Below are 219,894 nucleotides of genomic sequence, written 5' to 3'. Positions count from 1 at the left end.
CAATCACCAGAATACTGCACAGACTCATCCTCCCACTGCATTAGTTCAGAATTAGTTTACCCAGTCTATATGCGGATTGAAGTCACCCGTGATAACTGTTGCCCATGCTATATGATTCTCTCATCACCTAATTAATACCATGCCCCACTGTTGTTCTACTACTATTTGACGACCAGTAAATAACTCCAACCAATGTCTGCTTGTTGCTTTTTCTTAACTCCACCCAAAGAGATTCTACATATTGTTCTTCTGATCTGAAATCGTCTTCTACAAATCTAATAATCCCATTCCTAGTATCAGCACAACTCTAAATCCTTTTTCTTCCAGTATGACCTTCCTAGCTATCAAACACCCTTGAATATTCAACTCCCTGACCCAGTCACCATGCAGCCATGTTTCTCTAATGGCAATTAGCTCAAACCCATCTATCTGAATTTGTGCCTTTAGATTGTACACCTTTTGTGAATTCTGCATGCAAATGTAAAGTGCTTTATTTTTCCTATTTTCTAGTCCAGTAAGTATCATTTTGACTTCATTTTAACAATGTCCTTCTAATTTGGGTTACCTCTCAGGTTCCCATCACTGACAAGTTTGTTTCAGCTCACCCCAATAGCAATAGCAAATTTCCATGAGAATATCAGTACGAGTCCCATCTGCCCTGAAACCAGTCCCAATTCCTCAAAATCTAATGCTCCCCCCTCAAACTAGTTCACCAGTGACACATTAAATTGATCAATCTTCCTGTTCTTAGATTCACTAGCATGTAGGACTGGGAGTAATCCTAAGATTACAGCTCTTGAGGCCTGTATTTTTATTTCCTTACTAACTCCTTGAGACCTTCAGCACCTTATCCATCTTTCTACCTCGTACCAATGTGGACCATGACTCCTGGAAGTTATCACTCCCCAGGAAGAATGTTCTGCACTTGCTCTGTGACATCCTATACCCTGGCATCAGGGAGCATATTACATTTTGGAGTCACATTTTCTGCCACAGAAACACCGTGAAGTCATATTTAACCCTACACAGATGCTGTCAGGCCTGCTGAGTTTCTCCAGAACTTTCTAATTTTATTCTTTCAAGGATGCCTGGAATAAAGAGGAAATAGTGGTCACCTATTCATGGAATATTTATTATGGTCAGTGGCTAGCACTACTACCTCACAGCACCAGGGATCCAGGTTTGATTCTAGTCTGGAATGACTGTGTGAATTTTGCACATTTTCCCCATGTCTGTGTGGGTTTCCTCCAGGTGCTATGGTCCAAAGATGTTCGTTAGGTGGACTGGCCATGATAAATTGCCCACAGTGTTCAGGAATGTGAGTTAGGTGCATTAACTTCGATAAATGCAGGGTTACTGGGATAAAGTTAAGGGGATGGATCTGGACGGGATGCTCTTTGGAGGGCCAGTGTGGACATTTATCAGGCCAAATGGCCTGTTTCCACACTACAGATTCTATGAACTGCCAACCTTCCCAGCAAAGCTGAAGTTTATACTTCATGAATATGATCATTGAGGTTGGATATTGAATAAATTAATTGTTTAGACCCACACCAATTTGCTGTTTAACAACATTATAATTTTTTAACGTAAGTTTGATAGCATATCAAAACTTGTATTCGCTTATGTGTTGTGTTACAGGAATGAGTTAATGTGCTCAATTGTGCATCTGATTTGCCAGAGCAATCCAAAAATTGAAATGAGGGCTGTGTTATGATGAACATTGGTTAATGGCAGCACGTTGCTACTTCTCACTGGTAAGCAGTGCAGGCAAATTGGTTCTGGAGTGAGAATTAATTGACCTGTACAACGTTAGTCACCGCAATTTGCTGCTTCCCAAATCCTACACATCTGAATAAAACTTAAGATTTGTATTTCTGAAATATTAGAAGCTTAATGTCATAGCAGTACCATCTCATTTTTCAAATACAGTAAAAACATAAAAATAAACACTTTTTATTGTGATTTTCTTCCATTAGATCAAAAAAAACTCTGTACCCAGTTTATAATTGACACAGTTTATTCAGTATTTATCATCTGTTATAACCTAAGCCTTCAATGTTTATTGTTTTCTGTTGTATTTCTACTTTGGAATTCGCATTTTTATTTTGCTTATACTTAAAGGGTATTTTGTGTTGGGGGAGTCCCCTAACTCAATGTTTGATTTCTGTCTGAATCACGTCTTAAAGCTTTCGTTTCATGATACAAATAACTGCGTCACTTTTGGTACAAACTCTTTTCACTCCTTACTTTGACATACCAAAATAGTTTGACTAGTTAATTCTGCAGTTACTGCCCTCATGGTGAGACTTGATAGTGTTAAGCCTGCATCTGTGGAGTTGGAAAACCTCCTGCCCTCATGTCTTTATGGTGTTTGCTGCAGCCCAAGCAAAATAAGCTAATCAAGAGGGAGCTGGTGGCTAGGTACGAACTCTATTCTGAATGGTAGGAAACAAGGTTGGACCAGGAGTCAGTGATTGTAGTAAAATGATATCCAGTGATGGCCAAACTGACTTCTGATTAATGGAATGGTCCCTCCTCACCTGAAGAAATGTACCAATTCCAGTAAAAGTGAGAGAGACCATGTGGGTGCTCAAGGAAAAGCTGTGGAGATTCCCAACACCATCTTCGGTCAAATTAAACTTCAGCTGTGTGACTAACTTGGTGTTGAGGTGTTCTATGTTGCGACATGATGTTCTATGGGTATTCAAGACAACTGCAAACTGAAGCATGTGAAAGCCACCCACTTTGTTTTTAGTTATTCATTGCAGGGCTTACTTTGGGAGTTTATTAATCTGGCTTGACTTAATGAGAGGGTTATTTATGAGGAGCTTTAATGCTGGAGTGGGGCTTTTCACAGGACATTCAGAGGAAGGTTGAAGTGGTTTTTAGTGCAGAGATGGGAGTTTTATTAAAGCATTTCAGAGTTGATCTGGACATATCAAATGAAGTGCAGTTAGAGCTTCAATAAAATATGCATTTAAGGAGTTTGGGGTGAAGTGGACATTTTGGATCACAAGAAATGAGGGAATGTAATGATGGTCAATCATGATATTGCAAATTTGTAGAAACTTTTAAAAAGTGCATTATTAAACCTTGAACTTATTTTAGAGACTTTTGAATTGGAATCAGAGGGTCAATGGATTTGTTGAAGCTGCAAATGAACATTCCTAGATGGCAGTTCTGTGGAATTTCATGCTTGCAATATATGTAGAAATGGTAGGGCACACTGCTTAAAGAATCAACAATGCGTGGGACATCTTGATGTACCTTCAGAGAAAAATAAGAGCTTTAATGCTGGGAGAAAGAGCTTTAATGCTTGGGGTCCTGAAGGGAGAGGGTGACCAGCCCCAAGTCGTGGTCCACATCGGCACCAATGACATAGGTAGAAAGAGGGATAGGGATGTCAGGCAGGATTTCAGGGAGCTAGGGTGGAAGTTGAGAGCTAGCACAAACAGTGGTGTCATCTCTGGTTTGTTACCCGTGCCATATGATAGTGAGGCAAAGAACAGGGAGAGATTTCAGCTGAACACGTGGCTGCAGGGATGGTGCAGGAGGGAGGGCTTCAGGTACATGGACAATTAGGGCTCATTCTGGGGAAGATGGAACCTCTACAAACAGGACGGTCTCCACTTGAACCAGATGGGTACTAATATCCTGGGTGGGAAATTCGCTAGTGCTATTCGGGTAGATTTAAACTAGCTCAGATGGGGGATGGGAAACTGAGGTGTAGTCCTAGTACACAGGAGGACAAGCGTAGGGAGGACATGGACAGGACCTCACTGTCACAGGAGTGTGCTGGCAGACAGCAAGCTGGATTGAAGTGTGTCTACTTTAACGCCAGGAGTATCTGGAATAAGGTAGGTGAGCTTGCAGCTTGGATAGGTACCTGGGACTTCGATGTTGTGGCCATTTTGGAGACATGGATAGAGCAGGGTCAAGAATGGATGTTGCAGGTTCCAGGGTTTAGAGCTTTCATTTAAAGTCAGGGAAGGTGGTAAAAGAGGGGGAGGTGTGGCTTTGTTGGTCAAGGGCAGTATAACGGCGGCTGAAAGAACTTTTGATGAGGACTTGTCTGCTGAGGTTGCTGAGGAAGGTTTATCGACTTGAGTCAGTATGGGTGGAAGTTGGGAACAGCAAGGGAGCAGTCACCTCCATTGGGCATTTTCTACAGACCCCCAAATAGCAGTAGGGAGATCGAAGAACTCATAGGCCGGCAGATTGTTGAAAAGTGCAAATGTAGCAGGGTTGTTGTTATGGGTTACTTCAACTTTCCCAATATTGATTGGAATCTCCTATTGCAGATGGTTTGGATAGAGCTGTTTTTTTTGTCAGATGTCTTCAGGAGGGTTTCCTTACACAGTATGTGGACAGGCTGATGAGGGGGGAGGCCATTTTGGATTTGGTGCTCGGCAATGAGCCAGGACAGGTGTAAGATCTCGTGGTGGGAGCACACTTTGGCGACAGCGATCACAAGACCCTCACATTTACCGTAGCCATGGAAAGGGAAAGGAGCAGTTACCAAGGGAAGATGTTTAACTGGGGAAAAGGAAACTGTGACGCTATCAGGCAGGAGTTGGGAAGTACAGATTGGGAGCAATTGTTCCACAGAAAGGGCACAACAGACATGTGGAAACTGTTTAAGGAACAGTTGTTGCGAGTGCTGTATTAATTTGTTCCTCTAAGACAGGTAAGGGGTAAGATTAAGGAGCCTTGGATGACGGGAACAGAGGTGCTTGTCAAAAAGGAAAAGGCCGCTTACGTAAGGTGGAGGAAGCAAGGGTCTAGCACAGGATTACAGGCTTGCTCGGAAGGAGCTCAAAAGTGGACTGAGGAGGGCCAGGAGGAGGCACAAAAAAGGCTTGGCAGGAAGAACCCAAAGGCATTTTACTCATACGTGAGGAATAGGATAGCGTGGGGAACTTGTGCGTGGAGTCTGAGCAGATAGGGGAAGCCCTACATGAGTTTTTTGCTTCAGTTTTCATTAAGGAACCTTGTCGTGAATGAGAACTTTGAGGAGCAGGAAAACAGGCTTGAACAGATCAAGATTGAGGAAGTTGATGTGCTGGAAATTTTGGCAAACATTAAGATTGATACGTCCCCAGGTCCAGACCAGATTTATCCTAGGTTTCTCCGGGAAGCGAGAAAGGAGGTTGCTAAGTCGCTGGTGAAGATCTTTGCTTCCTCACTCTCCACGGGAGTCGTACTGGAAGATTGGAGGGAGGCAAATGTTGTTCCTCTTTTCAAGAAAGGGAATAAGGAAATCCCTGGAAATTACAGACCAGTCAATCTTTCGTCTGTGGTCAGCAAGGTTTTGGAAAGAATTCCGAGGGATAGGATTTGTGACTATTTGGAAAAGCATAGCGTGATTAAAGGGAGTCAGCATAGCTTTGTGAGGGGCAGGTCATGCCTTGCAAATCTTAGTTCTTTGAGGAGGTCACAAGACAGGCTGACAATGGTCGAGCAGTGGCTGTGGTGTACATGGACTTCAAAGCGTTTGATAAGGTTCCCCATAGCAGGCTCATTCATAAAGTCAGGAGGTATGGGATACAGGGTCTTTTGGCTGTCTGGCTTCAGAATTGGTTGGCTGACAGGAGGCAGAGAGTGGTTGTAGATGGTAAGTATTCTGCCTGGAGGTCAGTGCTGAGTGGTGTCCCTGTTCTTGGGCCTCTGTTGTTTTCAGTTTTTATAAATGACTTGGTTGAGGGGTGGGTTAGTATGTTTGCTGATAACACAAAGATTGGAGGTGCCGTTGACAGTATCAAGGGCTATTGCAGGCTTCAGTGAGACAGTGACAGAATGCAGAGCTGGGCTGAGAAATAGCAGATGGAGTTCAACCTGAATAAATGCGAAGTGATGCATTTTGGAAGGTTGAACTTAAATGCTGAATATAGGATTAAAGGCGGGATTGTCGGCAGTGTCGAGGAACAGCGGGATCTTGGTGTTCGAGTGCATAGCTCCCGCAAAGTTGCCACCCATGTAGATAAGGTTGTTAAGAAAGCACCTGGTGTTTTGGCTTTCATTAACAGGGGTATCGAGTTTAAGAGCTGTGAGGTTATACTGCAGCTCTACAAAACCCTGGTGCGACCACACTTGGAATATTGTGTCCAGTTCTGGTCGCCCTATTATAGGAAAGATGTGGAGGCTTTGGAGAGGGTGCAAAGGAGGTTTACCAGGATGCTGCCTGGACTGGAGGGCTTGTCTTAAGAGGAGGAGGAAGAGAGGTGACCTGATCGAGGTGTACAAGGTACTGAGACGCATGGAGCAAGTCGATAGCCAGAGATTTTTCCCCAGGGCAGGATTGACTGCCATGAGGGGTCATAGTTTTAAGGTGTTAGTAGGAAGGTATAGAGGAGACGTCAGAGTGAGCGCATGGAATACTTTGCTTCCACGACTTCCGTGCAGAGTCATTAGTGACGTATAAGTGACTGCTGAACACAGCATCATGTTTACTATAAAGTGATGAAACAGCAGCTATCAGGATCCTTTGAGTTTTTGTTTAAAGTTATTTTCTGGGTGTGTGGCCAAGACGTCTCCAAATCTGTTTGTCTGGCAAGTTTCTGGCCAATGTGGTAAATGACTGGAAAAAAAAAACCCTGCTCCTGCGATGGCCACAGTGGGTGCTGTCTACTCATGCACACGTAACTACGTGCAACGTGGTGACATCAGCAACATACACCATGGCACAGGATCATTTCTGCATTAGAACAATCACTGCTCGTTTTATCCACATCTCTAATCTGTGATTGTGTGAATGACCTTGTTTCTTAGGTAACCTTCAAACCAAGAGTATGAAATAATATTTACCCTTCTGTTTCAGTACAAAAGATTGCTGGGTTCTTTAAAGTTGATCTTTACTCCAAGGATACTACACACACTCACATACCAACACAATAATATTGAGCAATGTAAAATAAATACTTTAAAATTTGAGATAGTTTGGGCCTGCATCTGAAATTAAATCTGTTACAAATGAGACAAAAAATTAATATTAAAACAAACTGGAAGTGGAAGGAAACAGTAACAGAGTCAATATTGTTGAAAACAAACAAAAATCAGTAGCAGCAACCTTTAGAAAGCACGAACAATAGAACGTAAGATAGAAAAGATTAGGATTCTTAAACAGGATGGTTGAGCAGACAGGACCGCCAGTTAAACAAACAGCCACAAGTATCTCAAAATGCTCACTCCAAATTTGGAACAGATGGATTTGGTCTGGTTTGGATTCTAAGTTATCCTAGCCAAAATATAAGGTGAGAATAGAACTAGTTTCAGAAAAAGACAATGATGCCAGAGAGAGGGGGAGAAAAAAAAACCCAAGGGAAGAAGAGGCCTTTTCAGCTGCAAAAAATAGAGATGGAACTGAGTGCACAGTGAGATAGAGACCCCAGATATCTTGGGACACTAATGTCAAATATTAATCCACCTCTAAGTCATTCCTGAGTTTGACTTTGTTGACAAAGTGGCTAAACCAAAACTCTTGCTGACCAGAGTTGTTTCCCATCATGATACAAGTCACTTGATCAGAAAGACTCAATAAATCTATGTCTCTTGAAGTGATGGCTAATTATAAACAGATTTTGTGCAATTCTTGATGCTTACAAACTAGTCATTGTGGCCCTATCATCAGCAATTCAAGAATTCCCTTAAACAAAAAGATAGAAACTTACTTAGAAATTGAAAGACTAAAGCAATTTTTTTGACTGGTGGGTCAGTGTTTTAAAAATATGTATGACTGGATATGGGAATTGATACTGTTGGGGGAATTTAAGAATGGCCTTCATCTACAAATTAAAAATGTATCTCAAGATAAAAATATATTTCAGTCAAGGTAACAGCAATTATGGCTGTTGATTGAACTAATTCACAACTTCCTGAACCGCAGTACTTAGGTGCAAGTAGTTTACATTTGCAAGCCAGAGTTGAAAGGGACATCAAGGGAAAGGAGAGGACAGCAGAGAAATAGGGCATACCAATACCCAAAGTTTAAACTCCCAGTCCTTGGACTGCCAGCTTTCATCGTAGCTAGCCAGTCCAGGAAAACTGTCAGCATGCAACAGAGTCACAGGTGACATCGTAGCCCAGTTAGTACCTACGGTCATGAAGGTTGTAAGCCTCTGAAAAACCAACCCTCGGGTTGTGTGTCTAAGACCCTACGGATTTCTCAAATAGTGTACACAATATTAATTTACCCAGGTATCTTAGTTTGTGTCAGAAAAGGACTACACAGCATTGGTCTGCACTCACTCAGTGAACCAGATTGCAACTTTATATTTTTAACTACTCTATTTCTAACAAACCAACTCCTGAGAAACTTAAAAATACTTCTCAGATACTTGTAACTTTCGTTGGTCTGTCAAATTGTTTGGTTTGTTTGTCTCTTCACAGGTTGATTATCTGGTAAGAGGGCAAGCTGCTCTGGTTACTGCTGTATTCCAATGTGGCTCTAGATAGCCTGGAGCATGGGGTTCAGCAAGCCCCATCAGGCTGGGTTCTTATACACTCCGAGTTACCTTATGGAACTTCCCAAGGACTTGACCAGAGATAGCTAATTGATTTGAAATCTTGAAATGCTGCTAATGACTCTCAATGGCTTGCTTAACACCACGATGTGTCTGCTCTTGGATGTGGAATTCTGGTTTCTTCCCAGAATATACACATGGTCTGTTGTCTTACGAGGAATGTCTGCTCAATTTTTATTGGGTCTGGAGTGAGGGTCTTTGAGTCCAGAAGGGAAAATGACTTCAGGTGCTGAAATGGGAGGGGAATGGGCAGAACATATCCATATAGGGGGAAGCATCTCTAGCAGCAAAGGAAGGGGATAGCAAATACTAAAAAGAGTTGAGGTGGGGGTGTTGTAAGGGGTCTGGAGAAAGTGTATTTTGGGATTGTCAGATAAGTCGGCTGAATATTTACTCAGGAGTTTGGGTACTTAATTTCGATCAGAACCTGCTGAATTCTCCAATTTAAAAGGAGTCTTCAACTGCTTGCGTAATTCTTCTTGTGAATTCACTTTGAGAAATGGACATGTCTGGATGGCCAGCATTTATTGTCCATGCATAGTTGCCCTTGAGCTCATCACCCACCTTCAAGGACAACAAGGGACACCATGACCCACAAGTGAATTAAAAATATCTGCTACGAGGGGATTCCACAAGATCTCCAAGTCCAACTGCCAGGCCCAGTGCAAAATCTGGGACATTGGCACACAGGAAAGATCACAAAGTAAATAATGGACCAGATAATGGTTCATATAAAATTGATTGGCAGGATGTGATGCAAAGACTGGCACTGGCTATGTACTTAGGGTGGACAAATCACCTGGCCTGCATATCTTTGATCTCAGTGTGCTAAAGTAAGTGGCATGGGGATAGTGGATTTAACTGAAAATGGAGAAACTACTGTTTCAGTGAGAGACATTGATGGGAGTTTTCAGGGGATGGGGTAGTTGGTGAAGATTATGACGAGTTTAGATACAGATGAAAAGCTGTTCCCTTTTTGATTGTACAAGGAGTAGGTGACAGATGAGAGTTTGAACAAGAGACACATGCAGAATGAGAGCAAAAACAGTTTTCACAGAGAGTGATGACTTAAAACTCGACAAGGTTAGTGGAAACAAGAAAATTATGGAGACAAAATTCATTTAAATAGATTTGCAGGCCATGGAGAAGAATTGTTTGACAGAGCACAGATTTCAAATGGGCTGAATGGTCATCATGACCATGATTCAGCTACTGCACAGGAACAGGAATAGAGAACTCGTGTCCAGATAGAAATTACAATCTAGACTGGTGCAGGTGAACTTTTAAAATTTACATATGTAGGTATAGTAATTCTCCTTTATGAGGATCTTCCAATAAGGCTCCGTTTAACATTTGATGGAAAATGTGACTATAATTGCTTTGACCTTACCACAATTAAAATGCCAGTTAAATTCTCTAAAATATCAAATTTTACATTTTAAAATTTACATTACCACAAATAAATTAAGGTGCCAATGAAATCCAATTGTTTAACACATCCACAAGGTGGCACTCATTAATTACAAATTCTACCTTCCATACCCACATGAAACAGTTTTGTGGGATTTTCATGATGCAATGAGTAAACCATATTAACAGGCTGCTGCTGTAAAAGAAACAAACCATTTAATAATGATACAAAATTTCAAATATTAAAAATCTAAAGTACATTTTAATATAGTAAATCATTTTAAAGATTAAATGCTTGAAACATTCGATGAATCACATTTTAACGTCAGAGTTTACCATTTGGTGAAGTTTACCAAGGTTTCATGTTAAAAAAAAATCAGTGTTAACTTTGAAATGATGCTTTCCAGTGTGGATCTCCTTGTAATTGTACTTGCAAATTGAGAGCAGGGCAAAACTCAAAAAACAGGGGCAATATTTCTCCAAGTCTAATTCCTTTGGAATTGGCAGGCAATTAGCTGCAACTTCGTGTTGGTTCCATACTTGCCACTTCAATTACTGCATCCTCATGAGTAGTACCATTTGATCCATTGTAACTTTGGAATTAACAGTGTTTTCCAAACACTTTTCTGGCATGACTCCTATTTTCATGCCTCAGACTTTGAGATTCTATAAAATTTGGCAGGAAGAGGCAGCAGCCGCATTCTCACCCTATTACTCTCATTTCTTCTCTCTTCACTAACCCTCAGCACTCCCCTTCTCTATCCTCCCTGTATTTATTCCAGGCACCCACATGGTGCAATTCATGAAAAAGTGGGCAAATGAACATTTACCTTTTCACACAGAAGAAATCAGGCCTCGTGGGGCAGTCAATTAGGCCATGTACTCTTGTAAAGGAAAACATGAGCAATTTAAAGGTCTTGCATTGCTGTAGGGACCCAGAGCTCATAACCCCATTGGGCTACCACTTCGGGCAGTTGCAAAATGCAGATCTACAATGTTAAACTTAACATAAATCTAACATAAGTAACGTTACAACAGAAACATCATGTGCAACAAATTTCAGTGGTTAAGTAGTTACTCGTTTATTCACAGGATTGAGAGAGAAGTAACTGAAATCCAAGCTTGTAAAACAGAAAATAATCTGAGATCATTTGCATGGAAAGTGCTGCAGTTTATCTTACTGATGATACACACTGTAGACAGTGTGCAAATGGTAGGCAGGGTACCAGCCAACAGCGTTGGTTTGTTCTGTTTGGTACTTCACTTCTTGATCATGGCTGTAAGTCGACTTGTTCGAGCAAATGGAGAGTCTTCCATCGCACTCCTAAGCTGTATTTTGTAAATGTTAAGACAGGTTTTGTGATTTCAGGAGAACAGTTAATCACTGCAAAATTCCATGCTCTGGCCTGCTGTTTTGGTCCTTGTATTTATGCACCTCAACCAATTAGAATCTTTGGTCAAGGACGATGATGGTGGGGAATAGAGGGATGTCATTGCTATCAAGTTTGAAAAGGTTCTTTTTCTTTTTAAAAGAGATAGCCACTACCTACCAGTTGTGTGGCATAAATGTTACTTGCCCCCTGAATGATAGCTGGACTCCAAAATATTTAATTGTGAAGAGATTCTACAAATTGGGTTGCATTTCCTGGAATGTAGAATGTTAAGAGGTAACTTGTTCAAAGTTTAATGCGATAGGATGGATTAAAAAAAGGAAATAATTTTCACTGAGAAATCTATACATATTAAGAGATTGCTGACCTTCAAGGGTATTCAGAGATATTGGTAACAGCTGTGTGTATGGAGTTAAGTCATGGATCAACCACAAGGTCACTAAATAGCAGAAGAGGTTAGCTAGCAACCTCCCTTTCCTATTGTCCAGAGAGAAGGGAACCATTGCAATGAGATGATAATCACCTTAACTTATCATCTAAAATCAACATTGCACAACCCAAATGCAGTGAAAATTCTGTTTCACAGCTCAAGGTTTTGCAGATTTTGACATTTCTTTAAAAATATGAACTATGTGGGTTTGAAACAATTTGTGGATTATTGTGAAGCTGATGTTTTACTGCAAAACCACACACACTGCTGAAAGATTAAATAAATATCTTTCAGAATCACCTTAAAACAAGAACACATGATCAAAACAATTTATTGCTGTGAATTTGTACATGTGACAAAAAACAAGAGTAGCAAATAATTTCCAGAAGTACTACAGATGAGAACTGCCACAAAGTAGCACTGCACACTGAAACCTCATCAATAACTGTTGTTACAAAAATAAACCTAAGTTCATGCCCATGTTGCTAAATCATTGATGAGGTTAAGACAGAATATGTTCAACTGGCAAACTGTCATAGTTAACCATCTCGTCTATGTGTTAACAGGTGTCAAGGTCAAATCATGAAAGGAAGGAGGGTATTTTGTTGTTGGATTTTTTTATTCCAGTATTTCAAGTATAAAAATTGCTTCAGATTACATTTGTAACATTTAGAACTTTGGTGAAAATTTCTTAACACTGGTACTACTGTTTCAATATAAAAGAATTCTTTGGATTGCTGCCAATTAGATTTGTGGTATTGTTAGACATTAACGCAGTTATTTTGTGGTCATGTTAACTAATTGTGTAAATATATATTCTTTACACTGAATATTGAGTACATTAGTGGAAAGAATACAAAAAATTACTTTAAAATGTAAGCAATTTTAAACAATGCTACAATTACATATCAAGGTATTACTGTGCATAAAATGCTCAGAAAACAGGCAAGATAGTCCAAAGTATAATTAACAATGTAGTGTGTACTAATCACATCCAATCCACTTCAAATTTAGATAAGGATCTGGCTTCAGTTTGCCTAGCTAATTCTTGGGTTCAATCACCAGTCAATGCACACGGTTTAATATCCATACTGCAATAGAGAGTGAGCTGCTATGTACAACATGAATTCAGTCTCAACTCTGTGCATTCTAATAACTGGGATCACATTAAACAAAATAAAGCTCTTTAAAAAACTCTTTTAAAAGAAGATATTACCCTTCAAATAATTTTCTTTTGACTTGTGAATATAGGCATACAGGACGCTTGTGTTCAATAGTTACAATTAGTATACTAATTACTGTTTGAGGGCGAGCTTACTAACTTGGTCCACATTAAAAATTCAATTAAATTCAGCTTAGCTATAAAAATAGACTACTCAATTTTCTGTTGTATAAAATAAGCAACTTTTGCATTTTTTGTTCAAATTGCACTGTAACAAACGTATGCTATCTTTGTCTTTTAATACTGCTTCAGGTACTTTTAATTATAACTGAATTAAAATGCAAGGAAACAGCTACAAAGACAGTACACTACATGAGATCATACACTGCAGCACTCTGTTCAAACTCAGAGTAGGAAATTAATCAGTGTGCGAGTCTGTTCCCTGGAAAATGGATCAAATTCTTAATCAAGCTTTAGTTATGACCAGCTTTTATTAAAAGCTATTAAAATGCTGCTTGTTGCCATTCATATTTAATGTACATCTTGCTAGGTCTTAACTAGCAAGTATAAACATGATTTTAGCTTTATTATATTTACATTAAAAAATACCGTTTGCATTTAGAACAAAAGCTCAAGTTCTTTCTTGAAAAGGAATAAATAAAAGCATTTCTAAATTCAAACCTGTTAAAATAATCTGACTGGTAATGCATAATTTTCATAAGAAGGGTCATTTCCAGCCCTCTCTACAAAGCAATGGTGTTTATTTTACAATCAAATCACACAAGATCTTACAAGGTACCAAATTCAGATTCAATCAAAATCACAGTTTCTAATGTGTGACAGCTACTGTGAACTCATGCAACACATGCATAAACAAGGAGTTCTGCCTGAACACTGTACAATATAAACAGCTTCCACAAGAGCAGTGAAGTTAATGATTACACATTACACTGAATTGGAAATACACTTTTTGTTTAGAAAAAAAAAGGTCAATACGAAAATTCCTAAAGCACCAACGCAGGTGTTAAAATTAACTTGAACACAAGAGTCTTCTGCAAATGTTGTGCAGCTGCCTTACACCATACATAAACAGTGATTAGTTTTTCTGAAGACAAGCAATCGGAGAATGAAATATTCAGTAATTGGGGAACCAAGATAATAAGCATTAAGAATGCATGATTTGTATATGCCCTTGCTACCAGTGGCCAACTCAAAGACCCAAGGAAGGCTATTTTAGAAAACTATTACCTATTGTACAAAAGATTTTGTTTTGACTTTGATTTTGGCTAGATGACGGTTTCATCCATATGGAAACACACCATGTTTAGAAGTTTCCTAATGGTGAAATTTGTTTGCTTAGTGTGGAGTGCATATTTTTAATCTGTACAGGAACATCGCACTTTTCAAGTCCAAACAGCCTCAGAACAGCCATTGGTTAAGACCCTGAAGCACGTGTAGTATTGTAGGTCAAAAATGGTACAGCCCAAGCAAGCATTATTGACAAGCAAGACGCACTTAGATCAGCTACTGGATTATTGAATCCAGTGCCAATCTGGTTCTGAACAAACATAACTAGGGTGCTTCACCCTGGAATCAGGCGAACCTCAAACGGACTCTGCTCATCTCTCTCCTATCCACATGCAGGAGGATCATCAACTGGACTATGGACAAGTGCAAGGTTGAACCTTTGTTAGGGGGACTGTAGGTACCGGGAGTTTGTTTCTCATAAATAAAGTTGTGGAAAGCACAATTTACTTATCCTCCCAAGGACCAACAGGAAGAAACCATAGAAAGTTGTTGGGATAGATGTGGCTTTAATGGCAGCTCATTCCTTCTTTACAACTCTGTCACAGTAAGCACCAATTCTTGGATCTAACAGCATCTTAATTCCAGGGAATGCAATCCAAGAGGCTGTATGGACCCTTGTTATGTCTCTGACAACCTTATTAACAGCTTAAGATCAACCCAGTGGATAGAGTATACAGGTACTCATAGCATACGCCTTAGTAGTCAAAGCCTGTGGTGATGCTTTCAATCCAAATGAAGTGGGAATTAATTATCTCAAAAAATCGTGAAGAATGTTTTAAAAATATTTCATTTCTCATTTCAAGTCATACAGGATAACATTCAGGGACTGCAGATGAAACACAGACCGCTGATATGGAAAATGAACACTTACCTCTTTCAAACTACTACAACATTTTAAACACTTATTTTATAAAGATAAACAATGTTCTTTTAGATTAAACTCTATGCTTTCCTCCTGAATGTTTGCAAGTGATCTGTATTTTACAACTTTCCTATGGAATAGTCACTGGCTTTAGTTATGCTTACAGAAGTAAGAATGTTTAAAAACTCAATGTCAAATGAGTAATAGAAAAACAACTCATGGTAAACGTATTTTCCAGGTCTCTGCATTACACTATGGCTCAGTTCTATATGAATTTCTAAGCCACCACAAGCACAGAAAAATCATAACAGATTAACTTGTAGTTAGATGCAAATTTCAAATCTCCTTAAAAGTCAAATTATTCAGATGTTTAAAATATTACAATGCTTCCAAATGCTCAGCCATTCCATCCCTCAAGACACTAGTAATGCCTCCAATTGCCTCTATTTTGCTTTTCACTTCTGTCATATGCAGCCTGTGTTCTTTGAACTCTCTGGACTGACTACAAATAAACTGGAATTTGGGACACTACTCTGGCCTGACAGAAACTTTGAGACTCCCTCAGTCATGCCAGAAAAGAAGAATTATTCAGCCACACTAAAAGCACAACAAAGCCTCTTGCAAAGGCATTAGTGGAATGGAGTCACGTACCAACAGATGCAGCAATAAAACATCACAGTTTTCAAAAACATATTTTTCCATAAGTCACCCTCATGATCATGAAATCATTTTTCTAACAATTTCGCAGCTTAAACTCAATAATACCTGGGAGCACAGGGAATGAAAAATCACATTCACAGAAGTGATCTCTGGACTGGGACTGTACATGTCAGCAAACTCCAAAAGTGATTCCAAGATATTGCTTTTACTTTTGGGGAGCATGAAACATCAAAATTGATGTTTTATATCTCTATGCGAGACAAATTTTTCTCCAGTACGTAGTAAGGCATGTGCACAACACTAACACAAGGCACTAGTGATCCATTTGTCATTTCTAAAGTTTGGAATGGAGCTGTCCGAAGATAACCAATTCATGACAGAGAACACTCGTAACTCCCTTCATCCTCAAGTTGCTCCTCTTCCTCTTCTCCTTGACCATCATCTTCCTGCCTGCTGGTAATCCCACTGCCATCGTTTTGGCTACTGTTAATATGACTTGCAGTATTTCTATTGTCCTCTGTCCAAGGGCTAGGAGGATCCACTGTCTTTGATATGCTCAGCCTGCTCAAAGGCTGGAAAGATTCGGGCTGAATCCGCTCCTCTGCAACCTCACTCAATTTCTGCAGCTGGGGCTTTATACGATTCAGAAATGGCTTGTATCCAGGGCTGCCAGTTGTCAAATCAGCACCGGATAGTGGGGGGAGAGACAGAGAGGGGAGACAGACACACAGCAAGGGGGGGGGGTGCAGAGAGAGGGGGAGGGGAGAGAGAGAGATTATCGTGTGAGACGACTGTAGAATTCTGCTCATTGCACTAACTTCTACTGGCCAAATGAATATTTATTCAGCTGTTTATTACTTTAAAAAGCATGAATACAGCGAGTTTGGCAATTCCAAAGTTGACCTTGCATTCTATTAGTCACTTGAATTCAAAGTATTTTCAAAACAGACTAACAAGCTTCAAATGCATAGAAACTAAGAAACAAAACTACATATTCTGAAAATATGCAAAACCAAAAAATTAATAAATTATAGATCATCTGGAAGTTTAAACTCCAAAAAAAGTCCTTCAAAACAGTAGCATATAGATCCTCTTTGCCGATACATAAACAAGGCTAATGTGACCCATTTTCCTATGGGACAAATGCCCCAAATTCATCCTTCATGTCCATTAAAGCTGGCTTACTTCCCAAATAGCTGACACTCAATGACCATGAAACTATCTTGTAAGATGGCTGATGAGAGAATGACAACAGCAGCTGCACCGAGTGGCATTACAGGATCAGCAAATCTGATGGAATCAGCTGCCTCTCCTTAGCACACCAGGAGTTGGGTAAAGAGCAGAGGGGAAGTGAAGGAGAACTGAAAATTGTGTTTGGGAGATAAGCATGCCCTTTACAACCTCCATGTCAGTTTTAATTATAAATCTTCTCTCACAATCTAACAGCTTGATCAGATTTTCTTTTAAGGAATGTTATAAGTGATTGCTCAATGCTTGGAACCTATAGAAAGGCTCCATTTAAAAATCAGAGAATTTGTGTAGTTCTGATGAAATTAAGTAAATAGTTTCTTAGGAAAAGTCAGAATATATAATATATATAGTCTAACTCCTGAGTAACTATTCAACTGACCCACATGTACCTCACACACACCGCACCCACCACAGGCCACTGCAAGAGAATTATCACAACGGGGGACAGTTCTGCATTTCTGAAGGAGCCTTAATTGGAATCTCCTATCAGAAATATTGAGCTCTCTCCTTTTGTAAAGCAAAAGGCTTCAGTAGCAGAGTTTGCCACTCCTTGACTTTTCTGGCACAGTATGTTCACTGTTCACCTCACTCCAGGTTCTTGGAACTCCGAAGACCTTAACAGAGCTCACAGGTCCTCTTGTTAACCTGGAAACGTGTCTCAAGTGTACTTATTCTGGAAGATTTTCTGAACCACTGAAAATTGAAACTTCTACTTAATTTTAAAACATGGATTTTTAAAATAATCCTGGTGCAATAAGAAAATTGCATTTTGAGAATATTAGAAAAATACCCAGAGGACATCAAGTGTCTACTTGATGAGGCAGACAAAGCATGTTCATATTTCTGCTTCCATGGCTAGTTTTTTCTAACTGTTACTAGCTTGTCACAAGAGGCGATAGCTTGAGGTTGCTACACCACATCTGGTATGGCCACCAAGGAGATTCTTCTGCTTTTATGGGCTACAATTTACGTATTTGAATTTGAAGATTTACAGGTTGATGTATGGCTTGTTTAACCACATTATGAATGCACCATGCCTGGTCATCAGGTCCCCTAGAGCAGGACTTGAAATGGGAGCCACTGGATCAGATGTTGAAATGGGATCTATTTCACCATAAGACCTTTTGCATTCTTAACATGAAGCTCAATTAAATTAGATCAATATAAAACAAGCTCATCATATTTCATGACTGCAATTCTTAAGATCATAACTGATTTGGAGGACACAAATACTATATTTTGATTAGTAAGCTGTGTTTTATAGAATCACAGAATGACTCAGCACAAAATGCTTATGGTTCAACCCATACACTTTGATAGTCATCTATTAGTTTCAATTTCTTCATCAACAAACTGCTCCATCCAATTATTTTTCATTCATACATGGGGTGTGGGTATCATTGGCTAGGCTTACATTAATTGCATATACTGAATTGCTCTGCAGAAGGTGGCAGTTGATGTCTTCTGGAATCACTGCAGTCCATCGAGTTTAGGGACACTTACAGTACTGTTTGGAATGGAATTCTAGGATTTTGGCCCAGTGGCAGTGAAGAAACGGCAACATATTTCCAGATCAGGATTGTATGAGGTTTAGAGGAGAACTTGTGGGTGGTGGTGCTACATGCATCTGTTGTTCTTGTCCTACCAGGTGGCAAATGTTATGAATTTGGAAAGTACCGTTGAAATAGCCTATCAGAGTTTGGGAGCGGATCTTGTACATTGTACAAACTGTATTCATAAGTCAAACAGTGAAATGACTATTAAAGGTGACTAGGTGTAAAACTGTTAAAGCTAAATCAAGCACACAGTGTTACTGGAGTTGCATTCAGCCTAGTGTAGAGTACTCCATTATTCCTCTGAATTGTGCTTTGTAGATGGTGAACAGGCATTGGAAGACAGGAGGCAACTTACTTACCACAGGAGGTCCTGATCACACTTATAGATGGTCCAATTCAGTTTTTGTATGAGCAACCCCCAGAAACATGATAATTGTGGATACAGCAATGGAATGTCATTGGAAGTCAAAGGGAGGTGAACAAAGAAAATTACAGCACAGGAACAGGCCCTTCAGCCCTCCAAGCCTGTGCCGATCGAAATCCTCTGTCCAAGCCTATCATCTATTTTCTAAGGGTCTGTGTCCATTTGCTCCCCGCCCATTATCGTACCTGTCCAGATATATCTTAAAAGATGCTAACGTGTCTGCGTCTACCACCTCTGCTGGCAACGCGTTCCAGGCACCCACCACCCTCCGCATAAAGAACTTTCCACGCATATCTCCCTTGAACTTTCCTCCTCTCACTTTGAATTCATGACTCCTAGTAATTGAGTCCCCCACTCTGGGGGAAAAAGCTTCTTGCTATCCACCCTGTCTATACCCCTCATGATTTTGTAGACCTCATTCAGGTCCCCCCTCAATCTCCGTCTTTTGAGTGAAAATAATCCTAATCTACTCAACCTCTCTTCATAGCTAGCACCCTCCATACCAGGCAACATCCTGGTGAACCTCCTCTGCACCCTCTCCAAAGCGTCCACATCCTTTTGGTAATGTGGCGACCAGAACTGTGCACACTACTCTAAATGTGGCTGAACCAAAGTTTTAAACAATTGTAACATGACCTGCCAACTTTTGTACTCAATACCCCGTCTGATGAAGGAAAGCATGCCGTATGCCTCCTTGACCACCCTATTGACCTGCGTTGCCACCTTCAGGGAACACTGGACCTGAAAACCCAGATCTCTCCGTTCATCAATTTTCCCTAGGACTTTTCCATTTACTGTATAGTTTGCCCTTGAATTAGATCTTCCAAAACGCATCGCCTCACATTTTCCCAGATTGAACTCCATCTGCCATTTATCTGCCCAACTCTCCAGTCTTTCTATGGTATGGTGGTAAGTTTAATTCTTGGAAATCATCATTGCCTGACATTCAAGCGGCAAATATCCTTGCATCAACGTTCAACCCAAGCCTGAATGTTGTCTAAGTCTTGTTGCACTTCCTTATGGGTTTCTTCAGCATATGAGGAAGAATGACTGGTGATCATGTGCAACCATCAAACAGTCCTATTTCTGGCAGAATGATGGAGTGAAACTAAACAAAGAAGCAGTTGGAGATAGTTAGGCCTAGAACACTACTCTGAAGAGCTCCTGCAAGGTGCTGTAGAGTTGACAGGATTGACATCCAACAATCACAGTCAGCTTCCTTTCTGTCTGGTAGGTCTTCAAAAAAATGGCAAATTCTCCCGAGTCCCACTGACTCCAGTTTTGCTAAAGATCCTTCGTGCCATTATCTGTCAAATGCTATCTCAATGTCAAGAATAGTCACTCTCAGCTCATCTCTGAAGTATCTTCCTTTTGTCTACATTTGAACAGAGGTTGTGAGAGATCAAGTAGTAAGTGGCCTTGGAGGAAATTAGCAAATTATTGCTTGATAGCACTTGTGATGATTCCTTCCATCATCAGTTTACTAGTGAAAGTAGACTGATGGGGAATACCTAGCTAGCCAGGATTTGTCTTGCTTTGTGTAAAAGTAATTTTCCACATTGCCAGTATCACAGCTGCATTGGAATAGGTTGGCCCAGCGATCAGCATTTCCTGAGGCAGAAGTACTATTCTCAGAATTTTGTCTGAGCCCATTGCCTATGCAGTATTCTACGTTTTCAGCAATTCTTTGATTTCACATGGAGCAAATCAATTTGGTTGAAGTCTGGTATGTATGATGCTGTCGACCTTTACAGGAGGCCAAGATGGATTATGCACTTGGCACTTCTGGATGAAGATTGCTTTGAATTCTTCAGCCTCATCTTCTGCAATGGTGCGACTATTGAAAGTGGGGCTGTGGAGCCTCCTCTCCACTGTGTTGTTTAATTATCTTCCACAACTAGATGTGGTAGGTCTGCAGAGTTCAGACCTTTGTCAGCTTCTGATTCACTGACTGTGGGATCACTTATCCCTGTTTATGCATGCCAATCAAAGGGTACAGCATGCAAGTAACCCTATGTTGTAGCTTCAGTAGATTAACACCTCATTTTTAGTTATGCCTGGTGTTACACCTGGCATGTCCTCCTGCATTCTTCATTGAACGAGGGCTAATCTCCTGGCTTGATGGTAACAGCAGAGTGGAGGATATATACGAGGCCATTAAGTTAGAGATTTTGCCGAATATAATTCTGCTGGTGGTCTTCAGAATCTCATGGATGCTAAGTTTTGAGTTAGTAGAAACGATTCACCTATGAAGAGAGATTAGATATGCTGTGAATATTTTCCTTCAAGTAGAGAAAACTGAGGGGTGACTGTAATAAGGTGTACACCGTTATGAAGGATATAGATAGGGTAGATAAGAAAAAAAATTTTCCCTTAGTAGAAGAGGTCAAAAATTAAGGGATAGAGTTTTAGGTGAAGAGCAGGAGTTTTAGTGGAATTGAGGAAATATTTTCATCCAGAGGATGGCAGGTATCTGGAACCCATTGCATATAATGAAGAGTAGAGACTGAAATTTCTAAGACATTCCAGAAGTATTTAGATAAGCAGTTGAAATGTCATATCTTACAATGCTACAGACCAAATGTTGGAACATGAGATTAGAACAGACAGATGCTTGATGACTGTGGCGAACATGGAGGGCCAAAAGACTCTGCACTGTAAAAACTCTACGACTATTACTTTTAATGGGAAATCCTTCACTTTGAAACAGCATTCCCTCATTCTGGTCTCTCTCACAAGGCAAACTCTCCTCCTTAATAGGAACTCTGTCAAATGCCCCTGGCATCTTATTGGCTTCAATAAGATCACTTCTGCATCTTTTAAACTATAATGGATACAGTCCAGCCCATTCAACCTTTCCTTGTAAGGAATCAATTTAGTGACCCAATTCTTTAAGGTAGCCAAAACTGTATATAGTACTCTCGACACAGTCTCATCAACACTGTATACGGCTATAGCAAGACTTTCCCATCTGATTGCTGTTGTTTACATCTGGCTGAAACAAAAATGTTGCATTTGACTTTATCATCAAGGATCTCATTTCAGCATAGTAAGTTAAAACTAATAGAAGCAGAAGCATCATTTGAAACCATTTCATTCTTTTATAAACCTTAAACGCAGTCATGAATAAGCTATGCCAAGTTTACTATACTTCACTTACCAATCTGCTAAAGCCCAGCCATCCACAGCTAGAATACCACTTTTTATACCCTGCAAAACATCCTTGGGAACCTCGGAGTGTTGGATTGAACTAATTATCTGACAGATCACAGCAGAATCTTGAAGAATAAGGGCTATAATTATACACCACTCCAAACAGCTAGCTTCCATAAAAACGTGCATCAGATACCTGGAAGAACAAACAGTCCATCAGTCCATTCAGAGAGGGGTGTCACAGGTATCTGTAGGAAATGAGCCTCCAAAACTAAGTTCTGGGACTGCATCATTTTAAAAACATCTATTTCTGACAATTTTCAATCACTTCAAAATACATATTTTAAAATTTTAGCTGGAAGTATAAACTTTAATATAGAAATATACAAATTAAGAATATTAAATGAACTTGTTATTTCCACAATCTCTAAAGTAATTTCAATCTTCCCTTTAGGGAAGAATGTTTGAACTGCTGCCAATCCTGCAAGTTTTTATTTGGCTTTTCTTGATTGAGAAAATTACCTGGAATTCTTGGCCCTTTAATTTATCATACCCTACCAAAGTTGAAGTGCCTGTTGTCACATGGAATTTTGGTAATGTCTTTGGAGCCAATGGATTTGGATTTATGAAACAAAACACGATTAGCAAGTTACTTACCTTAACTGAACCTGTGACTTGCGAGGGCCTTTGTTGGCCAACTCCATTGATATATATTCCAATTCAGACTGTGTTAGACTAAGTGCAGAAAAACCTTCATCCACCATAGTCCAATCACCATCTACCATAGAACTGGTTTCTGTAAGATCTGTAGCTGACCCGATACTGCATTCATCACCTAAAAGTCAAACAAAACAAATCAATGAACTGATCAAGAAAGTTCAAAGAATTTCACTAAGTTTTCAATATTATTGCCTCCATCTACAGAATTGCAGATGCTAATAAGAACAGTTACAGAGCAAAAAACTACTTGAGAAAGAAGTTTCAAGTTCCCTCATTCTCATAGCTGTCACAGGAAGCTCTAATGAGTTCACCACAAAGTAAATCATAGATAAGTTGGCACTGGCACAGTCAGTAAGGAATGCACACCACAGACAAGACTTCCATTATGAAACAGAATTTAAGGTCCCTCGCAATAGCCAACAAAATTTAAATTCACCATCACAAGCAAATTCAAAAAAAATTACTTCTTGCCAAAAATACAAAAAGGTGCTATTCATGAGAATGAATGGACATAAAGGAGCAGAATTAAGCCATCGGCCCATTGAGCGGTCCCCAAGCCTCCTTTTGGCTTCACGATGGCCACAACGGGAACAGCGGATACAGTATATAACAGTGACAGATGTGCAGCTGGACATCTGTTTGATGTGAAAAGTCTTCCTCTGGACTGGGATCAGGGTGGGGGGGGGGGGGGGGGGGGGGAGATGTAGGAGGTATAAGGGCAGGTGTAGCACTTGCTTCGGTCGTAGGGAAAAGTGCTGGGGGTGGTGGGGCTGGAGGGGAGTGTGGAGCAGACAAGGGAGTCACGGAGAGAGCGGTCCCTCCGGAAAGCACATAAAGGGTGGGGAGGCAAAAACATCTTCGGTGGTAGGGTCAGATTGCAGATGGCGGAAATGTTGGAGGATGATACGTTGGATCTGGAGGTTGGTCGGGTGGTACGCGAGGACGAGGGGAATTCTGTTTAAGTTATTATTGCGAATGGGGGTGTGAGGGATGAGTTGTGGGAAATGCAGGAGACACAGTTGAGGGCATTTTTGATCACTGTGGAGGGGAAGCTGTGGTTTTTGAAAAAAGGGGACATCTGGGATGTTCGGGAGTGGAATGCCTCATCTTGGGAGCAGATGTGGTGGAAGCGAACGAATTGGGAATGAGGATGGCATTTTTACAGGAAGGTGAGTGAGAAGAGGAATATTCCAGGTAGTCGTGGGAGTCGGCAGGTTTAAAATGGATATTGGTTCCCAGGTGGATGCTGAGATGGAGATAGAGAGGTCCAGGAAGGAGAGAGAGGTGTCAGAGATGGTTCAGGTAAACTTAAGGTTGGGGTGGAAGGTGTTAGTGAAGTGGATGAACTGTTCAAGCTCCTTGTGGGAACACGAGGTGGCACTGAAACAGTCAATGTAACAGAAGAAGTTGGGATGTCATGTTGACACTTTACAGGACATTTGAGAGGCTTCTTCTGGAATACTGTGTCCAGTTCTAGTCACCAAGTTTAGGAAGGATATTATCAAGCTGGAGAGGGTTCAGAAGAGATTTACCAGGATGCTGACAGGTATGAAAGGTTTGAGTTCAGAGGGTGGATAGGCTAGGGCTCTCTTTCCATTGGAGCGTAGGAAACTGAGAAGTGACGTGGTAAAAGTTTATAAAATAATGAGTGGCATAGGTAGTGTTACTGGTAGTTGTCATTTCCCTACAATGGCACATATCAAGGCTGGGGGGCATATTTTTAAAGATGGGACAGAAAGATATTTAGAAAAGACATAACAGGCAAATTCTTTACACAGAGGGTAGTTTGGGTGTGGAATGAACTTCCTGAGGAAGTGGGGGACATAGGTATAATATCTGAATGTCTTTTAAACACTGTAGAGTACATGAATAGGGAAGGTTTGGAGAGATATGGGGCAGGAGCAGGCAGGTAGGATCAGTTTAGTTTGGGATTATGTTCAGCATGGACTGGTTGGACTGATGGGTCTGTTTCCATGTTTATGACTCTGATTTGTTCCCATCATAGTTTAATACTTAATCAAAGGGCATTTTGATCATTTTTGCAAATGTTCTTGCATTTACCTTAGTTAACTGTCTTAATATCAAATCAGAATGTTATTTGGCTTTTTGTTTCACTGTAACATGAACGTTATGTTACAGATTTAATAACACAACATAAAACTTTACATATTCTTAAAGCTGTATTTTAAACTACATCAGTTGTTTGTGAAGTTCTGACCACAATGAGAAATATCAAGTAAACATCACAAAATCGTAAATGTAAGTAACTTCATATTCTTTCAAAGACTTTTTTTATTTTTCTGTAATTTTGACTGTGGTCAGAAATGGAGAAACAGCTGTTATAAAAACTAAGGACTGTGGAAAGGATTGTTGAACTTTTAAAAACAAGTTACTCGACACTCATCGGAAATGCTGTTTACACTGCTGCTTCTCAACCAGTAGGAGAGGTTACTGCAGCAAAGGAGGAGGAAGAGATTTGGCTGGCAACAAGTAGATGACTGTGGAACGGTGAATCACTGTTGATGGCAAAGGTCTTCTGCCTGCCAAAAACTGTGCAATTGACTCCCACGTAGCCCAACAGCTTGTGGGTGAGAACGAAAGCCTGTTTATTTTCCATCATCAGCTGATGTAAGCAAAAGGTTCTCAACCAATAAGTCAGAGACTTAAGTTGTCAACCAGTTGCTCTGTGCTTCCTGCAGCCAAGCGAAAGCACTTGAAGGAAGATTGAGAAACGGTAGATCCTAAGAAACCAAAAAGCCAGCCCCATGGACAGGGACAACTGAACTGCCTTCCTAGTCTTTCCCTCCACCCATAACACTCATGTTTTCTGTGCATCTATCTACAGATGGGTGTACGGGAGTTTTACATGGAGTTGGCGTTTTAACGAGTAGAGTTATATGTCAATGTCCATAATTGCATACTGGTGGCCAGAATCTGTGGTAAACGGTAATTTTTGTTACATGTAGAAACTTGGTCGATGCTTTCTATCAACCTGGGTATAAAGGACAAGTAAACTGGGGAATTTCATGTACTTCTTTAAATCCTTTAACTTCTGTGACAATTTCAGGAATAGTAGCTTTACTTGCAGTGTGCTACCCCAACATGGTGTAACACTAATACACAACAAACCGCAAAAATAACAAAACCAAAGCCACAATTAATTAAGTTCACTGTCTTCCACATCATGCAGAGATACTCAGCCTCAGGAAGGAATAGCTGCAGGATCCTTGAACATGAAAAAAGTACACAGTAGCGTACATTAAGATTCTCCTCTCCTCTATCATTTAATTATAGTCACATTCCCTGCTTGATTCCATCATTCTTTAGGACCGAACATCTAGTTGATTTTCTCAGACTCCAGACAGCATGTCTGGGTTGCAAGCGATGGCAAGCAGGTATGGGCGCATATGGACCATGCATACAAAGGGACATTTCTCCTGATCTGCCAGCAATACTGGAAGGCCAACTCCCCGTTCTGGTTGATACGCTGCCAAAGTGAGAGGGTGGTTCTGTTAAACTAGACCAAGGTAACAATGTCGAGGATTGCTAATTTCAGTTAGGTTTTCTTAAAAATATTGCTTGGACATTACTGGCCAGAACTTCAGTTAAGAATCATATTATTCATGTCAACAAGGTCTCTTACTGCATCAAGCAGTTGTAGCTAGTAAATTGCATTCGCTGACTGGGCGTTTACATCTGTTGGCTTCCCTGGATATTTTAGGAAGTTCTCACAAATGCTTTTATATTTAAGCATTTAAAAAAAGATACAAGTTACAAGTAATGTTAATGGACTGCATCATCTTTGTTTTGAGCACTTATTCAGTTATTGGGGAGTGACCGAGAATGGCCTTAACTAAAAATGCAATGAGACTGAAAAAAACATTGAAACTGAAGCAGGGCACAGAAGAAAATTCCGGTCACTGAGTTAAAGGGCAAGCTGGTGTGGACAGAGTCCAGATAGTTAGTGTTTAAGGTGTAGAAAATGCACAGCAGCAAAAATATTCTAAGAATGTAAGCAAAAATCAGAGCAGAAAATGTTATTTCTCCAAATTGATTGATCCAGCAGGAATGGAGTGAGTGAAATTTAGCTGTAAGATCACTACAGCTGGTTGGAACAGAGGGAACTAATCTCCTTTCTCTTTGTGGTTCATTGACCTCAAATGTGTTGTGTAACATAATTAATCACATCATAGTTCTGAAGAGGAGAAGTACCTAATGTTTTGAAACTGTTTTAGCAACAGTAGGGGGTAAATGCACTCCCAGCAGTTTGAATTTTCTATACAGAGGCTTTACGCATTAAAAATGCCTTCCCTTCAAAAACCTGAAATCACTGTGCAGTATATCTTCAATAATTCAAAGAGTACCAACATTTAGCAGAAGCACTGTAAAGGCAATAAAGTTTCCACATTCACTCAATTGCTATTTCACCAGCATAGAGAAAAGACAAACATGTATTTACATCCCAGATCATCAAATCTTTTTGACAAGTTGCAAGGTACAGCTCATGTTACAAGTGCAACAGGCATAACACAAAAATTAAAATTTTAATCCATTAAATTGCTCAGTAATCTGGAAGCATCAGCGAAGTAAGAGAGGTGCGTTAATGTTTTGAGTTCTAATGCAAGGTCAATCAACCTGAAATGTTAACTCTTTCTCTCTCACCATAAATGCTGTCAAAACTGCAGAGCACTGTGCATTTTGATTTTTTTCAGAAACAGTGTTCTGTATTGCTTTGATCTTCCATTAGGCTCATCATATAGTTAGTTACCTTTACCACACTTCCATCGCTAGGCAATAAATAAGCTAATACATTTTAATTCCATTTCTTGTCTCACCATTAAGCCCTTTATTTCACACTTGTTAAATGTGCTGTGACATATTATCAAAGCTATCCTTTTGCTTTTTAATAAAAAAGTGACTTGGCGAATTTAAAAAGAACAATACATGTATAGACATCAGACTTAATACCTACACTGGACGGTATATTTCTGACTATTTAATATTTTTATAATAACAAATGTTTACTTACCTTTTGAAAGTAACGGTGACAGAATTGCATCTTGTGTCTGAGGTCCTTGCAAAGAGCCAGAATCTATTTGTGTGTGTGCAGTATTAAGGCTAAGGCAGCTGTGACCAGCATGTGCATTTATGACTCCACTCTCCAAATCACTGGTTACAAAAGTCTCAGTTGACTGTGATTTAAGAAATTGTTCTCCAACTGCAGAAAGTTAAAACAAAGATGCTATTAGTTTTCACTAGTTCGTTTTGTTTTTTAAAAAAAAATCACTTCAATTATTTTGCTTCAGTATCCGCAGCAGAAAAGGAGGAAAGGTTACTAGAAGTCCCAAAGAAATTAACGAAGGATCAAGGGCTAGGTCTAAAAATCATTACCTTAAGCAAATCATCGATTATGGGGAAACTTATGGAACAGAGGAGGGGAAAAATCCCCATGAGCCGATGTTTTCTATTTGTGGGTGTTAGAGGAGGAGGGACAGCACATTAATGATACCCTAACCTTAATCTTTTATAGCTCCTTTGATATAGGAGTGGTACCTTGGAATTGAAAACTGGCTGATGTCATTTTGCCTTCAAGAGGGAAACCAGATAGTTAATACTACTCCAATGTTTCTGTAATGCATAATCTTGAAATGAGTTTGAGATGTTAAAATGAAAAAATTGTATATTTAAACACGCAAGTATTACCGGTTTTATATTTGCCATTTTTGAATGGTGAATTTACTAAACAGCTGGAAGGAATAACAGGAAATGGCCAAAGAAAGTCATTATGCAGTCTTTTTAAAGCCTTAACAAAATCCTCGACTCGCGCTGCACGAGTCCTTTCTTTGCTGAGCCAGCCAATGAGCTCAAAACCCAGTTGTGCAGCAAAGCTACTGAGATCTTTTAGCCGCATCTCTTCCAGGAGTCTTCGTGCATGACGCCAAAGCATCTCATCTATATACATATTCTCAGCGCTGTCAACATCTTTACTCCACCTGAGGATAAAAGACTGAATTACACTCTATTCAAATAGTTTTGTTTCTAAAAAGTCAATACAAACAAATAAATGGGCAATTTGTAAACTTTATATGAATTTTTTAAACAAAAAAAACCGAAATCCTAACGGTACATTTAAGCAGGTTCATTAATATACCGAACATGAACTGGATGAGAAAGTTCAGATTTAAAATTCACTAAACTTGAGTTCTTGATCTCTGCTGGATCACAATGGTATTGCCAAGGTGGTGCTTCAATAGTGGGGTGGGTAGAGAATGAAGGAGAGAAAGAACAGAATCAACTTCACTGTTCTTGTGCATCTAGAACACTGCATAAGCATAGGCCCGGGTGCAGGAAATAGTGCACAGCAGGCAGAAAGTTCAAGTGTGCTTTAGTTTTAGAATGTATTCTGTGGTGGCTGGTTAGTTCAGTTGGTTGGGCTGGTTTGCAATGCAGAATAATAATGACAGTGAAGTTCATTTCCTACACTGGCTGAGGTTGCCACGAAGGGCTGTCCTTCTCAACTTTTCCCCTTGCCTCAAGTGTGGTGACCCTCAGAACCCGTCAGCTCTTTCTAATGAGAGGTCAGACCTATGGTCTGGTTGGACTATAGTCTTATTCCCTGGCGCTCGTAAAAAGGTTAATATTCTTATATGCTGGGTTGTGCATTCTAACTGCAACATTTGAAACAAAAATGCTGCAGGATTGACAAATGCAAATTTTGGTATATCTAGATTAAGCTTTTACAGGGGATACATGCACTGAAAGATCATGAAACGTTTTTACTGAAACACCCAGAATTTTTTAAAAGAAGAGTTCTAGATTTCATAACACTTACATTAAGAATATTTGTAACATTTCTACTCTGTATTATGAAATATGGATTAGAACACCCAAGCTCATCTGGTTTCTGCTTTGTATGGAATGAAGGGGAGAAGGAGGCTATTACTGCAATAAATCCTTACAATTAACCTTCTGCCATTTCATAACAATACAGTGAATCTTTCCTTCCTTTTTGTACTTGCTAGGACAATAACTCAAGCTTAATAAAAGCAAAATCAAATAATCAACAATAATTTATGTACATTATCTGTTTAAAACATGAATTGTGTTAGAAAATTAAATAGTAGGATTACCTTTTGGCTGAAGGCCCTGAAGGCATGCTTAATGTCTTCTGCAGATTAAATTTACTAGCACTGAGACCTTCCAATGACTGTGAAAAACTGATGCTTCTATGTTTGAAGAACTCAAAACCACCAGTTGAACTGGGTTCCTGTAATATAATAAGAAAGCATAATACTTAGATTTCAAAAATATTTAAGCAGCACATCATCTTTTATGATAATACCTTTTAGTGAATAGAAACAATTAAAAATAGACCACATCTAATATGCATTGGGAAGGATCTTGAGGGCGATCTTTTACTCAAATCAACTACTGCAAATTGAGACTGGAGAGTTAAGGTAAAGTTGCCATTCATGTAATGTGTAAGAGGTCCGAAGTGAGGAGCAAAAGACAACAACACTAGACCGCTGAGGCATCTGCTGTTTCAAAAGGTATGCTGAAGGCTTTGACCTGTTAATTCTTTCGAAATTACCCAAAGAATAAGTTAGAACTCTAGCAACATGCAGCCAAAGTAACTGCCTTGGGATTTAAAAATATCTTGGTAAACTCTGATTCACTGTTTTTGCACTGGTTACCACAAATTAAATAGAATGTGAGAATTAGTTAGTCATCTTCTCATTTCTACCATGCACATCTGCAACACTTTATGCTGCAAATGGGTAGTTGACTAAACAGCTATTCCACTGCTAGAGCTTGACTTCACCCTGGCAATGCAAAAGTAGCAGCTAAATGCAAACTACCAATGCTGTGCCTCTGGAGTCTTGTAGATGCTTAACCTAGGTAAGATCAACGGATCTCTTAGAGGACAGTGAAACACGCGAGTTCTTACATCAATCAATAGTCAGAGTCAGACTTTCTGAGACTAGCTTTCAATTCCAAATTCATTATTTGGATTTAAGTTCTACTAGCTGCCATAGTGCAGCATCAGCCTCTTGGGTCTCTAAAATACACAGGGATATTATTGTGACAATCACCGCTTCCCTGGCTGTTGCAAAGTTGACTGGGTCATAGATAGCATCAAATGGTACAACTTTCATGAAGATTGAATAATGTGCACTGAATAACAAAGAGTTTAGCTGGCAGCATAATAGGAAAATTGTGATCACCCTAACATGTGCTGATGTGCACTGAAAGAGCAGTCATTTTAATTTGTACCTGATGGGTTGGAGTTGGTGGAGGGGTCTCCAATTCTCCTGCACCAATGGCTTTCAAGAAACGGATCATATGACGACAAAGATCCCATTTTCCTTGTTCCAGAGCTGTGCTGAAAAGCAGTGTGGCATGCTGTCTACTGACCGCAGGGACCTCCATGTTCTATCAGAGGAAAAACAATGCTAAGTGAAGAGACAGTGTTTGTTTTTAACTCATGAATAATGAACTTCATTGGTTGAGCCAGCATTTACTGCCCATCTCTAAATCACCCTTGAATTAGTGGTGGTAGAGTGCAATCAATCTGGTTTAAATGCATTCACAATGTGGTTAGGAAGTGCCAAGATTCTGACAACTCTGAAGGAACAGCAAATCATGTCTAAGTTAAGGTGACAAGTGGTTTGGAGGGGGGTTATCTGGTGGTGGTACTCCCATGTGCCTCACGTTCTTATGCAACCACTATCATCTGGAAGGATATTTGGAAGGCTTTGAGTTTTGATGATATGATGGAGTGCATCTTGTTGACAGTGCCTACTGGTGGTAGTGAACCTTGGTGGGTGGGGTGGGGGCGGTGTCGGTCAATCAAGTGTTTTATCCTGGATTGCATTAATTCGCACAACATAGCACCTATTTTCACCTTGGCAAGAGAAAAATGCATGTTCTTCAGAGATGACATTTTCATTTATTCAAGTTCTTCCAGTTCATTGCCAGAGGGCTTTTGTGTTAAGCCCAGGTGTTTTCAAACATATTAAAGCTTCTGGCATTACTATCTGAAACAGTACTCAAACCAAAATGTCAAAACAGGAATAGGCCTTAATATGAACCTAATTCAGGTGCAGAAGAGAAGCTGCTACAATTACCTGCAAAAGTGAGATAGTATGTACTTGAATCAGAATGGAATGTGGGTGAGTTTGCTACAGCTGTTTGGAAGAATTTCATCTTGATCAGGTGTGTGAAGGAACACTTATTACCACAGGGACAGAACATAGTTTTAGTAAAGGAACCAAGGCAGACAGAGCTCAATCATGTTGAGTTTCAAGTGAATAAGCCAATGTTAGATGGCCTCTAATTGTAGGAGTATTACGGGTAATGTGGAATTGCAATGTTGTTTCCATTGCAGAGATTTGGCTGAGGGAAGGGCAGGACTGGCAACTCAACAATTTCACAGTATAGGATCTTCAGGTGGGAAAGGGAGGATGTAAAAAAGGTGGTGTTGTTTCAATGCAAATTAAGGAATCAATTACCACAGCAAGGAGGGATGATATCTTGGAAGGGTCTTCAAATGAGGCTTTGTGGATACAACTTAGGAATAAAAAGGGGACCACTTGTGATGCTGGGAGTGTATTATAGATCAGTGAGCAGGCAACAGAAAAGCAGGTATGAGACAAATTCCTGAGGTGTGTAAAAATAATAACAGGGTAATTATACCAGGGGATCACAACTTCCCCAACATTAACTAGGATAGTCATTGTGTGAAGAGTTCAGAGGGGCAGATGTCTCAAAATGTATTTTCGAAAGGTTTTTATTTCAACATATAGAAGGTCCATCAAGAGTGGGTATAGTGCTGAACCTAATTCTGGGGAATAAGGCTGGGCAGGTGCTCGAGGCGGGAAGTGGGAGAGCATTTTAGTGATGGAAACCGCACCACTGTTTTAGGTTCATATTTTAAAAGGAAAACGTAGGGTCTCCAAGAAAGGGTTTTTGGTTGGGGAAAAGCAGATTTTACTAAAAAGACAGTATCTGGTCAAAGTCAACTGGGAACAACTAATTTTGGGTAAATCTACAGCAAAACAAAAAAGTGAGGGCGCTCAAATGGAATTGAGAGTGTACATGCCCAACACATTCTCTTTGGGGTGAAATATAGGAACAACAAACTCAGAGAACCAAAGATGTCTAGGAATTTTCACGGCTGGATGAAAAAGAAAAGAATGGCGTTTAACAAGATTAAAGTGAACAAAATCAACAGAGCCTTAGTGGAGTGCAGAAAGAGCAGGGGAGAAACTTGAGAAAGCAATTAGAAGGGCAAAGAGGGGGCATGAAAAACACTGGCAGGCAAGATTAGGGAGAATCTCAAGATAATTTATAAGGATATAAAATGGATAAAGATAACCAGGGAACGAGTAGTCCCTATTAGGGACTAATGGGCAAACTATGCTTGAAGCCAGAGGACATCGGTAGGGTGTTAAGACAGAGTTCACACCAGTCTTCACTTTGAAAATTGAGGGTATAGGGACAGGATTCAGGACAGGGATTGGACATTCTTGAGCAGTTTGAATGGAGTGAGGAGGTACGAGAGATTGAGACCGTAGCAGAGAACAATAAATGTCAGTGCTCACATTTTAAGCTCAACATATACCACATCTTAAAAATGGACAAAGCCCTAGCTTGAATGAATTGTATCTCAGGCTGCTGCAGGTGATCAGGAAAACTTTTAGGAACTCTGACCCAAATTTTTAAATTCCTTTCTGGCCACAGGAGAATTGCACGAGCACTGGAGGACAGAGAAAGTTTTTCCACTTTTCAAGGAGGTGGCAGAAACAAAATCAGGGAATTTCAGACCACAGAGAGTCTCAAACCGGCGATGGGGGAACTATTGAAGAAAATCCTGAAGCAGAGAGTTAATCTCCACTTGGGTGGTTTCATCAGGAGCATTCAGTATTTGAGAGGAAGTTATGCATACAAATTTGATGAAATTTTTTCAACAGATGACCAGGTGTAGATGAGATTTGTTCAGTTAGTGTAGTTTACATGGATTTCAGCAAAGCCTCTGACAAGGTTCCACATGAATACTGAGCAAGGTGGTAAAAGCACATGGGATTGAAGATAACTTGGCAAGTTAGATCCAAAATTGGCTTAGTGGTAGGAGATCGAACATGGTGGTAGAAGGCCATTTGTGTGACTGGATGCCAGTGTCCACAGTGTGCCACTGGAATCAGTGCTGGGTCCCTTACTCTTCATGATAGATGGTTATAAATATATATAGAAGGTGGGGCGGTGGGGGAGATGTGGCATGAATTTTAATGGGGGGAAAATACACTTGAAAATATACTTGTTTGCACTGATTGATGGAACATTTTGCATTAGCAATCATGCATGTTTGTGCAGAAACTGGAACTGCAGTTTTATTTTTGAAAGCAAGAGGAATTTGTCCTCAGCCTGCAAACTGCATTTAAAGTGGAAATTGGATCGTAGTATGACAAAAACTTGTAATTGCCAATGTTTAAAAAGTACCACATTTAACTGATAAATTTCTAAGCTGTCAAGATAATGGTCTTACTCTTGTTGCTGTACCACATACCCTCACTGATACGGTAAGTAAGTGATCTTCTACCCAAACAGAAATCAGAATGGGTAAACGGTCACAGAATTTATTCAGACTGTTCATTCCAGCCAACTAGCCTATGCTGGTCCTTAAGCTCCACATTGGTGGGCACCCACTCGACAACCCAACTCAAACTGCACATCATTCGATCCTTGGAACATATTGGGAAACACATGGTCTGCTCAAGGCAATAGCCTCCAATCAGAGCAGAGAACAATAAATGCCAGTGTTCACATTTTAAGCTCCACCTATACCACAGCACACTCTACAATACAAAGTATTTTACCTATAAAAACTGGTCAGTAGTGCTCTTGAAAACTATAGCAAACAAAAACTCATTGATAACTGTAATGATGAGGAAAAGCCTCTTTGAAGAGCCAGAGAGCAGCACAATTGGTGTAAATAGTATTGAGTAAATGAATGGAGAAAACAAACTTGTTAAAAACAGCTCCAGCAGTGTCTTAAAAGTAGACTTCCTGACATTCCCTCGAATTTTCAAATAATTCTAGTCACAAACTGTGTTTTAAGCACCATGACAGGCATTTCAGGACTGGCACACCTTCAGCACTTTCGACCTGAAAGCATTGTTTGTTCACACTCAAATTCACATATACAGTCGATTCCTTCTAAGACAAAGGGTAAATTTGATAAGTAAACAACTGCTTTTATCAGCAATTTTCCTTTTCCACACAAGGAATTTCATTAAACCACATTAATTTAAAAACATGGTAACAAAGTGTGTAGCTGGATGAACACAGCAGGCCAAGCAGCATCTCAGGAGCACAAAAGCTGACGTTTCGGGCCTAGACCCTTCAGAGAGGGGGACGGGGAGAGGGTTCTGAAATAAATAGGGAGAGAGGGGGAGGCGGACTAAAGATGGATTGAGGAGAAGATAGGTGGAGAGGAGAGTATAGGTAGGGAGGGAATAGGTCAGTCCAGGGAGGACGGACAGGTCAAGGAGGCGGCATGAAGTAGGTAGGTAGGTGGGAAATGGAGGTGCGGCTTGAGGTGGGAGGAGGGGATAGGTGAGAGGAAGAACAGGTTAGGGAGGCGGGGACAAGCTGGGCTGGTTTTGTGATGCAGTGGAGGGAGGGGACAAGCTGGGCTGGTTTGGGGATGCATTGGGGGAGGGGGAGATTTTGAAGCTTGTGAAGTCCACATTGATACCATTGGGCTGCAGGGTTCCCAAGCAGAATGAGTTGCTGTTCCTGCAACCTTCGGGTGGCATCATTGTGGCACTGCAGGAGGCCCATGATGGACATGTCGTCTAAGAAGTGGGGGGGGTGGAAATGTTAAAATGGTTCGCCTTCTCCTGAAAGCTCTAACTTTTGTTTAGGAGTCAGACGAATGGCAGTTAGCCCTCCAGAACCTGTTCATTCACCAGCCCAAAAGCAATATTGACAGGCAGCCTAATCAGCAAGACAGGATAATTGACAAATCTTCAGATGCGCAACTAACCCTCTCAGAAGTCCATTTTCACTAGTGCAGACTGCACAGGAGGAGTTTAGTAGTCTGGGTTGCTGAAGCGTGACCTTAAATTACTAATGTATACCCACATTAAACTTAAGATTTTCTTGAAACAGTTGTGCCACATGTGACAGAGCAGTTAGCCAGAGAGCTACTTTAGCCAGATGCGTCTTTTTCCTGTCAATTTAGACCTCTCTCCTTTATAACGGTGCGTGATCCTATCAGTGACTTCAAGACCAAACTAAAATGTCCACTATTCCTACACTTACCTCTGAGTATCAGATGCCATTGGATGAAGGATGGGAAGAGGAGGGCCCCTCATAACTATAATGACTTTTTGCAATGTTGCCATGTATGCATTTTGCAGCAGGGATGGCAGAAGTAGAAACCATAGCCAGTTTACCTCAAGTGCATTTGGAGCACTGAGATCAAACACAATGTCCAAGAGTGTTCTTGTGGCACAGTGGTAGTGCCCCTACCATTGGGCCTGGGATTTGATTTGATTTATTGTCACGTTTCAAGATACATTGAAAAGTATTCCTTTGCATGCTATCCAGACAAATCATACCTTACATTAAGCGCATCAGGGTAATAGAACAGAATGCAGAATACAGAGTTAAAGCTACAGAGTAAAGATCTTCTCTAATATGGGAGTGGTCCATTTATACGTCTGATAACAGCAGGGAAGAAGCTATTCTCGAATCTGTTGGTCTGTTTTCAAATTTTTTGAATCTTCTGCCTGAGGTCCAGTGGGAGGGGTCTTTGACTTTATTGGCTGCTTTCCCAAGTAGGGGAAGTGCAGATGGAGTCAATGGAAGAAAGGCTAGTTTTCATGATGGACTGTTCACGTTCCGCGTTCACAACTCTAATTTCTTGCAGTCTCGGGCACAGCAGTTGCTGTAACAAGTTGAGATGCATCCAGATAGGTAGGCAAACGGGAGGCTGGAAGAACACAGCATGCCAGGCAGCATCTGGAGGAAAGGAGCAGTCAATGTTTCAGGCATTAGCCTTCTTCAGGCCTGGAGTATGGAGCATTGAAGGTAGGTCCAAATTTTGAAGGTTTAAAATTTAGGCCCTGAGGGGAGATGGTGGTGAAGACAGGAGCTGAGGAAGGTCACATGGCTGTAAAAGCCATGTTTGTTTCATGGTGTGGTCAAAGAGCTGAAGGGCTGAAGAGGTCACAGCAGTGTAGCAGTGAGAAAGGGACTCACTGAGTTCACATCCGATAGACTGTAAGACCTGAAACAACTAGTGCCCCTTTCCTCCAGAAGCTGCCTTGTTCGTTGTGTTCTTCCAGCCGCCTGTTTGTCTACCTTGGATTCCAGCATCTGCAGTTTTTTTAAAATTGTTTAAGTTTTATCAATGCAAAGTCTCTTCAAAAGATGGCCACTTTGACATTCTCTGCCTTCCTCTGACATGAGCGAGTCCCTTTCTCACTGCCACACTGCTGTGACCTCTTCAGTTCTTCAACCACACCATGAAACAAACCTGCTACTGCAGCCAAGTGACCTTCCTCAGCTCCTGTCTTCACCACCATCTCATCCCTCAAGACCTACACATACATTTTAAACCTTCAAAATTTGGACCTACCTTCGACGCGCCATACTCCAGTCCTGAAAAAGGGTAATACCCAAAACGTTGTCTGCTCCTTTCCTCCAGATGCAGTCTGGCGTGCTGCGTTCTTCCAGCCTCCTGTTCGTCTACCTTGGATTCCAGCATCAGTTAGGTTTCTGTCTCTATGCATCCAGATAGGATGCTTTCAAAGGAGCAAATATAAAACGTTGGTAAGAGTGTTATTGCGGACAGGCCAAATCTCCTTTGCCTTGAGGGAATGGAGGCATTGGTGTGTTTTGTTGGCTGTAGTATCGATTAGGATGGACCAAGACAGATTGTTAGTAATATTTACTCCTAGCAACGTGAAACTCTCAATCATCTCCTCTGCAGTGCCACGGATATGGACAGACACTTCGTTTCCTCAAGTCGATGACCAGCTCCGTCGGTTTGCAGACATCAACGGAAAGATTGTTGTCTTTACACCATGCCACTTAGCTCTCTACCTCCTTCCCGTACTGTCTCATCATTGTTTGAGATCTGACCCAGTATGGTGGTGTCATCGGCAAACGTGTAAACGGAGTTACAGCTGAATTTGGCCACACAGTCCTGAGTGTATAAGGATTACAGTAAGGGACTGAGTACACAGTCTTGCGGGACACTGGTATTGAGGATTATCATGGAGGTGGTGCTGTCATCGATCCTTACTGATTGTGGTCTGCAGGTCAGGAAGGCAAGGATCCAGTTGCAGAGGGAGAAGCAGCGATCTAGGCCCTCGTTTGGAGAGGAGTCTACTTGGAATTATGATGTTGAAAGCAGAACTAAAGTCAATAAACAGGAGTATGATGTAGGTGTCCTTGTTATCCACATGTTCCAGGGATCAGTGAAGGCCAGGGAGATGGCATCTGTCGTGGAGGCCCAGGCTCAGGTTCCACTGCTCCAGATTTATGTAACAGCATCTGTGGACAGGCTGATGAGAATGCACCTTTCCAGTCATTGCCCAGATTTAGATCAACTGACACTCCTCTGAGCATAGTTTGAACTCAGATTCTGTATGGCTCAGCTTCTTACTATATATAATTAAGATAATGCAACAGTAGTACACTCATCAACTTTAAGGGCATTTAAATGGTCATTGGATAAACATATGGATGATAATGGAATTGTGTAGGTTAGATGGGCTTCAGATTGGTTTCACAGGTTGGCGCAACATCGAGGGCGGAAGGGCCTGTACTGCGCTGTAATGTTCTATGGGATGTAATATAGAGGTGATCGCCACCAGCCACTGACACCCCACTGTCATTCTCAGTGCCGACCATTTTTCAGATCTCACTTGCGAATGTCCTTTTAGCGGCGTGTGGTCATTAGAAAGATTCAACCTAGAGGTTAACTCACCAATGTGGAAAAATGTGAGGTGACACATTTTGGTACAAAGAAAATGGGGACACTACATAACGAAAAAGTTAATATTCTAAAGGGTGTAATACATACAAAGGGGAAAGGACACAGAATTGTGAATAAAGTATTCAAGGCTTCACAGGTAGGGACAGACTGCAAAAACAGGGGATTATGCTGAACCTGTATAAGACATTGGTTAAACCTCACCTGGAGCATTGTGCACAATTCTTGGTATGACACCTGGAAGAATGTGTTTGCACTGCAGCGTGTTTTTTTTATTAATTGGATGAATGACTTTGCTGGCTATTTGCCCAGAGGGCAATTTATATTGCTGTGGGTCAGGAGTTGGATGTAGGCCAGACCAGGTAAGGATGTCAGTTTCCTCCCCTAAAAGGATATTAGTGAACCAGATGAGTTTTTCACAAAGCAACAATGGATTCACAGTCATCATTAGATTATTAACTCTAGATTTTTGTTTTGAATTCAGATTCTACTATGTCATGGCAGGATTCGAACCCAGGTCCCCCACGATGTTAGAGATAGTGGGAACTGCAGATGCTGGAGAATCTGAGATAGCAAGGTGTAGAGCTGCATGAACACAGCAGGCCAAACAGCATCAGGAGGAGCAGGAAAGCTGATGTTTCGGGCCTAGATCCTTCTTCAGAAATGGGGAGGGAAAGAGGGTTCTGAAATAAATAGGGAGAGGGGGGGGGAGGTGGACAGAAGATGGTTAGAGGAGAAGATAGGTGGAGAGGAGACAGACAGGTCAAACAGGCAGGGATGGAGCCAGTAAAGGTGAGTGTAGTGTAGGTGGGGAGTGAGGGAGGATGGACAGGTCAAGAGTGCAGGATAAGCCTAGTAGGTAGGAGATGGGGGTGGGGCTTGAGGTGGGAGGAAGGACAGGTTAGGGAGGTAGGGACAAGCTGGGCTGGATTTGGGATGCGGTAGGGGGAGGGGAAGATTTTGAAGCCTGCAAAGTCCACATTGATACCATTGGGCTGCAGGGTTCCCAAGCTGAATATGAGGTTCTGTTCCTGCAACCTCCGGGTCACATTGTTGTGGCACTGCAGGAGGCTCAGGCTGGACATGTCGTCTGCAGAATGGGAGGGGCAGTTGAAATGGTTCGCGACTGGGAGGTGCAGGTGTATAGTGCGAACCGAGTGCAGATGTTCCACAAAGCGGTCCCCAAGCCTCTGCTTGGTTTCCCTGATGTAGAACAGATCACAACTGGAACAGCAGATACAGTATACCACATTAGCAGATGTGCAGATGAACATCCGCTTGATGTGGCAAGTCTTCTTGGGGCGTGGGACAGGGGTGAGGTGAAGGGGCAGGTGTAGCACTTCCGACGGTTGCAGGGAAAAGTGCTGGGTGTGGTGGGGCTGGAGGTGAGTGTGGAGCCGACAAGACGACCTGGAGATGGTAGTCCCTCCGGAAAGCAGATAAAGGATGGGGAGGGGGAAGAGAAAGTGTGTTGCGGTCCTTGAAAAATGAGGACATCTGAGATGCTTGGGAGTGGAATGCTTCATCCTGGGAGCAGATGCGGTGGAGGCGAAGGAATCAGGAAAAGGGGATGACATTTTTGCACAATGTGGGTGGGAGGTGGTATATTCTAGGGAGCTGTGGGAATCAGTGGGCTTGAAATGGATATTGGTTTCCAGGTAGTTACCAGAGATGAAAGCAGAGGGCCACGAAGGAGAGAGAGGTATCAGAGATGGTCCAGGTGAACTTAAGGTTGGGGTGGAAGGTGTGGATGAAGTGGATGAACTGTTTGAGTACCTCGTGGGAGCACGAGGCAGCACCAATACAGTTAGTGTCATGGAGGAAGAGGTGGGGTTTAGGGCCAGTGGAGCTAAGAAACAGGGATTGTTCCACGTAACCTACAAAGAGGCTGGCATAGCTTGGGCCCATGTGTGTAACCATGGCCACTCCCTTTGTCTGTAAGAAGTGGGACGAAATGAAAGACAAGTTGTTGAGGGCGAGGACGAGGACGAGGACGAGTTTGGCTAAGCGGATGAGGGTATCAGTGGAGGGGTCAAGTCAGGCCTGCGGGACAGGAAGAAGCGGAGGGACTTTAGGCCATCTGCATGGGGAATGCAGGTGTATAGGGACTGGACGTCCATGGTAAAGATGAGGTGTTGGGGACCAGAGAATTGGGAGTTTTGGAGGGTATGGGTGGTGTCAAGGACATAGATAGGGAGTTCCTGGACCAAGGGGGAGAAAATGGAGTCCAAATAAGTGGAGATAAGTTCGTTGGGGCAAGAAGAGACGGAGACAATGGGTCGACCAGGGCAGTCAGGTTCGTGGATTTTAGGAAGGAGATAAAAGCAGGCGGTGCAGGGTTGGGGAACGATGAGGTTGGAGGTTGCGGGTAGGGGGAGGTCACCTGAGGTGATGAGGTTGTAGATGGTTTGGTGTTGATGGCTTGGTGGTCAGGGGTGAGGTCATGATCAAGGGGGCGGTTGGTGGTAGCATTGAAGAGTTGCTGCCTGGCCTTGGCAACGTAGAAGTCAGTGTGCCATACTACAACTGCACCTCCCTTGTCCGCGGGTTTTATGGTGAGGTTGGGATTAGAGCAGAGGGCTGCACGTTCTGCAGGGGAGAGGCTGGAGTGGGGGTGAGAAGGGTGGAGCGGTTGAGGCGATTGATGCCTCGTCTGCAGTGGGAGATGAAGAGGTCGAGGGAGGGTAGGAGGCCTTGGGGTGGAGTCCAGGAGGAGGGGGATGTGTTGGAGGCTGGAGAAAGGATCAGTAGGGCGAGGGTTAGGCTCACGGTTAAAGTAGTAAGCGCAGTTGCAGAAGAAAAATTGTTCACCGACCAAGCATGAGCAATATTCGTTGATGTGTGGGTGGAGGGGGACAAAGGTGAGCCCTTTACGGAGGCCTGATCATTCGTCCTCAGTCAGGGGAAGGTCTGGGGGGATGGTGAAGACTCAGCAGGGCTGGGTGCTATTGTCTCCTCTAAGGGTGCTGGCTATGGAGCCAGTGGGAGGAGTAACATCGGCAGCGGGTGGAGCAGGGTGGACGACAGCAGCAGCGTCAGTGTCTGTGGTGTTAGCCTCGGAAATGGAGGCGGTGGCATCAGCAGCGGTAACGATGGCGTTCGCTGACCTAGAAGTGGTGGCGGCCGCGGATGTGACATCATCCGTGGGTGCTCCAAAACTGGCCACATGGCCAATGGCAGCAGGCACATTGTGTCCTAGGTAGGGTTGGAGATTTTTGGGTGTTGCCAGTAAGTTTACTGTACTTACAGTTTTTAAGTGTCCAATAAAGCTGAGCAGAACTGAGGTGTTCAGGTGATGTCCTACAAAGAATAAAAAAAAAGGAGAGGTCCTTTGCAGGTCTGAGAGGGAAGCTCTGAACTGGGATACGCTTGATTGTAGTGCCAGGAGATGCCGGCGCATTGCTGTGAGTGAGTGTTTCAGGAGTCGCAGGAAGAAATATTTTTGAAGGATCTCAGTGTTCTGGATTGACAATCCAGTGATAATTCCTCTAGGCCATGCCTCTCCTTTGAGGTGTAGAAGAGAGCTTTGAGAATGGTCCCAGGGATGGGAAAATATCAGTTCCGTGGATTGGAGAACCTGAGGCTGTTTTCTGTGGACATGAGGATATTAAGAGAGCTCTAATAAAGGTTTTCACAATCAGGAGGGGGCTATTAAGTGCCGAAAGGGAGAAGCTGTTCTTGCTCACAAGTGGGTTCAGAACCAGAGGGGATAGCTCTAAAGTATTTTGCAAAAGAAGCAGATCCAAAGTGAAAAAAGAACCTGATCTCGCAAATAGCTGTGGTATGGAACGTACTGCCTGGAAGTACTGGAAGGGGACATTAGATGTCTAAATAAAAACAATATGCAGATGAAAAGCAGGAAATTGGCCACAAGAGAAAGTGGTCAAACAGTCAGTGTGAACACAATGGATCAACAGCCTCTTTGTGCATAACAGTTCTGTGGAATGGAAAGTGGAAAATAAAATCAAAAGTTTCATTGCAACTCACTCCTGAATCTGACCTCTAGTAGGTAGATAGCTAGATCAAATTACATTCTTCCAGTTTTTAAAAATAATCTACTGTTCTAACATTTAAGAATGCATTACAAATAAACAGAAGAAACGTGTTAACTCCAGGAAGCAGTTACGATGGTCCTCTCAAAGACCATTGACAAGGCATTGGTTTTTGGAACTGCTGTGCCCGATGAAGTACGTCAATGGGACGACACTAAATATACTGAAAGACTGAAGATAGGAGGTAAACATAACGTAACATAAAACAAGAAAAGTCCATGGTAGAGATTATTTGAATTGTCAAAATAATATTCTTTGAATAATGCCTTAGGATTTGCTACCATTTCAATTTTATCTGGTTTAATGGATCCAGTCCCTAAAATTTGCCTTTCCTCCTTTCCCACCACACACACACCCTACTATTCCTTAATTGCACCAATTTTCAATTGGTAGACACAAGAATCTTCTATAATTTATTTCAATAGCATATACAAATGGATTTGTATTCGTCCTACATGGTTTAAATCTGCCATCCTTAGATGTCATTAATATATGCCTGTGACTGTAGAGATGTACTGACAAAAGACATTCAATTGAGCCTTTCTTACTGAAGCTGTGATACATGGGAAAAAAGGTGCAATACATTGAACAAAAGCAGTGGCTAGCTACTGCTGCTCCTGGGAAATAAACCTTGAAATCAATATTGCCTAACTATATTTTAGAAGTAAAAGCATCAACTAAAGGAACTGCAGGGGAAAAAAAAACATACTTCCACTTCTATTGCACACACTGCTGTATGTGAAACAAACCATAATCTAGGATAAAATGGAACACGAATTTACCAATTTGTTAATAGGTCACATGAAAGGTGATATTGATCTTTATTTCATTAATCAATCTATACCTACAGCCATCATTGTAAATAGATTTCTGTCCCATTCAGGTTTAGAATCAAGGTTTACATAAGCAGGACATATAATAATTTACTGTTGCCTTGCTGCACCCTGTTCCCTTCCTAAAACAAAGTCTAATTCATACAAGTGCTTGTTTTTGACTGTCTTCAACATACATGCTGCTACATGTTTGAGACTTCAATTTGATTATGTTTCATAACAAACTTCCACTACAAATCACAACAAATGCTTTGATTGTTGCCTTTCTTTGAAGATTATTGTTTGATTTAGTGTGTCAAATTCTTACCTGCAAGATGATGAGATAAGATGCAGCAGTGTCCAAGTCTTGCGCCAACAGACACTCTTCAAACAAATCTTTAGGGTTGCCTACAGCAGCAAACAAATAATTCCACAAGGCATATTCAGTCTTTCTAGCACAGTGAACTACTGTCTGGAGAAACAGAGGAAATTCAGTGATGAATTTTGCTACAGTTGGAAGCAGAGGGTCAGGAATAGGTTCCCGAGAGGTAGCTTCTTCTTCCAATACTTCATGTAGCATCAGTTCCAGTACATGAGGGAAGTATGGTAATGTGGCACAAGACTGAGCTAGGAGCAGGGCCTGTTCACCAAGGTTTCTGACCAGGAGCTGGCGAAGAATATGATGGAGGTAGATTTGGGAGGTCCTCTCAACAGTACAGAAAGGAAATAGGACTTCCAAAGGTTCTTTTTCATTGTTATGTGTGTATAAATTGTCATACAGTACAGTTTCATTCACTGCACCAAGGACCAAAGCATCCTCAAATAAGACAGCCAGGGGATAAATATTGATCTGGAAAGGCAACATGATCCGTCTGGACAGAAAGGAATGTGGCTTACGATTGTCTCTAGGAAAAAGAGGGAGCCAGACTTTCATCCCTGCTTCTCCACAATTAAGCCAAAGAGCCTCCAGCAAATGACGCTTCTGTTTATTAGATCGGCAGGTAGTCCATACGTTTTCAACACACTGGGCAAGCACCACTGGAGCACAGAATGGGAGCTAAACAACAAAACAAAATGCTCATCTTGAGAAAGGACTAAATCAGAAGTTAATTGATCATTTAGAGCAATATCTATTCCAATTTCATCTTAGAATAGCTATATGATGCTTTTAAAATAAAGTTTTCCTCCTGAGCTGGTTGGAGGTTATTCTGGCGCATTTACTTACCAGTTTCTTTTGTTTGGAAACACTGTCCTTCTCTCGTACCTGAGGACCTGATCGATCTCTTTGTAGTAAGATAAGCTGACCTGCTAAATTGAGCATAATGCTCTCTGCAGCACAGGCCTAGGGTGGGGGGAGAAAATAAAGACTATTCAGTAACACTATCATAGACTTATGCTACAAATAATCAACACAAAAATACACTGGAAATAAATTAAGTGCTAGTTATGGTCACCAGTTTCCATGCACGTGGAATAGATCTGAGACAATTCAAAGGCTATAACCTGTTTTGAAGGAAATAGCACTACTTCAAATAGTGCAGAGAAGGGGTACTTATACAATGGTAGTTATCTTATTAGACTTGAAATCTCTGATGTGAAGAGCAAGGTCATAATAAAGAATTCCTGCATCATTGCAGTTAAGAAGATATGACTCTGTATAATTACTAGCATCTCAGACATTTCTCATTAAGCCTTTGTATGATTTAGATGGTTAGTTTCATTATGGGACTAGCCATCTTAGTAACTATAGGGGGAAGGTGCGGAGAAAAAAAATTTAAAGAATTCACGAACTTTTGCTCTTGGATTAGCTCCGCTGTTCTAAAGCAGAAACAGGGAATTGGTGGCCTTAAGCCACTAGTAAGTGCACTGAAATCTCCCTTTATTACTTTTAAGATTATGGGTCCATTCAGAAGATTACCATGTACTAGAAAGCTCAGGACCCTTACATATGTGTTTTAAACTTAAAAAGGGAAAATATTTAACAAAGGACTATTCAATATTCGCATCACCCTTCCTTTTAATAAAAGGATATGACTTTCACATTTTGTGTGCAACGGCATCTTAATTATACGTGCTTCATCCAGAAAACTGATCATTAAAATTGTTCAAGAATACTGGGGAGCTAACGCAGGCTTACAAACAGCAACTGTTGCTGCAATAGCTGACTCACCAGCTCACAGCTCTCCATGGCATCACCTGGATGCACCACAGGCTTGAGGAAATATTTCAACAGCCTTTGCTCATTACCAATTATAAGTCTCCAGCTACAGAAACCAATGTCAAAGGCAGTGTGCAATTGGTTCCAGCAATTTGTTGCTGAGCTCAGAGCTGTTGCCTACTTTATAAGTTGGCAACATGATAACATATACGTGTGGAGATGAGGCGAGGTGCAGGAATAAGTTGCAAATAGCAAACAGTTTGATTGATCAGCTGATGTGACAGCACCAAATTTCCTGATGAAAGTCTGGTATTGAGGAAATGGTTGGATGGGGAAAAGCAGAGAAACCTAAAGCAAACCGCAATTTAAGTTTTGCTCTATCAATTTCTTTCATCCATTTGGGAAGTCTTCATTAGAGAGTGGACACTTAAGGATTCCATTCTACTAACAAATTTATTGGCATACTTTATAGAGAATAAAATTTTAGGGGCTTTTAAAGAAAGGGCATACTTTTTCAAAGATTATTGATTCAACCTGAATATTAGCAATCCACACGCAAATGGAATTTAAAAACTATTTAATCCCAATTACACCTGTCTTGTACATTACTGCAAAACAAAAATAGGAATTAAATGTTGGCAAAAAATTTGATCTTTATTTATAATCACACAAAATATTGTTAGCAGAACTGCATACGTTTCAACTGGTACCTGCTGTGGCATTTTCAAGGTGATGCCGGTCTCTGTTCTCACAGAGGTTAAAGTTATTGATACCACGAGTGAAGGATGTGGGATGTAACGTGACATGGATACCTCCTGAAGAACCTGAACACTGGCAGTGGGATTAGGACTAAAGTTTAAAAAAAAATAAAAATCAGATTTAAAAACTGCAAATCTTTCCAACTTCTTCAAAAAAGCAAATCACACTTCCGAACGGTCTAAATTTCTTTATACTTAGTCAATGAAATGACTTAAAAAAAACTTGCTAGCATTTGTTGAGATATTTGCTTCCACTTCACCTATTATCAGAAACAATTCAGGGTTAGAGGAAACTCCCTATCAAACATTGTGAACATCTTAGAACAGTATAATCAAATGCACCATTGGCATTTTTCATAACATGTATGTGTTGTTTGCAAATAGTAAAATAGCTTCTTGTATTCTCTACTACTCTCAGATTAAAGGATCTAGATTATGGAGGCTCAGTTCATTTTGGGAAAAGAAAAGAAAACTGGCTTTCTAGCAATGATTTTGTAGTTATAGGAGCACATGTGTTAGCCAAAAGATCAGTCAAACTCTACCCGCTCAGGCTCAGATACTAAACCTGTAAAGTGAAGAGGTTCTTTGGAATAGGTTTTCAAAAAAACTCAAACCTTGCAGTCACTGTAAATGATGCATAATGCCAAATAATGTGGAAATTTGTGTTTCTCAGTGCTAACTCCTTGCAGTTGAAACTGTAGAATCATTTCCTCTAATACCTAATGATAAGTTGCAGAAATTTCAAAAGACTGTTCAAAAACTCTCAGCTGAATAATAATATAATGCAACGTGTGCGCTCCTAATGGGATATTAGACAAACATGTCATCCTACCCTGACAAGTCATCTACTTACTTGAGAAAACAAAATATGTTTGTCTTATAATTCAATTCTATTTTTTTGAAAAGAAGTGGTGTAGATTCTTCAAAGCAGTACCCTGGGCAGAAAAAAACATGGACGATCTCAGCTCAATCTTTATCCTACAGATGGCCAGCAACACAATTTAAGAGAGACCAAGGCAAAGACTTGTGACATAATTCATTGCCAGGCTAACATGATTAGGACACAGCATATAAACTGGCCCCCACCAAATCTCAACTGGACCATCAGGGGCCAGGAAGAGCAATGATAAAGTTTCATACAAAAATAGAAGAAAATTCATAAATGCTGATAAGGTAAAGGTTGAACTGCTAGATGCTGAGAAGAGATTGCCTCCTCTTCCTCTCAATATAGGTTTGGAAAAAATGCCATGCACACATAGCAAAGTCAACTTTCTTGTTGTGTTTTTTTTTAAACCACAAGTTTCACAGGAGACCAGTCACCTGCTTTTAAGTCCTGAGTGAGCCAGGGCAATTTGAAAGAACATGCACCCCTATTCAAGAAAGACAAGGTCACTTTTGAAACTCAAATCAGAGATTTGTATTTTTTTTAGCAAACAGATATGCTCACGACAACTGTTCATAGTACAGCAATAATTCCATTAAAAAAGCATTCATGTTTCATCAATAATTTGTCAGCAAAAACCACAACTGTACAGTCATGTTTTAGATTTTGTTTTGTATCTATTTCCAAATGAAATACATCTACAATTTACATAATGTCTTAGGAGTTAAAATACCTACTGAAACTGGCATGATATATAACATCTTGATTTGTACACATATAAACATTGAGGTGAGGGGGCACACAAACAAGGCAGCAAGTTGACGCGCAGGCATTCCAACATATAGCGAACACAGAAAATAGGAGTCAACCATTCAGCTCTTCGAGCCCATTTCGCTATTTATTATGACGGAATAACCACAATTGAAATTGAAGGTAAACAGAACAAAAAGAGGGCTCTATTTCTTTGAATGTTTTAATACACAGTGAAAAGAGCTACTTGACATTATGCAAACTCCAAATCTTCAAAAAAAACTTAGGACTAGCAGTTGGCCCTTCAGCCTGTTCCACTGTTCAATGAAATTATAGTCAATCTATGCTCTAATTCCATAAGTCTGTCTTTGACCCATAATCCCTTAATACCTCTGCTTAACAAAAATTTTACTCTCAAGCATTCTCAGCCTTTTGTGGGAGAGTGTGTCAAATATAAATGAGGCCCTAAAACAGATCCTTGCAAGGATATATCCTGTCTATCTGAGTACTTACTCACTATCCCTACCACAGTTGCCACTCAACTAATTTCCCAGCCATGTCAGTAATTTGTCCTCAATTCTATAAACTTCTACCTACATTAATTCAGGAGCTTCAGTACCATAATGAATGAATGTAGGTGCCTTTGTTTATTTGAAACATTTGAAACTATTATTAGAAATGGAACTAGAATCTTTTAGTGAAACAAGGTAAAATGTAATATCTTGACTAAACAATTTTATGTTGTAAAAAATTAGTTTTAGTTCAGACATTTTCATGTAAATTTGTACTGCTAGGCTGTGATTAGGCATAATTAATAAGCAACAAAAATTAAAACCTTTTTAAAGAATTGCCCAAGCTGAACATGGTAAGTGCAAAACCTGGTTATGTCACAACAGTGTGGCTGCTCTAACCACAGACCAATGTTTCAAAAGTTCACATGCTTTGTTTTACCTTTCCTTGGAGAACAGCATTAAACACAAGAACTTGGGAGACTACTCACCCATCATCTTTCCGATCAATACTGTATAAGCAAATAGAGCAGTCCACTCTGAACAATATCACCATATCCTTGAAGACATTTATGAGCAAAGCCTCTGATTGCACTTTGGTAATATGTGCAAAAACATTGTCTAGGTTGGATGACCGGAGATAAAGTCGTAGCTATTTTTGAAAAGAAATGAGAGTATGGACATTAAAATTTTAACAATATTTGTAGGAAATTTCAACATGAATTCGAAGGATAATAAATTTTGCACACAATACTCATCTCAATCATAATCCGTAGCTCATTTGAAGAGCCTGCAAACTTTGTAAGTGAGCAAAATGTTCACCAAAGGTTTTCTTTTTGGAAAATGCGCAGAATGGCAGATTTACTCAAACCAGTCTTTAAAACTGTTAGATCATTTATAACGAATGACAAATAGCAATAATTGTATCATCCAATAATCTCAGGAAAAAAATCATCTTGTGATCATTTTTCACATAGCTCCTCTTGCTGATTAAAACTAACAGTGTCATGCATTGATGGGAAGTGCATGCTCAAAATCAAGCCCCACTATTCGGAGTCATCACACATGCAAAATATGACAAATTTAATCACTAAGATGGTTAATGTTTGACTTTGACTCTTAAAAGAAACTGACACCAACTTTCATTAAGAAATAACAAAACTAAGATGCAAAGTTAAGCCACATATCCTTTAAATCCAAATACACACAACAGTTTACAAATGGAAGAGACAAGCAGGCAATTTTGCAACAATACAGTGGATGGAAAACATAGGCAAGATACAAAGTCTGTGGATCAATAGTTCAAACCAAAGAGGGGTGAAATAAGCTGACTCTCTCTCAGTTGAGTTTCGGCGATGATATCGCACTGCTGTCAACCATGGCTAATCTCAATTTGGTAACTGGGCAGATGGACCCATGGGGCATTGGCATCAGTTTTGGAAACGGGAGATCTGTACCATTGGGATGGTCTCCACCTGAACTGATCTGGAACCAATGTTCTAGCGAAAAGGATAATTAAGGTGGTCAGTAGGACTTTTGGGGGGGGGGGGGGGGGGGGGGGGGGAAGGGAAAGCAAAAGCAGAGAGTATGGAGTTAAATGGAAAGATAAGCAGCAGGATAGCATGTGGGCAGGTGGGTTTAAGCTCGAGGCGGACTAGGAACGCAGCAAAAAGAAAGGATAACTTAGGACATCTTATGATTTCCAATAACTCTAATAATGATAAGAAAGTTAGCATTAAGGCACTTCACCTAATTGCTCGTGATATTCGTAACAAAGTAGATGAATTAATGGCATAAATCATCTTGAATGATTATGATGTGGTAGGCATCACAGAGACATGCTTGCAGGGGGTTCAGGACTGGCAGTTAAACATCCAACGATTTACAACTTATCGAAAAGACAGGGAGGTAGGCAGAGGGGGCGGGGTTGCCTTGTTAGTTAAGAATGAAATTAAATCTGTGGTACTGAATGACATAGGGTCAGATGATGTGCAGTCTGTGTGGGTGGAGTTGAGGAATGACAAAGGCAAAGAAACATAATGGGAGTTATGTACAGACATCCTAACAGGGGTCGGATCAGGGGCGCAAGATGCACCGGGAAATAGACAGAGCATGTCAGAAAGGCAAGGTCACAGTGATCTTGGGGGACTTCAATATGCAGGTGGACTGAGTGAATAATGTTGCCGGTGGATCCAAAGAAAGGGAATTCATGGAATGCTTACAGGATGGCTTTTTGGAACAGCTTGTGATGGAGCCCACAAGGGAGCAGGCTATTCTAGACTTAGTGCTATGTAATGAGCCAGACTTTATAAAAGATCTTAAAGTAAGGGAACACTTAAGAGGCAGCGATCATAATATGATAGAGTTCAGTCTGCAGTTTGAAAGAGAGAAGGCAAAATCAGATGTAATGGAGTTACAGTTAAATAAAGATAATTACAACGGCATGAGAGAGGAGCTGATGAAAATCGACTGGAAGCAGAGCCTAGCGGGGAAGACAGTAGAACAACAATGGCAAGAGTTTCTGGGTGTAATTGAGGACACAGTACAGAGGTTCGTCCCAAAGAAAAGAAAGATTATCTGCGGGGGGGGGGGGGGGGTGGTGGTGGTGGTGGTGGTGTGGATTAGACAGCCATGGCTGATAAAACAAGTCAGGAAATGTATCAAAGAAAAAAGAGACAGCCTATAAAAGTGGCCAAGAGCACTGGGAAATCAGAAGATTGGGAAGGCTACAAAAACAAACAGAGGATAACAAAGAGAGAAATAAGGAAGGAGAGGATCAAATATGAAGGTGGGCTAGCCAGTAATATTAGAAATGATAGTAAAAGTTTCTTTCAATACACAAGAAACAAATGAAAGACAAAAGTAGACATTGGGCCGCTCCAAATTGATGCTGGAAGGCTAGTGATGGGAGATAAGGAAATAGCTGAAGAACTTAATAAGTACTTTGTGTCAGTCTTCACAGTGGAAGACTGAATAATATCCCAACAATTACGGAGAGTCAGGGGGCAGAGTTGAGTATAGTAGGCATTACAAAAAGAGAAAGTGCTAGAAAAGCTAAAAAAGGTCTAAAAATTGATAAATCTCCTGGACCCAATGGGCTACATCCTAGCATTGAGGGAGGTGGCTAAGGAAATAGCGGAGGCGTTGGTTGTGATCTTTCAAAAAGTCACTGGAGTCAGGGAGAGTCCCAGATGGTTGGAAAATCACTGTTGTTACCCCCTTGTTCAAGAAAGGATCAAGACAAAAGATGGAAAATTATAGGTCGATTAGCCTAACTTCGGTTGTTGGTAAAATTCTAGAATCCATAGTTAAGGATGAGATTTCTAAATTCCTGGAAGTACAGGGTTGGATTAGAACAGGTCAGCATGGATTTAGTAAGGGGAGGTTGCACCTGACAAACCTGTCAGAATTCTTTGAGGAGGTAACAAGTATGTTAGACCAGTGAAACCCAGTGGATGTTATCTATCTAGACTTCCAAAAGGCCTTTGATAAGGTGCCTCACGGGAGGCTGCTGAGTGAGGTGAGGGCACATGGTGTTTGAGGTGAGCTACTGGCATGGATTGAGGATTGGCTGTCTGACAGAAGGCAGACAGTTGGGATAAAAGGCTCTTTTTCGTAATGGCAACTGGTGACAAGTGGTGTCCCGCACGGTTCAGTGTCGGGGCCGCAGCTGTTCACCTTATATATTAATGCTCTGGATGAAGGGACTGGTGGCATTCTGGCGAAGTTTGCCGATGATACGAAGTTAGGTGGACAGGCAGGTAGTACTGAGGAGGTGGGGAGGCTGCAGAAAGATTTAGACAGTTTAGGAGAGTGGTCCAGGAAATGGCTGATGAAATTCAACTTGAGCAAACGCAAGGTCTTGCACTTTTGGAAAAAAGAATACAGGCATGGACTATTTTCTAAACAGTGAGAAAATTCATAAAGCTGAAGTACAAAGGGATCTAAACATTAACTTTCAGGTTGAGTCTATGATTAAGAAAGCAAATGTAACGTTGTCATTTATGGATGTGAGTTTGCTCACTGAGCTGGAAGGTTAGTTTTCAGACGTTTCGTCACCACTCTAGGTAACATCATCAGTGAGCCTCCGACGAAGCGCTGGTGTTATGTCTCGCTTTCTATTTATTAATAAATAGAAAGCGGGACATAACACCAGCGCTTTGTCAGAGGCTCACTGATGACGTTACCTAGAATGGTGACGAAACGTCTGAAAACTAACCTTCCAGCTCAGCGAGCAAACTCACATCCAGAACCTCAACCTGAGCTACAAATCTTCAAAACTTGTTGTCATTTATCTCAAGAGGGTTGGAACATAAAAGCAGTGATGTGTTTCTAAGACTTTGTAAAGCTCTAGTTAGGCCCCATTTAGAACACCGTGTCCAATTTTGGGCCCCACATCTCAGGAAGGACATACTGGCACTGGAGCGTGTCCAGCGGAGATTCACACGGATGATCCCTGGAATGGCAGGCCTAACATACGATGAATGGCTGAGGATCCTGGGATTGTATTCATTAGAGTTTAGAAGGTTGAGGGGAGATCGAATAGAAACTTACAAGATAATGCATGGCTTAGAAAGGGTGGACGCTGGGAAGCTGTTTCCGTTAGGCGGGGAGACTAGGACCCATGGGCACAATCTTAGAATTAGAGGGGGTCAATTTAGAACAGAAATGAAGAGACATTTCTTCAGCCAGAGAGTGGTGGGCCTGTGGAATTCATTGCCACGGAGTGCAGTGGAGGCCGGGTCGTTAAAAGTCTTCAAGGCAGTGATTGATCATTTCTTGATCTCGCAAGGAATTAAGAGCTACGGGGAGAGTGCGGGTAAGTGGAGTTAAAATGCCCATCAGCCATGATTAAATGGCAGAGTGGACTCGATGGGCCAAATGGCCTTACTTCCACTCCTATGTCTTACGGGCCTAGGTTTTTGGCATGAACTAGATTTGATTTTCTAAAGCACTATTTATTTTCTATACTCAAGAGGAAGAGGGAGGTATCTAGCTTGTTGCAGGCATCTAAAAAGGTCTGAAACAACCACGCTCTCACCTATGGCAAGGTGCTAGTGAAAACCAAACCCAAGGCTGTTGCCTTGTTTCTTATTTTGCAACCTAAAGGCGAGTTCATCTGATGCAAGTATCAAATCTAGATTTGTTCAGGAGTTACACAGTTTTCTGTACATCATACAATTCTGTTTCTGTTTTGCTTTGATTCTTTGTCATTAGCAGTCCAAGCTTCCGTTTTCCTATTTATATTTCCAAATAAAATGTACGTAGTCCTTACAACATGCATTTTAAAAAGACAGGCATTAACATGCAGGCATTATCTTGCAGCATTTCAGGCTGCAAGCAATGAAATCAGTTAAGTTTATCTACTAGGAGATGAGGTAGAAGTAAAAAGAAAATTTAAAAAAAAAAGGATGGCTGTAGTTATTGTGAAGGTCAATCATCTCAACCATGGGACATCACTAGGATATAGCAAGACCCAGACAGCATGCAGGCTTGGGCCGATCACTGGCAAGTAACAGAAACCTCACAAATTCCTTGTATTGACCATCTCCCCCTTGACATTCAAATGGCATTACCATTGCTGAATTCCCCACCGTCAACTCACAAGGGGAATTACCACTGACCAGAAACTTAACTTTTTAAACAAATGGGAATACAACAGTAGATCAGAGACTGGGAATTCCGGGCACATACATCTCAATTCTCCAATGTCTGCCCATCATCTTCAGGGCATAATATGGGAACACGATGGAATACTCTCCACTTGTCCGAATGAGTGCAGCTCCAACAAATCAAGCAGTTCAGCACTAATCTGGAAAAGCTGCCTATTTGGAATAGCATCCCATCCACTGCTTTCAACATTCAATCACTCTCCCACCAATGCACACCAGCAGCAGTGTATACCATATTAAAGATGCACTGCAACAGCACCTTTCAAATTTGTGACCTCTATTACCTCGAAGGATCTGGAGAAAAGATGAATGAGAACACCAGTGTGTAAGCTACACACCATCTTGAATTGGTATAACCAAGTCACCATCCCTTCACTGTTGTTGGGTCAAAATTGTGGAACTTCCTTTCCAACACACTGATTTCAGCAATGAAAAATGGTGACTCAGCATCACTTGAGGGCAATTGGGATTGGAAACAAGTGCTGGCTTAGTCAGCAACCCACGTCTTGTATTTCTTCTTGGAGTTCATTTGGATTATCAACTGCCAAGCTCTTCTTGAATATTCGGTTCGCAGACCACAAACAATTAACTGATCATTGTACGAATTGAGCAGAAGGCCAATGATCGAAAGTGATAGCCAAAACCCCTGTATTCTTCAAAGTTGAGATATTCTCCTGCAACCTTTATCGCCCACATCAGTTCAGACACTCCCACTGGCGAGCTGGAAGCTGGAACGCATGCAAAAATATCTAATTTTTAAGATTTATGCAAACAGAAACCCAGCCTTTGAAAGAAAGTGCAGATTTGCATTTACATTGCTTTTATTGCAATGGTGACCACAATTCAAAGTACTGGCAACGTGGGTACACCAAGCCCCAACAATTTTTCAGTAACGGTGTTGAAAGATGAAAATTAGTCAGGTTGCCAGGGACAGGTCTTGTGTTCCTGTGAAATTGTGGCATGGGATCTTTCACACGCATTCAAAACATCAGACTGGACCCAGTTAGCGTCTCATCGAAAAGCCTAAAAAGTAAACAATGATTCCAATTGTGACTTAGAAGGAACTAAAGAGCTGTAGACATTGATACTATTTCAACCACTCATTTTAAACAATCCCACCATCCCAGGGTGAACCTCTATTGCACTCCCTCAATGACAGTGCTTCCCAAATCTTTCCCATATGGGGCTCCATTTAAGGTCTGAAAAGTGTTGCAACCTCTCAATGGTAGCCAAGTCAGGAGAAGTGGTCTGAGAGAGAAGAGAGGGCTGTTGGCCGAGAGCACAATTGTTATAGATACAGGTAGAAAGGGATCTCTGGCCCACAGGTAGGGAAGCTACCACTGTACCACTGTCAGTTAGAGCTGCCACAGTGGTTGTGACCCCACTAAGGATTCTAATTCCCATATCAGGAAACTCTGTTCTATGGCAAGTACATTGCTCCTTAGATAAGGAGACCAAAACTGCACACACTTTTCTAAGTGTGGTGTCATCAAAGAGCTTTACAATTGCAGGAAGCTATCTTCACATCTGTACTCAAATTCCGCAAAGGTCAGTGCCTATGACTGAGCAGCACAAAATACCAGACGGCTGCCCATGATTAATGCAGCAGAACGTGGCTGACAGTAGTTGGAGCGCTTGGGAAAAATACTATAGTCTTCACAAGTAGAACAATAGAGCAGACTCAATGTTACTGAACTGAGATACATTATGCAGCTGCAGTTATTTCCGCACAAAACACTAATTAGTGCTCGAAGTACTTAATCTGTTACAATAGTAAGAATCGATTTTAGATACAATTCTTCAGTTAATCATAGATATAGATTCTGAAGTAGTAATAGATTCACCAATCACTGACAGCATTAGGGGAAAAGATTCAAATAAAAATTATGACAGCTACTTAGTCTCAGACAGTAAAAGCCACCCCCATATCATTAAAGTGAGAAATAAACAACATTGCAATTGAATCTCTGGTACAACAATGTGGATTGAATGAACATAAGGCACCCAAGGATAAAGATAGAGGTGTCTAATATATATGGTAAGATACAACTTGTTAGCTAAAGAATTCTAACATTAGGAGTAGCCATATAACTTTGTTGGAACTAATAGTTTAGCAATTAGCAAAAATCAATATTCTTTTGTACTTCCTGTAATTAGATTAATAAGGAATTTAAAAAGTCCAGGAGTGATTGGCAAGTATCCAGTTATCTGGCAGTTCACAGGGTCCAAGAATGTACTTGAAGCTATGCTCAGGGTGGCACGGTGGCACACTGGTTAGCACTGCTGCCTCACAGCAGCAAGGAACTGAGTTCAATTCCACCCCAGGCAACTAGCCGTGCGAAGTTTGCACATTCTCCCCGCGCTTGCATGGGTTTGCTCTGGGTGCTTCAGTTTCTTCCCGAGGTGCAAGATCTGCAGGTTAGGCGGATTGGCCATGCTAAAACTTCCTGCAGTTTTCAGGAATGCCTAGATTAGGTGGGTGGTAGGGGGATGAGTCTGGGTGTGATGCTCTGCGAATCATTGTGGATTCACTGGGCCAAAGGGCCAGTTTCCACGCCAAAGGGATTCTATGATGACATATCTATGAATAAGGTATCCACTGAGAAGCCTCAAGAAGGGAGATTAGTGTTTCTGGGAAACATCGTGAAATAAATTGCCAAATGCTTCATTCGGGTTGAGGACTATTAACAGTTAAACTGTGTCAAATAAATTGCTGAGGCAAGCTTGAACTGTATAAGATGCTGTACCAGAGATCCAATTGCAAAGGGATAACTCAGCTCTGTCGACTGATAGTAAACGAAGTGGATGAACTTTAAGTTTAAACTATACAAATTAAGACAAAACTTTGTGCACCTTATTGCTCTGGGAGAAATAAAGCTGTACTGAAAATAAAGTTGCAATAAAAGTTACTTGAAACCACCCCGCAACTCGGATCCTCACTGGAAAATATGAGATCTAACAGTCACCATTTGCTTTTCTAAATGCTTGCTACACACATTTAGCTTTTGGTAACTCATGAACATCCAGGTCTCTTTACACACCTGTATTTCCCAAACCGTCAGCACTTTTGAGGCAGAATGAGTACCTTCACACTTATTTACATAACATTACAAATGTCATATTTTAGCTGATTCATTTAGCTTGCTCAAGCCCTCTTGAAGCCTCCTTGCATCTTCTACACACCTACATTCCAACCAGTTCTGTCATCAGCAAATTTTGGAAACAGGGGCTTCTCCTTTAATGTGTGCTCCAGCAACACAAATTGGCTACAATGCAATTAACTAATAGGGAATGGTATTTGTAAAACGCAAACTTTGTGTTGGCTATACTGCGATCCCCCCACTGTTTAGTAATAATAGAGAACTGCAACAAGAAAGCAGGAACACAACTGTGACAGAACATAAGAACATAATATTCTTGTTGTATTATTTTGAAAAGTCACATCAAGATCATCACACAGGAGTCTGGATAATTTGCCTATCATGTAACAAATTTCAACCTTTCAAGTTCACAATCTATTGGAAAATGAGTTAGATTGATAAAAGTATAGAATTGAGTCTCAGTCTAAATTAGGCAATAGGTTTCTCAAAGTATGAGAAACCACTTGAGGAAATAAGTGATCCTCAATGCCCAGTCGATAAGGGATGGTGACAGGTTCACACTGTTATTGACAACATAGTGTAACTGCATATTGGGAAGTTTTGCTGTTGACTGGGAGATGCTGCCAATGAGCAGGTGATATGATTACCAGTGACTAAGTGTTGTCGATGCTTCTGACAGGTAAATGGTCTTATCCATGAATACAGTTAGTCGCTGGCATCTGGGCAATGTTGTTGGCAGGTGGCTTGATATTGTTTCTAATTAGGCTTTGCTGATGCTGGTGTTCAGGATTCTCTCCGATGACTAAGTGATGCTCCGTGACTGATTTTTGCTTTTGGGATTTGATGCTGCTGAATTGTGTTGAGGTTGAGCACTGGGTGATATTATTGCAGGAAATGCTGGATACTGCTAGTGATCTTATGTTTCTGTTGGAAGCTGGATGCTATTGTGACCATAGATTTTATTTTGCTGTCGAAAGGATTGTGTCTGCGGTAGTTCAGACTGACTGCTGGCAGTAGCAGGATGTAGCTGAGGGCTTGCTATTCGTGATCATGATTGGGTGAAGATGAGAATCATTGAAGTGTGGGTGCGAATGTACAGTGCATTGGTGAAGAAGAGGCAAATCTATGGCTGCAATAACAAAGAATCTGTAAACCTGCTAATTATTGTTTGGTTCTTCAAACTGCGATGTTTTTAGCAGCAACCTGAACACTGGCGTTTTACTAAATTGTCTCACTTCAACTGATGTTGCATGACGAAGGATGCTGCAGGTTGCAGAGAGACATAGATAAGCTGCAGAGCTGGGCTGAGAGGTGGCAAATGGAGTATAATATAAACGGAGCAGACAAGTGTGAGGTGATGCACTTTGGTAGGAGTAACCAGAAGGCAAAGTACTGGGCTAATGGTAAGATTCTTAGCAGTGTAGATGAGCAGAGAGATCTCGGTGTCCATGTACACAGGTCCTTGAAAGGTGCCACCCAGGTTGACAGGGCTGTTAAGGCGGGATACAGTGTTTTAGCTCTTATTAATAGAGGGATCGAGTTCCGGAACCAAGAGGTTATGGTGAAGCTGTACAAAACTCTGGTGCGGCCGCACTTGGAGTATTGCGTACAGTTCTGGTCACCGCATTATAAGAAGGATGTGGAAGCTTTGGAAAGGGTGCAGAGGAGATTTACTAGGATGTTGCCTGGTATGGAGGGAAGGTCTTACGAGGAAAGGCTGAGGGACTTGAGGCTGTTTTCATTAGAGAAGGTGGTTGAGAGGTGACTTAATTGAAACATAATCAGAGGGTTAGATAGGGTGGATAGGGAGAGCCTTTTTCCTGGGATGGTGACGGCGAGCACGAGGAGGCATAGCTTTAAATTAAGGGGTGAAAGATGTAGGACAGATGTCAGAGGTAGTTTCTTTACTCAGAGAGTAGTAAGGGAATGGAACGCTTTGCCTGCAACGGTAGTAGATTCGCCAACTTTAGGTACATTTAAGTCGCCATTGGATAAGCATATGGACATACATGGAATAGCGTAGGTTAGATGGGCTCGAGATCGGTATGACAGGTCGGCACAACAGAGGGCCGAAGGGCCTGTAATGTGCGGTTATGTTCTATGTTCTATGATGCTACTTGCAACGGGATGATGCCAGTGTTGACGACCGGAAGCAGCTAATGCTGATGACTGGCACCAATTCTTACAGAAGAGCAGTGAGGAAGAATTTTGAGTGATTTTGAATGCTACTTTTTTGGTGGTCTGCCCCTAACCCCGCTTTACCCACATGCCCAGTAATTTATATAACGCGATTTTCTATAACACCATGTTGCGCTTGAACCCAACTATCGCATTATAGCATAACCCCTTGTATAACTATTGAACCTCACAAATTGCTAACATAGATTGTGAATAGTCTAAAAGAAAACAAAATTTTTTTTTGGTATTTCAAATTATGGACTGAAACAGGAAAAGGACTGTTTAAAAGCCAATAATTGTGTGAAAGGATTAATGTACTTTTTAAAAGCAAGTTACCTTACACTACTTCTAAATGCTGTTTACGTTATTGTTTCTTCAAGCAGAGTGGACAAGCTAGTGCATATGAGCAGCAGTCTGCAGCTTGTACAAATGGAGATTCCGCCAGCAATAGCAACAAGTAATGGGTTAATCTGTGGAATGATGATGAGTTGACCCTGACAAAGGCTGCCTGCCTGCCAATAACTGTGCGATTGGCTTTCATGTAGCTGAACAGTTTGAGTGTGCACATATGGTCTGAAGCTGTTAAACCTCTAAAAAGGGAGGCACTGTCTTTTTCTATGCAGTAAAAAGCAAATGTAACTTGAAGAATGCCAGTTTATTTCCCTGCATCAACTGCTAAAAGCTGTAGCTTTGAGCCAGTAAATCAAAGACTAAGTTCTGAACCAGTTCCTTTGTGCTTCCTGCAAGCAAGTGAAAACACCCGAAGAAAGATGGAGGAGCAGCAAGTCCTGACAAGCAAAAAGTATAATAACAAAGACTTTCATTACTTGCTGCTAAAATCTATTTATTTGGTCCATGGGCTCTGCCAACATAAACTCAAATTCGGGAAACTTGCGTACTTTTATAAAATCTGATTTTTGTGATGACTCCAGGAATAGCAGGTTTTGGTATCCAGTGTGCTGCCCTGGTGAGGTATAACAAACAAAGTGCTACAGAAACTCTGATACCATCTCTGAAGAGAGAGACAGAGCCAGAGACACAAGTTAGATACCTTCAGAATGGATTTGCATTGCAACATCCTTGTGAATAACGTATTCAGGACATGCGCAGATCACATCGTCTCGAAGATATTATTGAAGCTGGATTGCAAAAATTTGATATTGTGTTGGTTCCCAGTCTTGTTCAGCCATTAGATATCTCTTTAAACAAGCCATTGAAGGACAACCTTATCTTAAAAAGTATTCCACTTTTTCCTAAGTGGAGAGAAGACATTCACCAAGAGAGGCAACAGACAAAATGTTTAAAACTATGTGAACGGGTCAGAGGGGCTTGCGAAAAGTCTCCTACTGACAATCCTGTGATCGGCCGACATATCAACTTAAACATTTAAGCAGTGAGACATGACAGGGGGTAGATTCTAACTCTCAAAAAATACTGTGTGTATAAGTTTACCCCTTTTTGGTTCAGCTTCAGTCCCCCTTTTACATGAGAATGTACAGCAATTTTACTGTAAACACTAAATTAGACTATATTTTTGCCTCAAGAACTGGAAAATATGGTGCTACAAAATCAATTTGCTGTTACGTTTTATTGCAATTTACAATCTATTTAAAGCTGGGCATGCCAGGCAAGAGCTCTTCACTTACCTCATCCTGTTGGTCGATCAAATTATAACATGCCAAAATAATAAAGTCATTCCACCACGCAAGACCACCAGTCACAGCCATATTCTGTTCCTAAAAATAGGTACGTATGGATTAGAAAATGCCACCAGAATAATTTATTTTCCAAATATTACTGCTACCTAGATCAAACACAAATTATGTTTCCTTAATTACATGGTGAGCAGAGCGTTTTGTTTTAACACTGTTGAGCTAACAGCACTTGTTAACTTTTGGCTGAATTCCACAAATATCAAAATCACCAAAAAGGAATTTTTGTGGTTTAAAACTATTTGTTCATAAAAAGCTTGGAAGAAATGAAATAGTAACAGACAGCAAAAAGTCTACTGTTTATAAAATTTACAAATTCAAACACACTTAAGCCACTGGACACTTTCCAATGTACAAAGCACAAATAAATCTCAATCATCAAATCAACCATAATTCCAAAGAATAAGGAATGCAATTTCAACAGACAAAACAAAAAGTTACTGTAGGGTAAAAGGATGATCTAAACAGGTAAATAAGAGAGTAGCTACCAAATAAGGGGAAAAAAGGAATCTCAATGATTACTGATGAAGAGAGACGCACCTGCAGCTTAAACCAGTTATGAGGAGTTAATGGGGACAGACATGAACAAAAACAAAACAAGAAAACAGTAGATATCTGCAATCCCTGTAACAGGGAATCAACAAAAAAAATGTATCTATATAAAACAAAGATACTATATATTCACCTGTCAAGTTGAGAGACTATTTTCACAACCTGCACACCGTTGGGATAATGAGGCAATCAATACAATAATCAAATGAGTCAACAAACTCAAATAATCAAAAGACAGAGGCTGATATGGTTCAGGTGCTATGACTGAATTTTTAAAAATTGCCTGTCACATATAATGCTAGGAAATCCTACATCATTTAAAAGAAAGCTGATGTTACCGATCTTACCTGACTCACCTGCAAAATATTATTCATACCGATGGTAGTGGGATACCTTTGCCTTTAGATTTACGCCATAGCAATCTACAGAGAAACTGGTAACTGCTTCAAGAAAACCACAAATGCTGCTTTTTGACAGTTAGAGACACTTATGCTTTTAAACCTCAGTGCCACATCAACCCCACATCCTTTTTCCTTCTTACAGATGGCAATCTAACAAAGAGGTGAAAGTTGCACCAAGTTCAGTCTTGTTGGAGGTCTTGAATCTGTCTAATTACTGCTCATCACATTTTTAACTTCATCTAACTTCATAAAGACTGATTGCAGGGCTCTTGTGGTGCAGCAAGGATAGGAATAAGGACAAAATCTTATCTCTTTCCTTAATCAAATTATCCCTGCTTAAAATGAAGAATGCATTTGGTCTCAATCCCACATGCAGGATCATTTTAGATTGAATACAGTACGGAACTTCAACTAAACGTGTGTGGAGTTTGCACATTCTTCCCATGTCTGCATGGGTTTCCTCCGGGTGCTCCAGTTTCCTCCCACAGTTCAAAGATGTGTAGGTTAGGTGGATTAGCCACGCTGAATTGCCCACAGGTGTCCAAGGATGTTTAGGTTAGGTGGGTTAGGCATGGGAAATGCAGGGGTAGGGGAATGCATCTGGATGGGATGCTACTCAAAAGGGGCAGTGTGGACTAGTTGAGCAGAATGGCCTGCATTCTGCTCCCAAACTGTAGGAATTCTATGATTCTAAATTTAAATTTGATCTGAAACAAAAAGTCTTTAAAGGAATTACAGTTAAAAGCTTCCATACTTTCTTGTGGGGAATAAGACTGATCTGACAGCCTGCAAAAAGATTATTGCTTCTTCCCTGGCTGGATCCATTTTCATACTACCCAACATGGTCTGACAGGCTGGCACAAAAATATGATGATGAGGAAGGATCACCTGCAATTCAGTGTTTCATTGTTCTGAATTCCGCATTGACATGCAAAGATCTACCTGTCACGTCAGGACAGTAAGAAGTTGCATTCCCACATCGGAATCAAAAAATGGGTGTGGTAGCAGCCCGTCATAAATATGGCACTGCCTAGATATAATCACCATATGATTTCTAAAGACATCCCTATCATCTCAGCAGCCACATTCACCCTTTTCCCCACCTGAAGCACAGCTAGGAGTCAGAAGGAAGCAGCTGATGCACCACATCATACCACACCACACCAGCTGTCGCTTTGAAAAATTAAGTACTATGAAACATAGGTAGGGTAGACAGTGCATGCGCCCCTCATTCCTTTTTTCAAAATCTTTCTCCTCTCACCTTAACAATGTGCCCCGAGCCTCGAAGTCCTCTACACTAAGGAAAAGTCACCTGCCATGTGCCTTATTTATACCCCTCAACAAGGTCACCACTTGTGATCAGATAATGGGACTGCAGAAGCTGCAGAATCCAAGATAACAAAGTGTGGAGCTAGAAGAACACAGCAGGCCAAGCAAAATCTTAGGAGGACAAAATCTGACGATTCGGGCCAAGACCCTTCATCAGAAAATCACCTTTTTCTGAAGGGTCTAGGACCGAAACATCATCTTTTGTGCTAAGATGCTGCTTGGCCTGCTGTGTTCATCCAGCTTCACACTTTGTTATCAAGGTCACCACTTGATCGCCTATACTCTAGTGCAAAATGTCCCAGTCTATCAAGTGATAATGAAAACCCTGCAGTCCCAGCAACATTCTATTAAATCTCTTGAGGCCTCTCCAGTTTAATAATATCCTATGACAGGGAGAATAGAATGAACAAACTACTCCAGATGAGGCTTCACCAAAATCCTGTACAACCTCAATGTGACTTCCCAACTCCTCCTATATTCAAATGGTAGGAGCAATGAAGGCAAGCATGCTAAACATCTTCTTAGCCACCCCATCTATGTGTGATGCAAACTTCAAAGAATCATGCCCTGCACCCCTAGGTCATTCTGTTCTACAACAGTGTCAGATATTCTGTTCACGCTGAGAGTTGGCTCCGAGGCAGCTGGATCAGTGTCAAAGACTTTCTATATGTAAATAGAGTGAACTGGTGATGGGATACCAGGCTCTGTGGAGTTATTTTAGTAGCAATGAAAGAAAAACATGCTCCTGAAGAAATTTGCTCGAAACGGTTGTCTTTGAGTTGAGGTAAGCATTTCTGGCATCATGCTGTTATTTGGGAAGCTTGACTCGTTCGATCTTGCCATCAAAGACTGGGTCCAGTATGTGGAAAGATTACATTATTTTTTCTGGGCAAATGATATTGGGGCAGATGAAGAAAAATGACTAATTTGCCTGATAGCTTTTGCTGTTATTGGAACTCTAACGTTCCCTGATGCACCAGATACTAAAATCTTTCAAGAGTTGTTGGATTTAGTTAAGGAATATTACAACTCCAAGCCTCCTCTAATTCTGAGGCGTTATCAGTTTTAGTTGGCAGTTCAACAAGTAAGGGAATCCGTATCAGGATTTCTGACCAGGTTCAGATGACTGGAAGAGGTAAATGACTTTGGTTTAACTCTTAATGAGATGCTAGAGACCATTTGATATGTGGGATTAATGATGTAACCGTGCAAAAAGCACTTCCTACCTAAAGTCCAACTGGACTTCAAACTGGCACTGAAACTGGCTTTGTCGTTGGAAAAAGCAGCAAGTGGAGCGTCTACCTTTTCACTGCAAAGAAACGGCAGCCAACGAAGACCCCTCCCACCTTGGTCATAATCTCTTTCAACCTCTTCCGTCGGGCAAGAGATACAAAAGCTTAATACACATACCAACTTCAAGAATAACTTTTTCCCTGCTGTTATTAGACTTCTGAATGGACCTCTCAAATTACAAATGTAATGTTGGTTTTGCTTTCTGTGCACCTTCTTTGCAGATGTCACTTTGTATTGTACTCTCTGCTCAATCACCCTATGATCTCTGCCTGTTTTGCATGCAGACCTTTTCACCGTACCTAGGTACATGTCACAATAATAAATCAAATCAAATAGGAGTTGCAGAGAATCAGAGATCCTTGCCAGACCAACTCAGCTTGGGAAACACCATTTGAGTGAAGGCAATGGCATAGCCTAACTCAGGACACATCCTGAGCTGAGGGACTCTAAGTCACATCACAGCAAAACCCCAAAACAAAGCCAAGCCTTGGCCAAATGTTTAAAATTTTCTTCAGGATCTTGGACAGCAAGTCATCAAAGTTGCTGCCAGAATGTGGTTTAGAGACAGCTAAAGAATCCCACTAGACCTAAACTGAGTAAGAGAATGCATAGGCCAATATCCAGGACAGTACACACCCTGGAATATTCACCTTTATGGGTAAAAGGCATGGTTGACACGAGGTCAGATCCAGTGACATATGAAGTTCAGGGAGATGCCACGGTCTTGAAGAAACAAGTGAATCAGATGAAAACTGCAGACACACAAGTGGCACGACAGATCCTTGACAGCCTTTCCAACTGTCCCAGAACTGTGGGTTTTCCCTCTCCATCAAGCATTGACGATACCTTGGAATCTGAGATGGACATAGGGGATGTTGCTACCTTGACACCACTGCCATCTGAAGAGACGGAATTTCTTCAGAGACACTCCATGAGCAAGAGGCACCTACTGTGCGTTACACACCATCCACATCAGAGACAGACTTGTTGGAACCTGACCTGGTGCTGAAACAGCCCAGGAGAAGCTACAAAAGAGAAAAAATAACAGCCTGTGTCCTCAAGATCAGAAGGAGAGTGATGTTGTGATTGTAATGAAGTCAGCGAGGTGGATCTCAGAATAGGAGTTCTCTAATTTGGGACTGTTAATCTGGTTTAATCAGGGATCCTGGCCTGGCAATATAAGAACAGGAGGAAGACCTGGCTCTGAGGGAGCTGGATCAGTGTCAAAGACTCTCTACATGTATATAAAGGGTGACTTGATGGTCAGATACCAGTCTCTGTGGAGTTATTTAAATTTGAAAATGGAAAAGCAATATTTCATTGCAGTCAGGAGTCGTCTACTAGGATTGGAGAACAAATTGTGGTGAGTGAAGGGTTCTAGCACTTCATTAGATGTGAATGATAAAGCATGAAGACCCAAGAAAACATTCCTTGCTTCAATGAACACACAAAATTTCCAAAACATTTTAAAATAAATACATCAAATCTGTCATAACATTGGATGACCGATCAGTACTGGGATCAGAAGAGTCAGGGATTAATACTTCAGGTTTGATCCCAAACTGTGCTAAATTACCCATTCTTAGTTGGCCCTCACCATTGCTGAATTAATGGGTTTAAAGTTTGCCAAGATCTTTGCTCCTGTAGGCAGGCATGTCAGGCAGAGACAAGTTTGCATTCAATTGCACTGTAACAATGGTCAAACTGCCAGCTGACAACGATAAGACAGACTCCTCTAATGAAAAACAGCCACTGGTAAATATTAGGATACCTGTAAATCTATATTTCAACATGCATTTAACACTAGTGTGTGTGGGAGGAGGAAGAAAAACCAAAAGATGAAAAACAAAAGCATTAACATAAATGAACAGTAATTCTAATACTCAATTAAGTCAACTGCCTACCTGGGTAATATTTCCAAAAAGCTTCCATTTCCTCGTAAACAAAGCATAGTGTGCAATTCCATATCTGCCTGCTACTGCAACACACTGACCCAGCTGGTCTATTGCCGCAAACTGAAGAAATAATAAATTATGAATGAAATCTCACTAGTTAATTTGATGTTTTTTAATTTCACAATTTACTTACTGGGATTAAAAAAAACTCACCTTTATTGGCCAGTTACTTTCTAGATAGGTACTATGGATCTACAGACAGAAACAAATAAGTTACTTAATCCTTGATGTTTAAAAGTAGAATTGACATTTAACTGCATTTAGTACTACAGGAAACATTTTATTAACTGACACCTATGGGACCAGGAGTGTGCTGGTCAAATATTCCAGATAGTCAAGAGGTACACATAGCTGTCGTAAACCCTGAACAAGCAAAGCTTCAAGTCCTTACATCCCTCAAAAAAAATCTATGTAAAAACACCAAAACACCTCCTAAAAGCAATCTAAAAACACACAATAATAGAAATGTTATGCAGGGGTACACATACGCTTATACTTTAAATAAAGTACAAGTACTCAGACATCATGGTAGATTGTGGTAGTTGAAGTACGTAACTTTTGTCTGCTTATCAAGACTGCTGGGTAAAACAAAATTTGGTATTTCTCCCCCCTCACAGCTCCCAAGTTGGCATCCAAATTCAGTGACAACAGAAAAATAGGTGGCAGGTTATGAGGACATTAGGAATCTGTAACAGGCCATGAATAGGTTGAGTGAGTAGGCAGAAACTTGTCAGATAGACTTTAATGCAGAAAAGTAAGCACTCATGCACTTTGCTGGGAAGAATCAAAAGGCAGATTATTTAAACAGAGAAAGATTCCAAAATTCAGCACAAAGATCTAGATACTCCTGTGCACGGACCCCAAAAGGTTAGCATGCAAACGCATTAAGTAATTAACAAAACAGAACATTTCCTTCACTGCTTGGGGGTTAGACTTTTTAAAAAGTAGTGAAGTCTTGTTACTACTGCACAGGGTATAGGAGAGGTTGCACCTGGAATACTGTGCCCAGATTTAGTCTCCATGTATGAGAATGAACGCTCTTGCATTCAAGAGAGTTCAAAAGAAAGTTACTTGCGATGAAAGGATTGACTTATCAAAGAGGTGAGACCCTTATTCATTACTGCTTAGAAGAATGAGGGGTGATCTGATTGAAGCACACAAGATTCTGAAGGGCTTGACAAGGTAGATGTTGAGAAAATGATTCCATTAGTGGAGGAATTTGAACTAGGGGACATAGTTAATGAATAAGGGAGCACTCATTTAAAAAAAACTGTTCATCAAAAAAATGTGTTTTCCCAGAGGGTAGTGAATGCTTGGAATTCTCTAAACCAGAGGGTTGTGGAGGCTTGACCAAGAGATTGTAGAAAGATTTTCAAAATTGATTTTGAAATATGGCGAGATGAGAGCTATGATGAGCTGGAACAAAAGAATAATTCAAGCTTGGGGCACATCAGCCATGATCTTTTTGAATGGCGAGGCAGGTTTGAGGAGTTGAATGGCCTACTCCTATTTATCATTTCCCTGACAATCAGGTTGTTCTCCTCCTGCAGGAGGAGTCAATGTAGGGATACAAAGAAAATGAGCTCATAGTCTAAGGATAAATAAGATATGAAGACCATTGTGTGGCCCATCTGCCTGAACTTAGTAAAAACGCTATTATGAAAGGTATTCATAACTGAGAACAGGCTAAATTGAGAGGGAGTTGCTGTCAAAAATGTTTTGTATTACAACAGATGTTCAAATTCGTACGCTGCATAAAAGCTTTTCCTAGATTAAAACCAGAAAAATGCAAAAATTGTGCAAACGAAAATGAATCTAGTGTACTTCTGGTCAAAATTGTCTGACAGGTTCAACTTCAAGTGGTACTTTAGAACAAAAGTACAATTACAACAATCCCGTCACATTCTACAGACTCTCAATTCAGAGCTAATATTGACTAAACTATCAATTATACAGCTGTCGAATATTTTTAAATGGCAAAACCTTTTAGTGCGTTCAATCATTTATCTGCACTGGTTCCTTTTTTTTTTAAGAATAGTAGCATTTAAGTGTAGTAACAATAAAACATAGAACTGACAGATTCTGTTGAATAATAAATCTTGCAGTGCTATTAACAAATGAAGGAAATACAAGTAGCTGTGTAAAAGCACAAACCATCACCTGTACAACATGCCAGTGCCTGTGTCCTAATAAAGTGCTTAAACCCTGAGGAACTAGAATATCATTATACAGAGGATTCTTTTCCCTGACTGGCTGATGGCCTGAATTTGCTGCTGCGGTACTTGAATTTTGATTTTGCAACGCGTCACCACAGTTCAAATATAGTCGGTCGTCTCCTTGGAGAAGTACTTGTTCTTGGTTATTCTGGTGGAAAGAAAATTGTAACAATTGTTTAATGTCTTAACACTCCATTCAGCAAAATTTTTCCAAATGTAATAAAATACTTTTCCTAACCTACATGAGCACTTCAGATCCTTCAGCAAAAATGAAATTGCAGTCTTTAGGACAGTTTTTTTTAAAAATAGTGAAGTCAAATTAACATTTTCAAATATAGAAATATTTTAGGAAGAGAACTACAACTGATAAAAATTGAAATGTATATTTCCTCAAGATCCTAACAGTTAGCATTAAACAAATTATAACTTGAAGGGTAACAAATCTTTAACTTTATATATGCAAATACAGAGAGGGGAAGAAGTTGTATCAGAGATAACAGGAACTGCAGATGTTGGAGAATCTGAGATAAGGTGTAGGGCTGGATGAACACAGCAGGCCAACACATTCCGGGCCTACGTCAGCCTTCCTGCTCCTATGATGCTGCTTGGCCTGCAGCGTTCATCCAGTTCTACACCTTGTTATAAGGGAAGGAGGTTTATGGCTCTTATAATTAGGAACACGTATTGATAGCAACAGAAATAATTCTAATTAGATGAACAGCAGTAAAAGAATCAGCGTAAAGCTTTGTGAAATTGACATGCAGGCAAGAATCTAACTCTTGGCATGACATCATCTTTGCAAGTTTATTACCATGGCAAAGCAATGAAAGCAACATTCACGACTAAACATTTTATTACAAAAATTTGGAAAATTATGTAAATACAAGTACAATGGGTGCTTTTAAACAGAAAAGAAAGGTTTTGATCTCATCAGGTGATTTTTCTTGGAATGGAAAGCAGAGATCATCAAAACTCTCCAGGCGAGAGGGGGGAGGGAGTGGTAAACTCAATCTCATTAAAAGTTGATGTTTTCTGAATTGCATAAAGCATCAATATGCCTCCCATGGCCCACATGTCAAAAGACTCCATTTCACTTTAGTTGTATCTCTTACTAAAAAAAAAGTGACACATTGCCTAAAAAAGAGGTTCTGAACCTTTTCTCTTCATTAATAGTTTTGCCATGTTTCTCCACTATTTTGTTTTTATTTCAGATTTTCAATATTTCATTTTTACTTGTACATTAATTACTGCCCTGAAAGAGTTAATACATTTTCTACATGGCATTTTTCTACTTGCCCAGAAATACAAATATGTAAAAACTCATTACATAATATGAATAAATTGGAACAATGAGGTACTGAATTGAACAATTATGGTTGAAATCAGCTACAATTATGCAGATCCACCATTCAAACATTATACTTCCTATTTTGTAAGCCTAGACTCAAAGCACCACTCATGCACACAGAAAAGGAAGCAAGCATTTTATTTTACAAAATGCTTTCAACTTTATAGCGTCAAAGTCACAGAGCACAGAAACAGACCGTTTGGTCTAACCATGCTAAACATAATTCCAAACTAAACTAGTTCCACCTGCCTGCTCCTGGCCCACAGCCCTCCAAACCATTTTTTACTCATGCACTTATCTATGTGTCTTTTGGACTTTGGAATTGTACCCACATCCACCACTTCTTCAGGAAATTCATTCCACATGCAAACCACCCTCTATGTAAAACGTTTGCCTCATGTCTTTTTGAAATCGCTCTCCTCCCACCTTAAAAGAGTGGCCCCAGGCTTGTCTTTTCCCTCGGATGGGGGATTTCAACTACCATTAACTCTACCTATACATCTCATTATTTTATAAATTTTTATCAGGTCACCTCTCAACCTCCTATGCTCCAGTGGGAAAAAATGCCCCAGCCTATCTCACTTTTCTTTATAATTCAAACCTTCCATACTTGGCAACATCCTCGTAAATCTTTTCTCAACCCTCTCCAGATTGAAATATCTTTCCTGTAACTGGGTGACCAGAAATGGACAAAGTTTTCCAGAAGAGGCCTCACCAATGTCCTGTAAAACCTCAACATGACTTTCCAACTCCTACACTCAAAAAGACTGAGCAAAGAAGACAAGCGAGCCAAACGTCTTTTTAACCTCCCTATCTATATGTAATGCGATTTCAAAGAATTATGTACCTGGACCCCCAGCTCCCTCTTAAGTAAAGGTGTGGACTGAACAAAACTTCAAATTTCTCAACAGAAAAATGCAAAAATTGAATGTTGGAAATCAAATACAAAAAAATTCACAATTCACATCAGGATAACATAACAATTGAAAACATTTGTTTTGGTATGGTGCTGATAATATTTGCGTGTTATGGTTTATGCAAAAGAAAACCAAATTTTTTAAACAACTAGCCCCCAGTCTGCATGCTAATCCGTATTAGATGGCTTTAATAGCAATATTAAACATCCTGTAAAATGAGCCTACAAAATAAATGTTTAAAACCATGAACAGTTCAGTGCCTGTAATCCCAAATTACATGCTAATAGAGTTCAATCAGAAGGTTGAAGAATAAAATGTGAAATTATTAGTTTGCAATTGGTAAATAAAAATAGTGTTAGGTTTTAAAGTTTAGGTTGCAACCTACCATGCAGGGATTGACTGTTAAAGCACTTTTGATGAATTGGAATTGCAGAATTTCTGCTTGTTGTACTTTGTTTGTGTTTTCCAGGTCACTTCCCACTTGAGTACTATCACCAGAAATCGTCCAAAGGTGATAGCCTTCAGCACCCCAACTCTGTAAATAAGGAGCAACTTCAACAAACTATAAAAGGTGCTAAATAACTACAAAGTTATTTTAGACATCAAATATAAAAAGAACTGGAATTTTTTTCTGTTTTGCTCCAACCAGTGGCTAGACATTCCCTCCAAAAGGAGAAACAGTTCAGATGATATTGCTGATACCAGCTACAAACTGTAACATATAGATCAATATGCCTTTTGGTTTTGTCACTCTCCTTGCAGTGGCTGAGACTGGGTATGATGTAAGGAATCATCATTTAAGAATTCATTCACTACAAATGCATACCACTAGGACATTATCTTTGAATGCAACTTAGTTATTCTGTCACTCAAGTTGTGAAGTAATACCATTGCCCTCGTTTGTTACTCCATTTGTAAAAAACACATTTCATAACAAAAGACAGATTTCAAAGAAGCATGGTACACACATAGGGTATAGCCAAGGAAGAACCGATTAGATTTTGGTGAAAATGCATCTTAAATCCTAGGATTTTTAAAGGATCTGCTAACAATGGGAGGTACAGCAAACTAACTTTTTTTAAAATAGCTGGTTGGTTGTTTTATTTTTAAATATTGACATCGTTGTTTAGAACGTTATGGATTATCTTTGTTGCTATGGCAAGCATGGGCAGAGTTGTCACAACAAGTAGTTGGATACAGATTGGTCTGAAGCCACCTTTATGAGCTGGAAGCTCTTCTTTTTCAGCTTTGTAGTTATAAAGCATCAACAAGGCAAGTATTAACTACATTATTGTAATACTGTTCGGGTCATCATAACTGGGTGGAACTAGGCAATCCGAGTACCTTCTTCACTTGCTTATTCTTATTTAATTGCAGCAAAGCGATTAGCCTATTTCACATAAACAAAGATGTGAATTTTCTACACAACTGTATTTCTACTTAATATTCATCACATTAGAAACTGCAATACAAGTGTGGTTTTCCACCACCACTGCTTGGAAGCTGACTCACCATAGAGCTGATTTTCATAGGTTCCTTTTTGGTGCCATCAGAATAATGCCTTAAAATAAACCCAACGGAATGAAATAATTAATTGTGATGAATAATCTTAATCAATCATCAATAGCAAAGCATAGCAATTCTATCCCATTGTCCATAGTTAAAGAACTATAATTGGATGGATGGACTTTGGATTCAGTATTATGAAAATATTGCCTCCCAGAATCAAATAATTAGGTAACACTTCAGATGGTGCTTTGGTGAAATTTGAAAAGCTACCTAGGCAAGACAGAGAACACAAAGGCACAGGACATTTTGCTTCAAGAAAAAGACAGTAATTTTATCCAATTATGTAAGAGGCACATAAATGTCTTAACAAATTAGCTGTAGGAAAGAAGAATACATTTTTTACCAACATCAGCCTGCAAATAAAACAAAAGACCTTTGCTAGAGAAGCTTTCAAGGAATACGCAACTGTGAACGATGACATTATTTTTTGAAATGTCATTGAAGTTTTCCAAGCCAAAAAAATCTCTTCCAACCCATCCTTTTAAAAATCTTTTCAATGATACCCTCGCTGCCTGGTTATTTCTACAATGATCACGAAACGAAGACATCAGAGTACACAATACACCACAGCAAACAATTAACTTGCATTTTCAGTTTTAAAATATATTACAGCAGGAATCATTTGGTTTCAAAAGTCAGGCTGGAAAATTCAGTTTGAACTTTACATCATCGTACATGTGATAATGTACATACTCAAAATTTTTATTTTAACTCCAGCCATAACTCAAATCAACTCATACAAGCCTGAAACATAAAAGAAATTTTAAAATACTCCATTTACATAAAGATGCATGCAAAAGTCCTGCAGAATTAGAATTTCTGAACGGAACACTCACGCAAAATCTCCACCCAGTGTGCAAAATAGATGAGCACCAAAAACACTCCACAAGGATAAGCCTCCACAAGCCCATGTTACCATAGCAACACTACAATCAGGTGACCATCTGATTAGTTTCACCGCCCCAGTCTTGTTCCAAATATCTGTTTGTAAAGAAGAATCTGAATGAGTACTGATATCTTGCTCTAGAAAAACTCTTGTTTTGCAGAATTAAAAACAGGCATAAACTACACTTGCTGGTACTATATTTCTCTCTGGTCTGAAGCACCAGCATGGCGAACTGGAAATTTTCTAGCCACTTTCAATTTGGTTTCTTCTGGACCCCTTTGTATCATAACAATGGGCCATTTTGTTACATAGTCGATCACTCAATACCATCTGCCATGAGACTCAGCCATACAGTTAGGGATTTAAAATATTTTGCAAGGCCAGTTGCTGAAAGTGCAACCTGATAACACCGCAGTCTGGGAAACCACGTATTTGGGACCTAAATAAACTGAGCAAACAACTGTGAATCCCGTAGGTTTAATCAAAGGGTTGGGAAGTTAAAGCACAATGACTGCAACAAAAGAGCAAAGTGGACTGGAGGAATTAAGGGTCAAATCAGGTACTGAAAGAAAAAGAGTCAGAGAGCAAGTGGACAAGGGGGTCACGAGCGGGCATTGGGAGGGGAACAAGAGAGAGGGGGAGACACAGACAACCACATAAAATGGGAGACAGGGTGGAACAGAGGGGTCAAGAGGGAGGGAGCAGATGGAGGGATGTGACAGAGCAAGGGGACAGAGGGAGTGGGATGAGGGTGGTATGGAGGCAGCATAAGTGGTGGCACAGTTATCAATGTTGTGAATACTTTTCAAAATTGACTGGTTATAATATGAAAGCTTTCAACAAAGATTGAATAACTACACAGAAAAGTCATGAAATCGTAAACCTACCAGGGTAATGCTTAGGAGTCAATTCCAATTTGTGGGACAGCTGCATAACTCCTGTTGTTGTGTCCATTGTATAAACTAAAACTGAACCACTGACAGAATGGAAAAATAATCACTTAATAGCAGTTCTGGAAACACATATAAATACTTGCATAAATTCTTCATTCATCAACATAAGGGTTGTTAAGATCATCAAATAGAGGACAAGGCATTGATCATCGGGCTTGAGAATGACCAGGACGAGAGATAATTATTAACAAGGATGGCAAGAAAGATGTTCAACTCCTGCCTGTGGCAGTTTCCAATTATTTCTTAAATAATTCCAAGGGTTTTCCCTTCCATTTCTCTCTCTGGAGGTTTTAATTTTCTGAACAACTTCTGGATATCCATTCTAAATTTGCTTTACATGAGTTTGAACCCAGGCCTCTCTGCCCAGTTCTCAGTTACTTTGAAGAAAAATGCCAGATTTACCTTTCCATACCACTACTTATCAAATATATGGTTATATATAGTTTCTTCCTTCAAGACTAAACACCCAAGATCCCATCATTCTTCATAACTCAGACCATTGACAATGGGAATCAATCATATTATTCTTTCCTGCATTACTTCTAGACTGGTTTCCCAGGAACACAAAAACAGTAAATGGCCATTTGGCTGCCAAACCTTCTCCCGCATTTAAAAAGATCATGGCTGATCTGGTTGTGGTTTCAAATTCACTTTTTATTTGTCACCATTAACCAGAATCCTTTGTGGTATCTGAAATCCAACTTGGACTTGGATACATTTAAAACTCAACCTCCAATATCTTTAGGGGGAAGAGAATTTCATGCTCTAAAAGGTCCTCAACGAAAAGAAATTTTCATCTGTGTCTTAAAGAGAGACCTCTTCCTCTTTTTTTAAAAAAAAAGAGGAGGATATGCGCTCCTGGTAGCTCATCTTAACTAGTTCCTTCAACATCTTACATTTCAAGTCAGAGCACCTTTCATACTTCTAAACTCCAATGTAGTCCGAGGTCCCCTGTTCGGCTTCACTTCATAAGATAAGCCTTTCATCCCCGGTATGATTCAAATGTGCTTTCTTGGGACTGTTTTTTGAGTTATTATATTTTAAGTAAATTATTTAAAGGAAGAAGAGTCCAAAATTGCACAGCAAGCACTCTCTCTGTAGTCTCATTGGTGCCTGTACAGCTGCAGTAAAACTTTACTCTTATTTTCACTCACCCTTGCAATAAATGACAACGTTCAATTCACTTTTCTAAACACTTGTTACATCTGTGTACTAACATTTTGAGATTCATGTACCAGGACATCCAGAGTCCGCTGCACCAGAGTCCTGCAATTTTCCTACACTTTAGAAGACTGCTTCTCTATTCTTCTTGCCAAAACAGACATTCTGATTTAGAATCCATCTGTTTAATTGTTGCCCACTCATTTTAGTGTATCCATAATCTCTTAGAGGACAAGCTCTCTGCTTGACAACTTGCTTTCCTCACTAAAGTGGAGTCATTGGCAAACTCGATTGTAAATCTTTGAGGACCTCACATAAATCCTTCCCGCATTCCATAGTTCTGGCTATAGTTTAACTATAGCCATAGTTTAAAAAACATTTGCCCCACTATTTCCTGTTAGCTAACTCATCATTTAGAACATAGAACAGTATAGCACAGTACAGGCCCTTCAGCTGTTGTGCCAAACTTCTACCCTAATCCCAAGGTCCATCTAAACCCCACCCCTACCTTCTAGTATTATCCATATGCCTATCTAGTAGCCACTTAAATGCCCCTAATGAGGCCGATTCCACCACTCGCTCTGGCAATGCATTCCACGCCCCGACCACTGAGTAAAGAATCTACCTCTGACGACTCCCCTATATCTACCTCCACTCCACTTTAAAACTCTGCCCCCGCGAAATAGCTACCTCCATCCTAGGAAGTCGTCTCTGGTTGTCCACTGTCTATACCTCTGATCATTTTGTACACCTCTATCAAGTCATCTAGTACAAATGAAAAACTGTTTTACCTGTAAAGTGGATTTAGGGTTTTGTACAGTGGGGAGGGAGGTGGTGAATGGCACGTGTAACTATCTGTGATTGTATGGGAAGGCATCATGGGTGCATTATTCATGCAAATGTGTTACACCTTATATGATGTGTTGTTATTCTGCACACATTGCTTTCATGTGATATTTTATCAAATCTCTTTTGGAAATCCAAATGCATCACATCCACTGATTTTCTTCAACCCACTATGAGTATTACAGAGTCAAAACATTCAGATGTGTCACTTAAACATGACTTCACTTTCACTAAGCAATATTGCTATTTTCTAAGTATTCAACTGTAACTTCTATAGTAGTGGATTCTAGAACTTTCCCTGTGATGGATGTCTGGCTACTTGTCCTGTAGCGTCCTTTCTTTCTAGAATAAGAAAGTTGTTAACATTTACTGTGATAATGGGAACTGCAGATGCTGGAGAATCCAAGATAATAAAATATGAGGCTGGATGAACACAGCAGGCCCAGCAGCATCTCAGGAGCACAAAAGCTGACGTTTCGGGCCTAGACCCTTCTTCACAGAAGGGTCTAGGCCCGAAACATCAGCTTTTGTGCTCCTGAGATGCTGCTGGGCCTGCTGTGTTCATCCAGCCTCACATTTTATTATCTTGTTAACATTTGCTGTTTTCCAATCCACTGCACTCTTCCAGAATCTAAGCAATTTTGGAAGATTATAACCAATACATCCAACATTTGAGTCACCTTTTGAGATCCTACAAGACCCATCAGTCCCAGGGCTTGCCAGACTTTAGGTTCAATAGTTTTCCTAGTGCCTGTTCTCTAGTGATGATCTTTTATAGTTCATCCATCCCTATCACCTCTTGAATTTCAGTTAGCTTTGAGACATTTTCTTCTGCTGTGACCACAGAAAATATCAAAATCTGCCATTTCTTATTTTTCCATGAACAATTTCTCAGGCTTACTCTCTGGGAAGACCAAAAGGAGCTCATAGAATGGCTCCTTTACACCTTGGTTACTAGAAATTAACAATATTCTGATAGTTTTTTTAATTAAAAAGAGTTTTGCAATTGATGTTCACATCATTATTTTAACTATATAGCTCTAGATTTTGTTGATTTATTTTATATTTATGTAACCTCCACCCCAACAGTATTATGGGCCTACTTACAGCACAGCAACTGCAGTGACTCAAGGTGGCAACTCACAACAACAAGCAGTGCCTCTTCCCACAAGTGAATTAAAAAACATTGGTTAAACATGTTGATTGCACCATCCAGTAAGGTCTTTATTGTTACAGATGTCATTCTGCATCTGGATAAGTATACACTGACTAAAGAGTCAACATTAATGTAAAGTTAGGTCACATTTGAGTAATGTAAGAGAATTTTGAGTGTTTGTTTCATCATAATGTGCATATAAATGTTGACCATGTGGTGTTTCACAAGGTTTGACAGGCTATTTGCAAATAGACATCCTTAAAAATTTGAGGGGACATAGCATTGGATCTAACCTTGTAACACAGATTAGCCTATTAGTTGGGACATGAGACACCTATTTAGTAGACGAAACTATTTCTTCTAATGGGGAATCTGAAACAAGTGTATAATCTTTAAAATCATAGATAGACAAATGGAAATCAATGTCAGAACTTGCTCAAGGAATTAAATTAGCTTCCACTGTCAACATCTCTTCCAAATTAATTTCAAACTATTTAAACAGCTTTTGCATCAGCCATTTCCTTTAGTGTTGTATTTATTATAAACTAGCATAAAACTTCCATTTTTCTTCTATTATATATATGCCAACATAGGCTTACAATTTCTGAAATCGACAATCAGTTCACTAACCCCTTTAGCTTGGCATCATCTGTACATTTAATAAACAGATTTCCAAACTGAATATAAGTTGACAGTGGAAATTGTAGAGAGGGACTATGTATTTCACATGGGTCTTTATGAAATGCCTCTGGCTAGTTTGGGTATATCATATCACCAAGTTCATTACTGTGACCAATTTGTCAATTAATACAATCATTGACAATTGATCCTTGAAATTCTTCCACAATTTTGAAAATATCTTAATTCCATAAAACTTTATTGACACAGTTCTAGGCACTTATTGGCATTAAAGTTTAAAATTCACAAAACAAGATGAAGTCCTTACTTTGCACACCCAAAGGCCATTAATTTGTACTTGTTGTTTATAGCCACACAAGTGCCATCGGTTACTTCTTGTGCCCACACACCATGCAGGTTCTGAAAAGATATAATGTATTTGTAAAGCTATAATCTATGTCACAGAGTCTCTCTTCACAACAGCTTTTTACAAAACCCTCTAGCATTCTCATTAGGATTGGACAATTACAATCTCCTATCATAAAGTACGTAAACCAGCTTTGAAATCATCAGCTGCTTCTGGACGATACTTGCTCAATCTGACAATTTCTATTATATTTTAGATTTTTGGACAACATTCTCATTTGTCCAAAAGAAAAAGTACAATTTATTAACAGTAACAGTCACATAGATATACAAGTGAAAATAAAATGTCAACTCAACAGTCAGCCTCATGATTATAGGATATAGCACAGGTTTGTTGCAAAAAGGACACAGGAGGGAGAGTTGGGCCATTTGAATCAGTTTCAATCATGGTAGGGGGCAAGAACAACAGATTTTAATGTCATCTGTTAAGAGTAATAGTTGTTACTGCTACACTTTAGACTTCAAAGCCACAGAAGTGTACCTGAATTATGACAACATAAAATCAGGTAATAAACAGTAAGTCAAGAGAATTAAGTGTAGGTACTACTAATCATCAGGGACCAGTCTTTCATATATCCAGGTATCACTAATGATGTTATCCAGAACACCATCCCACCTCCTGTTCTGTGTCACACCAAAGCACTTTAAACCTTTGGTTTTAATTTTAGCTTCAGTTACCAGTGTGCTGTTCTATTAAACCATCTACAACTGTGACCATGTAACACCATTTTTCCATACGACTTTAATTAGGTGTCACCTATGTAGAAGTATGTTATTAGATTCAAAGCAAAGCTCTATTGCCTAACAATAAGCTTTAATTTTCAATCTCCGAAGAGCACCTTCCACTATCTACATAACCGCAGTATTACTTTTTTTTACTGCAAACTGCAATCCATTGGCGTCATTAACCAAAATATTAAGCTCAGTGGCAACTTGTTTACAGGCCAGCGATGTCACTGAAGCCAATGTGATAGACTTTGAGGTTGAGCAAAATAATTTCAAGCATAGGGGTACGAAGGTGATATATGAAGGCTTAAAAAAAATCACTTTCACATTTAAGAAAAAAAGACTCATTTAATAAAGTGTTGAAGCTAATGGAATTCATGCCCCAGAATTACACTTTAATTGAAAAAACTGTGGTTACCAGCTTCCACTTTTCTTCAGGGATTTGAACAGGAACATGGTGCTGTACCTACATTTCTTACATAAGGAGTACTTCTTTCAGTAATGCCGTAAATGAGGGGTGTTAAAGCAGACACCATTGCTTAATAGAAAGAGAGAGTGCGCTAACCCCATGGGATAACTCCTTAGTCACCACTCAACTTTGGTCACATAGCAAAACTGGAAATTTAGCAGAGAGTGCCCACTTTCTCATTTGGGGAACACTGCTGCAAAGAGCAAGGCTGCATTATTTCGTGATACGGTTGATCATAACAAAAGGAAAAAAAACTTGGCTCTATGCTTCAAAATCTCAAATTTTGTTTCCAAAGCCTCAATCAAATAATCAGCTGAAATAATGATTTAACACACGCAAAAAGCATTCAAATTTGTTACACTGTCAATAATGATACAGCTAAAAAAAAATTACCTCAGCTGTAAGTTTACTGGACACAGGAGTAATGAAACCGATCCGGCCATCATCAAAAACCACGGCAAAACCATCAAGGGTCGCACCATATTCCATATCTTGGATATGTACAGATTCAAAATCTAACGAAGGACCTGTCAGCCAAAAAAAAGCACCGTAGCACTGCACAATTCATATCAGAATTTTCAAGAATCGAACAGCTAAATGATTCTACTGTACTATACATTTAATTAACTAAGAATTGTTCATGTGTGTAGGACCAATTGCAAGCCAATTCGTGCTGCATTATGGATATACAAATAAGCCTAAATATAAAGAATATTAAATTTCCACACAAAGGTGTGCAATGTACAATCAATTGTCTGTGAATGCAACAGAAATTAGAAAATCTTTGATGAAATGACAATATCTGGACTTCTCATAAATCTTGATAAATCAATAATCTTGCAAGTCTGTGCTTTGGATCAGCACAGTGAAAATAGTATGTACAAGTTCTGTAAAAGGATTTGGCAAGCAGATGATGTGTTCTGGAGTCCACACTTGCTTAATGTTTGCATTCGGGCAAATTCAGGCACTTCAAAATATTTTCATTAAATGTAATGGAACAGCTAATACTAATAAAGTGAAAACTTGAATTACAGATATATCTTGTTGCAAGTGCAAGTAGTTTTTTGTTTTAGTGCAGCCTATAATAATAAAATATACAAGAATAGCACTGCCACCACTATCGATTTTCTGCAGTTACTGCAAATGCACCAAGTGAGTTGCAAGTGCATACGCTCAGTCCATTATAGTTCATAAACACACTGCCAATTCACTCGCTGCCTTTCTTGACCACCTCGCTCCTTCACTGTTTTCCCCTCATGAGCTGGTCACTCCTGCCACATCCGTCCCCTGGCTGCAAGATGGGGAACAGGAAGTAACATGAAGGAGGGCAGTGGAAAGAGTAGTACGGCAACAAAACAATATTTTGGGCTAGTTAGATTCAAGGTATTTAATAGGTTATCACAATAAATGTGGGTTTAGGAATTTAACCCACTTTTAGGACTTTTTAAAAAAATGGGAAATGATTTTTATTTAGCATGCTTTTGCTTAGTAATGTTCTCATAAGGGACGCAAAATGAAGAAAGGTTGCATCAGTTTTCCTTCGAGTTGACTATTTTAAAAGCAATAAAGGGCAAGTAGACTAACTTCTAGATTCAGTATTTTATTTAAAGTAGGCAGCACTGTTCAGTTAGGAGAATAGCAGAGCATAGTGGAATATCACAAATTAAGGTTTAAAATTTCTGGTAAACCCATCCAGTAGAAATGAAGTGAGATTAAGGAAGTTGAATTGTCTAGAGATGTAACAAATTTCAGAACTTTAAAGGAGGATGCTTTTCTCTGGCATTACATCCCTCTCCTACGTGGATTTTGTATAGTCTGCATTCTTTTGCAAAGAATATCTGGTTGGATGATAGCATGCCTGAGATTTTGTAACTGAGAACTGCTAGGAAAAAATAGTTATTGTTCCTGGTCTAATAACACAAGGGCCTGGATTAAAGATTCAGAGAAAATTTCAAATCCCACTATGGCATTTTGAGAACGTAAATTTAGTTCATTAAATAAACCTGGAATGAGACACTATACTGTGATCCTGAAATTACCAAAATGGTTACAAAAAATCCAACCAATTTACCAAAGTCCTTTAGGGGCACAAGATCAGTTGCTCTCACTTAGTCTGACTTGTGTGACTCTACACCTTACGGTAATCTGGCTCATTTTCAACTTAGTCGTCAAGAAGGTAGATCACTACCAGCTTCTCAAATCAGGAACTGGCAATATGCTTCAACTAATGACCTTACATTCAGTGAAGCAACCCATTTCGTGACAGGACTTGGGATTGAGGCGCTACAAAATAAACAAGGAAGCACAGTTAACACATTTTTAACTATTCACAAACTTCATAATTACTTACCTAGATTTTTAGGAACATATTTGTGGGGCATGGACATCCCCGGTGAGTCAGCATTCGTTGCCCATCCCTAGTTGTCCCTGAGGTGATAGTGAGCTGGTTTCTTGACTATTGAAATACACATGCTAACCCATAATGGGAGGAGGGGAATTATAGGATTTTGACTCACTGAAAGTGACGAAACAAGAATATGTTTCCAAGTCAGGATGGGAGTGGCTTGGAGGGAACTCTCAAGAGGTGTATTCCCATGTGTCTGTTGCTTCTAGATAGGCGACACCTTCCGAACCCATGACCGCTTCGAAGGATCTTTGGTGAAGTTCTGCAGTGCATCTTGTAAATAGTGCACATTGCTGCTACCGAGCATCAGCGGAGGGGGGAGTGGATGTTTATGGTGTACTGGCTCGCTATCAACAATCTGTTTGCCTATCCTCTTTCCTCTCTCCATTTGGGTTCCGTCTCTAACTATCCACTCATTCCTTTTGCCCCTCCATCCACATCAACAACATTAATACCACTCTTTCCAAGCTGGTTCTAGTTCTGAAGGGCCACTGGATTCAAAACATTAACTTTGCTTTCTCTCCACAAATGCTGCCAGATCTACAAAGTTTCAGAAGTAAGCTTTGATTTTGTTTGTTTCAGATCTCCAGTATCCCTAGTTTTTTGTTTTGTTTTAGTTTCATAAATAAAAACTTCATGATTACAAATGCTATTTTAAAAAAGGAAATAAATACCACTTTATTGCATTGTTTCAAACTATTAACTTATTTATTTTACATTTTAAAAATGATGGTGGACTATTTTCAGTAAGAATACTCATTTTTCTTAAGCTTTGTTTATGGAAAATAACAAGATACACCTTATTAATCTTCTAAATAAAAGCACATTTTATTTATTAGCAAAACTGACCCAAATTTTAAAGCAGTGTGGGTAAAGATTAGCAAAATGGAAAAGAAGGGGGTAGAGATTAAAGGGTACAGTGAAATGAAAGAGGTCCATGTTACCAACACTGTTCATCTAAATGTACAAAGTATTCATAAGAGGAGAACTAGTAGCATAAATAGGGAAATGAGTTTGATATAATTAGCCTGACCGAAACACAGATAAGGCGATCAAGGTTTTAAATACATAGTGCCAAGGCAGAGTGGTGGAGGAGGGTTGTTTTTCAGACTGGAGGTCTGTGAACAGTGGTGTGCAACAAGCAGCAGTACTGGGTCCACTGCCTTTAGTCATCTATATTAATGATTTGGGTGTGAGCATAGACAGCATGGCTAGTAAGTTTGCAGATGACACCAAAATTGGTGATGTCGTGGACAACCAAGAGGTTATGTAAGAGTGCAACGGGCAGAGGAATGGCAGATGAAGATTAAGTTAGATAAATGTGAGGCGCTGCATTTCAGAAAGGAAAATCAGAGCAGCACTTACATACTTAATGGTAAGGTCCTGTAGAATGCTGCTGAACAAAGATCGTGAAATGCAGGTTCATAGTTCCTTGAAAGTGGAGTCACAGGTAGACAGGATAGCAAAGGTGACGTTTAGTATGCTCGCTTTTAATTAGTCAGTGCATTGAGTATAGGAGTTGGGAGGTCATGTTGCAACAGCACATTGGTTAGGCCACTTTTGGAATATCATGTTCAATTCTGGTCTCCCTGCTATAAGGAGGATATTGTGAAATTTGAAAAGGTTCAGAGAAGATAGGGAGATGGCTATAGGGGAAGGCTGCATAGGCTGAGGCTTTTTTCCTTAGAGGGTAATGGAGGCTGAGGGGCAGCCTTAAAGAAATTTATAAAATCATGAGCAGTATAGATAGGATGAATAGCCAAGGCCGTTTCCCCAGGGTAGCGGAGTCCAAAAGTAGAGGGCATAGGTTTATGGTGAGAAGGGAAAGATTTAAAAGGGGCCTAACACGCAACTTTTTGAAGAGAGGATGGTGCTTGTATGGAACATACTGCCAAAGGAAGTGGTGCAGGCTGGTACAATTATAATACTTAAAAGGCATGTGGATGGGTATATGAATGGCCTGTGGTATTATCATCACTGGACTGTTAATCCAGAGACTCAGATAATGTTCTGGGCACCCAGCTTCAAATTTTGCCATGGCAGATGGTGGAATTTGAATTCATTAATACCTGGAATAACAGACTAATAATGACTGTGAATCCATTGTTGATTGTTGGAAAAAACCCATCTGGTTCACTAATGCCCTTTAAGGAAGCAAGTTGCCATCCCTACCTGGTCTGGCCAACATGTGACTCTGACCCACAGCAACGTGGTTGGCTCTTTACTGCCCTCTGGGCAATACATGCTGTCTAGCCAGCGATACCCTCGTCCCGTGAATGAATTTTTTAAAAACTATCTTGCAAAGTGTGATACAGATTTTGTGCCTCAATTTAATAAGGGATACAAAGAGTACATGGGAAATAGAACTGGGGCAGAAAATAACCGACAAATATGCTGAATGGCAGAGTGGTCTTGAAGGGCCCTATGATTTTTGTATTATTTATTCATATTTATATTATTGTACAAGTTTATTTACTTAAGCTAAGCTGAATTTCAGCCCAGTTCACATTGACTAAGTATGAAGACCTTACCTCTTGAAGACTGCAGGTCTACAGAAAATGGGACTGAACAAAGATTAATGGCTTTCCTTCCATTTGTCAAGCCATCCCAGTGAATAAGGTGAAGTATCCCATCATTAGTAGCAATGACCAAATCATCCTGCATGGACTGCAAACTGAGCAAAGAGGGAAAATTGAATTAGTTTAGGAACTTTGATTTATTACAATAAAATTAAGAGTGGAATTCACAGGCTTAATCACCAGAAGTATACGCAGTTGAATTAAGTTACTCTACTCAACAATGGACTACAATAGTAGACTTTAATCATGGTCAAATGGAATGATATACAATGGCATTCTTCCTGACGGTAAAATATTACATGACAGATTTAAGCATAACATTGCTCACCAAATGTTAAACTACTGAGAAACATGGGTTGGTTAGAAAGAGTGCAAATAATTTTCATCAAAAGAAATCAGAAAATAAGGATTATGGGCACCGTCAGATGAGATATCAAAGTATTATGAGACATCGCTCTTCCCAAGCAGGCAGACATAAATGATTCATTGCCACTTCTTGAAAAGCAGGGAATTTTCCCAATGGGATACACAATCAGACCACCATTTAATCAATGGCACTAAAAACAGATGTTTTGATCATACATAACGTGGAAGGCTTTGGCTGTCGCTCGTTAGTAGATGTAGTCATTCCACAGATTCAGTGTATTTGGAGAGGGGGAATAAGTGATCACCAAGCTGTCGAGGAAGAAAAGGCAGTTGTGCAGGAGCTCTATGACAGCACCTCACTCTCCAACCTGTACTGAAATTTGAATACTGATGAGAGTGAGGTTTCACCTAGGAATGTAACCAAAGCGAAGTCCATGGCACCACATTTGGTTCAAACGTACAGGGGAGGGCATGGAAAGATTAAGGAATGGGAAACAAGCAAAAGCTTCTGCAGTTGCAGAGGTGAATACAGGATACTATGTTCCCTCAATGATGACAAGGTCAGTCTGAAGAGGGAGAGCGGGTGAACAGCCAGTCATGATCCACATTGATACGAATGATTTCGGCAGACAAAGTGGGGTCATCCTGAATATATAGGAAGCTACATAGCAAGGAGTATCTCCAAGTGATCATTTCTGGACTTCTCTCAGTACACGTAAGCGGCTATAGAAATAGAAGAGTTAAGCATTTGAAAGCAGTGCTGGAAAGATTATACAGGAGGCAGGGTTTTAAAGTCCTGGGACCAGTGCTTGTGGTAGATGGGTGCTATAAAGGTTGAATTGGTTGCACCTAAACAGATCCAGGGAAAATTTCCTTAAGTGTACGATTTGTTAGTATTATTGAGGAAAGTTTAGCTAACTTGGTTGGAGCATGGGAATCGGGGGATACCAAAGTGGAATAACAAGATCTACAGAATACTGGGAAAGGCAAGTAGCACAAGTATGAAACAGTGTATTATTAGATGAAAATCAGACTAAGGTAGAAAGTAATAAAATCTAACTTAGAGTTACTGCACATGTATGTGGATGCACAGAATATGGCAAAAAAAAAATTGCTGAATCAAATGCACAGATTGCCCAATTGTGGAAATATGTTGCCACTTAACAGAGGCCAGACTCAAAGGCAGCAAGGCCGAGTATTAAACATTCTTCAATTCAAGGCATTCAAGAAAAATAAGAAAGGAAGGAAAGAGAGAAGAGGTAGCACTATTGACTAAAAACAGTGCTGCAGAAAGATTTTCGAAAGCAGTGTAGGACAAAACCCATTCAGCTGGAGGTGAGGAAAAGGTACAATCTTGCTCATTCAGTTGTAGTCTACACAACACCAGCTGGTGGGAAAGAGGTAGAGGAACAAAACTACAAGGAATTCAAAGAAATTCAGGAATTAGAGGAGAATTCAGGAGCTATGAACTAGGAATGTTAACTGTTTTCTCTCCACAGATGCTGAGAGACCTGAATTTCTCCAGCAACGTCTGTTTTTGAAAGTACATAGTTACATTGGAAGACATCAACTATCTGAATACAGACTTCAATAGTATAAAAAAGTACGGAGGGGACAAGAGCTCCTGGAGTGTGTTCAGGAATGTTTTCTTCAACAGCATGTCTCTAGCCAAAGGAGGATCCGGGAGGTTGGGTTCTTGAGAGTCAGCTAATGGATGAAGCATTAATGCGGAAACATTCCTGGGACAGTAATAGTCCCAATAAGGTTTACACTGGCTATAGAAAAACAAGGAAGAATCCAGATTAAAAATAGTTAACTGAGGATAAACCACTTCAAATGGATCTGACCTAGATAAACCAGAATCAAAAGGCTGAAACAATGGACTGACTTTAAAGAGGTCGTCCAGCACAGTCTAACTAGAGGAAAGTATGGCAAGTAAACCCAAAGCTCCCTGTATGATAAAAGATAGTGACTAATATAAAAAAATGCTTATGAGAAATTATAAATGATTAATACAACTGAAAACCAGGCTGAATATAAAGGACAGACGGAGCATGAAACATCACTGTGAACTAACAAAGAAAGGAATCAAGGAATCCAAAGAAAGAGAGAGAGAGAGAGAGAGAGAGAGAGAGAGAGTGAGTGAGAGTGAGTGAGTGAGTGAGTGAGAGTGAGTGAGTGAGTGAGTGAGTGAGTGAGTGAGTGAGTGTGTGTGTGTCTATAAAAAATGTTTTTGAAAAGGCAGTGTAGGGCTTATTAGGGATCAAGATGATTTACACATGGAGGCAGAGCGCATATCTGAGGTGTGACATGAAACTTTGCACCTGTTTTTACTGAGCAAAAGGATGCTGTGCCGATCATGATGATAAGAAGAGGCACTAATTCAGATCTCTGAAGCATTTAAAATTGGTGAGGTGAAATTGAATAGATTGCCTGTATTTAAAGTTGATTATGTACCAGGATAGGAGATGCATCCAAGGATACTAACGGAAGTCACATTATAAATTATTGGGGCAGTGAGCATAATTTTCCCATATTCCTTGGGTGGGGGGGTAGCAGAGGACTGAACAATTGCAAATGTACATGCACTCTCAAAAAAAGGATAATTCCAACAATGACATTTCAGTGATGATTCTAAAAACAACAAACCAGGACAAAAACATTGGGCAAATGCCATTTAAAATAATGCTAGAAGTAATTTGGTCAGGGAAAACTGAATCTGATGAACTTGCTTGTATATTTTGGTGAGGTAACAGAGAGGGTAGATCACAGAATCACAAGTGTTACGATGCAGCAGGTAGCCTTTCAGTCTGTCACGTCCTCAGCTGATGCTTATTACCGCTTAATCTATAATTTTCCCCTTTTCCTTGCACATTATTTCTATCCAAATAATTACCACGGATGTATTGTTCATGGGCTACAAAAACGGTTGAAAATACTGCATAACAGATTTGTAGGTAAAATTCTAGTTCATCGAATTAAAAAGTACTCTAACAACATGAATATGGAGTGATATGAAACAGAGCAGGATTTAAAGGTTCCTTAAAAAGGTATATTCTGGAATTTCCCAGGGGTTGGTAAAGTAATCTTTTTCTGTTCCTGAAATATATTAAATGCCTAGAGCTTGGTGAACTGGGCTCAATTTCAAAATTTATAGATGATTTCAAACTTGAAAGTATTGTGAACTGCAAGGAGGACAATACAGAAACTTGAAAAGACATTGGTAATTGATATAATAGGTAGAAAAGTGGCAAATTAAGTTTAATGCAGACAAATATGAAATGATTCAATTTAGTTCTGAATGATTGTAGAAACAGAGGGGCCTAGGTGTGCAGGTGCATAAATTATTAAAGGTGGCGGGAGAGATTGGGAAAAATATGGATAATATGCATACATCATGCTAGGTTTATTCAACAAGGCTACAGAATACAAAAACAAGGAAGCTACACTAAATGACTATAGGATAATAGTTCTTCCTCAACTGGAAGGAAGAACATGAAGGTTTTAGATAGATAGCAGAAAAGACTTCAGGAAAGGACCCAAGGATGAGGAACTTCACTTATTACATAAAGAGGTTGTCTCTCTTTCCCTAGTAGAGGACAAGGTTGGGAAGAGATTTGATGGAGACATTCAAAACCATCAGGGTTCTGGTCAGAGTAATGTGGGAATAATAACTGCTCACATTATAGGAAGGATCAAGAACTAGGTGACAGATTGAAGTTAACTGACAGAGGAAACAAAGTCAACATGCAACTTTTTCACATCGTAAGTGGTTAGGGCCTGAAATGCACTGACCAAGCAGGCTGAATTGAGGGATTCAAGGAGGAACTGGGTTATCTGAAAAGGAAGACTGTACAGGCTACTTGGAGAAGGCAGGTGAATGGCACAAGGTGAATTGCTGTTAAGGGCACCTAACAGAAACAACATGTTGAATAGCCTCCTTCTGTGCAATAAGTGATTCTAAATACTTTATCATCCTTTAGGACATCTAAAAGGTTGTGAAAGGAGTAATATGCAAGATAATACCATCAACAGATCAACTTCAGCATGTAAGCTCTCAACCACCTATTGGTGGATTCAGTTTTCCCGAGTTATGGTTGTACACACGATGGTCAGAAAGATGACGGCAGCACATACATTTTACAATAAACACCCTAGTAAGGCTCAAATATTCATTTGTCCCGGATCTGCAAGCTATCACATAACCTCTGAGAGGAAGATGGAAAGGAATGGTATCAGAGATAATGGGAACTGCAGATGCTGGAGAATCCAAGATAATAAAGTGTGAAGCTGGATGAACACAGCAGGCCAAGCAGCATCTCAGGAGCACAAAAGCTGATGTTTCGGGCCTAGACCCTTCATCAGAGAGGGGGATGGAGGAAGAGGGTTCTATTCCAGAACCCTCTCCCCATCCCCCTCTCTGATGAAGGGTCTAGGCCCGAAACATCAGCTTTTGTGCTCCTGAGATGCTGCTTGGCCTGCTGTGTTCATCCAGCTTCACACTTTATTATCTTGGAAAGGAATGGTTCCTGGTTTTTCTTTGATATCAAAGTGGTTCTGAAAAACTTGAGTTTGACAGTTGAAGCGCTGAACCAAGTGAATTGCCTGAGTGATCTAGTAATTTAAAATCGGTGAGACTGACAGGATATAGCCAGTCGAGCTCACTGATTCTTAGTCGGTTTCAGATCATGCAAGATCTTGATAGGTGGGGTGATCCTGATTCTACAGGTTGCACATAACTACCAATACGGCCTTGAATACCTGCTTAAATTCATTTAAACGTGGGCTGCTCTCTACTTGCGCCCAAAAACATTACAAAATATTTACAGCACAGAAACATGTAATTTGGTCCAAAGCTTCATGCCCATCCACAAAAGTCTCCTTTATATTTCAACTAATCCCATCAACATACCCCACATTCCCTACACACTCCCTCCCTATTTATCTAGCTTCCCCTTGCATGCATATAATGTCGAAGCTCTCCCCCCACCCACCCCCAAACACACACAGGGTAAAGAGCTGTCTTTTGAATTTTCTACTGATATTATTAACCATATTACATTTATGCCACTACTGTCTAAGTACAGTCATCATTGAAATGGTAAATGCTTTCAAATAGTTATGTAATCTTAAGCAGCTCTATTTGATTACCACAGTGTCTTCTCTTTTCTAGAAAGACAAGCCTCTCCCCATTCAATCTTGTTTGAAAGTTGCACCATTTCAATACTGGTATCTTTCAAGTAAATCTTTAAACATCTTTAGCCTTGTTCTTATTGAACAAAGGTAGAGGCTCAAGGGGATGAATGGGCTACCCTGCCTCCCTAACCCGTCCTTCCTCCCACATATCCCCTCCTCCCACCTCAAGCCTCACCACCATCTCCTACCTACTAGCCTCATCCCGCCCCCTCAACTTATCCGTCCTCCCTGGACTGAGCTATCCCCTCCCTAACTCCCCACCTACACTCACCTTTACTGGCTCCATTCCTGCCTCTTCGACCAGTCTGTCTCCTCTCCACCTATCTTCTCCTTAATCCATCTTCTATCTATCTCCTCCCTCTCTCCTGATTTACTTCAGAATCCCCTTCCCCTCCCCCATTTCTGGAGGGGGGTCTAGGCCTGAAACGTCAGCTTTCCTGCTCGGCCTACTGCGTTCATCCAGCTCTACACCTTGTTATCTGGGATGAATCGGCTACTCCTTTTCTGTTTACATCTTATACTAAATGCTCAGTCCTCCAAATGTGGTACAAAGAAGATTTTGTACAAGTTTAACATAAATTTTCTACTTTTCAATTCTGTTCCTCTACACTTGAACTAAATAATTTTGTTTAATTATTCTAATGGGCTAATTAATCTCAGTCATTTCTTTTAGTGATGTGTGATAAGCCCAAATCCTTTCGTTCTTCTACTCATTGCTCACTTGTTTTCCAAGGTATATACAGCTTCCCTAATCGTCCAAGAAGACAGTGCTCATTTGTCTGTTGCACTCCCTTGCTCAGTTAAATAGATAGGCTTCAAATCACCGTAAGGAGTCTACATTCTGCCAAATCAAGCGGAATTTATTTGGTAGATTGGTGGATTCCATTGTGTGTCAGGTGCCTGGCTGGGAAAGTCCAAAGAGAGCAGGATAAACAAAAGTTAGCAATGCTATCAGCAGTAACCCAGCAGCATTGAGATGCCTACCAAATAGCAGTGCAGTTAAGAAAAATACATGGAATTAAAATAAAAGAAAATAATGTTGGAAAAATAAAACAGCTTCAGACCACCATTGCATAAGGAAATATGAATCAACAGTTCTGGAAAAAAAAAGAGTTAATCAAGCACATGGTTGGATAAAGATTCAATTTCTAAAACAATTAGCTTTGCATTTCTCAGATGCTAGCACACCCAAAGTGAAATTCTAGGATTTGGTTTATAGGAGAATATACTGCATGCAATTGTCCCCAACAGTAGCTCCCTAATATAAGGCAGCAACACTAATGACCTGGGCCTGCTACTCTTCTGCATTTGGCGTCCAGTCTTATGATCCCAGTTAGTAGTAATACTGGTCAAACACCAGAATGAAAAAAGTGGCCTGACTGCAAAAATAAAACTGATAGTCAATTTGAGGGGGTCAGTCACAGAACATATTCACAAAAATTTGCCAATATACTTTGAACAAGGGCATAAATTTTATTACTAGCAAAGGAGAAAGAAAACATCAATTTTATTACACTACACGAGTAGTTGAAACTCTCATTTAAAAATCAGAAAAAAAGTTTTAACCCTTTTACTTTCCAGAATAATCTTAGAGATCTTAAACCTTCCTGAAGAGTCACCTTGTTAAAATTTAGTGACATGAGAATTTCCCCCCCACCCTGGCCAACTTCTACATTCAATGCTCTTCTTTAGTTACTGTCTCATCCTGATACCCTTAAATTGCTAACATAGCTCATTTATTTCTAAATATGGATTCCTTAAATTCCACTTCAGTTTCAGGATTTTTTTTCCCCCTTATTGATATTCAGCCAGTCAGGGCTACTTCTGACCCAACTGTTCCAGAGACTGCTAAACTGCACTGCTGACGTTACAGACTTTCTTCGTGTTGAATGATCTGCTTCTCTCAAAGAAACGTGCATCTCCCTAACCTTCTGATTGCTCCCATCTCTCCGAAATAACTCATTTCTGTCTGCCTGTGTCATAGAACACCTTGTTGCTAGGTTACAGGTCAGTTAGGTTTTATTCTACCCTTACTTTTAAGGCAATGTGCTATTCAGCACAAGAATTTTAAAAGCCTCATTTAAATGCAAGCAAATAAATTTCCAATTGGCACCATTCTCAATTTTAGTTTAATTTTTGTGTTCCATGTCCTTCCCTTCTTAACCCACACAATACAGAAATACAAAGATACAAATCAAACTGGAGGAAATAAATGGCGCTTTTCACTTTAGAACCCAATTTTTGAAACAAAATCATGGCCATTCATTATACCAGAAGTTAAAAATCAATTATGCCCCTTATTGTCAAGGCTTCATGCACACTTGTCTTCAAGAGGTATGAATTCTGCATCAGAAATCAACTCTACATTGTTACTGCACAGCCTGTTTTCACAGGATGCAAAATCACTTGGACGTTGGCCAGAATTTTCACTATAGTTTTCCAGGCATTACTGCGAGTCAAAAGTGCTCCACAATGCAGGTTTCACCAGACTGCCAGTACTTTACTACATTGCATTAAAAGGCATATGCAAACATATACCTCAAGGAAAGCTCAACAGTTGCAAAAGAAGCTGCCTTTATCCTAGGACTTCCCAAAATGGGGACCAGAAACACAGGTAGAGTTGACCCATAAGGAACACCATGGAGCTCTTCCCAAGTCGCAAAAGTTATATTCCCACTAACAATCACCCCTCACAACTGGGAAATCCTGACAACTTTTATCCCTGAAATTATCAGTGAGAAAATAGTTTAGAAACACTGCCTTATCTGGTCCTACCATGGAGCGATATTGATACATTGTTGGAGAATATTTGAATGAACATAAAGCAAAATAGAAATCCCACCCGCATATCAAGATCGCTAATCAACTCTAGCGGTAACCAGCAAGAAAAAGAAAAGTGCAATCAACAAGTTTTTAAAATGCATTTTTTTAATTACTTGATGGTATAACCACAAAATAAAACTATAAATTTAAGACTTTTTGGAAGACTGCAAGGACATTGCACAAATCCATAAATAAAATGTATGGCAATTCTAAATTCAATTCAATTATACATCAGTGATTCTTCAGATTATAAATCGTGTGTCAATTCCAAATGGAGACAGGAAGAATGGAACGAAACAATTCAAAATGCACCTTATAATTGAGATACAAAGGAAAATTGATTATTTGGTTTAAAATTCACATTAAAAATAGTTCTGTAATTTCAGTTCAAGTTCTTCCTATTAAGGTTACTTTCTACTTGACGTAAAAGACTCAATTAACGTTGCATGGTGAACTCCTTTCTGGCACATGGCAAAACTCAACCAACCAGTCACCTGCTCTATTTTTGGCAAAACACAATTCATTTAGCTGAATCACAAGAGGTTATATCCATTAAGATTAGACCCTAATCTTAGGAGGCAACTTCAAAGTCAAAGTCCCTGATGAATCAATAACAAACATGGCAATTTGTTACAGAATAGATTGCTTTTGTTCAAGAATTACCTTGTGATTTTTGCTTGGAAATCGAGCACTTTCTTCATCTCCACAGTTAGGGATGGAGCACATTGTTCCTCCTTGTAACCTGGAGTGACTTTGACTCTTGGATTTCCTCTATTAAAAGAAGTCAGTTTGTTAAAATAACATGCAAGGCCATAAAGATGCAAGGACAGAAACAGGCTATTCAGCCCAAGAACCTGCTAACATCTGAAAACGAAGAACTTTAGGGCCGAAGGAAAACTATCCATCTTTACACATCCTGAGAGTTCAGTTAAATTAATTATTGCAATCATTCTTCTTGGGAGTTTCTCATATTCAAATGCTCTAACCTCTTTAATGAGACTGTCAAGGATGAAACAACTGGATATGGCATAAGCAATGATAATTATACTCCAGTCTGTCCAGACCAAAAAATAATTTCTCATGAAAATAATGCATTGAATCTCTGGTGCAGGGATCATTCAACATCAATGTGAGGTGTGCACTCAGATTGTTAATCAACCAAGGAAGATCTGCTTCCCGTACCAAAACCAGCTGTTACAAATTAACCTATGCAGTTCACTTAAATGGATCTTAGAACATAGAACATAGAATAGTACAGCACAGAACAGGCCCTTCAGCTCACAATGTTGTGCCGACCATTGATCCTCATGTATGCACCCTCAAATTTCTGTGACCATATGCATGTCCAGCAGTCTCTTAAATGACCCCAATGACCTTGCTTCCACAACTGCTGCTGGCAACGCATTCCATGCTCTCACAACGCTCTGTGTAAAGAACCCGCCTCTGACATCCCCTCTATACTTTCCACCAACCAGCTTAAAACTATGACCCCTCGTGCTAGCCATTTCTGCCCTGGGAAATAGTCTCTGGCTATCAGCTCTATCTATGCCTCTCATTACCTTGTATACCTCAATTAGGTCTCCTCTCCTCCTCCTTTTCTCCAATGAAAAGAGACCAAGCTCAGTCAACCTCTCTTCATAAGATAAGCCCTCCAGTTCAGGCAGCATCCTGGTAAACCTCCTCTGAACCCTCTCCAAAGCATCCACATCTTTCCTATAATACGGCGACCAGAACTGGACGCAGTATTCCAAGTGCCGTCTAACCAAAGCTTTATAGAGCTGCAACAAGATCTCATGACTCTTAAACTCAATCCCCCTGTTAATGAAAGCCAAAACACCATATGCTTTCTTAACAACCCTGTCCACTTGGGTGGCCATTTTAAGGGATCTATGTATCTGCACACCAAGATCCCTCTGTTCCTCCACACTGCCAAGAATCCTATCCTTAATCCTGTACTCAGCTTTCAAATTCGACCTTCCAAAATGCATCACCTCGCATTTATCCAGGTTGAACTCCATCTGCCACCTCTCAGCCCATCTCTGCATCCTGTCAATGTCCCGCTGCAGCCTACAACAGCCCACTATACTGTCAACGACACCTCCAACCTTTGTCATCTGCAAACTTGCTGACCCATTCTTCAATCCCCTCATCCAAGTCATTAATAAAAATTACAAACAGTAGAGGCCCAAGGACAGAGCCCTGTGGAACCACACTCACCACTGACTTCCAGGCAGAATATTTTCCTTCTACTACCACTCGCTGTCTTCTGTTGGCCAGTCAATTCTGTATCCAAGCAGCTAAGTTCCCCTGTATCCCATTCCTCCTGACCTTCTGAATGAGCCTACCATGGGGAACCTTATCAAATGCCTTACTGAAGTCCATATACACCACATCCACAGCTTGACCCTCATCAACTTTTCTAGTCACATCCTCAAAAAACTCGATAAGGTTTGTGAGGCATGACCTACCCCTCACAAAGCCGTGTTGACTGTATTTGATCAAGCCATGCTCCTCCAGATGGTCATAAATTCTATCCCTCAGATTCCTTTCTAACACCTTGCAGACAACAGACGTGAGGCTTACTGGTCTGTAATTACCGGGGATTTCCCTATTTCCTTTCTTGAAGAGAGGAATTACATTTGCCTCTCTCCAGTCCTCAGGTACGACTCCAGTAGAGAGCGAGGATGCAAAGATCTTCACAAGTGGCGAAGCAATTTCATTTCTCACTTCCCAAAGCAGCAGAGGACAAATCTGGTCCGGGCCTGGATCTTGTGTCCAAGTTTCTAATTAATGTCAGATGATCAAAAGGGCCTGGATCTTGTGTCCAAGTTTCTAATTAATGTCAGATGATCAAAAAATTTAGTAATTTAGTGGGCTTATCAACACCCATCAAGAAAAGAATTGTGAAAACTAAATGCGCACCAGAATGGAAATATTTCAAAAAAAATCAATACTGGTTTCATGTGCAGTACCATCCCCATTTTATACATACTGGAGATCCCGGATTTATAAATGTTTCACTAACTAATGCTTGTACTTACAAATGCAAACCCACATGCCTATAATTTTAAAGGCTCAACTAACAAACATTTATGACACTTTCTACTGCCCTGTATTATGATCTAACTTCCACAGAAGCCAACTTGCGAATAGGCTCCAGAATGGAAATCGCTTGAAACTGGAGGAGTCTAATAGCCTAACAGCCTAATAGTTCTGAAGGGTGACCGGACCCAAAATGTTAGCTCTGATGTTTTCTTCACAGATGCCACCAGACCTGCTGAGCTTTTCCGGCAACTTCTGCTTTTGTTATTGTAATAGCTTGAGGTCCCAGGTGAGGCTTCACATGTTACAATCCACGTGGAAAAATAATAACATGAGAAAAAGTGAACCTGCCCAATGGTAGCACTTTTTGATATTTGCACCAAAACAAATCAGATCAAAATCAACTAAGGTTACACAAGAGCTAACAGGCGAATTATACACAGCAAGATTCCACAAGCAGCAACATGACAATGACCAGAAAACTTGCTTACGACGTGAATTGCAAGAAGACAGCGCTAACTCAACTGTTCTTCATCAAGGACAGCTGAAAATGATTATAAATGCTTCAGCCTGGTCTTTTGTATTGATGTACTAGCCTCATCTACTGTTGAGAAAAGGGATATGCTGGAACCTCTACATCCAATTGCTTAAATCACCACCTCTATTCTTGATTGGACGGGGTTGGACTGCAAGTTCTGATCTGATCAGTTGTCTCAGGGATTGTTTGGTGCTCTTTTCAGATGCAGGTAGTCCTTCACATGAAATGTCTTTCTACTTCAAGATGACAATGCCTTTTGTCAACATTAGAAGAAACATTTTCAACAACTTCCCAGCTGTGAATCCGCAATAGCAGCTGAAACTCTCCAGGTTATTCCCCACTATCTTGTGGTAGTATTGATGGGTGGCCGAACACTGTTGGGAGAAGCAATCAAACAAATGAAAACAAAAACCTAGAGCAGTTATGCCATTCTGATGGAGATCTTCAAAGTTGGTGGACTTTTGTTTCTATCAAGACTCCATACACTCATCTTGCAGCTTTGGGCATTCACAGACCTGATCAAAGCTTTTGATTCAGTAAATCGTGACACTCTGTGGATTGCTGTATAGCATTCTGAACATTCAAGAAATTTTAATCACAATCTTGCAACTGCTTCATGATGGTAATGATTACAACCGTCTGAAGTGGAAGTTCTGAAACAGGCATCTTCAGAATCTGGACTGTTGCCAAGAAAGATAGCGATCCCTAAAACCTTTCAAAATCTACTCAACTGGTATTTCACCTCAAAATAAAAAACATCCCTCTGGATTGAATACTAAATAGACTTTGGTAGAAAATTCTTTAGCCCTTCCGTTGAGCCCAAAACTAAACTGACAACCACGTAGATAGCTGGAATTACACATTCCGAACCCGATTTGCCGATGGTTGATCAATTCTACATAAGATAAACTCAGCCCACCCCTGAATGTTACAAAAATAAAACTCAAAAGGAGAGAATCTGGAATACACTGAGCACTTCCCAACATTGGTAAATACTTCTCCCAAAAGCTTATCATTAATAAGAATTGATGGTGCAACTGTGCTAGTGCAGCCTGCTACAAATTCAGAAGCAAGCAGTTGGTTAAAAAAAAACTTCCAAAAGTCAACTGAAATGGCAGCATACACTGCAGTAGTTGTCACCACACTGCAATGAGTCTTAGAACTGTAAATCAATTTCACATAAGAATGGGAGAAATTCCATCAAAAATGCCTTTGCTACGTTCTTTGGGCTCAACGGAAGGGCCAAACAAATCCTAGTTTCCTTCTCAAAGCAAGCTCTACATTCACACAAAACTCCTGCAAAAATAAACTACAACACAGTGAATATTGAGCTTGCATGCCTGAAAAACATCACCCCTGTCATGTCTCCATAAAACCATTAGAAACAGGAAAATGAATAGGTCATTCAACCCTCAAGTCTGCTCTACCATTCAAAAGGATCATGGCTGATCTGACATTTATCATATCCATTTTTCAGACTATTCACTATAACCCTTGATTCCCCTAATGATTAAGGGCTTATCTGTCTCAGCATTAAATACACACAAGGACTCTGTCCCAATGCTCTCTGTGGTAAGGAGTTCCAAAGACTCTCAACACTCAAGCAGTTCCTCAACTTAGTTTTAAATTGGCACCCCTTTAACCTGATGCTATGACCACTGGTCCTATACTTTCCTATTAAAATACACATCCTCTCAGTGCTTACTCTGTCAGACCCCTTAAGAATCCTGTTTCAAGGAGTTCATTTCATTCTTCTAAATTTCAATGAGTAGACTCCTAACAATTTAGAGTTTGCTCATAAGATAACATTTCCATTCCAGGAATCACCCACGTGAACCTTCTCTGAACTACCTCCAAGGAAATGTTAACTTCCCTTAAATAGGGGGACCAAAGCAGTTCACTATTCCACAGCGGTCTCACCAAGACATTGTCTAGTTCTTCACTCATACTCCAACCCCCTTTCAATAAGGGCCAACATTTCTTTATCCTTCCTCATTATCTGCTACACCTGTGTGCTAGCTTTCTATGTTTCACGTATAAGTATCCCTCTTCCTTTTGCGTTGCGGCTTTCTGCAATTTTTCTCTATTTAAATATATTTATATTGTACTCCTTTCTAAAATTTCACATTTTCTCACATTAAGGTTAAGAGGGGGTTTAATAGAGACATACAAGATGATCAGAGGATTAAATAGGGTAGACAGTGAGGGTCTTTTTCCTAGGATGAAGAAGTCGGCTTGTACGAGGGGGCATAGCTGCAAATTGAGGGGTGATAGATTTAAGACAGATGTCACAGGCAGGTTCTTTACTCAGAGTGGTAAGGGCGTGCAATGCCCTGCCTGCCAATGTAGTTAACTCAGCCACATTAGGGGCACTTAAACAGTCCTTGAATAAGCATATGGATGATGATGGGATAGTGTAGGGGGATGGGCTTAGATTAGTTCACAGGTTGGCGCAACATTGAGGGCCGAAGGGCTTGTTCTGCGCTGTATTGTTGTATGTTCTATTATTCTCCATTTGCCAACATTTTTCCCCATTAAACTGTCAATATCTCTGTAAACTGTTTGCATCCATCTCAACCTGCTTTCCCACGTATTTTTGCGTCGTTTGCAAATTTTGCTACAGTATATTTACTTCCTTCCTCCAAGGTCATTCGTATATTGTAAACTGTTCCGGTCCCAGCACTAAACCCTGTAAAATCCCACTGATTGCAGGACATCAACCTGAAAAAGAACCACTTACCCCCACTTGCTGTATCCTATCCAGGTCAATTCTGCACCCATGCCAATATGCTACCTCCAACATCATGGGCTCTTATTTGATGACTTACCATTTTTGAGGTATCTTACTGAAAGCCTTCTGGAAGTCGAAATACAACACATCTGCTGGTCTCCCTCTATCCACTCTAGTTCAACCTTCCTCAAAAAAAACTCTAATAAATTAGGCAAACATGATTCCCCTTTCATGACTCTGCTTGATTAGATTACGATTTTCCAAGTGTTCTATTACCTCCTTAATGATGGATTCCAATACCTGTTCAACAATAGTTGTTAGGCTAATCAGCCTTATAATCAAGTGCTTTTTGCCGTCTTCACTTTTTGAACAGGAATGTCACATTAGTAGCTTTCTAATCCTCCAGGACTTCTCCAGAACTTCTCCAGAATCTAATGACTTTTTTTGGAAAATTACAACTAATGCATACATTATATCTGTAGCTACCTCTTTTACTATCTTTTAGATACAAGCTATTAGGGCCAAGAGACTTATCTGCTTTGGGCCCCTTTAATTTTTCTAATACTACTTGGATGATGGTACTTAATTCTTCCTCAGCTCCTCTTCCATTTCCTTGTTCCCCAAAACCATCGCCCCAGGTTCTTTGTCTAAGGCACGTACGTTCATTTCGATCTTTGTCTTCTTTTTAAATATTTAACCAAGTTTTTATTGTCAGTTTTTATATTTCTCACTTGTTTTCCCCGTTATAGTTTTTTTTTGTCTTTATTATCTTTTAGTCCTTTGATTTTATTCCAGGGTTCAGGGCTATCACTGACTTTGGCCTCCTTATACACTATTTTTTTCCCCAACTTAACTTGCTAGGTTTATCACTCCCAGAATCACCTTACTGGGATGTATTTTTATTGCACGTCATGAACTGTCTCCTTAAATACAGGCCATTGCCTGCTTACTATCATTCCTGCTAATCTATCCACCCAGCTCACTTCAGCTAACTATGCTCATTTAATTGCAATATGCTTTACTTAACTTAAATGCAGTTGTTCTGACCCAAAGTTTCTCAATTTCGAACTAAATATTAAATTCTATCATGTTATTCACTATTCCCTAGGAGATCTTTTACTCAAAGGTCATTTATTAAACTAGACTCATTACCTATTATTCGATTCAAGATACTGTGCTCCCTGGTCAGCCCCATCGCTGGCAACCACCTAGAAATCAATATCCATTTCAAGCCCACCGACTCCCACAGCTACCTAGAATACTACTCCTCCCACCCACCTTCCTGCAAAAATGCCATCCCCTATTCCTAGATAGTAGGAACTGCAGATGCTGGAGAATCAGAAATACCAAGGTGTAGGGCTGGATGAACACAGCAGGCCAAGCAGCATCAGAAGAGCAGGAAAGCTGATGTTTCAGGCCTAGACCCTTCTTCAGAAATGGGGGAGAGAGAGGGGTTTCTGAAATAAATAGGGAGGGGGGAGGCAGATAGGAGATGGATACTGGAGAAGGTAGGTGGAGAGAAGACAGGCCGGTCAAAGGGGCGGTGATGGAGCCAGTAAAGGGGAATGTAGGTGGGGTGGTAGGGAGGAGGTAGGTCAGTCCAGGTAGGACGGATAGGTCAAGAGGGCAGGATGAGGTTAGTAGGTAGGAGATGGGGGTGGGGCTTGAGGTGGGCAGAGGGGATAGGTGAAAGGACAGGTTAGGGAGGCAGGGACGAGCTGGACTGGTTTTGGGATGCGGTAGTGGGAGGGGAGATTTTGAAGCTTGTGAAGTCCACATTGATACCATTAGGCTGCAGGGTTCCCAAGTGGAATATGAGTTGCTGTTCCTGCAACCTTCAGGTAGCATCGTTGTGGCACTGCAGGAGGCCCAGGATGGACGTGTTGTCTGTGGAATGGGAGAGGGGAGTTGAAATGGTTTGCGACTGGGAGGTGCAGTTGTTTAGTGCGAACCAAGCACAGGTGTTCTGCAAAGTGGTCCCCAAGCCTCCGGTTGGTTTCCCCGATGTTCCACCTGTCCCCTCCTCCCACCTCAAGGTGCATCCCCATCTCTTACCTACTAACCTCATCCCTTGACCTGTCCATCCTCCATGGACTGACCTATCTTCTCCCTACCTACACTCACCTTTACTGGCTCCATCCCCGCCTCTGACCGGTCTGTCTCCTCTCTCCATCTTCTATCCACCTCCCCTTCTCTCCTTATTTATTTCAGAACCTCCTCCCCCTTCCCCATTTCTGAAGGAGGGTCTAGTCCCAAAACGTCAGCTTTCCTGCTCCTATGCTGCGAGCATTCAGCTCTACACCGTGTTATCTCTACTATGGAAAAGGTGTTAGGATAGGACTGTCAACAAAAAATGTAATGACAGTTGAGAGATGATCTAGTGCAGTCTTTTTGGGCAGAAGTACAAAAATAAGCGTGGGAAAGACATTGGTAGAAGTAATATACAGAGCCTCAAATTTGCTGAAAACAATCCTGAGTGCACAACTATCAACATTAATATATCTATTACCAATTCATGATAATCAGTTGATCTGTAATGTGGTTAATTTATACTCCAGGGCAATATATGCAGTGACTGCCCTCTGTAGTCAATGTCCAACCTTGTATATTTTTCAAGTTACTTGGGAGTTTGGGAAACCTACCGTGTTGTATTGTCAGTGGCAAAACCTCAGTCCAAGTTGACTTGTCAGTGAATAAGCATTCTTTCTTCCTATAGTACAAATTGTTGGGCTAGTTTGACATGCAATATTCTCACATTTGGCCTAAATGCAAAATGAAAAGCTTTGCAACACATTTCTTTTTTCAAGTTCCGTACTGGAGCAGAGTCATGAAAACTAAATTACCCAATTTCATCAGTACCAAAAGTATTACCTACCCAAACTTATACCCAGGGTGGTGAATTTAAAAACACAGTTTTCCTTTCTTTCCTGCTGGCTACAGTTGGTCATTGTCCTGTTGCCATATAGCAGCACGTTAGGAGTTACATTTGACAGTCTTGCATGTTAGTGTTTTACATTAATTGATTATTCAATACAATGATTAGTCATACGACTGAATGTGGTGTTTACATCTCCAAGAATACATTAATGGCTAAATGAAGTTCTTACAATTGTATTCGATTCCACCTTTTGCTTCTAGACTTGGTCAAAGAGTTTACTATCAAGTTCTGTACGTAGTGACATATTTTCAGCACTAAGTCAGAAAGCAACCTCCAGCTTGACCAACTCCACTACCTTCTGAGTCAGAGTGCTACAAATTCTCGCACCCTCAGAAAAGAATTTGCCTCACTTCTATTCAGAAAGGTTAACTCTTAATTTTAAAAGAGTGCCCCTTAGTTCTGGGCTCACCCACAAGAGAAAACATCCTTTCTACGTCTATCTTTAAGGGTTTTTTTTTAAAAAGACCTTATACCAAGTCACGGCTCCCTTCCTAAACTTTATTGGAAACAAGTCCAAGACTAGTCCCAAGTCCCAAGGCTAATCTTTCTGTACAAGGCATGCCCTCATTTCAGGTACCAATCTAATAAACCTTCTCTGAGCAACCTCTAATATATTTATATCCTCCCTTAAAAGATGACCATTCCATGCTCAAGATGTAGGCTCACTAATTCTCGTAACGTAAATTAAGTTAATCAAATTCCTTTTGTAATAAAGGAGAGTATTACATTAACTTTTTTTATTCCTTGCTGTACCCCCCTGCTAACTTGCGATTCATGCGCTTGCACACCTAAATTCCTCTGCATCATGTCATTCTTTTCTTCCTACCAAAGTGAATAAGGATACATTTTGGCACATTTCCTTCATCTGTCAGACTTTTTCGTCACTCAACTTATCTATAGATGTCTGCGCACGTCAACTTTGCAACTTTAATTATTTTTACACCATCCTTCCAAACCTTCTCCCAAGTTATATTTAATGGTAACAAAAATAAAGTTGCTGGAAAAACTCAGCAGGTCTGGTAGCATCTGTGGAGGAGAAAACACAGTTAACATTTCCGGTCTAGTGATCCTTTCTCAGAAAGGGTCACTAGACCTGAAATGTTAACTGTGTTTTCTCCTCCACAGATGTTGCCAGACCTGCTGAGCATTCCCAGCAACTTTATTTTTGTTCCTGATTTACAGCATCTGCAGTTCTTTTGGTTTTTATATTTAGTGATATCTTTTTGACCTGCAAACTATCATTGTGGTTCTACATGGAAGTTAACATAGCGTATCCACCTAACAAAGTGTGAAGCTGGACAAACACAGCAGGCCAAGTAGCATCTCAGGAGCACAAAAGCTGACGTTTTGGGCCCAGACACTTCATTTGGGGGGGGGGGGGGGGGGAGGAAAGGGAAGAGAGAGAGAGAGAGAGAGAGAGAGAGAGAGAGAGAGAGAGAGAGAGAGAGAGAGAGAGAGAGAGAGAGAGAGAGAGAGAGAGAAGATGGGGAGAGGGTTCTGCAATAGATAGACAAAGAGGGGGAAGCAGACCGAAGATGGATAGAGGAGAAGATGGGTGGAGAGGAGAGGATAGGTGGGCGGGTAAGGAGGGGATAGGTCAGTCGGGGTGGGGGGTGGTGGTGGTTGGAGAAACAGGTCAAGGGGGCACGATAACCACCCACAGCAAAATTGGAATAATTCCACTTCCATCTAACTTTAGAACTTGAATTGTACATCCATTACAAACCCACTGACTCCCACAGCTACCTGGACTACACATCCTCACACTGCTGTTCTTGTAAAGAATCCATCCCATTTTCTCAGTTCCTCTGTCTCTGTCGCATATGTTCAGTTGAGGCCAACTTCCACAAGGGAGCTTCTGAAACGTCCAATTTCTTCCTCAACTGAGGACTCCCCAGCTCTGCTGTCAACAGGGCTCTCAATTGGGTCCAACCCATCTCCTGCACTTCTGCCCTCACCCCTTCTCTACCCTCCTGCAACACCGATAGGGGTCCCCTTCTCCTCACCCACATCCAGATCATCAGATGCCATTTCCACCACCTTCAGACACATATTCCCCTCTGCTCCCTTGTCTGCCTTCTGCAGGGACCGTTCCCTCCAGGACACCCTGGTCCACACTTCATTCACCCCCAACACATCCCCACAGCCCTACAGCACCTTCCCCTGTAGCCAAAGGTGCAACACCTGCCCATCTACCTCCTCCCTCCCCACTATCCAAGGGCCCAAACGTACCTTCCAGGTGAAGCAACACTTCACCTGCACTTCCAAGAATCTAGTCTACGGCATTAGCTGCTCACAACGTGGTCTCCTCTACATTGGGGAATCGAAGTGTAGATATCTATGTTCTGCTCATAAAAAAAGACCCTGAACCAACTGTTGCCTGCCACTTCAATGCATCAACCTGCTCTCTGGCCAACATCTCTGTCTCCAGCTTGCTACAGTGTTCCAGTGAAGTCCAATGCAAGCTGGAGGAACAACACCTCATTTTCTGCTTGGGGGCCCTACAGGCCTCCGGACTCAATATTGAGTTCAATAATTATAGGGCCTAAACTCTCTCATGTCCCAGTCCCCCAATCCACACACCAGGCCTTGCTACCACATAACCTGCCACTACACACCCCCTGTTAGTCACTAACAGTCCCCATTAACAACTATTCGCCCTCCCAGCCTGATAGTTAGCAATTCCTTTGTTTGTCTGTCTTTTTCTCTCTTTGGGCTCTATCTTTTCGTTTACTGCCTACTCCACCCACCTACCTATTTTCTGCATACAAACTGGCGTTTACATTCAAAATTAGTGATATGCAAGGGAGAAAATCCCACTTGTGTATCAAAAAAATTTAAGAAAGTAAAATCTGAACCTATTAGTAGCGGTCATACTTCAAGCAGAGTTAATGATTGCTGCTGCATGATTGTTATGGGAACGTTGAAAAGAAGCTAACATATTAAATGTCAACAGAAGATGGTTATAAAACATGGATGGATGGATAAATAAATAAACAAACAAACAAAACAAAACAAACTGACATGTTCCCAGCCACCATCAGTTCTGCGGAAGGGTTAACAGACCTGAAACATTAACTGTTTTCTCCTCCACAGGTGCTGCTAGACCTGCTGAGCTTTTCCAGCAACTTTGTTTTTGTTCTTGAATTGTACATTTATGCCTAGCTAGATAACCTCTACAACGGGCTCCAAATTGGCCTCAATTATAAAGGTCAGGTAAATTTCCTGCCAGCTTCATTTTGTAGCAGGAAAGACATCAAAAAGCAGTTATGACCAGCTTAACGAGCACAATATAGGATGTGGAGAACAAGCTGCAGAATTGCATTCAACTAAATGACTTGTTAAGAACACTTCCAGCACAAACTTGAGGAACTGACTTCTGTTTGTATGCTGGAATGTAGCAATACGTTTAACAATGGGCAAAGAGAAAATATGCTTGAGACACAAATTTTCACAAAATCTACTCTCCACCAAGTTGCTGCAAGCAACCTCAGATTAAGCCAGTGTTAAACTCTGAAATAATCCTGCACCAAACATCAATATTAAAAGGAGTACCACTCCCATTTCAAAATTAAAGGTTAAGACTTACTTGGGATATATTGGTTCATACAGGTATTTCTCTTGTTCTGAGCACACAATGTCAAAGAGCAAGATGTATCCATTTGCAGTCTGAAAGAAATAGAGATCAAAGAACTTCATTAATGTAGCCATTTTTCCCCCAGTACAGTAGAAGCATTTTTGCAATGACAGAACATATTTTGATATCAGGATTGAAGATCAGTTAACAAAATTAGCCATGTCCTTTACACAAAAATTTATTTATCAGGTCAGGTAAAGATAGCAGTTTCCTTCTGAAAATGACACTGTTGAACCAGATGGACTTTTCTGACAATTGACAATGGTTTCATGGTCATCAGACCATCCAGATGTTTAATGAATTCAAATTCCCACCATTTGCATGGCAGGATTCGAGCCTAGATACACAGAATGTTATCTAGGTCTCTGGATCAACAGTCCAGCCATAATGCCACTAGGCCATCACTTTCCCTCTTGGAGTTGGGAAGCATTAAAACACAGCTAATGAAAAGGTATTAATTTAATAATTTATCAAAGCTGTTTATCAGCTATCCAGGGGTTTAAATGTTTAATGAACCTTATATAATACTTGACCACTTAATTGTGATCTGTTAGTAACCAAAAAAACAGTGTATGACTGGTTGACTTCTTCCACAGACATCTTGTTAAGAAAAGGCTACAACACCCAAGATAAAAACAAACCTTAAAATCTTCCTGGTGATGAATTATTTGCAAACATAGTATTTCTAGTTTAAGACTGCACATGTTCTGGCTTTATTCTATGGAGAAAGCATGTAGTTAATGCAATCATAATGAACACTTTGTGCATCATGAAGTTTATATCGGAGATGCAGTAAGCAGTGTAGTGACTGCCTGGTTAAAATAGATTAGGACGGAAGCTCATTAGCCATAGCCTCAAGCTTTTGGTGGATAGGTGTGGGTTATTTGCCCTCATGATGAATTTTTCACTGGGCTTTGGTGACACTCATGGGTGACGTTTTGTACCCACATATTTTGAGTGTGATTTAAAAGGTACATTTCTAAACCTTAAGTCAAGTGGCAGTTGCCAGACAGTAGAGATTCTTCCTATCTAAAATAATTCGTTTGTCCTTTAATGCAACCCAGAAAATGCACTGCCAATTAAAGGCAACAGCGGTACTAGGATGCACTAACCACATTGAAATCCTGATTGTATGCAGTTCACAGGAGCAAGGAGTGAACTAAAATTAAGTGCAGACAAAACGGCCAAAGTAATGCTGCCCCTCCAACAGCAATGGTTTCCAACAAATATTTCATTTCAATTCATTATACATTTATTTCTAACCTTGCAAGTCTTGGGTTTTAAACCAAATCAAGTTGATTCCTAGCATCTGCTGATAGATGGGGCAAGCTCTCATGTTCCTCTCCCCTCATAACTTACTAAGTTCAAGTATCATTCTGATGAGAAGCAAACATGAAATATTAATGTTATTTTTCTCTCCACAGATGCTATAAGATTGCTGAACATTTTTTTTAATTTTGGATAACTAGCACCCACAGTTTCTTCCTTTTGGAGCATTCTACTATAGGCACAAGAATATTTCCAAGATCAATATACTCTCCTGATGAAGTACCCATAACCACTTCCTGTAGTCTCACTGTAGCAGTACCATGGCTTTACATAGCTACTGCCTAATGTCTGCCACAGTGCAATGTAATACCCTACATCAAGGCCAGCACTTTGGTTTTTTTTGCCATTTTTAATCACTCGCTCCTGATTATTTTCTGTATCTGTTCATGGCATTTTAATAATGCCTATGAATTCCCCTCTCCCCAGGCCTGTAATGGGCCCACAGGATGCAAAAATTCACAGATATGTGAAAACACTGAGGGACAAGAGAGATGAGAAATTGAAATAAACTTAAATCAGTAAAAAAAGCAATGTGAGCAATTAATAGCACAGAAGATTTCACCAGCTGGAAGTTATAGAAACATGGACTAATGTCAGAATAAGGGGTAGGTTATCAGAACTGAGATAATGATGAATTTCTTCTTTCAAAAGGACAATAAAGTTTGAAACTCCATCCCAAAGATTGAAGAGGGCCAATCATGGAGTGTGTTCAAGAGAGGTCAACAGTTTTCTAGATAACAAGGATATCTAACAGAAATAGGAGTAATGTAGGAGAATGCCATTGAGAAAGATTAGCTATGATCTAATTGAATGGTGGAGTGGGCCAGGTGGCCTACTTTTCCTCCTATTTCCTATATTGTAGTGGCACAGGCATATTACTAAGTTAAAGCAACATATTTCAGATGTTTGAGATTGGAAATAAAGACCATACTGGAGTAGCTAAGCAGGTCTGGCAACATCCGTTGAGAAAGGGCTCTTCAGTCTTATTAAACCCAAAACTTAGAAATACAGTGATAATGTTAACAGCCTTTTAAATTTGTCATCTGTGATCCTTGCATTACAAAAAGGAAAGGAAAAAGGAGTGGGGGGAGGAGGTTGGAGGGTGGCAAGGAATGACCTGGCAAAAATTAACCAGGCTCCAAAGAAACCTCCTGCTGCAAAAACAATTAAACTCTAGATGTCAAATTTCTAAAAAGCAGTAGCAATATCTTTGATAAACTATTAATCTCAGTTCTAAAATTAACAACTGAGCTTGCATCAGTCATCAATTGTAGAAGGGTTCTAACTTCTAGCATCCTTTGAGTATAGAAATGTTTGCTAATTTTACCCTTAAAAAGGTCTACCTCTAACTTTGGACGGTGTTTCCTAGCCATAGTGTGGGGTTTCGGAGTCTATGTTACCTATTATTTCCTCCTAAAATCACATTCAACTGAGTCACACCTTAACATTCTAAATTCTAGAGAATGGAACTCAGATTTGCATAATCTCAATTCATAATTTTGTACTTGAAGTTCAAGTATCATTATGGCAAATACACAGCGCCCTCTCAGAGAGGTCAAATATATTCTACGCAGGATGTTACAATCAGAACTATACTTCAGGTGTGGTATAACCAGGGTTTTGTATAGATGTGCCAATACTTGGACCAACCTTGCTTTAAATCTGTAATACAGAAAGGTCAACACTTCATTTGCCCATTTGATTATCACCTATACTTGGTCCGGCAATGAAAATTATGTATCTCAGCACTGATCTTGAATGATTATGATGTGGTAGGATTCACAGAGACATAATTGAAGGGACTGATCACTGTTAGGAGGTCTGTACATAACTCCCATTGTGGTTTTTTTGCCTTTGTCGTTCCTCAACTCCACCCACACAGACTCCACATCCTCCGACCCTATGTCATTCAGTGCCGTAGATTTAATTTCATTCTTAACTAACAAGGCAACCCTGCCCACTCTGCCCACCTCCGTGACTTTTCGATAAGCTGTAACTCCTTGGATGTTTAATTTCCAGTCTATCTAGACTTCCAAAAGGCCTTTGATAAGGTGCCTCACGGGAGACTGCTGAGTAAGGTGACGGCTCACGGTGTTGGAAGTGAGCTACTGGCTTGGATTGAGGATTGGCTGTCTGACAGAAGGCAGAGAGTTGGGATAAAAGGCTCTTTTTCAGAATGGCAACCGGTGACAAGTGGTGTCCCGCAGAGTTCAGTGTTGGGGCCGCAGCTGTTCACTTTATATATTAATGATCTGGATGAAGGGACTGGGGGCATTCTGGTGAAGTTTGTCGATGATACGAAGGTAGGTGGACATGCAGGTAGTACTGAGGTGGTGGGGAGGCTGCAGAAAGATTTAGACAGTTTAGGAGACTGGTCCAGGAAATGGCTGATGAAATTCAACTTGAGCAAATGCAAGGTTTTGCAATTTTGGAAAAAAGAATACAGGCATGGACTATTTTCTAAATAGTGAGAAAATTTATAAAGCTGAAGTACAAAGGGATCTGGGAGTGTTGATGCAGGATTCTCTAAAGGTTAACTGCAGATAGAGTCCGTGATTAAGAAAGCAAATGTAATGTTGTCATTTATCTCAATAGGGTTGGAATATAAAAGCAGTGATGTGCTTCTGAGACTTTATAAAGCTCTAGTTAGGCCCCATTTAGAATACTGCATCCAATTTTGGGTCACACAGCTCAGGAAGCGTGGCCAGCGGAGGTTCACACAGATGATCCCTGGGTTTAACGTACGATGAACAGCTGAGGATCCTGGGATTGTATTCATTAGAGTTTAGAAGGGTGAGGGGAGATCTAATAGAAACTTACAAGATAATGCATGGCTTAGAAAGGGGTCACGATGGGAAGTTGTTTCCGTTAGGCAGGGAGACTAGGGCCCATGGGCACAGTCTTAGAATTAGAGGGGGTAAATTTAAAACAGAAATGAGGAGACATTTCTTCAGCCAGAGTGGCGGACCTGTGGAATTCATTGCCATGGAGCGCAGTGGAGGCCGGGACATTAAATGTCTTCAAGCAGAGATTGGTAAATTCTTGATCAAGGAATTAAGGGGCTACTGGGAGAGTGCAGGGAAGCAGAATTGAAATGCCCATCAACCATGATTAAATGGCAGAGTGGACTTGATGGGCCAAATGGCCTTACTTCCACTCCTATGTCTTATGGAGTCTCAGATGTTCATTATTTCCCCTTTTCACCATTTGGAAATTACTCCAGTCTGTCCTCTGTAGGCCCAAAATGGATATTTTCATTTGTCAATACTGAAATTCCTTTGTGCATTTTTACCGATTCAATTAATCTCACACTATTTCTTGATGATTTTATGCCTCTACCGAAATTGCTTATAGTTCTGTTCAGGTTCCTCAGGTGTGATGTAATCTTTACAAATTATGCTGGAAGTGCAAGGTTTCAGATGCTATCCTCTATCTTTGCTACAGCAAAAATGAAATAAGCCTCACAAAGCAAAAACAAGAAGGAACAAACAGATTTTTGAGCACCACTTATAATAAGTGCTTCAAATAAGTACACAAGTACAAGTTTAACATTTAACAAACAGAAGACAAATGTAGGACTAAAACATTAAATACTGTAAACAGATGGATAGAAATGTTAAAACACTATTGGGTCCACTTATTCCAAAGGCATCTGACATCATATCTGGAAGATATTGAGATCATCTTGGTCTCTTCTGGTTCAGCTTCAAATTATACATGCAAATATAACTAGAAATATGACCATCATTTGACTGCAACTCGTTCAGAATATCAATGGAATTCAATCTGAAGTCATGTCCTTTAAACATTAAGAAAGAGTTGAATTAAGAGATTGTAAGAACTGCCAATGCCAGAGTCTGAGATAACAGTGTGGAACTGGAGGAACACAGCAGGCCAGGCAACATCAGAGGAGCAGGAAGGCTGACGTTTCAGGTTGCGACCCTTCATCAGAAAATTTGAAGAAGTGAATTAACTTCCTTTCTGAACAAAAGTGTCTGAAGATATAAAGTGCGATAAAATAATGAAGAAGAACCTATGTAATTTTCTTAAAAACTTGCTGTTTTTGCCTAGAATGGCTTATATGCAACTCCAGCCAATACACACTTGCCCTCTGAAATGAGCTAGTAGATCACTTAGTTGCAAAGCTGTTAAAAAGGAACAAAATATATTTGGATAGACAGCTCAGCTACAAATCAAATCAGAAGATAAGGTACAAACAGACTGCCCAATCCTGAAAGTCCTCACTGTCTGGGGTTGAAGTCGAAGTTGGGAGGTTGTCTCAAGCTAGACCAAAAACAACCTGATCAGCATGTAGAATCCTCTATCAGAATCCAGGATTGGTCACCACAGATAAAGACATAGTCATGTATAACTGTGGTAGTCCCCAAGGGCTTCAGTAGACATCAAGCCTTCATGTCAAGCATGGACAAGGAATACCCCTGCAAAATAACACTACATGCCCTGTCTCAACTGATGAATCAACAGAATATCTTTTTCAGGTTGAGCACTATTTGGAGAAATCACAGTACACAACATACTGTTAGTGAGGTTTTAACAAACAACGCCAAAATGAATCAGGAGTACAATCAATCAATCTTATCAGTGTTGTATAGCAAGGAAACAGATCCTTTGGTCCAACTCGTCCATGCCGACCAAAAATCCCAAACTGATCAAGGTCCATATCCCTGTAAAGGCTTCCTATTTGTAAACCAATCCAGGTGCCTTTTAAAATTATGTTATTGTATCAGTCTCCAGCACTTCCTCTTGCAGCTCATTGCATGTCAATGCTGGCTTCCTCCAGCATTTATTGATGTTTGTTGACCTCATTCTTCCATTTAAGTGTTTAATTATGCTATTCTTTCTGTAACATCCTGCACCATGTTACATGCACCAGCCTCTGCATGAAAAAGGTCCCTTTTCAATCTTTCCCCTCTCATATTAACCCTATGCCCTCTAGTTTTGGACTTCCCTATCTGGGGAAAAGACCTTAGCTATTTACCCTCAATGCCCCTCATGATTTTATAAACCTCAATAAGGCCACACCCTCAGCTTTGTTGCTCTAGGGAAAATAGCACCAGCCTCTCCCTATTGCTCAAACTCTCCAACCCTGGCAACTACTTGTAGATCTTTTCAGAATCCTTACAAGTTTCACAAAATCTTTCCTATAGCAGCTAGTCTAAAATTGAATGCAGTATCCCAAAAGCCGCATGTCCTGTAGAGTTGCAACTTGACCTCCCAAACCTTATACTCATTGCAATGACCTAAGTATAGTTGTCAGGCTGCAGATAGTGAGAAAAAACACCACGAAGGGATATGACACTTGGCCTCAAAGTTAGTAGGAACTGTAGATGCTGGAGAATCTGGAGATAACAGGATGTAGAGCTGGATGAATGCAGCAGGCCAAGCATCATCATAGGAGCAAAGTTGACGTTTCTGAAGGAGGGTCAAGCGCGAAACGACAGCTTTCCTACTCCTATGATGCTGCTTGGCCTGCTGTGTTCATCCAGCTCTACACCTTGTTATCTCTGACACTTGGCCTCACTAATTTACATGATGCAAGCTCATCTGAAGTTGTATCCCATTATGTTACATAGCTAAGTGGGATAAATTAATAGATCTACCAATTGAAAACTGCGTATCCGTAAAGTATGGTGGGTCATCAGCAAAATAATTATATCCCATCATAATCTGTATGTTCTGGCAAAACCCTCACTCCCCCATTACCACCAAAACATACAATAAACTACAGTCCAAGTAGATATACTTGAGATGAAACTATTGTAGGCCAAACAGCTGAAGCAGCATGTTACAGAAAGAATAGCATAATTAAACACTTAAATGGAAGAATGAGGTCAACAAACATCAATAAATGCTGGAGGAAGCCAGCACTGACATTCAATACAGGCTGATGAACTTGTAACAATCTTAAGCCAGAGGTTTGAGTGGATGATTTTCCTCAGCTTCCTCCCAGCATTCTCACCATCCCACATGAAATTCACACCACATAATATCAAAGAACAGTTAAGTGCATTGAACAAAGTAAGGGTTACAGATTCCAACAAAATCCCATTTGCAGTGTTGAGGACCTGTGTTTCAGAACGAGCTTCATTGGTTTGGTACGGCTACAACATTGGCACCTGAGAGATTGAGAAATCAATTTGTGTCTTGTCCATGAAAACAAAGCAAATCCAAATCGAGAAGTGGCTCAGCAGATGTAAAAGGCAATGTAAAAATTATTAAGAGCTATAAAACATTGTCCGAGTTAACAATAGAATATATTATAACTGGGGTTAAAAACACACTACTCGTTAATCCTTTGTATCAGCTAAGAGAGTCTCTTGGGGAAAGAAAGCCAAGAACTGGGGTCTTCAATTAAAGGAGATCAATCTTCTTGTATCTTTTGATAACAGAATGCTCCCCTCCAGTCGAACAGAAGAAAGCTGAACACACTTGCAAGTTTTTTAACTTTTAAAATAGGTTCCTAAAATAAGTAAAAGTAAATATTTCATTTCTTTAAAGTACAAAGCAGGTGAACTTTAAACATATTACCAAATAAGTAGTGGTTTTGGAAAATCTGTACAAGTTAACTAGTTTCAGCATAAACAAGAAAGCATGTTCAAGCCTGATCTTATAAAAAACTAAAAAATCCATATAAACAATTTCCAATTTAAAAATGAATAGCTGACCATTTAAACAGTTGTAACATTTTTCAAACTACTACCACACTTCCTTCTAATTATGGGTGCAAGAACAAAAACTAGCAACCCTGGATATGAATTTGCTCGCTGAGCTGGAAGGTTAGTTTTCAGACATTTCATCACCATTCTAGGTAACACCATCAGCAAGCCTCCGGTGAAGCAGTGGTGTTATGTCCCACTTTCTATTTATATGTTTAGGTTTCCTTGGGTTGGTGATGTCATTTCCTGCATTGGTGATGTCATTTCCTGTTCTTTTTCTCAGAAGATGGTAGATTGGCTCCAAATCAATGTGTTTGTTGATGGAGTTCCGGTTGGAGTGCCATGCTTCTAGAAATTTTCGTGTGTCTCTGTTTGGCTTGTCCTAGGATGGATGTGTTGTCCCAATCAATGTGGTGTCCTTCCTCATCTGTATGTAAGGATACTAGAGATAGTGGGTCATGTCTTTTTATGGCTAGTTGATGTTCATGTATCCTGGTGGCTAGCTTTCTGCCCGCATGTCCAATGTAGTGTTCGTCACAGTTCTTGCAAAGTATTTTGTAGATGACGTTCGTTTTGCTTACTGTCTGTATAGGGTCTTTTAAGTTCATCAGCTGCTGTTTTAGTGTGTTGGCGGGTTTGTGGGCTACCCTGATGCCAAGAGGACCGAGTAGTCAGGCAGTCAATTCCGAAATGTCTTGAATGTAGGGGAGAGTGGTTATGGTTTCTGGGCGTGTTTTGTCTGTTTGTTGCTGAGAAATCGGCAGACTGTGTTCATTGGGTACTCGTTCTTTTTGAATACGCTGTATAGGTGATTTTCTTCTGCTCTTCGTAGTTCCTCTGTGCTGCAGTGTGTGGTGGCTCGAAGGAATAATGTTCTAATGCAGCTTCGTTTGAGAGTGGCTCACTGATGTTACCTAGAATGGTGATGAAACGTCTGAAAACTAACCTTCCAGCTCAGCGAGCAAACCCACATCCAGAAACTCAACCTGAGCTACAAATCTTCTCAAAACTCACTAGCAACCCCTCTGAAGTGAACGAAACAGCATCTGTTTTTAACTCTTGCTTGCCATCTTTTCAAACATAATTTGAGACAATTATTGAATGGTGGTTGCAGAGAAGCAGCATGGGAACTTGTGAGCACGTGATATTCAGTATTAACAGCTGTCCAGTTTATTTTTGTTCTTTCCTTGGAAAGTGGGTTATTGCTCCTCATCCCAAACTGCCCTTAAGGACAGGTAAGAGTTAACTGTACTGCTGTGTGTCTGGAATCATACAGGCAGAGCAGTTATGAATGGCAGATTCTTTTCCCTAAGGGGTACAATCAATGGAGTCAGATAGTTTCATGGTCACTACTATGGAGACTAGCTTCCCATCCTGGAATTTTAAAAAAATTAATTGAATTTAAATTCCACCAGCTGCTGCAGTAGAATCTGAGTCAGTCTTCCCACAGTTTTAACCTGGGCCTTGGATTACTAAATTCAATGACATACCATTATACTACCAAAGCCATTCTGTACTGCAACAAATGCCTAACTGTTAAACTCACTTTTGGAGAAATACGACAGAACATGAGTTGGATGCTGGTTTGACTTAGGACGAGATCAGTTATTCCTAAATCACACCCAACTAACAGATACACAGGAACTAGGAGGAGTAGGTCATGCAGCCCCCGTTGAGCCTGCCCCGCCAATCAATATGATCATGGATATCAGCCAACAGATCCTTTCCCTGCTTTCTCTCTTTCATCCCTTTAGCCCCAAGGACTGTATTTAACTCCTCCTTGAAATCAACGTTTTAGCCTTAACCACTTTCTGTGGCAAACATTTCTGCAGATTCATCACTGAGCGAAGAAACGCCAAGGACTGTGAAAAACATTGCAAAGGCCAAACCAGAAGAAAACTGACAATAAAAAGGATACACGAACACCACCAAATCAGCCACCAAGATACGCGACCAATTCTCACTGATCTCAATATAGGAGGACACGAATTTGACTGAGACACATCCATAATAGCACAAAGCCAAACAGACATGCAGGGAACTCTTGGAGACCTGGCATTCCAACTAGAACACCAATCAACAAACACATTGAACTGGAACTGATATACAAACCAGTGGAAAACAGAACCGGTAGTAATGCCAGCCATTCCAGCAAATCAAGACATACAAACGTCTGCAACCAAACATACCGGCTCAGTGAGCAAGTCTACCTGTCTAGTCCTGTTAAAATTTTATAGGCTTCCAGAAGATTACTCACACGCCTCCCCTCCATTTGGTAAACACCAATGTACATAGTCCTGACTAATCTAGTTTCTTTTCATACGTCAGTCCTGCCATCCCAGGAGTTAGTGTGGTAAACCTTCATTGTACTCCCTCCATAGCCAGAACATCCATCCTCAGATGAGGCGGCCAAAAACTGCACACAGCACTCCAGGTGTGGTCCCACTGCAGTTCTGAACAATTGTCGCATGACATCTTTGCTCCTGCATTCGAATCCTCTTGAAGGCCAACATTTGCCTTCTTCACCGCCTGCTGCACTTGCATCCTTACTTTCAGTGACTGGTGTAAAAGAATGCAGAGGTTTCATTGGACAAAAAGGGAGATGCGATTTCCCATTTAGATAGCAATCTGCCTTTGGCAAAAGCAAAGTGAATAAACTCATTTATTCATATTATAATTCACCTGCTATGCATTTGCCTACTCATTCAATTCCACCAAATCACACTGAAGCATTTCAGATTCCCTCCTCCCAGTTCACTCTCCCACCCAGCTTTGTTTCATCTACAAAATTGATGATACTATATTTAGTTCCTTCATCTAAATCATTAACAAGTATTATGAACAGCTGGAATCCAGGCATTGATCTCTGCAGTACCTCTCTAGTCATTGCCCGCCATTCAGAATATGACTGGTTTATTGCTACTCATGGTTTCCTGTCTATGAACCAGTTCTCTATTCATGTCAATACATTATCCCCATTCCACATGCTTTCATTTTACATGTTAATCTTTCTTAGAGTCTTCCAACGGTCCAAGTAAACCATATCTATTGACTGCCCCTCATACAAATGTACAAAGAACAACATAGGTCACACGGCTTCTCAAGTCTTGTTCTGCTGATCAATAAGATGATAGCCACTAATTTAACGTCAACTCTACATTCCTGCATATCATTAATGATCTTCAATCCCCATGGTAATCAAGAATCAAACTAAAGTGATCACGAGTTTAAATATTCCAAGTACTCAAAATATTTAAAGATTTTGACTCCAGTCTTATTAAGAAGTAAAATTTCAAAGACACTCAACTTGCAAATGTTTTAAATAGGCAGTCCCTTGTTTTTAAACTATGCCACCTAGTTCTAGATTCTCCAATAAGAGGAAACATGCTTTTAATATCCACCTGGTCAAGTGCCCTCAGGATCTTATATGTTTCAATTAAATCACTTCTGACTCTTACCAAATGTACTAGTTACATCCTTGAAAAATTCCAGTAAATTTGTAAAGCATGATTTCTGTTTCATAAATCCAGACTGACACTGCTTGATCCTGTCACTGTTTACCAAGTGCTGTACTTACAATAGACCGTAGCATCACACCACTGCAGACTAACCAATGTGTCATTTCCCTGTTTTCTCTCAAACTTCTTTCGAAGATAATAGGGTTACATTAGGATGAATAAAGAGACACCCTGGATTGCAGATTCATAGTTCCTTGAAAAGTAAAGTCGCAGGCAGACAGGATAGAGAAGGCAGCGTTTGGAGTGCTGGCCTTCATTCATCAGTGCATTGATTAGAGGAGTTGGGCAGTCATGATGCAACTCTAGAGGATATTGGTTTGGTCACTTTTGGAATACTGCATGCAATTCCGATCTCCGTGCTATACGAAGGATGTTTTGAACTTGAAATGATTCAAAGATTGACAAGGACATTGCCAGGGTTGGAGTTTCAGCTATAGGGAGATGCTGAACACACCGGGGCTATATCCCCTGGAGCATCAGAGGCTGAGGAACGACCTTATAGATGCTTATAAAGTCATGAGGGGCATGGATAAGGTAAATAGACAAGGTCTTTTCCCTGGTGTAGGAGAGTTCAAAACTAGACAGCATAGGTTTAAGGCAAGAGGAGAAAGATTTAAAAGGGACCTAAGGAGCAACTTTTTCATACAGAGGCTGGTGAGTCTATGGAATGGGCTGCCAGTGGTAGTGATGGAGGCCGGTACAATTACAACATTTGAACGGCGTCTGGATGGGTATACGAATAGGAAGCCTTTAAAAGGGATATGGGCCAAATGCTGGCAAATGGAACTAGATTTATTTAGAATATCTGGTCAGCATAGACAAGTTGGACCAAAGGGCCCGTTTCAGTGCTGTATACCTCTATGACTATTTGCCAGTACAGGTCTAATCCGTCTGATCCAAAAAAAAAATCCAACTTAGTTCCTCTACTGGTCCATAAAGTGTGATGAAAATTAGATCAGCAGAAGTGGAATTAATTTGTGCACCTCTGGTCCCTTCCCAAATACCTTGTACTTATATGCCACTTGCCTAGAAAGACGATAACCTTCCCTGGCATGCTCTCTCTGTATATCTTGAGGTGAATAGGGTGATTTCATAGTTGACAGAAGTCAACAATAACTTGTTTAAGTTTACTTAATCTACAACCTTGCTAGTGAAATCAGTGGCTATTCAACCGTGGAGTATATCACAGCCAATCTAATTTAGTTGTTACCCAAGTATCGCATTTTGATTAGCTCAGTTGGCTGGACAGCTGGTTTCCAATGCAAAGTAATGCTAACAGTACAGGTTCAATTAGCATACTGGCTGAGGCCCCCATGAAAGTCCCACCTCCTCAGCTGAGGTGTGGTGACCATTAGGTAACACCACCTCCAGTCTTATCTATATCTAAGGACAGGGCAGTCTCGTAGTCCTCTGGAACTGCTGAAACTCATGGTGCAGCAGCAATGTCTCCATCTCTGATCTAGGAGGCCTGAGTTCAAGTCCCACCTGCTCCAGAGATGTGTAAATGCATCCCCGAACAGATTGATTCAATAATGTCAACACCATAAAAGCATTACTCAGCAAAAGTCACAGGATAATAGCAACAAATCAGGAAAACTAGTGTCCTAATCGAGATCAACTAATCTGGAATGGTCAGGAATTATACCTGGAATCTGAAAACTGGTAATTCTTTTACCACTCTAATATCAATGACAAATTTATCCACAACAGTATTCTGTCTGCTAGGTGACTTTATTTAGCAGGTTGACATGCTCATATAATCGAGCAACATTCCACACATTCAGGCTTAACAAGCAAACTCGAGCGAGTCATTTCAAAGAACTGAACTGCTTCAAGAATAAGTGTGGGAATCAGCTGGTCGCTCCAATCACCCACAGAAAACATGATTAATACATTACAAATTTGTTATCAAAAACAAAAAGTAAATTTCAAGAGCTGACAAGCTCTTCCCCGCCAAACAAATATCACTTGACCTTCAATTTGGAGCATATAGATCAAATTAAGTTGAACATTACAATTTCTAACCGACCCAGAATTTCTAAGCAGCATTTTCATTGGCAGCAATATTTTGCTTTCCAGTTTAGTCAAATTTACCGATTATTTCCAGTCACTGGGGAGAAAAACAGAACTAAAGTTTATTGTGACTACACATTCCATTTGAGCTATGCAGACTGGAAACTGCCACTGAGATTTATGGTGTTTTTTTTGGTCAGACTATTTATAATGGGTGAAGGTTCATTGCTATTAAAGCAAAGAGAGAAGCTGCTGCCGACATGGTATTCCAGTTGAAGTGCAAGATTTCATTGGGTTCACAACATGGTTATTTTTAAGTGCATAGAGGGGACAACAGTCAGTCAATGGGAGAGAGATCAATGACAAGAAAAACGTAGAGTAAAACAAATGCAACACTATTTCAATTTCAAAGGCTGCAATAACTCAAGGTAATACTTTACAATTTTGCTGCAAAAACTTTCTAAATTTACACCCATGTTAATCTGTTTTTGCACTCCTATCCCAAATTACGATTACATTAATTGGTTTAAGGACAATCATAACCAAATATAGAAGGTATTTGAAAATGCCAACGAGCCCCATTTGAAGTTTACAAAGTACTGAACTGTACCAGTAAAGGGTTTTTTTTAAAGTTGTGCAGGTTATGTTTCCATGTTCCCCACCTGTTTGCAAATACCACCTCCATTCTCCCCAGCCTTCAGATGTCTGCTCCTTCCTGATCAGGCACATGATCATTCCATCATCTTCTTGCAGCCACCTCCCTCAATCGTCTTCTGGCACCCTCCTCTCAACCACCTTTCTTGTTATCATTGCCTCCTCCCCATAAGGACACACCCTCAAACCCAACAAACAGCCTGACCCTGATCACTGCCACTTACTTTCCTGACTGCTACTCCAACAAAAAGTTTAAAAAAACACTGGAAAGGAACAGCCCATCAGCTAAAAAAAAGTGGAGGAGTCAGTACCGATCAGAGGGGCACCTCTTCACACATTCTGGCCACCCCTGTGATGGAATCTTCCTAAGCATTTTGATGGTTTTCAATGATGAACTTGCTGACTGGGCCTATTTGTTTTGAGCCCTGGGATCAGTTTACTCCTGAGCCAGAAAAACTGGCAGTATGTGTGGCAGTGGTGCTACCTATACACAGCCATATTATAGTTGCAGTTAAAAGCTACTCGGTTTAAACTGACATAAAATGTCAGATGTTGGTTTAAAAACAAAATCTGAAACAAAGACAAAGTGCTAGAAAAACTCCACTGGTCTGGCAGCATCTGCAGAGAGAAAGAGAGTTAATGCTTTGGGTCAAGCAACTCTTTTGGACTCAAAGCATTAATTTTATTTTTTGCTCTCTATAGATGATGACAGACATACTGAGTTTCTCCTGCATTATGTTTTTGGGTCAGTTAACATTTCTCGGCTCCTATCTGGCCGAAGATCCAATTACTCTTTTGCACAGAATGGAAATCAGTTTTACAACACGCTGTCTACAAGAATTGTTTAGAAAATTAGAAAGAAAAAAAGAGTTTTGCTTGAATCAAGTTAAATCAGCTCACCCGTTTTAGATAGCTGCCCACATCTGCCTTTTTCAATGTACAGTTTAGCACATGACTAGCTGATAGAGGGAAAATCCTGGATTCATTCTTCATATGTTCCACGTGATGAAAGCTAATGGTAAACATAAGAAGCTCTTTGCCCTCCAGAAATGCTGCCAGATCTACTGAGCGGTTTCAGTTTTCTCTGTGATAATGGGAACTGCAGATGCTGGAGAATCCAAGATAATAAAATGTGAGGCTGGATGAACAGAGCAGGCCCAGCAGCATCTCAGGAGCACAAAAGCTGACGTTTCGGGCCTAGACCCTTCATCAGAGAGAGGGATGGGGTGAGGGTTCTGGAATAAATAGGGAGAGAGGGGGAGGCGGTGCGGGGTTGGGGAACAATGAGGTTGGAGGCTGTGGGTGGGAGGTCCCCTGAGGTGATGAGGTCATGAATGGTGTTGGAGATGATGGTTTGGTGCTCGGGTGTGGGGTCATGATCGAGGGTGCAGTAGGAGGTGGTGTCGGAGAGTTGGCGTCTGGCCTCGGCGATGTAGAGGTCAGTGCGCCATACTACCACTGTGCCACCCTTGTCTGCGGGTTTGATGGTGAGGTTGGGGTTTCCGTTTCTATCTCCTTTCCAAAATCCACAAACCTGCCTGCCCTGGTTGACCCATCGTCTCAGCCTGCTCCTGCCCCACCGAACTCATCTACACCTATCTGGACTCCATTTTCTCCCCTTTGGTCCAGGAACTCCCTACGTACGCGACACCAACGCCCTCCACTTCCTCCAGGACTTCCAATTCCCTGGCCCCCAACACCTCATTTTCACCATGGACGTCCAGTCCCTATACACCTGCATTCCGCATGCAGATGGCCTCAAGGCCCTCCGCTTCTTCCTGTCCCGCAGGCCCGACCAGTCCCCCTCCACCGACACCCTCATCCGCCTAGCCGAACTCGTCCTCACCCTCAACAACTTCTCTTTCGATTCCTCCCACTTCCTACAGACTAAGGGGGTGGCCATGGGCACCCGCATGCACCCCAGCTATGCCTGCCTCTTTGTAGGTTATGTGGAACAGTCCCTCTTCCGCACCTACACAGGCCCCAAACCCCACCTCTTCCTCCGTTACATTGATGACTGTATCGGCGCCGCCTCTTGCTCCCCAGAGGAGCTCGAACAGTTCATCTACTTCACCAACACCTTCCACCCCAACCTTCAGTTCACATGGGCCATCTCCAGCACATCCCTCACCTTCCTGGATCTCTCAGTCTCCATCTCAGGCAACCAGGTTGTAACTGATGTCCATTTCAAGCCCACCGACTCCCACAGCTACCTAGAATACACCTCCTCCCACCCACCCTCCTGCAAAAATTCCATCCCCTATTCCCAATTCCTCTGCCTCCGCCGCATCTGTTCCCACGATGAGGCATTCCACTCCCGCACATCCCAGATGTCCAAGTTCTTCAAGGACCGCAATTTTCCCCCCAGTGGTCGAGAACGCCCTTGACCACGTCTCCCGCATTTCCCGCAACAGATCCCTCACACCCCGCCCCCGCCACAACCGCCCTAAGAGGATACCCCTCGTTCTCACACACCACCCCACCAACCTCCAGATACAACGCATCATCCTCTGACACTTCCGCCATCTACAATCCGGCCCCACCACCCAAGACATTTTTCCATCCCCCACCCCTGCCTACTTTCCGGACAGACCACTCTCTCCGTGACTCCCTTGTTCGCTCCACACTGCCCTCCAACCCCAGCACACCCGGCACCTTCCCTGCAACCGCAGAAAATACTACACTTGCCCCCACACCTCCTCCCTCACCCCTATCCCAGGCCCCAAGATGACTTTCCACATTAAGCAGAGGTTCACCTGCATATCTGCCAATGTGGTATACTGCATCCACTGTACCCGGTGCGGCTTCCTCTACATTGGGGAAACCAAGCGGAGGCTTGGGGACCGCTTTGCAGAACACCTCCGCTCGGTTCGCAATAAACAACTGCACCTCCCAGTCGCAAACCATGTCCACTCCCCCTCCCATTCTTTAGATGACATGTCCATCATGGGCCTCCTGCAGTGCCACAATGAGGCCACCCGAAGGTTGCAGGAACAGCAACTCATATTCCGCTTGGGAACCCTGCAGCCCAATGGCATCAATGAGGACTTCACCAGCTTCAAAATCTCCCCTTCCCCCACCGCATCCCAAAACCAGCCTATTTCGTCCCCTCCCCCCCACTGCACCACACCAGCCCAGCTCTTCCCCTCTACCCACTGCATCCCAAAACCAGTCCAACCTGTCTCTGCCTCCCTAACCCGTTCTTCCTCTCACCCATCCCTTCCTCCCACCCCAAGCTGCACCTCCATCTCCTACCTACCAACCTCATCCCACCTCCTTGACCTGTCCGTCTTCCCTGGACTGACCTATCCCCTCCCTACCTCCCCACCTATACTCTCCTCTCCAACTATCTTCTTTTCTCTCCACCTTCGGTCCACCTCCCCCTCTCTCCCTATTTATTCCAGAACCCTCACCCCATCCCCCTCTCTGATGAAGGGTCTAGGCCCGAAACGTCAGCTTTTGTGCTCCTGAGATGCTGCTGGGCCTGCTCTGTTCATCCAGCATCACATTTTATTATCTCAGTTTTTTCTGTGTTTACTTCAGAGAAGTTGATGTCATAGGGAAAAGTCCACAAGGAATCTCACTTCTCATTATTGCAGGCATATGCTTGTTGCCAGCAGCTGATCATAGGATTATCCTCATCTCAGATCCTCCCATCCACCACCCTCCACTGCTGTTATGTAACAGTCAATACATTCTTGCACAGTGGTCATTTCAAGATAAATCGATACCCATGAAACTACACACCAAGGAATCACAGGCTTCAGAGACGTAACAGAGAGAGAGAGAGATGGAAGGAAAAATTCAGTTCTCAGATTAGAATCTTATTTTTCTGCCATATGTTGTAAAATAGATCATTTAAAGCTATAATCCCTTCACTTAATTTCAAGTTTTATATTCACCATAGAGAACAACAACTTTTTAAAAAGATATCCCAATAAAATTAAGATTTCAACTTTCACGGCTTTTACTGTAATAAGCTAACTGAAAGCTGCATTTTTTTTGGCAACATAATGTTTCAGATAATTGATGCACCTTTTACATTGTGTACTGTATAGTGCTGTATTATTCTATATTCTTACCATTAACTGGGCACTTTACTCTTCTGGAGCTGGTTTCAAACTACTCCCCGATTCTGAAAACCAACCTCCCTTTTACATTCACAGCTGAGCAATCCCCAATCCTCATACTGACTTTCACAGCAAGGGTATTCCCTAAAAATTCCTCCCCATTTTCAAAACCAAGTAAACATTCCAGCCTTGTTTGAATCTGCAAAACTTGGTCTTTTCGATCCAAGAGAAACTTTCCATCCATGTTCTGAACTGTGAATAATGCAGGCAGTATTTCCTCTGTTTCAGGTGTAAAGGTAGGTGCATCTCTTTCTCTCTCACATTCTTGCAAGCTTGTTTGTTTTTACTCAGTCTAATGAAAGCTTCAAAAATCACTACCTGATACTGCAATTACTTGCTATGGACACTTTCCCTTGAATTGTTTCAGAAACAGTAGGAACTGCAGATGCTGGAGAATTTGATATAACAAGGTGTACAGCTGGATGAACACAGTAGGCCAAGCAGCAGAGGAACAGGAAAGCTGGCATTTTGGGTCGAGAGTCTAGGCCCAAAACGTCAGCTTTCCTGCTCGGCCTGTGTTCATTCAGCTCTACAGTGGTTATCCCCTTGAATTGCGCTGTATTTAAATAGAAATGCGAATCTCCTAGAACATAGCTCCATTGTAACTTGGAACGAAGTGGAATACTTCAAATATAACTGTCTAATAAACATCCCTAATGCTTCAACAAAATTTAGCAACTAAGTGAGCTACTTTCAGGCAGCTGCTGCTGTTGCTATTGTCTTCAATACCTTGAATATCTTTACACCTCCTTTGAAGTAAAACAACCCAGGGCCTCATGTAACCTTTAACAATGAACCACATAGCTAGTCACATGACATGACCCTTTTCATCCCTCTACTGTATCATACATTATACAGACATAACATGATACAGATTTCATAATGGTAACATTCTGGGGAAGAAAATGCTCCAGCTAGTACGTACAGTGTAGTGATAATGACAGTTGAAACCTAGGTTCTCAAAACAGTAAAGAATGTGGAAGAACAATACATTTAATTTAGATAAGGGAGTATGGTTCTGCATTCAGCAGTTAGAAAAGTTAACTAAGCAGACAAGTCATTTAGCCTCATAATTATGGCCTGTATCCAAGGAAGATGGCTCAACAGATGAATTCATCCATAAATAAAATAACACAATATTAACTAACTGCTCAAGGGTGCACCTTAAACAACAGCATTCCATTATCTAGTATGGATGTATGCAAGTAAATTTTTCATCCATGAATATTTATTCAGATTCAAACAGAAGACTGAAACATTCCATTTCTGACAATGTGGGCCAGACAACATCAGATACCATTACATCACACTTGGTGCTATTGATTTTTTGCAAGTTGACACTTGTTTTATTGGTGAAGAGAGCGTGCTAAGCTTCTAAGAAAGCAATTTAGATAATGCTACTTGGAAAGGCAAATGCTTGCAAAAAAAATTAATGCAAGGCGATGCAATAATATTGACAAATTTCCAGTCAAGTGGAATAGCAGGAACAACTTTTTGCTAGTTATCTGGTAAAATAAAAAAAATGGCTGTGGCTGTTGAAGGTCAGTCAATTCAGCCCAAGGGCATCACTTCGGAGTTTGCCAGGGCAATGTCTTAGACCCAACCGCCTTCAATACTTCAATGACCTTCCATTCCCAGCTCAATGTCAATACATATTGGGCATTGGTTTGCATTAATATGCTGAAAGATTAGAGGGGACTTGAAGAATTTCCTTTTGCTCAGAGGGCTTAGGGGATTTAGAATTCCCTGCCTGAAAGTTTCTGCCTCTACTATCCAGTCATAGCATTTAAACGCCTTGTATATGTAATTGAATTGGTTTAACCTACAAGACTGTGGACTAAGAACCAGGAAGTGGATTTAGCCTAGATAGCTTTTTAATCGACTGATAGAGACAATGGCTGAGCGGTCTCCATCTGTGTTGTAAATTTATGATTCATTATCTGATTATTTTATTTATTACATAGTTTACAGGTCTCCCAAATTGTTAACTGAACAAAATTTTATGACTGAACAATCTAGGCATGCCATCCAGATGAAAAAAATTCATGGTGATAGACATGGGAACATGACAGAATTTTCAACACTGAATTAGGCAATTAGGCAACTACTTAATGCTGCCATTCATGCTCCATTGTCCATCCCTCTTTATTTAAAAGATATCATACCCCTCTATTCTTTATTACCTCATTTACCTAGATGTCCTTTATATGCATCAGTGTCACATGCCTTGACAACTATTTGTGATTAGGATTCCTCATTCTAACCACTTTCTGGGCACTGTTCCTTTTGAGGCCCCTTTTGGACTTACTACCAACTACCTCATAGCAATGGTTACTAATTTGCACCTTGCCAAGAAGTGGAAACATTGTCCTTTCAATCATTTTTACTGCCCTGAACATTTTATTTTTCCCCCATTTTCAGCCCAGTCTTCTCTTTCAAAAGAAACATACGCATAGTTGCTGAAAATGAAGAACACGTGGTGCAAAGGAACACTGAACTCATCACAAAAATGAAGCTGGATATGACATGGGCCAAGTCACTGTGATAAGAGCAGCTGCAGTGTCTCTCGCCTACAGTAAAAATTGCCAAACATTTGCACAGCTTTGAGTACTGAAGGAATGAAAATAGACAAACTCTCAAAAAAATGCTTACTGGTTGAAATCATGGTCATTTACAGGATAGGTTAGATAAATTATAGAACATAGAACATTACAGCACAGTACAGGCCCTTCGGCCCTCGATGTTGTGCCGACCTGTCATACCGATCTCAAGTCCATCTAACCTATAAATGTGCCTAAGTTGGCGAATCTACTACCGTTGCAGGCAAAGCATTCCATTCCCTTACTACCCTCTGAGTAAAGAAACTACCTCTGACATCTGTCCTATATCTTTCACCCCTTAATTTAAAGCTATGCCTCCTCGTGCTCGCCGTCACCATCCCAGGAAAAAGGCTCTCCCTATCCACCCTATCTAACCCTCTGATTATGTTTCAATTAAGTCACCTCTCAACCACCTTCTCTCTAATGAAAACAGCCTCAAGTCCCTGAGCCGTTCCTCGTAAGACCTTCCCTCCATACCAGGCAACATCCTAGTAAATCTCCTCTGCACCCTTTCCAAAGCTTCCACATCCTTCTTATAATGCGGTGACCAGAACTGTACGCAATACTCCAAGTGCGGCCACACCAGAGTTTTGTACAGTTTCACCATAACCTCTTGGTTCCGGAACTCGATCCCTCTAATAATAAAAGCTAAAACACTGTATGCCGCCTTAACAGCCCTGTCAACCTGGGTGGCACCTTTCAAGGATCTGTGTACATGGACACCGAGATCTCTCTGCTCATCTACACTGCTAAGAATCTTACCATTAGCCCAGTACTTTGCCTTCTGGTTACTCCTACCAAAGTGCATCACCTCACACTTGTCTGCATTATACTCCATTTGCCACCTCTCAGCCCAGCTCTGCAGCTTATCAATGTCTCTCTGCAACCTACAGCATCCTTCGTCACTACCCACAACTCCACCGACCTTAGTGCTGTCTGCAAATTTACTAACCCATCCTTCTACGCCCTCGTCCAGGTCATTTATAAAAATGACAAAACAGCAATGGACCCAACACCGACCCTTGCGGTACGCCACTAGTAACTGGTCTCCAGGGTGAACATTTCCCATCAACTACCACCCTCTGTCTTCTTTCAGCAAGCCAATTTCCAATCCAAACTGATAAAGCTCCCACAATTCCATTCCTCCGTATTTTCAAAGTATATTTGGCTTTGCAATGCGGAGGCTAAATATAGCACAAATAAGGCAGTGCACTTTTGATGGCTGAACTTGAAACCATCCTGTTCAACATCACTCACTGCATAATTTCACTGGAAGCATTAGAGCTATTCATCCCAAGCTTTTTGAGAATCAAAGCACACATTAAGCCACAGCATTAAAAATAATTTGTGGCCACTAAAGTTGTGCTTTTGGAAACAAAAAATAGGACACATCTGATTATCTTTAAAGATTTTGCTCCTAATCACCTGATAAAATGCATTCCATACTGCAAATTTAAAATAGAGGAGTTCTTTCAACACTACTTTTCCTGTTCCTTTCTTCTTCTAGTAAGTAATGTCTCTTTTCTAGAATGTAGCTCCAGGCAAAGCCAGCTGCTTCTAGTAGGAACTGTTGAGTATTTATATGCTGGAATGTTATTATGTTCAGTTACTTAAATATAGGAGGCATTACACTGGGACCCTATCCTGCCGTTTAACAGAGATCCCACAAGGACAAACCATTTCTGACTTTTACAAAGCTATTATGATAATGATAGGAAATTGCTGGAGTATGAATACCCTCCGATGGTTAGATCTTTCAGAATGCGAGTTCACTGGTAGAATAAAGTGAACATGCAAAGATCACACTTGTGTTAAGAGGAAACCAGATATGGTCTTGGCATTGTTGCACCTTATGAGCAAAATCTGAAGAAGTACAGAGAGACCTGGATGCCTGTCAAATGGATACTGATGCAAGTTTGGAACTTCTGAGTTCTTGGATGAAATATACAAGAAATATGACATATTAGAGTGCACAAGACGTAGTGATAGTTTGACAGATACAGAAAACAGATTGCTATTACAGCACTATATTATCCACTTTAACAGACTACACGAAAGATTGAAGAAATTCAATTTAGAGATCACTCATACAATGGTAGTATTGAAATTGCTAGACTCTGCTCAGACATCACAAATAGACAGGTTCCTGGTTCCAACTGGTGTTTGATTCTCACTGAGAAATTACCCATCAGATAAGAGGACTGCTGACCTGAAAAAACATCCTGGGTAAACCCAATAGCCAGACTTGGTAAAACTGAAGGATTACTGATGCGTAGAATGAGGCATGGAGGCATCAGTAGCAAGGTTGGCAGAAGACAAAACTGGAACATAAATAATAGATGACTGAAACCTGAAAAAGTCCAAGAAACGGTCAATAATTACTGTAGGTGAGACTCAGAAGTATTACTTGGGGATGGCTAAAGCAGAAAAGCAGGGTCCATGAAATGGCACGAGGTAGTATTCTGAAACAGTTTCAAAAAATGAAGAATCCAAGTGAATTGTACTAGTTATTTGAGTTTTATACACCTAATGATTGTGTTAGTCACAAATGCTAAACTGCATTGTGTAAGACAGTTCCTAGTTGGACAGTTTGTGGAACAAATTGTTTAAAGTGGTATCAGAGATAATGGGAACTGCAGATGCTGGAGAATTCCAAGATAATAAAATGTGAGGCTGGATGAACACAGCAGGCCAAGCAGCATCTCAGGAGCACAAAAGCTGACGTTTCGGGCCTAGACCCTTCATCAGAGAGGGGGATGGGGAGAGGGAACTGGAATAAATAGGGAGAGAGGGGGAGGCAGACCGAAGATGGAGAGTAAAGAAGATAGGTGGAGAGAGTGTAGGTGGGGAGGTAGGGAGGGGATAGGTCAGTCCAGGGAAGACGGGCAGGTCAAGGAGGTGGGATGAGGTTAGTAGGTAGCTGGGGGTGCGGCTTGGGGTGGGAGGAAAGGATGGGTGAGAGGAAGAACCGGTTAAGGAGGCAGAGACAGGTTGGACTCGTTTAGGGATGCAGTGGGTGGAGGGGAAGAGCTGGGCTGGTTGTGTGGTGCAGTGTGGGGAGGGGACGAACTGGGCTGGTTTAGGGATGCAGTAGGGGAAGGGGAGATTTTGAAACTGGTGAAGAAACTGGGAAACCAAGCGGAGGCTTGGGGACCGCTTTGCAGAACACCTCCGCTCAGTTCGCAACAAACAACTGCACCTCCCAGTCGCAAACCATTTCCACTCCCCCTCCCATTCTTTAGATGACATGTCCATCATGGGCTTCCTGCAGTGCCACAATGATGCCACCCGAAGGTTGCAGGGACAGCAACTCATATTCCGCCTGGGAACCCTGCAGCCATATGGTATCAATGTGGACTTCACCAGTTTCAAAATCTCCCCTTCCCCTACTGCATCCCTAAACCAGCCCAGTTCGTCCCCTCCCCCCACTGCACCACACAACCAGCCCAGCTCTTCCCCCCCCCACCCACTGCATCCCAAAACCAGTCCAACCTGTCTCTGCCTCCCTAACCCGTTCTTCCTCTCACCCATCCCTTCCTCCCACCCCAAGTCGCACCCCCAGCTACCTCATCCCACCTCCTTGACCTGTCCGTCTTCCCTGGACTGACCTATCCCCTCCCTACCTCCCCACCTACACTCTCCACCTATCTTCTTTACCCTCCATCTCCGGTCCGCCTCCCCCTCTCTCCCTATTTATTCCAGTTCCCTCTCCCCATCCCCCTCTCTGATGAAGGGTCTAGGCCCGAAACGTCAGCTTTTGTGCTCCTGAGATGCTGTTTGGCCTGCTGTGTTCATCCAGCCTCACATTTTATTATCTTGTTTAAAGTGGTATTGGATTCTCACTATTCAATGAATATAGACAATGTAAGATTAAGGACTGTGAAGGCACTACTTGGTTCAGATTTGGGATGACAACACTGAAGAGAAGCTGTGATTTAAGTAAAATAGCTGGAGTAAGCCACTATGGCCAAGATGTGGCCTAGGAAGTTAGCAGACCTGCAGTTTATTCAATCAAGACATTACTGCATATCTTAATGAAATGTGATGTTTCTCCATTTTTAAGTAGTATTAATGGCATCAGATGATAAGAATCAAAAAAATTATAGATAAATTTATTTACCTGACTTGCCAAAGGTTAAGAGCCTGCTGAAGGATACAGGTGTGATTGAAGTAGAAAATACCAGGATGATAGAGATAAAAATGAAAAGTATGAAATCTATACAATGTATCGCTATCATGTCCCATTGCAAAGGTTTCCAAGGATACTTGACTTTAATGAGATGGTCGCCACTGAGCCAAAGTTTCAGAAAAATGCAGAAATATTTTAATTCTACAGATTATAGACCTGATCACCAGATTTAATCTTCCCACTGTAATGAAAAACAAGAACAAAAGGATAATTACAAAGACATGGAGTAACATAATGTAGTGGGACCACACTTGATGCAGGTGCTAAGTATTTAACTGATAATACAGGGGAATTCTTCAATGATGTTGGCACCTTTCCTGATAGTTTACTCGGCAGTCTTACCATTGCGGTCTGGGTTTGATTGCTGATTGAGGAAATCAGGATTTCTTTCACTTGAAGGTTGGAGGCTGAGGGTCAACCTCAGCGGTTCATAAAATTATCAGAGACACTGACAGAATGAATATTATTGAGTATTTTACCCAGGTTGGAAATGTCAAATACTAGGGAATAAAGTTTTAAAGTAAAGGGGGATGAGTTTAAAAGGAGATGTGAGGGACAAGTTTTATGTTTACACAGAGGACAGTAAGTGCCTGGAAACCACTGCCAGAAGTGGTGATAGAAACATGTATAATAGCAACATTTAAGCAGCAACTTGACAGATACATGAACAGGCATGGCATTGAGGGGAATGGACTACATGAAGGCAAAAGGTTTTTAGTCTAGAAAGGCATCATGCAGGGTCACATGGATAGGGTGAGGTGGGGGGGGGGGGGGAATGGGTCTGGATGGGATGCTCTTCAGGTGGGTTGGTGTGGACTCAATGGCCCAAATCACCTGCTTCCACACATTTGGGATTCTATTCTATGTTTCAGCATTAGCTTGGTTGGCCAAAAGGCCTGGTCATGATTGTACTGCTCTTTGTTCTTTCATGAAGTTCAGGTACATGTGAAAACATGAACAGTCGGGTCATGAACGCCTTTCAGCAATGGAAATTATACAATGATTGAATAAATACAAGACTGCAAGTTGACAGCTATCCTGGCAGGTGCAATCCCAAACATTTGGTTTGTGAATGAAATCTAAAGATGTGTTGTGTTGAGACAGTCTTGCACAAGAAATGTTACTTTTTCCATGAAACACATCCTGGTTGTCAACACTTCAGTCACTGGCAAATGTCCCTCCTTGTTTACTGTAGACAAGCCATTCATTATTTTTGAAGAATCCCCTCAACACTAGTCACTTGCGGCAAGTCAGAGACTATAAGAGGCTGTGGAACTGTCACATTCAGAAAACAAAAGGTTTGAAGAAGAAATCAAAAACACAGGTGGGGGGGGTGAAAAGAGGAGTGGGGGAAGATATCAGTTTTAAAACCTTAACACAAAGTAACAGTATTTATTGGTTTGTTTTTGATGCAAATTTCGTTAAAACTGCTAACATTTATAATTCTAGAAGTTTGATTTTTGTCACATTGTATATGCTGTCCCAAGATGGTAATTCATGGCATTCAAACTAGATTTTATCTTTCCGCAAAAATGGTTGGAGAAAAAGAAAGACAATACAGTGTGGAAAATACAGTGAAATACTATCTCCAGTAGTGTAAATATTTTAAGTCTTATTGGTACTTAAATATTTAATGCAATGGTATGCTTTATGGGGATTGTAAAATAACCTTTTTCAATTAAATACCCCAGGGAGCACAAATTTCTCAATTTATTGTTAAAGTTAACACAAAATGTCTACCTTCAGGAATTCTTATTTAGTACACTTAACCTTTAAAAGACATGCTAACCACAAATAAAAGTTCCAGAAAAGAGAAGAGGCATTGTGGCTTGAAGGTACCTGCACAAAATTTTAAGCCACCATAACAACCTGCATTTTTAAACTTGGCTCATTGGATTTCAAAGATGACAATTCTATAATGTCAATTGCTCAGGGCAGATAGGTGGGAGAGACGATGGACAGGTTGTGCTGTGTCAAGGAGGCAGGAGGGACTGGGCAAAGGTAGGTGGAAGTTGACAGGTTGGATAAAAGTAGGGGGTAGTGGGGATTGGTCAGCAGGAAGGGTAGGGCAGATAGGTGGGGAAGAAGGTGGACAGGATGTGTCAGGTCACAGAGGTGAGGGTTGGACATGGGATGAGGCCAGGGTTGGAGAAATTTAGAAACTGATGAATTCTATCTTAAGGCCATTGGGCTGTAGGCTCCCAAGGCAGAACATGAGGTGTTGCTCCTCCAGTTTGTGCTGCATCATTGTGGCACTGAAGGAGGCCCTGGTTGTTAAAATAGTTGGCGATCGGAAGGTGTTGTCGTTTGTCACATACAGAGCATAGATGCTCCACAAAACGGTTCCAGAGTCTGCACCTCATCTCACCGATGTAGAGGAGGCTGCGTCGGGAGTACAGATTTAGTAGACAAGGTTGGATATTGTACAGGCGAACCCCCTTCAGATACGAAAAGTTTGCCTGGGACCAGAGATGGAGGTGAGGGGGGTGGTGTAGGGGCAGGTGCAGCACTTCCTGTGGTTGCAAGGGAAGGTGCCAGTATGGTGGGCTTAGTGGGGAGTGTGGAGCAGACGAGGGAGTGGCAGAGTGAGCAGTCCCTTTGAAAGGCAGATAGGGGTGAGGAGGGTATCTCTCTTTGGTCACAGGATCAGTTTGTAGATGGAGGTGGCGGTGGAGAATGATACACTGGACGTGAAGGTTAGCGGGGTGGTACATGAGGAACAGGGGATTTTGTCTTTATTTTTATTGGGGGAGGGGTATCTGGGGGCAGAAGTGCAGGAAATGCAAGCGATGCAGTTGAGGGCATATTTGATCACATGAGAGGGAACATTGAGGTCCTTGAAATAGAATGGGCATCTGGATATCTGTGAGTGGATGCGGCAGAGGCACAGGAATTGGCAGTAAAGGACTGCATGATTGCAGGAGGGTGGATGAGAGGAGATGTAGTCCTGGGAGCTATGGGAGTCAGTGAGCTTGAAAAAAAAAATTAACAGTGATATAGACGGAGAGGTCCATGAAGGGGTATCAGTGATGGTCCAGGTGCATTTGAGGTTGTGGTTCATCGATTTACCACTGTCCGTCACCTCTCCAACAACCTCTAAAGGTTTGTCAGGCATGATCTACCATTCATAAATCCATGCTGACTCTCCCTGATGAACTGAAATTTTGAGGTGACCCGTAACCCTATCTTTCATTATAAACTCCCACACTTTCCCCACTTCAAATGTTAGGCTAACTGGTCTGTAATTCCTTGGTTTCCCCTCAATCACACTCCTTAAAGAGCGGAATGACATGAGCATATTTCCAACCCAGCAAGTTCTGTTAAATTACCCATTATTGATGATTTACATAAGCCAATTTTATATCCCTGATCCTTTGTAAGTTAGGGCCTTGTGACAAGCTATCCTCCTTTTCTGTTGTGAATACTGAAGCAAAATAATTATTCAGTATGTTATCCATTACCACATGGTCATTGGTTATATATCCACACTCAACTTTCAGCAGGCCACGAGTAATCTCAACTAACCACATTATAATTAGAAAGCCTCTTAAGGTCTTTCACATCACTTGCAAGTTTCCTTTCAATTCTTTCTAGCTGTTCTTATAAGCCATTTTGTTGGTCTTCGCATTTATTGCATTCTGCGGGATCTTGGCATTAGGCCTTCCTTTTAACTTTATGCTGTCCCTTACTTGCTTAGATGGCCACAGCATTTTTTTTGAGGGATGGAACTTTTCGTTCAACAGCTTCTGAATAGAAAAATGTTCCCCTCAACTGTTCCTCAGTTGTTCTACCTGCTGGCAGAACTTTGCAGTATGCTGTGCACGGTCTTTACGTGAGGCCACTAAAGTCTGCCTTAAATCCAAAATTCTAGTATTCGATCTTTGCTTATCTTTTACAAAATGTTACATGAAACTTAAATCATGTTTGGTTATTACTCGATAAATGCTCACAAATAACTTGTACTCTATAACTAAATCATGCCTTTGATCAATGCTGTGCACAATACTGATTCTACCCAGTGATAATGGGAACTGCAAATGCTGGAGAATCAGAGATAATAAAATGTGAGGCTGGATGAACACAACAGGCCAAGCAGCATCTCAGGAGCACAAAAGCTGACGTTTCGGGCCTAGACCCTTCAGAGAGGGGGATGGGGTGGGGGTTCTGGAATAAATAGGGAGAGAGGGGGAGGCGGACCGAAGATGGAGGGAAAAGAAGATAGGTGGAGAGGAGAGTATAGGTGGGGAGGTAGGGAGGGGATAGGTCAGTCCAGGGAAGACGGACAGGTCAAGGAGGTGGGATGAGGTTAGTAAGTAGGAGATGGAGGTGCAGCTTGGGGTGGGAGGAAGGGATGGGTGAGAGGAAGAACAGGTTAGGGAGGCAGAGACAGGTTGGACTGGTTTTGGGATGCAGTGGGTAGAGGGGAAGAGCTGGGCTGGTTGTGTGGTGCAGTGGGGGGAGGGGACGAACTGGGCTGGTTTTGGGATGCGGTGGGGGAAGGGGAGATTTTGAAGCTGGTGAAGTCCACATTGACGCCATTGGGCTGCAGGGTTCCCAAGCGGAATATGAGTTGCTGTTTCTGCAACCTTCGAGCGGCATCATTGGGGCACTGCAGGAGGCCCATGATGGACGTGTCATCTAAAGAATGGGAGGGGGCGTGTAAATGGTTTGCGACTGGGAGGTGCAGTTGTTTATTGCGAACCGAGCGGAGATGTTCTGCAAAGCGGTCCCCAAGCCTCCGCTTGGTTTCCCCAATATAGAGGAAACCACACTGGGTACAATGGATGCAGTATACCACATTGGCAGATGTGGAAAGTCATCTTGGGGCCTGGGATAGGGGTGAGGGAGGATGTGTGGGGGCAGGTGTAGCATTTCCTGCGGTTGCAGGGGAACGTGCCGGGTGTGGTGGGGTTGGAGGGCAGTGTGGAGCGAACAAGGGTGTCACGGAGAGAGTGGTCTGTCCGGAAAGCAGACAAGGGTGGGGATGGAAAAATGTCTTGGGTGGTGGGGTTGGATTGTAGATGGCGGAAGTGTTGGAGGATGATGCGTTGTATCCGGAGGTTGGTGGGTGGTGTGTGAGAACGAGGGGTATCCTCTTTGGGTGGTTGTGGCGGAGGCGGGGTGTGAGGGATGTGTTGCGGGAAATGCAGGAGACGCGGTCAAGGGCGTTCTCAACCACTGTGGGGGGGGGGAAGGTTGCGGTCTTTGAAGAACTTGGACATCTGGGATGTGCGGGAGTGGAATGCCTCATCGTGGGAACAGATGCGGCGGAGGCGGAAGAATTGGGAATAGGGGATGGAATTTTTGCAGGAGGGTGGGTGGGAGGTGGTGTATTCTAGGTAGCTGTGGGAGTCAGTGGGCTTGAAATAGACATCAATTACAACCTGGTTGCCTGAGATGGAGACTGAGAGATCCAGGAAGGTGAGGGATGTGCTGGAGATGGCCCAGGTGAACTGAAGGTTGGGGTGGACGGTGTTGGTGAAGTGGATGAACTGTTCGAGCTCCTCTGGGGAGCAAGAGGCGGCGCCGATACAGTCATCAATGTAACGGAGGAAGAGGTGGGGTTTGGGGCCTTTGTAGGGACTGTTCCACATAACCTACAAAGAGGCAGGCATAGCTGAGGCGCATGCGGGTGCCCATGGCCACCCTCTTAGTCTGTAGGAAGTGGGAGGAATCGAAAGAGAAGTTGTTGAGGGTGAGGACGAGTTCGGCTAGGCGGATGAGGGTGTCGGTGGAGGGGGACTGGTCGGGCCTGCGGGACAGGAAGAAGCGGAGGGCCTTGAGGCAATTTGCGTGCGGAATACAAGTGTATAGGGACTGGACGTCCATGGTGAAAGAGAGGTGTTGGGGGCTGGGAAATTGGAAGTCCTGGAGGAGGTGGAGGGCGTGGGTGGTGTCACGGACGTAGGTACGGAGTTCCTGGACCAAAGGGGAGAAAATGGAGTCCAGATAGGTGTAGATGAGTTCGGTGGGGCAGGAGCAGGCTGAGACAATGGGTCGACCAGGGCAGGCAGGTTTGTGGATTTTGGGAACGAGATAGAAACGGGCCGTGCGGGGTTGGGGAACAATGAGTTTGGAGGCTGTGGGTGGGAAGTCCCCTGAGGTGATGAGGTCATGAATGGTGTTGGAGATGATGGTTTGGTGCTCGGGTGTGGGGTCATGATCGAGGGGGCGGTAGGTGGTGGTGTTGGAGAGTTGGCGTTTGGCCTCGGCGATGTAGAGGTCAGAGCGCCATACTACCACTGCGCCGCCCTTGTCTGCGGGTTTGATGGTGAGGTTGGGGTTGGAGTGGAGGGAGCGGAGGGCTGCCCGTTCTGCAGGGGAGAGGTTGGAGTGGGTGAGAGGGGTGGAGAGGTTGAGGCGGTTAATGTCTCGACGGCAGTTTGAAATGAAGAGGTCGAGGGAAGGTAGGAGGCCTGGGGGTGGTGTCCAGGAGGAGGACTTGTGTTGGAAGCGGGAGAAGGGGTCAGTGGAGGGAGGGTCAGGTCCCGGCTCCACACTGCCCTCCAACCCCACCACACCCGGCACCTTCCCCTGCAACCACAGGAAATGCTACACTTGCCCCCACACCTCCTCCCTCACCCCTATCCCAGGCCCCAAGATGACTTTCCATATTAAGCAGAGGTTCACCTGCACTTCTGCCAATGTGGTATACTGCATCCATTGTGCCCGGTGTGGCTTCCTCTACATTGGGGAAACCAAGCGGAGTCTTGGCGAACGCTTTGCAGAACACCTCCGCTCGGTTCGCAATAAACAACTGCACCTCCCAGTCGCAAACCCTTTCCACTCCCCCTCCCATTCTTTAGATGACATGTCCATCATGGGCCTCCTGCAGTGCCACAATGATGCCACCCGAAGGTTGCAGGAACAGCAACTCATATTCCGCTTGGGAACCCTGCAGCCCAATGGCATCAATGTGGACTTCACCAGCTTCAAAATCTCCCCTTCCCCCACCGCATCCCAAAACCAGCCCAGTTCGTCCCCTCCCCCCACTGCACCACACAACCAGCCCAGCTCTTCCCCTCTACCCACTGCATCCCAAAACCAGTCCAACCCGTCTCTGCCTCCCTAACCTGTTCTTCCTCTCACCCATCCCTTCCTCCCACCCCAAGCTGCACCTCCAACTCCTACCTACTAACCTCATCCCACCTCCTTGACCTGTCCGTCTTCCCTGGACTGACCTATCCCCTCGCTACCTCCCACCTACACTTTCCTCTCCACCTATCTTCTTTTCCCTCCATCTTCGGTCCGCCTTCCCCTCTCTCCCTATTTATTCCAGAACCCCCACCCCATCCCCCTCTCTGATGAAGGGTCTAGGCCCGAAACGTCAGCTTTTGTGCTCCTGAGGTGCTGCTGGGCCTGCTGTGTTCATCCAGCCTCACACTTTATTATCACTGATTCTACCCATGTCACATCCAAGACATACTGCCAGGAAACTACCAGACACACCCTAGAAATTCACAACCTTTACGACAGGTGCTTGTCTCTCTGTCTCCATTCATGTTGAGATTAAAACTACACTGCCTTTGCTAAATTGCTGCCAAACTTCAGCATTTATACAACACTTCTGAGCTATTACCTGATGGCCTATGAGACCACTATCTCTGTTTTACGTCCTCAGCTTATTATGGATCAGACCAGATTCCCTCAAAACATTAAGTAGGTAGCTAAGCCCTTTTTCTTATTTTAAAAGGTAAATATAAAGTGTCTCAGATGCAATGCGATTGATTAAACTACTTGATGTTAAGCAAAGTACAATTTAAATACTGTAGTTCATATACAACGAAAAAACAATTAAAAATAATGATATTGAAAACTTAACAGAATAATAGACACAGTAACAATTATTAATTGACTGCCCAAATATAGTAGCATCCCATAAACATATCCCTTGGCAAAAAGGCAAATTCAGATACAGATTCTCAAATGCAGTTCTTCAAAAACAGAAAGAAAACAAAAATCAAGAGAAGATTCAAAGCGAAAAGCAATTAAGGGACATTCACTGAAGCTAGCTGGCTGGGAAGTCAGCAGCAGCAGCTGGCGAAGAGAGCAGGCCAGTGAGGCAGCAACAGCAGCCTAGCAATTGGAACAACGCCTGCACCTTTGTGGAGATGGGACTTGGAACTCTGAGTTATGGACTTTTTTTTCCTTGCTTTCCTTTTGGCTCTGCTTTTGTGATCAAGTGGGCACCAGCAAATGGTGACTGTGCACTGTTGTGTTCCTATACCTAGTACGTGTCAGACCGACAGAAAAAATAAATACCTTCCGATATTACTGGGGAAAAAAAACAAAACCCATAAATCTGGATCTGACAGCGCAGGCTGTTTAAAAAAAAAGAAAATCCTCCCAAGCTGCTTATTCAAGTCATCTTCAGGAGGCCAGTCTGATGCCTCTGTACTTTTATTTGAAGAGAGGTTGTAAGGCAAAATAACCTCCTAAAGTAACAGCTTTATCAAAGTTCCACTAATAAAGTTTCCAACGGGTGTTTTCCCACACTACATCCTCCTTCACCACAGCAGCGATTGTTTCTAAATCAGTAATGCTACCACACTTTTGCTGTTTTCATTATTTCTCTCATAAACTCTATAACCAGGTACATTTAATTCTCAGTCTTGGCCATCCTGCAACTATGTCTCTGTAATGACTAATATATCAGTTTCCAGTTTGAATCTGTGCTTGTAGCTCATTTAATTTGTTCATTACATTCCATGCATTTGGCTGTACGTGTTATCCTGTCCTTCAGCTTCTTTTCATTATTTCCCTCTCCTGTCATCATCACTACACTTTTTGAAGTTCCGCCTTGCTCACTAATCTTGACCTGTTCATCCTATTGACACCCACCCTCCCCTCTCATGCTGACCTGCTGCTCCATTTCCCACTGCTCTGCCACAACTAGCTTGTGAAAGATAGTAACCACAGCACCAAACGGTGGTAATAACACTGCCATTTTTTCAATGATGCTACATTGTTTATTTGCCCCAGAACAGGAACTGCAAGATAAATGGACACAAGAAAGTGTGGCAATTGCTCTTTGCAACCGAAGAATCTTTGCGGATTTAAACTCCAGAGGATTGCTTTAAGTGAAGCACGACAGACTGATGGTACCCATACTCTCAAAACAAAACTGACTTCAAATCAGCTCTGGCCAATCATCTAGACTCGAAACTAGCTTGCTCTCTCTCCATGGAAGCTGCCTGGCCCACTGTGATCTCTTATCATTTGTTGTTTTCTCCCAAAAACAAATCTCCATTTCCAGAAAGAAAGGAATAGGACAAAGGCAGAATTAACTTTCATTCTATGGTTTACGGGCCTGGCCAGCAAATTTAGTCTTCCTACAGTAATGCATAGCAACAGCAAAAGGATAACAAAATTTTTTTTTGGGGGGGGGGGGTGCGATAGAGTAGGTTGAACAAGAGGAAAATCCAAAATTCCAGTTTTCCAGACTCATTATTAAAATAGCAATGTGGTCCAGCCAACTAGCTAACTAAAAACAAATCTGCATCCATTACTGCTCTATTTACTGCTTTATTAACAGTTTTTTTTAAAGCAAGCAAAAGCAATAATGCGATGCATTGCTCTTGGGCACCACATTGAAAACTTGACTAGCTTATCAACAGGAAGCATGTACTTTGGGATCGTCAAAACAAAAGCATCACAATTCTAAGGAACAATGTTATGCTAAAATTGACGAAATACAATAATACTAGACGCAAGATATCAGAGTTATTAGTTTTGTACGCAACTGTGAACATTGAAAAGGATCTCAAATATAAAGCCAGGAGTTGCAAAAAGTTGAATCCAAAAAATTTCAAATTTAAATAAATATTGAATTCATATCACTTTATTAACAATGCAGTTTGAAAAATTAATCAAGTCATGTAAAATCGTTGAGTCAGAGACAGCACAGAAACAGACCCTTCAGTCCAACTCATCCGTGCCTATCAGATACTCTAAATTAATTTAGTCCCATTGGCCAGTATTTGGCCCATATCCCTTTAAACCCTTGATATCCACATACTCATCCAGGCGTCTTTTAAATGGTGTAATTGTACCAGCTTCCGCTGGAAATCTTTCCCCTCTCACCTTAAGCCTATGCCCTCTAGTTTTAGTCTCCCCGAACCTGGGGAAAGGACCTTGACTATTCATCTTATCCATGCCCCTCATGATTTTACATAACATCTATAAGATCACTAATTTGATTAAATGACTAGCACCAAAAAAGTCTCTCAAAAGCAAAACCTTCAATATTTACAATAATCTCAGCAGAATGCTGACTCAATTATGAACAAGAGTTGATGCACCTGTGTTACAACAATCAAAATGGCAGAATCTAAAACTTCCTTTAAGCCCACAAGAAATGCTCCACAGAAGGAACAAACATTGGAACTAAGAAACATGCGTCATTGAGGAAGATTTTACATTCCAGAATTACAAAGTCACAAGAAAATTATGAGCTTTTCATTTTAATCAAGCAACAAATTCTTAAATTTTGATTGGACTGCAAAAATCAAAGCAGTATCTAAAAGGGAAGTGAGAAAAGTCAAAGGGGAATTATCTAATGACGTGGTCTGACTCATCAGTAGTTTGTTTTCTTGACCCGAAATCACTTCTCTACGAAAAGCAAACCAAACTGAGTTTCAGCATGAAATTGCAAAAGAAAAAGTTCAGAAAAAGACAACTAACATTGCCATCTGCAGCAACAACAGAATGAAAAATGGTCATGGTCAAATAGTGGTAGACAAAGGCATAAATTTTCAAAAACATCTAGGATTTCCAACCTTTAACTGTGAGTGGCAATTTACCAGAATGGGTAGATGATCGCCCAGCCAACTCAGGACCATTAGCGTGTGCACAAGTGATGCACGTACAGTGCCTTGGCTATCATTCTACCATAGTGGGCTCTACGGACGTTCCCACTAATCAGAATGACTCTAGATCAGCGTCATGATGACAGATATTAATATTAGGGCCAGTGGTAATCACCTTGACACACTGATCATCCTGAGAAACACAGCTCATGGCATGGCAGTGGTGGTGGCAGGGGTGCATGTAGGTAAAAGACACAAAACATGCAAAAGGGGTCAGCTTCTCTATTCTACCACTGCCATTTCAAACTTACTCATGCCTTTCACCACTCCAATCCCTAACCATAACATCCTCTCTTTTTCCCACCTCTTCTCTTTTTTACCCCTCCTTAATAGAGTAAATGCTTTAGGTTCCATCAAAAAGACAATCACCTGAAACACTTAATTCTTTCTTCCTTCACTGAGCAAGTCCAACAGCATCAGTAATGAGAAATTTCTACTGATATTTAAATCAATAACATTTACAAAGTGTAAGTAAATGTAATGTAATAACCCATTACTGAGCATCATGTTATAGTACTCTACGCATTCAATATCACTATCTTCAGGAATACATCAGTAAACCACCCAAAATTGATCATAGGACATAATCCAGCACAGCACTAATACAATACTGCTTTGCCATAAGTCCCCATCCTTTGTGAAAGCAAAGCTCTATGTAAACATGAAGATGAAACATGATATGCCCTGTCATCTCTCCTCCAACCAATACTGACCTGAACCAAATCCATCTATTCCGTTGCACAAAGCACATCTCATGTAAAACCTAGTAGATACGTATGCCAACATAACAGTGAATACAATATTAAATCAACTCATTGCATGCAGGTTCATTGAAAATTTTAAACTATTAGATATAGTATAAATGGAAGCCTTTGTTCTATTCTCCCATTTGAAGAACCTCTTACAGTGTTAATCTTTATTCAGCAATTAAGTTGGTTCACTCGTGCAACCAATATACATTCATTGCCAAACTTGGCAGCATCTCTATTTAACAGGAACCAGTGTTATTTTATTTGTTGGATGACTTATAAGGTTTCGGAAGACTGTATTTTGATCCTCATTTTCCTCTTTTCTCATTCTAAAATTTTTGGTCAAAAAGGAGCTGCAGTTTGAAAAACTGACGTTGTGGAAAACCTTGATAGAAGTACTTTAAGTTGGTAAATTAGTTCAATAACAAAAGCAACACCAAGCACTTATGCAAAATATTTAATGCCAAAAACATCTTAAAGGTTCTTCATAAAGTCTCCCTGCTAACATATAATATTGCTAAGGACTAGCTTCAGTCTCATATCTTACCGCAACTGCGAACATGCTGCTGTCAGGCTTCCATTCTGTCTTTTCGTACGATCCAAACTGTGAAGCCGCCTTTGCAGATTCCTTGTAGCTAACAATTAAAACACTGGGCTAGCAAAAGGAAACAAAAAACAGTTCAGTCAAAATGGTATTGAATTTGTTTATTCTGCAATAAACTAAGGATTCTGAACTGCCACAACTACTGTTATGTTTTGGCTTTGTTTATTAGCATGTCAACTTCACATTACAGCTATATAGCATTACTTAAATCAGAAGACAGTGATTGAACATGCCGTTCTAAAAAGTACTCATTAGTCCATCCAATCAGGTATACACTCTCCATCCCTGCTGTATTAAAACTAGTCCAGTGTTAACTTTGATACTAATCATCCTGCTTGAAATCCTTTAATTTCATTGCATACTGAAGATTAAAATCAGCATCACAGCTGTGAACCAGCCTGCAAGACATCAAATAATGCTTGAACAGAGAATACAAACTGACAGTGATCCATAGTGCATATTTGTTTGAAAATTAGACTGCGCAATTTTTTGAGAATTGTTGTTCTGACATGCTCGGAAGCCATATGGGTTAACATGAACGGTTTCTGCAAAGAGTATGCAATCCGCAACAAGTGACAGAATTGGGAACTGTGCAGTATATCAAAGAGAAAAGGTTATTTTAATCCACAAATAAACTGGCAAAAATCAAATTGGTATTAATGATTTGGACAAGGAGTACACAGAATATTTTTGAGATAGCTTCTGAGAGCAGCACAGTCAAAGAGCAAGTTATATTAGATTTGGTACAATGTGCTATAACAGGATTAATCAGGACCATAGAGTAAAGGCAATCCTAGGCAGCTGTATCAGCTATATGATCAATTTCTACATCCAGTTCAAAAGGGAGAAGCCCTGCAAAGTCTAATATTTTAAATATAAATAGGGACAACCATGTGCGCATGAAAGCGGAGCAAGAAGTGAACTAGTATTCTAGACTAGGTGATAAGATGCAGTGCCAGATATTTATGGAAATATTTCAGAGTATTCAGAATAAATGTATTTGTACTATTGAAAACATTCTAAAAGGGAGGGCCCACCATTCATAATTAGCTAAAATAGTTGTGAAAAGCATTAAAAAGTAAGGAAAAGGGATAAAACTGCGTAGTGGCAGGTAGCATGTTAGGTGATTGGTTAGAGTATACAGAATGGCAGAGAACAACTAAAAGGATAATAAAGGAGGAAGAAATGATGAGAGGACACGAGCTATCAAGGTAACAGGTCCCCACAAGTATTTGGAAAGGAACAATGTAAAGTGTTGGTTCTCTAAAGGTAAAGTGATGAAAGAAAATATTCATTCAATCTACATCATAGAGGATGCAAAGACATTATCATAATAGCTGTTAATTAGGTGAAAGGGAGAATATATCTTGGTGAAATCACAAGTAGTACTAAGCAAACTTAAGCAATGGATCCGACAATTCTTTAGGTCCTCAAGGACTTTACCCTAGATCTTGAGGTAGCTAGTGTGGTAGGGGATGCATTGCTCTTAATTTTCTGAAATTCCCTAAATTCAAGAAAGTTTCAATTCAGACCGGAAAGTAAATTTTAAAAAAACCCAAATCGGGGAGGAAAGGAAGCAGAAAATACAAAAATAAGAGAGATTCAGCTGTCCAAAAGTATGTTGTGAAAAGGTATTAGAATTGATTATTCAAGCGGTCATAGACAGCCACTTAGACAAACACAAGGCAATTGGGAAGAATCAGCACAATTTTATGAAAGGGTGATCGTACCTTAACTAAGGTACTACCTCAAAGGCTATTTCAAAAAAATGAATGCACATAAGATCATGAGAAATAGTAACAGGAGTAGGCCATTCAGCTTTTGAGCTTGCTCCACCATTCAATCGGATTATAGGTGATCTGACATTCCTCATTTCCACTTTTCTGCCTTTTCTCTGTAACGTTTGATGCCCCTACTGATCAAGAATCCACCTTAGCCTTAAATACAACGACTCAAACCCTACAAGTTCTCTGTGGCAAGGAGTAAGAAGTCTCCAGCCGAAGAATAAATGTCTCTTTATCACAGGATTAAAATTGGCATCCCTTCATTCTAAGGCTATGTCTGCTGATTCTAGCCTCTCCTGTGTGAGGAGAAACACCATTCAACATTTACACTGTCAAGTACCTTAAGAATCCGAAACGTTTCAATGAGATCACTTTACATTCTAAACTCAGTGAATAGAGTCGCAAAGTGATCAGCCTGCCTGTAAGACAATCTCTCCATATCAGGGATCATCCTAAAGATGAACTGCCTCCAAATGAAAAACTACCTACCGTAGTCCAAATATAGTCTGATTAGCACTTTCTAGAGTTTTAGAAAGGCTTCCTTACTCATTCTTCAACCTTCTCCAAAGAGCAAATGTTCCATCAGTCTTCCTGATTAGCACCTCACCTGTATGCTAGCTTTCTAAGCACAAGTACCTCCAAGTCTCTTTCTGTTGTTGCTTTCTGCAGTTTTTCTCCACTTAAATAACTGTTCTTTTGTTCTCCCTTGCAAAAATCAATTTCATATTTTCTCACATTATAATCTATTTGCCCACATTTTGCCCAGTGACTTGAAATTGTCAGCTGGAGTATAACGTGGGAAAATTCGTTTGTTCAATTTGCCAGGAAGAATTATGAAGCAGAGTTTTCATTAAATGGAGAATGACTGTGGAATTCCAAGGCACAGAGGGATCTACGTTCTAGTGTACATATCATAAGACGTTAGTGTGAATATACAATAAAATCAAGGAGGCTAATGAATTTGCCAAAGCTATCTCATGTTCCCTTTTTGCACTCCTGATTTTCCCCCTTAAATATACTCCTACTGCCTTTATACTTTCCTCGGGACTCATTTGATCCCCGCTGTTTATACTTTATGTACACTTCCTCATTTCTCTTGACCAAAATCTGAATTTCTGTAGTCATCCAGCATCGCCTACACCTATGAGCCTTGCCTTTCACCCTGGGAGGAACATAGTGTCTAGACACTATCTCATTTTCCACCTACCAGCCATCCTTTTACCTGTGAATATCCAACACACCCCTCCCCCATAAACCTTTGAAAGTTCTTGCCTAATACTGTCAAAATTGGCCTTCCTCCAATTTAGAACTTTAACTTTTAGATCTGGTCTATTCTTTTCCATCACTGGTTTGAGTCTAATAGAATTATGGTCACTGGCACCGAAGTGCTCCCCCTCTGACATTTCTGTCACCTGCCTTGCCTTATTTTCTAAGAGTAGATCAAATTTTGCACCTTCTCTAGTAGGTACATCCACATACTAAAATCAGAAAATTTTCTTGTACACATTTAACAAATAGCTCTCCATCCGAGGAGTTGGGAGGTCACGTTGCAGCTGTACAGGACATTGGTTAGGGCACTTTAGGAATACCACAATCAATTCTAGTCTCCCTGCTGTAACAGTGATATTATGAAACTTGAGAGGGTTCAGAAAAGATTTACAAGGATATCACCGGGTTAGGGAGTCTCAGCTATGGAGAGAGGCTGAATAGGCTGGGTCTACTTTCCCCGGAGTGTCAATTGCTAGGTCAAAATGGGAGGTATGGTAGGTGCAGGCAAGTTGGACTGAAGGGTCTGTTTCCCTGCTGCATGCCTATGACTTTACTTTTGATCTTAATAGATATGCATCCTTTGTGCATTCAAGGGAGGTGGAAAAATAAAGATTATTCAGATTTTCGTCCTGCAGTGCCTCTATGTTCACAAGTTAGTACTCCAATAATTATATTGCAAAGAATAAACACGTCAAGCAGTTAAAATGAGATAAAAGTTACTCAATTTGATAGCCTAACTGATACATCGATGAAGATCTGAGATGCCCACCGAAGTAGTAATATTATCTGGAATACAGTTGGATATACTGGGAGTAGAATTGAACCACACCACAACTTGCATTTTTACATTATCCTTAAATGGACAGTAGTGCCCAAAGGAGCTCCACAGAGATGTAGGAAAAGAAAATTGTTGGGACTACTAATTGAGAAGCCCAGGCTAATATTCTAGGGATATGGGTTCATATTCCACTTCAGCAGATAGTGAAATTAAAAGCTAGTCCAATGGCAATCATGTAACCTTTGCTGATTGCTTTAGAAAGCCACCTGCTTCATCAACGTCTTTAAGAGAAGGAAATGTTCATCCTGACCTAGTCTGACCTACATGCATTGCAGACCCACATAGTTGTTGTTTATTCCTATTTGCCCTTTAAATGGCTTTGACAGTCTATCATTTCAAGGACGACTAGGAGTGGGCTAAAAAAATACGAGCACTGACAGCACCACCCATATCCTACACAAGCTGGATTTAAGGAGATCTTACAGAGTTATGGAAGAGAACAAGCAAGAGGTTTAAGCAAGGCACTCAAATGAAAAATAGAAAATATTAGTGGATGCAAAGTAGACAACCACACACAAATCTCAAAATCAATGAGCACATTAGCACTAGTTTTCATTTTCTGTGCTTTATCACTCTATGACCTACACTAATGTGATACTGGTTTACAAACACTCCAGAGAAATATGCATACAATCCAGGCTGGATTCATCACAGTACTGACAGCACTACACTGTCAGTGCTGCGAACCTATCAACTCTCTGAGCTTAAATAATCTCAAAATGATAACCAAAATAAGACATTTCTCAAGTGTCCTGACCAACATTTAACTATCAACAAATACCAGAACAGATGGCCACCCATTTATTTCACTGTTGTATGCAAAAGACCATGTTTTCTCACAATTAAACTTCAAAAGCATTTAATTGGATGCAAAATTGCCTTGAAGACATGAAAGGTGTCATATAAATGTAATTTTTTTTATTGTTATGAAAGTAACTGCAAACCCAGACCTCAACTTAGCATAACGCATCCAGGTGCACTTAAGAAATGCAAACTTTGCACTGTTATAGCATCTAATAAGTTCTCAGGACATCACTAAGGGTTTCACATAACAGGAAACAAGTTTACTGAACAGGAATAGACAAAAAGATTTCTCAAAGGAAAAGCATTCCAGGAACAGTAGTAGAGGCAAAGTTTGAAAAGTTGTTGGATTCTGTGATTGGGGTGAGAAAATTGACTTCTAAGCGGTCTTATATGGGGCAAATTGTGTTGTTCCCCTATACTGTCTGGTCAGGGAAATAGCCTAAGCTCTTTAATAATAGTTCCTCTATTCAAGCATGCGACGTAATCATAAAAGGAAGTAGATCATCAACAAAAAAAAAACAAACACCCAAGTGGGGTCAGTCTCAAAACTAAGTTTATCATATTACTTTGTTTCTCCCAATGTTAAACGTTCTTACCAAAAGCGTGAAATAGTACAACAAATTCTGTAACATGAACACTGGAATAAACACAAAATGAACAAAAATGCCAGTCATCCATATCCCAAAAAGAATTTCTTCCTGAGATTCAGGCACTACCTCCATTAACAAGGGTTCTTTATTTCAGGTGGTCATTACACCTGGTATAGTAAGTTCCTCAAATTTGGTCAGTGATCAAGGACAGCAGGGTGTGACTGCAAGTGAGGCAGGTACAGTGATCTTGTATCCAGGAACAGAGAAGCCTCAGTTCTTGACCTTGTCCAAAAAGTGGGAGGTACTTGCTCCCTGTGTGGGTGAGGAACAGGGTTATAGGGAAAAATCAGCCACAAGATGATGGCGCCATGGTACAGGAGGCCATTAAGGAGGGGGAGCAAAAAGACAAGTGGCAGTTGTAGTGGATTCTATAATTAGGGGGACAGCATCCTTGTAAGAGTCCTAAATGGTATGTTGCCTGCCCAATGCCAGGGTGATGGACATCTCTGATTGCTTTAAAGGATACTGGAGAGGGAGGGGTAGGGGTAGGGTCCAGTGCTGTAGTCCATGTCAGGACAAACAGCATAGGGGTCCTCTTTCCCATCCTTGCCTGTTTGGGGATTAGCAGGAACTAGGAACTAAATTGGAGAGCAAGTCATGAAGGGTTATAATCTCTGAATTACTACCTGATGCAAGAATAAGGGAAGTGGTGCGGGAAAGACAGGTTCCAATTCATAGGTACTGGCATCAGTACTGGAACAGGAAGGATCTGTACCATTGGGACAGTCTCCACCTGAACCAAACTAGAATCAAAATTCTAGCAAAAAGCACAAATACAACTGCATGGAAAAGTATGAAAAAAATTGAAGAAAGAAAGAAAGGAGAACTCAGGAGCGGTTATTAAAGTTTCCATAATTGAGAAAAGGACTGTTTGGAAAGGGTTAGGAATCTAACTTCAAGCACATCGGATAAAGGGACCATAAATACAGGACTGAAGATGTTGTATTTGAATGCATACAATAAGTGAAATAAGCTTTTGACAAGAATTGAAATTAGCAGCTATGGTGTGGTGGCATCAGAGACTTGGCTGCAAGATGATCAGAACTGGTAGCTAGGTGGACGAATGGCCTGCTTCCATTCTGTAGGATTCTATGGATACACATCCTATTGAAAAGACAGGCAGGTGGACAGCAAGGTGGTCAGATGATGTAGAATCTGTGTGGGTACAGGTGAGGAACCGCAAAAAGGTTAAAACAACATAATGGGAGGCATGTACAGGCCTCCAAACAGCAGTTAGAGAGTGTGCGGCATAAGATACACCAGGAGATAGAAAAGGTAAGTCAAGTAAGGCAAGGTTACAGTGATCATGGGAGTGGATCGCCAGAAAAGGAACTTGTGGAATGTCTACAAGATGTTTTTTTGGAGCAGCTTTTGGTGGAGCCCACTACGGAACAGGCAATTCTGGATTTAGTGATGTACAATGGAGGCAGAATTGATAAGGCAACTTAAGGTGAAGGAACCCTTAGCAGGCAGTGGTCATAATATGATTGCATTTACTCTGCAATTTGAGGACAGTGAAGCTGGAATCAGAATGTAATGGTTTTACTGTTGAATAAAGATAACTACAGAGGGAGGCGCCTGCCAGAACTGACTGGGAGAGGAGCCTAGCAGCAAAGACAGTGGAACAGCAATGGTAGGAATTTCTGGAAGTAATTCAGAAGACGCAGCAAAAATTCGTCCCTAGGACAAAGAAGCATACTAAATGGAGGACGAGGCAACCATGGCTCACAAGGGAAGTCAGGGACAGCATAAAAGCAAAAGAGAAAGCATATAATGTCGCAAAGGGCAGTGGGAGGCCAGGGGATTGGGAAGCCTACAAAGACCAAAGACCAGAGGGCAACTAAAACAGGAAATAAGGAGGAAAAAATTAAAAGGTAAGTGAGCCAGTAATATAAAAGAAGATTGCAAGATTTTCTTTAGATATATAAGAGGGCAAGAGAGGACATTGGGCTGTTGGAAAGTGATCCTGGAGTAGTAGTAACGGAGAACAAAAATGACGGAAGAACTGAACAAGGACTTTGTTTCAGTCTTCATAGTGGAAGACACGAGTAACACCCCAAAAACTCAACACAGTCGTCGGAGGATGGGGGTAGCAGAGATCAGCACGTTGGCCATCAGCAAGGAGAAGATCCGAGAAAAACCAGAAGGTCTGAAGATAGATAAATCACCTAGACCAGATGGACTACAACCCAGAGTTCTGAAGGAGGTAGCTGAAGGCATAATGAAGGTGGTAATGGCAATCTTTCAGGAATCACTGGAGTCATGGAAGATCCTAAATGACTGACAACCCTGTCCCGTTTAAGGAGGGAGTGAGGCAAAAGACAGGAAATTACAGACCAAGATAACAAGGTATAGAGGTGGATGAACACAGCAGGCCAAGCAGCAGAGGAGCAGGAAGGCTGACGTTTTAGGCCTAGATCCTTCTTCAGAAACGAAGCCGTGTTCATCCAGCTCTGCACCTTGTTATCTCAGATTCTCCAGCATCTGCAGTTCCTATCTCTGAAACAAATTACAGACCAATTTGCCTGATCCTGGTTGTTGGTAAGATTCGAGTCCATTATGAAGGATGAGATTTATGAATACTTGGAAATACACGGTAAAATAGGGCAAAGTCAGCATGGTTTCATCAAGACGAGGTCATGCCTGATAAATCTGTTAGAATTCTTTGAGGAAGTAGCAAGCAGATTAGACAGAGGAGAGCCAATGGGTGTTACTTACTTTGACATCCAGAAGGCTTTTGACAAAGTGCTGCACAGGAGACTACTGAGTAAGACAAGACACAAGGTACGAGCACAGACAGAAGATTGGCGGTCTAGCAGAAAACTGAGTGGGGATCAAAGAATCTCAGGAAGGCAGCTGGTGACAAGTGGTGTTCCACAAGGGTCATTGTTGGGACCACAACTTTCCACTTTATACATTAATGATCTAGATGAAGGAACTGAGGGCATTCTGGCCAAGTTTGCAGACGATATAAGATAGCGAAGGGACATGTAGTATTGAGGAGACGGATTTAGACAGGTTGGGAGAGTGCGCAAAATGAAAGATGGAATACCAAGTGAGGAAGTGTGAGGTCATGCATTTTGGCAGAAAGAATAGACACAGACTATTTTCTAAATGGGGAGAAAAATCAAATCTGAAGTGTACAGGTCTTGGGACTCCTAACCTAAGATTCTCTTAAGGTTAACTTGGAGGTTGAGTTGGTGGTTAGGGCGATCAATCAATGCCAGCATTGCATTTGGAGGACTAGAATATAAAAACAGGGACGTACTTCTGAGGCTTTAAAAGGCTCTGGTCAGACGACATTTAGAATATTAAGAATGATTTTGGGCTCCACATTTTCAGGAAGGGTGTACTGGCTCTGGAGCAAGTACAGAGAAGGTTCTTAACATATCAAGAATATTTAAGGAGTCTGGGTCCATATTCAATGGCATTTAGAAGGATGAGGGAGGGATCTAATTGAAACTTACAAAATACTGAAAAGCCTGGATAGAGTGAACATTGGGAAGATGTTTCTATTACCAGGACAGACTAGGACCCAAGGGCACAGCCTTATATATAGGGAAGACCCTTTAGAATGGAGATCAGGGGAAACTTCTTCAGCCCGAGAATGATGAATCTATGGAATTCATTACAACAGAAAGCTGTTGAGGCCAGGTCATTAAATATATTTAAGACAGAGGTGGACAGGTTCTTGATTATTAAGCAGATCAAAGGTTACAGCGAGAAGCAGGAAAATGGGGTTAAGAAATTTATCAACCATGATTCAATGGTGGAGCAGACCCAAGGCACTGAATGGCCTAATTTCTTCTCATGGATTCTCATACAGTCACCACAGAAAACACATCTAGACAGGGGAACAATACATTTGCTGGAAATTCGGAAATCCAAACTCTTTAGAATAAATTCTTTTTGGTGGGTCAGATTTTACTAGGATTTAAGTTTTCCCAACTATTTGCATATTAAATCTCAAAATAAAAAGGCAAGATCTCAAAATCTGACTCTTTTTAAAACTACCTCACAAACTTCTTAGCTGCTGGTGGAAATTTAATGACCAACAAGGAGGCAGCACTGCAAAATGTTTTGGCGTAAATTTGATTGTCAGGCATTAACTGCAATGGCTACAGGATACAATAAAGACAATATGCTTTCACATGGCCACCGCAGTCAACTGTTTGACAAAAATATTCAAGTTCATTGCGTATCACTTGCAATACCAAAGTACTTTGTCAAGTGACATAATGTTAAAGCTTAAAATGATCTTAAGACAAAAAGTTAAAAGCTACATGATTTTCAACTTTTACTTTAAGCCATTATACATGCACAAAATGCCATAACATGCTTTACTAGAAGGCTGTCAAACAAAGAATTGATGCCTTCATCTCCTTACGTAATTTGACAAGTACAAGGACTTTAGTTGAAGAAGAAAAATGTTATATAAAAACATCTTAAATGACCCTATTGTGGAGCAAATAAAGCAAGGAATAACAAATAGAAGCACAATGTGTCAAAATTGGGAGGGTTGAAGAAAATGTTTACAGGGTTGGGGATTGTTGCAGGGTATGGGATCATGGAAGACTCTAAATACGGGTAGGAATTTTAAAAATCAAGATACAGTGACAATCCAAAAAACTCTCTCACACCTCTAAGGCTTACATTCACTCAAGTACTTCAGAGTTTGATATATTTCTATATTTACAATATTCACTAGATATAACTTCATTGACATATTTGAATGCCGCAAGGTTCTTCAAAAGGAACAAGTTTTTAAAAATATTTTTAATATAGATTTCAGCTAACCCTAGCATTATTCTCCACTTTTGTAAATATTTGCCATCAAATATAATGTGTGGCATTTGGAATACATTCCCATTCATAACATGCATTGAGGACTCATGTCTGGATGATTGCAAGAAACGGTTCATCTGAAGTAAAGAGGATACCCGAACCTGTTCATTCTTAAATGAAAGAAGAGTGTGGGGGCGCATTAAAATAATAGGGAACTATTTTGAAAACGCTTCTTCAAAGTCCTATGGTTTGAACTGTGATAATGGGAACTGCAGATGCTGGAGAATCCAAGATAATAAAATGTGAGGCTGGATGAACACAGCAGTCCCAGCAGCATCTCAGGGGCACAAAAGCTGACGTTTCGGGCCTAGACCCTTCATCAGAGAGGGGGATGGGGTGGGGGTTCTGGAATAAATAGGGAGAGGGGGGGAAGGAGGACCGAAGATGGAGGGAAAAGAAGATAGGTGGAGAGCAGAATATAGATGGGGAGGTAGGGAGGGGATAGGTCAGTCCAGGGAAGACGGACAGGTCAAGGAAGTGGGATGAGGTTAGTAGGTAGGAGTTGGAGATGTGGCTTGGGGTGGGTGGAAGGGATGGGTGAGAGGAAGAACAGGTTAGGGAGGCAGAGACAGGTTGGACTGGTTTTGGGATGCAGTGGGTGGAGGGGAAGAGCTGGGCTGGTTGTGTGGTGCAGTGGGGGGAGGGGACGAACTGGACTGGTTTCGAGATGCGGTGGGGGAAGAGGAGATTTTGAAGCTGGTGAAGTCCACATTGATACCATTGGGCTGCAGGGTTCCCAAGCGGAATAGGAGTTGCTGTTCCTGCAACCTTCGGGTGGCATCATTGTGGCACTGCAGGAGACCCATGATGGACATGTCATCTAAAGAATGGGAGGGGGGAGTGGAAATGGTTTGCGACTGGGAGGTGCAGTTGTTTATTGCGAACCGAGCGGAGGTGTTCTGCAAAGCGGTCCCCAAGCCTCCGCTTGGTTTCCCCAATGTAGAGGTAGCCACACCGGGTACAATGGATGCAGTATACCACATTGGCAGATGTTTGAACTACTTGCTTATCCACTGGAAATCACATTTTCAGGTTTATGTCTGTCAGTAAGTCCTGATTGAGATTTTATTTGGAATTCAGCTGGGAAAACAGCATGCAGAGAAAGAGAGATGCTAGCTCGCCCATCCTCTGATTTTCTTAGCATTAGGTCCCAAGGAAAACCAGGGAAACTGAAGTGTTAAAACAGAAGCAGCTTTGCAATTGTGGTGTTGAATCTGCAAGCAGGAAGATTAGAAAGCTGTTTGTCTCTCCAAAATAACTGATGTCATCATTACATCATGCGACTGAACTCTTGAAATGACAGTCCGCCATACTTACAAAAATATACAATATCAAAAGGAACCCCTGAGGGTCCAGTGTAATTTAGTTCTTCTCCTGAAAAACCTACGGAAAAAAAAAGAGTTCTTCCCAAAACAAGCTGCGTCTGTAAAAGGTCCCCATTACAGCTGCCTGGGTTTAGAGACACTTGACTACATATGTCATCTTGAAAATTTTCACTATGTTAGTTTTGACCTCCAATTATTGGCTAGGATTTTTTCCTTAAAATCAACTTCTACAGGGTAAGTTCTTCACTTTAATTGGTGCGTGTGAGATTATTTAGATGAATAGATGCTCCAGGTTTCAAAGCATATTAATCAGTCTTACATCTTTGCCAAAACAGGCACCTTTTATAATAATACTGCGGAGCTGCAGGAACACAGCAGGCCAGGCAACATCAGAGGAGCAGAGATGTTGATATTTCAGGTTGGGACCCTGAAGGGTCAAAGTCAACTTCGCTGCTCCTCTGATGCTGCCTGACCTGCTACGTTCCTCCAGCTTCAAGCTGCATTGTCTCCAACTCCAGCATCTGCAGTTCTTGCTACCTCAAACCTTTTGTAACAGTTTAACAACTTTGTAATTTGTTTAAATTTGGCTGATGAATCTTTTTATTCTAAACCCAAGGTTGACATAGCATACAACTGGCTATAACCGGTAACTGGGTAAAATAGCTGCTTCCAAGCTGAAATTGCCAAAACACAATTTCTATGGGGCATTTACTGCTATGATAAATTGATCTTCTTCTTGATGACAGGTCATTTATTTCGTAGATATTAAATTAAAAGAGAACATCCCCTTTAACAACTGTAGGTTCAATCTAAAATTATTAAAGTCCTGCAGATGCACATTATGTGACCACTTGAATTTAGTTGTGAAGTATTTTACAAGTCATTGTAATTCCAGTCCTTTACTGTGCTACAAAATAACACTGTCAGGTATTTTCACAGAATCCATATAGTGTGGAAACAGGCCACTTGGCCGAATGAGTCCAATACTGACCTTCTGCAAAAGCATCCCACCCAGACTCACTCCCCTATTCTATCCCAATAATCTTGCACTCCGCACAATTAACCCATCTAACCTACACATCCCTGGACACTGTGGGCAATTTGGCATGGCCAATTCACCTAAACGTCTTTGGACTGTGGGAGGAAACTGGTGCATCTGGAGGAAACACAGTGCGCATACTTCACACAGGCAGTCAGAAGAGGCTGGAATTCAACCTGAGGCCCTGGTGCTGTGAGGCAGCAATGCTAACAACTAAACATTCTAATATCTGAGATTATACAACTGATCCAATTTTACAGATTAATATTTGAAAAGAGTGCTTAGAGCTTTAACAACAACTTTTGACATCTTTGAAAATATACGTAACAGTCCTTCTGATTCTGAAACCAGGAAAAAAAGAAAATTGCCCTGTAAACTAAATAAATCCACAGGCATCTAGCATTGGAATGGAAAGAATTGAATCCAGGCAATTGTGGAAACTAAGTTAATCTCAGCAACACAGCCCAAACTTGGATCAAAACAATTTCCACTGCTCTTATTTATGCCAGTGAGAATATGCTGCTAATTCATGACCCTTTTGTGTCAGACAAAAAAAATTATAGAATACTGACTCAAGCCATTATAATGCCAAAAGTGAATTTAAGGATAGTTAACTTAATTTCGTGTTTAAATTTTAGTTTTTGACTCATCATTTGAAATTTGAATGAAGAAAATAAATAATCTTTTTATTTGTACAGTTAACATTTCTATCTTAAAAGTCAATGTGATGGAAAAAACATACACCACCACTGTTTAAAACATTTCAACGCCAATATAATGAAATCCAAAAAGATTGAGGAAAAGACTTCGCAAATAAAAGGTGATTGAAGATATTTTACATTCGACAAATAGTCTTTAGGACTATGCTTCCCAACCTTTTCCTAGAGAGACCACATTTTCATGCCTCAGGATAAGGTACAGGAGTCAGTGAATGAAGCGCAGTTGGAATTGTAGTAGTAGCTCAGAAGCTCATCTCCCTTTCTCCCATTTCCTCTTCCACACTTCTGCCACCCACTCCATACCAACCACCCTCATCCACATCTACCCTTTCACCCGTCTCCTTTTCTCTCCCCTTGCCCCTTCTGACCGAGCCACCATCACTGCCTTCCCACTCCCTCCTACGCCTCAAGAGTTTGGTCATCTGATCCAATATGTTGTGTGATTTGGCGTCATGCTTTACTTGAGAATGATGTGAAATACCTTTACAATACAACGCATGCAGTTCAGAAATTGAGAAAAGCAGGCTATAATAGACATTTTGACTTAGATATATTCATTGTTTGCCATGATTGGTTTGCTAGTTCTCAGATGTTTCATTACCCTACTGAGTAACATCTTCGGTGCAACCACCAATGAAGTGCTGTGTTTTCCTGCCTGGTATTTAAACATCGGGGTCCGTTGGAATTGGTTACCTCATTGCGGTTTTTCTTCACAGTGGTGTAATATAGGGTTTAATTCTACATGTTTATTGATGGCCTTCTTGGCGGCCAACGAAGCCTCTAGAAATTCCTGTGCTTGAGTTCGGCCTGTCCTAGGATCCTGATGTTGTCCCAACCAAAACTGGTAGTTCTCCTTCTCCATGTGAATGGAGACGAGTCAGTACTGGTTCACATCTTTTTATTGGTAGTTGGTGTTCATGTAGTCTTATGGCCAGTCTCCTTCCTGTCTGTCCAATGTAATGTTTGTCTTAGTCTTTGCATGGGAAGAAAAACCAGAAATGAGTAGCCAATTCCAGTGGACCCCAGAGTTTAATTACCAGATGGGAAAACACAACGGCACTTCATTGGAGGCTGCAGTGACAATGTTAGCCAGTAGGCAAATGAAACGTCTGCGAACTAATGAACCAACTGGTCAAGCGAACCGACCAACCACAGCATCCACAAACTGGGCTACAAATCTACTCAAGAACCTTAGATATTCATTATTGCTTAGTGTTCATAGTTGAAGTGTGATTTTTGTCCAACCAAGCTACTCAAATAACAAGGAAGCAATACACACAATAGGAATTTAAAGCAAAAAATCTCAAAGGAACAAGCTTCTTGAATCTCAAGGCAGAACCATGGCTTTCCAAATGTCATTCATGTTCTGGTACACTTGGCATCCTCAAAAGATATGGAAATTTAATGAACAGAAGCTAAAACACACTTAACTAAAGCACTCAGAGCACAGTCTTCATGCTCGGTAGCAGTAGAGAAGGAGCTGGAGCCAGTCTTGTTCTGTACTTCATTTCAAATTACATCAGTTTAGAAAATTCTAAATAACTAGAATCACATTGTTAATTCATGCAAGATAAAAAAAATCACCTGCTGAATCCAAAGCACTGTGTCCTAAATATTAAAATGTTCATACCAGCAAACAGTGTGTATTCCTGATGCCCTCAGGTCAAAAGTACACTGCAGACAATCTTTGTTTCAATAAAAAGGAAAGTGGAGTGGAGGCAAAGGAAACAATTAATTGCATATTAGCTAATGGGCAGGAAACAGCAAGTGGGGATATGGAAACAAAAATTGCTGGAAAAGCTCAGCAGGTCTGACAGCATGTGAAGAAAAAAAAAAGAGTTAATGTTTCAGGTCCAGTGACTCTTCCTCAGAACTCAGTGAGGATATGGATTCTTTTCAAGTTGCCAACCTGTAACCAAGGTTCCACAGGGATCAGTACTGGGACCAAAAAACTTTTGCAGTATATAGTGAGGATTTGAAGGAAGAAAACAAGATGTACTGTAGCCAAATTTGCAGGCGACAGAAGTAGGTGGAAAAGCAAATTGAGAGAGAAATATAAAGCATTGGTAGGTTAAGTAAGGGGGCAAAAAGTTGGCAAATACAATATAATGTGGAAAAATGTGAAACTGTTTCTTTTTGAAGAGCATAATATTTACAATGATAAGGTATTATTTATGTAGAGAAAAACTACAGAAAGCTGCAACACAAGGATTTTGAGGTACTGTGCATGAAACACAAAACTAGTATCCCAGATGTGGCAGGTAATCGGTAAGACTAGTGGAATGTTGGCCCTTATTTTAAGGGCATTTGAGTATGAGAAAGGAAATCTTACTGCAACTTACAAGGTGCTGGCAAGACCACATCTGGACTACTGAGCACAGTTTTGGTCCCTTATTTAAGGAAGGATATCATTTCACTGGAGGCAATTCAGACAAGGTTCACTCGGATGATTCCTGGTATAGAGACTGTCTTACGAGCAACGGCTAAACAGGTTAGAACGCTACATATTTTAGAATACTGACAGTCAATCTCATTGAAACATGTAGGATTCTTAAGGGGCTTGACAAGGAAAATACTGAAGAAAGACGCTCCCTCACGGAGAAGCAATGACCAGAAGACATGGCTTCAGAGTACGAGGTAACAACTTAAGACTGAGATGAGGAAGAAATTCTTGAGGCTGTGTCTTTTGAATTCCTTGCCACAGAGTGTGGTGGCAGCAGAGTCCTTTTGTATAATCAATGATGAGATGGATAAATTCTTGATCAGTTCAGGAATCATGAGTTACAGGAAAGAGGCAGGAAAGAGAATACAAGGAATTTTGGACCAGTCATGATTTTATTCAAATGGTACAGTAGGTTTGAGGGGCCGAACAACCTCCTCCTGTTCCTATTTCTTGATTCATATGACAAAAACCTAGACCATTCTGAAACCTGGGTACTTCCATAATGTTGGTATGGAATGATATATCAGCTCAACTTCTGTACAAACACACCACAAAGCAGGCACGAGAAGACAATATGCACCAGAAGAAGACTTAGTCAATGCTGCCTACTCAGTCATGTAAAGCCCTTATAATGTGCTTATAATGATTTAATTTTATTTTATAATTTTAATATTATTTACAATATTACAACCCCAAAGTTAAAAATAAACATCACTTATTGGCAACGTCAGCAACTTCTACACATGCAAAAATTCCTCAGAGTCTAACAACTTTAGTCCAGATGTGAGACAGGGAGGACATGGAATAAGCAGCATCAATATATTGATTAATTTGTATTCCTTTCTTTAAAAAAGGTCTTAGTCATTGCGGAGTGCACAGCTAAGTGGGAGTGCTAGCTTACAGCATAAAAGCTGAGCTCAACATTCATTTTGAAGTGTATTTTGGTTTACGATGAACTTTCAGCAGATCACATGGAGATAATTATGCTGCAATCAATGGTATAGATAGTACTTTAGGCTTGACACATTGGACAAAAATTCAAAATCCATTATGGACATTGGCAAATGGTTTAAAGAGGCAGAACAACATGTCTAGCCCCAAAACACTCACCACTGTTATCCACTTAACAATTATTTAGGTCAGCCTTTGTTCTTTCTCCAGTTGCCGTATTTTCTCTGATTATGCCATGGTGCAATACTGTTCCAACTTTTGACCGATACCAGAGATGGAGGAATGATAACATAGTACAGAGGCTTCAACTTCACAATATATTCGTTTCATCGTTCAAGCACAGACAGACAGTTCAATCCCAGACTCTGGCGACTGTCTGTGTGGAGTTTGCACATTCTCCCCGTGTCTGCATGTGTTTCATCCAGGTGCTCCGGTTTCCTCCCACAGTCCAAAGATGTGCAGGCTAGGTGGATTGGCCATGCTAAATTGCCCGTAGTGTTCAGGGGTGTGCGGATTATAGGTGAATGGGTCTGGGTGGGATGCTTCAAGGGGCGGTGTGGACTTGTTGGGCCGAGTGGCCTGTTTCCACACTGAGGGAATCTAATCTAATCTAGACCGGTTTCTTAATTCCTGAACAACCACCCAAGTTATTTGCTAAACTACAAGTTGAGTTACCGTGGGCAGAAATCAAAAAGTCGGTTCCACAACACTGCCAAATTCATAAATATGAAGTGGTTGCAGTCATCCACCCAAATTTTCCACCAATGCAGAACTCAGGAACATGGTCTCAAGGCTCTGTAGATGCTTCTTTAAGTAGGTAATCACTGACACAATCACATACAGAGAATTTTTCAACTTAACAGTTTAAAGAAATACTACCCATCACGGTGACTCAGACATCTAGAATTATTTTTCAAAGCCTCCGTGGAAAAACTAGTCTAATCATAAAAGCGTGAATGCCTCTGAAAACTAATTCTAATATAAAGCTAATTAAAACCTATTATTTTTATCTACTAATCAAAAGTATGTAAGACTCTTACACAGCAGTCCAATTTAAAGTATCCAACAAAATGGTACACAAGTAGTTAGGCTATAAGACACTGCAGCAGAATTAGGCCATTCAGCCCATCGATTTGCAAGCTTGATCCGGCAACGAATGACTAAAGCACTCGCTTGCTTTAACCATTTAAATAAGCATTCCTTGCACACAAATGGAATGGAGACGAAAGCCATACTGAAGGAAACAGCCAGAATGAAAGGGACTAATAATTTAACTGAAAACTATGTCAAAGGTAGAGATGAATGTGCTAGTTTAGCAAATCTAACTGCACCAAATGGTTGTGGTGAATGGACTATCATGATCCAGGTGATTGGAAATTTAAAAGTACTATTATAAATGAAACTGGAAATAGTATCGGCAGATACAGAAGAAAATAAGTTTTGGACAGGAAGATGATAGGATGATAAGGAATTGACAGAAATGGCCGTATTATGACAACGATGGGGAGTGGCCTAGCCATACGAGATTGCAAGGTATTGGGAGAGGATAAAAAAAGATTTCAGATACATAGTATCACAAAACAAAAAAAAATGGATCTCCTAATAAAAAGTATGGCATTAACGTAATAATTGTTTCACTGCCCGATACTTACGGAATGAAGATGGCATGCAGACCAGGGTCAATACCTGATCTATACAGAGATGCCCACTTAGCTGCAGCAGAGGAACATTACAAAATATCTTCAGTATGTCAGGAGAAGGTGATTGGAAAGACATAAAATCAGGATAAGTAGAGACCTTCCTCCTTCAACAATTCACTTTCTATAAAAGACTGCACATAAGGAAGCTGGACCACCCGCATGATTCATGAGACCTCATTCATTAACAGACAGAACATGTCTTGAAAGCTGCTGCAACCCTTAGGACCAAGGATTATATTGGGCTATAGCTCTACAGGCAACGATGGAACACTACCTAATCTACCCCCTGAAAGAAAGCTCAGCTAAGAATAATTCGGCTTTTGTCTGACACCCGTAAGAGACACTTTCAAGCAGCATTTGCTGGAAATCTGTTTAATTAACACTAAATCCAAATTCCTTCAATCAATTAGGAAAACAAAATGAAGGAGAAATGAGTGCACATTTTCCACTTCTTAGTTCTCTAACCAACCTTCACGGGTGTTGCATCCTCGAACTGTTAAAGAGGACAAGAATGGGTTTGGGTCTGTTAAACAGCTTATACATGAAATGAACAAGTTCAACAAATTAACGTAAGGTTGCCAGCATTGCATCAGCACCTTCGAGGAAGGGAAGGGGAAGAGGAGAAAAGAAGGGAGATTGAAAATAAATTTGGGCTCCCAAATACCTCACAGAATGCAGTTCATTTGATTACAACTGGATCTAAATTACAAACAAATTCATTCCAATAATTTTGTGAAGACAGCCAAATCTTCTTACTCAAAACAAATTTTTGCCTATCAACATTCACAAGAGGTTTGAAGAATAAAGGCAAAAAAACTGCAAGACACTTAGATGAATGCAGTTCTTGTCAGGCTTAACAATTGAGGTCAGTATCTGTTCCGTACTACTTCAACCAAAACTAACAGAGAGGTTAAGCTCTTTCTTGTGCTCTAGAACTGACATGCTAAATTTTAGCAAATTGCTTATGTAAACAGTACAAATTCATCACAAGGCATTAAACATACTTCTGGTGAGATGGCCTTTATGCTTGGAAATAGTTTGTCATCATTATAGGACAGTAAGGCTTCACCATTATGCAATAACTAGAAATGTAATATAACAGCAGAGACAGTTATCAAAACCTGGAATGCTTGTATTACTTAAAATGTTTCAAACCTCTATTAACACGACACAGTCAAACTTTAACAACGACAACTTTCACCAAAACATAATGTCAATTTCTAAATATATTAATAATGCCCTGTATTCAAAGGCCAACTCATACAGCTTAAAGATAGTCGGAACTGCAGATGCTGGAGAATCTGAGATAACAAGGTTTAGAGCTGGACCAACACAGCAGGTCAAGCAGCATCAGAGGAGCCAGGAGGCTGACATTTCGGGCCTAGACCCTTCTTAATTCTGAAGAAGGGTCTAGGCCTGAAACGTCAGCCTCCCTGCTCCTCTGATGCTGCGTGACCTGCTGTATTGGTCCAGCTCTACACCTTGTTATCTCACACAGCTTAAACTTGGTTAAGCGGTAATAGATAGCGTGATTAAAATCCAGAAGCTAAATTCTCAACAATGTAAACAACTGCATGTAGTATAGAACATCAGGAGTACCTTCCAAACAGAATCATTCACATTCTGAAATAGTTGACATAACGGTCAGAAGCAACAAGTCTCTCATTGTAGCAAGGTGCTCACGGCCTGTCTCCTCAATGCCTTTCGACCATTTACAAGGCACAAGTCAGGAAACTGACAGAGCGCCCTTCACTCACCTGGACAGGTGAGTCTCCAACAATACCTCTCAAAATTCCCCCCCCCCGCCCCAACCGACATCTACCACCTAGAAGGACGACAGCAGAGAACATCATAACCCCTGAATTCCCTTCCAATTCTCTCTTGATCTTGACTTGGAACTATAGAGACCTTATCTCACTGTCATTGAGTCAAAATCCTGGAACTCACTTTGTTAAAACAGTATGGATGTTCCTTCATTCCAAGACTGCAGGGGTTCAAGAAGATAGCTCACCATGACCTTCTCAAGGGCAATTAGAGACAGTATGCTTAGATTCTTAGTAATTTTTTTTAAAAATAGTCAACTGGATTTAACAAGCTCTGTTTAGAATCCATAAAGGAAAGCCCAGATTGTCTCCAGCTGACATGGCCAAAGGGCTTTCAGTATTTACTATAAGCTAGGGTTTAGAATTCCAGTGATAATTCAGAAAGGAAAATTCAGCATTCATCAGTACCCAAAATAAGACTGAAGCAAACATATCTTCCTTCCCTGCTCTACCAAATCCTCATTCATGATTAAATTCTCATGTAAATTTAGTGGCAATGCTGGGGACAGTTACTACATTAACGACGGTCTTATCTACGGTAAAAAGCAAATGAAAAGGATAACCCCAAAGATGCATAAATACTGGACTTTTCCTCCTCACAGGCCCTGTCCACTCACCTACAGTTAACTCCAGGAGTTAGTCACCGCAATTTCACTGCGATCACAATACAAAGCCAGTCGAGCAGACCTTGCTTCATTAACTATGTTTTTGTGAACTCCTAACTACACTCACTTCAGTATTGTACATGCAGCTGAACACCAACAGGGCTCGAAGTCATTTACTTGTGACTGACAGTCAGCTTTTCAAACAAAAGTATGTACCTGTACAGCAAACATTTACAATCTTGTCACTGACTCTAGTCTATGATTGCAGACTTGGATGTAGTGCTACACAACTGCCACATTCATCACATTCAATCATGCCTCTATCTAACTCATCAGTACAAGAATAACACAAAAAGGTCACAGAACTTCCTCAGACCTGCATAAAAGGAATTTAGACCATTTGTTATTTGAATCAGCCAATTCAGAACATATCAAGGTGGGAACCCAAATATCAAATATGCCCAATTAACTAATGTTGTTAAACGTGAGCTTCAAGTAAGAGACATTCTCACAATACACTGAAAAACAACTATTTTAATTAGAGACTTTTTTTATTATTTTCATTACCTCAGCAGGATTGTGACAGTTTTAAATGATATACTTTACAGATTCTGCATGAAGCCAAATATTCATTCTCTGGCTTAGGTTCATTTAAAAAAAACTATGAATAAATCACCACTGAAGCAAATTATTTAACAGGTAACACAGAAGACAAAGTGTAATAGCTGCCTTATCAAAGTGATGTCAGGAAATTGCTCTTTCCACATCTTAAGAATATAAATCAGTTCTTATAATATGGACTCAATGGACCAAATGGCCTCTGAGCTGTAAAGACTACAGTTTTGAATCTCAATATTGTTTGTGTTGACTCAGTTCATATTTCAGAAAAGTGAAGAAAAAAAAAATCAGACAGCGTGAATTTCTGCTGGGTTGACAGAACAATAAACATTCCAATTCTGACAACACCAATTCAAACTCAATGTTACTTTAGATCTACGGGATTACAGGAGGAACTGTATATTTAGGTTTTACAATCTTGACAATATGTAGATTGATTTTAAAGCAACTATTCTCTTCCTTTAAAAATCATCTGTGAGTGAACCAGTTTAATAATTTAGTCTGTAACAAAAATATGCCATAAGATTGGTAGTAAAGTCTTTAAAAGTCATGTGAGCAAATAATAACAATTGCATATATCAAAGATAATAAGTGCACTGCCAATCATATAGAGATACTTTAGAATATTCTGCCCACTACATAGCCCTGCGTAGGGGAATTGTTTCTGTGATCATTAGAAAAACCATCTTGAAAAGCCTCAATCACAATTCCCATGAATAGGAACTAGTACATTTACTACAATAAAACAGTAGCATTAAATACAGCATCTTAGCACTTCTAAGTACACAGTTCACATACTGAGAATTATTTTGAATTGCAGTCACTGCTTACAACATCATAGTTTCACACTGCAGAGGAGACAATTTAGCAGAACACTTCTGTGCTAGCTCATTGGGTACAGCTAACTGCTTCTCTACCCTTGCCCCAGAACCCAACATTATTTTCCTCAAAACAATTTACCCAAAAGCTTTTCTGACATTATTGAATCTGCTCCCACTACTGTTTTTGGGAACATGTGCCAGACCACAACATAGAGAGTGAAAAATAATGTTCTCGTGATCTCTTTGCCTAATGTACCAAACCTCTGCCATGGTGAAATTTTCTTATTTACACTATTAGAACTTCAAGACTTTGCACGCTTCTATCAATTCTTCACTTAATCTTCTCTGTCTGAGGAAGAACATCAGCATTTCCAATCTCACCACAATAGATTTTCTCAACCCCAAGGCCTGGATATCTTTGCAAAATGTGGTGCTCAAAACTCAATGCAGATACCCAACTTGGGTTTAACTAGCGCTTTATAAAGATTTACCATCACTACATCATTTTTATACTCTATGTCTCTAATAAATAAAGCAAAGATCCCAACCTTAATTAGCAACTTTTGCTAAGTAACAAAAACAATAATCTGGGCAAAGTTAACCATGGTTTAGAAAAATATGGATTTTTAAATAAAAGTCAGCATGGATTTGTAACATGCCGATCATGTTTAACTAACTTCATAGAGTTCTTTGAAACAACACTGTTGTTTTTGGCAATACAGATAATTATATATGTGGACTTCCAATAAAAAGGCAATAGGCGAAATACCACAGCGCCAAAAATATTTTGCCACAAACCTAAAGTGAATTAGAAGTGAGAGGGGCTGCATGGGCCCAAAACTGATCCCAGGGTAGATCGCCGTGATGAATATTTTTAGAAATATAATTTGAAATTTTAAGGAATATCGCTCTTTTTGATATACTTTGCAACCAGATTTCAGTTGTTTAGTGTATAATTTCAAAGTATGCAGCCACTACAAATGTCAGAAATATAGTTCAGAGCACAGTACCAGATTTCAGGAGGACTTAAACAGAGTTGTTAAAAACTATGGAAACATTTTAGCAACCGTGAGCCAAAGGATTTTATGACACAATGTGGCAATCAGCCCATCAGTTCTTGGGGGGGGCTCTGTGAATGAGCAAACTGTTTAATTCACAACCCTCGTCTTTCCCATCATCCCTTCATTGTTTTATCTTTCAACTATTCACTCCCCTTCATGACCACAAATGAATCTGTATCAATCACCCAAAGAACACACTAAACATTACTCACTCATTCTAGTAAATCTTCTGTTCCATTACTTACAAAGGCATTTTTTAAAAAATTTCACAGAAAATGTGCGCCATCCCTAAATGCCCTTGAGAAGGTCGTGGTCAGTCACCACCTTGACTCTATGCAACGTTGAAGTATGTACAGGCACAGTATTGTTAGAAAGGCAGTTCCAGGTCTGTGACCCAGTGATAGTGATGGAATGACAATTTAGTTCCAACTGGGGATGGAGTATAATTTGGAGGAGAACTTGTAGGTGGTGATGTTCTGAGATAATGGGAACTGCAGATGCTGGAGATTCCAAGATAATAAAATGTGAGGCTGGATGAACACAGCAGGCCAAGCAGCATCTCAGGAGCACAAAAGCTGACGTTTCGGGCCTAGACCCTTCATCAGAGGTGGTGATGTTCTCATGCGTCTGCTGCCTTTGTTCTTCTGGATGATAGGAGATGCAGATTAGGAAGGTACTGTAAAAGAACCCACTGTGAGCTGCTGCAGTACATTTTCTAGATGTTATTCTAGAAGTATGATGCAGCTGGGTCTGAGCTATTGTTTTATGCAAGTTCAGCAAGTAATAACTCTGTATGTTATGTGCCTATTTGTGAAACTCAATGACCAGACGCTTTGTTAACTGCTTTGATAAAATCTTCGGAAGTGACAGAACGGTGTATGTGCACTGTTCCTCAGACTCTTCCTTTCACCCCCATTAACACTACCATTTGCCAGAATTACATTTGTTTCCTACCATTTACCTTTCCAATTACTCAACCTTTCCACATCCTGAAATTTATGTCATGATCTTACCAAATGGTAGAGGCGTTCAAGGAGCTAGATGGCTTACACCTGCAAAAATTGGTATTAACACTATGTTCAGGTTTCACAATATCTGTAAGTTTTAAAATGGTCACCTACATCTTCAGTCCGAGTTTAGTACTGAATTTAGGAAACTTCATTGTACACCATCTTTCACTTTGGAAAACAGCCATTTCCTTCAACGTTTATTTCAAATGTTTTGCCAATTTTTTTCATTTTGTTACTGCCCCTTTCATCCTGCTACTTCTCCCTTGATGCCTAGAGCAGATTTTCTATCAAGTCTAACACTTTATCAAATGTCTTTTGGACGTCCACTTACATATCAACTACATTGTTCCCTCCCACCCTGTTACTGTGTCAAAAAACACAAACTGGCCAACGTAATTTATCTTTACCACTGGAGTGACACATATGGCAGGAAAAGGGTGTATGTAACATAAATCTTTGAAGGTAGCAGGACATGTTGAGAAGCTTGTTAACAAAGGCACAAGGAATCCAGGACTTTACAAACTTGTGTACTTAGTTGATCCGTTATATTAAATTTTTTACACTTCATTGGTCAGACCTCAACTGAAGTTTTGTTCTTCAGTTTTAAAAACCATATTTTAGGATGCATGCCAAGACCTTAAGATGTAGGAGCAAAAGTGGGTCATTCAGCCCATCAAGTCTGCTCCAACAGCCTTTACAGTAAAGAATTCCACAGATTCACTACATTCTGAGAAGAAAGAAATGCTCCCCATCTCAGTTGCAAATGGATGACCCCATATTCTGAGATTATGCCCTCCAGTCCTAGTTTCCCCTGTGGGACAATCAATCTCACCACGTCTGTAAAGCTGCCAAAGAATGCCAATGTTTCAGTAAGGTCATCTCTCATTCTAAGTTCCTGATGAATACAAACTTATGTAAACTCTCCTCATAAGACAGTCTCTCCATACTTGTGGACTGCCTCAAAGCCAATCTGTCCTCAGATGTGGATCAAGCGCCTTTATAAAGTATATAATGGAGACTGACACTATCGTGCAGGAGTAACAACTTCTCTGCTATTTAGATGTAAAGAGTCTAACAGCACTATTCAAAGTGTGGAGAGTTTCAAACTTTTGTAGCTGACATCCTCATTCAACCAGACCAGGAAAGAAATATATCAATGCATCATTCCTTCACCATGCACAAATTGAAACAATTACATAAACGCAAACTTCAGATTTTAGTGTTTGCAGTTTTCCAGTGCAAGCTAAGTATTTTTCCACTACAATACTAAAGCTAACACAAGTTTACCACTGAACACATTGCTTTTCACAAGGTATGACAATGCCTCTTCAATGCCACAGTTTAGACACCAAAAAAGAAACATTCAAACTATATGTCTGAACGCTTTTAGATGGATACAGTTGCTTGTGACAAAGGTCCAAAAGCTTTCCATTTACACATTTCGTGAATTTCAAAAACATAAATGGAGACAGTAGATCATGTGGACTCTGGAGCTTTCTCTGCCATTAAATAAGAATCATGGCTGATTCGCGAATGAAACACCAAATCAGGATCAGAGGCCAAATATCTGAATATACTGAAAGCTGTGTAATTAATGACCGAACAGAATCACATTCGTGTAATTCAGCATACACTGCCACTAAACCATGTTTTGCAAGAATTTATCACACTGGTAGAGATGATAAGGTCAGTTATTTCCGATATTAGGCTGGAACATTTTTCCTCAAATTCAAAAATAAATCCAGCAAATCATACTCAATTTAGCTTGTTCACCATTTGGTCCACTTTCATACTTACTCAATGCAAAGTGATCCAAAACCAATACATAAAGCAAAAACTAACATTTGCTTTGGTAGAGTACTTTTGTTCGAGCAACGTCAGGACTTTGTGGAATCCGTGATGCAACAGACTCTGGGAATTACCTGCAATATTGAAACTTCTGATGTGCAATTTCCTTCTATCTGCACCCTTCTGAAAAAGCCCCTTGCTGTCAGAGTTCGAGGTACTCAGTTAAACTTAACACAAATAAAAAGAAAACAGAAGATTAAAATCCACTCTGAGCACTGCCCTTTTTATAAAAATTAATTCACAGAAACGTGGGGTTCACTGTTGGACGAGCATTTGTTACCCATCCCTAACCGCCCTCAAGAAAGTGGTGGCAATCTGCAGTCTATACAGTGTAGACACAATGATATTTAAATTAGAGAACACTATTTCCTACTGCAAAATGACATTGGTTTCTGGAAGAACTTCTGCACTGCTGAATCTGTGAATTCCTCAATGAGTTCATGGGCCCATGTCCAGGACTTTCAAGCACAGAAGTCATCTAACGGTAAGTGAGTAGCATTTAATCTGATCGGGGTCAGAGATACAGTTTTTGCCACTGATTGGAATATCTGAGCCAATATGATGTTGTGTAGTTGTGTTAAGGTGGCAAAGTCAAATATTTGAGCACTTTATCTAGCTGAACTAGATTGTAAATACAAGGAAAAAGAAAGAGTAATACAAAGTAGCACTGCAAACATATTATACTACATCTATTCAGGATAATATGCACAGTTTCTTTTAAGTTAACTGAGGCTGTATTTACTAAAAAAAAAACCATAGGAATGAAACATAAAAATACCGATCCTTATTATCAGGTAATATGCAGTTCAAAGACTTTTAGTTCATGTGCCTTCCACAACCTCAGGACTTTACAGCCTTGCTGTTATTGCAAGTACATAAAAATATTCACCACGAAAACCACAATTATCCTACTCAAAAGAAGCAGTCAACTAACAAATGCAAGTAAAACTGCCACACTGGAGACTGAAAAGGAGAAATAAACCTCCACAACCCAACTGTAACTTCCCCATTGTTCACGTCTTCAAAAATAAAACCCATCTGAAAAATTAATCCAGATTAGTTTGGTTGCAATTTATCAGGGGTTCTATAGTGGACAGGACAAAAACTGTTTAAGCCACAAGCTGCTGTAAATACTAATCTGAAGATCCTGATTCCAATAATAATCAAATGACATTACAATTTGACTACCTACAGATAGTTATCTAGCTACTCAAATATGATTATTGAACTAATGCCAGAAATTGTTAAATTGCACAACAGGAGAATCAATTGTGATTCTACGGTCTGTGCAATACAGTAATTTAGTGTCAATAGTGTGTCATGCTTTTAAAGTGAAATACCAAAGTAACAGAACAAGTTTTCTTTCAAAAGCAAGCTTGCATATTAAATGGGCCACTCACTTAGCTTTCAATATAAAGCATCACACTCCAAAGGTGGAGTGTTATTAATTGCATAGAAATAACTTCAAAAGGCAAGTGCGAGAGGAATTTATGAAAGAGACATGTTAGGCTGTCTATATATCAGCCCTTACCTGAGTGATCTTGCCAAAGACAGATCTGTAACAGCAAAAACCATCTGCCCAGAAGGGACAGGTTACTAACGATAGAGGACTGGGTACGGGCTTGGGTACTCCACAATGATAGTTTGGCAGCTGTGGTCAAACCTTTATTAAGCTTTCTTTGTAAAGATCTCAGGTGACTTGACTGGCCTTCCCATCAGCAAAACTCACCGATGTCCTGATTTGGATGAAGCGCTAAAAGGTGCCTCTAAAGGGGGGGGGCACGGTGGCTGTGGTTAGCACTGCAGCCTCATAGCACCAGGGACCCAGGTTCGATTTCAGATTCAGGTGACTGTCTGTGTGGCCTTTGCACATTCTCCCTGTGCCTGCGTGGGTTTCCTCCGGGTGCTCCAGTTTCCTCCCGCAGTCCAAAGATGTGCAGGTTAGGTGGATCGGCCATGCTAAATTGCCCATAGTGTTCAGGGGTGTGTGTGTTACAGGGGAATGGGTCTGGGTGGAATGCTTCAAAGGGCCGTGTGGACTTGTTGGGCTGAAGTGCCTGTTTCCACACAGTAGGGAATCTAATCTTAACTGGTAAAATCACGCAAGCTGGTTGGGAGTCAAACAACATCAGAGTCAGAACCAAATTTGATTCCAATGTCTAAGACTCTTCTATGGTGGCATCCTATCCTATGATTTTAACAGCAATACCAATCTTGATACTAGCCTCTCTAGGGTAAGGCAAGTTTCTGTTTCAAATTGGGCTTGCTTTCAACTGGGTAGCATGGATGATATAATTACACAACGCATCTCCCTTATGCTCCAAGTACACGGAAACATGCAATATGTGATTTTTACTGCAAACTGGTTTCTATTCTTTACAGCCTCTCACCACATCTAGAAATCACCAAACAAACTTGCTGCCATTACATACATTATATAAAACGTTCAAGTAGAAAATACCCCATAGGTGGAAAACACATGGCAAAAGAAGTCCAGTGTGCAATGGAGAGAAAGATGATATTTTGAGAAAGCTTTGAAAGGAAAGAGAAGCAGCAATTTGAAGTCATTTAGACAGTACCAGCCAAGGGAGACTAAACTGTTCGCCAATGCGTACTTAAAGATGGCAGGACGCATGGTTCACAAGCCAAAGGTCACAGAATTTGGAGGTCTGCAAGTTTAGAGAGATGGCATGCAGCAGTAACTAAGAGGGAATTTGAATATGACAAATGTTTTAAAGTTTTGTCCCTGTTTTGCTGATTCTTCAACTGGAGGGTCCATAAACTTCCCAACTGAACACTAGTGTGGATGCAGGAAAAGAAACAGCTTTGAATATTCACTAGCTACAATTAGGTAGTAATAGATGCCATTTGTGATTTTGTAAAGATCTGCTGCACTACTAGGGCATCAGTTGAAAATCTGATTGGAGGGATTCAAATAAGGGGCTCCAGAAAAGACGAATACAAATTTTGGAGGCATTGGCATGTTCAAGGGCTTTGGAGAGGGCAGGTGAGATGTGATAGCATGCAGTTTAGAAGGACAGAGAAGTCAGTGTGGGTACTTTTGAGCAGGGCGTGGTTTTCAGGCTGGACTTGGTAACAAAGAAGTCCAGAGATCCCTACAATTGATTCAGGGAGTAACTATCAAAAAGAGAGATACAGCATAGTGAGAAAAGTCCGTCATCACTGCATACTCAATGACTTTGGAACAGTGATCATTCGGGGGGGGGGGGGGTGGGGAGAAAGAGTAGGAGGAGAAGTGCTCGCATCAAATCTGGTAAAAAAATTGTCTGTTAAGCTTACATACTGAGCATTTCAGTGAGTGAACGTGGCAGCTCGAGCAGGAGTGAAGGTATGCAAGTGACTGAGCGGATTGGAGGTTGCAGAAGCAAAGATTAGCAGTTGAAAGTTTGAAAGTGTTTTAATGTTTTTAAATGTTATAATCTAATGTATCATCATAAGATATAACATCTGATCATTCATTATTCTCCTCTTTCCAAAATAATGCAGAAACATATGCACAAGAGGGTTGCAGGGAGTAAGAAACCTCTGGATTCTGATAAGAAACTCAAACTTGGATTGGCAATATCCCTTCTGGGCACTACCATGCAGTAAAGTGAGTTACATGGTCAGAACACACGCTAATTGTTATTCTCAAGGTGATTAAAAAGAGCATAATACATCTGTAAAGTTATAGGTTAGTTGAGCCATTTTAAAACAAAAACCATACTTAATGCTTGACTATTTAAATCATGAATGATCAGCTTTCTCATACTTAGGAGTAAAACTTCTGAAGAGATGTTTAAGCAGAGCCAGAGTGGCTAGCAATGCAAAATCACTTACAAACAAAGACTCAACAGAGAGTCTGGAGACATCATTTTCAACAGGATATCCCTTCCATTTATCAAAACAAATAAACTGCGTACCTTTAAAACTCCTCTAGACCCCACACACAAACCTCATTCACTCAGTTTTAAATATATTTTGACAGAACCCCAAACTCTGAAGATTTGACTTGGCTCCACTGACAACTCTGTGGAGGGAAAACAGCGTTTTTTTTAAATCAGGCACTGACAGAAGAAAGTACGGGGGACAGACCAAAGAATGATATTTAACACTACGCTGCTTTCGCATCAGACAGAAGATCAAGCAGACACACTTGCTCGCAGGGGTTGGGGGACAGCAGCGCAGACACGCACGCGCTCGCAGGCACACCTCCACACGCTGACGGGGGCGGCACGGACAGGTAGATGGATACACAGAGATATTGCCAGGACCAGGACGGTGCAGATGCTGGAGCTCGTACTCACCCTGCTGTACCACAGGCTGATCTGTGACTGCGACAGGAGCGCGAACACCAGTCTCCGTGAGTCAGGCTGGATGTGAAACGGCTTCTCCGAGCCCTTGAGGGGACATAGCAGCCTCCGGGGCCAGCCGCTCAGGAAATACATGGCCGAATTCGAGCGAGCCGCTTGGTCACAAAGGCTCAAAACTCAGCGGTAAGCGGGGTCTCCTTTTCTGACTGACAGCCTGGGAATTTCCCTTCCTTCCTCAGCCTCCTCCTCTAAAGAAAACGATTCTCTCGCTGTCTTTTCCCCCTGTGAGTCGCTCAGGCGGCAGTACTTTACCAGTGAGTGGAGCCACCGTCATCGAGGACGCAATGTCGCTCAGGCTGCGCACTGACTCCAGAGCCAGGCTTCAAACCCCTACCCGCCATCTTGTCTCCAGCTGATGACGCGGCGCCGGGGTGGGAGGCGGGGCGTCAGTGTTGGAGGAGGTTGGGTGGGAGAGTGAGGGACCGGCCGGTGAGAACCCGGATGTTGGAGATCCGCAAAACCCGGAGTATGGATTAAAATTCTGGCTTTCCTCTACCTCCCCCTCCCTCCATCGACCCAAACACACACATAAATCGCGGATTTTAAAGTGGCACCTGCATGAGGGACAACCGTAAAATCCGTAGGGTAAAAGCCATTCATTTCCCCAAATGTGTTCCACAAATACGTCTCTCGACGCGCCCCCTACTCCCAAAAAACATAACACTGAATGTGGGAACTCCAACTCTTCTTTCTCACCAGGATTGATAATATCTTTAGCAGCCGCTGCTAAATGGAGCTTGATCTTGCTGCTTGAGCTAAATTTCGTCAGGGTTTCTCCTAACCTAGCCCAAAACCTGTAATTTCTTCTGTTTCTTTTCTCATCATCATCCCAATACTGAAAATTGCCCGCTTCTCAAAAATGGACCTTAACCTCATTGAGAGATAGTAAAGAACTGCCGAAACTGGAGTCAGTGGTAACGCAGAAGGCCAGGCAGCGTCAGAGGAGCAGAAAAGCTGACGTTTCGAGTTGGGACCCTTCTTCACTGCCTTTACAAACTATCAGCCCTATTTCCATTCCTCTCTAAAATACTCAGAGTCATACAGAGCAGAAACAGACCCTTTGTTCCAACCAGTCGGAGCTAAACATAGTCCCAAACTAGTCCCACTTGCCTGCTGCTGGCCCATATCTCTCCTATTCATGTACTTATCCAATTGTCTTTTAAAGGCTGTAAATCATCCACCTTTTCCTCAGGAAGTTCATTCCACACGCAGACCACCCTCTGTTAAACAACATTTGCTCCTCGTCTTTTTAAAATCTTTCCCCACTCACCTTAAAAATGTGTCCCCTAGTCTTGAAATCCCCTATTCTAGGAAAAAGACAACCACCATTAACTCCATCTGTACCTACCTTGTTTCCTCCTATTAAATCAATGAGCATATGTTTGCATCTCTTTCTTTGCACCTCATTTGGGTCATATATGTTGGTGATACACAACTACTAAGACCATTGTGTAGGGGGGGTGGGCTTAGATTAGTTCACAGGTCGGCACAACATCGAGGGCCAAAGGGCCTGTTCCGAGCTGTATTGTTCTATGTTCTATGTAACTCTTAGGACATATAGCTGATATTAGCACCTCAATTTATGGGCTGACTTTTCTGCAGCCATGGAGCGAGGGGAAATGAGGTGTGGAGTACAGAAAATAAGATGTCCGAATAGGAGGCTAACCCACAGTTCCTGGAATTGGTTAAGGTTTCCAGCCAAGGAAACTGATCACCTACCTGCTGCATTGATGTGGACAAGTAATTTAAATATTTAAGCCTTTAATATTGCTAATTTTGTGGAACCATCAGCATTTGGTTGGCGACAAGACCATTTTCTCCTTACTATAGGTAGCCTGTGAGCTTCCTTATGACAGAAGTCGTATAATCTGCCCCAAAGAGTGTGGTTGGTGAGGCTTTAGGGTTGCCTCCTGTGAATGGGATGACATGAAGACTATCTCTAAGAAAATAGCTCCATTGGTCTGTCTGAACACTCTTATTTGGTTGCAACTTTAGGGTCCCAAGCCCACTGGAAATCTAGCCCCATCTGTCAATTTTTGTTTTTTTTTGTTTATCTGGAAGCACCCTTTCACACAACTGAACTTTCTGTCATCAAATTACCGTTTCTTTTCATCTATTAACTAGAAATATGTAACAAAAATGGAAATTGCTAGAGAAACACAGCAGGTCTGTAGAGAGAAAGCAAAGACAGTGTTTCAGGTTCAGTGATCTTTCATCCGAACAATTAACTAGGAAAAGGTGTTATATATGCTGGAGGCAGCAAGTGCCGAGGTTGGGTTAAAGAAACAAAATCATAGGTATAAATGGTGAGAGAAAGACAGACAAACAAAGGGATGGATAATGGGATATTGAATTTATATTGGGTCCTGAAGGCTGCAAGGTTTCCAAGTGGAAAATGAAATGCTGCTTTTCCAGCTTTGACTGTGCCTTACTGGAGGACCGCAGCAGGCCCAAGGTAGGGATATTGGCCAGGGAACACATGGTGTGTCAAAGTGGCAGGCAGCTGGAAGTTTGGGAGTCATTTTTGTGACAGATTGTAAATGTTTTGCAAAGCAGTTGCCCAGCTTGTGTTTCGTCTCCCCAGTGTAGAGGAGACATTTGAATGGATTGAATGAAGATTAGGTAAATCGCTGCTTCATCTGGAAAGTGTGTCTGGAGCTTTGGATAGTGAGGAGTGAAGAAGTAAATGGGTAGGTGTTATGCCTTTTGAGATCAAATGGGAAGGTGCCGTGGTTGTTGGCAGTGGAGGAGGAATGGACCAGAATGTCCTAGAGGGAACAATTGCTATGAAATGCTGACAAGGGAGGGGTGGGGATTATATGCCAGTATTTCACTGAGATAGGTGGTGATTTGTCGCAACAAACTAGATTGCATGCACAGCCTGATTGTCAAATTATAACTACCAACCAGATTAGGACAGAAAACTACTAGAACTAATCAGATTAATTGAAAGATCGGCCTGGAAGTTGTCAGGTCCAATTAGATAATGCTTCTGCCAAGATATGTGAACCTGAGGCTGAAATTTAAAAAGTGATAATGGGAACTGCAGATGCTGGAGAATCCAAGATAACAAAGTGTGAAGCTGGATGAATACAGGTCAAGCAGCATCTCAGGAACACAAAAGCTGACGTTTCATTCAGAGATGAAGGGTCTAGGCCCAAAACGTCAGCTTTTGTGCTCCTGAGATGCTGCTTGACCTGCTGTGTTCATCCAGCTTCACACTTTGTTATCTGAAATTTAAAAAGGTTGACGGTTTGTATGGTTCACAACTACAGGAATGTTTACTTCCTATTTACTTCCAAAGCAGTTATACATAACAAGTCATGTACACATGGAAATTAAAACTACAAAATTCTTGTCAGTATTCCCAAAACAATTTTCTAGACCATACCCAGCTCTGAAAATTTATTTCCTTTTGATGAAGACACCTTTTTTCTGAGATGTTGATTTGTTTCCGATTGGGGATAGAGGTTTTGTCTTCATCCCTGTTTGTTGGTGTGTTTGTTTGTAAACAATGCACATCAAAAACTGATGGGAGGATTTGAATGGAACGTAATAGACAAATGGCCAAAAGAAGCACAGATTACTTTTCGGCGCGATGCAGATCCAGATCCTGGTGTTTTTTTAAAGACTAATATTGAGTGATGAGGGAATTACTTTTTTTGGAATGTAGCATTTTTTTTAGAGAAGTACTTGCTTATTTTAGAATGTTGCTGAGTGATCAGAAATGGACAGCAATAGTCAATATCCGTTGGATATTTCACTGGCTGAAGGAAGGTTTTAGTTCAGTTCCCCAGAAGTTGGTATTGGCACCCATGCTTTTCCTGATATTTATTAATGACCTGGATTTTGCTGTGCAAAGGACAATTTCAGAGTTTACAGATGACACTAAAGTCAAAAGAATTGCAAACTGAAGAAGGCAGTGTGGAAATCCAAACGAACATTGACAAGTTGGTGGAGTGTGCATATAAGTGACATAAGGTTCAATGCAGAGAAATGTGAGGTGATGCACCTTGTTTGGAATAACATTGAAAGACAATACAAAATGGGTGTACAATTCTAAAGGAGTATAGGAGCAGAGGAACCTGGATATATATGTGCACAGATCATTGAGGTGGTGGGACAGACAGAGAGAGAGAGCAGTTAGTAAAACATAGAATGTTCTTGACTTTCATAATAGGATATGGACTACAAAAGCAAAGAGATGATGTTAAGTTTGTATAAGACTCTTGTTAGTCCTCAGCTGGACTATTGAGCATAGTTGTGTGTGTCTCACTATGGGGAAGATGTGAATGCATTAGAGAGAGTGCAGAAGTGAGTTACAAGAATGAAAAGGTTCCAGGAATGAAAGCTTCAGTTATGAAGACAGATTGAAGATTGGGATAGTTTTCCATGGAGGGAAGATTTGTCAAGCATTTTCAAATCATGAGTGGGCTAGACAAATAGAATAGGGAGAAGTTGTACCCACTCGTAAAAGAGAAAAGAATAGGCAGGCATAGATTTAATGTGATGTGCAAATGATATAATGGTGATGTGAGCAAGTAATTAGGGCATGGAGTGCACTCCCTAGAAATGTGGTAGAGTCAGGTTGAGTTGGAGTATTCTAGAGGGCATTGGATGATTATTTGGATAGAGGTGGTATGCAGAGATATGGAGAAAAGGCAGACGTTTGGCACTAGGTGATAGAATCCAAACAGGATCAATGGGAAAATGGCTTCCTTCTGTGCAATAACAATTCTGCAACTCTGTGAATCTTCTCAGCTGCTGTGATGAAATTTGTCACAGTTAACGAAAATAAACAGAGTTTTCAGAGCTACTTATTTGAGATGGAATGATTGAAGCCTCATCGGTGAGTTGGAAGATCTTAACAAAAAAACAAACATTTCACCTTCGATGACACCCGAGCATCAACCAGACAGGGACAACCAGAACAAATTGTTGCATAATTGTAATAACATTGAGTTAACATAGTGTGGCAGACATGTGCTCTCTACTGGGCGCCCTTGTTCATTTGTTCTGAAGCTGTGATCTTGTGTTTTAGTTTCCTCAGCCAGGGAAATATTTTCTTAGAATGATTCAAATACAATAGTTTTTTTTTAAAGATTCCCTACAGCGTGGAAACAGGCCCTTCGGCCCAACATGTCCACACGGCCCTTAAATCATCTCACCTAGACCCATCCCCCTATAACTCACACACTCCTGAACACTACGGGCAATTTAGCATGGCTGATCCACCTAGCCTGCACATCTTTGGACTGTGGGAGGAAACTGGAGCACCTGGAGGAAACCCACACAGACACGGGGAGAATGTGCAAACTCCGCACAGACAGTTGTCTGAGACTTGAATTGAACCTCGGTCCCTGGTGCTGTGAGGCTGCAGTGCTAACCACTGAGCCACCGTGCTGCCCCAATAGTTCTCAGTCTATACTTCAGAGATTAGTTTATTAAATCTTTCCTCATAGGACAATCTCCTCATCCTAGAAATCAGTCCAGTGAACATTTGTGGCTCACTTTCTCAGGCAAATATGTTATTCCTTAGGTAAAAACATCAAACAGCTCACAGTATTTTCACTGCAGTTTCATGAATGGTCTGTATGACTGTAGTAAGAATCCTTAACTCTCATTCCACAACACCTTAATAAAGTTAACATAGAATATGCCTTCTTAATCGTTTCCTGTACTTGCAGGTTAGCTTAATGAACCATGTTCAAGAGCACTTGTGTTGTAAGAAATTAAAACATTCTCCAATCTCAAACCATTTTAAAAAAAAGGACCACATATTTCAATCACGGTAGAGATGTTGGAACAGTGTGTTGGGACTGTGTAGAATTCCTGATGAATTTTTCAATGAGTAATTCTCTGCACCAAGCCCTCCAAAAGAGTCCATTGAAGTCAGAGTTTAAGAGGGTTTGAACATAGACAAGCTTAATAGTTATGCAGAAAATGTTAGAGGATTAAAAATCTAGTGTAACTGTTGGATAACTGTTAAACAGAACCTTATGACTGACCATTGATACTCTTCCCCAACCATTACACCCACAATCAATTCTTGACTAGAACACTCCAACCTAACCTGTTTCCCTACTTCTTCCCCCACCATCACCTGACTGTCCTGGCACAAAACCACCTCTGACTGACACCTGCCCCATTGGCCTGCCTTCTCCTGGCTCCTCCAAAATTAATAACTCCCCCTCTCTGCTGGCCTCACCTACCTGAAACCAAAACCATCTCTTACCTGTCAGACCTGACACTCTCCATGTCTGACCACATTGATATTCTGTCCTTGGCCCAACCCAAAACCACTACCACTCAACTGACACTCCACCTCACCAGTCTAACTGTCTTCACCTCCTCCCCATCTCATGACCAAAATCAGAAAGGACTCATTATTAGATGACCCTAAAAATGCTTACTTTTGTACAATGTACAATTGACCACATAATTTATTTGTAAACACAGTTTTGACCTTGGAAGTTGGTTAACCTATGATCCAAAAAATGTTAAATTGTTAAGTGAATTAAGTGAACTCCCACTGACCCCCTGCTGGCCTACCCACTCCAGACCCGACTCTAACCTGCTGAACTCAACATACTTCTGCCACACCCCCACTACTGGACCCTATAGACCCCTATCCTAAGCACTCAATCATTTATCTGTCATTCCACACACCTGGTCCCCTATTTCCTCACCGCTTGGCTGTACCCTTCACCTGCCTTACAGCCTACAAATCTCTGCAATCCTTCTCACCATCTTGCAACATAAACCCGACTTACATGTTTAGCCTTTCACTGAGCTGACAAAGTGTTTGCTGGACGTGTAAATCACAGAACATGACAGTAAAAGCGGCATGACTTTTTTTCTGCTGCTGGAGTCATGGATTGCGGGACAAGTTCATTCCAGGAGCCCTTTTTCAGGTATCTCCAAGGCAGAAGACATTTAAAGGTGAGTGGAAATTGGCTTTATCTGGGCCAGCATTTTTCATTTTTTCCCACCTGAGGATAACTTTGCACTTTGCCACATTGTATTCAATTTGCCATGTTCTTACAATTTAACCTGTCTATACTGTGGCCTGATTGCATCCTAATCACCACTTGCCTCAAAACTTTATATTATCATCAAACTTCGATAAAAAATCACCATAGTCCTACTGGACTATAGGGCTGCTCTCTCATTAGAGAGAGACAACTGTTGTTGACTTAACCTGCAAGTCAAAACTTAGATATATTGCACTCACTCCCCTCATCCAATTTATTAATTTAGATTGTAAATAGCTGAAGTGCAAGTACTTTAATTCTTATGGTGCCGTGTAACAGCCTGCCAATCTGAAAATGTCCACTCTATTCTTACTATATTTTTTCCAATTACTCAAACCTCAACCATGGTAATATATTATCTCAAATCCCAAGAGTCCTGATTTTGTGAAGTAACCTACCACGCTACTCTTTTGGATTTTTTGAAGAAGGGTCCAGACCTGAAACTTCGACTTTCCTGCTCCTCTAGTGCTGCCTGGCCTGTTGTATTCATCCAGCTCTACACTTGTTTACTCAATAACAGTAGTGTGTACTATCTACAAGACGCACAGGAATTCACTAAAGATTCTGAGACAGGACCTTCCAAACCCACGACCACTTCTGTATAGAAGGACAAGGGCAGCAGATACGTGGGAACACCACAAAATTTGACATCCCCTCGAAGCCATTCACCATCCTGACTAGGAAACATATTGCTATTCCTTCACTATTCCTGGTCAAAATCGCAGAATTTCCTCCTCAGTGGGCAGCACATTGGCTCAGTGGTTAGCACTGCTACCTCGCAGCACTAGGGACCCAGGTTCTATTCCACCCTCGGGTGACTTGTCTGTGTGGAGTTTGCATGTTCTCCTTGTGTCTGAGTGGATTTCCTTCGTGCGCTCTGGTTTCACCCCACAGTCCAAAGTTGTGCAAGTTAAGTGGATTAGGCATGCTAAATTGCACATAATGTCTAGGTATGTGCAGGCTAGGTGGATTAGCCATGGGAAATGTGGGTTTACTGGGAGGGTCTGTGTGGACACAATGGTTCATCATTCTTATTAAACTGTAGTTTCCTCATTTCTAGAAATGTATTTGTGTCTTTTATTATGAAAACCAATACAAAGTATTGATTAACATGTCTATGATTTCATGATTTCTTCTGCCTCTCTTTCTTATGGTCTCATGTTTACATTCATTAATCTGTTCCTGTTTATTTAACTATAAATAAAAGTTTCTATACCGTATCTCTTGGACTCCCAATGATAGCAGGACTTTTACTATACAGCAAAATCTGTCTCCAGTCCATTGATGTACTTCATTAAGCAGACTTCTTGCTATTAGGAGAGAACTTGCCGGGGCTCAGCTGAAAGATCTCAGTGCTGTTGTGGTGGGACCAGTAGTGTAGCAACGCCATAGAAATTAAAAAATCCAAAAGAGCAGAAGACATGGCAGCCCACATAATTTTTTGGACATTCATAAAAAATCTACACGATAAATTAAAAAGGTATGGGTATTTGCAGATTTTTACTTTTATTTATTTTGTGAAAGCAAACACTTGAAGCCAAGCAATATTTTCATAATTTTCTGGGCTTAAGATGTTAGTCTGCAGAAGGGACAACCTTCAGTAACGTGCAGCATTGTTTGTGACTCTTCAGAAGTACAGCTTGTACAGAGGCTTTAATAACGAAAGCAGAATTAAAGCCATAGTTTTCCTCAGCCTGTTAGCAAGGACCACACTTGCTATGGTAGATCAAAACTTGACATTCAACAGATGGGGTTTGTCACAAAGAACTGCTTTTCCCAGCCTAATGCTCTCTAACATGTGGTGTTTCCCAGGAAATTGCAGCCAGTATGGCCAAAATCAGGAAAAGCTGCAAGCCTAGGTAGGACCAGTGCAGATCAGGCAGGAAAGACTGAGACAGCAGTAGGCTGTCCTTGCGTAATCCTCGCTGACTACTTTCTCCATTCTTGACCTGGGCAATCCATCCTAGCATCTGCCATGTACGTTAGGAGAACCTTGAAATTACGCCACATTTTCAACAGAACCTCATGGAAAGGGAGAGGCATTTAAATTTAAATAACCCAAATCTAGTTAAGAAAATTTGACAAGGGATAATTTCACTCACTATCTTGTACATCACAGGGGAGTATTAATCAGAAGACTCAACATTTAGCAGAAACACACCAAGCTTTTATATAGTATTTATGTACTTGTACCATCTTCTTAAAATAGCTTGTAGATTGCAAACTCAGGAGAACCAATGAGTTTAGATTTGAAATCAACATTGGGATCATCATTGGGAAGTTCCCCTTCAAGCCATGCACTATCCTGATTTGGGAATATATTGCTATTTCCTTACTGTGGTTGGGCCAAAGTCCTGAAATTCCATCCTTAATGGCATTGTGGATCAATCCAAAGCAGGCAGACTGCAGCAGTTCAAGAACGCAGCTTACCACCATCTTCTCAAGGGCAACTAGGGAAAAGCAATAAATGCTGGCCTACCACCAACATGCCATATCTCAAAGTGAATTTAAAAAAAAAATAGCCAGGTTTTAGCAACTTCATTTTCTATCAAGAGTGACCACAAAACTTCACATCTTGAGTCAACACCGATAACCAGTTCCTTACTGCTAAAATCATTATGAGGATCGCCAAGGCCAGAGTTGTCATGTTAAAATTGAGACTTTGAGCCTGGACCAACAGCAAATTAACAAAAAGCATGAAGCTGTGTGCATGCCAAATTTGCGGACTCAACTCCTTCCTTTACAACAGTGATGCTCAGACAACTTAAGTCAAGAAAAGTGGCTGAGCAGCTTCAATAACTATTGCTTCAAATGAATATTGGGCATACCCTGGCTATAGCGAATGCTGAGTATAGAAATATAGCAGGTTGCAGGGATTCCCACTATAATTGCCATCTTGAGTTAGTGGGGACTCCATTGGTTGGATCACACAAACTCAATCCATGCTTTCTACAACACCAAAGACCCATGTTCTATAGTAAGCTAAATGTTATCATGACCCAACTGATTACTGGTACAACACAGCGATAGCAAACCATAACAACTCAGCCTCACTGTTACTGGATTCACAAGACAATGAAATTAAAATATTCAATGACCCTCAATTGCTCGGTTGTTCCTATTCAGACTTTACAAGTAACAGATCTTGGTCACCAAGTTTATAGTTTCACTTTTGGGTCAACAGACCTGTATCTGTTCCAAGACTGGAACAATATTGTAGACTGACACATCAGTGCAGTACTGAGGAAGTACTGAAGCGGCTAACTCTCTAGCACCACAACCAATTACCTTTCTACCTGCTCAGCTGGATGGGAAATATTCCACGAAGTAAGAGAGGGGACTTTTGACATAATTGCTAAACTATTAATTCAGAACTTTGTTTAATGTTCTGGAGACACGGTTTCAAAGCCTGCCATAGGAGATGGTGGAATTGAAATTCAAAACAAAACATCTGAAATTAAGAATCTACTGATGACCACTAAACCATGTCAATTGTCAGGAAATCTCACTTGGGTCATATTGATCTGCAGGGAAGAAAATCTGCCAATCTCTTCTGGTCAGGCCTATATATGACTTTAGACCCTTAGCAATGTGACTGACTCAACTATCTTCTGAAATGGCTCAGCAAGCCATGCAGTTCAAGGGCACCTAAGGATGGGCAATATATAGGGGCCAGCCACATCCCTTGAATGAATAATAAACATGATGGACAGTAAGTGGTTTTGGATCCTGGTTGGCATTCCTCCTCCAAACAACACTACTCAAAAACAGAATAAATGCCCAGACATCTCATTTACTGTTTATGACGTGTGTCGTGCCAAGTTGTCTGTGACAGTTTTTTTTTAAACTTACTAACTGTTCCCCAATACCAATTAGTTGGTTATAAAACTCTCAGGAGTGCTGTAGGAATATGAACTCAAAATGCAGGTTCTTTCTTGTTAAGCCTGCCTGGTCTTTGCTCAGGAATTTACAACTGATGTAAAAAGTAACAATTCACTCTATATCCATTTTGGACCTCATTACTGTGTCATGATAAAACACTTGTTTGACAGCTACCTAATGCCTTTCACAATTGTTTGTTTGGCATCATAGTTTCTACTACAACATGAGCAATCAATCCTACCACTGAGATAGGCCAGCATTCATTGCCTATCCCTAATTGCTCAGAGGACAGTTAAGAGTCAAACACATTGCTGTATATTTGGAGTCATATTTAGGCCAACCAGGTAAGGATGTAGATTTCCTTCCCTAAACAACATTAGTGAACCAGATAAGTTTTAAAAAATCAAAAATGGTTGCCTTTAGATAAGTTTTTTATTCCATATATTTATTGAATTCAAACTTTACCATCTGCAATGTTGGGATTTGAATACAGGTTCCTGAACATTAGCCAGAGGTTCTAGATGATTATTCCAGACACAGTATTACTGTACGGCTGCCTCCCAAATGTAATAGAATTTAAAAAAGGAAGGATATTTTCTTATTGTAAAACATGCAATCGATGTGGAGGCTAAAATACAGTAATACTAATAAGAGTCCACTCCCCTAGTTACGTGGCTTCATCAACAGTCAAGAAGCTTGACACCATACGGGACAAAAGTGCCTGCTTAACTGGCACCTTATCTTTCACTTTAAACAGTCACTCGCTTCATCATTGACATAAGCAGCGGCAACTCTGTGAACCACATTCACAATTCACTGCAAATATGACACAAGAAAATCCATTTCCAGCTTTCAGTGAGAATGTAATACTTCGAGAGCAGACCGTTCCAAAAGATGTTGGGTGGCAATATTCAATTCTGCCCTGCAAAAGGGGCAGGATCTATTGCAAAGGTTTAAATTGGTTTCTCAGAAATGTTAGTTGTGTCACTAAAAAGCAGTTCTAGGGTCACAGTAAATAACAGAAGAAAGAGAGAGACAGAGCCTCCACATTAGGCAAAGCTGATGTTATCATTACAACTGGAAAGGAGTCTACAGCAGTTAGATGGCTCTGCCCCACTTGTAGTAACTTGAGAACAAATTCTAGGAATTAGTAAGCAGTTAAAATTTGGAGACAGGACTTAGTAGAAATCTTTAGGAGTTGAGAAAGTGGAACATCCATTGGCCCTATGGAGTCAGTACACATTGAAATGATTTACCTTAGAGATGCTAGATCACGAGGCACTCAGATTGTGCCTGTGAACATTAGAGTCCAGGGAATGTGGATGTGGGAGAGTGATTCAGTGGAATGTGGAACAGATGTTGAGGCAGCCCCTGGTGTTCAAAGCCAGATCAGTCAAAGTAAAGAATTGTACCCTATTATGACATTTAATAATATTTGTCAACCCACCATGTCATTAATGTCAAGGGCTGGGGAATGGGGAGGGAAGGGGTTGATGTAAGAAACCTATAGGGTCTCTCTTGATCACATTTGATATTTTTATGTGCGCTGTGGGGTGTTTGATTACAATATAATCTCCAATTCTTGATGTTAGAGGTTGTCTTGCAAGATTTTTAGAATTAGTTTTTATTGTCACGTTTACTCGAGTGCAAAAGTACAGGTGTACAGTGAAAAGTCGACAATGTTGCCACACATGGTGCCATCTTAGGCTTTGATGTTGGTTCAAAATCATAGAAGTATATGGCATTGTTCTCTTACTAAGTCTCGTGGATCTCACACTTGGTCTACTTTAAAAATAAAAGCTTGTTCTGGGGTCAAAACAATGGAAAATGGAAAATGGACAATGAATTTGTATGTATTGAATTGGAGATGCATCCTCAATGTCAATAGGAGGATCATTCACACAACATGAAAATTCACTGAAAAAGTGCGCCTTACTTCTTTGGATTATAATGTGTCACAGGTCTAAGGATGGAATGTGGTCTTTTGGAGACACAACTTTCCTCATTGTAACCTTACGTTGTGTGGTCTGAAGATCAGTTCCTCATTCAATTCACTCCATCCCTTTCTCAATTGCTCTGACAACTCCGGAAATATAGCATACTTTCCAGAGGTAAAAAGTAGATCAATGCAGAAAATTACTGCATTCACAGATGTGCTGGCAAACTGAAGGGAGAAGTACTTCAACTCATTTAGCTACAGCATAAGTCAACCAATAAAGAGTACAAGGGGTGGAATGAAGCAGAACCAAACAGCGGGATCAAAATAACATTTTTCCCATGAGCAATTCTCGATCTTTTCTCGAAGACTATTTTGTGCTTTTCTGGGTGATTTTGATTTTCAGGGGCTCTTTTATCATTCTTATTGACTCATTTATTATGCTGTGCAGTCCCATAGTAACCATACCTTCCACATTTGCATTGAATTGTGGAATGTTTAAAGTCACACTGAGACAGAATTAAAAGATTTAATCAGTGCCCTCAATTATCAACCTTTCATTAAACTTAAAGCTGCAACATACAATCAAATAATTGATTTCCAAGAAACCGCAGTATTTAAATTGGCACAAGACAACCGGCACAAGTCAGTAAAATGCCGCTTTCCAAATAGTTGATACGCACCTCTACCCTAAAAAAGGCCATCAACCTAAACATGCCTTCTGAAAACTAGTGAGGTAACAGTGACTGTATTTCCATCACACATACACAGAAATAGAAGAATTTATTCTGGCAATTACTGTTCTTTTCACTGTACCCCAGATATCAATAGCAGTTTTAAATTTAACATTCATCACAGTGTTCATTACAGTTAAGATCCATTACAACTTTCCCATATAGGAGCTTTTGAACATATTCAGATGTAGTGATTTGAAATAATTCACTACCTGAGTGATTTAAGTTTCTCTGCCTGAGTTACCTGAATATTCCTTTGTTGACAGGGTTAAAACTGTACTCTCTCCTTTGCACCCTCCTTTATTGACATAACCCACCCCACCCACACAGACTTCCCCCTTGCCATCCACTTGCAGCAATCTTCCCTTATTAACATTTCTTCTACCCTTTAGTATAGTGAATTCTTCAAATCATTTTTCAATCCCTTCTTCTCTCCACCCCCTTGCGTGCCCCGCTGTTTCCTCCTACCCCCCACATGACATTCTTCTTATCTCCACACTTGCAGCCCCCTTCTTCTCCTCTTCCCCATGCAGGCCCCATCTTCTTTCTTTACCTGCAATTGCAATTCCAATGGCAGACTCATGCAGTCACACCCTCCCAGCTGCTCCTTCAAGAACGGATTGTTTCTCTCCTGCATTTGCCCCCAACTATAGCAGAAAAATGCATGAGAGAACCAACTTGTGATCAGAGGAGCAGCTTCTCACCAATTCTGTCCAATTTATTTCCAGAAAATTTCTCTCACAGTAGTTGGTCTTCATCGTTCTCCATGAATGGTAATGTTGTGGCTTAGTGGTTAGCACTGCTGCTGCACAGTGCCAGGGACCCGAATTCAGTTCCAGCCTTGGGTGATTGTCTGGCATTTGCACACTTTCTCCATGTCTGTGTGGGGTTTTGCTGGGTGCCCTGCTTTCCTCCTACAGTCCAAAGATGTGCAGGCTAGGTAGATTGGTCGTGCTAAATTGTGCATTGTGCCCAGGGATGAGTAGGCTAGGGTGGATTAGTGATGGTAATTGCTGGGGTTATGGGGATAGGATAGGGGTCTGGTTGGGACTCTGTTCGGCAGGCTGATACAGACTCAATGGCCTCTTTTTGCACTGCCCTGATTCTATAATTGAATTATCCCCAATGGCTTGATGGCCCTCGGGAATAGAATTTGCCTGCTGACTCCATGTATTTTGAGCCCTGCCAGCAATAGGTAACCAAACAGCAGCAGTAATCACATCCACTGCTTTACTAATGTGGACACATAACAATAACATAAACACAATCACGTTCAACTAAGCAAACATCAAGTTGAAGCACATTTTTGAACGTAAGTCAGAGGTACAGTCATAGTACAGTGTTCTTGTCAGAGCAAACAATTGGTACCAAGCCTGTTTTAAAGGAAAAGAATGGAGATCTTAAGGCAGTGCCAACAGCAGCCACAAGGCTGATCACTGTTGTTAACCATCAGTATTACTATAAAGTGGCACTTTTGAATCTGGAAAGCAAATGTCTGAGGAATGATCCTAAAGAAATAAAGTTAATAACACACAAACTGTACATCCAGATATTATCTCAAAATTGCAGAAAAAGCTAATTTAATGACAATTTTTGTCTAATACCAGAGGAGTCTTCTTCATATGTGATGTATTTGATACATCGAACAGACTTCTGGTCAAATTAGTACTTTTGATATGGATACTTTGAAATAAGTTGAATAGCTAACTTTAGATGTCATTATCTGGTAATCTTGAAATTTGAACCCAAACTATCACCACTACTTTGAAATAAAGGACCATCTCAACTTTTTTAATGACTTTAGGTTGGAAAGGTTGGATTGGCCATTAAAATGTCAGGTATTGGCAATCCAACACCATTTCCACCCTTTAAACATCAAAGGCAAAAGATCACAGCACAGACAGAATTCCGTTAAAAGGAAAACAGAGGCTTTAAAACCAGATTAGAGTCACGGCTGCAATTTAAATGATCAGTTCCCCAGGAAAAGTGGTCTTTTAAGCATGCCTTGTGGGTCAGGAAGAGCAGGAAAATTTCCTGCCGGCCCCACAAGAAAATGTTAGGCTTCTCCAGGCCCAATAATCTACTTCCTCCTTCACTCTCCTGGCTGATTCACTTCTCTGTTAACATCCCCCATCAACATTGCCAAATTTCCCTGCCCTATCAATTGGTAGAGACCTTCCACATGGGTCCCTTACTGTACCCTCCTCCTCAATGACCCTAGCTGTCTGCCTGCCAGGCTGTCTTTATGTAAGGAAGGTGACTATGAAGTGTTAGTGAGCTCAAATCAGCAGGGTCACTATTGGTCTTTGGTCCTGCAGTTTTATTTTGCTGTTTTCAGCTTTCCTGCACTTATAGAATCCCAACAGTTTGAAAAGAGGCCATTCAGCCCATCAATTTTTCACCAGCCCTCTGAAGTGCCTCCCATTCTAAACCTTACATTTACATTGGCTAATCCATCTAGCCTACACATCCCTGAACACTATGGGGCAATTTAGTATAGCCAATCCACCTAGCCTGCACATCTTTGGACTGAGGGATGAAACCAGAGCATCCTGCAGAAACACATGCAGACACGGGGAGAACATAGAAACTTCACACATACAGTCACTCAAAGCTGGAATCAAACCCAGGTCCTTGGCACTGTAAGGCAGCAGTGTTAACCGCTGAGCCATTATGCTGCCTTAAAACATCAACCTGAAGCTCTAGGTGATTAGCTCAGTGACGTTATCACTACACTATCACTTTCCCACCTCTTCCTTAATATTGGGCCACTAATTCAGTGACTGTGATAATATATTGAATTACATAACATTTCCTAATGTATCCTTTGACTGGATGTTGTTAAATAGATATGTTATGTCCTTTGTTATTCAATTGGAAGAGCAATATCTCTGAGTCAAATGTCATTGGTTGAGTGTTACGGATGAGGCCAAACTCCCTTAAAATATTTTAAGAACATAGCCAAGACCCTAACCTTTTCTTATTTTAAAGGCAGATGAGAAGAGGGTGTTCCAGGGTTGCTGCAACTGGTCAAACACTTGGCTTTAAACAAAACAAAATTTATTTCAACACTACATTTGAAACATGAACAAAAGCAAACGGAATTTAGAGTAACAACTTTTGGAAAACCTGATCGACCTGATATAGCAACGTAACTAATTAACTGTCCCAATATAGTAACATCCCATAAACATTCCCCTTGGCAAAAGATAAATTCAAGCACAGATTCTTACAGGCAGGAGAGAACAACATCCAGAGAGAGATTTCAGAGAAAGTCAGAGGAATCCTTTACTGAGGCTTACAGCACTTCTGTTACTCAAAATATCTTGTGACTCCTACAGCTAAAAATAACTAGAAAAAACTACACCTTGTTCTCTGAGATTCTCCAGCACCTGCAGTTCCTAATATCTCGAGGAAAAACCTGAACTGGGAGAACTGGCCACTCCCCTTCCATTGTTAAACTGTCGAGACCCTTCAACATCTCTGCCTTTAAAAAGCCAAAAAAAGCCGAGGGCAAAATAACCTTTTCAAAGTGACAACATCTTCACATGAGGCATGGAAAGAAAAGTTGAGCCAAGAGATTAGATCAGACTGTTCAGAACTGTGATGTCATATTTAACCCCAGGGTGAACTCCAACGAATTATTTTCACCATGACTAAGTCTGCCAGTTCTACCTCAGTAATATGACCCAATCCATCCCTGATTCAGCTCACCCACTGCTGAAACCCTCATGCTTGCTTTTGTGGACGTGACTATTCAACAAGACTTCAGGTTGATCTCCCACTGTCTGCCTACTGGTCTACAAATCCCAGGCCCTAAAAAGAATTTTCACATCAAGCAGATGTTCACCTGCACATCTGCTAATGTGGCATACTGTATCCTCTGTTACCATTGTGGCCTCCTCTACATCGGGGAAACCAAGCAGAGGCTTGGGGACAACTTTGCAGAACACCAATGCTCGGTTCGCACTAAACAACTGCACCCCCCAGTCACGAACCATTTCAACTCCCCCTCCCATCCCTCAGACGACATGTCCATCCTGGGCATCCCGCAGTGCCACAATGATGCCATTTGAAGGTTTCAGGAACAGCATCTCATATTCCGCTTGGGAACCCTGCAGCCCAATGGCATCAATGTGGACTTCACAAGCTTCAAAATCTCCCCTCCCCCTATCGCATCCCAAAAACAGCCCAGCTTGTCTCCACCTCCCTAATGTGAGCTTCCTACCACCTGTTCCCTTCTCCCACCTCAAGCCCCACTCCCATTTCCTACCTACTAACATCATCCTGCCCCCTTGACCTGTCCGTCGTCCCTGGGCTGACCTATCTCCTCCCTAACTCCTCACCTACGCTCACCATTACTGGCTCCATCCCTGCCTCTTTGACCTGTCTGTCTCCTCTCCGCCTATCTTCTCCTCTATCCATTTTCTATCCACCTCCTGCTCTCTCCCTATTTATTTCAGAACCCCCTTCCCCTCCCCCATTTCTGAAGGAGTGTCTAGGCCCAAAACATCAGCATTCCTCCTCCTCTGATGCTGCTTGGCCTGCTGTGTTCAACCAACTCTATACCTTGTTATCTCTTTCCTACATTGGATTGCTACCTTGTTGCATTAAAGTGTAACTAGAGTAAGGTGAAACGAGGGGTTAGGTCAAAGAGGGAAGAGGTAATCAGTCCTGCCTTTTCTCTAATTGGTGAGTACTTCCGTTCTTTAGCATCCAAGTAAGGTCTCAGGAAATTTAGAGCATCAGAGGAAAGAGCAGCCAGTGGGGAGTACACTGAGACAGAGCAGGAAATAACAAGCAAGGACAAAGCTTGAGGCTTACACAGTTACCTGGGAGGTTGGAGAGAGCAAGAGAGAGAGAGAGAGAGGACCCAGCACAGGGAAGAGACTCAAGGATCAGAAACAGTGAAAAAACAGTGCATCACAGGAAAAGCCATAAATTGGTAAGTAACTTCTGAAATGAATACCTTTCCAAATTGTTTTTTGATTAAAGATAAATTGGAGAAGTACTTTACAGATTAAACACTAAAGAACAGTAGGAAGTTTAAAAATATCAAGAAATGCAAGTCCAGGCGAAGTGTTATACTTGCATGTTGAGGGAGCTGGTGGACTCCCATTATGGTTCATCCAAGCGTCAGTTACTCGAGAAATTCCAGCTCAGAGTTGATCTGCTAGATTCTAAGCTTTGAGCGCTGAGACATGACAGGGAGAGAGAGAGTTACGTGGATGCTGTATTTCAGGAGGCAGTTACACTCTGCATGTTAATTACTCAAATTTGACCAAAGGACAGGGACCAGGGTGGGGGGAGGGGGTGCGGTGTGACTACAAGTGAAGCAGGTAGGGGGATACTGAATTTAGTCTTGGAGGAGCCTCAGCTCTTGACCTTTTCCAGTAGGTATGAGGCCGTTAGTATTTGTGTGGATGGGGAAAAGGACTGTTGGGATGATGGGCAAAGTGACTACAGCATTATGGTACAGGAGGCCATTCAAGAAGAGGAGCAAAGAGAAAAGTGGCAGTGGTAGGGAATTCTATAATTAGGGGTACAGATAGGACCTGTAGTGATTGGAATGAGGGCCAGGTGGTTTTTATTGGGTATGGGGCCAATCAGGGAGCCCTGGCTAACAGATATAAACAGGGGACTCAGAGATTCTCACTGCACTAGAGACTGGTTCTGAGCTTGCTGGACAGAGTTCATGCACTATACATTTGTAAGTAAAGGTTGATTTGGTGACGGCATACCAGCCTCCATTGAGTTATTTCAGTATCAAGAATTGTGCATAATGCATTGCTTGCCATGTGCCAAGGTAAGGGATATTGAGAACGGGCTTGATAAAATATTGGAGTGGGAGGGGGAAGATCCACTTGTTGTGGTCCATGTTAGGACCAAAAACATAAGCAAGAGGTCCTGGTGGGAATAACAGGAATTGGGAACAAAATTCAAGGCAACGACCTCTGCATTATCACAGGAGCCACGTACAAATTGGCATAAGATAGATGCAATGTTGAATCAATTTCTCATGGTCATGCTGATTTTATAAAAGGCAGGAAAGTCCTCTCCCAGTATGCTGCCAATATTTATTTGCCAGCTAACAACATTAAAAAGGTTGTCTGGTAATATATCATTGTTGTGGACAAATTGGCTGCCACATTTACTTACTTTATAAAAGAGACTTCACCCCAGAACATACCTTATGAATGTTTTTTTTGGGAGTTTGTAAGAAGAACTATGTATTTCAAGGCTATTTCTTTGTGGTTAGGTCTGGGTTTCACTTTTGGCAATTATGTTTTGATGCGTCATGATTGTTGTCATGTAAATAGATTCCGAATGATCGCTTTACAGTGTTCGCTGTGTAGATGATCACATTACACAAAGACATAATGAAATGCCTATATTTGAAAAACTAAGTAACACTATGTTCAGTCTGCAGCTGTTTGTTCAGAATGTTCATAATTTCAATTGTGTAATGGCCTGTGACTGACATATCAACATTTGATCAGCAATATTGAGCACATAGAGCAGATAAGCAGCTTTTAGCAGTGAAGCTTTATTAACTATTAAAAAGGATGTTTGACTTTAGATTCATGAATAATCAGTGAAGTTAGAATTAGAGAAAGGAAATACTTTCCATTTTGGGCATCAAGCCCTCTTAGGTCAATTATATCATGATGGGAATTAAAACCTCCTACACTACCTGTAGTAGACTATAGCAGTAATCGTTGGTGATTTGACTGGATTAATCAAGGGACAGTTCATTGAATGTATTAGAGATTGTTTCTTACAAGGCGCCACACAAGGTGTCACCTTAGATACCAATGTACCTAGGTACAAAAACCTTAGATTAAAGAATTCAAAGAAACAGAGCTTAAAAAGTTAAGTGTTACCTCATAGAATAAGTAGAAAAATAAGGCAATAGTTAATGTTAAAAGTCTTGCTTAATTTAAAATAAGAAAATACAGGAATAAGCTAAAAGTTCAACAGTCTTTGAGCCCTCTGCTTATCTCGCTGTCTGGGAGACCTCAGCAGTCTGTTCTTGACGCTGCTACAGCAGATACCATCACTGCTGCTGAAGCAATCTCCTCTGGTGCTTTGGGAACGTGCCTGGGCAGGACCTACTTGCATGCTAATCTGAGACATAGCCGTGAACAACTTGCAGACCAGGCCAGGACCTGCTGAAAACCCCCAGGAGACCAGGCTGAGTCACTGTCACAAGCCGTCATGAGATCAGGCTGAGACCTGCCATAAGACCGGGCCAAGACCCAACATGAGCTCCCGAGAGACCAGGCTGAGAGGGCAGCCGACATACTGCCACGAGCTGCCAACAGACCAGGCTGATGTACCACCATGAGCTGCTGTAGGCCAGGCCTAGACCTACCACAAGGGAGGGAAAGAAAAACCAAGAGGCCGATAACACCAAAAAAGTGGAAAAAAGGAGAAGGAATCAAGAAATAAATCAAGCAGAGGAGCTCTGACTGAAGCATTTAAACAGATTTTTAATTCATAATAGTTTGAGAGGTTACATGGAGTGAATAGGAAAGAGAAGTTGAGATCAAGATGAGATCAGCCACGATTGTATTAAATGGCAGAGCAGGCTCCAGGGGCTGAATCGCCTACTCCCGCTCCTAGTTCTTATGTCCTTATAATAGCTAAAGATTTTACTTATACTTCTCCTTGCTGATCTCTCTGTTGGCAAGCTTTAAATAAAGTTTTCATCATGGCTGCATGGTGTTGAACCTCTGTGTCCAGTACACAATACTACCTCGCAATGAAATTCAAAACTCACCTTGGAGAATTATCTCCTGCTACATGATGTAGCATAATCTCATTTTAGTCATCCTTGTGACCATGTTTTGACAAGCATAAAAGTCCCAGAATATAAAATTGAAACACATAAATGAAGGGACATAAAGTTTCTGTGTATATAATGCCAACTTTCAGATGATTAATCTTTTAGTTTTTATTCCCATGCACACTGGCAATGCACAAAGGACATTTCACTATGTTTTAACTGAGCTTGGTGTTGGTCATCAGTGCTTTGGATATAAAACATGTATACAATAGTGAATCAGTCATGATTCCAGTCATTGCACTATCTATAAATGGTGTATTTAAACTGTATCAACCTTAGGGTATACACTTGCGATGATCCTAGAACTAGGAATCATTTAATAACTTCACAGCTTTTATGAAGCGCAATGTATCACAGAGTTATCTTGAGATACTTCTTGCAGAGCAAAGTCAATATCTGACAGCATTTCACATTCAGAAAGGTGTGTTTCCATACCTCAGAATCCCCAATGGACTGATTTACCTCCTAATGCTGTCGCGAAGTCGTGTACAGTATTTGTGGATTGGGAGTCAGGACATTATAATTTGGTATTTGTGAAATATTGGTGTTTGTAAAATGCAAAGGGGTAAAGCATGCTCCCTTTAAAAGATGTACCAGAAATAATGGGAACAGCAGATGCTGGAGAATCCAAGATAACAAAATGTGAAGCTGGATGAACGCAGCAGGCCAAGGTGCATCTCAGGAGCACAAAAGCTGACGTTTCGGGCCTAGACCCTTCATCAGAGAGGGGGATGGGGAGAGGGAACTGGAATAAATAGGGAGAGAGGGGGAGGCGGACCGAAGATGGAGAGAAAAGAAGGTAGGTGGAGAGGAGAGTATAGGTGGGGAGGTTGGGAGGGGATAGGTCAGTCCAGGGAAGACGGACAGGTCAAGGAGGCGGGATGAGGTTAGTAGGTAGGAAATGGAGGTGCGGCTTGAGGTGGGAGGAAGGGCTATGTGAGAGGAAGAACAGGTTAGGGAGGCAGAGGCAGGCTGGGCTGGTTTTGTGATGCAGTGGGGGGAGGGGACGAGCTGGGCTGGTTTTGGGATGCAGTAGGGGAAGGGGAGATTTTGAAGCTTGTGAAGTCCATTGTGGCCTCCTCTACATCGGGGAAACCAAGCAGAGGCTTGGGGACAGCTTTGCAGAACACCTGTGCTCGGTTCGTACTAAACAACTGCACCTCCCAGTCGCGAATCATTTCAACTCCCCACCCCCCCCCCCCCCCCCCCACCCCCGCATCCCTCAGATGATATGTCCATCCTGGGCCTCCTGCAGCCACAATGATGCCACCTGAAGGTTGCAGAAACAGCAACTCATATTCCGCTTGGGAACTCTGCAGCCCAATGGTATCAATGTGGACTTCACAAGCTTCAAAATCTCCCCTTCCCCCACTGCATCCTAAAACCAGCCCAGTTCGTCCCCTCCCCCCACTGCATCCCAAAACCAGCCCAGCCTGTCTCCGCCTCCCTAACCTGTTCTTCCTCTCACCTATCCCTTCCTCCCACCTCAAGCCGCACCTCCATTTCCTACCTACTAACCTCATCCCGGCTCCCTGACCTGTCCGTCTTCCTTGGACTGACCTAACCCCCCTACCTCCTCACCTATACTCTCTCCACCTATCTTCTTTTCTCTCCATCTTCGGTCTGCCTCCCCCTCTCTCCCTATTTATTCCAGTTCTCTCTCCCCATCCCCCTCTCCGATGAAGGGTCCAGGCCCGAAACGTCAGCTTTTGTGCTCCTGAGATGGCCTGCTGTGTTCATCCAGCTTCACACTTTGTTATCTTCCCTTTAAAAGATTGTGCTTTTTCCTTGCTTGGAGATTTAAAAAGGATATCTGTAAGCAGTTGGAAAGTTTGCAAGAGCATAGAGAGCACCCAAATTGAAACATTTGTATCAAAAGACAGTATAGTCTACAGGCCAAGCACAATTTTGTTTTGTTGTCATGCCAACAAGTTTTGAATTTAGCCAATCAATTTGAACCAGGCACTGAGATACAAAAAATCCAATTATATTTAAATCTGATGGTTTTAGTAACATAAACCAATCCTATTTTAAGAAATTGACATATCATCAAGGGTATAAACGAAGAGAGCAGTTGGACAAAGACAGGAGAGCGAACTGCCATTTGTTGGAGTTAACAGCTGTCAATAGAAAATTGCTGGCTCTCACAGTCTTCTCTGAGTTTTAGAGAAAGCGCCATTTAAATCAAAGGTACCTACAGCATAACTAGTTATATTCCTGACAGACAAATCGAAGAAGAAGGCATTCCTGACAGAAAATTCAACTAAGAAGGCAGGGAACATTTGGCAAGGCATGTAACCTGGCTGTAATTTCCAGAGACTAAATTCCATATTTTTTAAAAATTTATATAAGTGGGTCTAATGTTTATTGGAACAGCATGCCATTGGAATCTTGTTTTATTCAGGTATCGCGAGTAGTTAGAAAGGATTTATTTGGTTTGTTAGTAGTTCAGTTAATTTGGAGTTGGTAAATAAATTGTTACTTGTCGATTTGTAAAGTGAGTGTCAGGCAATTGTACAATTCAACCACTAGAGGTTACTGAAAGGCTGGTGTCTTTCATTCGCCTTTTCTAGATTATAGAACAAAGTGCCTCTCTTTGGGTGTTTCAGTTTTGATTCTCGGAGGTGGGGGCGGTCAACCTCCACTTTATGACAGACTGGGTGTTGTGCCCAGGATCTGAACAGATTTGAATAGATTTGAATGGACTTGGACAGATTTGAACATGTCTGGACAGGTTTGGACATATTTGAAGTGTTAGGGTATGAAAGCCCCTAGCAGATTTAAACAGACTTGTGCACTGTTGTTCTGGACCTTCAAACAAAACATAAGTGAGAAGTGGAAAATCTGTTTAATTTAGATCACTTGTTGGTTAAATCAAAAATGGGAAAATGGCTCTTAACATTGCTAAAGACGTTCTGGGGCCAAAAAGCTTCCTAAATTTGCCAAGCAAGTTTAGAAAGACAGAAAATGGGGACACTTAGAAATTGTTATGGAGTTAGCCAAGCATTTAGGTATGTCAGAAACAGTCAAGTGCAGTGGAGTTAGAAAATTTAAATTGAAAATTAGAGAATTAGAATTAAAAGTTAAAGACAGGGAAAGACAATTCCTAGCAGAAAAAGAATAAAGTGAAAGAAGGTTCAAGTTGGAAAAGTTGAATTTGGAACTTGAAGAAGAAAACCTTCAAATGACAAAGGTAAAAAATTAGATGGTTGATGAGCAAACTCATTGTAACCAACAGTCTCGTAGGGATATATACAAATATGCCCAAGCATTACCAAAGTTCAATGAAAAAGATCTAGAAGACTTTTTCATTTCTTTTGAGAATGTGGCTAAACAAACAAATTGGCCAGATGCTATATATGGGTAATGTCAATTTTGACCTGGTTCGTTGGCAGGGCTAGTGAGATGTTTGCAGAACTGCCAGAGGAGGTGTCAAGAGAATATGAAGAATTAAAAAAGGCTATTTTAAGTGCCTACAAATTGGTACCAGAAGCATATAGATAACAGTTCAGAAATATAAGAAAGGAACCAGGTTCAAACTTATTTCGAGTTTGTAAGTATTAAATAGAGCAATTTTGATAGATAAGAGTATTAAAGGTAGAAAAGACATATGAGGATCTTAGAGATGCCATTCTGCTGGAGGAGTTTAAAAACTCACTTCCAGAAGTGATAAGAACTCATATTGAGGAACAGAAAGTTAAAACAGTGAGAAGAGCTGCAGAGATAGCAGATGAATACGCATTAGCATATAAATCGAAATCTAGCTTCTGACAGCAATTTCATTCTGTGAGCATAGTAATTGGGAAAGCGTATGATCCTTCAATGAAAAGCAAAAAGTAGATCACACTGTTACCAGTTTTCCACAAGTGAAAAAAGAAACCCAAGAGGGTTGAAAAGAAGTGAAAGATCTCAAGTGTTTTCACTGCAAGAAAGTGGGACACACAAAGTCACAATGCTGGTGGCTTAGGAAAAGCACTGGGCAAAAGGATATGGCAAAAGAACATAAACTAGTGGGATTAGTTGAGGTCGTGAAGGAAATCCCAATAAAAGTCAAGGAGCTGCAGGGCAGTGCACGGCCTAGTCACAGACTGGATTGTAAGTTAGTGTCCAATCTTTTCAAAGACTTCACCTATGTGGGTAAGGTTTACTCAGATAGAAGAGGGGGAGGAGGTAAAGAAGTTAATATATTGAGAGATACAAGAGCTGGTCTGTCTCTAATAGTAAGAGCTGAAAATATTTGCAATCATTCTGAAATATTGCCCAAAACAGAGATAATCTGTAGAGTAAATGGAGAGAGAATTAATGTTCCCCTGTGTAAGTTAGGCTAAAATGTCCAGTCAAGACTGGAGAAGTGATAGTGGGAGTGATTGAAAAATTGGCTGTTCCAGGAATACAGTTTATCCTTGGAAACATTATAGCTGAATCATGGGTAGGACTGAAGGACATTGTAGGACATTGTAGTGGAGAAGCCAAAAGAAAACCAGGGAACTGAGGAGTTAAACGGAAAATACCCTGGAATTTTTCTGGACTGTGTGGTGACAAGATCCCACAGCCATAAATTGAAAGAAAAAGATGAAGGAGTTGAGGACCAGTTAACTGATAATCTGTTTGATGAAATGGTAAAGGAAAAACCTGAACAGGTAAAGGATCAGGCAGAGATGCTTAGTTCTTCAAGATTAATGGAGTTACAACAAAAAGATGAGATTATAAAGCATTTATATCATAAAGCCCACACTGAAAAGGAATCAAAATATATTCCAGAATGTTATTACATTAAGGATAAACGCTTAAGGCAGAAATGGAGACCTTGGTGCGCTGTGCAATTGCGGAATGGGCAGAATTTCACCAGTTTACGTTGCAGTTAGAACACAGTCAGGAAGTATTGTGGGTAACACATAAATTATGCATGGGAGTTCACCTAGGAGTGAGGAAGACTCAGGCTAAGATACAGAAACATTTTTATCGGCCTGGATTACAGAAAGATGTGGTTGAATTTTGCCATCCTTATCATACATGTCAGATGGTAAGAAACCCACAGGCAGTGATAAAACCAGCACCTTTTGATACCAATTCCTGCACTTGAAGAGCCTTTTACTTAAGGAAAAGTTGATAGGTCTGAAGTCAGAGACCTCACTGTTAAATTAAGTATTTGAGGTGAGAGAAAGATTATACAGAGTAGGGGAATTATCTCAGAGATAATGGGAACTGCAGATGCTGGAGAATCCAAGATTACAAAGTGTGAAGCTGGATGAACACAGCAGGCCAAGCAGCATCTCAGGAGCACAAGAGCTGACGTTTCTAGACCATTCATCAGAGCGGGGGATGGGAGAGGGTTCTGAAATAAATAGGGAGAGGGGGAGGCGGACTGAAGATGGATAGAGGAGAAGATAGATAGAGAGGAGAGTATGGGTCCCCTCCTCCCACGTCAAGCTGCACCTCCATTTCCCACCTGCCAACCTCATCCCGCCTCCTTGGCCTGTCCGTCCTCCCTGGACTGATCTATCCCCTCCCCACCTCCCTACCCAAACTCTCCTCTCCACCTATCTCCTCTATCCGTCTTCGGTCCGCCTCCCCCCTCTCTCCCTATTTATTTCAGAACCCTCTCTGCATCCCCCTCTCTGATGAAAGGTCTTGGCCTAAAACATCAGCTCTTGTGCTCCTGAGATGCTGCTTGGCCTGCTGCGTTCATCCAGGTTCACACTTTGTTATCTTATATAGGTGAATTATCTCGACAACATTTGAAGGTGGCACAGCACTTAATGAAGCAAGAAGCAGATAATAAATCTAAAATTTGTATGTTTGCCTGTGGGGATAAAGTATCTGTGCAATTACCAGTAGCAGGAGATTCCTTCAAAGTAAGATTTAGTGGTCTCTATAAGATTGAGAAGAAATTAAGTCAGGTGAATTATCTGGTAAAGATGCCAGATGATAGGAAAAAAAATTATCGGGTATAACATGTAAACATGCTGAAACATACTATGACAATAGACAAGGAAAAGGAACTGGAGAAACAGGTATTAGCTACTGCCACTTAGAGTGAGAAATCAAATGCAGATGAGGGCGATCTTGATGTGCCTCAGAATCGATTGAGTAGGGTGGTGAACTGTCTGACCCTGGAACAGAGAATTGAATTGAAAGACTTGTTAGAGTGCTATGAGGACCTATGTAGAAATAGAATGGGGAGAACTAATACGACAGTACATGAGGTTGATATAGGGAATGCTGTTCTCATAAAATAACACCCCTACAGACTTAATCCTCTCAAGTTCAGAAGGGCCAGAAAGAAATGGAAGTGATGCTCCAAGAAGACATCATAGAGAAGAATCAAAACAACTAGAGTTTACTAATTGTGTTGGTTTCCAAACCTGATGGTGCTCAACAATTCTGCATAGATTATCAGAAGGTCAACACTGTAACTAAATCTAACTTGTATGTGGAAAATGTAGGACAAGCTACTTACATCACAAAGTTGGACTTACTTCATGGTTACTGGCAAGTACCTTGTCAGAGAGAATGAAAGAAGTTTCTGCGTTTGTAACAGCAAATGGGTTCTATCAATTTGAAGTAATGCCTTTTAGAATGAAAAACACACCAGCCACTTTTCAAAGACTTATGAACAGAGTTGTTGCAGGATTGACTAATTGTGCTATACACATGGATGACTTCATGATCTTTAGCCATTCATGGAAAGATCTCTTGGAGCATTGGCAAAGCTCTATGAGAGACTATGGGAGACAACGTTGGTCATAAATTTGGCAAAAACAGAATTTGCAAAGGCAGAAGTGACATTTTTACAGCAGAATACCGTATACGGACAGATGATACCGAGGAATGTAAAAGTGGAGGCCATCGAGGAATTTCCAAGACTATCCTCGAAGGAAATGCTACAATTTATGGGATTGTGCGGATTCTGCAGGAAAGTTGTACTAAATTTTAGTAGCGTAGTAGCACTGCTGACAGATTTGTTAAACAAAAGCATGACGTTTTGGTGGACAGAACAATGCCAAGAGGCTTTTGGGAATTTAACAACCACACCAGTTTTAGCCATGCCAAATTTTTTGAAGCCCCTCAAAGTTGTATAAGACACAAGTGCGTAAGTGTTGGAGCTGCGTTGTTACAGGCGGATGATTGTGGAATTGAAAAGCCAATGGGTTATTTAAAAAAAACTCAATATCCACCAGAGGAAATATTCAACCATTGAAAAAGTTATTGAGTTTGGTACTGGCCTTACAACAGTTTAATGTTTATGTTGCAAACAATGCAACAGAGGCGATTGTGTAAACCGATAATAATCCTTTGACATTTCTGGAAAGATTTAAGGACAAGTACACCACATTATTTCACTGGAGTCTCATGCTACAAGTATTTAATTTACAAAATGTACATGTTGCAGGCCATGAAAATATTGCAGATGCTTTATCACAAGTTTAAAAGAAAAACGTTTATATAAGATAGAAACAGTAGTATTCAATGCTGTGTGTGTGTATATGTATAAAATTAGTATGAAATGTGTAACTCTAGTTTAATGAGATATGGATCCAGAAATATAGTGGAGATAAGGTTTTAAAAGGAGAAAAAAAAATGAAGCCATCATTTCATAATGATGGCTCACTTGTTTTTTCTTAAGGGGAGAGATGTTATGAAGTTGGGTGGAGTATTTGTGGATTGGGAGGCAGGACTTTAGAATTTAGTGTTTTAAAATACTGGGGTTTGTAAAATGCTAAGGGGTAAACATTGTGCACTCCCTTTAAAAGATTGTTCTTTTTCCATCCTTTAAAAAAACATTTAAAAGGGATATCTGTGAGCAATTTGAAAGTTTGCAAGAGCATAGAGAGCACCCAAATTGAAAAATTTGTTTCAAAAGGCTGTATGAAGGGTCTAGGCCCGAAACGTCAGCTTTTGTGCTCCTGAGATGCTGCTTGGCCTGCTGTGTTCATCCAGCCTCACATTTTATTATCTTGGAATCTCCAGCATCTGCAGTTCCCATTATCTCTGGCAAAGCAGCAGGTTTACTTTAATAAACAACAAGGTTTGAATTCAGCCAATCAATTTGAACCAGACACTTAGATACCAAATCCAATTAAATTTAAATCTCCACCCTTTCTGAAGAAGGGTCTAGGCCTGAAGTGTTAGCCTTTCTGCACCTCTGATGCTGCTTGGCCTACTGTGTTCATCCGGCTCTACACCTTGTTATCTTAGATTCTCCAGCATCTGCAGTTCATAGAACAAAGAACAGTACAGGCCCTTCGGCCCTTGATGTTGTGCTGAACTATCATACCGATCTGAAGCCCATCTAACCTACACTATTCCATGTATGTCCATATGATTATCCAATGGCGACTTAAATGTACCTAAAGTTGGCGAATCTACTACCATTGCAGGCGAAGCATTCCATTCCCTTACTACTCTGAGTAAAGAAACTACCTCTGACATCTGTCCTATATCTTTTACCCCTCAATTTAAAGCTATGCCCCTCGTGCTCACCGTCACCATCCTAGGAAAAAGGCTCTCCCTATCCACTCTATCTAACTCTTTGATTATTTTATATGTTTCAATTAAGTCACGTCTCAACCTTCTTCTCTCTAATGAAAACAGCCTCAAGTCCCTCAGCCTTTCCTCGTAAGACCTTCCCTCCATACCAGGCAACATCCTAGTAAATCTCCTCTGCACCCTTTCCAAAGCTTCCACATCCTTCTTATAATGCGGTGACCAAAACTGTACACAATACTCCAAGTGCGGCCGCACCAGAGTTTTGTACAGCTGCAGCATAACCTCTTGGTTCCGGAACTCGATCCCTCTATTAATAATAGCTAAAACACTGTATGCCTTCTTAACAGCACTAGTTCCTACTGTCTCTAAATTTAAATCTGATGGTTTTAACAACATAGGACCAATCCTATATGCCATCAGAGGTACAAAAGAAGAGAGCATATATGGAGTCGAGTTCTATGTGTTTATTAATGGCTTTCTCCATGGAATACCAGGCTTCTAGAAATTCCCGTGCCGGTCACTGCTTAGCTTGTCCCAGGATTTTGGAGTTATCCCAGCCAAATTGGTGGTTTTCCTTATGCATGTGGATTGAGAGGAGTGAGTATTGGTTGTGTCTTTTTGTAGCCAGTTGGTGTTTATGTACCCTTGTTGTTAGTTTCCTTCCTGTTTATCCAATGTCGTGTTTCTCACAGTCACTGCAGGGGAACTTATAGATGACATTGGTCCTGCCCATGGCGCAGAGTGGGTCTTTAGTCGGGTGAGCAGTTGTCATAGGGTTAAGGTGGGCTTGTGTGCTACTCTGATGCCCAGGTGGGCTTGTGTATCACTCTGATGCCCAACAGTCGTAGGAGTCTTGTGGTTAGTGCCGATGTGCTCCTGATGTAGGGTAGTGTGATGAGTCTGTTGGGGCATGTAGTATCTTCCTGATGTTGTTTGTTTAGGCATCTTCTGATCCAGTTCCTTGGATACCTATTATCCTTGAAAACCTGGAAGAGGTATTCTTCTTCCTCTTGGTGTAGCTCTGTGTTGCTGCAGTATATTGTTGCCCACGCAGCTTCATTTGTGTGGGTTAGAATGGTTACTGTTGAAGGTCAGTACCTGGTCCGTCTGTGTGGCTTTTCTGTGTACTTTTGTCTGGAGTTCCCCATTTGTCTTGCACTTTACCATGACGTCCAGGAAGGGAAGCTGTTTGTTCTTAAGAAGGGACTACATCTCCAAGGCACAGACACTGCTCCCCAATGAAAACACATACCAGCCAGTACAAACTGACCCGACACTGCAACTAGGCAACAAAATCCTCTACACGTTAAAAAGACTTAAACAGACAGGACAGATCAACAAAGCAGACATCTTAAGAATGAAACCCGAAGGAACCTACACACCATGATTCCACAGCCTCCCAAAAGTACACAAGCCGGAAGTACCCCTTAGATCTATAGTCTCCCTACCAGGCATTCTATCACACAGATTAGCCAAGGAACTACAAAGGAGACTCAGGCACCTCGTCAACAAGTCACTCCACTCAATCCACTGAGCCAAAGAATTCCTCAACTCCATCAAAGACATAAAGATAGATGATGAGGAGACCATGATATTGTTTGATGTCACTGCCCTATTTACATCAATAGACATACCAGCAGCAAGGGAAGCAATGGCAGCACTACTAGGACAAGAGCATGACTTCAGTGAAACCATCTCCACAGACAACATGCTCAAACTACTGGACCTATGCCTCACCACCCACTTCACTTTCAATAGCCAAACATGTGAACAAATCAACAGGACACCCATGGGATTACCTGTCTCCAGACTCATAGCAGAGGCAGTGATGCAAAGACTAGAAAGGATGGCCCTTCCCCTAATCCAACCAAAACTATGGATACGCTACATGGATGGCACCTTTGTTATCATTAGACAGACCAAACTAGAGGAGACACACAAACTTATAAACAGCACCCTCACCGGAATTCATGAGGAAATTCATAAAGCAGAAGTACAAAGGGATCTGGGAGTGTTGGTGCAGGATTCTCTAAAGGTTAACTTGCAGTTAGAGTCCGTGATTAAGAAAGCGAATGTAATGTTGTCATTTAACTCAAGAGGGTTGGAATATAAAAGCAGTGATGTGCTTCTGAGACTTTATAAAGCTCTAGTTAGGTACCATTTAGAATACTGTGTCCAATTTTGGGCCCTACACCTCAGGAAGGACATACTGCCCCTGAAGCGTGTCCAGCGGAGATTCACACGGATGATCCCTGGAATGGTAGGTTTAACATACGATGAATGGCTGAGGATCATGGGATTGTATTCATTAGAGTTTAGAAGGGTGAGGGGAGATCTAATAGAAACTTAAGATAACGCATGGCTTAGAAAGGGTGGATGCTGAGAAGTTGTTTCCGTTAAGCGGGGAGACTAGGACCCGTGGGCACAGCCTTAGAATTAGAGAGGGTAAATTTAAAACGGAAATGAGGAGACATTTCATCAGCCAGAGAGTGGTGGGGCTGTGGAATTCATTGCCATGGAGCACAGTGGAGCCCGGGACATTAAACGTCTTCAAGGTGGAGATTGATAAATTCTTGATCTCACAACGAATCAGGGGCTATGGGGAGAGTGCAGGGAAGTGGAGTTGAAATACCCGTCAGCCATGATTAAATAGCGGAGTGGACGCGATGGGCTGAACGGCCTTACTTCCACTCCTATATCTTATGGTCTTATGGAATAAAATTCACCAGACAGGAAGAGAAGAACAAACAGCTTCCCTTCCTGGACGTCATGGTAAAGTACAAGACAAATGGGGAACTCCAGACAAAAGTACACAGAAAAGCCACACAGACGGACCAGGCACTGACCTTCAACAGTAACCATTTTAACCCACACAAATGAAGCTGCGTGGGCAACAATACACTGCAGCAACACAGAGCTACACCAAGAGGAAGAAGAATACCTCTTCCAGGTTTCCAAGGCTAATAGGTATCCAAGGAACTGGATCAGAAGATGCCTAAACAAACAACATCAGGAAGATACTACATGCCCCAACAGACTCATCACACTACCCTACATCAGGAGCACATCGGCACTAACCACAAGACTCCTACGACTGTTGGGCATCAGAGTGATACACAAGCCCACCTGGGCATCAGAGTGGCACACAAGCCCACCTTAACCCTATGACAACTGCTCACCCGACTAAAGACCCACTCTGCGCCATGTGCAGGACCAATGTCATCTATAAGTTCCCCTGCAGTGACTGTGAGAAACACGACATTGGATAAACAGGAAGGAAACTAACAACAAGGGTACATAAACACCAACTGGCTACAAAAAGGCACAACCAATACTCACTCCTCTCAATCCACATGCATAAGGAAAACCACCAATTTGACCAGGACAATGCCAAAATCCTGGGATAGTAGGAACTGCAGATGCTGGAGAATCTGAAATAACCAGGTGTAGAGCTGGATGACAACAGCAGGCCAAGCAGCATTAGAGGAGCAGGAAAACTGATCTTTCGGATCTAGACCCTTCTTCAGCAATAGGGAGGGGAAGGGGTTTCTGAAATAAATAGGGAGAGAGGGGGAGGTGGATAGAAGATGAATAGAGGAGAAGTTGGCGGAACACCTACGCTCAGTTCGCATTAAACAACTGCGTCTCCCAGTCACAAACCATTTCAACGCCCCCTCCCTTTCCTCAGATGACATATGCATCCTGGGCCTTCTGCAGTGCCACAATGATGCAACCCGAAGGTTGCAGTAACAGCACCTCATATTCTGCTTGGGAACCCTGCATCCCATTGGTATCAATATGGACTTCACAAGCTTCAAAATCTCCCGTCCCCCTACCGCATCCCAAAACTGGCCCAGCTTGTCCCCGCCTCCCTAACCTGTCTTTCTCCCAACTATCCCCTCATCCCACCTAAAGCCCCACCCCCATTTCCTACCTACCAATCTCATCCCACGCCCCTTGACCTGTCTGTTCTCCCTGGACTGTCCTATCCCCTCCCTAACTCCCCACCTGCACTCACCATTACTGGCTCCATCCCCGCCTGTTTGACCTGTCTGTCTCCTCTCCCCCTATCTTCTCCTGTATCCATCTTCTGTCCGCCCCCCCCTCGCTCCCAATTTATTTCAGAACCCCTTCCCCATTTCTGAAGAAGGTCTAGGCCCGAAACATCAGCTTTCCTGCTCCTCTGATGCTGCTTGGCCTGCTGTCGTCATCCAGCTCTACACCAAAATCCTGGGACAAGCTGAGCAGAGACAGGAATGGGAATTCCTAGAAGCCTGGCATGCCACAAAGAAAGCCATTAATAAACACAGAACTCGATCTCACATACACTCCACTATGAAGCAAAACCAAAAATGAGGCCATCCAGCTCAACGGACACCAAAGTTTAAAAACACCCCGATGCTTCATCGGAGGCTGTATTGAGGATGTTACCCAGCAGAGTAATGAAACGTCTGCGGGACAACAAACCAGCTCGGTGAGCCAACCAAGCTCAATACCCACAACCCAAGCTACAAATCTACTCCAAAAGCTTAAAGAAGATGGAAGTTGGACAAAGATAGGAGGGCAAGCTGCCATCTTCTGGAGTAAGTAGCTTTCAGTTCTTTAGTGAGAATTTCTGGCTCTCACAGTCTTCTCTAGGTTTTAGAGAAAGCACCATTTAAATCAAGGGTGCCTGCAGTACCTACGAGTTAACATTCTGGACAGAAGAATTGACAGAGAAGGTGTTCCTGATAAAACATTCTATAGAGAAGGCACAGAACATTCTGGAAGACACAAAAACAGTTGTTATTTTCAGAGACTAAGTTCTTTTTTTCACTTTTATATAAATTGGATTTGTGTTTATTTGAGCAGCATACGATTAGAATCTTGTTTTTATTTGGGAATACTTAGCAGTTAGAAGGGGTCTATTCAGTTGGTTAATTAGTTTACCAATAGAGTTAGATGAATAAATTGTTACCTGTTGATTGTAAAGTGAGTGTCAGGGATTTAATCTGTTTAATCCCTAGAAGCTGTTGAAAGGCATGTGGCTCCAATTTTTACACTCCTTTTACAAATTATAGAGCAAAGTGCTTCTCTTAGGCTGATTTGATTTTAATTCGCAGTGGGGATGTCAATCTCCACTTTCTGAGAATGCATTACAGAATATCCTTGCTTCAAGCTTGTCAGAGCTTGAAGAGACATTCAAACTACTTGATGAAGTAATTGTCTATGATTATTCATGGTGGTCACTTGACTTGTCCAAAACAATTTGATATTCAACAAATATGGCTGTATATTCATAGCATACAAGATTGACTTTATAGGATATAAAGTGAGAGTAACTGCAGTAAAGGTTATACACACGAATTTTAAAGCCATTTGTGAGCTTCTGACTCCATCTAATGTGAAAGAGTTGGCATTAGTGCTCAAAATAGGTGGAGGCAGTGAGTAGATCCACTCATGAAAGTCCCCAGATCATCAATGAATGTTTACTCAAGAGGGCAACCAATCAAAGATAAATTGCTGCAGTAAATAAAACAGACAGAAATGGCAAGGAGCTATACCTTAAATTATAGACTGTTTACTAGCAACTCATATCAGCAATAACAGGAGAAATAAGTTGTAATTGGAGGAGCAGTGAGCAGTTCAGGAAGTTTGTGCTGGCATTGAGGAAATCAATTGGAGAGGCTTTTGCTGGGGTCCAGGAGTGTGGAACCTGGGGGATGAGAGTGGAAGGAACTTGCGAGAGCAATGTGAAGGTAGGGAAGGATCGAAACAGGCTGCGAATGGTGTTTGGAAAAAGGAGCCTCTGAGAGGCGTTGGGGAAGAAGACGACAACAAGAGACATGAGGGAACAGTTTTGGTCTCGTTATCTGAGGAACACTATTCTAGTAATTGAGGGAGTATAAAGAAGGTTAACCAGGCTAATTCCTGGGATGGCAAGACTGTTGTATGGGAAGAGACTGGATTGGTTAGGACCATATTCATTACAGTCTAGAAGATTGAGGGGGGAATCTCATGAACGTTGTAAAATTCTAACAGAGTCGCTTCAGGAAGATTGTTCTAAATAACTGGGGAGTCACAGTCTAAGGATAGCTGTAGACCTTTTCGGACAAAGGAGAGTAGGAATTTCTTGATCCAGGCATTCTCTGCTGGTGATGGTGCTAATATATGGATGACTTCCACAAAACATGAAGATGGAGTTCTTGGAACAATGAGGATAAATGGGATAACAAAGTGTGGAGCTGGATGAACACAGCAGGCCAAGTAGCTTCTCAGGAGCACAAAAGCTGATGTTTCAGGCCTAGTGCTCTGATGAAGGGTCTAGGCCCGAAACGCCAGCTTTTGTGCTCTTGAGATGCTGCTTGGCCTGCTGTGTTCATCCAGCTCCACATTTTGTTATCTTGGATTCTCCAGCATCTGCAGCTCCCATTATCTCGAGGATAAATGGGAACAGGATATTGAGTTGATGATCATCTATGGGAGGGAGGGGGTTGAAAAGAAGGCTACAGACAGGTGGAGAGGGTGAAGAGTCTGTAACTAGGAGGTGGAAAAAGAGACAGTGAGAAGGGTGTGGGGGTGATGAAGGAGGCTACAAGGGGTGCAGAAGGGGAGAAATAAACTGTAAGATGCTTATGTGGAAGAAGGAGGCTTCAAGAGAGATGTGGGGAAGGCTGTTCCAAGGGAGGGAAAAAGAGAGGCTGCAAAGGAGACAGGGAGGCTTCAAATCTGTCAACAAAAAAAATGCTGTGCTAACCAGAATCTAAGAAAGCTTCAAATCACTGATGTAATGAATTCCTCACAAATGAATGTGGAATCTCTAGCTTATAGTTGAGTTTGCTCAGGAGCTGTTATACTTGGGAAAAAATATAGGTTTTCCTAATGTAATGAATTCTGTGGATTGTTAAATTGAAGCCTTGATTGAGGTACAAGATGCCATGAATATGTTTGTAACTGCCTGGTTAAAATGCTCCAACTTTTTGCGTATGCAAACAAAATGTATTGGCTGTGCCATCGCCAGTGTCTGCTGCTGTGCAAGTCCAAATACTTTGTATGTGAACATACATATACAGAAGTATTTTTGATATGTGATGGCACCATCCAATAAATGAGTTGGTAAGAATAAAAAAATAACAAATATTATACTGGAGAACAGGAAGCATTTGCTATACATCATGGACTTGTTGGAACAAAGGGTCTGTTTCCATTCTGTATGACTCTATGACTTTATGTAATGCTACGACAGAAAGTTCACTCTTCACATGGATCACCAAGTCCATGGCCTCTGCACATGTACAGGTATTCAAATCACCTTTACCTACAACTGATAAAGGTCTCCACCTGAATCGAGCTGGGACCAACATTCTAGCAGAAAGGGTAAATACGCGGGTCAACAGGACTTTAAACTAGAAAGTGGTTGAGAAGGCAATGGTGAAACTTGCCCCAGTGGGAAACAAAGGAGCAGGTGGTGGATTCAACCGCATGGAAAATATGAAAGAAATGACAGGGAAGGAGAACTCAGGAGAGGTTATTAAAGTCTCCTGCACAGATACGAATATGACAGAGCATATGGAAAGGGCTAGCAATCAGACTTCAAGCACACTGGATAAACGAATGACAATGAGAAGAGGGAGGGTTAATATAGGACTGAAGGTGTTGTATCTGAATACACACAGTATAAGGGATAAGGCAAATGAGCTTGTGGTGCAGATCGAAATTGGCAGGTGTGAGATCGCGTTCAAAGAATCAGATAACCAGGATCAGTGACTGGCGAAAATAGCTTCTTTATTGCACCTTCACAGCAGCATGGTGTAAGGTGAAATAGAATTCCCCAAAATCATAGCTCGAAAGCAGCCATTTTACACAGAATTCAAGCATACATTAACATTCTAACAGTTGAGTGTTAAGCAGGAGACATTGTACAAAGATAATGGGAACTACAGATGCTGGGGAATCCAAGATAACAAAGTGTGGAGCTGGATGAACACAGCAGGCCAAGCAGCCCCTTGCTCCTAAGATGCTGCTTGGCCTGCTATGTTCTACCAGCTCCACACTTTGTTATCTCAGACATTGTACAAAAACTGTTTTGCAGGAAATTGGAGTTGGTTAAAACATGTGCTAAACGTTAACAGTTATTGTTGATTACTACAGGTTATTTTAATGAGATTAGAGTGTCTGTCTGGTTTGTATTTGCATAATTCAAAAGGTGTTAATCTTGTTTAGTTAGTTTCATGTTTGTGCCATCTGCGGGTTCAGTTTGCTATTATTCATTCATTCAAGGTTGTGTGGGTCTGGAAATAGCGCCGTTAGTTTTATTAGTAAATTAAAGGTTGCTTACATACACTGCATATTGTTTGTTTGTTCTATTAGTGTGGTAAAGTTTTTTATATATATATGTTGAATAAGAGCTTGGGACAAGAAAGTAGCGACATAATATAGAGGAAAAGTCTGCAGGGCTATCTAATTATCACCTTTTGACTGAGACTTGGAGTTACTCTAGCTAGGGGGAGAAGATAAACGACTTGGTAATAGCAACTATTCAGTTGAATTTTAATGTCAAATAATACTGTTTTGCAAAAATGTCCCATCCTGTAGTGGTGATATTGGGAACTGCAGATGCTGGAGAATCCACGATAACAAAGTGGGGGCTGGATGAACACAGCAGGCCAAGCAGCATCTCAGGGGCACAAAAGCTGACATTTCGGGCCTAGACCCTTCATTAGAGAGGGGGATGGGGAGAGGGAACTGGAATAAATAGGGAGAGAGGGAGAGGCAGACTGAAGATGGAGAGAAAAGAAGATAGGTAGAGAGGACAGTATAGGTGAGGAGGTAGGGAGGGGATAGGTCAGTCCAAGGAAGACGGACAAGCCAAGGAGGCGGGATGAGGTTAGTAGGTAGGAAATGGAGGTGCGGCTTGAGGTGGGAGGAAGGGATGGGTGAGAAGAAGAACAGGTTAGGGAAGCGGAGACAGGCCGGGCTGGTTTTGGGATGCAGTAGGGGGAGGGGACGAGCTGGGCTGGTTTTGTGATGCAGTGGGGGGAGGGGAAGAACTGGGCTGGTTTTGGGATACAGTGGGGGAAGGGGAGATTTTGAAGCTTGTGAAGTCCACATTTATACCATTGAGCTGCAGGGTTCCCAAGCGGAATATGAGTTGCTGTTCTTGCAACCTTCGGGTCACATCATTATGGCACTGCAGGAGGCCCATGATGGACATGTCTCCTGAGGAATGGGAGGAGGAGTTGAAATGGTTTGCGACTGGGAGGTGCAGTTGTTTGTTGCGAACCGAGTGGAGGTGTTCTGCAAAGCGGTCCCGTAGCCTCCGCTCGGTTTCCCCAATGTAGAGGAAGCCACACCGGGTATCAATGTAGTATATTGTATCCATTGTGCCTGTCTCCACTTCCCTAATCTATTCTTCCTCTCACCCATCCCCTCCTCCCCTCTCAAGCCGCACCTCCATTTCCTACCTACCACCTCATCCCGCCTCCTTGACCTGTCCATCTTTCCTGGACTGACCTATCCTCTCCCTACCTCCTCACCTATACTCTCTTCTTTACCTATCTTCTTTTCTCTCCATCTTCGGTCCGCCTCCCTATCTCTCCCTATTTATTCCAGTTCCCTCTCCCCATCCCCCTCTCCTATGAAGGGTCTAGGCCTGAAACGTCAGCTTTTGTGCTCCTGAGATGCTGCTTGGCCTGCTGTGTTCATCCAGCTCCACACTTTGTTATCTTCCATCCTGTAGTGTCTGTGCAGTTTTGTTAGCTGTCACGCCTGACTGCACCTTTGAATGGAATGTGGGCCTTGTTTAAATGGGGTTGTTTACATAGCACGTTATGCATGAGTGCACTTTCAAGTGCGGTGTAATAGCAAATTGAAGTAGTTGTAGTCTGATACGGTAGTGAACCCCTGAATTAGTTTGAATGGGGGCTGGCTGGTACAAGGAAATCTGCAGTTAGTATTATGATCACAAATTAGTGGGTTAATCAATTAATAGACATGATTTATGGAGTTGTATTAAAAGTTGTTAACACCTTCGAATTCTGATATATTATGGGTATGACGTGTGCATAATGGAGACGTGGCTGCAAGTGGATCAGGATTGGGAACGGAATATCCAAGGATACACATTCTCTCGAAAAGGTAGGCATGTGAGCCAAGGGGATGGGGTTGCCTTATTAGTAAAAAATGAAATTAAATCAATAAGAAGAAATGAAGTAGGGTCGGATGGTGTAGAATCTGTATGGGTAGAATTGAGGAACCACAAAGGCAAAAAGCATAGTTGGAGGTGTGCACAAGACTCTGAATAGTAGTCAGGAGCTGGGGCGCAAGATACACCAGGAAATAAAAAGGCTGTGTAAGAAATGCAAAGTCACAGTGATCATGACGGATTTCAATACGCAGGTGGACTGGGAAAATCATGTTGGTAGTGGATTGCAAGAAAAGGAGTCTGTTGAATGTCTACGAGATGGCTTTTTGGAGCAGCTTGTGGTGGAGCCCACAAGGGAACAGGCAATACTGGATTTAGTGTTGTGAAATGAGGCAGACTTGATAAGAGAGTTTACGGTAAAGGAACCCTGAGGACACAGTGATCATAATATGTTAGAACTTACTCTGCAATTTAAGAGGGAGAAGATAGAATCAGAGGTAACAGCATTAAAGCTGAATAAAGGCAACTACAGAGGTATGACGGAGGAGCTGGGCAGAATTGACTGGAAGAGGAATCTAACAGGGAAGACAGTGGAACAGCACTGGCAGGAGTTTCTGGGAGTAATTCAGGAGACACAGCAAAAATTTATCCCTAGGAAAAAGCAGCATGGTACAGGAAGGATGAGGAAACCATGGCTGACTGAGCAAGTCAGGGATAGCATAAACGCAAAAGAGAAGGCGTATAATATGGTGAAGGGCAGTGGGAAACCAAAGGATTGGGAAGCTTACAAAGACCAACAGAGGGCAACAAAAAAAGAAATAGGGAGGGAGAAGATGAAATATGAGGGTGAGCTAGCCGGTAATATAAATGAAGACTAAGAGTTTCTTTAGATATATAAAGGGCAAAAGAGTGTCAAAAGTGGACATTAGACCACTGGAAAATGACACTGGAGAGATAGTAGTGGGGAACAAGGAAATGACTGTGGAACTGAGTAATCACTTCATGTCAGTCTTCACGGTGGAAGACACAAGTAATATTCCAAAAATTTGAGAGTCGGGGAGAGAGCTGTGTATGGTGGAAGGAAAAGGTGCTGAGTAAGGAAAAGGTGCTAGTAAAACTGATTGGCCTGAAGATGGATAAATCACAAGGACCAGATAGACTTCACCCCAGGGATCTAAAGGAGATAGCTAAAGAGATAATGGAAGCATTAGTGGTGATCTTTGAGGGATAGCTAGAGTCAGGGAAGGTCACAGGACTGGCAAATCGCTAACTTGACACCTCTGTTTAAAAAGGGAGTGAGGCAAAAGATAGAAAATTACAGGCCGATTTGCCTAATCACGGTCGTGGGTAAGATTTTGGATTCCATTGTAAAGGATGAGATTTCTGAATATTTGGAAATGTATGGTAAATCACAGCAAAGTCAGCATGGTTTCATCAAAGGGAGGTCATGCCTGACAAATCTGCTAGAATTCTTTGAGGAAGCAACGAGCAGTGTAGACCAAGGAGATCAAATGGATATTATCTACCTGGACTTCAAAAAAGCCACAGAGGAGGCTGCTGGGGAAGATAAGGGCCCATGGTGTTAAGATGCAAGGTGCTAGCGTGGATAGAAGATTGGCTGCCTGTCAGAAAGCAGAGAATGGGGATAAAAAGGTCTTTCTCAGGATGGCAGCCACCCTGACAAGTAGTGTTTCACAAGGGTCAGTGTCACTGACCACTACTTTTCACTTTATACATTAATGATCCATATGAAGGAACTCTGGGCATTCTGGCCAAGTTTGCAGATGATACAAAGATAGGTAGAGGGACAGGTAGAATTAATGAGGTGGGGAGGCTGTAGAAGGATTTGGATAGGTTAGGAGTGTGGGCAAAGAAGTGGCAGATGGAGGACAACATGGGCAAGTGTGAGGTCATGCACTTTGGTAAGAAGAATAAACGCATGGACTATTTTCTAATTAGAGAGATAATTCAGAAACCTGAAGTGCAAAGAGACTTGGGTGTTCTAGTCCAGGATTCTCTCAAGGTAAACTTGCAGGTTGAGTCAGTAGTCAGGAAGGCAAATGCAATGTTGGCATTTATTTTGACAGGACTTGTATATAAAAGCAGGGATGTACTACAGAGACTTTATAAGGCCCTGGTCAGGCAACATTTGGAGTATTGTGTGCAGTTTTGGGCCCCATATCTCAGGAAGGATGTGCTCGCTCTGGAGCGGGTTCAGAGGAGGTTCACAAGAATGTTCCCAGGAATGAAAATCTTAACATATGAGAAACATTTGAGGAATCTGGGACTATATTCATTGGAGTTTAGAAGGATTGGGGGGATCTAATTGAATCTTACAAAATACTGAAAGGCCTGGATAGAGTTAACATTGTGAACATTAGCAGGACAGACTAGGACCTGAGGGCACAGCCTTAAAGTAAAGGGAAGACCTTTTAGGACGGAGATAAGGAGAAGCATCTTCAGCCAGAGTGGTGAATCTATGGAATTCACTGCCACAGAAGGCTTTGGAGGCCAGGTCATTGAGTACATTTAAGACTGAGATAGATAGGTTCTTGATTATCAAGGGGTCAAGCATTACAGGGAGAAAGTGGGAGAATGGGGTTCAGGAACTTATCAGTCATGATTGAAGGGGGAGCAGACTTGATGGGCTGAATGACCTACTTTCTGCTCCTATGTCTTATGGTCTTAACTTTTGAGTACTTTTACAGGTTCATGAAGACAAGTGCTGACATTCTCAGCCGTGCTTCTAATGTAGTTTTAGTGAAAGTGAGGTGCTTGCAACTTCAAAGACGACATGATTCCACTTGAAGGCAGAATCAGCAACAGGAAACCTGCTGCAGAATATAAGACAGTACTTAGAAACTGTGTGTGATAGCAAAATTGGGGTAAACCTGTTCTTGTACTATGGAATATGAAGTAAGCTTGAGTCTTCTCAATGCAATTGTCTTGCAATGGAATTCAAGTAGTTATTTCCAAAGTGTTGCAGTAATGTGCACTGCATCCTTCCCATTAAGGACACTGTATTGATAAAACACTGATCTAACAAAGTCATTTGGCAGGCAGCAGTAGACCACCACATTGAAGAGTTCATTAGAAATGATGTAGCTTTTAATTCAGTAAGAAATCTGTCAAACTGCACCCTGCACCTCCACAGGACAAACAAAACTGTGGCACAGTGGATAGTTTTAGAGACAACCAAACAACTCATGGAGTTTATTTTTTATTGTTCATGATCTACATAGCAAATGGCCAGAAAATTCTAAAACAAATTCCACAACCCACACTTTAGTGATTTACATTCCAACAAGCTGTTTACAAAACACAGTTTTCTGGAATCTATCCATATGGGCAATGGATCACAATTCTTTTCTAGTCAGTTCACTGATTTGTTAGCATTCATATGACAATGAGATACAACCCACAAATGAATAGTGACAGCAGAATCTCAAACATAATCCATGTTAGAGAGGAAAATATTCAAATATTCCAATCATGCCCTATTTTGTACATATTAATCCATCGCATACTATCTGACCTGATCATATCGCATGCCATTTTCAAACCATCACTATTCTTGGGGAACATCAGAACAAAAGCAGAAGCAATCAAAGAAATAGATAAACCAAACTTCAGTAAGCAAACTCTAACACTGAAACCAAAATTTGACATGAGAGATGGGATCTGCCGCAGATGTCCAAGTTACAATCACAAGTAACATGTAGGTGGCATGGTGGCTCAGTGGGTAGCACTGCTGCCTCACAGCACCAGCAACCTGGGCTCGATTTCACCCTCAGGTGACTGTGTGTGGAGTTTGCATGTTCTCCCTGTGGCTGTGTAGATTTCCTCCAGGTCCTCTGGTTTCCTCCCACAGTCCAAAGATTTGCAGGTTAGGTGAATTGGCCATGCTAAATTGCCCGCGATGCCCAGGAATGTGTAGGTTAGGTGGATTACAGGGGGATGGGTCCAGGTGGGATGCTCTGAGGGTCGGCGTGGACTTGATGGGCCGAAAGGCCTGTTTCCACACTGCAGGGATTCTACAATCTATGAAATAGTCATCATCTATATCACAAGCAAAAAATATCAAACAGTGACAAAATTGATTTGTTGGATGACAACACAAAGTTGAACATGAGACACTTGGTAGTGAGCAGAACAGTGTATTTTGGGGACAGATGACGAGGGTATATTTCTTTTCCAAAGATGATAGTCATGTTGATCATCTGCCTTGTTGAGGTGTTCATGCACAACCACAGGTGAAATTCATTTATCACTGTGTCATCATCCGTGACAATCTTATCACAAAGACTATTTTGCTATTTAAAGGAAATGGAGATTCTGGATTCTAATTATGTTCTTGACAGTGGCTTAAAGTAAGGTCATTTAGTTACAATGCGGAAAGATGTTGTTTTCAATTGTTTGGAGGACAATCATATGCGTCTGTTGACTGCTCACCGTGTGTATCATGAGACCATAAGACATAGGAGTGGAAGTAAGCCCATTCGGCCCATCGAGTCCACTCCGCCATTTAAATCATGGCTGATGGGCATTTCAACTCCACTTCCTTGCACTCTCCCCGTAGCCCTTGATTCCTTGCGAGATCAAGAATTTACCGATCTCTGCCTTGAAGACATTTAACGTCCCAGCCTCCGCTGCGCTCCATGGCAATGAATTCCACAGGCCCACCACTCTCTGTCTGAAGAAATGTCTCCTCATTTCCGTTTTAAATTTACCCCCTCTAATTCTAAGGCTGTGCCCACGGGTCCTAGTCTCCCTGCCTAATGGCAACAACTTCCCAGCGTCCACCCTTTCTAACCCATACATTATCTTGTAAGTTTCTATTAGATCTCCCCTCAACCTTCTAAACGCTGATGAATACAATCGCAGGATCCTCAGCCGTTCATCGTACGTTAAACCTACCATTCCAGGGATCATTCGTGTGACTCTCTGCTAGACACGCTTCAGGGGCAGTATGTCCTTCCTGAGGTGTGGGGCCCAAAATTGGACACAGTATTCTAAATGGGGCCCAACTAGAGCTTTCATGCTGTCAGTGAAGCTTGAGACTATGGTTGCAGCAATTGAAATTGAACTTTGAAGCACATGGATGCAGGCATTTTGAAGCAATTGAGTGAAAGCTCCTGCCCAGACATAAAGGGTAGGGAGTGACATCTTTGTATATCTCCAAGACACAATCATGGAGTCACATTTTGTAAAAGATTGGGGTGAGTAACAATAGTGAACCACCACCACCATTAACCATAATAACTTGCATTGATACTTCTAAATGCAGGAGTGCTGTCAAACAAAATTTGACATTGAATTATATTAGAGAGGAGTCAGGGAATATTACAAGAATGAAATAGCCAGTCTTATTGATGGGTGTTGAATGATTGTTGTAAGATCAGCCTGAGATTAAATACAACAGTAAGGTTGTAAACAGTCTGGGTCAGTATTTAAGACAATGGCAGAGAAAC

The 219,894-nt window shown here is 41.1% G+C and overlaps 1 protein-coding gene across 1 annotated transcript; it reads right to left on the bottom strand.

Annotated features, from left to right (window-relative positions):
- Window positions 1-12,074: 12,074 nt before the first annotated feature.
- Window positions 12,075-174,732, bottom strand: ric1 (RIC1 homolog, RAB6A GEF complex partner 1). The gene is made up of 26 exons (XM_048528358.2): window positions 174,310-174,732; window positions 143,793-143,900; window positions 106,471-106,550; window positions 94,296-94,403; window positions 85,200-85,342; window positions 80,658-80,791; window positions 78,972-79,063; window positions 74,797-74,885; window positions 73,860-74,004; window positions 72,967-73,015; window positions 71,840-71,989; window positions 69,134-69,337; window positions 67,127-67,165; window positions 66,923-67,033; window positions 61,378-61,467; window positions 49,272-49,432; window positions 46,591-46,729; window positions 44,948-45,064; window positions 44,051-44,779; window positions 31,124-31,282; window positions 29,980-30,116; window positions 28,553-28,842; window positions 27,879-28,067; window positions 22,787-22,964; window positions 22,137-22,325; window positions 12,075-16,411 (listed from the first exon to the last, which is right to left on the bottom strand). The coding sequence occupies exons 1-26, from the start codon at window positions 174,448-174,450 to the stop codon at window positions 16,117-16,119; spliced, it is 4,266 nt and encodes a 1,421-aa protein (XP_048384315.1). The 5' UTR covers window positions 174,451-174,732; the 3' UTR covers window positions 12,075-16,116.
- Between the last annotated feature and the right edge of the window lie 45,162 nt (window positions 174,733-219,894).

The sequence above is a fragment of the Stegostoma tigrinum genome, chromosome 3 (genome assembly GCF_030684315.1).
Source record: "Stegostoma tigrinum isolate sSteTig4 chromosome 3, sSteTig4.hap1, whole genome shotgun sequence".
Lineage (NCBI taxonomy): Eukaryota > Metazoa > Chordata > Chondrichthyes > Orectolobiformes > Stegostomatidae > Stegostoma > Stegostoma tigrinum.
The sequence above is the reverse complement of the archived record's forward strand: the minus strand, read 5'-3'. Positions and strand labels throughout refer to the sequence as shown.

Coding starts and splice junctions, on each gene's coding strand:
- ric1 (XM_048528358.2), bottom strand. CDS start 174,450: ATGTATTTCCTGAGCGGCTGGCCCCGGAGGCTGCTATGTCCCCTCAAG. Junction 79,064..80,657: donor CCAGTAAACTTACAGCTGAG/GTAATTTTTTTT, acceptor ATATCTTTTCAG/AACCTGCATGGTGTGTGGGC. Junction 16,412..22,136: donor GGCTGGGCTTTAGCAGATTG/GTAAGTGAAGTA, acceptor GACAACTGGCAG/CCCTGGATACAAGCCATTTC.